Source organism: Amblyomma maculatum, chromosome 6 (assembly GCF_055883805.1).
Source record: "Amblyomma maculatum isolate TAMU_Amacu chromosome 6, ASM5588380v1, whole genome shotgun sequence".
NCBI lineage: Eukaryota > Metazoa > Arthropoda > Arachnida > Ixodida > Ixodidae > Amblyomma > Amblyomma maculatum.
Genome location: NC_139349.1, coordinates 58,436,095 through 58,683,839, shown reverse-complemented (window position 1 = coordinate 58,683,839; position 247,745 = coordinate 58,436,095). Strand labels below are relative to the sequence as shown.

The following is a 247,745-nucleotide window of genomic DNA, read 5'->3' as shown; positions in this document are numbered from 1 at the left end:
AACCTAAAATCGATAACTACGCCTTTATTTGAATTTGAGCCTAATAAAGCACGGAACCCCTCCCGAAATTTATCAGCGCAATGTGCATTGATTATCAGATCTTGTCAACGCTGTCAATGTTTTTACCAATTGGCTGTGGTAAGAACTCGTAGTCAGATTCAGGTTCGCGAGGGACCGCCTTCGCTGTGTCACTCCACTAGTTTCTCTCTCTCTCTCTCTCTCAAGTATTACACCAAGTAAGACTCGCAAGTAGGCATTTATGTTGTTGGTGGTGGTATTTGCCTGCGAACATGTTTTATCCCCTCCGCCCACCTTTTTTTTTTTTTTTCTTTTGCTATTTCTCTGATAAAGCCGTGCGAAGTGTTGCGGCAGACAACGCGGCTCACTGGTACCGGCAGCAGCTAGCATGTGAGCATTATGTATATGCAAGCACTGATAAGGCTATGATATCGCAAGCATCCGGCCTCGTGACGTTTCACCTAGCTGCTCATACTGACCGAAGCAGGAATCTTTTGGTCTTTCTTGACTTCGGCAAGACATTCTAGTGGAAATTAAAAAGAAGAAATGGACATGGGCAGGACATGTAGTGCGAAGAGAGGATAACCGATGGTCGCTGAGGGTAACAAACTGGATTCCAAGGGAAGGAAAGCGTAGCAGGGGGAGGCAGAAAGTTAGGTGGGCGGATGAGGTTAAGAAGTTCGCAGGGATCAAGTGGATGCAGCTAGCACAGAACCGGGTTAAGTGGAGAAATATGGGAGAGGCCTTCGCCCTGCAGTGGGTATAATCAGGTTGATGATGTTGATGATGATGATGATGATGATGATGATGATGATGCCTTCGGCAATCTTAAACGCGCTGAGTTCCCCAAACTACCGCCTTATTACGCTCTTTCTTCAGGATTGTGTAATCACTTGATCTTCATGATGAAAGTTAAATTCACTGGGCTAAGCACTTTGCAGTTCTAGTAATAATTTTTCACCCTCTTTATGTGTGTCTCACAGCTTGATTAATATTTCGTTCTTCTGCTTCAGAGAACGATACCAAATTGATTCGTTATTACAATCCTTCCCCCCCCCCCCCCCCCCCCCCCACCCCCTCCTTTTTCCCCCCTCTATTAGCTCGGCAACGAGGCTCTCGAAGGCGACTGTCGTGCCGAGCCCGATAAACAAGACAGCGGCGGGCACCGCTGATACCTATCCGGTGATGAAACGAGAAATCTTTTTTCGCTGCGGACGGCACGAGCTTATCTCGGCGTCTGCTCCACGGGTCCTACTAATATTACCCAGATAGCGTGCTCGGAGCCTACATAACTTATAAGATAGGCAAAATCGCTCCACAACTCCCTACAGATGCATGTGTCCGCTTGGTGCTTCATTCTGCGTCGGTCGACTGAGCTTCTACATTCGGCAGTGCTGTAGATTGCCACCGTCCCGTTTCTAGCATTTCGAACTACCGAATCGAGTCTCATATACACAAATCTTCTCTCGGTAATGACTAATTATTCTGAAAAGACAGTTTGGGCACTGCATTCTATGTTTTGTTTCTAGAAGTGCTTGTGTTTTCGGATAATACCCACACTCAGATTGAAGAGCGAAATGCAGCTGTACAAGCGTAAGCTATAGTTCAGTAATAACCTCTTTGTGGTGGTCGGTGTTGTGCAGCCTACTGACACAAAAAAGGGTGGAGGGCAAGAAAGTCATTTGCCTCTAAAAAGGATATAACTGAGCGCCATTCAGTACTCGAGGCCTTTCATAACGAACTTTGAAAAGGCTTCTTTCATTACCTGGTCTCAAAGGCAGCCCTTGAAAAGAAAGGATATATATGCTTATAGAAATTCTAAACTGATTTTTTTTTTTCTGTTCCTCGCGGCAACGAGATAAGGAGCATTCATGTACTACGTGCCCATGCATGCATACGAAACAGGAGTCAACTGATTTTATTCTGTTCCATAAATAAACCAATTTTATGGAGCAAAAGGTCGAAGGCCATTCTCTGTGGAGTGTCGATATATGGTGTCTTATTTTTCTTAGTTCACATGTGGGCTTCTCTGTTATTCTCGGCTGTCGAGCGAATCCCGCACGGGATACCGCAGCGCACTACGACGCTATTTTTCTGGCGACGCAGAGATTGTAAATGTCTAGTGTTGCGCAGTCGCATTTCAATATGGATGACATGCGAAGCGTCAGTTTTGCTGAAATGCTGAGGTTGACTCCTACATTAAAGGGAACGCGCTGTATTCATCCAGTTCTTCTCTCTAAGTATCACTGAAAAGTGCACTCATTTATTTGTTCTAGGTATTTTTTTGCCTGAAGACGGGAGATTTGTTTACTACGCTCTAGAAGTAAAACATAATCTGTTGTTTTAAGTGCACTGGGGTGTGCTGTAGTGCATGGTCGTACGATCTCCAGACAGCATGAATTTACACGAAGACCTTCAACATGCCCTCCCATACTACGTGTTGCTCTTGATACCCTACGCAGTGTGCGCGTGAATGTTCTTGTTTTGATTTAACGATTTTCGCTCAATGAATGGCTGTTTGCTTTGTTCCAGTCGCCTAATTGTGAACGGGTTGCCACAAAGTGACCAAGAGGGGTGAAGAAAATAACTTTGCTGGATATTCAACGTCCCTATGAAGGGCGTTAATCCTCCCAAGCGTCCACGCAAGGCAGTAGGTTCAACTATATTTACGTCGGAATCATAGGCGGTCTCACCAGGACTGAGCCCACTGTTTGCTTTTGAATCCTGGTTACCCTAACTTTAATTCATTAATGACACTCTTGCTCGCATAATTAGCGCAGCTTTTGAAAAAGTTATGTAATGTTTTGAGGCTGCGATCATTATGCGAGTAAAAATATTCAGAAACATTTTAATCGTGAAAGAGACAAAACAATCGGCTGATGGAATAAACGCTTCTTCTAGTATGACTCACCTTCAAAACATCAAAAAATACTATCAAGAAATGTTTCCGTGTCAGAGAGCGCAGTCAGCAACTCCTATACTAAAATCGCGTAGCGGTATACAGTACATGATACAGGCCGATGAGAACGCAACTGTGTTCGTATTTCGGTTTTGCATCGTTTACAGAATAGAGGTGTCGTCTCCTCCCTGAAGTCACCTGATTGGTGGACACCGGGACCGGATGTCAGTTCTACTTCCGGCTCAGGCGTTTCCACCAATCGGATCATTTAAAATCGGGAAGAAAACCACATTTCTGAAAAGACGCAAACCCGAAATACGGACTTTGGAGTTCACTCTGTAGTGCGATTCAGCATTCAGTGCAAAGCCCACCCAGCATTGTACAGGAAAGTTCCATGTGCTGGTGGGTTTTTATTTTATGTTGGATTCCTCGCCGTACCTTCGTTTTGGCTGTTCGTTCCGTAGGTTATATAGTACGCACATTTGAACGATAACGCTTTATGATGTCCCATAGTTGTTTCTGCGTTCAAAAAAGTCTCGCTATACTAGCGCTCACTATCATCATCAGTGGATTTCGTGCCCACAAAGCAAAAATGTAAAGCTAGAGGAAAATGCTTTACTTCCTGAGTGCCAAAGAACTAGCTGCGTTCATCACGCCAGCATGTACATTACGCGAATTAATAGAGTATATACTTTCTAGGTGGAGTTATCAAAATATCAACGCAGCACAACACAGCACAAAATGTGGCTCACACTCAGACACGCAATTCAACAACGTCGATCGCCTCCTCTTTTGCTGCTATAGCCCGGCTTGCCACGCTTATAATAATGCCGCGCTGAAAAAGAGTACGAAGCTAGGCAATGAAAACTGGTTGCCTTTGCACCGTCACTGGAGTCGAACAAAAACATAGAAACAGTTGTACTGCACGCCACGTTAGAGCTCCCATCAAGCGACAACTGTAGGCGAAATCTCGAGAGTACACCCCTCCGTGACTCAAGCTAGACAGCGTTTTGCAGTGTCCTGTATGTGGACGAGATATTTTATGTTACAACGTAGGGAGCCGGTACTATTTACTCCCGGGCACCGAATGCGAGTAGCCTTTCTTTCAAAGCTTGTGCGGCGGTGCCGAGCCGCGACAGGGGGCAAAGGCCGGGGTCTCCACTCCGCTCTACAGCCGCGTGCTTTGCAGCGTCAAGCACGCGAACACCTGTTCGCCGCCAGCAGCCTCTCTCTCTCTCTGGGCGGAGAGTTTCGGGAATCGTGTAAACACGTGCACACCGCTATTCTCTTTGCGCGAGCTTTTCCTGGAAATGAAACGGCTGCCGCCACTGCTGAGCAGTGCACGCGTAAGAACCCACTGGAGAGTGTCGTTGGAAATGGAGATGCTTTGCGGGCATTCGGGTCAGACACGCGCTCAGCGCAACAAGCCTTCTTGAACGGCAAAAAACTTGAACTCACTCCCGTTTTCTCTCTCTCTCTCTCATCTAGCTTTACGTGTGACAGCGGCGCGTTGATCGACTATTGCTTTTAATTTCAGTTTTGCGTTCGAACGAAATACGAACAGTGCATCAAACATGCAATGAAACTCAATCTGCAACGCGCAGCGATGTGGCAAAGGATCTTTCTAATCTTCGGTCGCCAGATACGAGAGCGGTAAGTAGCCACTGTGTTCTCAACTACTACAGATGCTGTAGTGTAGGTTCGAAGCCTGCCTGTGTCGATAGAAGCAAGAGAACGAGTACGGAGATCATTCGTGAGAACAGCTTATAACCCAAGTCTGCAGTAACCGCCACGCACAAATCATCCGTGACAGATGGTAGGCCGCCGTGGAAGCTTTCCTGCTTGTCGAAGTAAAAAAGCTAACCATCAGCTTAAGTTATAAGCGCGAGAACTTCGATACTTCTGGCGTTTTGGTGCGGTCAAATATCAAAACCTGATTTCGTTAAAAAGAAAAAAAAAACTGCTGTTTTTTATTTATTTATTTATTTATTTATTTATTTATTTATTTATTTATTTATTTATTTTAGTTTGTTGTGCTATGCGGCCGCGGTAATTTGAGCTCTACACACTTCGAACGAAGACGACTGTAAGATGGTGTAGCACCTATTTGTCAGCAATATATATGCAGCTGCATATGTACCGACATCAGAGCCGGCAGTCGCGCGAACTCTAGAGCTTCGTTTTTGTTTTGTTGTTGCTATTGTTTTTCGTCTGCAGCAAAAAAGCTCAGCTACTCGCGTCGAACTTTAATCAGAAAGGAGAAATCGCCGGTACGTGCAATAGGGCATAATTTGTACTATTACGAAGTTAAACATTCGGATGCTGAGTCCTTCCCGCGGTGTTTTATCACGTCCCTCAGTCGTTCCTGTTCTATTTGCGTATTGCATTTTCGGAACTTTGTTTCGTGGAAAGAAGAGGGGAAGACCAATTTCCTTGCGGAAAATTTTCCACCTACAGGCAGGCCAACTCCACCTCAGTGCGCTTGAAGGAGCTCAGGTAGTGAAAATTAATTGACAGCCGGATATAGTGGCGAGGAGTTAATTAATCTTACATATGTTGTGCGTATACCAGATTTTATGCAATCTGAAGTCGTGTGAAAGATATAACGTCAAAGCGACGAGTGCGCGCTCATTACAGTAACAGAGAAGGTCTATTTCCATTGCCTACTCATACCGCGTATGACCATCATTGCAATCAGCGCTCAAAAACAATGGTGATCTCTTTCCTTTCCAAGTGAGTAATTTAAATCTGGGCAAAAAAAAAAAAAATAGTAAAGCGAGGGTGCCTACCTTTCGAGCATACGTTAGTATTGTTTTCTCGTGCTCTGCGTGCTTACACATAAAGAAATGAGAAACATCTCTTATTTAATTAACAAAATGATAAATGGCATTCGTTTTTACTTCATCTGAGCGATGTGTGTACCGCATTAAACTAGAATAATAGGACACTTTATTCTCTCCAGGTGCGCCTAGTCAGCCGGGGACGCCCAAAAATTGTCTTCGTGAAAAGTGTTTGTGGTTGCATGAGCCAGAACTATCCTTTGTTTCCCCGGCAGCTGAAGTTATTATTTTTGTCCCCATGTCTACGGCACCTTCACCTACTCGTCCGCGCCACTTTATGGACTCGCAACCGTGTGAAACTCTTGGCTTTCCAGACACGTCGTATACAAATTCTGCGTATACGGCGCGTCGCCGATATGTTTGGCGCCGAACGCGCAATTGTTTGTGTTTTTCCCCAAGGTCATTGAATACCACGCAAAGGAACAAACGCCCGCTGTCTTGGCGCGCGACTCGCTTGTTCCGAGCGCTTGTCAGATGCATTAAAACGTTTCTCATTTGTAGTTTTCTGTTTCTTTTTTCTTTCTTTCACTCCAGTGATTTCCATCGCTCTTGTTCCTGCTTCTTATTTCTTTTACTCCAGTCCTTTCCATAGCTCGTTGTCTTAGAGCCTGCGGTAAGACTAAATTTGCCTGCGAGTAAGATCTTGAGAAGATTACTCAAGAGGTTGGATCGTCGTGCTAATGTTTAATCGCCAATCACACCGCGCCAGGAGAGGCACGCGCCATCCGCACGGATGTTAGGAGACCGTCGGGACAGAGTGCGGATGTCGTGGTCGAGTGCTCCTTCGTTAATTGCGATTTCTAAAAATAGAGGAAACCTGAGTAGCGTCGCACTAAGTGTCGTAATCGACGAAACCGCTTAGCTGGCAAGCTTTATGACGACTAACTGCAGCTCGAGTTCCTGGTAGAGATGCCGTTTTTTATTGCTACACTACAGCGCTGCTTGTTGGGGAGCGAGACTCAACGCACTCATTGCTGCTAACGTCCACGTAAGCTCAGCCATGAGGAAATTTTGTTGTTGCAAATGCAAGAAGTGCTCATAGAGTTATATCTCTAGATGAATGTTAAGTTACGTTCTTGGTGGAGCAGCATCTTGGACCTGTCGCTGACTGTTCTGAAGTGTGTACGTGCGTGAATGCAGCCCTTCCCCCGTTTTCTTTTCTTTTTTCTTTTTACATGTTGAGGAAGAAGGAGGAGCATGGGGAAGAATGCGTTTTGCTGATGCAGCTATTTGAAAGATAGTGGCGAGTTCGCGCAGACCACAAGTGAGATTGTTTCAAGGTTTGGTTTGGTTTGTGGGGTTTAACGTCCCAAAGCGACTCAGGCTGTGAGCGACGCCGTAGTGGAGGGCTCCGGAAATTTCGACCACCTGGGGTTTTTTAACGTGCACTGACATCACACAGCACATGGGCACCTTGCTTTTCGCCTCCACCGAAAAGCGGCCGCCGCGACCGGGATTCGATCCCATTTACTTGAGCACTGCAGTCGAGCCAGCATGGTGGGGTATTGCTTCAAGCAGAAATGTCATGCGGATGGTTTACAAGTGAGACTTCTAGGGATAACTAAGTTCCAGATAAGTTCCATGTTCGCCTCACGAGCGACGTTATGTTGGGGTAGGTTCAGTATGGACGTACTACAGGTGGTATTCTTCTATAAGTGAGTTCCACGTGTACGCCACATACACATTCACGTACAACGCATCACGAGTGAGGTTGATACGGAAACTATATAGTTTCGTGTGCTCACATCACCAGTAACGTGTCATAGCGTGCAATAATCCCTAGGAACCAGTAACGTATGACTACAAACAATAATAGGATGCGTTGTTGTGAGTATGCATGCTGACATTGAACAACGATCGGTAGACTTAGCTATGAGCTTAAAATTGGTTTCAAAAGTTCACAAGCTACATCGCAGGGTCAGAACACTTATCTAACAGGTGCCTTAATTTATACAGTAAGTGTAACTGCGATTTTCACCGCCTAAAACGTTGAAGTCATTCACAAGGAACTACTCCTAGGCTTCGGAAATGGACACTGCATGGAATGCAGTACAGACAAGCTTTATCGCATTAACTTCTATTCCCGTGTTTCTCATTGTCGCACCCTTGTTTCGGTTTGAAAATACGCTGAGACTTTGCGGGAGCTCGCTAGCTGCATGCGACAAAAACTGTGCCCGTTGTGACACAACGATCTGAAGAGGGTAAAAAAAAAAAAAAAAGAAAAAAGGAGTGAAGCGACTTCCCGGTGGATAGATGTCGTGACGTCGTATTTAATAAGCCTGCTGAGTCACCTCTCCGCAGATAAAAATGTAAAGTGCGACCGGGATTTTACTGTAACTCTGGCACCCTGCCATACATCGGGATGCGCGTCTTGCAGTCCGACGGGCGAGCCAATACAGTGCAACACGTATTACGTGTCAAGATGCGTAGGAAACAATCCCAGCCTTAGAAGTGGTGTTGCTTTTGTGCCACACATTGAGATACGCGGAAGCGTCGAGTGAAATAGAGAGAGCGTTGATGAAAAAAAGCTGTGGTGACCGTAGCAAGCACACGGTCGTTGCAAATGCGGACAGCTATGAGGTGTTGCTCACGGGTGCCTTTAGGGCCTTCGGTAAAGTCTGGACAGCGAATAGTTCGAGCAGCAATTGCTCAGAGCTTACAATGGATCCAAGCTCATGGATAGGACGGTAGTACGTTTGGTAGAAAGTTAGCGCTTGAGCGAATTCGACCAAAGCATTGGGATGACAAACTATCCAGTGGTGTGGAGAATTATATACTTCGTCTCACACGATGTTTGCGGCACTGCGAAAGGCAGAGGCACCCCGGTCCGATCAGGATCACCCTCACTGCAATATGCAATTGTGCTCCTACGCCCCCCCCCCCCCCCCCCCCCCCCTTCCCTCCCCAGGGGATGGTTACAAAATAGATATATCCCAGCGAGCCAGGGTTACCAGATGGGTTCGACAACTCACAAGATTCAAAAAGTAGAAAAAAAATGTTAAAAAATAAGCACGAAAAAAATAAATACGAACAAGAGCTCTCTTTTCGCTGTATTTTCAGCAGTGCGAAAAAATTTTCGGAAAAATTGTTGATGCGCTTTCATGCTGCACTTCCTGTAAAGTGGGACGAGATAATGAAAATAAATGAAATATGCTTCTGGACTAGAAGGAAATAACCATTGTAAGAATACAGGTGTGGTGGTGGTAGTGGTTTATTAAAAAAATAATAAAGAAGGAAGGAAAAGATGTTGCCGACCGCGGCAACTGCTATCTAGAATATGAAGCACCCCAGCTGGATTAAACGGGTTGCCGAAACCTAAAAAAAAAAAAAAAAAAAAAGAAAGAAAGAAAGAAAGTCAGCTATATAAAAAAAGAAAGTCAGCTTCTCTGCAGAGAAAAAACCCCTTCACCATGGCGGCCAAACCTATTTTGGGCAGAAGTTGGGTGCAGCGCAGAATACGTCTATGTCCAGCCTGACTGATGTCGTGCACAAACCTGGCTAGCAGAATTCCTTCACTGTTGAAATCTTGGAGGAGGTAGCGGCGGGGGAAGCGCTATGAATGGCACTAAGGAGGCACTCGCTTCGCGGAGGGGTTCTTAATCCCATTATTTCGGCACCAAGCAGAGGGGTGCAAGCAATGGACGCGGTCATTATTGTCACAGTAAACGGCTCCTACACTGCACCCAATTTCTGCCCCCAAAACAGGTTTGGCCACTATGGCGAAGGAGATTTTCTCCGCAGAGAAGCTGACTTCTAGGTTTCTGCTCGTCTATGCAGTTAATTACATGTGTGAAGAGGCCATGAGGCTATCTATTCATTATGTGTTTGTATGTATTATGAAGAAAACTGCGGTGCAAGCAGTGACTCTTCTGCGGGCTTGGAAGAGTAGCGTGCCCAGTGGGAAAGGGTCGGAAGAGCACGAAGGGAGGAGGAGAGTGCACTGCACACACGGACTCGCTGAGGTTCAAAAGAAAACATTTGACACAGGTATTTCTGGTGGTAAAAGGAACTTAGGTTGTAAAAATAACACAAACCAAATAAAAATTACGCGACAATTGACATTCTCCCTGTCTGCCAAATGTGTTAACCTGCGTGGGAGCTGGTACAATGCTTTCCTCGAAGTCAGTTGGTGGTCACTTGTTTCGCGCCGTTTTCGGTCGCTAGGCTTGGATCGCTGTTAATTTGTTTGACGTCCCATTTGTACTTCTTAATCATTTCCGGGAAGCTCTTGGTTTGTCTAGTGCACGAAGCCGAGCACTACGAGCATCGGGGAAGGCGTCCGATGGTTGAAATCGTTTTGTGGGTCATTTGTACACCTTCCTTTCCGGGAATGCGGGCCAATTTTACTGATGCCTGGCTGCAGAATTCTGAGTGCAGGTCGCGTTGAAGAGCGAATTCTGAAAAGGAAGCGTTTGGCCGGCACCCTGACTCTTTCCCTCTACGTTTTAGACAATTTCCCTCTATAAAGGAACCAAACTGGGCTTCTATCGAAATTATGTAAATGTAGCTACATACGGAGTGCCAAACGCGTTTTTGAGGATGACATGCGTTTGGGCCAGAGGTAAAATGACTGAGTCTTCTGCTTTTGTATGATTCAGAGAATGATAAGGAATCCCGACGTCAGAGACAAAATTTAGTTATTTTGGCTTCTGCCTTCTTCTCTTCAAGAAAGTTCTCAGGACAGATGCATTGTCACGAGTGCGGTGGATTGATGAACTGGAAGCACCTTCCTGTGTAGGTTGGCGTTCTGAGAACCATAAAACATTTTTCGTGCCTCGTGACAAGCCAGGCCGTCAAATAAAAGGAAAACTACCACATTGTTCGCACTCAGTAAACTAGCTTTATGGCTGTTTCTGTGAAATTTAAGTGGGATTGGAGGTTTTCAATTTGAAAACATTTCACTTCACAGAAGCAATCGTCTGTGCAATGAACAACTTTTGGTGGAGACTGTCCTTTTGTATGCAGGAAATGGTTGCGGGGAGTGAGAAGGTCTTAGCAGTACTTGGAGGATTTTCTACCAACCCTTTCTTAACGATGACAAAGAAGCTAACAAACCCCCTGGAAACTGTGAGCCAAATATAGCCTCAGAATAGCAACATAGCAAAAAAAAAAAAAAAAAAATCTCGGTAAAGACGGTGACTTCAGCCAAAGTCTAGGTGGCTTTGCTTCAGCCCTCATAAAATTTCGGGGGGTGTTTTAACAGCGAACCATCCTCCGGTCCTGCTTGAAATTAATATCGAGCGACTTGTTCGAGCTGTGTCGGAAAGTCGGCGGCGTGATGTGTCCAGCTGCCATACTGCAGTCTCATCTCAACGGGCACAGGTGTACAGTTCTGTGGGGGTCACATTAAGAACCGAGGCACACATTCAGATGCACATGCACACGAACAATATGCTGAAGGCAACTCCCTGATCTCATTTATCTTACCTCGCTTTTCTCTGCCCCTCGTGGAAGTCCAGTTTTCTGAAAATTATGCTCTTGTTTGATGCTGGTGGCGTTCGGCGTGGTTATGCACCGATGTTAAGATGGGAAATACAAGGCTGCATTCTTGAAGAAGCTACGGGCCACATGTACCCGCCGACGATCTGAACCATGCCACGCCGCGAGTATGTTACCCCACTTCCTCTCGACGCTTTCTTTATGATTCTCACGCTGGTATTCACAGTACCACATAAGTTACACTGGGCATCGTATCTTGCGTGCAGAAGGGATATACAAACGAATACAAAGTAATGCAAGTGCTGCATTAGCGCCATGTGTACAGAGTCGGTGGTCAAAATATCCCAAGCCACAGGGTCTGCTTTCCAAATGTATAAGCGGGCGCTTAAGGCACATTAAACCAACATATATAGCCTTTATGCGCGAGTGAGAACGGGCCTTAATTATTACTCTTCGAAAATTTTAAGCTCATATATTGGTGTCTTGAGTTTCGCAGCCCCTTGTTGAAAATCATTAGAGTCGGGATTACCTTCCTGGAACGAAAATTGGCTGCTTTGCTTAGTTTCTTTTTTTTTTTTTTTAAGCTTTAATATACACATTTATTCCAAGAAAAAAAGCTTTATAGATTCTTCATGAGACCAATTTCTTTTCTCTTGTTTTTCTGTGTCCTGCCTCTGCAGCCTTTTAGTGTTTGAATAATGTTGCACTTGGACATCAGTATTTTTTTTTCTTTTTTTCGAACATGGGGATATACGCTGCTAACTACTTAGCGAGGCGAACCTTCCTGAATCTGGCCAACGGATTTCTGGTGATTGAAGGACGTTTTGTAAACGCGGGTAACAAAATATTCTACTATGCTGCAACCGAAATCTCAAACAAGGCTGTTCCGTGGATATTGTCTGTAATTGCTTCGTCTTAATCACGGTGTGGTCAATCTATTTATTGCTGCAGAACTGATTGCTGCGCGCAGTTTGCAGCCTATGCTAATTTGAAACATTGTATAAGCAAGAATTACAAAAAAGGTCATATTTAGTCCCTTCGTAGATTTTTTTTTTTCTTCCTTCTTGTGTGCCCTTAAAAGCTGCACAGGCTACTGAGGCAACTTACAACAGAATACCACAGGTGATCGAATCGAGTTCGTTCTTCAATGCCTCGCAGCGATGGCTCAGTGGTTAGTGCGCTCGAATACTAGACGGCTTTTCGATTGAGGCGAAAAGCAAGATACCCGCAGAATACTATCAGATATGTTAGTGCAAGTTAAGAGACGCCGGGGGGTCGAAATCCGTGGAGCCCTCAACAGCAGCGTCACTCATAGCCCGAGTCGCTTTGGGACGTTAAAGCTTATTAAATCAAACGAAATCTTCGTTTTTACTGTATACACGTGCGATATTGCATCAGTAGCGACGCGATTACATTTTGGAGTAAATATGCTCATGTAGTCCTCGTCTCTGCAAGTGTGAGTCAAAGCTTGATAACATTTCCACCGGGCGCATCTGCGCGGCATGCTGACATTTCCAGAGACGCGGTCACGGCGCATCACCTTGTGTTTACGTTGTGTTGTCGAGTGTGCGCACACCTGCAACGCAGAACGCGCGCGCGACACGAATTTGAATCCCGCCTCCCGTTCCGAGCACGGCGCGTGCTGTGCGCGCGCGGCTGTCAGCATAGGCAAGCCGAGAGAAAAGAAACACGTATAAAAAACGAGTGCGGCCGTCCGACAAGCGGCAATCGTCGCGACGTTCTCGGAAAAGCCGCGCCCCAGCGTCTCGCTAGCGGCGCCTCTCCCTTTTCCGCCGTGCCGCCGACGAGCTGCCGCGCGCGCAGTTTCTTGATCTCAACGCTTGCGGCGGCCGCCGTACCGCGGCGCTGCGTGTTTTACCACCGTTTTCTTATTTGCTTACCTTTTTTTTTCTTCTTTCCATCGTCGCATCTGACGTCAGTAAGGGAAATGGCGATCGTTATTGTGTAGAAAAAATGCCGTGGCTCTGGGGCTAGCAGCGTCGCATTTAGCGCTCGGTCATCTCTATCGCTTCGTGGATTCGTCGCGTGTCCACCGCGGGACACCTGAACGCATTTCGCCGAGCCGCTTTCTTCGTCGGAAACAGGTAAGCGATACGAAGTGCTCCGACGCAGTTGTCCTTCAACCCTTTCGCGAGGGAGGTAATGGCTGAACGCCTAGCACATGTCGTGGTTGATGATTGGAGCCGGGTACCGTACCACCGCGTCGTGTCTCGCCCTTTGGCGACATTTGCAGGCGAGGACGCAGCGAGTAAACGCTAATCGTCGAGATGCGTTTTGGCGCGTTGTCACCAGCGCTAGCTCCTGGCTTAGCAGTGCGCGACTTCAAGCGAGTGTCCGATATGCTGCATGAGTCGCCGAATTTACTTCGTCCCCTGTCCGTCGCGCGCGTGGCACTAGACCCGCGAAACGCAGCGCATTGACTGTTGTTTTTTAATGGACAGTGCAGACTTCCCTTGCATCGTCGCTGCACAGCCGCCGCGCTCGTGATCTTTCCGGTGGTGCAGGCATGCTTTTTTTTCTCTTGCCCATTGCTCTTATCGTTGTGTGTGCTATAGTGCGTGCCAAGTGACTTGCAGACCACAGTTCTTGTGCGACACACATATCCGTCTGGTACACGAATTGCATGTGCTCGTTGTTCATTAAATCGCGGCCCCAAACGCGCGTGCGGTAGTGTAATTTCCCAAATTTGACGCCGGTTCGGCCGAAAATGTGCAATCGCGCCTCCTCCCTTTCCTGCCGCCTCCTCTCTTTCACGCTCGGCGCGCGCGCATGGTGCGCGAGTTGGTCGACTCTGCACAACAGATGGGCGGCTGTTCATTAGTAATAACAATCAGGTGACAAGGGCAGAATGCGTCTTTCAGTGGATACGACCTCGGGAGAGTAATGTGACTAACGTTGTGTGCCGTGGCAGGTGCCGTACACCTTCTAGAACGCCGCTGTACGGCGGCTGCGCGGTGGACGTAGGTACCACGTGCGGATAACGACACGAGCCCGTTTGCGTCATTGTTTCTTGGCGAATGCGATTTCAGGGGATCAGAAGCAAAACAAATAAATGTAAAAAAAAATGACACTTGCATTGAAGCGATGTTGGATGTCTATTTAGAATCACGTCAGCATATTTTTATTTGAGTAAATATCGCAGTGCCTACTCCTCATGCGTGGTTTCCGCTTTGTTGATGCTGCTGCTGCACATGGTAACAGAAAAGGTCGTGATATAGGTTGATTTTTTTTTTCTTTGTCACTGCCAGAATATTGTTCTTGTGGGAGTGTTGTAGCCTCGACATGAACATATCATTTATTGCATGATAGTAATTGTCGGAGTATGGCAAACTTCGAACGGGCATTATTTATTTACAAAGTGCATGTTGATCACTACGGAAGCTCTTTGTATTTTTGAACAGCTCTTACAAATACTTACCCCATTTCTGCACTGAGCTCATGCCTATGTGCACGCTTTTGCTATTAGGGGAGTGGCAGCAAGCCAGTCTGTGCGCAACACGGATGTATTTCATTCTGGCAGCCAGGGTTTATAACTATCCAGTGAAAATTGACTTTCAAAGGCATTTATTCCTCTCTGTGGGCACTGACATTTTCCTGCACAAAAACTAACTCTCTGGTTCTCTGCATGTTATAGTTTATCTGGAAGGGAAATAAGCATTTGTGGCTGAGCGAACTTAAAAAAAAAAAAAAAATCGCACCACTCTAAACTGTATTCTTGATGTCCATGCTCAGAATTGGTCACTGTTTTGAAATGAGTGGCAGTTGTAGCATGCCTATTATCCTGGCAAAAAAAAGTTACTGTTGGCATAATTGTAGCATAGCTTACTTCCAAAATATGCCAGTGATGGCTGCATTCAACTCAATTTCTTTGTGTTTTTCTAGGTTATAATATCTCCATTTTTGGATAGAGTGGTGGTCTCACTGCCCTGCCTTAGTCTGCCAATGCAGACCAAATTAAATTTGTGTGCAGTGCTCTGAAACCTTGCATATACTTAGTCTTCCTTGTTATCCTTCCTTGGTTTCCTTGTTATCTGTGTTATCAGTATCATTCAATAGTTGAAATATCATATACGGCCTGTGGGCCGTGATATGCCATATTGAGCATTATCTAATCCAAAGTATTTCAGTTGGTGCATGCTGCAGTTAGTGCAGTAATTGATGCATGGATGAGCCATTTTATAAACAGGACCCGTTTCAGTGAAACGCTTTACTGCATCAGGCTGTTGTGAGCATGTTAGAAATCTGGCATGCTAACAGAATTTTGAGAATTAGCAGAGTTGATGGCACTTTTATCTTGGTTGTAGAGGCAAATCCAATTGGCATATGGCATGCTATCTGGGCATAGTTGTCCCTGCAGGTAGATTATGCACCATGCAGTGTTCAGGAGAATGCACAACATTGTTTTAATGCAAAAGCATTTCTTGTCTCCTGAGTGGTGTGCACATAAGTTGTCACCACAGTATGTCCTCACGATGAAGCAAGTGAGACAAGCACTCAACCTCCATAAAAGTGGGGAAGGGTAAGCGAGGGAAATCGTTTTAGGGAGCAGTCATGTTCCCTGTGTAAGCTGTATGTCAGCCTCATGGGCACAGCTTCTTGTCCTGTAAAATGGTTCTGTCCAAGTCAGTCTTCTGGTCTTGTATTCTACCCTGCTTGGGATGTTTGACATCCACTTCCTGCCTATTCAGGGGAGCCTATTCTTTTAGGTGGGGGAGCAGGCATGGGTCCTTTGTACGCCTTCCTTTTCCAAGGATACCCCCAAGGTTCCACTGACACATCTCTCTATCCTCCAGAATTCTAGCCCAGCTCCACTTTTGCAAGTGCCTGCAGAATGCAAATTCCTTTTTTTCCAATGACATGTGCTAGGACCAGAGGTATAATTTTTGTTGGGCCTCCTGCTTTTGGATGATACCCAGATGGAAGGAGGTAGGGAATCTTTTTTATTGTGGAGGTCCCAGACAGCTCTTTTCTTTTCCCTTCTTTTTTCTTCTGGACAGCAAGATATTGTGTACCCTCTTGCAAGGAAGTTCTTAGGACAGATGCCTGGTGAGGAGTGGGGTGGTTACTTCTGAATTGAAGACTGAAAAATCTTCTGTCTTCACTTTCATTATAGTGCTTGTCAAATTCACGGAACAGCACAAATAGAGCAGACCAAGAGTGAGCAATGCCAGCATTGGCGTGGACTTTTTGCAGGACACCATAAGTCAGCTTTGCTGCACAGCAAAAATGCCTGGGCAGCCCATTGTTAGCACAGAAGTTGGGTGCAGCACCGAATATTTCTATGTCAAGCCTGATGTCATACACAGATTTGGCCTGCAGCTTTCCTTCCCTATTGGAAACCCATAGGAAGGGGCGGCAGGTGAAGTAGAGGTGTTCATGAGCTTGAATTTTGAGCCCGGGCCCGACGCTACAGACCCAAGTCCGGCTCGACTCTGAAAGGGTCTGAGCCCAGCCAGGCGCTCAGATTTAAAGTCTGTCCCGGCCCGTCATGCTATAATTGCAGTTGAAGCTATGAAAAAGAAAAAAATTTGGTTGTGGTTTAACTCTAGTTAACCCTAGTTGAATTGCTATAGCAATGGCGGAAGCTTCTTTTGCCTGCTACGCTATCCCCCTCTCATGCCCTATCAGGTTAAGGTTCTACATTATCTTGGACACTCAAGCTCATCCTTTAAGAGTATGACACGAGAGCGTAAGCTACCAGCCCACATTTAAATGAGAAGGGTTCAGTGCTTCTGAATCGAATGTGGAGCGAAAGCATTAGCTGCTGGTGACCGAGCATTCTTTTTCTCCTCCTTCTTCTTCCTCTTCTTTTTCTTTTTCTTCCTCCTCCTCTTCTACTTCTTCGCGGCTGTTAAAGGTCAACCGTGGCGACCGGCCGTGAGCTACGCGACGACTCGAAACCTGGCGCAGTATTGCTATCGCAATAAAAAAATATTCAGGATGATAAGTTTTATCCAAGATCTTGGAAGGTTGAGTTCTCACGTTTGAAAAGGCAAATTTTCTGACTATGTAGAGGCACAGCGTGTAGGTAGGATTAACTTATTGTGCAAAAGCAATAAGTTATGCATTAAATCGAGGCATTTGCGGCGCTCTTGAGTAATGAACCCGATGGTAGCGCTGCAGTTTCTTTCGGTGCTAGAACTTGTGGCTGGAATCAGTAACACATTCTTTGATAGGAAAGCAAGTTTTCGGTAAGCAGCTTGTTTGCTTCCCCAAAAGTGCGCTAGTTCTGAACTTGCAAAGGGCTGATTTTGTGGTCAATTACACGGTAAGCTTGCCTGGCTCACCGCGAGCCTTTCACATGAACTTTTCACAACGAGAAACAAGAGGAAACTCTTGCACCGCAGATGCTTTTAGCTGTGTCCCGCTTTAAACGAGGTCATGTTGAGGTAGAAGTGAGCCATAGCAGAGACGTTTGATAGGTGACAGCATGGCACAAATCTTGCAACGTATACCTAAACGTCAGCGCCCATGTTATCAAAGCAGAGATGCGAAACTAAAAACTAAGCAGCCCACAAGCAGCCGCTCTGCTCGGTCTGTGATGGCTACCAAATATCCGTTTGCGGCGAAGAGGTGGGGAGGAAAGGCGGGTCGACGCCAGGAAAGAACTCTGAAGCTCTCGCGTAGCGAACACGTGAGAAAATGTGATGCATTCTAGACGCATATCGCACTATGCCTGTATTCGCACCTTCACAAAACTTTCATGCATTCTGATTGTCGTGTCTGGCCCGGCCCGCCCGAGACAAATATACCTTGGCCCGGGCCCGAGGAAGAGGACTTTCAAGTGGCCCAGCCCGCAGGCCGGGCTTGGTATGGGCTTTTGGGTCGGCCCGAGCCCATGCACAGCTCTAATATGAATGGCACCTGCCATGCATTGGCTTCACAGAGGGACTCTTAAGCATAATTGAAACTGCAACACAAGGCAGAGACATGCAGGAAATGGACTGTCACAATTACCCAATTTTTGCCCGCAAAACAGGTTTGGCCACCATGGTGACGGGGTTTTCACTGTGCGGAGAAGCTGACTTCTAGAGTTTTGCAAAGGGTCAATCGCCTCCTTCTTGAGGTCTTTCAGTACAAGGATTTTTGGTTTGGGTTTTTTCTGTTCTTTGCTGTTTTTATTATGTTCCTTTGACATGCTTGTCACTTTGTGTATGCTTCATGGGTGGAAGTGCTGCCCCATTCTGCTCCATCCTGCCCCAAAATGCAATATTGCTCCAAACTGGCTGCCTGTAAAGATATAACGCATCTTGCACTGGGCTTAATACAAATGAAATTTTTGTGAAGGAAGGAAGCATGTAGCATATATTTGTTCGCAAGTAAATTTAGTATGAGCCACCGGTGATTGGAGATAATTGCAAAAGAAAAAAAAAATGCTCTGTGCATGTGATGTAGCACCTTCCGGCCTTTTGAATCCCGTATGGAGAGAGAAGCAAGAGCAGCAAGCGAAGCAGGTAGTGCAAACTACTCTGAGCCGTTAAGAAACTTGTCCAACTATAGTAACTGCATCAGTTGTTCTGATTCTGGTGTGAAAACAAGACTTACCATCGAGCCTCTTTGTCAATGACAAGCTTGTCAGGCTTATGGCAGACAAAATCATACTTGTATCTTTATGGGTTGGTATGTCAAGATGTCTGTCACTAGGAAGCTTCTCAAGAGTGTTGGAAAGGCATGTTGCCAGTGTTGCCAAAATGTTAAAAATGAGCCCCAGCATTGCTCAAGACATGAATGATGAACTATTGGCAGGAGACAGTGAAGTGAAAAAAGCTGAAGGATTAAAAGGCCACCCTTCAGTGCTATCTATCTTTCATTTTAAACCAGCCAAAAGACGAGACAGCTCCATCTGTGTCAAGTTTCTCTCATCTATGTCAGCAGGAGCTGTCGGCAGAGGGTGTCACGCTTTCAAGAGCGAGAGTAAAAAATAAATAAGCCTTGTATCCACCGGGAATTGAACCTCCATCTCTTGGATCCCCAGCCGAGCGTTTTACCAACTGCGCCTTGCCCTGGATCGTGAAACACTTCATAATTCCCCTTGTCTACTGATAATTCCCCTTGTCTACCGTGAGGATGATAGCAAGATTCTGCGATTGACAGATACTGCGCCTTTCCTTTCCTGTAAACAAAACACTGGTGAACGTTGATGCCTTCAGTGAAATGCTTGTTGCGTTCGACAAGGAGCGCGCGATGTACTGTCACGACAAGCCATGACGTCACCAGGCGATTCATGCATATGAAGCTGACCCCGCCGGGTGTCCGATCCAGGCGTCCCTGCGGCGCCTTTCATTTGCCATTTGCCGCTTCCTCGAACGCCGCACCACACAGTAAACAGAAGCAGACCCAGATGTCTAGGAGGCATTAGTACAGCAGGCATCAGCGGCATTTGAAATTGATTTACAGAATAGAAAAGGCACAGTATCTGTCACAATTCTCCATAAACACATGTACATGTAGTACACATGGAAGGGAGGAAGGTGGTAGTGAAAGAAAAGGAGATAGAGGTGCTGTAGTGGAGGGCTATGATCCACCACGCTGTAATGGCTTTCGTCTCATCACACTTTAGTGGTCCAAAGTGCCCTGTATAATTTTTTTTCTTTCTATTTAGCACTTTGGCACAATGGCAGGAACTTGATTGCTGCAAAAGGAAGAACATTTGTTTCTGACAGTGCAGTTGCATGATTGCTGTATTTTGCAGGGACAGCTTATTTATTTTTCAGTATGGTTAAGTTGTCATGCAGAAATCCTACTAATTTCACAAGTGGCATGTTAGGGGACCTTTAAACTTTTAACAGTACCTTTAAGTTGGCGCACTTCCTTTTCGAGCATAATTCCCGAAGGCTTCGTGAGAAAAACAAAAGAAAACTTGAGGTCTTTATGTGAAAGCCTGCTTTTAGTAATGCTGAGAAGTCAATGTGATGCATCACGGAGGATGCGAAAACCATAAGAAGACAACACAGGATTCTTTGGACTCCAGGCGACCTGCGGGACATTTGCGAAAGAACAAGACTCACAGAAGCGGAGATTAGGAATCGGAGCTGGGAATGCAGGGGGTTTTTATTTTTTGGTCCTGTGTTGGGCGTTACTCAGCACGTCACTACTGTGCAAGAAAAAGAATATGCAAAACTTGAAACATTTCTCTTTTCTGTGGTAGCCAATGTCAGCGGGATAAGGAAACTGTGCTGGCCGGGCTCCTTGCATTTATAGTTACCTTCTTTGTGTAAATACAGCCACTTATAAAGGGCGAGGATATTCCCTAAGTTTTGCTGGAAAGTTTTGCTGGAAGCTTTGCATGCATTTTGATGAATTTATCATTGAAACCTGCAAAATGCATGTGTCAATTTCTCGGGGCGGCTTTTGCCCCACAGTGGCCTTTTTGCGTGGTCTTTGTTCACCATTGGGGCATGCTTTGTCTTCGAGAATTTTGCTGACTGCATCTGGCATTCTGCCTGCTCGGCTTATGGCTGACAGCATTCTTCACTGCCAACATAAAAAGGCGTGTGCCCATCGTTGCAGTCGGCTGTCTCTTTGTTGATCTCTAACTTCTGCATGTGCTTATACCCATTATCACCTCTGCCATGGTATTTGGGTACTTTTCATTTGTGTATTGGCCTTTTCTTCTAATAATTTTCTGTCTTCTATCTTTTGCTTTTGAAAGTTCAGCCGAAGATACACACGAATAAGGTAGCTTTGTGTTGCGCACACAAAGCCAGATTTATTTTACTGCAGCTATTTAAATGTAGCATTTTTTGATCGATAGTGGAATTTATTGTGTGAAGAAGGGCAGAGAGGTCAGTCAGGAAGTTGGACATCTGGACTGCTGCTTTGCACTAGGGAAGGGAAAAAGAAGGGTTGTGATGGGTGGTGATGATGCGAGAAGAGGCACAATTTTCATCTGATACCGGTCAATATCTATTACATAGAACTCGAGAAAAATTGGTCTGCAAATAGTCTGGGAAAAGGGGCCCATCACCGAAATATAGTGCTCGAAAAATATTCTCTTAAATATAGTGCTCGAAAAATATTCTCTTATTGCAGCCGTTTGTATCTGTCCGGCTTTATTGTTGACCTCTAAGTGTGCATTGCGGCACATTCAATCTAATCACGCATTTTGGTGACCATATGTGCTTTTGAGGCACATCAGGTGGCGTCAGCTGGCACAGAACTTAATTGAAGGGATAGGAGAGAGGCCTTAAACCTGCAGTGGGCATAGTCAGGCTGATGGTGATGACACACTTATGTCCTTGACAAATCACCTTAATTTGATGCTTTGTAAAGATGGGATGTGTTATGTATTGAAGTTTCATAATGCGTAGCATTGTCCAGAAGCTTTTCTTTTATTCTTTTTCCTTTTTCTCGCTGGCTGTAAGTACCCCTTTTCTCACAAGGAAGAGCACATATTCAAGGCTGCCAAGCGCGTTTTCTCTCTGACATCGAGCCAGAGCATTCTTTTTATCGCAAATAATCTCGCACCACTGTAGGTGCAGAGGTTGTGACAGAGTTTAGCTATTGTGTTTTGCGTTGAGCCAATTTCTTGCATCTGCTCTGCGCCAAATAACAATGTTCAAATAATGGCCAGTATTTTAATATGTAGCATTATTCACATGAGGTGGTATGCAGACAACTCATGTTTTTCCTCTACTCTTGTGGCATGAGGATCACCATCTAGATTAAAGCGGTGCTCATCGCTCGTAAGCACTGCCTTACCTTAGTAGCGCTGTTTCTAAATGGGCAACAGATTTTTTTGTGTGTGCTTTTTCTTGTATAGCATTGCTGAGTTGGATGTTCTGGTGCTCTTGGTGCCGACGATTTTAGATGAAAACATTTCAAAAGCTAGAGGAGAGAGCTATCTTCTGCAAAGCATTCCCTGCTTGCAGAGAAGGAATAAAGTGAGTTGATTTGCAAGAGGAGCGAATGATACCCGTCTACATGCCAGTCTGTGAATCGCTGAGGCGGTATACTTGTTTGCATTTATTTATCTCATGATAATGCAATCTGGGGCCTTGGGGAGCAGACGTAGATCCAGAGTCAGCTTTGAGCAACGCTTATCAGGTTGTGACATTGGTTGGTGCGAGGCATAGGGCAAGGTATGAGCACGAGGTGCAACGAGGGGACTGCCAGGTAATAGGGAAATGAGTGAAAAAACGCTGCCTACTTTTGTTGCCAAGCGGAAATGCCAACATAACATGCTTTTACTGATTATTAGCCTGGCGTGTCCTTACGCTACCTAGGTCATACCATTGCTGTACTTTTGTAGGAACATGTGTGTCCCTTCAGTTTAAATGCGAAAAGAAAATGATGGGTTGCTCCTACAATTGCAGCTCGTAAGTGATGTCGGTAGGTAGGAGGGACTCTGCGTAGGCATCTCTTTTGAGCTATGCTTTTTATAACTATTGTCACAAGTTTGCGACTTTTTGTCATAAGCTGCCTTGGCGATGAAATATATTTGCATGGAAGGCACATTTCTTGAAATTTAATGGCGCATTTTTCTGACTTGCACTCTATTAATTCAGCTGCACGTTGGCATTGAAAGCTGTGTGGAAAGGCTATAATGAGATTGGGAATCTTGTTGTGCTAATGTTATATCCGGTAAACTTTCAACTTGTTCCGTCGAGCATGTGTAAACGCATTTTGTTCGTCCTTTCACCACCTGCAGAGTAACATTGATGTTGGTGTGCATAGTTTTCGTGGCAGGATTACAAATAGTGCACCCGTCGTCGCAACGAAGTGGTTTGATGTATTGTACGGTGGTGCTCTCTCTTCCAGGGTGGTGGTCTATTGACCCACCAGGAGGCGGCGCGTGTGACTGGTGGCGACCACAGCAGCAGCAGGGATGGCACTGTGGGGCCGGCTGCAGGAGCTTCCTGGAGAGCTCCTGCGTCAATGCCAGCTGGCCTACGGGGAGCACTTCCCCATGGAAGTCCGCTGTGCCCTGGCTGCCTGGATTGAGGACAAACCCTGGCAGGAGATGGACCCCGAGAGCCCTGCCTTCGAGCTGTACGCGCCGGGGCTGGTCGCTTCACTGCTCGAAGAGCTGCAGCGGAAGGCCTCTGCAGAGGAGAACTTTGTCATGCGCCTTAAGCTTCTTGAGGCTGTCACTTCTTTTAAGGTAATGTCTTTCTTTTTTTTTTTTCAATTTCAGGGAACCCCCAACAGCTTTCAAAGAGCCCCATGTGTCATAGCTTCTTTTCCTTGCGGCACGCATGCTGGAAAGAAAGCATTCACAGTTGAACCTTGCTACAACGAAACAGATGGGGTGCGTAAAAAACAGATTCATGGGGTTGGAAATTGGCCAAAAAACACCTATGAGATGGACTACACAGTTGAAAATCATTTATTTACAAAGGTATTGGTCAGCTGCTTCAGCTTCTCTGCCATGATCGCCGTGGTATAATTTTCATACTCTCCGAGCAGTTACATCGCAGCATGGCAATTGTGGGCACCAATAAAATTGCAGATCGTGCCAAATATGTCCTGCCAAGATGGTGGGACTGTGATACAGATTAAGGGCGGCCCTGGCCCAGTCGTCACCTCCAAGCAATGATGGTTATCACGTGTCTGTGAATGGGGGGGTCACTAGGGACAATGCGCCGCAAAAAATGGTTCATTGTGGTGAGAAGTTTGTTCCATTTGTTTCAGCAGCGAGCTGACATGGGACAGGAAATATTTCGATGAAGCGAAAATTTCGTCCAAGCAGCGTTTGTTGTAGCGTGGCTCCACCATAGATGCTTGGACCCCAGAAAAGATTCAGTATATAATGATGGGGCTTTATGGTAAGGCAGCATGGCTATGGGCTACTAGTCCTAGTTGTTCCCAATTATTGTGGGCCAAAAAACGCTGAGGGTTGGGGCACATGCTGGTTTGTACGTTTGGGGTTCTGGTTGCGTTTTTTTCTGGAAAACCTCTGGTTGCAAAAGTACAGACAGCTGGTGATAATAAACTAGTACTGTAAGAGGACCTGCAAAATGGTAATCGCCACATCAGTTGTCATTTGCTTAGGGCAAAAATTTTAAACAGTACTGATCTGGCTTATGACATGTCTGGTCTGCGTAGAGATGTCGTGAGCAGCCATTATTTAATTTTTCTTTTTTTAATTAACTTATTTTGAGTTCCTTCTTTATTCTTTCTTTGGGCAGCAAAACTATGGGCACAACCCGGGTGCCCTGATCAGGGTGATCAAGAATTGCCTGGCCACCGAGACGCGCATCATCCAGCAGGCCGAGAACTGCCACCGGCTGGCTGCTCACATGCCGGGCCCCCACGACCCACACACGGAGATCGCCCAACAGCTGGACAAGCTGCGTAGGCGCACCCAGGTGAGCTCCCCGGAAGCTGAGAGTGGCCTGTTTTGTCTCTCCTGGACACGCTGTTGTGCAGGTCAGCTTGCCGCAATACATGTGTCGAGCTGGCAGATGAGGAAGCACATGTTGGTTCAAAGATGTACTTTGTGTGCGAGAAATTTTCCTAGACCTTTCCTGGGACATCTTGTGGCACTTGTTGTCCACAGATCATTCCGAAAGCTCTTTGTACAGTGTCAACAACACTTAGAGGGAACACGACTGTGCGTGGCCACGCACCTGCAGAGCGCGATTATATCCAACCCGGACATGAATCGATGCACAGTGATGCATGAGAAGATGCATCTTGATGTGTTGCTTCGTGTCGTCTGCCACTTTGAGTTAGTTTGCTGCCAGTCTGGGCGCAATTGTGCTCCGCCAGGCAGAGTCATGTTCCCTCTAGGTGTAGTTGACACTGTACTTCAAATTCCTAGCTCGCACTGGATGGTCACTTTGCAGTATGCTAGTGTGGGGCATCTTTAGGCGCATACTTTGCTGACTAGCTGCGTTGCTTTGTCTGATGCTGGCCGCGCGCGCAGGAGACGGAGGAGGAGTTGCGTCGCATGATCCAGAGTCAGGAGTCGTTTGTGATCCAGTACCAGGAGTGCCAGAAACTGCAGGCCCACTATCAGCAGCTGTCGACGCAGTCTGGCGGCCAGGCCAATGTTGAGCTGCTCAACAAGATGCATAATGAGACCAAGGCCATGGAGCAGGCCATCCGGCAACGGGTCAACGAGCTACGTGAAATGCGCAGCGTGAGTGTAGAATGTTGATGAATGTTGAACGCTGTTTTGAACATCATGAACATTTTCAAGGATTGCTGTAGCTAACTTTGCGAACTACCGGTTAACGAATATTCATCAGGAGAATAAACATTTCATAATTCCTCAGTTTCCTGCTCTTGCCATGTAAAATTGTTGCACTGTAACATCCTTCATGGTAGACAATATTTTTGTTGAACGGACATTTGTGTTAGAACCAAAGTATATCCACGTTATTGGTCTGATCAAGGCCTGTAGGATACATCCTTTAGTTGCATTACACTGCCTGCATGTTTGTCTGAATTTGGGTAAACTGCCAACAGTAATTTAGATTTTCGTATCAGCTTCTGTTCAGCCATTTGTACGGTTTGCGAGTTAGGCCTGCAGATAATCGGGCCTTTTTGTTTTCATAGAAATTACTTCATTGGAAATTTTTCATTCTGCACATGTTTTATACCTGCGAAAATTTACGACGTGCGTGTATACAGGAAGGCAGTCCAGCCGTGCCCAGGCTGATTTTAAGTGGGGATGTGGGGCTCAAATCACATCTTTCACCAAAAGATACATTTTTAAATGTTTGCTGTTTTAGATTGTGCATGCATTAAAGAAACACCTCATCAAGTGTGGCTGTAATTTGCCTAGCTGAAAAATTAAAACTGATTTTTTTGCGAGACGGGGTGCACTCTCCATCGAAAGCGCCTATGAAAGCCAATTTCAAGAAGCAGCCCTGTGGCGAGTAAAAAACTGAATGCGGATTGTATGACCAAGTGCTTGTTTTTCGCACTCTCTAGCCAAAAAGAACCTGCTGTCAAGAGAACAGCAGACAGCTAAAAAGAGAAACTGAAAAAGAAGGTAAATTATGGGCAAGGGCAATGGCCTATTGACTGGTAAACCGAAATAGAAGCTTGGGTTGACTAAAACGCAGCACGCAACCTTTGAATGCTGTTTTTGTACCTCCGGGAGCCTGGCTAACCAAAGTTCTCGACATGCTAGAGATAGAATATGGAGCCTAGACAAAGAGGCACGCCCAGCAAGCAACCAAGGAAAGCATTTCAGGAGCGGAGACAAGGGTGCTGGACAGCTGTCAGTTGTATGAATGTGCCATCACACATGCAAAGTTGTCTGTAATCTACCCAGAACTTGTGAAATTGGTGCAAGAGTTCAAAAGTTGACTGCATAAATAAGGTGAGCCAAAATTGTGATGGCATGAGTCTTGTAGTGCATTCAAATTTTCAGCCTTGGATAGACACCGAATTTTCCATGCGCAAATTTGGGCTGCTGAGGTCAGTAAAAGAATAGAATTCGAAATTTCAGTAATTTCATGTTTACGGCAGTAGCATATGAGGAGTGTTATGGTATGGTCTGGTGACTCGGATGCATAGAGCAGTTTGCGTTTCTCATGATTGAACGCTGCGAAATACAAATTTAGAAGCATTTTATTTTCAGCTTGCTCCCTTTTTCTTTTTTTTCCGGGTGACTTGGTGAATTCTGCAGACCATGTGTTGTGTTTGCTATGGAGCTCAAACAAACTCAGTCTTTAGCAACTCTAGTCGCAGTTGCAAACTATTTGTCCCATTTTGCGATTACTTGAACAAACAAATACCTCTGCTTCCCATTTGCTTAAAACTCGTGATTCTCTCTTCGCATATGTTTAATAAAATGCGCTATTTAGCCGTATTTTTGCAATAATTTTTGGCATTGAAGACTCATTCAGGCGCTCCTCTTGTTGGCGAAATTGTGGGGTACTGCATGTAAAGAAAAACCTACCATTCTGCTCTTGTGTTTACAGCATTTTGCCGACAAGCAGCACGACACGGCGATGCAGCTGAGCTCGCTGCAGACTCAGGTGCTGGACGACGAACTCATCAAGTGGAAGCGTGCCCAGCAGCTCGGTGGCAATGGCACTCCCTTCGAAAACAACCTTGACCAGATCCAAGAGTGGTGAGTGTCGTTGGCATTTTTTTTTCTTTGCTATTAATTTGCTTGGCGATATTTGTTGCCTTGCCTCGTCTCCTTACTAGGTAGCGAAACACGGAAAGCGAGCAGTTAAAGAACCGTGCTTTCTTGTGAGTGCGTTGTGGTTGTGATTTGGGTGGTGCCACTCAAGCCTCTGTTCTCCAATGCAGGTGCGAAGCGCTGGCAGAGCTGATCTGGCAAAACCGACAGCAAATCAAGCGGGTTGAGCACCTGGCGGTGCAGGTACCTATAGGCACTGCCAGTGCTATCGGAGACCGCTTTACTGCCCTCAATGCCCAGGTCACCAACCTGCTTTCCTCCCTCGTCACCAGGTGAGCAACGGAGAGGCATCCTGTAAAAAGCACCATATGCTTAGCCCTTCTGAGTTCGCCCTAAGGCACATTGAGTCTACTACTCCCTTAATGGGGCATTTCAGAGTAGCTGCTACTGTTACACCACCTTTTCTCGTATAAAAACCCTCACTGAGAGTTTAAAAAAGATTGCGCTTAAGGGGGGACGCGGGTCTTAAACTGGTAAAAAATGGGCGAAAAATTGATTTTGAGAAAAATGCATTTTCGGAATGTCTGTACCTTTGAGCACTAGCCTTCAAAATATCAACACTGAATTCAATCGGGAAATACGGTAAAATCGACTTTTAAAACTCCACGGGAGCCTCGAAATGGCCAAAAAAGGGGTGAAAATTGTTCGAACTTCCCGCGCGCGCCGCGGGTGAAGCAGCCGGCTGGCCGCTGCCATCTTGGACTTGTTTTGAAGCTTGTTTTTTTGTGCGCATTTTGCGGCATCTCCAAATGACGTCGCTCAAACAGAACGACCACCGTCGCGGGTTTTCCGAAAGCCGTTTCCGGTCTGAGCGCGCGCTCGCAAAGCGAGCCCCTCGTCTCGCGCTTCCCATTGGCCAGCGCGACTGACTTGCCATTTTTTTTTTTGTTTTTAACGTTCTTCGTCACGGCTGCTGCTTCGCTCGTTTATGATGCGCTTTCGCGGTTATCAGTCGTTCCTGCAGCCGGTGCTGGTCTTTAGACGTAGCTCGGTAGACGTAGCCATATCAGGAGTGCATTGAAAACAGAAGCGCCTAGCGAGTGCGCGTCGAAGAACGAGTGCGGCGGCGCGCTGCCAGGGTCGCGCGGCATGTTCTCGACCTAGCTGCAGCACGTCCGGCAGCATATAATCATTTGCGAGCGGTTCAGAGGCATCAAAGATAGCATCAAAGATAGCATCAAAGATAGCATCAAAGATAGCATCAAAGATAGCATCAAAGATAGCATCAAAGATAGCATCAAAGATAGCATCAAAGATAGCATCAAAGATAGCATCAAAGATAGCATCAAAGATAGCATCAAAGATAGCATCAATAGATTTAATCGTTGCTTTTTTATCGCGTCGCTTCAGACGACAGGCGAGCCTGACATCGCGCCGTTGCCCGCGTTCATTTTCCGCGGACGGTTTCGTTTTTTTTTTTTTTTTTTTTTTTTTTTGATTGATTGTCTAAGTAATCGCGTCGCTGCGCTCAAGGGGTGTGAAAGTTCGACCTTTAGCTCCAGCAAGGGACTCCGCGTGCGGCTCTGCATGCGCTGTACAGCAAAGTAGCAAAGTTTCATTCTGCAACATTAGCCAATTTATTAGGTCATTCCAGTATGCCGCTGTGCTTTAGCCTTAAACTTTGTGCAGGTTTATTAATATTGCAAGGCCGTTTTATCGTAATTTTGAGTATCTGTTTGCCTTGAAGGGCACTGCCAAAGGCATATGAAGTTGTAAATAAAGCTTCTCCCGCTGGTTCTAGTGGCAGTATATTTAGACTTTGTGGCAAGCTTTTACCAGTATTTGGGGAGGGTACTGTTATATGTTTAGTATATAGCCTTCCTCATAAAGAACAAAGCCTCACAATGATTCCATTTATGTTACCATAGCTGCAGTGTAGCAAAAGTTAAAGGTTGTCTCAAAATGCAAGTACGTTTTTCTCAGTGCTGTTTCTGGACACTGCACTCAGCCTTACTGTGCTTTTTCTCTACATTGTCGCCGAGTGACAATGACAAATTTAGCATCACTGCAGTCATATTGAAAAGATCAGAGGGTGATCCAACACTTGCATCACTCTATCGAGATTTTTTTCAAATTGCCATTGAAATAATATTGCATGTCAAAAAATTTTGCTGATTTCCTAATGGCATACACTACCTTGGCCATGGGTAATGGTGATAGTTTCAGTTTTAGTTGACATATTCAAAATCCAAAGACAGTTTTGGAAATGGGAAGAGCATGACATTTTTGGTGAGAAATATCACAGTGAGGCTACGGATTGTTCAAGTTATAATATGTGGTCAAACTTCAAATGCCGTTTTCTCAGTTTCATATTTTTGGTCGATCTCTACAGTCTTACGCAGGGTTTTGATAACTTCTTTTTAGTTCACACAAATAACTTTAGTACCATTTTATTCAGAGAGAAATGAAGTACCCGATGACATTTTTAGTTTTTTAGTTTAGGCAATGGATAAATGTCAATTTGAGATTAGCTTAATGAGTTCGTTTCAAATAATGCAGCCTTTTACTCTCGCCATAATATGTGAGAATGACATGCCTTTTTGAGGAAAACGAAGGATGTCATCGGGTATGGGAAGACTTTGTCTATCAATCTATGTAATTAAAAGCAACGAAATGCAATGAGAAAGTTCATTAAAGCTGCTTAAGAAATTCACTAATTATGCTCTGGAATTTGTTAGATAACTTTTGATCTAGTATCACCAGCTCAATTATAATTACATTTTTGAAATCAGGAGAGAAAACCACACCTGCGTGCAAAGTTTCATGAGATTCTAGCCATAACTAAAAAAGTTAGTTTTAAGACCCTCGTCCCCCCTTAAAAAGGTTCGAGCGAAAATACCCTCATCAATAGGCCATTATTTGAGCTGAAGCGGAAGCGTTCGTTCTACAGCTTGGCATTTAAGGCTTCTCATGCTGTTTGTGGGAAGGTATTGACGCTTGGTCTTCTGCGTGTATGCGTGTGCAGCACTTTCATCATCGAAAAGCAACCACCCCAGGTGATGAAGACCAACACGAGGTTTACGGCCACCGTGCGCCTCCTGGTAGGAGGCAAGTTGAATGTGCACATGACGCCACCTCAAGTCAAGGTGTCCATCATCAGGTGTGTGCTGAATTCCTTGCAGGCTGGTTTTTGTTCAGTTGCACTCGCGCATTTTGGGCTTTGCCATTCTTTTTTTTTTATTTTGTTGGGAGTGAGCATTAGGTAAATGCTGTGGCTTCAACTTAGAGCGGAAATTCATGGCCGGTCTGGTTGCTTCATGTACCTCGTACCACTGCAGAAACCAAGAAAATCAAGTGGAAATTGCGACAAGGCGCACAAACGATGCAGGTGCTTTTGTTGTTTCTGTGCCCTACTTCCGTCTGTCTAGTTTGGGTTGTAGCATTATATGTACCCTTCTTTTTTTTTGCCATTTCAGGTTCATTTTACTATTGCGCTTTGTAACACTGTCTAGTTCCTAATCGTTCTCGCCTTGTGTTTGCAGTGAAGGTCAGGCCAACTCCCTGCTGAAGAGTGACAAAGTAGGCGTTGGGTAAATTTTCTTTTTTTCTTTTAATCTTGGTAGTTAACTTGTCAGGTTGACTTGTGTTGTCATTGCAATCAGTGAAAATATGTCTTCTGTTTGCATGCAGTGTTGTTTAACTGTGATATTTTAAGTGCTCTCATTTGGTATATATTTTTCACCGGCAGAGAGGCTAGTGGCGACATCCTGAACAACACTGGAACAATGGAGTACCATCAGGCCACCAGGCAGCTGAGTGTCAGCTTTAGGAACATGGTGCGTGCCTTTGCTGCCTTCCTCCTTGTGTTCTCTCATTTGAAAGATAAGATGAAGAGATTTAAAAATTTTATCTGTTTCATTCAAATAATGACATGTCACTCAATATGTACAAAACAGGTTTCTTGGCAGTAACAGTGACATCACTCGTTGTCCTTATTGTGGTGAAAACCCAGGTTTGGTTTCCTATATTTTTTATTTTTGTAATTGTTTTGCTTATCCCTCCTTAACTGTAGGAGGGAGGTATTGGAAATATGGGACTATCACCATTTTACTTTGAGAGTAAACATGCTGGGGTGGTCATTCATTGCAGGATGTTTTGCTCTACAATCATTATTGGTGGAATGCAGGTACTTGTTGATGATCCACATGTCTCTTTGTATCTTTTTGCATGCGTATTAGGCAGGAACAGACGGAAGCCAAAAAGACTTGAGGTTCCGCAGTGCCTTTTGAAACCTATTGGAGCTTCTTTTTGGCTCAGAACGGTTGAGAACTGTGGTGTATGATATTGTATCCACTCTTCTATTGAAGGAATTTAGAAACTTGTTTTAATTGTTGTTCTGTTATTAAGTTCGTTTGTTAGGTCTTACAGTTACAAAGTGGTTTGTTTGCTTCACATGGCGACTAAAAATTCCAGCGGTGCTAAGGGTTTGCCAAATTTTGTCACTGTTTACTTGTAAATTAGCTTCTTCATTGATGTTGAAGCTTTGCACATCTGCTTGGTTTGTGAAAATACACCTCAGTTGCATAATTTCCTTCTTCTTTTGTAGCAATTGCGGAAGATCAAGCGAGCGGAAAAAAAAGGAACTGAGGTAAGCAATTCCTGCCATTTATTCCCTTTATGTTTGTTTGTGAGGTGCCGTTGAGACATTGGGGACAGCTCCACTCCGAACTGCATCCAACTTAAAGAGGGAGACTGTTCTTGGGGAAAACTTTTTTGTTCCAGTACCAATCCTTGACTGGTTTTTCGTGCTTATTCCTAAAATATATTTGCCTTTAAATAGTTACTTTGCAGGTACCTTATAATTTCCAGGAACCAGTAAAAGGAATAAAATAAAGGCACACCATAAAGGGCCAGAAATGGTGCACAGTCAAGATTCTGTAGAAGGAAAAGTTAATACAATGTTCAGAACTATTTTGTAGTTTTTTCATGATTAGGAGTGATTCTGAATGAGATTGACACTCAAGATATAAATACAGTCGCCAGTCGTTTTTTTGGACTTGGTGGGACACGGGAAATGGTCCGAACAATCGAACAGTCCGAATAATCCGTGAGCATGGAAAAAAAATAATCCGTGAGCTTTTCTGTGAAAAATTGGCTTTACAAATTACGAGCTTTGCCGCTCACCATATTTCGTCTCTATGTCGATAAAAGGGAGCAGATCGCATCGTGTGATCTGCTACTGTGGTCAGTCAACATGCCGCCCATATGGGCCACCAATGCGGGCGCGCTGACTGGGGCCGACGCGGTAGGCATGCGCACCGCCGGGAAGCATGCAGCTTGTTTAAGGCTGTCACCGCATGTGCAGTGGTGTGCCACTGAAGTGGATCATGCTAAGCTTTAACCACTATAGCCCTCGTGATAGAATATCTCGCCAGTCATGCTTTCGTCATGTCCATGCCACTTCACAATGCACTGGTGACACGCAGGCCATACTTACTCATACCCACTCGTATACTCATGCCGCAAACAAATGCACGTGCCGCATGAAGCAATAGCATTCAATTTCCAGTTTGTTAACGACGGTAGCAAAGACCACGAAATGGAACTCATGGGAAAAAGAGCAGAACGAGAGCCTACATGAATGCGCTGCCCCCCCCCCCCCCCCCCTCTTTTTCCGACAAGGCTGAGCATTCTCTTATTGCCATTGCCTCCAACGCGAACGATGCACAGAGAGCCTATTAAGCTAGTCCGCCCTTAGTTGCTCTTGCATCATAAGACCTCATATAACTAACTAACCAACTAATTAACTAGCCTAAGCTTTCATGGCCACAAAGAACTGGGTTGTTTGTGACAACGATGTTTGCCTGCGTCCATTTTCAGTTGAGTGTACTGCGCGCACACAACAAGCAGGTTGACAGTGAGCAGGCTCATTGCCCGTTTGCTGATCGACATGCAGCAGAGATATGTCGCTACTGAGGTCATACTCACTACTGCATTAATCAGTGTTCATATCATTGCCATGCTCTTGGCTAGCAGTGCATTCACCACTGCAAAGAGTGAGGGCCATGCCCATCGCGTCGCTGAGTGGTTCGGCCGTAGCACCTTCGGTTCAGCCAGAAATGCTCTTGTTCTTTTCAGTGCATGCATCTTGGGGTTTGTGAAGAGTGCGACCGTTGTCCAAAGTTTTCACGGACGATGCCACTTTTAGGCCTAGCCCGAGTCAGAAACTTCCTAGCCCTGTCAAGAAATGAAAAGCTGCCTTTTTGAATGAGACCAAGATGATAGCGATTAATGCCGGAAAATGAAAGCTGCTTGTCGCTGAAATAGTAGCACAGCTTTGCTTCAAAATTGGTGTGGAGCCAATATGGTTCTGTGCTTTCTGCTTTTCTTACAGTTGAAATATTGTCTCTGTAGGTTAAAAAAATCACAGATAGTAAAAGACAGCTCTAGTTTTCGATAATCCTATTTCTAGAATGACTTTTTTTTTTTTTTTTTCCAATTTTCTTGCCCTAAAGAGCCGTCGATCCCCTTAACTGGCTGGAGAGGCTGAATTTTCAGCTGATGCAATGCCTCAAAGCTGTGATGTATGCGACTTTGTATGTGACTCTTTCGCAATATGAAAAGTTTTGAATTTACTGAAAATTTAGAACGAATAAGCGGACTTAATAAAATGCATTGAAAATATAGCCAGCCAAATTTTGAAATTTGTTTGAATTAACTGGAAGTTGGAATTATCGTGAGTCTTCTATATATGGAAGTTTGTTGCATCGAGGTTCAACAGTATATTGATATTGCAGAGGACAAGGACTGAGAAGACAGAAAAATTGTGTTGGCTGCATTTATGGCTGCTACTGTATTTGTATTTGGTGTTTTTCTGTGTACACAAGCTTTGGTTAAAGCAAGGGTAATGCAACGAGTTTTTGTCTTCCCTCTTTCTGTGCAGTCTGTTATGGACGAGAAGTTCTCACTGCTGTTCCAGTCTCAGTTCAAGGTTGGCGGAGGAGAACTTGTCTTTCAGGTTTGGGTGAGTGGCTGTTGTAGCCTTGCTATTGTATTAAGCCTCGTTTATTGTGGCTTCTCTCTGCTGCCTGAAATTTAGAGGTACAACTATAGGCACGTATTGAAAGCTGTTGGTATTCCTTGAGGCGAGAAATTTGAGGACATCTGCACGAGGGAAAGCACTTCCCCCTTAGGATCGACATCTTGCCATATATTATCGACCTTCTTTGGACGTGTAACTTGAGTCGTGTCTCTTGACTGCTGTTCTGCCGGTGCCTGTCATATTTGCAGACGTTATCACTGCCCGTAGTGGTGATTGTTCACGGCAACCAAGAGCCTCACGCGTGGGCCACGGTCACTTGGGACAATGCTTTCGCCGAGCCGGTGAGTTTTGCGCAGTAATCATTTGTATGCATGCATTGGAGCGCAAGAAAGTCCGACTCATCTTCATAAGACCTTCGACCTCCGCTTTCTTCTTTTGATGCGGCTTAGCATTGTGAGCAGAGTGTTTTAATGTAAACGTGCTTTTCATGTTCACTGTTGTTTCACCTTGTGTTACAGCTGGGGGGTGACTCAGAGCGTGTAGTGCTCGTTACTGTGACAAATGTCGCTTCCCACCGTTTCAGCATGTGGGCGGTACTATTTTTTCTTCACACTTTCGTGTACACAGTGCAGTTCACTTATAACAATACCAGATATATTACAGTTGAACCTGGATATAACGAAATTGAAAAAGCCCGTGAAATATTCGTTATAGGGAGGTTTTCGTTATATGCAGTTTCCGCGAGAAAGCTCGAAAAATAAATACAGGAACGAAACTAAGCTGAAAATCAAGGCTAGTGAACTCGCCCAGAACGCTTTTATTGCACTGAGAAGTAACGAGTGATTTTGCTTTGCTGTTTGTTGACGAGGGTCGGCACCACTGATCGCTCGTAGGTCATTAAAGCACTTAAAGCTGAACCACCATCGTCCAGCGAGCGAACGTCGATGGCGTCCAACACTTCATTCGTTGAAGGCATAGCACAAGGTGGCTCGACCTCTGGGAATCCATCACCGTCGGTCTGACATCGGATACTTTCCACCAGCGCCTCATCCAACATCTCTTCAGAAGTCACGGCACAGTCATCCGCATGCAAAAAGTCTCAGAGCTGCACGTCATCCGGGGCTGCTCCATTCACGTGCAATAAACCCCAAGCTTCGGCGAGATCGGGGGGCGATGAAAGCTCAAAGCGCTCCTCTTCATCGTCAGCTTGCGCAGTCTGACCTTCTTTTGTAATGCGGGCTTTTCTGAAGCAGTTAGCGATAATGTCCGCACCCGTTTCTCGCCACGATGCTTCAAGCATCTCAACTGCTTGAAAAAATGTCCACTTTCATTTCCCGCTGAAGACGAATGTTCAGAAGCAGCCTTTGAATCAGTCTACGCCGGTAGCTGTACTTCACGCTATTAATAATTCCTTTGTCGAGGGGCTGAATGAGTGAAATGCAGTTAGCGGGCAAATACTGCAGTTCAATATTTGAAAGGTCGAGGCCTTCAACATAGTGCGCAGCACAGTTATCTAGGAATAAGCAAATGGTGCGGTTCTGCTTCTTGACATCTTCATTAAATGCCTTCAACCAGTCACCAAATATAGCCCGCGTCATCCACGCTTTCGTATTGGCTACATATTTCACGGGCATCCTGTGCGTTCCTTTGAAGCACCTGGGGTGGGCACTCTTGCCAATAATCAGTGGGACGCGCTTGTCAGTCCCGTCCGAGTTTACACACAGCAAAACAGTTATGCGAAGTTTGCTTTGCTTGCCGCCGTGGCAGACGTCACCTTTTAGGCTGAGGGTGCGGTTTGGAAGCAACTGGTAAAAAAGAGCAGTCTCGTCACAGTTGTAGATTTCGGACGCGCCGTAGCGCTCCAAAATTGCTGGAAGTTTCTCTTCAACCCAAGAATTGGCAGCATCACTGTCCGCAGACGAGGACTCGCCGCTTATCATCTTTCCAGCGATGCCATGCCTCTTTTTGAAGCCTTGCAGCCATCTGTTGCTCGCTTTTAGGTCATCAAAGCCCAAGATGCAAGCATAATCACGTGCCTTTTGTTGCAAGAGAGCGCCGCTGATCGGAAGATTTCTAGCCCTCGTGTCCATGAACCATGCGAACACCGCTTTGTCCACGTCGGCATATGTTGATGGCTTCAGCTTCTTTTTTTTTTGCCGTCAGCACCAGACTCCATTGCACCACGAATCGCATCTTTCGCGTTGAGTATGGTAGAGAGCTGGCTGGGATTTCAAACCTGGCAGCTATATCATTCTTTTTTCCGCCTCCAGTAACGGCGTCCAGAATAGCAGTTTTGTCCTCAAGAGACAATATTTTCCGTTTTTTCGTGGACGCATTCATTCTCGATGTCTGAAAGCACCAACACGACCCGGCGCACAGATACACGAAGACAAAAACGAAATGCACACGCTGGAAGCAAGCTTGCCAGAACAACGTAGGGCAACAGAGATGGACCCGAAAAGCACCGAATGAAAACAAACAACAAAGTTCGAGAAACACCTGTCGCGCCACCTAGTGTCACGCATACGAAGTAGTGATTTCTGCATCAGTCAAAGAGTGGCGCTGCTAGCGGGGCGCCTGTGCATTATCATCACCACCGCGTGGGCGAGTAATATGCTCGCTCGCCGCGGCTGCGAATGTTTTTTTTAGGCAGTCATCATTCTTGATCATTAACTAACGAAAAAATCTGGCACAACTTCGCTCTATGTTCTTAAAATATGTGGCAAAAAGACTAGGCGGTTGAAGGCCCGAATTCGTTGTTTCAAGGTTCTCCCCCCAGCCACTTTGTTACATTGAGGTCAAAAATACATGGGCTTCTATGGGACTGGCGACGGGGAATAGAAAAACTTCGTAAAATCGAGGAATTCGTTGTATGGAGGTTCGTTATAAGCAGGTTCTATAACGATTGGATTTTTTGTTTTTCTCAATATCATTCTAAGTGGACTGCACTGTAGTTCAGAAAAGATGTCTCTGCATATGTACCATCGCACCTAAAGGTTCAGGGTCGAACAAGAGAAAGAAGATGGCTACACAGTATGAAAGAGCACTGAACAAGGGTTGAGGGGATGCCATAGTTCACAAGCTGACTCGGCTCTTGTTCAGTGCATTGGGAAAAAACGGCGCACACTGAACCACAGGCAGAGAACAAAAGGATACACCACTGGTTTTGACTCTGTCTGTGTCTCAGTGAGCATTGTTTTTTCACTATGAACGTTCAACTAGCCCAAACATCATCAGCCTTGTTCAATGCTCTTTCATATCACACTTAAAAGGCATTTGGCTTGGTTGTTAGGTGTTGCGAGTGAGGGTGAAACACTTGGGACAACATTTGAAGGCATTCTTAGGCTCACTTAGTGGAATTTTTGGCAAGATTAATAATTGAATAGCAAATTTTAAAAGAAGATGCATTGCCCACTGCGAATGCTTGTTACGGACACCTGTAGAGCTAGAACGTTAATTGGCCTGTAGAGCTGTTCATTGGTGCTAAACAGAATACAGACGATGGAAGAAATCACCGACAGTAAACTTTGCCAACTCGAAGCCGTTGGGATAGAGAAACATATTTGAATTAAACAGACGGTTTGAATGATCGAAAAGCAGCAAAAAGGATCGTGCCCATGCAAAAAAGGAATTGAAATTGCGAAGCGTGCTGCGCATACCTCCCACTTAGTCCTGCCACTGTACTTTGTTTCGTAGTTGCCCGCAAAATGGCATTGCGGTACACGCATAACTTGAAGCAATAAGTTATCAACATTTTACGATGCCGGCAGAGATAAAAAAGCCCCACTCTGCCTCGACTGAATAGCTTGTACCAAATCTGCACGCCGTTTTTTTTTTTTTTTTTTTTTTTTCTTCTAATTTGGGATGCTCCTGGGTCCACAAGTGAATGTGGCTGGCATAGAGCCTTTGCCTCCCTGTTTGCTTTGCGTTTGTGCTGTTGTGGACTGCAGTATGTGTCTCATTCCTTGTGAGACTCTAGGGGGGCAAGGGCAGCAAATTCGGAAGGTTTCCTGTCATGTGCGCTCCATCGCTTGCCCCTCGCTGTTTTCTTTGTGCATGCGAGTTACTGCCGTGATCTTTTTGCTAGTGGTTCGGTCCGTTGTGTGGATCCCACCTAAGCAGACTGAAGGAAAAGCACTTCTTGCCTCCCACTCTCCTTGCTTTGGAATAGGATCTTTGTCACGCTCTGCTGCTGTGCTCCCTATTTCTACCCTTTGTCTCCATCGTTCTTTGTCAGTTCGGATACTAACGTCTCCCTTCCCCCCTCTCCCTTCCTCACCTGTTCTTACCGCTCCTTCTGGCTGCTGATTGATCCCACTCGGCTCACTCTCCCGCCTGCTTTGCTCTCCCGCCGCCCACCATTGCCGCCGCTGCTGCTGCTGTGGCTGGGCTGCGGTTGCTGCCACCGCCACGGCCGTTGCCACAACACATACCTACTTGTCTGGCTGCTGCTTCCCCTCCGCCATGGCGTCGCGCATTCCTTGGTGATGCATGCGCTTGCGCGGTTGTGCGACATTTGTGGGGATTTGGCACCGCTGATAGAAGCGGCGTCCTCCCCCCTCGTCTCCCCAACACCACCAGGGCCGCGTTCCCTTTGCGGTGCCCGACAAGGTCCCCTGGCCACAGCTGGGGGAAGTGCTGAGCATGAAGTTTCGCTCTGCCACGGGGAGGGGCCTCTCCGACGACAACCTGCGGTACCTGGCCGGAAAGGTCTTCCGCAGTGAGTGGAACCTCCTTACTCTTTTTCTTTCCCTTTCATTTTAAGGTGCAAAGATGTATGCTGCGGTGACATCCTGTGGCGTTTGTTAGCGATTTAGCAGGAAAAGAAACGCCTTCAGTTTACATTTATTAGGTCCGACCTGCAAGGTTTTTCGCTCGGTGCCAAGTCCGCAGCACATCTGTGACCTTGCCTTGCCGTCACTTGGCCCCCTCTCCCTCTGCTGCCGATAATGACCAGAAGGGTGAATGCCGCCCAAAGAGCTACACTCATGCCTTGCCACCCACCCTCTCCACAGTCGCTCTGAGGGAGGGAAGCCAGGAGGGGAAGGGTAATAGGTGGCCATGACAAAATGTGGGAATGTGTTCTTAGTGTTGAGCAGGCGAAAGAAATGACAAATCACCACTAGCTGTCCAGAAAAACACACTGAGGCTGGCAGTGAATCCTTTCGTTCCTTATTTAGATGAACCTTAAAAAAAAAATTGCTTTTTACTGCTAATATAAGAAGAGTCCTACCTCATGTTATAATTGGATTTTATACAGAGGTAGCTGTGAAGATGGTATACCATATTTACTGTCATATTGGCCCCTACATACTCTATAGGTCAATACTCCAAGAAAAAAAAATATTCAGTCATTGTGGCTGAGTCTTTGACTGCTGATCCTGAGCACACTGGTTTAATCCTGCCTGTAGCAGTCAAGTTTCGATGGAGGCAAGACGTAGGCGCCTGTGTACTCCTTGATGTTGATGCATTTTAAGGAGATGCACTGGTTGAAAGCTGAAAGTTGTGTGTGGGGTGTTTGTTGTGACCCTGCAGACGCACAGATCCAGGACTACACCAACATGCCTGTGAGCTGGTCTCAGTTCTGCAAGGAGCCCTTACCCGAACGCAACTTCACTTTCTGGGAATGGTTCTACGCCATCATGAAGGTCACCCGGGAACACCTGCGGGCACTCTGGAATGACAGGTGTGTTATCCATTATGGCACCTTACTGCTGTTCAGGGTACATGCACGTCCTAGGCAACGTTGTGAAAAGCATTGAAAGTTTGGAAGCAACTGTTGTCTATTGAACACTTCAGTAGACACACTGAGAAAGCAAAAGAAAGAAAAAGAAGAAAAAGCAAAGGCCATTTGCAGCATCAGTGCTAAGCCGGGATGGAAAAGGGGGGGGGGGGGGGGGGGGTCGGAAACTGGGCTTTTGTGAAAATGAGACTAGTTTTTATTAGCTTTTGTCTTTTCATTAAACACTTTTTTTGTGTGCAATAAAAGCTACACATGTAAATGCGTTGCTTCTGGGTCCCTGGAATGGAAACTGACATGAACCCTGGTTGCTAGTTGTCTTAAATCGCCTTTGGCAACTTGCTATGCCGTAATGTTGTATCCTGACGTAATCTGTGCATCGTGCATTAAGCAGCATCCCGATGTTTGAGGGTTTGGTGTTTCTCAGTTTGCCATTTCCAAGCACAGACTCCAACCACAGTGACAGAGTGCAGGTTTGTTATTGTGCTGCCTGATACGTAATGCTATGGCTAATGCCACATAATGATATATATTGCTAACTTTGTTGGCAGCCATGGGTTTCTGCCCATTCCATGCCCCATCCACTGTAGGCAGTAACATGCAGTGCTCTGTTGGATGAAATCATTCATAAGCGTGTGTGATACTAGAAAGCGAGGGAGATGCTAGCTTCTGTTTCAGCTGTTGCCCTCTTTTTCCATGCCCTTTGCCGAGCAGTGTGGTGTGGGGCTTTGTTGGCCGACGTCAGGCTGAGGACATGCTTCGGCAAGGCTGCAATGGGACGTTCCTGCTGCGGTTCAGTGACTCTGAGCTCGGCGGTGTCACCATCGCCTGGCTGCATGAGGACCCCCAGCAAGGTACGGTACGCGGTGGGAGCGTGAAGTTGTACTAAGTCTGCATGGCTGTTCTTTTATTTTGTTTTGCTTACTTGCGCGATGCTGACACTCTCATCCCTTCAGCATGCAGCTTTAATGGCTCTGGAAATGGGTTGATTTCGAATTTCTCCTTGAAGCTTGCTCCTTCTTAAGGGGAGATGCGGGTCGAAAAATGCGGGTTTTTTCGAAAATGACTGATTTTTTTGTTTTTACTTGTTTTGTCAAGTTTAGTATCTCTACTTTCATGAAAATAAAAATCAAAGCTGAGTTTAAACAGGAAATGGGCTGAAATTACGTTTAAAGAGCGCACGGTGGCAGTTAAATGACTGAAAGTATGCTATCTTCGAGCATCCCGCGGTCGGCATAGCGCAGTTGATCGCCGTTGCGGATCACGTGAGGAGATCAGCCAAGCCGCATTCTCCCAATCACCACAGTTGCCCAGCGTCTAAAACGCAAGCAATAATAATAAAAAGCATGCCTACGTCGCCTTTTTCAAGCGCTGCGACTGGTTTTTAAATCGCGTGGTACGAATCGAGCCTCGCCATTGGCCGCCGCGCGCGAGCATGTGGCGAAGCCCACTTGCTGGCTCCATGCTACGTTGAGGTGCGTTTCCGAGTGACGATCGTTCGGCAACTTTATCTTCGTCATGGATGAAGCACAATTGAACCAGCGCAGTCACCGAGGAGTGAAATACTGTTCTGTTCACAAATATAGAGGACGTTGGCGAAAATCGAAAGAGAAGGCTCGTCCAGTGACAACTCGACCTGTGGTAGTTAGGCCTAGTGGAACCGACGCCGATCCCTCCAGCGTTTCAGATGCCTCCGAGGAATTTGAAGCGGCGTTAGATTGTGTGAGTGCCTCGGAAAAAAAGATTGGGCATTTCTAAGGTGAGGAAATAGCCTGCGATGAGGCGTCATCTGTAGTTACTGACTTGGCAGCGGTGAACGTTCTTGTGGGTGGCGCGATTTGCCCAAGCCAGCGTTCAGGACTTCCATTATTCGGGAACCGGCCGCAAAGCGCAGACTCGCTTCGTTTCTTGAACTACTCTGTGAGAACTCTGCCTGCCCACAATGTGTGCTTTCCACAACATACTGATTGCGGCGAGTTATGGCGTGCAGGGATGCGAGCAGAGATTGACAGCGGGAGCTCGGATGAAAGCTTCGCCGCCAACGTCAAAGCTGCTGTGGCGGCCTTTTTTATAGGAATTGGATATGAGCAGCTAGTGCGATTTTCCTCAATTATTGGACTCCACAAGCCAATGCATCATAGCTTGGCACATCCAGAGAAATAACAATGCAGAAACAAATGTCCTTGAAGCTGACTGCGGAAGCGAACGCAAATCACCGCACACTGAAGAAAAAAAGCGCATGTCGGAGTCCACTCGCAAGGGTCACGAGGGAGCGACATATGCTGCAGGAAGTTTCTAGTGCCAGTGGCTGCTTTATGGACAATTTTCTTCTTTTGTTCCAAAGTTTGATCGGAATTGAAGCTCTCTTTTTTAAATAAACATGCAATTTTAACTTCAAATGCATTTTTCTCAAAATGCAATTTTGGGCAATTTTCAGTATTTGCCCTTCATGTTTTTGGTACTTCTGATGCTCATATCTGAATGAAATTTTGCACACATTTTCTCTTAGGCATGAGCAGTGCCATTATCTCTTTCAATAATAAATACTGATCAAATATTTACAAAAAATAATTACCACATGGTGGTGTCTTGACAATGTAGACTTGCCAGGTTCAAATTTTTCATGTCATTAGCATACTTAATATGTACTTTATTATTAGTTTTTGGCACTCTACAGTTTATATAGATCAAAATGAGCCATCAACGATGTGTGTTTATGGAAGTTTAGTATGACAAAGAAGGGGGGCAAAAGAGTGTATATTTTACACACTGTCACTTAACAGAGCAAAAATTATGCAACTTACAATAAACCTAATTGCAGATTTGAAATCAGCATAAAAAACTCAATTATTAACCAGAGTTTCATAGCTCTAAGTCAAATATTAAAGAAAAAGTGTCTTCGAGTAGCATCTCCCCTTAAGCCTATATCATGTGCTGTGAAACAGGGGTTCTCAATTTCTTCAGTCTCAGAGTTAAATGACCCTATCATGGGTGTTGCGTTTCGTCGTGTGTGTAATAGTGGGTTGTTGATTCTGGCTCCCCGTCGTGCTGTTGCAGACACGAAAGAGGTGATAATGATCCAGCCTTTCACGAGTCGAGACTTCACGATTCGTAGCCTGGCAGACAGGGTGAGCGACCTGCAGCAGCTCACCTACATGTACCCCGACATACCCAAGGATCAGGCTTTTGGGAAGTACTACACTCCAGTCACAGGTAGGTCTGCAGATGTGGATGACATCTCGGTTGCTCGCTTTGGTGATGCCTGCATGCCAGCGTCAACCGGATTTGTTATTGGCTTATTGTTTATAGGGACCATTGTTGTCCTTGCACCTGGTGTCAGGGCTTTGAAGGCGTTCTTTCCGAAGGAGTTCCTTCCAAACTAGACTAACTTCAGTTTTCAAACTTTCCGTCCATGTTCTTGCTGCTGGTGTCAAAGTTCCTTTGCACTCCGCCAGATGGCGGTGTCGCTACATCTTGCTCCATAGCAAACACACCGCTGCAGCTAAGAGCTCTCATGAAGGCCTAGGTAGCTTGCGTGCGTCTCATGCTGGCCCCTGTTTTTCTTTGTGAAATTTGCAATACCGGGCTAAAGCAGTGTTCACGTACAGCGTCATGACACGTCTCCCCGCTGCCTCTACTCAAAGGCAGCATCCCCGCCGTGGTTTCGGAAACCTAGTGTAAAAATGCACATGTGTCGCCAAGTAAAATTTAATGGTGCGTGCGCCGAGCACCTGGCTCAAAGGCAGACACACTCACAAATACACTGTTATCTACATAGTAATGTAATATTTTGACTTCTACAAAAAAAAGACTGCCTGATTAATTGTTCCTTTGGGAAGGTCCTGCCCCTACTCCACCTTTTTTGAAAGGGAAGGCGAGTTCATTACGCTAGAAAATACAGCATCCTAAAACATCATTTGTCTACATTTTTTTATTCTCACTTTTCTCAGTTCCTCCTTTAGCGGGATTTTTTAGTGTAAATGTTACTCGTTTTTGCATAGGCTGCAGTGTACTGTCCTTCCTTTATGCATAAGTACAGCAGTGCACGGAAAAGAGTTTATGAATGGTTGCCTTTGGTGATGGTGAGTCACCTTCAATGCAGTGTTGCCGGCAGTGGTTGACTCGTGCAGTGTGGACATGTTATATCACCTGGTGTCAGTGTGCGTAGACCCGATCATTGTGTCGGGTTGCATCAATGGCAACTTTTCCAGTTGTATTGGCAAAATAAAGTGACAGTCTTATTAAGCTGAAAAGCATAAACAGGTATGAGGTTCTTTCTTACTGCCTCTTTTTAGAGGAATGTACTGGTTCTTTCAGTCAGTAACGACAGTGAATGCTAGCGGGCATTGTTTTTGAATGATTGAAATAATTATCCATGGCAGCCCACGGTATGAGCCATCAATAAGAATGTTTGTGAGGTATTCGAGAACCAGTAAGGATATCTCTGTTCAGTCCGCCGTACTAAGGATTGTACCGACTTGCTGCAGTTGGTTATCGTGCTAAATGCTGAGAGTTGTGCCAGAATGAACTCGACTCGTGCTCACTTCAGACAGGATTAGGGCCTCATAGGCAATGTGGGGTTAAGCCGGGGTTTGCAGATAAAGTTTGACCATACCAGTTATTTTATTTCACCATTCTGCTTTTGTTCCATTTTTGCCATTTAAATTTTTATGGATATTTAACCTCCTCATATAATGAAAGCTCCTCCCAAATTTTCAGACTTTCTAGCAGAAAAGCATGTTCATAATGTGTGCAAGTTCTGTAATCTTCCCGGCATTTTTTAGCTTTTTTTTTTTTTTAGTTATTGTATTGCACTTTGCCTGTGGTGAGGTTGAGGGATATGTTTTTGTTCAACTTCTGTTGTTGTTGTTGTTCCAGACTCTCAGCCTGCCATTAGCAATGGCTACGTCAAGCCAGTGCTCGTCACTCAGATTCCAGGGTAAGTTCAGAAATGCATTTCTCTAATGGCTGTGGTCTTTATTATTATTATTATTATTATTATTATTATTATTATTATTATTATTATTATTATTATTATTATTATTATTATTACAGTCGAACCCGGTTATATCGAACTCGCGGAATATCCCCTTGAAAATCCCATGTAAAAGTATAGGAAAGCCGCGTCATATATCGAACTCAATTTCACCGGTCGTATATCGAACTCCGCACCATGCATTGGAAAGTGTGCCTTCCCCAAAAACGATCGCCTCACCCTTGGCCGTTTGCCGCGTGACATTTTCAAGCCACGCGCGGAAGGAATGAGGGGACAGTTTGGCGACGGCTGGTCTGGGCAGCGCCGCGCCCATTCCCCAAAGGCGCGCGCGCATCTGCAGTTATCCTTTCCTGCGCGCCAGTACACAACGTTTGCACGACATGTGCGTGGGTGTGCCCGTTCTTTTGCTATCTCTTTCCTTCAGCACGAGCTTACGCATGCGTCAAGCCAGCTCAGCCTGTTTTCAGACAGACATCAGACGCTTTCTCCTGCGTGTGTTGCGAACACTCTGCGCACGGTGGCTGACATGGCTATGGCGCCTGCGAACGTTAAGAAGCGGCAGATCTCTCTCTCTCACTTTTTTTTTTTGCGAGAGTCATTTATTTTTATCGCTGTGCTGTACGCAGGGCGTAGCGTAAGATATGGCCGGCTGCGGACGTTAAAGAGGAGCAGGTCTTTTATCCTTGCACGTGTGAATCAACGAAAGCACTTGGTCAGCTGCGATCATGACGCCCGCCCCAAGCACGGTGTGATAAATGGAACCAGGCTTATGCAATCAAGCCATCACGGGCACTATGCCGAGTTCGCTCCCCGCCACCGCGGGAGCTATCAAAAGATAAACGCGCCGCCCCGCCCCGCGACGTTATCGCTGCGCAGCATCTGGGCACGCTGCCAAGAAATCAGCTGTGGGTGAGACGACCGAAACGGACTGACGCGCGCCATCAACATGCAAGCGAAAGTGCTCGCGATTTCTGCCGCCGCGGCGACACAGAAATCTTGTTCCGAGCCTGGCTCGAGCGGCGAGAGGGACGCAGTTCCAACAAGTTGGAAATTTTTCGCTCTGTTGCTGCCACTTCTGGCTGAGATTGCTCAATCGCTTGCATGTGAGAGAGCTGGCCTTAACGCTTTCTTTTTTTCCTTTTTCCAAATTCTCGGTTGCAAGAGTGAAGGGTGGGTTCTTTATGCGAGTGAGTTGATTACGCGACAAATGCGGTATTGTTTTTTCGCATCGTAAGTGCCTGCCGTCACAAGCAGATTTCTGTATATCGAATTGTCGATACAGTTGAATCCCGCTATAACGAAATTCACGGTGCACGAAAAAAAATTCGTTCTCGCGGAACTTCGTTATCGCAAAAATTTGACGTGAAACGCAGAAAGAATTGCCCAAGCAGCAGCAAAGGCGTTTAATGCCAAAAATCTGTAAGCTTGGTTTGCTTACGCTTCACGGCGAGCAACGCCGTCACGCGATTTTCGCACTCGGTCAGCAAACCCATTGCAACATCGTCGTCTCGGACAGCAACGAAATTCCTGATGACATCAAAAGCGTCCATCACCTGTACGGCGGTTGCCGCAGCCGGCGCTTCCTGTACGTCGTCGTCTTCTTCATCGGAAGAGTCCTTATCATTCCGGGCAGCTTTTATGATCTGCTCATCACTCACATCTTCGTGAACAACAACACAAGCGTCAGCGCCGATGTATTCGTCGAGCTCGAGATTAGGCGGCACGGTTCCTATTTCTCCCAGCGTTTTCCAGGCGGCCGCGATCCCCGGAGCCGGTGACGCCTCTTCGTCGTCGTCTGTAACGCCTGGTGTTAGGCCACCAGAGTGTACGGGTCGACCTTCGGCAAATCCGGCGTGCCTGAAACAGTTCACAATTACTGAGCGCCCCAGTGTGCTCCAGGCAGCAGACATAATCTGCAGTGCCACGTACAAGTCCACCTTCGTGTCTCGGCCGGTTTCAGTGTTAAAAAGCAGCCGCTGAATTAACCTCCCGCGGTAAGCGCGCTTCAGGCTAAGAATCACGCCCTGATCGAGAGGCTGTAAGACAGACGTGCAATTGGGAGGGAAAAACCTCAGCTCCGTGTTAGTGAGCTTGACTTCGTCAGAGTGATGCGCTGAACAATTGTCCAAAAGCAAACAAACTTTACGGCCCTGCCGCTTCATGTCGCGGTCGAATGCCATCATCCACTCGGTGAAAATAGCGCGGGTCATCCATGACTTGTTGTTCGCCTTGTACTGCACAGGTAGGCTACGAGTTCCCTTAAAACAGCGCGGCTTGGCACTTTTGCCTATGACTAACGGCGGACGCTTGTCCGAGCCATCCATGTTTGTGCAAAGCAGCACTGTGATGCGTTTTTTGCTGTGTTTGCCGCCGTGACAGCGCTGCCCCTTGAAGTCGAGCGTCCTAGCCGGCAACATCTCGTAGAATAGCCCGGTCTCGTCGGCGTTGTAAATGTCTGCAGGCGCGAAGTTGCTTAAAATTCCGGCCATGTTACTCGCCTTCCAAGCAGCTGCTCCGTCCACGTCTGCTGACATTGACTCGCCGCACAACACTTTTCCAACGATGTTATGGCGGGCCTTGAAACGGTTTAGCCAGCCAATGCTGGCTTTAAAATCATCAATGCCAAGTAGGCATGCATAGTTCAAGGCTTTCTGCTGGACGATGCTTCCGGACAGGGGGACGTTGCTGGCTCGTGCTTCCACAAACCACGCATGCACTGCTTTGTCCAACTCTTCATGGAGGGGCCGCGTCACCTTTTTGTGCTTCAAGGATGTGCCTGAAGCAAGTGCCATTCTCACGCTGTCCTTATTGCCTAGAATCGTTGACAGCGAACTTGCAGGAATTCCGAAGTCTTCAGCAATTGCCGCTTTCTTCCTTCCGCTTTCTGCTTGGGCGATTATTTGAGCTTTTTGCTCAAGGGAAAGAGTTTTGCGTTCTTTCACTTGCGTTGCCATCGTGTCCTGCGGATGAAAACTCGTCGTTGTCGAAGAGAAAGGCAGCGAGTGAATAACGCGACCACGACACAAAGCCAAAATGGCGGAACTGCAATCGCGTGATTTCATGCTTAATGTGGCTTTGGATTTGACTTGGACTTCTCGCCAATAAAACTAGTTTCGGTTTCGATTTTGAACGCGAAAATTTCGTTGAAGCGGAAACGCTCTGCAAAAATGGATCGTTGTGCAGAGAAATTTAGGCCATTAATTCTTATAGGATACTCGCGGGGAATAAAAAATTATTCGTTGTCGCGGAAATTTCGTTGTGGCGGTATTCGTTGTGGCGGGATTCAACTGTATATCGGAACTATTTCGCGATCCCCTTCGAGTTCAATATAGTATCCGGGTACTACTATATTATCATTAATGCTTTAGGGCACGTGTTCGGGAAATGTGCATGGGTATTATAGGCACACATTTTGTGTCAAGCGCCCTTGCAGTAGGAGACAGTGCTGTGTTGATCCTGTAGGCACCACCTGAGGGCGAGATGACTTGAATCTTTTGTTCAAAAATGTCTTGGCACTTACGGTTTCAGCATGCCTGATCTTAATAGCTTAATCGGCTGCCGCTTTAAGGTTTGACCTGTCGGGAGCCAACTTTGGTTTTTCTCAAGTGCAAGAGCAGCAGGTATTCTGTTCATTGATCGACAGCCTAACTAAGTCCACATCAGGATAAAGCCCTGTTCCATATCTTTCCCTTCGATTGAGCCTGCCTTGTGGCAGCTGCACAGAGCCACCACATTCCCACCGACTTCCTAATCTCGTCCACCCATGTCCCCCCTGACTCTCCCAGCTATGCTTGCTGTTTCTGCGAATGGGTTTGAAGATTGCTGGTAAACCTGTTCAGTGTGTAGAACGAATGCTTTCGAGCTTTCACCCTGTGTATGACTCCTCAGAACGGAGCCAACGAGCTAGTATTGCTGCAGTGCGTGAGCACTTCCAGCACGATATGGATTTTACCGTTTTCGGGATTCTGTCCAGGCTGATATCCTCATGGTTGCTATGGTTATACGTGGCCAGTGTGACCAAAATCGGTGTCGAAGCTAATCACGCCTAATTAACGTTATTTGCATGAAGCACAAGGTAGAAAATGAAGTCTGAACATTCTGAACACACATTGGCATAGTTACTTTCGTAAGCTTAACCGGATGTGCCAGGCTTCGTTAAGCTGGATGAACTTAGTTAAGCCTTAAAGATCTGTAAGTTCACATTACAGCGCTAATTTGGTGTCTGAATACATTGGCGGTAACAATTTCCTATGCCTAATGCAGCATGACTGGGCATAGCTAAACACGAGAGTCCTAACTAAGCCTAACTTCTGCAAAAACACTTATAGTTACTGCGTTTTAAAACTTAGCTATGGCTAAACCGCTGTACGTTTTCTCTTCGTCTCTTGACGGTATCTTGCTACCTCTGAAAATTCCTAACTGAAAGTTAGAGAGATGTTTTTTCATTTGCTGAACAGAACTCGCTTCAGTCTAAAACAAAGCGTTGACGCTGTCCACATGTCATCCCTTCGGTGCAGGCTGTCCGGCCAGTATTTGCATTGCATTCGCTGTTTTTCTACGAAATGAGCACAATTTCTGCAGCTTCTGCAAGGATTCTCTACTCGGCATCTGTGAACTGCAGGAACAAGACTTCCACTGCACATATTTTAGGGCTTAGTTAAAACACTGCAGACTTCTCACACAGGAAGAAATTTCAATGGTAGGTTGCTTGATTGCGCCACTCATCGCAAAGCATTTTAGTGTTTATAGTCTTTTAAAAGCCGTGCTTCCTGACATTTGCGGGCTTTGTGGCCAGCGCATAGTGTTTGTTTTTGGAACAGTTCTCCGACTAGGTTCTCCGACTAGGTTCTCCGACCTGGGGCTCTGAACGTGCACTCGCATCGCACAGTGTATGGGCACCTTGCATTTTTTACTCCAAACAAAAGCAGCCGCCGTGGCAGGGACCAAATTTACGTCCTCCAGCGCCCTAAATACTGAGCGCCGCGACAGGGTAAGATGGGCGGGCCTGAGTTACCTTAAGCACACAAGTATGAGCATCACGATTATACAAGAAAGGGAACAAAATGACTGTCTCAACCAGTAGATCTTTGTGTGCCTGCAAATTAAACGGATGCTTTAGACATTGTTGCTGTGGAGGTCGGAACGTTAGCCTGGATGTTGAAACATCATGTGCACTATTTTAGCGTCGTTATGCCCCGGGCTTCACTGGGAGGAAATTTTTCGTATTTTTAATTTACGTCATCCATGTTTTGGCAAACAGTAGGGAAAAAAAAAATTATTGTTTCTTGGTGGTAGGATTTGCTGAAATATGATCTCAATACTTGCAGAAACGTTGTATTGAAATGTCAGGTCGAGAAGAAAAAATGCATGCATTTCAATAGAAGCTGGAAAACAACTCTCTCATGGTCTGAATCTTTGATGGCTACCTTACCCTAACTAGTTGTACAGTAGAAGCTTGTTGATTTGACACCCGTTTACTTGGAAATACTATAGGCAATTTTGAACCGTTGGCTCGTTTTTATTGCAGAGCTAAAATAATTGCTTTCCTTTTTTCGGCCAGGGAGTCGGGAATACTTTGTTGCGGTGGAAATCTTGTTATACTGATGTTCGTTGTTGCAGGTTTCGACTGTGACTACTTGAACAACTTATTTCACCTACTGAGGGGTTACATTATAGCAGGCTCTCTGCGGAATAAACTTATAAGAAACTTTAAAAAATTTGTGTCATAACAAAAGTGCCTTTGAAAAAGATTTGCGTGCATTTGCATGCGTAAGAAACTCGCTTGTGTAATAAACCTTCCCCTCACTCTTGCTGCCGAGCGTCAGCTTCAATTTTAAACTTTTGTAAAAACCACGTGCCGGCCATTGGGGCTGCCCTCTCTCAGAGGCTCGTGCATAGTTCTCCATTCGTTCCTAGTTATCGCTGTTTTCGCATTTCCCGCGATGGCAACTGGGCACTTGCGCTCTACATGCACTCAACGATCTCTCCTACCGCATGCATGTTGGCCTTCGGTTTGAAAGTTCTCGCGGTGCTCCTGAAGTGAGCATGTGTGGAAGCGACGATGTCGTTGTCGATGAAATGCTCCTTCAACATCGACTGGACAAACCCGGATGTCTTTGCACATGCAAATTCTGCGACAAATACCGGCTCTCCTTTCGCTGTGCCAATGGATGCTTCGTTCGCAGGTGGCATGCTAGGGCTTGTAGCATTCCAGAGATGCGTCCTATCACCACTATAGAAGCGCTTAGCCCCTGTGTGGAGACATCAGTGGGCAGTTTTGTATTGAATAACAAAGTTACAAAGGCAGAGATCATGTGGTGTTTGAGCACTGTAATGACCCATGGATCTTTTGGATCAGCGGCAGCCTGTGCCTCGCTGTTTCTATTGATGTTCCCTATGTGTGAGGTCGCCACCAACGTGCAGCTTGGAAAAGACAGTTGGATGCACTATTTGTCATGGCATTGGTCCATACTTTCAAGGGACGTTCATGGAATGTTAAAAAGAAGCGAGGAAGACGCCAACATGTGCTGTCTACTGCATTGTTGTAAAGGCAGTAAGGGTCAAGATGCTGCCTGGAAATGGTATTGGCTGTTTATTAGTGTATTGGCTTTTTATGCTCTCAATTGCTGCGGAGCTCGAACCATTTCTGGCAGAATTTCGGGCAGACAAGCCTGTGGTGCTCTTTCATTCCCCTGCACTGGATCGCATGTTAGTCATTGCTCGCGCGAATCGTCCGGGAGGAGGTTTGCGAGCTTACCAACGTGTCCACCAAGCTACTTAGGATCGACTTGAAGCCTGGTGGTTGCTGCTGCCGCATTCGGCATTGGGTTTGCTTGGGAAAATGACCTTCGCAAGATCCCCAAACTGTCCCAACTGACTATGCCCAGCTCCACAAAAGACTTGCTTTCGTGAAAAGAAGTGTTCACAAAACGTGATTGAAAGGTCAAGAGTGATGTAAATGGTCTGCAATGCCAACGCCCGACTGCAAGAGGTCATAGACGATGTACAGTTGCAGGCTTCTCACCTTGAAGAAGTTAATTCTCTAAAGCAGCTGGCCAATGTTTTTTCTCTTTAATAGCGGATTAGTTGTTTTGCGTTACATAAATAAAATATTTTGCATCGTGCATAATGTCTGTCTATGCAGTATATTGCTGTTCGATGACTGTAGTCGAAATTATTGTTCAGAACATTGGTCAGGGAAATATTCAGCAAAAACCTGAAAAAGCCAGGGAAATTTAAAAGTGCATTTTGATAGACATCATAAAACTGTAGGAAACACTTGCACTTCTCGCTTTTTCTTGAACCATGGGGCCAGTGAGCTGCGGTTTCGTGGTAGCGTGTTACTTCAAACCGCTGGTGCTTGAAAAGCTGGTGGGGGGTCTGTGAACTAGCGCAACTTCATGAACTTGTGTGGTTTCGCCACAACCGTGGTCTTCTTTAGTGTCTTCAGTGAATCCGACAAGGATGATGGATGTGGTGAATATAGCAGATGCAGTGCACAATGGCGGGAAATTTGTGATTGGCATTTGGTTTTATTTGTACAACACTTTTGGTATTCAGAACACCCGTACAGTAACTTGCGGCATTGTTTTTTGCACAGTGCCCGGTCAAAGCTAGGAGAATGTGCGTTTTGCTGTGTAATGGTCTGCACAGTTCTAGCTCGCATAGCTTTGCAGTGCAATAGGCGTGAAAAATTTTTGCATATTGCCACTCTGGAGCTGACTGGGCTCTGAATATAGTGTATTGACTAGATTTTCCTTTTTTTTTTATTTTTATTTTTTTATAGTGTTCACTGACTGGCATAACGGTGTGCATGCGTCAACTTTCCCCACTTTGTTCGTGGCTGCATGCATCCGACATGCCTGCTGTTGCCATTGTGCTGGAGCTATTATACTGGCCTCTAGTGCCGTTTGTCTTTTAAATGTTGCAGAGTGGTCACTGCATGCCAGCATCAAATGTTTTTCCGCTTTGCTTCAGGGCTGAGGTCGGAGAGCATGATCTCCATTTTTACTGTTGCTGTAAAAGGAACTTTTGCAGAGTAATCTGAAAGCATTCGAGGAATATAATAGTTCGGGTCAATAATTCTGAATATGCGCTGCTATTTTATCTAGCAGTTCACCGAATTGTGCAGGACGATATTCAATTTCTTATTTGAAAATTTTGGATATTCGTGCGGCTGTCATAACACCATGTGCCAATATCAAAGAGGGCTGTATTTCTGGTGTAATGCTGCTTTCCACAAGGAATGCACTGTCGTTCTGTACCCTTGCCACAGCAGTTGTCGCATTGATTGCCTTTTGAAAATTGAGATACAAAAAACACCTGTTTGCTGTGCTATATCAGTATATGTCTATACAGAGAACTACAGGTGGTGTTTCTTGCACTTTTTGTTGTAACATGATAGTTGTCTTACCAACCTATTTTCATGAGAGAAAAAAAAATGAAACCTGGTCAGCGGCTAGCTAGGCACGCTGTGGGTTGTTGCAGACAAATTTGGCCGAAATTTTTTTTTTTTCTGCTGACTGATTTGTGGTGACCTCTTTCAATCACTCGTTGGTTACTGGAGCAGTTTTGTTGAGCTTGTTTTAATTTAGCCATTTAATACTTAAACGTGGGCCATTCAGTATGTGTGATAACTAGTAGCCACTTCTGCACGAAGGCCATTTGGCCTGACCTGTTCTTCTCCTGCGCGGGTTGTATTTGGAAGGCGTGCATCTTTGTGCACATGTGTGGTGGTCGTTTCCGTGGTGTTCTCAGTGTGAGCTGTTTATTTGTATCTTTTTTCCACCTGGTGATTCGTATGGTGCCTCTTGTCCTACAAGACCTCCTTCTCCCTTTCTTTTTTTTCTTTTTTATAGATTTTGTATATTTCTTGTCTGAAGCCGTGCATGTAAGTTGTCCTTCCAAAGGTATTCCTCGACTGCACCGAGCAGATGCTTTGCATAACAGCACACGCAGCATGCGCGCACCGCATTCAGCTGTTTCCCTTGTTCTGAAATATACTGACCTGAGATTAGTGATATCCCAGTATAATGTTGCTCAACAACCGATTTGAAGATTAGTGATATACCAGTATAACGTTTGCTCGAACTCTGGGTTGTGACAGTGCCCAAGAATTACTGCCTCATAGTGGGGCTCAGGGACTTGTTGACACCATTTCTGTAGGACACGTAAATCTTTCTCGTATCTTTACCGCGTCTGGCCTATGTGGGCTAGCCATAGGCCAGGAACTTGTTGCGGCAAGCATTTCGATGACAGTTGATGCAGCTTGTCTGTGGTGCGCAATTTCTACAATTTTACTGCAGTATAACTCACCCTGTTTGAAGGTCAACGCACTAGTTGCTGCTTTACTTTAGCGCTGCTTGCATGCCTAGGTTGCTGCACCCACTGACACATTGAGCACCGAGGTTGCACTCTTTAACCAGCTACACGACATACCCAAGTTTTGCTGCATGCCTCTACGGTGACATTTTCGTGTCATCCCTTCGTCCTGCGTCTTCTCTGCCTGTTAGCTTGCATCTACTTTCTCATTATGTGTAAACGCGTGCATGCGTGTGTGCTCCAAGTTTTGTGAGATTCCTTAAATATGTCTTAAGAGTGTTGTGCGTTAGCTCTGTTGTCACGTGGGAAAAGGCTACATGAGACCTTTTTGTTTCAACTTAAGGACGATGGTTGTCCTCGATTGAGTGCGTTTCTCGCGGACCAATTTCTGTTGGGGGCAGAAATTGTGCACACAAGCAAGTGCGTGCTTTGTGGTTTAAAAGAGGTGCTTGGACGACTTTCATTCAGTAATTTTTTCGCAGAAGAAATTTATCCTGTGCTCTCCCCGGTTATGCTAACATCAGTCCCACTGCAAAAGATAAGATAAAAATAATAATGGAAATAAAATTTTTAGGGCAAGGAAACCGAATTGGCTTTTTCTCGCCATGAACTCAAACTCGCGATGCTCACACTGAGGCCTGGTTGGCCACTGATCTGGGGAGCACAAAGTTTGTTATTGCAAGTGGTCACTTGCAGTTTACCTGTATTTCGTGACTTGGTCCTTTCTAGCCTACGGAAGCTCCATTTTCTGCGCAACTGTTCTCTCTGTTGTTGGAATGTCACTCTGTTGATACAGGCCAACTTCGTATCGTCCTCAGTGTCTTCAGCAGAAAGTACTTTTCTGAGCTGATTTTTAAATTGGTAGGACAGTATGTGCACTCAGGCTGGCTCATTGTATAATTTCTTAAAGTTTCAATTGATATTGCCCTGAGCCCGCAGGAGCTCACTCGAAAAAAAAATGGTGTGCATGCACCCACAGTTTGCAAGGTAGTTGCATACCCTGCCAACCCCTCCAATTTGCATGAAAGACTTCCGAATTTTTTACCTGAACTTTCCGATTACACGATCATTGTCTTAAATCTTCCGATAATTGATTTCGGCCTGCTAAAGAAGGTCATGTCGATTTGGGCTCGTGGCGACGTCGTGGTCGATCATTCCTTATAGGCAGCAAATTCATCGACAGCTGGGAGCGGTGCGCAGCCGCCGTAGATGTAGAAGCTCACTGGCCTTGCCTTCGATGTTGACTAAATGCCGACCGCTTAGTGCACTTGGCGATGAAGAGTTATTTCTGCAGTTTTGTAGTGCACTTGGCGAGGAAGAGTTATTTCTGCAGTTTTGGCCAAACATCACGCCATCTGATCCATTTGTATTGCGCTCAGTTGCATGTCTTATGTTAAGGAGCTGCGCTGTGCCCATTCATGGTGTGATAGCTTATCTTTCAGAACCATCACAACCAACAACGGTTGCAGACAATTATATGCAGAGGGGCTGATGATGGTTTCACATTAAGCTAAAACGGTGCACCGATGACGCAGAGAGAAAACGGCAGCGGCGCCGCGCTAATCAGTTTGCATCGACTGGCTGCGGAGGTGTAGTGAGATCACGCGGCTGCGGTGTGCAGACATCTGTAGGACTCTCCTTTCATGCAGGCTGTTGCTGCTTGTTTTGCTTAGCACTCATTGGGCACTGTGTCCTGAACGTGCCCCCCCCCCCCCCCCCCTCCCCACTGTTCTTCCACTAATTTCTTCTCTTGGCGCACTGTCAGGAACGTCCCTCTTCACAAAACGGCCCCGTTACATTTTGAGGATGCCGATGTACGATGAAAGCCGATGAACACAGGAAAACGGAACATGACCGATGGCAACGAGAGATGCATTCTCATCAAAGTTCATGTACATTTTCCTTAATGTAGTAATACCCCTATTCTAAACATTTGAGGTGTGTAAATAAATAAAATTAAAACTTGTTTTGAGGTTGACGTACGGCCCCTTTTGCCACTGAGCGGCAAAAGCTCCTTTGGAATGCATGTGACAGCAGCCTGAAACTCACCTCTGCTTGTACTTTTCAACATTCTTCTCTTTTTTTTTAAATATTTACTCCATACATGTTATTGGTCATTTGCTGTCTTCTGGGTTGCCTTTTGAGACACATTTAAGCAATCATTGCTCATTAATCCACCAAAGAAATATTTTAATCTTTTTTTCTAAACTTGTCTACCACAATTTCCCACGTGGTGTCTATTACCTTTCTAGGTTGCATTTTGAGGTGCTTAAACCCAGAGGCACTACTATTTATAAAATGCTTTCAGGTTAACCATGATGCTGGTGTGTTATTCTGTTTGCAGTTTAACATGCCCCAAAATAGAGTTATTAGGCTCATCCAACATACATTTTGCCACAGCCTTTTAAAAGGGGGGGGTTGTGACATTTGTGCCTTTGTTTACATGGACACTGGATGTTGAGATTTGTTCACTATTGCTTCAGCCTACCTTAAAGCAGCCCTGTCCTAAGGACACCAGCATTCATGTGCCTTTGGATTTACAATGGATTTGAATTTGGATTTACAGTGGATTTACAAAAGCACAGAAGAGGATGCAAGAGAAGTCTGTGCACAGCAGTGTTGCTACTCACTGGTTACTTCCTTATATTAAAATTGTACTGCCTTACTTTAAGGTACAGTAGAACCTCGCTATAGTAAACTCTGATATAGTAAAAACTTGGATATAGTAATATGAACTGAATTCCCAGTTCATCTTCCATAGACGACTGATATAGGCGTCGCCGCTGCCAGACGCTCTTTACTATAACCAATTTTTATCAAAGATGTCTTTACTATAAAGACATCTTTGATAAAAATTGGTTATAGTAAAGAGCGTCTGGCAGCGGCGACGCCTTCCCACGAATGACACCGCCGCACGCGCGCTACCTAAAATCGCGAAGCAATTTTTTTTAGAAAGAAAAGTAAAAAACCCAGTTTTTTTAATGGCTTTACCACTAGGCTTAGTAGCACTCAGGAAAAGCCAACTTCACAAAGCTGCGAGGGAAAGCATGCAGGGCAGAGGGAAAAAAAAGTAAAGCTGTCTACAAGCATGGAAAGAAGGCGGGGCGATTCGTTCAGAAAGTAAAGAAGAGTAAAAGTGCAGCGAGAAATAGGGAAGGGGAGAAGCAACCGAACATTCACAGCACTGGGCAGCACAAGGCAGCAGTGGCAAGAACTGAAGGCGCGGTATGTGAGGTCTTGCAGCACTCGACTGCTGCACGCATTTCTAATCTATTGCCTTCTTACCTACAGAAACAGCAGAAGATGACGCCGTGTTCATGCAATGCTTTGGTTTTCACACGAAATCAAACTCAGTTGTATTCATAGCCACGTTGCCCTGATGCTTAAGAAATACTTCCATAAGATGCAAACAAAAAAATCTTACAACTGAAAAAATGGGACGAAAGACTATAAGAGAGAGATGGAAGATATTTGAGTGTTTTTTTCATTGAGCAACAAGACGTGTTCAGTAAGTAGCTATTCAGTTACCAAACCTTCAGGACCATGTTATCACCAACCCCTGATATAGTAAAGACCCTGGTATAGTAAAGATTTTTATTGGTCCCAGTGACTTTTGCTATAAATGGGTTCTACTATAGTAATATATTTATTTATACTCTAAGCCTTTCTCAGGCTGCAGTGCACAGCTGTTGAGTGTAGTAGTACGGTGGCTAGAAGGGGGCAGTATGACGGACGGGAGCCGGTGAGGCACACAGGGGAGCAATGAAACCTATAGATGGCGCTACTTGCAACTGGTGTGCAGCCATCACAGCTGTTTAAATGGGCGGCACAGGGCACCAGGCGCGCACGTCGTGTGAATTTTGCGTTGCGTTTGACTTTTTATTCTGATGCGCGATGCAAACATAACTAAATGTCTGCAGATCGGCGATGAAAAGATGCTTTGTTTTCTCCATCAGTGCGCGCAAGAGGAGCTTAGCGACGCAATTTAAGAAAAGCAGGCTTTAATAGAATGCATATCAGAAAATTAACTCTGTATGCGCTTGGTTCTCGCTAAAGGCTTAATATAAGCGCAAGTGAGCATGGACAACGAGCACGGGCAATTCGGAACTCTGACTCCGAGCTTTGGAGTTCGGCTGCAGCAGCCGCAAATATAATGAGTGGCCACAGAAAAAAAAAAGTACTAGCAAATTAGTAATACAACAGTAATCGAGATGCAGACGTCAGAGCGAGCAAACAATGAATTAATGGCTCTGCTCTGAATTCACTCTGTTTAAATTTAAATGTTTCTAGCGCTCCTTTGAAGAAGAGCCTTGCCCTTATTCAAAGGGTAAAAAAAAAAAAAAAAAATTAACCCTAAGTTAGCACCACAAGCTGGAAACATTTTACAGTAACCTCTTTACGATGTGATCACGCATCCCATGAGAAACTGCACAAAATCATGCACACTGAAAGCATAAAACGTTTTCTTTTTTAACAAAAAATGTGAATGCTGCCTTAGTGCCTGCTGCCTGCTGCCTTAATAACGGCTGTCGGCACAGTTCTATGGCACAGCCAGGAACAAAAGTTTGCGGGACGAGGATTTGTGGGAAAACATTTATTACTTTGTTGCCTCGCTAGTTTGTCTTCTGATATTTTTTTTCCTGTGAATGGGGCGTGCATGTCCCCTCGTGATTCCACACATTTCATTCTCCATAATTGCCCTTCCACACACACACACAAAAAAATTTTTCCACAAGCCAGCATATCCCTCAAACTTTTGTCCCTGGCTGTAAAATAAGCCTCCTCTGTCAAATTGTTGCGTGCACAGGGATCTTAATTGCATTCAGCTGCTGCTCGGGTGACTTCGAAGCCAGAATTACGATTCTGGCTAAAAATTGTGCTGCTAAACTTCTGTGTCACACATCCTGCCACGTAAAAGATAAGCCGGCTATCACTTGTTTCACCCACATTATTGTGGCCTGAACAGCTGAATAAGAGTCCCAACATCTCCTCAAATATAAACATGTCCAGCATATTAAAATATTATTTTCAGCTGTTGATCAGCAAAGGCATAGCATAATAAATAAGTTGAGCTGGACTATTTTTCTGTTTCTGTGGACGGGCAAGATTATAGAAAGTAGGGGAGTTGACACTTACGGGGAAACCGCGCAGGTCTTGGGTGAAGATTTTCCCCGAGTATCCTCTACCGAACAAGTTCTCCTGACTTAGCATGCATTTGCAAATGAGACACAATTGGTCGTCAGCTCTTTGTCAGCATGTTTGATATTTCGGTACACCAGTTCGCGTTAAGATGCATCTTTAGGTGGTCTGAAAAGAGTGTTTCGGCTTTGCACGCTCTGCACTCGCTACTGCGTTCAGGTACAAAACATGTTCGCGCTTTTGCGCCATGAGTGCGCACAGCATTATCTACTCGCAGGATCAGCACAAAATCGCCCACTTTGCACCTCAAGAGGATCACTGGGGTGCATGTGACTCCCAGCTTTGAATCGTTCGCAGTCCACGTGCAAACAAGAACAATCCATGCATCCCCTGCAGACCTTGGCCACACCCGCGCTGCTGCGCTTGATCGCGTGGCAGCGGCTGGTTCTCCTTGCACACCAGAGCGCTGCAGCGCCCCTTGCGGCGCCGGGAAATTTCATCGCGGATTGCACCTCCTTCTCGCAAGGCGCGAATATGTCGCCCGTCACACTGCCCCCTTCTAGCCATCATAGCAGTAGTCTGGCTTAGTGCTTCATCAAGCCGATGGGCAGAACGTACCTTTCAGTTTTGTTGATATTGGTGTGACATGAAATTCTTTAAACTTGCGAACATTGTACGTTTGAAAATGTTTTGGTTGCACCGGTGGACGATTAAAAAATAAAAAGGCAGCAACAGACTTCATTTTGTGCAAGATTTCATTGCAACTGCAACAGCGATTTTACGCTGCACGCCCAGACTGCTACGGTATTGATTTTATGCTGTCTTTTTTTTCCTGCCGCCACAGGTTGACATCGAGTGGGTGTAACCTGATGGACAGCAACCCTTCGACGCCCCAGTCGTTTTTCCACCCGCACTCGCCGGATGCGGGAGCGAGCATCTACCACGATGGTTCCTCTCTCGACCAGGCCATGCAGTAAGTGCCCTTACTGCCTGCCTGCCCTTCACATGTCCCTTCCCTCCCCTCCCTTTTGCCTTATCTTTCCCTCCCTTATATCATCTCTTGCAATGCCTGAAATTCCCATCCTATAGCCCTGTGTCCTGTATCCTATCCTATAGCCGGCCAACAACTTTTCCCATCCCTCCTCCTCCCTCAAAAGCACGGCACCAATTCCACCAAGCATGTGGACCCGAAAGGAGGAACCATTCAGCGATGGCATCCTTTCTCCCTAATGGTGCTCTGTTTGGCCGCTGGTGATGAAGAGAGACTGCTGGGAATGTCCGGTGGCGACCCCGAAGATCCCCAGAAACTCCTCCTGGCTTGTTCCGAACGTTTTTAGCTTGCTGGAGGAGTGCGGTTCTTTGTGAGCAAAAGAAACAAATGGTCAGAACTGTCACCAAGCACTTGCATTCCTGTGTGGCCGCCCCACCGCCCATTTCTTTTTTCCCGACCACTCCAGCTGGGATGTGCGGCTGCATAAAAAAAAGTTTCCAGGAGGCGCGTGCTCTGAGGAAGCCATTTCTTTTGCCTTCCTGGCCTGTGTAGACTGCGAGGAAATTTTGTTTTTCCGCAGTAGTTACTGCATCTCCTGTGTGCTGCGTATTTTTATTGTTGCATTGCAAAGCACTGTATTGCGAGTGCTGTCGTAGTGGCATTAGTTGCTCTTTTTTTATCTCCCATCTTTATTTGTTCTTCATCCCTTCATTTGTATCGGTCATTCCTTGACTTCATTTTGAAGCAGCTTTTTTTTTACGTCCCCCCCCCCCCCTTTCTTTTAAGCTTTGCTAATATTTTTGGAAACATTTCTCACGTGGTTTGTCAATGCCTCTGGTTTTGCTTTTTAGACTGACGAAGTTATTTTCTGTAGCATGAGTAGGACTCTCTGTTTTAGCCACAGCATATCTCTACATTGTTCCAGCTGTTACCTCATCTTGCTCCCTCCCCTCTCTCGTTATCATTGCATTATGTTTGTATGCGGTCATTTCTTGTTGGTGGGTACCTCTAGTTGACGTAGTTGCAGTCTAGTGTCTGTGTTCTCCTTACTCCTTTGAGCGGTGGAAAGGAAATCCTTTGGTGTCTTCCCAGATGTGTTTATTGTAAGTGGACATAATGTACTTCCTTGAACACGCAGTTATTTTTCCCTACACAGTAGCAAGTTTGGTCTAGTTGTCTTCAGAGTTTTGCACGTTCAGTGCCAGCAGAAGCTTTGTGTACTCATGTAATCGTTATAAGTTGCATTGTATGTTTTATGTTGCATTCTTAGTAGAAAGGCATGCTAACAGTGGATGATCGAGTGTCATTGATCACAGTGAATGGCGCACTTTCTGCCTTTGGTTTTTGTTAAAACCAACAGTAAACAAATTTATGCAAGCATGTTGTTAACGGCTTGATATACCTCTATTGTATGTGCTGAATAGTTTTTTTTTTTTTTTTTTTTTTCTGGTGCACGCTGTGTGTAAGAAGGTGTATATTTAACCCCTCTTTCAATCTAGAATGCCTGCAGAAGATTATTCACACCTTATTAACAATCTGTAGTGAAAATCGGTCATTTTTTATCTTTGACCCCTGGTAGCATTATCTGGGGGGAACACCTCTGTTTTCTATTGTTTTGGGAGGAATAACTGGGCATTACTCGCGCAACTAATGCAGTTCATACATTGGTGGGATTTTCTTTTACTTGAAGATGTAAAGAGTGTGAAGCCGTTTTCAGATGTATTGTTGCTGTATGTCAGCTACTGTATTTCTCAAAATGTACAGGAAAGGAAGTTTTCTTCATAATATTGTCCATGAGTTGTTTCTTCTACAAAATTTGAGAAATATTTAATGTTTTTCAAACGTGGGCGGAGAGCATTTTTTTTAAAACTTATTCGAATATGAGTAGTAAAAGAAACTAAATCAAATATTAATTGAATTGTGATAAATATAAATGTAATGTGACCCAGAATAATTTTAGTAATATTCGCTACTTGTGTGGATATTTGTGTTCAGCAGTTGCATGAGATCCAGAGCATGCAACAGTAGTTATGACTAGGGGGTAAGAAACACTAAATATGCTAGTGTAATGATTGTCTCATTATATGTTGAATAATTATCTTTCAGTGCTGATAACGAAGGCAAATAAACAGATTCTGCGTCCCGCTATATGAGAGGTCCAAATGTGGTGTACGAGCCACATTTGAAACTTTCAATTATTATTTACTATTCGAGAATTTGAGATCACGTTCTTTTTCTAATAATGTTAAGCATATGCTGTTCTCAACAAATGAAATGGATGTATATTGCTTAGCTATTTGAAAATTTAAAGGGTTAGTAATATTTTCAAGTATTCTCAAAGCTTAGCGATAGCGCGTCACTTGCCACAGAGACCAATAAAAGACTGCTGGAAGATTAGCATTGTGAAAAGGATTGAGACAGACGAAGGAATTTGTTTCGCACGGCAGAACACAAGCTTTCAATCGGATTTCGTAAAGAAAGCCGGGTTACCAGAGTCGACGCCGCAACACAGTAAAACCTTTCTTTTTGATGTATTCTTGGCTCGTGTGACTTCTTGGTTTATGCCTGGAAAGCAGGGGCAATTGTACAATTTTTTTTTCCTCATTTACCGATCTTTGTTTACTGATTTCTAAGTGGACAAGTGCAAGAGGATGCATATCTGTAAACAGCGCAGAGATTTCAGCCATATTTGCCTCTTGCTTCTGCACTGGGGAGCCTTATTTGCAAGAAGGGCCAGTTAGTATATCAAGAAAGTAGAATTGTCAATAAATACAGTTTTGCTAAAGTCAACATTTACATCTTATATTGGGGCGTTCAGATCATATTTGAGTGGTGAATTTTTCTGCATTTTTAAAAAATATATGTATCAACAAGGCCTTTTACTGTATTTGGATTGAAATGAAGTATACATGTGCTAGTGTGTCAGAATTTCGGCATTCGTTGAGGAACCTCACTGAATTAAAATTAGTAGCGATAGTTCACAGCATTGTGCTAATGCATAAAGAAAGGGTAACTTATGCCTGTGAATGTAACTAGTTTTACTTGCCTACAATTGAGACCTAAAAACAGATGCTGCGAGCTCAGAGCTTTCATTAAAAAAAAAATCTGTGGTCACGGAAATAAACTGTTTGCCAATAAGAAAGTTGATAGTTGATAGCGCAGCAAACAGAGTGCCTTTCTTTCTACAGGGTACTCCCAAACAAAATGCTAGTGCCAACTCTCCATCCATTATGCGAAGTTGTTTAATGCTACTCTGAGATCTCTCTTGAACAAGGCCAGTATATTCGTGGCAGCATTTTTCGGCCATTCAATTCAGTTCGATCCAGTAATTGTTTGGGCACTAGCATCTCTCCAGGGTTATAAAAAAGACACATCATGATGCCAGCAGCGAATATTTTCTAACAACTTTACATATACTCGCGTGTTTACGAGATGACCATATTTTTATACGTATTGTACTTGAGCACGGTGCTTTCTGCTGTCCACATCATTATCAAGAAAGAAGGCTTGCTTCTTTTCTGCCACCATCTGACTGTTACTGGAGATTGACATTGCAGACGAGCAGATGTTTAATTTCTCTATGAAGAGGCATTTAAACTATTAATGTTAAGCTTCTGCTAGTATATCTCTTGTTCATGAGCCTTATTTGAGAGCATAGATGTGGCGATTTTTATGGACTTGTCTCCTCTCCAAGCATGCATGTGCTGTCCCTGATCTATCCATAGCATCTAGATTCATTGTCAGTTGAGCATATTTTTCTGTTTCTGCTTAAACATTCCAAAAAAAGGTATTTGTTTACAGTCAGTGAAGAAAAGAAGTTTGGAGGTGGTTTGTTTTCACCCAGCTCTGTATAAGGTTCTATTTGTTGCAGTAATTGGGTTCCTTCAAATTTAGGCAAAGAAAGCTTTCTTTTTTTTTTTTCGCTTGATTCTGTTTGTTGGTTCATATTTTTTGTTTCAAAAGAGCTTGCTGAAATTTTTTTCATTAAAATTTATTATTTTTGTTTCATGCGTTTAAGAATTTGTCTCGTTTTAGTTCGAAGGTTTGCTTTCGAAGTTTGTGTTCTAGTTCTCGCATTGCAATTAACCGTTAAGAATCTGCATGTTCATTTCTAATCAGTGCTGCATTGTTTACATAGGAGAATTTAAAGCTGTGCGAGAATCACCTCTTTTATTTGCCACTGCAGTAATTCTTGTCAACATGACTTTCGGGGGACCAAGAAAAATGTTCCAATTACCCGAATGTTCTAATTATCTATTGTCACTGAACAGCTACCGAAAAATGTTTTGCATCACAGTAGTGTTAACATTAGTACTCTTATTTAGGGAATGGTTCACCTCAGTGCTTGACACTCTTCCGTTGTTTACTTTGTAGCTTTTCATTTAATAATAAAATGCATTGGTCCTGGTTTTGTTGCCACACTGTCTAATATGCCATGATATAGTGTACTATACATAGAATTGGAGGTATGTTTCAGTTATCTAATGTGACACTGCATATTTAGTCATTGCCTTGTGAAGATTTTGCACAAAAGTCATAAGTGCTTTCTTTACTGGTATATGTTGTAGTGTAGACCTTTTTAAGGCTGTACTGTTAATGCTGTAACAAAAAAAAAAAAAACCAAAAAACTAATTGAGCACTCTGTGGTTGGCTTTTGGATGGTGCTGTTTGAAAAAAAAAATTGCACAAAGATGTTACTGTTGTTTCCTTGTGACCGAGTTATTGTGGGGCTGTGATGAGACGCGCAGAGGGGAAGATCAAGTTTTTCAAAGCAGGTTGCATCTTTTTATTCTGCTGCTTATTGAAAAAAGAAAGCTTATCATTGAATGTGATTAAGGGACGTTTTTTTTTTACTAACGTCCAGGATTGTTCCACAAGCTTTTTTTTATTGTTCTTTGTTACGTTCATCGTCACTGGCACTAAGGGCATACATTTCAGTACATTTGGTTTGTTAACAGTAAAGTTGTCTTCCTTATAAACATTTTTTCGCACACTTGATTTCTGTTTTTTCCGCACAAGTTTTTAAAGTATTCAAGTTGAAAGACTTGGTGATCTTTGGCTAACTGTAGTGCTGTTGTGAGAGCGGTTTGCTCAAGCAGTAGGACTAAAGAAAAAGCAAAAAAAAAAAAAAAAAAAACTCCTTTGTGGCATCTACATCTCAGTGGATCCTAGAATTTGCAGCTTGCTTTGAGCAATTTGACCTCATATTTTTCTCTATGTATCAAAATGTATGAGTGACCTTTGGTACTTGGTCATCCTTAAGTTAAGGGCCTTTCATTAACTTTCTTTATACAGTTCTACGTTTGCCAAATTGTCCGGAATGCCTTTTCATTCTTGGTAGCCGCGGCCAGCCAGGCTATCTTTGTTTTAAGTGTGATAACTGTTTTCTTCAATTCAAATTAGCATTGACAAACGTAAAATTATGCATACTTTTCAAGTCGTTAGTAAGGATTTAATTACGATTACTGTGTTTCTGCTGCTCTTGCATTCCAAAGGCAAGAGAGAAAATGCATTATTAGTTGAATAACCATCAACTGCAGTACGAGGGCTCTGTTTAATAGCATTGGTTTGGTTCTTATCAAGCTTGCATTATCATGCAGCTTGCCTAATAGCATCTTCTATAGCTCCCGAATGATTTGGCTGGTGGAGATGTGTATGAAGAAAGCGAATGTCAAGTGAAAGACGAGTCACTCGCCGTTATTATACAATGGCCATTCCGCAAGTATGGTAAAAACGCAAGAGATAATGAAACAGTTCAGTTTTCTCCTAAGTGGAAATGTACGGAAATGTTAGCGTGTTGTTGTACCCACTTTCCACCGGCACCGACAGTCGATAGGCTCTCGGCAACCACTTGTAATCACTGTATGGTGATTGTTGTTGAAGGTAATTTAGTACTGAGTCAGTGAATTTAAATTTGGTTGAACTTCAACTCGAGACAAGCAGTGTCCCGGACATCCAACGGAGGTCACCATTCAAGAAAGGGCATTATCATGGCAGACTGCCGAATGAAATCGTGTAAGATAACCGAGATTTGTTTTTTTTTTTTCCATACTTGTCGAATGAGCCTAATAGTTCTCCAGTATATATTTCTGTGTGCTTTGCCCTAATGTGGCCATTGCCGTAACGACCGAGAGTGATGTCTCTGTGACCACAGTTGTTTGTACCTATCCCGCTGCTCATTGTTTCCTTTTTCCTTGGCAGCCTTCGAAATGCTGTGTGTGTATGTGTAACGCTAGTTGTCAGTCGAGCACAGTGCATATTATATATATATATATACATGAATTTGCCAAAGCAAGGAGGAGTCACCGTATGCTGTTTCTGCTTCTGTTTCCCATGTGAATTGCCGGGGACTGTCTTCCCTCCCATTGTACATTTGCTTCTTTTTGTTGCGTTTTTTTGAAGAGTTTGTTGCAGAGTTGTTTATTTGTGCAGTGCATTCTTTCTCTTTTCCTTGGTTTTCCACCCGCACTGTAATTCACGTGCCATCATTTGTGTGCTTTGCTTTTTGGCAAGCCTCCCATGCGTTGACAATAAACAGTTATGTTGGCTCTTTTCTTTGCAAATAGCTCTCAATGATGAACTCTACTTGGGCATTCGTCTGGGTCTTGTGGCATACCTCGACGCCTTCGTTGCGAGGACTCCACTGCTGTTGCTTTTGCTGCACTAGTGAACCTTGCCATTTAGGACAATTATGTGCAGAGTATGCAGCTTTATGGTCATATTCGGCAAGTTCTCTTGCCCTAAGGTTTGCAAGAGACTTAAGGTTTGGCCCTAGCTCAGTGTTTCATTTTTTTTTTTTTACATACATTTGTACATCTGTGCAAGCTGGAACCTGACTCAGCACCTGTCACAGTAGAAAAATATATTCAGGTACGTCGCCACCCTCAAGAGGTCGTCAAGGCAAAGTGCTAGCACTTGCTTCCTCTTGTGGAAGATAGTTCCTCAAGGCTAGCATGCTATGCCTCTTGGAAAAACGTTGACTGTCACAGACTGGATGAACTTCGTGTCAACCCAACGTCCGCACTCTGGATGCATGCACACTCTTCTAGAGTCTGAAGGGATCAGCTCACCAGTGCAAGACTTTTTATTTTTTTTACTTTGTGTGGTGTAGTTGCTTCTTTTGACAAGGAAGTCGACCACGGAATTTTTTTTCCCCCCGTTTCCAAGCACTCTGCTAGCCTTCACTGGTCTTGACAAGAAGCAGGCCAGAGTAAAAATGTGCGAGCTTTGTGCTTTCTCGCTCTCTTCTATCCTTTTAAATTTCTCTCCGTTTCCCTTTCCTACCCCGAATTCTTTACATGTGCATTGCAGAGCAAGCAAGTGTTAGTTGCCTTGACCCCCAACTTGTTGGCCGTGCTGTTCTGCCACACACTTATTGTTGTGAACATTTCTTAAGGTAACATAAGGGGGGTTGTTTATTTGCTAGGAAGGGGGGTGAACAGGAAGAGGTCAGGTGCTGTCGAAGGTGCAGCGGCAGTCGGAGCCCCTACCCCGCCTAATGCCTGTTCTTCTTGGTTCTTTCCGCTAGGGCGGGGCTGTCGGCAGCGCCTGACCTCGACTACAACCTGTCTGACATGGACCTTGCAGATTTGGATGTGCCTGTTGATTTTTCAAGCATCAACGTTAACGAGCTCGTGACCTACTCTACCAAAGCTAACTGAGCTCCCCCCTCCTTCTCCTACAGGTGAGCTCAGGAATATGCCACTCGCTCTCATCTTTTTTTTTCTCTTCTCTCTTGCACAAGTATCGCCAGAACAACCTCCTCCCCCCCCACTATCGCATAGATATTCCCACCCCGTTTACTGCCCCTGCAGTGCTACTCATGTTGGCTTCACAGCAGATCATTTTAGCACGCCTTAGCATTAGTATGGTAGCAACTTTCTATCTTTTGTTTAGTTTAGCCCTGTCTTGTAACGGCTGTCGCACCACTTGCTTGCTGCTGCTGCACACATGTTCCACCCACTCTTCTGCTTTCCCTCACCTCTCCGGCCTTTTTTTTCCTTCTTACGTGGCCTTTCTTCAAGCTCTGCATCCTCTTGGCAACTTGAGCTGCACTCGGAAGCGTCGAATTAAGTTAGTGTGTCATCATGAGGCGGTTAGCAATAGAGCTTGAATATGCGGCCCTCTTTCAAATGTGACAGTTTGGTCAAGCAACGAAACGTGACCTGGGCAGAAATTTCTCGCGTCGCCAGGAATTTTCAATGTCTTATTCACAGGGTGTTTTACATCAGTAAACATCGTTTTTGAAGAAAGCATTTTCAAGTACGTTGCACAGCAACATTGTATTAGTGCAGAAATGATACACTTGTAGACCTATGACTGTGGTCAACCACGAGTGAAATTGATTGAAGCAAGTTTGTAAGCTGTGTCAAGGTAGAGAAGCTTCCTTACATGGCACCAGCGGCCCCAGTGACAGTGTGGACGCTGTGCAGAAGGAAGTGACGTGTCGGCCGCATGAGTGTGAAACTACTTGTAGGATAGACACAGTTACAGATGCTTCACCCCTGTAACTAAGCTGTCACCGGCGTGGTTTAGCTATCATAGTTATATTCCTATAGGACTTCAGCCTGGCTTAGAGTGCACAAAAGCGATCCTTGCACAGTCTCGATATATGTTCGTATTCCTGGAATCTGCGTGACGCTTCTTTAACTGTGCATCCTTGTAGGCAAACGCTAAGGTTTGTGACTTTCATAGCGAGTGTAGAGGCGTATTTACTTCAGTTTCAGTCGTGTAAATGCAGTGTTTATAGAGTTGTATGATAATTAATATGAAATAGTAAGGCTTACGATCATTGGGAAGAGCGGGTTACACACGCTACTAGGTCTTTACATTGCCCCACTGAAGAAAACTGCTGCTTGGGGCCATCATCATTGTTCTTTTAATGTCCGTCTACTAGCTCAGGCATATGTTGTTTGAATCGTAAATATTGGCCATGATCAGGTGTGGTCATCCCTATGAGTGTTGAGAAAGTCCACACTGCACAAAAAAAAAAAAAAAGGCTATAATTTGTGTGTGTCCGACACAGCCCCTCGATTTCTACTGTTTTGCTATTGTAATAATCTTTTCTGTTGCCTTGCCCACTGCACGTTTTCTTCACAACTTGCACGTAGAATAATCAACTTATTATCAAGTTTTTTGCAGCTACTTAATCAACTGCCTTAATGAGTCGTGGTGTTATGTGCAGCATGCCGAAGGTCATGCTTGTTTGGAAGCGTTCATGCATTCAGACCAGTACTGGGTGGTGTATGCAGCTTTTAGCTGCGTGGTTCCTAAGTTTTGAAGCGAAAGCTTCACTATTCTAGGTAGAGCCGGTCTTCACGTGGCCAGAGTCCTTCAATACTCCTAATGGTCATGAAACTCCCGTCAAAGTTTGGTTTGCTGACAAAGGAGGCTGCGAGGAGTGCCACCGTTGACACAGGAGGGGGGGGTTGCTACGAGCGGTGCTAATCCAATTCAGAACAGTGCATTCTCGCTCACGATACTTCCAGAGCAGGGAACATCTTCATTTATTTGCCTTTTGAGTTTATCATTGTACATTTCGGCGCACATAAGTTTACCATTTTGACGCCATGTTTCCACGATCTGTAAGTTGAAAATGCTACGACACATTGTCGGTACATTCTCCGACCCGGATCGAATAACATCGTTTTAAATTTGGACACATTTAGGTACACATTACAGCATGTACCGAGGTGTTTACTGTCATCAGCGGTCGTGCGCAAAATAAAAAAGTGGACACCTTATACAGAACAGTGTATTCACAACTCTCATATAGTGGTTACGGCAGTTCGGAAGTGAGGAAAGCAGCGGATGGTTTTCCAAATAAACACATCATTGGGTTGACAAGCGTCGGCAAAGAAGCACACACTCAGCGGTGCTGATAGCAAGAAAGAGTGCTTGGTGCTCAAAAAGCGCAGGTAATATGCTTCTCTCGTGGTATTTAAACGCCCCTTGGTCAAATTAGCGATGTGCATGGGGCTTGACGTCCCAAAGCGACTCGGTCTATGAAAGACGCCCTTCTGGAAGGCTCCGGAAATTTCGACCACCTGTGATTCTTTAATGTACACTGACATCGCACGCCACCCGGCCGCCTTGATTCTTCACTTCCACTGAAAAGCGATCGCCACGACCAGTATTCGATCCCGTGTTCTTAGGCACAACAGTTGAGCGTTCTAGCCACTGCACCACCGCAGCGAGGCAGAAATTTTAGAAAGAAAAACTGATAAGAAGCAAAGCTACTAAAATAAGCAAGAAAGTAAAGTAAAAGTAAATTTGCGGATGTCAGAAGAGCAATTAGTGAAACGCAGAATGAATTCATAATGGAACTAGGCACTGAACTCTCAATGCTATCGCATTTTTGCACGTAAGCACTCACCCCTGTAAATTTTTTTACCAACTAGTCGACATTACAATGGCTGCTGTATGTAATTTCTCTTGTCAATTTTATTTGCACTCTATTGCACCGTTCCTATTTTTCGCAACAAAGCGTTTCTTATATGACATTTCAAGCGTAATTGTTTCCTTCTGGGCTGTGTTATGCAGTGTATAATTTCCTCCCGCTCCCTTCTACAATGCCTTTGGGCTTTGAGAATATTTAAATAAATGCCGGCTGTTAGATGTTTTACCTCCGCTGCACTGTCGCTTTCAAGGCGTTTATTTTTAGCCAAGTAAAAAAAATGTACATTTTGTTGACATTTTTTGACATTTTTTTTACTTAGCTAAAAATGAACGCATCATTTCAGAAATAATGAAATATGACGCCACTAGGAGATTGACAAGGACGTGGTTCTGTCATCGCGTGGAAGCCCTTCAAACACTTTTGGAACTGAAACAGGCATCAGTCTGTTTAGGGAGTTCTTCATAGACAAGACCCAAATTTATCGTACCGCATGATCCATGGTGCCTAAATATTTATCAGAAAAACACATTTGAGGAGTCAAATCGGAGGTCACAGACCTCTTTTTGGCAGGTGGCGCGTATCCATGTCTGTTGTAGTTCGACACTATGAATGAAACAAGGAAGTGAAGCCAACACCGCCGTGTGGCTGCTTTGGGCAGCGTACCAAGTTCTCCCATCAACTGATGGAGAAGTTTCATGACCGTAAAGCGGTATTGAAGGACTATGGCATGGCACTAAATTTGACTTTCAAGTGACCTTTACAGATAATGTGCCTTTCCTTTCTCATAAACCAATGTACAATACACAAGAAAAAAAGACACGACCCTGACCTGGTTTGTTTTAGGCGTCCACCATTCCCTGGTGTCTGCCCAAAAGTACAAGGTGCCGTAGATTGAAAAGGCGGTATTACAGAGGCTATCGCTGCAACACACAGCAACCCCCACTTTTTTTTTTTTTGCAACATTGGACTAGCGCATTTGAAGAAAGCTTGTGAAGGTTGCGAAGGCAGGTTGACCTTGGACTGATGTGTCATGATGGCCTTGTGGGGCCACAACAATTTTAGAGGTTTCAGCTAGGTCTTTTGGACAATTTTTTTATTTTTGAAAATTCCGGCTGCAACTCGCTGCAAAGAAGGGCAGCAAAAATGGACAAAAGGTGAGCATAACGAGGCAATAAGCTCTGAGGTTCACATGTCCAGACTTTCCATGTTTTAGGGTTGCAAGGCTCTTGCTCGAGAACAAAGTTTCTAAAGAAAAAACGAGAGTTCTGCAATGACGTACGTACGCCATTGAAGGTCTGTGAAAATTTCACGCATCGTATGAATAAATAGCTGAGCAGTGTTTAATAATTAAAACCCTGTGCAGAAACAAAATATTTGCAGAAGGTGACATCTAACAACTGAATTTGTTTCATTTTGTTTTGTGGATTATGCATCTTTTAGTTTGCCAAGTTTAGTTTTACTTTCAGCTGCAGAGATGGGATGTGGGCTCAGTTTTGAGCTGACGCTCTCAGTTTAAACGAGTCCTTTCTGGGAACCAATCACATTTTCATATAGCGAATTTCTCACTTAGCGTGTACTGCTGTGAAGCCATGTAAGTAGGGCACCGCAAGAGAATAGTGTCACTGTACCTCGTACCACTCCTACTTATTGGTAAGGGTTTTGACGAATGAATGGAGCAGCATAAAGCAACTTGCTTAGCATTGAAAATCATGGACAAGGCAACAAGGCATTGTGGCTATGAAAGTTTCTAACAAACCTTCAAATACACTGCCTCGCCGTGGTGGTGCAGTGGTAAGACGTCAGACTACTGTGCCGGAGTACCCGGATTTGATTCCGAATGCCGGCAGCTGCGTTTCTATGGAGGCGAAATGAAGAGGCGTCCGTGTGCTGTGCGATGTCGGGGCACGTTAAAGATCTCCAGGTGGTCGAAATTACTCCGTAGCCCTCCGCTACGACTCCTCTTTCTCTCCACCTTCACTCCCACCTTCCTGCTTTCCCTTATGGTGCAGTTCAGGTGTCTGCAGAAAAAAGTGACAGATACTGTGCCTTTCCCTTTCTGTGAACCAATTATTGATTTTATAACCTTTAAATACATGCAGCTTGTGTTAGAGCTCAAACCTAGATTTAGATTTTACTATTGGTGATAGTCCTCATACTTTTATTTTTTTCGTGCTCGTGCATTTTTTTTTTTTTTTGCCTAAAATTTACTAGGCGCAAGATCCTACAGTTTTGTATGAGAATAAAAACGGCTATATTAAACAACCACTATTAGACTCGTGCACTTTGAGCAAAAAAAAAAAGTTTTCTTCCCTCGTTCTACTTGTAATAAAATTGCCACCCATGAATGTTCTTTGTTTTAGTCGTAAAAATAAAAACTAACTTAGGCTGTTTATTGCAGTCACTCTGTGGAAAATTTTGTTCGCTTGCACTTCATAGTTTCAAAGAAAAAAAAAGGTTCAAACCTTCAGGAGTGCTGGTCTGCAATAAATGTAAATAAAGCCTCTGAAAACTTCGTCTCCACTCTCTACTCTGTTAACGGATGTTAATGAATTTTTGAGGTTTTCAGTACCTAAGCATAATATATTTTCTTGTTGCTATGTGGTGCCCTATAAGAAGATCACGAAGTATGCAACTTTTTTTAACAAATTGCAAATAAAGATTTAAAAAAACTGCCTGTTCCACTTGATGTCACCGTGAACAATGATCAATAAAGGAGGTTTGAAATTGCAAATCTTCCAAGTCGAATATATATTCTGAAGGTTAAAGAGATGCTCTCTCAGAAAAGTTTCAAAATGTAGCAGTCATTACTTTCTTTTCAATTGTACAAAACAAGAAAAGCCCACCCCAAGTAAAGGTAAATGGTGAGTGAAGCATTCACAAACTGACTGAAGATGGTTTGCAGCGTATAAAAGCGGATGACTGTGTGCTGTAAGCCCTGGTGAAGAAATCGCAGTTTTGTTACAAATTTGAATTTCAGGTAAGTTATTTATTAAATACAGGGACTGAATATAGTGAATGCAGTCTTGATAAACACACCCACACGTCGAACCAAACACGCCTGCCCTAAAAACAGTAACGGCATAAATTGCCATTAAAATTTCTGCAGGTAAATGTTTAAGTTTGCTATCATAAAAACAAGTAAAAATTTTTTTTAATCATTCTATTCCACATCTGCGTTTCCCAATATTTACCACTGGATGAAGTGCACATAGCTCTCACTGGCTTCGAGCCAGCAAGTCCACACCTAGAGTGTGGCATTAATTTATCCAGTGACAAGAAGTGGGAAATATAAAAGGATAGAATTGGTTTAATTGGCACCTTGCTAAACACAACTCTAAGTAAATTGGAATAATTGAAATTAAATAAATGAACTGAATTTAGCAAGACAATTTTGGGCAAAAAGTGAATCTGAATATTGAAAACCGAGTGTAAATTGAAAAGAATATTATTCAGATACTGCAAAGTTGTTATAGATGAAGGGATGAGTCGTCGCTGTAGAAGGCCCAGTTGAAAATAAGATTTTTTTTCTTCAAAATTATTAAGAGGCAGTACTGCTGTGAAAAGAAACATATTGCAGATAAAAAAATTAATTTTCACCCATTATCATCATAATCTGTTATAGCTGTGGGGTCTACAAAGCATTAAATAAAGCTGGAGTAATGCAGTAAATGCTTGTTTACAGTTGCTTGCTAATGGTTACTGTTAGTGGGAAAAAAAAATACTATTGCCGCAACCAATCGCCCGCATATTTAACTACCACTCTCGCGCTGTGCATTGAATGCCATTGTCGTTATCAACATCGTCTGTGCGCAATTGGATATAAACGCACTACTGTTGTATTTATATAGTTATGGTGCCATCGTAAATTTATGGTGCTCTGCCACTCAGGTCTCCAGTCACCAATTTCACTAATTCTTGCCTGTGTTTTGCTACCTGTTTAGATCAAATTGAAATTCATAATTTCATAGTGTTAGGATGTTCACAGACTGCACACTCACTATTCGAACTTTTCGGGAATAATTCTAAAGTGTGGTATGCATTGAATCGAATAGCAAATACCGTTTGAAGACTATTCAGAAATTTAGAATATCTACAAACCTCTACTCATGAGGCATCCTGCATTTTCCAAAGCACTTCCTTTGGACGACATACCTAACTTCTCAGCCTAAAAAAAAAAAAAAATAATCGTCCATTGCTGGCTTTCAATCGATGCTTTGTTTTTGCCAACCAGAACCAAAAAGAACCGTCACTGACCAATCACTTTTTTTTTTCTTAATTTGTTGCACATTTTAAAATCGCGGCAATCAGGTACGCAGATTCACCGCTGTACAGCGATCCATTTTTCTCGCGCATGCAGAACCACCCGTACCTATGTGACATGATCCAGCCAGCGCTTTGACGACCTGATTTATGTAAATGACTGATTGTTGCTGTAACAATAATGTGCATTTATGTTTACATGACAGGGCAGAACTAAGTTGAAAGCAGTTACCTTATTTTAGAAGCCTTCTTGCTTCCTCAGGATGCCGTTCAAATGTGTCAATAAGAAGTTAGTCGAAATTCAGCGCTGCTAGTGTTTACTTGAGTTGCTTAATTCCTCATGTATATTCGCATGTAATGACAAACCAATCTGATGGGGGGAGGAATGACTGCATTCGAAGAACAGTGTTTAGGAATACAGCACTTAAAGCATATGCCTTTTAATTATACAGTTCTAGCAGTAATTTGTCGAACTCTAACCACTGCACTGCAAGTAATGTTGGACTTCCTGTGGACATTGTCGGGCTTGAATGAAAAAAAACAAACAAGTAAACTGCATCAGGTGGTTAGTTTTTGCCTGACGCTAGGATTTGGAACGTCAAGGTAGTTGTCTATGTGGTGGGAAATTTTCTTTCAACAGTTTCTTAGCACTGTTCGCTTTTTTTGTTTTATACACTTAAGGACCACCAGCATTTCTGAAATGCAAACACTACCTACCATGACGGCTTGGAATCTTTAGCATTGCTTGGCATCTTTGATGTTCTGCTATAGAGCCCAAGATAGTGAGGTTAAACCCTGACCAGGGTAACCTCAGTTCGATGGAGAGCAGACACAAAATAATTCCTGCCCCGTTCATGTCTGTGCTTGTTAACGAGTCTAATGGTTGATCCTAATTTCAGCATCCTTCCTAGCTTGTGTGCGATTGCAAGGCATAAAAACCTCTTATACCACTCCTCTTAAACTATTAAACAAGAACAAAAAGTTAGCACCAGGTAAATTAAACGAACAGAACTAGACTACTATCTTCTGGGAATATTATTAGGCCGTACTGGGGAATACTGCACTACTTGATAGACAGAGACAAGTGAAAGACGACACACGAATGAGGCGCACGATTTGCACTTCATTCGTGTGTCGTCTTTCACTTGTCTCTGTCTATCAAGTAGCACAGTATTCCCCAGTATGATCAACCAACTGGCTGGCCCCCGTGTTTGCATTATTAGGCCCTTGCAATGTATGAATTTTACATATTGCAGCATATTACATGCAGAGGTAACACAGGCAGGGTAGAGCGCATTATTTAGAGTGTTCTGCAACTTTATCGGAGCCATTTCAAAAAACTTTCCCATCTCAACTGGATGCTCATTTCCGCTGAAACCATGCACAAAGCTTGCGCGTTGTTGACCCTTCTGTTACATATTAAGTTTCATCGTGGTTGCTGGTTTGGCTGGTTATGCTCAGCCTGGTTTGGCTGAGCATAATGAAAAACCAGAACCGCCTGTGATGAGATTTAGGAGCGATAGACACCAGCACCGAGCTTCCGGGAAAAGACAGTTGTGGCACCATCTGGTGTCACTGAAGGAATTCGCCGTTGTCCTCAGGTGGTCAGGCAAGCACGCCACATTTTCATAATGATGCTAGATGGCGCCACCGCTGCCTTTCACCGGAAAATTGGCGGTTGCATCTTTCGCTCCTTCAGTCTTGTTACAGACGGTTCTCGTTTCTCATCATTCGGGGCCAGAGAAAGTAAACACTACTGTAAGACTTGCTACACAACATAAGGTCAACAATATGCAAGCTTTCTGTACAGCTGCAAATGTGGTGGGGGGGGGGGGGGGGGATTTTTCAAAACGGTTCCGATAAAGTTGCAGAACACTTTGTGTGTGTGTGTGTGTGTGTGTGTGTGTGTGTGTGTGTGTGTGTGTGTGTGTGTGTGTGTGTGTGTGTGTGTGTGTGTGTGTGTGTGTGTGTGTGTGTGTGTGTGTGAGAGAGAGAGAGACGAACAAAAAGCCAGCAGCAAGCTGTGGGAACTAACCTGGTGCTGTATGGCAAAAACAGCGATAGGCAGCGTAGCCCAGCCCTGAGCTCGTGGCATGTAACTGTCACTAAAGTTCTCACCAAACATCGCAATTAATGTTTTGCAATGGAAAATATAGATGTTTTTTACAGTTAAACCTACTATACAGGGCCCTTCAAGGCAGATATTAATGGCTTGCACAACTTGGACCATGAACACCCAAGCATATGCCATTACTAGGCATGTGACTGGCAAGGTCTTGGGCATTATCAAAAGACACCCAACAGCACTGTGACAGTTTTTGCTGAGTTAACGGTCTTTGCATCGACTGACAACTCTACGTAGCTGATGGTCTGCTTGACTGCGAAGATATTGACTGTCCATATCCTCTGAGTTGGGCTCCCTGTAATAGCTCTCGCTGTAATACTATGTGTACTTTCCATTTATTTTCGCAGTTGCCACATATATTACACGAGGGCTACAGATTTTGGCAAGTACAGGAGTTTATGGTCAGAGTTATTCAGAGTTATTAGTGGGATTTGTGTCTGCTGCCGCTCTTTTCCTTGCTTGGTGCGTTGGGTGAGCGGCCATCCAGAGCCTTGCGAGATGGCATGCACACTTTAACTTGCAAAACAGTATTGTAAATCTGAGGTTCTTGGCTGCATAAAAAGCAGTAACTGCATGCTAAATGTGTTCCGATGTTTTCTTTCTCTTGCAGGGGACGTCAGTACGTACTAACACAGCGCTGACTCGAGACAACAGGTCAAGGCAGGGAATCATGGGCGAAGTGTCTAAGACTGTTCTTTTTTTGTGTGTATGTGTGTTTTTGAGTGTGGATATCCACACTTGTCGCCTATCGTGAGGGAAACTTCTACTGAGGCTGTATTTTCTCTGATCTTTTTGGCCATGCAGTCCCGTACATCTCTGCAGTCTGTGCTACACAGAAGCCGCAGCGATTTCGTGATTCTGCTGGCACACCTGTGGGGTAGCCCTTCATTGTTGCTCTTAACAGCGGCGCACTTTCTAACGACCATGTTGAGTGTTCAACTTCTGTGTCTGCATTGTTTATGCCGTTCAGAGATAACTGCCTGTGGTGCATTTTAACATTTCAGTTGTTTTGAAGGATAACTGTAGACTAGCTTGGTACGCACCTTTGCTTGTGCCAGGACTTTTCCCTAGAAACCTCTTTGTAAAAGGTAACATTGCAATCGAGTGAAACCATCGCACTTCCTGGGGGCTCGCTGCAGGCTACCATAGCCGATTGTCAAGTCTTGTGCTGAACATTGGTGGACATTATAGCTTCCTGTGCAGAAATTTAGCATGGAGACGGCATTCCACAGTTACAAAGTCATTGGCGTACTGCGTATCGGTAATTTCTTGCAGCACTACCAAAGCTGCAATGAGTGCAAATGTGACGTTTTGACATTGCAAAATGCAGTGCTAGTATAAAGTGACCACATGGGCATATGGGGTAACGTGTTAAAGTGAGCATTTGCCAAACGCTGTTTGAAATCGAGCTTTAACGTGCACTCTCATTAAGCGCACTATTTTTAAAGTTTATAGTGCTTGACCCTTGCGTACACTAAAGTAGCATTGCCAACATGACAGCATACTTTCAAGCAAAACTTTTCACTTCAGTGTGAACTTGTTACTGGGTTTTTCAGCAGTTCATTTGTCATAAACAGCACATTGTGTTTTTCATTTGGGCTCATTTCACCTACAGCAGCATCAATGAGCGATAAATTTCTTTATTTCTAATACTGAGTGATGATTCTGCTGATCCTAGGCCTAAAGTAGAATGTCAGTTTGTTGACTAAAATGGTTTCAATTCTAAAAACCAGATGGCACCATTGGGCTGAAGTTTTTGCCGTTACTCATTCGCATACACTGAACTACATGAATATGACAAACAGTGTAACATGGTGCAAAATGCTGCTTTAAAACTTGTTTATGTTCATTCATTGTTTGGTACATAAAAGACATCTATTTAATTATACACCATGAGCAGACTGCTTGCAGAAAACAAGGCGTGAAGGAACACGCTTAATGCACTGTCATGATTGGATGAGGAAATCTCTAGCTTGCATAGTGCTGCATGGAACTGAGGAGGAAAAGTATACGAGTGGGTGTATTTTAGTATGGCTGAAAGTAGTGGAAAACTGGCAGACAGTAAACGGCAGACGGTAAACTGGCGTAGTTTCACAGATGACTTTGAGCGGCTTGGAGCTTTTCGCATGCTACTGGCCAGTGATCCTCTCACTCATTGCATCTTTCTTGACTTTCAAGTTTCCTGCAAGACATTTTGTGGTCATTTTCACCCGTTCGAGCGTACATGCCCACTCTGGAATGCGGTTGGTGGTATATGTTTGTGTTTTTTTCATCGCTCATGCTAGGGAACAGTGCGTAAAGCTTGTTTCCCGGCTGCATGGTGTTGCCAGTGCAGTCACTGTTAGTCTGTTTTTGTGCAATGCTGTCTGCCTACGTTCGTGCTACTGCAGAATTCCTGTCCTGTATATTCCTTGAACTGTGCGATGCCACGTAGCAGACGGCACACACATACACGTGTGTGCCGCAGATGTTCATGTAACATGAGCATATGTCCACATAATGTAAACATATGACTTGGCCGTGCACTGTTTCATAACAGTTGTGGTGTTGAATTTTAAGAGTTTTGTGCACCAGCTTGAAGCTGGACATGAGCTTCTACTGTAGCTGGCACTACAAAGCTTGGATTTATCATAATAACTTGATATCCATAACGCCTGCTTAAAAGGCTTTAAAATCGTTTTGCTTGCACCTTTGCGAGAGAAGCACGCACTCACACATTTTAAGAGTCTTGATTTTTCTTCTGCAGACAGGCTGTAATTCCATGCACTTTGAAGCTCTCCGCGAAAATAATGGAGTGATAAATGCTAGCTACTTTGGTAACTTGCCGCCGCTTTTTACTGATATTCAGTTTTATTTCCTTTTTGCTTATGCAGGCTAGCTTTGCTGCACTCTTTTTGACCTTGTTTCCAAATCAATGTTTTCACACTTCTGCTGACTGATTCATTTTGTGCAGGCAGAAATCTTTCATTATGTTTGATTCTCACCGAGCTACTCTGTACTCGTTTCATTTTTGTCCCTTATGTGTTCTTAATCATCCTTTATTCTGTTTTGCTCCTCTACTTCGTTAGGACATACCCTTTGTGTTTATTTGTAGATAAGAGTGTTGTGTTTATGTGGCTTAATTGCGTGGATATACACCAAGATTTTGTGTACTGCTGTGAGCGTGTGACCTTTTGTCACTGATCTCGAGTTCCTTTTTTTCTTCGTTTGATTTGCGTGTCTGTATCGTAATTGAGTGATTGGGAATTGTTCTGTTTTATTTGAAGTGAAGGAAAAATTCACCCTTTACATAGCATGGCTTCTTCTTAACTCCTTAGCACGTCATTCTTATGTGTATCACATGCTTCCTTCCATGCATTTTATGTGCACTAAGTACAATATTGGCGCCACTTCCGTTATTAGTCTCTTGCATGAAGAGACAAGTGTGTAGTGTTTTATTAATGTTTTATTTTAGCTTTGTGAGCAATCTCTGATCCAGCCTTGCTAGTTTAATGTTTGCAGACCTCATTTTAATTAAAGGAAAAACCAATGTTTGTCAAAGTTTACTTGGTTCTTCCTTTCTCTTTTTTTTTTTTACTGAGCCCTCTTGCTGCATGGTAGATGTGCTATACATAAAGAGCATGTGATGTCTATGAGGCTGATTAATTTAGCTTTATTAGGGTGTAGTCAAAAATAAACCTTGCTTGTGCACATTTTTTAGCTTTTCTTAGGATGCCTAAGGATGGTTTTAATGGGTTGCACAAAAGTGGTAGTTGTGTATAAAGTATGCATACTGATGCTTTGGGAGCTTTCGCACCTATCCTTCACAAGGAAAGGGTTTGTTAGAGGGCTAACTATGAATGTGGGCGATATTTTTAACTTAGATCTCGTTGGCCACTTTTCTGGAGACTACTCTCGTAATTGGCAGTCATGCTGCAGTGCGTTGTAGAAAATATATGCACCATTTTTGTAGGTAGCTGCACAGTGTGGTGTGACAAGTGAAAGTGTACACACGAGGATGCTTGGAGGTTACCTTGTTGTACATTTAGCAAAACATGTATGAACTGGACAGTGAGGTTTTTTTCACTTGAAGATTATGCCGGATAAAGCTGTGCTGTGGGCAGTAATCGTGTTTGTTGGCTTTCACACCTTCAAGTTGGACCATTCTGAACAAGAAGGTGTACAAGTCATGCACAATGTATTTTCTTGTAATGGCTCACCTTAACATTTCTGATACCCTCCTTTGAGACTGTGGAAAAAGGAAGAGTTGCTATAAGAGTCTGTTTCCCCATTCCCCCCTCCTTCCACTTATGTGATGCTTCTTACATTTTGGAACTGGATATTTTAGAAAAGGTATTAGGTTATGCTTGTGTGGATACGCAGGCTGCTTTTTTGTTTCTGACGCACCTACCGAAATGGTGTAAAGTTGTAAAGCACAGATATGTAGAAACAGTGACAATGGCTTCCTTGTTTGTCCCTGTGCAATTTTAAACGCGTTGTTTAATTGCAAGCACATTGTGTATACTGCTTTGCCTTGACGAGGCCCCTTTTCACATTTTTCACCATTCCAGATGGTGCTTTCCTTTTGCGGTACCGCACTAGATTAGGTGTGTGCATTAAAGCGTGTTCCTTTCTTTTTTTTTCTGTGGCGCCACTATTTATTTCATAGGAAACTGCTGGCTACAAGTAATCCCAAGTTTCCTTGTTCCCAGTTGTGCATGAATCATTGTACATAGGGCAGTGCTAGTTTTGTGACATGCTCTTGTTCATAGGTAGTGCTCATTCCTTTCACTGTAAGCAAAATATTATAGTCAGGTACATCTCAACACCTAAGCGACATACTCCTCGAAGCCAAGGATGCCGGATCAAATCCCGGCCGTAGCAGCCGGTTTTCGATGAAAAGCAAGGTGCCCGTCTGTGTATTGTGCAGTGTTTGTGCACGTTGAAGAACCTCAGGTAGTCGGTATTTCCGGAGCCCTCCACTATGGCATCGTCCCTTATAGCCCGAGTCATTTTGGGACATTAAACACTTTAACCCAGTCCAAACCAACTCTCATAACATCATGGTTAATCTCCTGTACATGCTAGTATGATTTTTTGGGGCTGGTAGTTTCAAGGCGATTAACTGTGGCTTGACACGATTGACGCCATGATTATCGGTTAATGTCATGACTGGAGGGCTTTCTCTGAAGGACATATACCACCTCATTCTTGAGTTGTATCTGACTATATCTGTGTGAGTGCTTGGACTTAGCATAGCCACATCGTGCGAGATTGCGTTCCATAAATATTAATTACCCAGATGGTACCCTTTACTGTGCATTTCTCTTTTTTTTTTCTTTTTTGTAGATGCAGCACCAGGCTTGCATGTTTAAATTGTGCATTTTGTTCCAAAGCTGACGGATAGGTCTTTTTCTTGCTTGAAGTCGACTTGCCCTGGCATACACACATGCATGTCATGTATGCATCAGCCGCATTAAGAAGGAATTGGCAAGTGATCCGGTGTCTCAAACATATGCAAAATAAAATACAATTTTTTAACACCAAGTGGCGCTATTATGTGGGGATTATGTGCAATATATCTGCATTTTTACACACTCGTAAAAACAGGCAACCAAGAAATTCTTGTTTTGTGCTGGATTTCACTTTTTTCCTACTCGGAAGTAGCTTGTTATCACTGTTTTGAAAACGTAAAGTGGAATAAACACCTCAAACCAGGAGAAAGTGTTTTTCTCTCAGTTTAACAGCTTGGAAAAGCAGCTCGACATTTCGGTATACCTTACAGCAGGTTAGCTATAAAGAGGTATCCTGAATTGGGCAACCAGAGATTTACTAATGTTATTTCTAAATGAATGCACTGTATTCACATCTGTTTCTGTCCAGATGTGCTGGTACCACTTCTTTTTTTTTTATTGTATAGTTGCTGTTGGTGGTGTTAAATGCAATTTGCCGTCATAGTGGTCTAGGTAACATTAGTGCACACAATCCTTATTGCAATTTGCAATTCAATTAAATACCAATTAGCATTACTTATATTAGCTTTGCATTAAAGAATATGTGGTAATTATGCACATAGGGAATTCGTGCTCGATCCTACAAAGCATCGTTTGCACTGTATATTTTAACTTTGACACATAGTAAATGTCTCGCTTGATTGAGTTTCTTTTCGGTAAAAAGATTTCAAACATAAAAAGTTTGCACTCAACATATGCTTGTGATAAGCTTTACGAATAAAAATAGAAGCAGTAGCACAGTATTTTGCTTATCTTGTATGGGCATTTTTACGTAATGACACAGGACAGAATGCACGTTTCGCACTATAAGTTACTGTCTTGAACATTCATACCATACAGCCAGAAGGTCTTTTGTTGATCAGGATCTTGGACTATTTTGATCTGTTCACTAATGACAATGTAAATGAAGGTTAATTTAACACTTTGCATATGGGCAGAGCTCTAAAATTCAGCTACTACTGTAAAAACCAAACTATTGTTTTTCGAACATATCCTACACTGGCATTATTTTTCTCATGCTTTTTAAAAACCTGGCATCGATGCCTCAGGTTGCGAAGCCTCTCTGGGAATCACGAGTATGGTGTTCAGCACGTGATGTTGTGATGATTTTGTAATCTCCGATGTGTTTGGTGCTGCCATCAGAGAGCGACAGGTACCGAAAATAGTGGCAGATGTTGGGAGACATCACTTGAATATCGTGAACTGTGATGTGTACCGTAATTGGAAAAGCCAGTTTGTACAGGTTCAATTTTTCGACTCGGCCTGTGAAACAAGCTTGAATTAGTAATGATGACAGAGTGTGCTCAAGCATGGAGGTGGAAGCGTGTGACCCATGAGCATTGTTGTGTCCAGTGACATCATTGTATGTTTTGTGCTGTGGTGTTTGTGTTCAAAGTATGTCTCATCATCGTCCACTGTCTGACCTACATCGCAGGTGTTTTTGCGCAAACGTGTGATAGGAAAGGGGTTGCGATATGAAAGCTTCTGCACAAATGTCGATGCCAGTCAAACACTTGTTTTGTTACCTCCATAAAATGGTTCTATTTGATTCAAGTACAAAGCAGAGCTGACACTTGTTTTGCCTCTTCTTTTTACATGACAGTCTCATTTTTGTTGTCTGCGTTTTACTTCACTGTGCATCGTCTTCCCTTGTAGATTAAAAAACGCTTGTTGATTGAAGCATTGTCTCTTGTTTGTATGCTGCCAGTAGCAGGACAGTTTAATGTTCCTGCTTCTTCCATTCTTTGATGCAGTTTCAATGGCACATTTGCCAGCTCCAGTATTAAGTAAACATTTTTCTTAAGGTGGCAGAGAAAGTCTGTCTCCTTTTAGACATAGAAAGACTGAGTGAAACTCAATACCTTATGTATCCAAGTGTAGCTGAAAACATTGGTCTACTGATAGAAGGCTGGTAAAAATGTAAAATAAAGGATGGGAGGTTCTTGTTGACTATGTGGCATGACACGCATAAGGTAAAGTAGATAAGCAAAATAATGGACGGGGGTCTTGTTCTTTTTACTAAAAATGTCTTATTTCAAGCAACTTGTAAATGCGTTGCTTGCGCTGTAGAGGTAGGCTGCTCAAGTCATATCTATTCTATGCTGGTAGTAAATTGGTATTAATGTACATTGCATTCCGTCAACATGTATTACAGCAAAAAGCCGTAAACGGCCTCACTTTTTATACGAACAATTTGGTTTTACACGGGCAGTTAGAGGTAACGCTATAGGCACGGCTGTGGATGCACCAGTGAAGTGCAGCTTAGTCACTTATGCGACATGATGTCACCTAACTAATCCCAACTGGATTTGTAGCCGGTGCGATTACAATTGTTTACCGTGTTGCTGCAGACGATTTGCCATGAATTCTGTACAAGATAGTGAAAGCCATGTGCTGTAGAAATGATGGTAATGTTTCAGCATCAAAGACCACAAAAGAAGCCCTTAACATGCACGTGAGCACAGAAAACAGGCTTTTTTTTAAATATATTTCAGGTGGAAACACTAACTGGCATAACTGATTTAAGGAACAATTCCAAATTCCCGTTAGTTCTCATTTAACTGCAACTGGAAATCCAACTGGCATCAACTGGGAATAACTTTCTAAAATAGTTGAGTAGTTGGGATTTCCACTTTTTCCGAGATGCCCAACCAAGCAAGGCTAGGTGTCGGATGCTTGCTACTAATTCGGACATGAGCAGTCACTGCTTTTAGTTTTATTCTGCGATAATGTGACAGTGTCAGATGCCTACGCATGGTTCCCCTGCTTGCATCTGTAGGCAATATTGCTGTAGCTGAAGATTTGACTGATCAAACTTGCAAGCGTTCGAGATGGTGTGCTTGCACTCCTTGCGCCTCTTCGTCAATTGCACCACTGCTGGTAGTAGCACTGCTGGATATCCACGTGCTTTTTGCAGTACGCTGAAACTGTTACTCTAGTATATAGTAGCAACAGTCTTCACATTTACAGTCTATGTGGTGAAGCATACTCAAAACACAACGGGGCCATTTGCGAAGATCCACCACAACTACTGCGTCGGACTGCAAAATGGGTAGCGGAGACTTTTACAATTTTTAGTGCAATTCTTCGACATTCCTCATAATATGCACTAAGTAAAGCACTTAATGAAGCTTCAAAAAAAAAAAATGTTCACAATTGGGTTTTGCCTCAAAACCGTTCAAGTGTTCAATAAACTTCTACTACTTTCACATGCGAGTGCACAGAAACATTTACATAACCTTTATTCAATAACATGCTTCCACTAACATAACAAACCATATTAATCGAGAGATGTTGAAGCAACTATACAGAATGTGGCCGAACAGCACTGATCACGCTGTTGCGAATGTCTCCCCAGGAAGAGGTGGTGGTGGCGGCGGCTGTCTCTCCGTACTGGTGCTCATTTCAGTGGCGGCTCCAGCCGTAGCCTGCTCTGGCTCTGGCTTTGGCTCTGACTTTGGCTCTGGCTTTCGCTTGATGAATGTCTTCGCCATGGGCTCCTTTAGTGGCTGCCACTCTGGGATGATCTTTGAGTGTATACGCCACGTGCCGTAGAGATCAGAAATGTGCTTCTCAAAAACTACGTACTCCAGAACGTCCTTAATCACTGCTTCACTGCCGTGCATCAGCCGACCGAAGCGATCATAAACTGCCAACGTCTGCAAGAGAAAAAGTTTTTCACGGTGACCTTTTCAACTGTTATGTGCATTACATATAGTACATAGCTTTTTAGTGGCTGAGAGGCTTGTCCGTGAATTTTCGCTTTCAACTCCGTATTTTTTTGTGGAACGGGGCCGTCAACTCTGTCCCTTTAAAAGGACAGTTTATCATGCCTTCTTACGCAACAAGGCTTGAAGTTTTGGCGAAAATTATGCCTTTTCTACACTTAATTTCAGTTCCAAAAAGTCTAGCAGGATGCTACTTCTAGATTTCTCGCTCAATGTGAGGATGAAACTGAGGTAGCCGTTGACGATGGCCATGTCTGTTACACTGACTGAACGTTTTTAGGACCCCTCGCTTCCTGTGATTCGGCAAAAGAAATTGCAGATTTGATAACTTTTTGTAGAATAATGTGATAGAAGCCACATTCTATTTTTCTAATGTTCCGCAGCAGATATTAGCCGAAACAACAGAACAATAGAAATTCAATTACATTAATCTGAGTTCTACTGAAATCTGGAACCAGGAGATTAACAAGGTTCAGCTCACGCTTTGAGATGCTAGCTGCCATATCTGCTAAGTGAGCTTGCGTGAAGTGCAGCAGGATTCAAGACCTATGGTTCAAGTCATAATACCTGTGCCTTTTAAAAGCAATATCAACAGTATAGTAGTAGCAAAAGGTGTTTTTAGACTTGAGTAACATCTGTACTCAGGATGCTTTCTTGTGTACAGTATTAGACATGCCTAGAATGAAAAGGGCTGCCCATGTTGGTGGGCACACTCGCTACATGAGGTGCAGAAATGAGAACCATGGCATCTTTGCTTAACTGCTATGAAGTCAGTCTGTTAGTGCCATTGTTCAAAAAAAGGTACATCAAGCTCTATCTGATGCCAAATAAGAACAACCTTCTTCAATTTTAATGAACATACATTTGGAGGCTAATTTTATGCACTATTTTATGCATTCTTTATCTGGTGCTATATAAGAACAGCGATCTTCAATTTTAATGAACACACATGTAGAGTGTACCTTTGGAAGCAAATTTCAAGCACTATTTTATGAAATACTGTGGCTCTCAACTTGCGGAATTGGACATTTTTCGCTGCAGAAGACTGAAAGCTCTGAACGCGCATGAATCCCCCACCTGCTGATTGTGGAAGCGCATGGTGATCTGGCCAAACTGGTTCTCCTTGCTGAGCATGTTGACACACCGCACGTGCACGGCCCTTGGAGGTTCCAGGCTACGCACAAACTGCCACCGCAGCGTTTTGCGCTCAATGTTCTCCATCATGATCTGCACGAGAGCGATGAGGGCGGCATAAGAGCGAGCGGCCGTGCTATACGCACCACTCACCCACTGTCGAAGTGAGCCACCACAGATGACGACACACTTTGGTTCGAGTCGCGAACAGAAATGGGAAAGCGTATGTAGAGCGATGCCTCATTACGGCGAGCACATAAAAATCGCAATGTTGTCTGATGTACAGCCAATATTGGTAACATAACATTTCATTAAAAATGCCCTGCCACGGTGGCGTAGAGGTTAGGGTGCTCAACTTCTGTGCCTAAAGATGTGGAATCGAATCCGTACAGGGATGCATTTCGATGTTGGCGAAAAGCAAATGTGTGCTGTGAGATGTCAGTGCATGTTAAAGAACCTCAGGTGGTCAAGATTTCCAGAGCACTCCACTAGGGTGTCTCACAGACTGAGTCGCTTTGGGACATTTAACCCCGAAAACCAAACCAAACTTCATTAAAAATGTGCGCAAGAGTATTTCAGCTTAGTCAGTGGAGGGACGGAAACTTGGGCAATGTTTACTCGAGGAATGGGGAGACCTGCCGTTTCAGATGTTTCGAAGGCGCTCGCAGCGATTCTGAAGGCCACAAAGAAGCTGAGCGCCAGTTGTGTTGGCTTCCCCACTCTCTATTGCCAGCATGCAACGATTGCAAGTCAAGCGCCAGCTAGGGCGGCTTCCCCACATGACGAATGTGTAGCGTGGACAATGGTAGGGACTTCGATAGTATATTCATTTTAGTGCGAAGCACGTTCATTGTATGAAGTTAACGTTACATGTTTTTGTCAAATTTAAGGAAAAGTTAAATACAGAAAATAATGTGTAATATCCATATTCATTAAGTCAAGGTTTGACTGCACTGACTGTCAAGCTGAACCAGAATTTTTAAAAAAGTCTTTCTAAAATAAGGCTTTCTAAAGCATAAATACAGCATCAGTGGCACTATAACAGCAGTGCTAGCAGACATCAAAGAAAAAGTGAATCCTGCTAAAGAACAAATAAATTTCAAATACAACCAATACCAATGCATTAAACCCAAATACTATATATAGAAATGTTTACACCACTGCTATAGCCACAACTTTCCTTGAAAATACCATGCAAAAATAAAGGACCAATAGTCCACTTTATCAAACGTGCATCTAGTGGAATATTTGATACATCGCGCGACACGCTACTGCCTTGCACGTGGAACTCCTGTGATCACTTTTCACACATGGCCATAGACACCTGCTGCTGGCACTAATACAGCTAACCTGCTTAACAATGCAAACATGGGCATCACTTTCATGCGGAAGAAGCGCCATACAACCCGCTTGTCGTGCACTGAAGCCAGCATATCTGATTGAAGCTTAACAGCTTGGGTACCAAAGGTGTTGCCCAAATGATCTGTACCTTAATTTTATTAGAGCTATTTACGATAAGCAGTAGCTAGTTCCAGGGCCCTCCTTGCTGTGGCTTCGATGTGAAGCTAAGGGTTAGCCTTAGTAATGTCTAATGAGATGCACTGCCAGTATCTCGGTCACCACCACAAGCGTCATGTCGTTTTGCTTCCAGGCTACAGACAGACAGATTCATTCATTGCGATCTTATGTGTGTCTGAATAGTTTGCAATATCTGTCAAGGTTTATAAGTGTGGCACTTTAACTATCACAATTAAGCTCCTGGTCGCCTCCAGTAACAGTCACATCACTCTTTGAGTTTAAAAAATGGGACTACCTTTGACTCTAGTGAACCAAACTGAGGTACTCCTAGTATCGGTATCAAACATCGAATGTGCTTTGCTTATGAGCTGCAACGCCCACCAGCTGACATTCATTCCGGCCGCCCGCATCTTCATACCACTATTCATGCTAGAGCAGCGAGCATTGGTGAGGGAAAGAGTTGCGCGACGCATGCTCCACCAAGTGACGCCAAGTGATGGGCATAGCAGCAGCACGTGCTTAGAAAAAGTTTTTTGAACCATCATCCCATTTTTAAAAAACTAAAAAGTGATATATCAGCTTTTACTGAAGCAAGCTGCACACCTCTAATTATAACTATGCACATGTCATGGTTATAACAGAAAATACTAGGTACATCATCTTAGAAGTTAACAAGTTTGGCTGTTTCCTGTTGTCTGCAACTGATGGTATTACACTGCTGAAGATGCCATCTCTATACTTCAGAAAGCCTCCTTTAATTCTGGACCACTTTCGCTGAAACAGATTGCATAGCGAAATACTGTCTAACTCTAGCCCCGTTATAATGAAGTTGGCAGGAATCTGAAATCGCTTTATGCTGTCCACAATTTTGTTATATGAGGACTTTAAAGAAACAGGCATAAATATGGGCTAATAGATTTATCGCCACTGGAAGAAGTGTTCCAGTGTTCCCTGAACACGTCTCGCGAGTGCGGACTTCAGGATCACGGCCTCCACATCACCCAAGTGCGAACTGAAGTTCTGCTCTGAACTCTAGAAAAACACCTGTAGAGCATCAAACCCTGCAGCGGTCACCAGCTTAGGAGCACAACCAGCATCTTCCCAAAGGCACTGTCCACAGTGATCCCTTCCACAACGGTTCGAACAATTTCATCAGTCATGAAATCCCCCATGGCAACAAGGTCGGCGGCGACGAAAACGACGTCTGTTGCCCAGACCTCCAGAGCGGCTCCAAATGGGCTGTCATGGTGGCACCATCAATGGCTGCAGCGATGGTAACTGTGGCAACTTTGTCCTCGGCAGCATGCGTCTCGCCTGCATTGCTACTCCAGAAGAAGCCGACTTTCTTGATGCAGTGGTGATGGTCAGGCACCTCACGTCCCTCCATGCGCCATTCATGAAGAAAAATAAAAAGCTGCCTTTATTAAAGGGCTTTTCACATTATCCTTGTTGTCAGCAGTGCAATTATGGGCCACTCAATCAGTAGGCACCAATAGTGGACCTTACCAAAAGTGGACCTGGGAGCTGGCAATAACCCCTGGTCCGTAGGCTTCAGCGGTAGCTGAATCGCTTTACCCGCTGGAAGCCTTCATGAGTGAGAGCGAAGTCCATGTCCTTTGCCTCTTCCAGCACAATGGATCCACTGAGCAGGATGTTTTTCTGACCATGCATCGATGAGCCACTAGTAAAGTGCTGCTTGTATGTCACCATATGTGCCGCACCAAAAACTCTTGCGGTCCTCGCAGCCAACGTCGTCGTCCTCAAGAATGGCTTTACAGTGCTTGATTATTGCGGAAAAAGTGGACTATGCAATTTTATACTTCCATGTGATATCAAACTTCTTCACATTTCGGTGCACTCCGGCTGGAAAGGCGCGCTCTGCCGTCGCATACCTTTCTCTTGCCTGCCAAGTTGATGGGGCTCGCGAGACACGACACAGCCAAAAAAAATCAAGGGTCAACAAAGGCTGTCAGAGTCAGTTCCGAGAAAGGAGATAACTCAGGTAGATCCTTGCCTAAAAGTTGTCCAGGTAAGTCAGGGTCCACGAGGTATCAAAGCTAAAAAGCGGAACAAGGCAGGAAGGCGTGACGGCATCATTGCGGGCATGCAAGAAAGCACACACAAAACACGTACAAAGCGGAAGAAACGGGCGACAATTCCAAGACCTACAATGCTCCTGCGATTCCTCCTCATTCCGAGAACCAAAAGGGGAACAATTTCAAGAGCTACGATTGGCCAAGCAGACCGCTCTCCGTGGTGCCACTAAAAAAATCCCCACTTGTTTGTCTTTTTTATTCTCCTGCACGGTCAGCATTATGCAGTACTACAAGGATGATGCAACACAAGGGCAGCAAGGCAAGCTAAACAGGGCAAACTTTAGCTTCGCGAAAATGCAGATGGTGCCCTGCATGCGGCCATCAGCTGCAGTTTGCTCTTATTTTCTCATAACAATTTGCCTGAAAGGCGTAAAAGTGTTCTAAATCGGTTGACTATTTTTCATTGCCTACAAAATCCCTCTGTCATATCTGCTGGGGCATTTTTATTTACTTCATTTTAACCGGACTGAAATAGGTAGTGAAGAATGCAAAAATGGGAGTGGTAAACTGAAGCCCCTTCGTTATAACCACTATTTTGCTATAAGTGATATCACTATAACCGGGCTAGACTGCAGTGCAAAATGCGTTTTGATCACTCATGTCACGCACAGAACAGCTAAGGGAAAGCCTGTTTGCAGTAGACACAAATTAATTTCCCGAAGTGATCTGCAAGCTGATTCGGGAACATGAATGACCGTAAAATTAACATGCAAGACCTGCGACAAATGTGTACTATAGTTTTGCAATAATCTTCAGTCATGTCAAAAACATTACTGATACAGAAGACATTGTGCCTTCTCAGAATAAAAGAATACAAAGGGAACAATAAGCAAAGAAAAGGAAGCAAATATAAATACAAGGTAAGAGTTACTCACGGGGTAGCAATGCTCAGTCACAAGGTCGTGGAGCCTGTCCTCATCCCGACTGAAAAAAATAACATCACACGGAACTGAGCATGGCCCAGTTTTGCAAGCGCTCGCAAAGTGGAAACTGGTATCCACTGCAGCACATGAGCAGCAATATAATGCCGCGACATACAGTTTCCTTTCAGCAAAGTCACACGCTGTAGTCAAGAATTCCCTCCCTTAGATCCAAAGAAATGTTAATGCAGGGTTTTTCAACCTAGAGCAGCCTAAAACTCCGGAAACTTGAAGAAAGTGAGGATTTTGGTTCTTAGTATTCATTAACTCTGTATTCGGACTATACGATTTTGATGGTCATCAAGGCTGGAGATGTCCTGCACTTCGTCCGTTCACTGATCAGTTTTATCCATGCTAAGAGAGAACTGCCGCTAATGTATGTGCAGCTAAAAGCGATGCTCGCAACAATTGTCCAAGCTTCAGCTGCCACTCAAGGGAGCGCAGATTTCCAACTATTTTAAGATTTAAGTTTTAAGCATGCTGAACTTATTTTATCGCTATTCATGTATCCTGTAATAAAGTGTTCAGTGCTCTTTACAATGATTCGCTCATTGCTGGTAAGTAGGCAAGCTTACATGCAAGGAAAAATATGTGAGTGTTCCTTTTTTTTTTTTTTCGCCGGTCCAGATACAACGATAATCGGTTATCATGATAAGATTTTCCGGTTTTCTCAATATCACTATAAGTGGACTGCACTGCATAAATCATAAAACAAATGGCTTTTAAAATTATCGAATATACCGAAATAAAAGTCATATAATATAACACCTTTGTTATTCCTAAGTCATACATTTGTAAAACCACTCTCCTGAAATTTCCCACTGGCTCTTTTTCCATGACGTTTAGCAAGGTGTGCAGTGCACAAGGCAAGGTGTGAACTCTGGGAAAGCGAACGATGCACACATAAGTTGTCATTTCCAAACGAAGCATCACTGATTGTATCACTTGACGCCCGTGATGAATGGGTTGCCAAGCTTACATAGTCATAGTAGCGGTACCTGGCACTGCTTTCTTGATTCAGCAAACGCAATGACGTCATTATGAAAAAGGTCAATTTCCGTTTTTTTCTGCCCTTGTTCTGCTGAGCTTTGCAGAATCTGCCATGCGATGCGCTGCTTATTACTTCCTTCTTTCCTTCTTTTCAAGCGTTTACTTCTTTCAAGCGTTTATCTGCGTTAGAAGTGTACCGTGCTAACAGATGACATCATCATGTCTCCCCCACGGCACTGCATTGTGGGGAGAAGCCAGAATGATAATGCATATATGTACACACATGAAAAAAAAGGAAAAACAGGACATGTTTTGCCAGCATGCTCCCAATTGTAACTATTGCCGCAATGTTATCGTACTGGCGCTGCCATGCGAGCTCAAAAGACTGGCACGCGCTCGTCTTCTTCGCTCTCGGTGCTCGCCCGCCAGTCGGTTCCGTGCCTGATCTTGCCGGTGCTTTTACTTAGTCCTAGTAAACCTGCTGAACCAGTTTCACTGGCTTCTGTGACATTTTTGGTGGAGCTTCTGGGTAGATCCCATGTACGAAGAGCCTCTGGCTGCCCCCTACGCCCATCTACACACCGTGGACACGACACCTGTGCACAAGGCGAGCCGTCGCTTGAGAGGCTTATCACCCGAGTGTGGTCCTCTTGTTTCCCCACCGCGAACCACGATGACTACAGCGGCAATTCAGACCACCACTCAGCTTCCCGTGAGTGCCCAGCAGCTGATCTGCCATACTCCACGTATGCCCACACCGTTCCATGGCGACAAGTTCGAAGACGTTGAGGACTGGCTGACCAGCTACGACCGGGTCGCTGTGTTTAATGCGTGGGACGAGGAGCGAAAATTCCAGAATGTTTATTTCGCACTAGAAGACGCCGCCAAAATGTGGTTCGAAAACCATGAGGCTACCATTTCCACCTGGCAGGATTTCCGGCGGCAGCTGCTCACAACATTCGGCAACGATACAAGAAAAGAGATGGCCGAACTCGCTCTACAGTCCCGAGCACAGCGGCTTAATGAAAGCGTCGCCGTGTTTGTGGAAGAAATGACTCGCCTTTTCAACCGGGCGGATCCGTCCATGTCGGAGGTAAAGTAGGTGCGCTACCTTATGCAAGGCGTCAAGGAGCAGCTGTTCGTTGGCCTTGTATGTGACCCTCCACGTACTGTTGCTGATTTTACGAAAGAAGCAACAAGCATCGAGCGTGCCTTGAATCAGCGATTTGTACATTGTGATCACTCTGCGAACATCGCTGCCGTAGACTTCCGCTTGCCAATGGTCGGAGACGACAGGGAAGCCCTTCGCGAACTTATCCGAAGCATCGTGCGCGAAGAGCTGCAAAAGCTGCCCTCTCTCGAACAACATCCACGTGTTGGGGGCATCTCGGATATTGTGCGCGAAGAGCTCCGCCAAGCAGTACCATCAGTACCGTCGCCCCAGCCACCTGCGCCACAGATCATGACGTACAGCGACGTGTTGTGTACCCCTGCGCCTGAACCATTGGCACCCTGCAACCCTGCTCCTCCCGCTCGTCCTCCACCCCAATATCCAGTTTCGACTGGTGTGCCTGAAGCTCGACCACCCGTTCGCAAAGCACACGCATGGCGCACGCCGAACAATCTGCCTTTGTGCTTTCACTGCGGCGAAGCCGGTCACGTTCTGCGCCACTGCCCGTACCGTCGGATGGGCTTGCGCGGATTTTCCCCGGATGCCCCTCGGCCGCGCTATGGCGAACGACCTCGGGACATCGACCAATACCTCAGCGACCACGTCCCACCTGCGTCCCTCCAGCGACGCCAGTCCAGGTCACCACCGCCGCGACAGTTTTCCACCAGCCGCCGTTCTTTTCTCAGGCAGTCCCCAAGTCCGAACCGGGAAAACTGAAGACGGCGACCCTCGGGGGTAGGGCCGCCGTCGATGGACACTACGACCAACATCCTCCGCTCACCGATTCGATCACATAGACCGACCTCCGACCCTTCGCTCCGACGAACAATCGGACCACTTTTCGACGATCGCCGAAGCTTTCCTCCGACGCCCCCAATCGACGCACCGCATCACCAACGAGTCCAACGACCTCCCGACGATCACAGAAGCTTACCTTCGATGCCGTAATTCGACGCAACGAACGACCCGTCAGCCCGACGATCCCTGACACGCCGCACTTTGTCAACGGTGAGCTGCATTCCGCCGAGATACCGATCGTCGTTGATAACCACAACACGACTGCCCTTGTAGATACCGGCGCTGATTTTTGCATTATGAGTCATGGCCTTGCTACCATTTTGCGAAAAGTCCTGACTCCTTGGCACGGAGCCCCGATAAGGACAGCCGGAGGGCATGTGGTAACGCCGCTCGGAGTGTGCACCGCTCGCGTCGAGATTCACCACGTAACTTTCTCGTGTTGCCTTGTTGTGCTAGCAGAGTGCTCCAAGAACCTGATTCTCGGCCTTGATTTTCTTAGAGAAAACGACGCAGTCATCGACCTCCGTGACTTCATGGTGACTTTCTCCACTCACCGCGCAATTTCCGACGAGTACAGACAGCACAGCGACGACTACACAGACAGGCCAATTTTCCGAGTGTGCGACGACCATGTCACTCTACCTCCACGCACCAGCTTGTTTGTTACAGTGCAGTGCGACAACCCCCCGTCTTGCAAGGCCTCGCGGAAACGAACGTGAATTTATTGTTGAGCCTACAAGTCTGCGTCGCTCGGGGGATCTTTGCCTTGAGAAATAAACGAACTGAACTACTTTTAACGAACTTTAGTACCGAATACCGCCATTTACCACAAGGTACAGCTATCGCTTATTTTGACGAAGTCAGTGCGCCATCCGCCCATTGCGCCATTTCGCTGGCCAACGAGAACCCTCCCGAGAGCACTGGATATACTGTTCAAACTGACGCGAACCCAGCTTTGTCTCTTACCCAGAAACGCCGCCTTCAAGCAATTCTGGACACTTACCGTGACTGCTTTGCTGTCACTTCCAAAGTGAGACAGACGTCAGTAACCAAACATCGAATTATAGTTGATCCCACCGAGCGCCCTATCCGCCAACACCCCTACCGAGTATCGCCGAAAGAACGAGAGGCTATTCGGGCGCAAGTTCATGAAATGCTCCGCGATGATGTGATCCAGCCGTCCACAAGTCCATGGGCCTCACCAGTTGTGCTGGTCGCTAAAAAGGACGGAGCACTCAGATTCTGCGTCGACTATAGGAGGCTTAACAAAATTATGAAAAAGGACGTCCATCCATTGCCTCGAATCGCTGACTCGTTCGACCGACTTCGCCACGCCCGATACTTTTCATCGCTCGATCTACGCAGTGGGTACTGGCAGATCGAAGTCGATGAACGTGATCGAGAGAAAACCGCATTCATTACTCCTGACGGACTGTACGAATTTAAGGTGCTTCCCTTCGGTTTGTGTTCCGCTCCCGAAACCTTTCAAAGAATGATGGACACTGTCCTAGCCAGCCTGAAATGGCAGACGTGCCTCGTCTACCTTGACGACGTCATTTTCTCTGCGACCTACGAAGAGCACCTCAAACGATTGACGGCCGTGCTAAATGCCATCCGCGGGGCCGGACTCTCACTAAAACCAGAAAAATGCCACTTTGCATTCCAACAGCTCAAGTTCCTGGGTCACGTCGTGAGTGCTGAGGGAATTAGCCCTGATCCAGAGAAGACGGCTGCCGTAGCTGCTTTCCCGACCCCCACTGATAAAAGTTCCGTGCGTCGGTTTTTGGGCCTCTGTGCATATTACAGGAGATTTGTGCATGACTTCTCCCAAATAGCGGAACCATTGACTCGTCTAACAAAGGATGACCAGCCTTTCATCTGGGCCGACGACCAGCAAAGGGCCTTCGAGGAGCTTCGCAAGCGCCTTCAAACAACGCCCGTACTTGGCCACTTCGACGAGGAGGCCGACACAGAATTGCATACCGACGCCAGTAACGTTGGCCTCGGTGCAGTTCTCGTTCAGTGGCAAGAAGGCATTGAGCGGGTGATTGCTTACGCCAGCCGCACCCTGTCTCGTTCCGAAGCGAATTATTCTACGACCGAAAAGGAGTGCCTTGCAGTTGTGTGGGCGGTAACAAAATTTCGGCCGTATTTGTATGGTCGGCCGTTTAGAGTGGTCAGCGACCACCACTCACTCTGTTGGTTAGCGAACCTTAAAGATCCTTCAGGCAGGTTAGCCCGCTGGAGTCTCCGCTTACAGGAGTTCGACGTCACTATTGTGTACAAGTCCGGCAAGAAACACAGTGACGCTGACTGCCTATCCCGAGACCCTATCCCGTGTTCTTCAAGTGAAACAGATGATTCCGTCTTTCTCGGCGCTCTCTCGACGCCAGATCTCGCTCAACAGCAGCGAGACGACACCGACGACACATGCGGCCCCTCATCGATTACCTCGAAGGAACCGCCTCATCGCCGCCTCGCCTTTTCACGTGTGGCCTGTCGTCGTTCTGCTTGCATGATGGCGTCCTCTACAAGAAAAACTACGCTTCTACAGACATTCAGTATCTGCTGGTTGTCCCAACGCCGCTCCGTACCAACGTTTTGCAGGCATGCCACGACGAGCTTTCTGCCGGACATCTCGGTTTTTCGCGCACCTTGTCACGAGTACGACAAAAGTACTACTGGCCCAAGCTTGCCGCTATGGTTCAGCGCTATGTTAGGACGTGCCGCGATTGCCAACGTCGGAAGATACCACCTGTCAAGCCGGCCGGCCTGCTGCAACCTATTGCTCCTCCGCGAGTACCTTTTCACCAAGTCGGTATGGACTTGCTCGGGCCATTTCCTACGTCATCATTGGGCAACAGGTACATTATAGTTGCCACAGATTATCTGACCCGCTATTGTGAGACGAAAGCTCTTCTCAGCGGCACGTCTACTGATATTGCGAACTTTTTCATCTTTAATCTGGTCCTTCGTCACGGTGCCCCTGCGATCGTTTTAACTGACAGAGGCACGGCATTTACTTCAGCTCTAACCCAGGAAGTGATGCGGCTCAGTGGCACTTGTCATCGCAGGAACAACAGCTTACCACCCTCAGACGAATGGCCTTACTGAGCAACTCAATAAGACAATCGCCGATATGCTTTCTATGTACGTCGACGAAGATCATAAGAACTGGGACCAGATACTACCGTATGCAACATTTGCGTATAACACCGCAGTCCAGGAAACGACCCGCTTTACACCGTTTCGTTTGGTGTACGGTCGCGAAGCTGTCACCATGCTGGATGCAATGCTACTGCCAGATGTTGCCCACCCATCGATTGCCGGTGCCGACCAATTCGTCCAGCATGCCGAGGCCGCTCGCCAGCTGGCTAGACTGAGAGTCCGGACACAGCAAGTTAAAGATGCTCTATGGTATAACCTTCGTCACAGGGAGGTAATTTACAACCCTGGCGATCAGGTTTGGGTGTGGACACCTGTTCGCCAGCGGGGTCGCTCCGAGAAGCTTCTGCGCCGCTACTTCGGCCCGTACGAAGTACAACGCAAACTCAGCGACGTCACCTACGGAGTGACCCCGCAAGGAACTGTTCACTCATCCCGACGGCAAGCACAATCGGAAGTCGTACATGTCGCCAGGATGAAGCCCTTCTACTCCCGCTAGGTCAAGCTACATGTGTTTTTTTTTCTTTGCTTCCTTTAACTACTTGATGTGAACGCGCATCCTCGCCGACTACGGTTATCCTCGACCTCGCCACTCGGCATCGGGACGATGCCTTTTCCACCGGGAGGGGCAATGCCGCAATGTTATCGTACTGGCGCCGCCATGCGAGCTCGAAAGACTGGCACGCGCTCGTCTTCTTCGCTCTCGGTGCTCGCCCGCCAGTCGGTTCCGTGCCTGATCTTGCCGGTGCTTTTACTTAGTCCTAGTAAACCTGCTGAACCAGTTTCACTGGCTTCTGTGACAATATTGAAACATTTTCAGTTTCCCTTCAATGAGTTAGCTGCCTGTGCTCCACACCAGTGGCAGAACTCACTTCACGGTCTAGCCAGTGTTTCTAAAATGGGGAAGTAATTTTCGGGGCCCACGAATCCCACACTCACAAAAAGAAAGGTCATGCGACAGCTCTGGCCTAGCTCAACACAGTTTTGCAGGGTTAAATGCACGGAACCTCAATACCGACTCTAGCTTATCAAAGCGAGACAAACATGACAGGAGTTTGGAAATGGTGTAAGAAAGATCCCCCCAAAAATATCCCCCCCCCCCCTTTGCCTCTGCCACCACAACTTCTACTGCTTCACAAGAGGTCCTCAACAAAACAAATATACGGCTGAGAATCTCTGGTCTAGCTGATTCTCCTGTAAAAGAGTGGAAAACAAACAAACAAAAAATAATGAACTAAACATATGCCCCAGAACATACTCGGCAAGTGCCTTGTGAGCTTCAACATAGATCTCCTGGGCAGTGTCTGCAAACTCGACGAGGTCAAATTCGTCCTCGAAGGCGCGGATCTTGCGCAGGTTCATGTAGGACTTGCCGCGCATCTCAAGGCGCCGCATGCGCTGAATGGCTCCCGCCTTGGTCAAGAGGCTCACTTTTCCATCACCTTCAGGTGGCAAGTACGGTTCGAAGACTCCTCCTGCATTGATAAAAACAAGTGTAAATCAGCTACTACCAATGAGCGCCTATCGTAGGACTGACGATTCACTTACAGCACTCATGTCCCATAAAAGATACATACAGACACAATTTATCCCAAGTCACATGGTGAGCTCACAAGGCTACCTTTGTTGATTTGGCACAGATAATCTGGCTGACAGTCATATGTAATCTCCTAAGCTCTCAGCATCTACTCATACCAGTTTATGGACTTCTCATAGGCTCAATATTTAAATAAAAATTTGTCACATTTATGCACATGAAATTCAGAATGCTCCAGAAAGTTGCATAACTCATCATCATCATCAGCCAGACGATACCTACTGCAGGGCGAAGGCCTTTCCCATATTCCTCCAGTTAACCTGGTCCCGTGCTAGCTGTACCCACCTGACCCCCATGAACTTCTTAATCTCATTCGCCTGCCTGATTTTCTGCCACTCCCTGCAACACTTTCCTTCCTTTGGTATTCAATTTGTTACCCTTTTCAACAGTTATCCTTACTTTGCACGATATGGCATGTAGTGCGAAGAGAGGATAACCAATAGATCACACTATATAATCGGTGTGCCAGAAAAAAAAAAAAAAAGGCTAGTGGCTTGCTAGCAATGCCTGATGGCTCTGTGCTCGTACAGTGGTTCTCACTCGAGGACACATGCAGTCGTGCACTAAAAATGCTGACTGAAAAGTAAGAGTTTCCAAACTGACACTTTGAAATCCCAGCCCACTCAAGCTCCTGTCACATATGCTTGGCAAGCCTACTACAACATGCTGTTCGTTTCTTGGATCAGAGTATAAAAAAAAAAAAAGCAAAAATGCACCATGCTACCAGTTTACATTGCTAGCCTTGAGACACCACCTGTGCCCACACCAATCATGCTGCCTTATCCTGAAACCCAAATGATGAGCTACTGTCAGTTGGTGTTACGCCAGTTGCAGATGTAAAAATTTCTGAATGTTTCAGTGATTATACGACATGGATAATGATGGAAAGGTGGGAAGGCCTTGATCAAAGTCGATCGGTTGTCAGAGCCCAGAGCTAAGTCAGCAAGGCTATTTTAAATGGGAATGCTGAAACAAAAAGGAAGGTGTAATATTACCACAGAAAAGCTGGCTCTTTTTAATGCTTAGTGTCAAGGGTGTTGATATTTATTGTGTTCTTACGCCGGGGTGGTGCAATGGTAAGACGCCCGACTACTGTGCCGGAGTTCACGGGATCGAATCTCGATCAGGTCGGCTGCGTTTCGATGGAGGCGAAACGAAGTGGCGTCCGTGTGCTGTGCAATGTCAGCGCACGTTAAGGAACCCCAGGTGGTCAAAATTTCCGGAGTCCTCCACTACGGCGTCTCTCATAGCCTGAGTTGCTTTGGGAGGTTAAACCCCACAAACCAAACCAACCAAACCTTTGTCTTATCACCGTTGCTGCACTGAAGCACCTTTTACATGATAGCAAGTACAGCTCTTTCGTAAACCAGAATTAGAAAAAAAAGAAAGAAGGGTGTTGGAAAAATAATGTGCATGATTTTGTATCAGAACTGTGAAGCAGACATTCTTTGCGAGTGTTCAGGGTGGTGTCATACCATTTCACTTTCCCTTTAGAATCCACCTGCAAGTCAAGTTGGAGGCCTATTCGCGATAGGGATTCGAACTAACAACACAAGTTCCTTCGACTGTACGCACTTCACTCTAAACATAGGTGTACACCGAGAAATGAGACGGATACTACACTTTCCTTTCCTCCAAAACCGAATCAACCAAAGACGTTCACTCTGCCAAGCCTTGCGCCAGTCTCGTAATGCCGAAAATTCACAGAATAAAAGGCGGTGTTCAAAGCACTGTCACATCTATATATAAAGCAAAGCTTAAGTGTCCTTACATTTCCAGGCACATTATCGAGTGTAAGCTGCCAAGAAAAACACTAAAGATAGCTTCAGGAAGTTGAAATAGAAAAGGATAATGCATTCCTGTTCCTCTTGCTAATTGTATTTCAAATTTCAAACTTAGAAACTTCACTCAGTGTTTTTGTTTTTATTCAATTGTATGATCTTGAATCATACATTTTTTTCCCCTTCCTTTGTCAATTGTTGATTTATTAAGAGCACTGATTAGCTTTCATTCAGTTTATTCAGTACTTTTGGCTCTCTTTTCGAACCCCGACCAATCCCCTTTCCGGTTCTGTAGTGGCAACATCATCCAGTTCAGGCGTCTCCGCCAATCAAGTGACTCGAGGTCAGGGAGATAGTGACACTTTCGATAACAACACAATCTTGGAGTACGGGACCAGCTGCAACCCTACTGGCTTCCATTCCAGTCCTGTGGCTAACGGCGTTCCCTCGTCTACACAATGAGGACCCCACGTCATCAAATCTGGGAGATATAGCCACCTCCCAGCAATCTTCATCTCTGCAGAAGGACCTCGTAATCGGTTTAAGGTTACCTTCTTGAGCTAACCTAATGAATCTCTGTCGAAGTTTTGAATATGTGTGTCGCCTGATCAACAGAGTTTTTAACTGTCCCTTTCTTTCTGATCAACAGTGTTTTTAACTTTGTCTCTCTCTATCTGTTTCCCTCTTTTTCTCTTAAACGTGTGTGTTTGCATGCCTGTGTGTGTGTCAGGACTACTTGTCATTGTTTGCATCAGGACTTCGTTTCTCTGTTTTGATTGGTTTGTGTATGCGGTTTGCATCATTTTCTGTTTGGCTGGTATATATACGCGGTTCGCATTATATATAGAATGTCTCATTTCATGTGCGACCACCAGGTCGATCCTTTAGCATTTCAGGCAACCACATGCAGAATGTCCAGCAACTACATGACAGGCACCGCACTTGGACTCAGTAGTAGAGCTGTTTACAAGCAGTCTTGGGAAAGGAAAAATACTTAAACAAGAAATGAGACACGCCAAGTACACTTGGAAGAAATGCAACGAACGTGCATTCTGCTGCACAAATATTGTTGATGAAGAGGAACGATGACAAAGCTTTTTAAGCCCTAGCAGCTTCAGCTTTGAAAATATGCAACTGGAATAATACTGAGAGCATTCGTACGCACCACTGGTAAGTATGTACTAATTATTAAACTGGCCCATTCTCCCACTTCACTTATGTGCCCTGCCTGACGAGTACTGTTTGAGATCTTGCATTTCAGAGCTTAATAGGCATGTCTTGGACACTGCATTCAACTCAATGCAGATCGATGTTGTCGCATGGCAACTTTCAAGTGCAACTAAACCAAGCACACTTGGCTCGAAGCCACTCTTTCAAACACTCTCGAGTTTTCAAGCACATTTGAGAGCAGGTGTCACTACACTCGGCGTCACCTACCACACACGAAGGAAACTTCTCAATAGTCATTTAAAACAGACACGCAGCACCGGATGATTAAATTCTTCTCGAAAACCTTAATGCAGATCGAATTCAATGAGGATCGAAAGTGTTTGTGTGACAGAGGTATAAGATAAAACAATGTGGTTTATTTCGTAAACACAGTGACAAGTGTGTCATTACGCTCTTCACCTTCTTGGTGACACTATGTGATACAATGATGCCATCAGCCTGATTGATGCACATCACAACTAGCCATTGCCAATGAAACCGTGCTGCTTCTGGAAGCGTACCCATGTCTGAAACTGTTCATTTTCATGTTCTTGTTTTTTTTTTTTTTTTGTTATTGTTTTTTTCAAGAAGGTATGTTCGGTTGAGCAGTTAGGAATGCTCACCTGAGCAGGCGATGACCATGGGTCGCTCGTTCCAGGGCCGGTCAGGAGCTACACCTCGTTCTTTCATCTTTGAGCGCATTTCTTCAGGTGTCAGCTGGTCCTTTCGGCGCATTTCCTCGAAATCCGGAAGCGGAATCTTGATCACCTTACGTCGCCGCTCTGCCTTAAATTTCGGATTCCAGTGTTTGTTGCTTTTCGCCCAGCGTACTTGCTGCACTGCCGGTGTCGGCCGGCACAAGCCCTGAACCATCTGATGTCACGTACGGAAGGGAAGTGGGTTACAAGCACTGCGATCATGTCTCACAAAAAGCGAACTCAAATGAGAAACTGACCGCCATAAGTGTGCGGCAGCTTACGCCTCAACCTCTTTCATGCGCCAACTTAAGGGTAAAATTGCAGTGCTACCGTAGCGAAAGAAGGCAGCTATATTAGCGCCGTGAAGCTACCACGACAAGGAAGCAGAATTGATGCGTACGGAACATCGAGACAAAAAAACTGTGTTAAGAGGAGCAATGAGCCTTAAAAGGAGTAATGAGCCTGCTACGACAAATAAATACATACATAGTACATAAATCATTATTGAGAAGTTTCAACTCGCGCAGACCTTTCCGACACCCAGAACTTTTGAATAGCCATATGTTGAAAAATGGCACGTAATGAGAAGCTTAAACGAATTATGATCGAACAATAAGCCCGCTTGTAGAAATCATGCAAGAAAAGAGTATTTGAATGCTCACCGAACTCCCAACATTACTAATTGAGAAGCGCAACATGAGGCTACTAATGCGCGCAGCCATTTTTAAAATCTGGGATAAAAAAAAGAGATTCGTGCGAACCGTGAGGTCGCTAATCAAGTTAATGTATTTATTCATTATTACTGCACGGCGTTTTTTGTGACTTATAATTAAAATATTTAAAAATACAGCTTTTTCACGGCAATTATTTTTTCCCGGTTTTGGTTTTACCCTCAGGTGTGCAGCAGCGCTCGTCCACACGTCGTATTGGGTTAGGGCTGCTGAACTTGAGAAACATCTAGTAAGTATTTTCTACCTTACATATCAAATAACTGTGGTTAGTGTGGTCGATGAAAGTCGAGGAATATTAATCACATTTCATTTTAGCGGCAGCGTTGCCCGTGAACAAAGTTTGAGAGCCAGTTCCACGGTGTGCTTCGGAAACGTGATTAAGCCTCGTCACTGCGCCGTTGTCAGCCAATTTTCTTGGGGTTACCGCCGTTCGAAACGTGCGGCTAGCTTGCCGGTGTCCGTGTCGCATTCGCGCACATCCTGCTTGGCGTAAGAAAAACCGGACGTATCGGACTTCCTTCGTTTCATTCGGATTTAACGTTGCTGACTTATTGCGCAGTGTGGTAGGCCTCGTTGGAAACGTCGCTACTTGATTCAACAGTGAGCGAGTCCCCGTTCTCAACGTGCGTGCGCGCGTGAAGGGCGAACATCGTAGAATTTCACGTGAAATCATCGATGCTTTTTTGTTTCTTGCTTCTTTCTACTGCCATTTGGTGTATGAATTTAGTGGGTGCGCGTGGATTGTCTGTTCAAGGTAACTTTCTAGTCGCTGCGCGAGCGTTCGGTAACCGCCTGCCGGCAGGCATACCGGCTGTCTTCGCGGTTCTCGCGGGTTGGCTGTTTTGTGTCGGTTCATGTTTTCAGAGCATGGCTCGTAATGCAGTTTGTGCGGGACGTTTCTTTTCAAGATTCATGTGTGGGAATAGCGGTTCAAAATTATTCGGGACAGCGCTGTCATGTATCAGTCTCCACTTTCTTACCCTCCCACCTTTTCCCTTGTGTGGACATCAGCCTGCAGATAAGTCCAGCTCACAGAGACGAGAATGTTGGTTTAGTTCAAAAGCTCCTCTTTTTTTTTTTTTTTTTCCTTATTCCATCATGCATTCCGTGCGCTACGAACGTCGAGCATGTATTACTGTTCTGCAGTATTCTTGCAGAAGCGATTCGTTTGTACGGCGGCGGCCCCCTAATAACCAGTCTCAGTGGTCGTCGTCTAGATTTTTTTTTTTCTTATTTAAGCCTGTTCGTGCGCTCCTCGTTCTTAAAGCCTTCGTTCTTTTCTTTTTTTTTTTTTTATTGCTTCGGCGCGTGTCGCCGGACGACCTTGGCCTACGTGGTGATTCACGACTGAGACTTTTTTTTTTTTTAATTCAGTTGTGCAGTGCCCGTTCCAGGGAGTCTGTTGCAGCAAGGGTTAGTGCCATGTGCTCACCAACATCGCAATGCGTTCTTTTCGCTGCTTCCGTTCGGGATAATTGCGGCCACCCGGCGGTAGCGGCACCGGTCACCTCGTGTTCGAACTTGTTTTACGAGGAAGTGCTGCTTGCGCAGGGTCGCGAGCCATGCTTTTGGTAATGCTTGCTGGAGCAGCCTGCAGTGAACTTCATTCAGCATGTCTGATCTCTCGATGCTTTCATGATTAATTTGCACGTTTTCTTTGTGGCATATTTTTTCAAAAGGTTCAAGGTACCTTTATGTAAAGGCTTTGAAGTGAACTGGTCAGCTTCTTGCAGTTCAAAATAGGAATTCTTGCAAGTTTCCTTACATATGACAGTGTATGTGTGTGCTCTTGGCTGCAGTTTGGAGGATAACTGACAAAATTTTCCTGGCTCTCACTTCTAATTGGCTGCTGGAAACAACATAGGGCTTTGCCTTGAACAGCAATATTTGGTATTTCAAGAAAAGTGTTCAACTCTCATCCCACATTTGATGTCTGAACTTTGACAGATATAGGTTTGGATATAGCATATTGGAATGCTTGAGCAAGTCCTGTGGCTTTCTGCAATGACTCTACCGAACATTACGCCGTAACTCTTAACTATTACGGCTTTTTTAATATTTTGTGTTCACAATTTCATCACTATCCCTATAGCCCCCCCCCCCCCCCCCACCACCAAACCTCTCAAGTAGAAAAAAAAATTCAAAATAAGTAAAAGTATATTTAAATCTAGTAACCTGGAAGCCAAAATCAAAAATTATATTTTGCTAATACAATTTTTGAGAAATGTCACTTCAGTGATATGAAAATCTTGTATGGCAAGGTGGGTTAATTTTTTGTTTTTCAAAAGCACAAGGTTTTATTTCCTAAAGCTAGTAATCTGTATGAATATGGTAGTCCTTGAAACTGCATTTCTATATGGAATTGCTGTCAGGCTCTGTTAGACTATTTTTGTAACGAGTTGTTATATCGTAGTGCTGAACCTTCTGGTGCTGTTTTTATCTGGCGGTGTATAATTTTGTCTTTGGTTCTGCAGCTGCTTTTGTATGAGTCAGAAACCCGAAAAGCCGACACTATCAGGTCAGCGTATCAAGACCAGGAAAAGAGGTTGGTGTCAAAGTGTCTGTACACATTTGATGCACCACTTGGGCGCACTTCTCTCGTAGTGTGTGCTGCCTAACATCTCGCTTGTGTACATCCAGTTGGGACTGCTGTATATAGTCTTCTAGATGAATGTTTACTCCAAAAGCATGTTTGGGGCATAATAGCCATTTAGGCACCATAAAAGCCAACACAGAAGTATAGAAAAAGTGCACATTTTGAGCCATTGTAGTTAAAAATGATGCATAGCAAGGAGTGCTTTGTCCAGTAAACTGTTAACTAGAACTGTAGTGTGCTTGGCAGGAGAGATCGGGAGACAATGTACGCGAGGACAGAAATTATTGCATGTCCCCCTTTTCTCTTGTCTTCCTTTGTTCCCTGTCTGTGCCCTTCACCAACTGGCTTGAAACTATATTTGCTGGACGCAATGTGTTCCAGGTCTAGTCTTATTTGCTGCTTTCAGTATGACAAACTTGAGAATAGTTCTTAACGTTTTGACCTTATAATCAAATCACATTCATTAAGGTTTCCAATTGCTGCAGCAAAAAACTTGAATATACTGTAAGGCAAAAAACTTAACACTCAAATCTGTTTCAGCTAAGCAAAACAGTGCGGGAAATTTAAGATCAAAGTTGTAGTGAAATTTGAGGAGGTAGAAAAAAAATGCTGTGGTTGTTCGAAAGCATGTGAAAACTTGAACTTGATGTACGGCTTGCTGAGCAATACTGTGAACTTTATTTGATCTCCTTGTGGTTGTTGAGGCTTGCACAAGGCTCGGTGCCATTTCAGATTAAAGCAGCTCTGTGCGTCTTGAGCACACGTCATGCTTTTAAACTGCCATCCGCAATGGATGACTGCAAAATCGCAATTTTGTTAGAGGGGGTATAACTTTCAGAACGTATATTGATGTTTCATATTTTTTGCATGTTCATGGTTAGCATGCACGTTTGTGATTTACTCCGGGTTCTGTGCCACAATGGGAAATGAGCACAGATAGTATGAGTTGCACCTGAACAGTCTCAACCACTTCTGTTTTTTTTTTTTAAATTGTGCACTTTGGCGATCGGGTCTTGAGTGGAATGCGGCCCAAGCTTAGGGCTCCTTTAGAGCGCTGACTTTTGTAATGATTGAAAATGAAACTGCTGATGCATGCTTTGGTGCTTGGAGACAATTTTTCAGATAACTGTCAGAATTGTTCCGTCACCTTTTGGTCTAAAATTAGTTCGCAGTGACGTTTGAGAGAATTGTTAGAAGTGTGCTTTGTGTATGGCTGTGAGAACTGTGCATTCCTTTGCATGGCAGAAAGTGGCTGGGACTTCGTACGCTGTGTATGTATCCCTTAATCCGGTCAGCTACACACTGTGGTCCACCACAGAGGTTAATGTTTTTATGAATACAGTACTCTCTTTGTATGTTGCATCTTCCCTCTGTCAGTGCTGAGCTTTTGCAGTGCTAGGATTCTCCTCCAGTGGCTTGCACTCACATAGGCAGCATTTCTTGCCCTTGCAGATGAAAAGGAGAAGTACGACCCATCAGGATTTCGCGATGCCATCCTACAGGGTTTTATTGAGGCTGGATCTGACCTAGATGCCGTGCACAAGTATTTGGATGCAGCCGGCTCCAAGTTGGACTACCGCCGCTATGGGGAGGTCATATTCGACATCCTCCTGGCTGGTGGCATCTTGGGTGAGCGAGCCTTAATATCAGGGCAGAAGAAAATTGGGAGCACTTGGGTATCAATTTATGCAGTGACAGTTATTCAGTGAACCTGCCTCATTACCTTGGGGACCTTGGTGTGCTGCTACAGTGCCTAAAGTATACTTTGCAGTGTGTCGACCACTGGCAATGGCTGCCAACAGTCCCTGATAGAGGCTCTGTTCATAAGATATGTGCCACAATGCAAACTTCATACTAGACCAATACATATTGTTCGGTATAAAAATTTCTCTACATCTTTATTCTTTTTTTTTTTTTTAACCTGATCCTGAACTTCGTGATGTCCCTTGTGTCTTATGTTTTATGCGTATGCATTGTGACTTCGATTCCTCATCTTAACGCCCCTTAGCGAGAATGGGCAAGGCAAGGTGGCCTCGTAAAGAAAATGTGATTTGTTTATCCAGTTTTGTGGGGTGGGTATCACTCCAGCACCAAAAACTCGCCATTGTTCTTTGCATTGCTAAACCCTGCACAACATGCAGAGTGGGAAGAGACCTTGAACGGGCAAACAGATGGATGTCATTGAAGGTGTTGGTCCATGAAAAGTTTCGAGAGTAGCTGCGGTGAATGCTCATTCATAATAACCCTAAATTTTCTGGGGGGTTAGGGTAGTGTACTTAGGTGAAAGTAGACTTGCCGTATTTACAGGTAAATAACACCACCATGAGTGTAACCTGAGGGCAAGTTTGAAATATTGAAAAAAAAAAATGTAACAATTAATCATGATTGCAGGTTCAAGGCAACTACTGCTGAAGGCGTAGGAAAAAATGATGACAGCATGCGAAAATACCGAAGCGAAGGTTACGTTCCTATCATTTGAAAGACAGTGCATCAGAAATAGGTGCAACATTGATCGTAATCAGTGTGATGTCGGTGCATGTGAAAGATCCCCAGGTGGTCGAAATTACTCAGTAGCCCTCCACTACAGCTTTTCTCTCTTACCACTTTCTCTCCCACCTTCTTCTATGGCATGGTTCAGATGTCCGTAGAATCAAGTGTAACAGATACTGCGCCTTTCCCTTCCTGTGAACCATTTATATTGACCGCAGCAAAGCCAGCGATGCGACAATGCAGTGCAGTCTCCCATGCAGCAGTAGTTGTCATTGTTGCCGTGCCATGGCCAATACGAGTTATGTGCCCATTAGCTACTCTACTCGACTTATTCATTGCCTGACCATAAGGGTGCACACCTGCTTGCATTACCTCTGTGTACACCATGTTGCTCTAAAGTTGTCCAAAAGTTGCTTTTTCCTAACAGCTTGCAGGCCTAGTAGGGAAGGCCACTGTAGGTATCTTCAGGAACAGTGAAAAAAAGAGCCTTGTATTTGCATATCATGCGAGTTTAGCTTTGCCTTTGTGATCACCTAAACAAAAATTTCTTTGATAAAGAAATTTCTAAAAACTATTTTTATACTATATTTTCAGAATCTACAGCTAATGCTCCTTTAGCTTGCAAGGTTTCCAACTTGCGAATCAGTATTTTGGCCGCGGGATGCATATTTTTCCACAAGGCACATGTTCGGCAGAAAGGAGCGATCAGTTTATAACTTCCAAAAGCGTTCCATCGAGAATAGTCGGCTGCGATCAGGTAGTGAAAGCGAAGCCACAGATCATCATGCCACAGTGGGTGCCCAAATAGGCCAAGTGGGTCACTGACAAAAAATTGAAGCAAGTGCCCAGTCTGCGTATCCGTTCGACATGACACTGCAATGTTATGGCACGCTGGTTTTGGGCTGAGGGGGATGGTAATTCAAGCAAAATAAGATCTTGCTTGAACGCTGGCAATAGCATGAAAGCGGGATTTCCTTTATTGCGTTGGCGACATTGCGGCCACTCCAGTCGAAATCAAGACATTTTGCTGATGGGCTCCGTGAATTTGCTGAAGTGTGTAGAGTGTGGGGTGGTACTGCCACCATAGGCAAAAGAGAACATGAATATGGGCTTGCCATAAGCATCGTTATGTTCACATGCTGTAGCGACTGCGTGTGCGTTGCGTGCTCGATGTAAACCACTGGGAATCTGCTCCCAAAGCATCGCTGGGTGGTGCTGCAGCTCCTGATGGGCAGCGCCATCTATGGCAGAAAAGCACAAACTTGGACGTTGCTGGCTCCACGCGCTCTCTTGCACGTGTACGTGCTCGCGCAGGCGTGTCGCGACGTACCGCCTGTATTTCGCCTTGAAAATTGGGCAGACTGCTGCGGACTCCATGAAGCAGACTTAGTTGGAGGAAAGAAACTTCCACGTGTGCACTGTAGAGCAGATGGCAATGAGTCATTGTTAACCATAAAATGCGTTTCCCACGTGAGCAAAAAAAATATAGCAGTGGTTTAGCTCTGCTATGCCTGGATATACATAGCGCAATGTTAGTTATGCTTGGTGCTGAGTTTGCACTTTCACGGAGTTTTATCCTGTGTTGAGTGCACCGACGAGTCTTGAAATCACTTTCTTCGTCCTCCTCCTCACTTTCCTCCTGCTGCTGTTGCTGTTGTTTAACGGCAGCCATACCACGTTGTTGAGCTTTCTGGCAACGTCTTTTCGCTAGGCGTTCTTCTCGTTCTGGGAAGATTCAGTCTTCCGGGCCTCTCTCGCGGCCGCTCTGGGGAAGAGTCTTGTCGTGATGGTACAGTGAATTCTCGTTACTACGAACACCACATTAGCAAATTTTTCAAATTAACAAATTTTTTAATAATCCCCAGCAGATTTGCTATGTTTTCAGTGTAAAAATATTTCATAATTACGACTTTCAAAATAGCATATATTTCAGAATAACAAACATATTTTATTTCTTCTATAATTTTGGAACATCAGTATCACGAATTCAGCTAAAATTAACAGCACCGCAGCTTGCAACTCTCGCCTGAAACAGAAACTGCCGTTTCTGTGTGTATGGTCCGTGGGCTGTAGCTATCATCATCAGCACATCTAATACCAGCTCCTAGCGCCATCACGAAGCTATGGTTTATTATGCAGTAGCCAGCAGGCCTAGCCGCCTGCATTTTTTTCTTTTGTGTCGTACGCGGGTCAGTAGCCTGTGCATTCGAGCGTGCTGGAAGATTTTTTTTTTTTTTTTTTTTTTATGCCGCGGATTAACTTATTGCGAAGTTTGTGCGAGAGCGATGATATTAGCCAGCGTAGTGCCAAGAAGTTATGAACGCAGCCGCGTAATTTCATGGGCGTTCCTATTAATAGGCAAGAGAATTAAGCTGTCACCAATTATAAATGATGCGTACACTTGCATAGCTACCCTCGCTCTCAGTGCTTGCGCTAAGGCGAAGGCTTTCGTCTGCTGCTGCACTTTGATGGTATGTGGTATCTCAAGCTGCACCAACGAAGTTGGAGCTATTTGTAACCCAGTCTCTAGAAAGTCGCCACTTGACACGGCAGCATTTCACTCAAGAACCAGCTGGAGACAGCACCGCTTTTCCTCCTGCAGCCGCCAGCTTGCAATCAAATTGAGTCTTAAGGTATTTGCGTGAAAACTAATTAATTTCCACATAGGGCTGCAGCATCCGCATCAGCACTGCCGTGATATAAAAATGACACTTGATTTTGCCGTGTGACCGAGCACCGAAAGTGTCATTCTTCCTATGTAAGTGCACTTTCTGAAAGTGTCACTAAACTTGCCCATGTGACTGGGGTATATTTCGTCTACAGGAAGGGAAAGGCGCAGTATCTGGCACTTGCGGAATCCCGCTATCATTCTCACTGTAGACAAGGGAAATTACGAAGAGCGTTTTACCATCGGGAGCGTGGCGCAGTGGTAAAGTGCTGGGCTGGGGATCCAAGGGATGGAGGTTCGATTCCCCAGTGGAAGACAAGGTTTATTTTATTTTTAAGTATAGATTCAATGGTAATTGGGCATGAGACTTCTGGTTGGCTGCTTCAAATTTGGCGGCTCTCGCGCATGCGCATAACGGCCGGCCCAGACTCTCGTGAAACTCTGCTCTGACCTGCGTAGTGTAGCTTTACACTACATCATTATGTAGGAAGGGCTTCTCCTGTAATTATTTTGCCGTATATAATGTTTCAGTCCGATCCATGAGAATTGCGAAAACATTGCCATGTCATACGGCGGTTTTGCACCTGGTAGAACTTGGACTTCAAAATATTGTTATATTCTCTCTATATTTCTGGTTAAAATTAGTTTTTTTTTTTTTTCCTCAAAATGTTTTTTTCTCATTTCTGCTAATGTGAAACAGCAATACTCTGCCTCGAAGGCAGGTTCAAGTAATTTTTGCTATAGTACAAAGTTATCAGCATAAAGCACACAATGTTAAGTGCAGATTTTTTAAACTTCAGAAGTTTTCAACTTTGCTCTAAATCAGATAGTAGGGACAATAGGATTTGAAACAGGGTATTTTGAATTGCTCTAGCATTGCTAACAATTGTTAGATTGAAAAAGTACTCCATACATTGTTCCTAATGCTTTTTAATACCTAGCCATTTGTCTGTGTGTTCATTTGTTCTGAGCTACAGATAGTGAAGTGCTCCCATCTGTGGGTTAAGTGGTAAGGAGCAGATGTTGCACGCGGGTCTCAACATTTCTGAATTACGCGTCAGAGTCCTAGTTACCACACCCTGATCGGCCGCATTCTAGCGGAGGAAAAAAAGCTAGAACACCTGTGCACTAAAATGTCGATTTTTCGTTATGCCATGAAGGAACTGGCCAGACTGCAGTAATGAGCGTACGAAGCCTCCTTTGTGTTGCATTCTTGGCCGAAGTAGTTGCCAGCAACAAAGCTAAGGTGGTGTGTGTGTCACTCCTGCAGCACCTGGGGGAACCCTGATAGTGGATGTGGACTCGGCCAAGCCATCGCAGACCGACACATGCGTCTTCGCTGCACCGAACAACATGGAGGTCCTGCGCAGCTACGCGCAGCTGATCACCAAGCTGATTCGGCGCTACAAGTACCTGGAGAAGACGCTGGAGGAGGAGTTCAAGAAGGTGCTGATGTTTCTCAAGGGCTTTAGCGCCGAGAACCGCCAGAAGCTGGCTCGGGTGCTGGCGGTGCTCATCGCGGGCGGCCAGGTGCCGGCATCGGTGCTGCAGAGTGCCCTGCAGGACCACCTGGTCAAGGACGGGCTGGCCCTGCAGTGCCTGCTGGACGTGCTGCAGACCTGGCTGGACGAGCGGGACCCGTCCACCCTGTGGGCCGTGCTGCGCAAGGCGGGCCTCGACTCGCGCCTCATGGTCAGTTTTGTACCACTCACACCGCATGCCTTTTGTCTTCCAGCTCTGCTTGGGTATTGATAAACTGATAGACATAGACTTGCTGTGAGACGTTCGTGAAACATGACTTTGGCAGCAGAATGAACTTGTTTTGAAGGTTATCTGCGACGAAAATTTACTTTGTCTAGAAATGCCTCCTAAAGGGACAGCCGAAGACACCTCTATCATAATTTTGGTGAGGAAAACCAGATTATATGCATGATCAGCGGACGATATGACACGTGGGCTCGAGGTTGTAGAAAAGCAAAATGGCACCAGCGTTGTTAGCGTTTTCGGTAGTTCTTGAGTCGCGAATCAAAAGAAAAAGTCCGGAAAATCGAACGAGAAGGATTTCAAACATCCAAAATTTTGGTCTGTGTTGTACATTGACTCTATGGAGTGCGTGGCGGGGCCATGGCAAGGTCCGGATTTTCAGGCAGGTCCGGAAAATGGGCATCCGAAATATCGGTTGGCGACTGTATACTGTTCTATAGCGTGTACATGATGGGTGCTCGCGGAACCCACTGTGAGAACCCATGCCTCACTTTTTGGCAGGGATAACTCGTTACAGGTATGGGTGGTCCCAATCTGACATGTGGTTGCTCTTTGCAGGAGTTCTTTCCCGTGAGTAAGAGGAGTCCAGAGAACTTCACGGCCACATTTAAAGCACACGATATCTCACAGCTGCTGGACTACCAGGTACGACTTTTATTGTTACTATAGTACATTAAAGGCACATTATTTCCGCTGTCAAGGACCAGGAAAATTGTTGAAATTATCACATGTTGGTTAGAAACCACTGGAGACAGTTTGCATTAAGTATATTGATAGAACGAATTCTTTGTACATCTGAGATAATTGTGCACCAGAGACAATATTTTGCAACATCTTTTAGATTTTATAATTCTCTCGTCATTGGAGAGGTGTTGACGCGGCTGAAAAAACTTTGGTGATATGTTAATGTGTAGAATCAGAGAAGATACTTGGTGAAGCTTGCGGTAGTTGCTTCTCTGGATCTTTCGCGCTCATAGAGGCAAGCAGTGCCTTGAATCGCTTTCTCGGAATCGCTCTCTCACGGGGACAAGCCCTGTTAGCAACCTCCCCATATTCCAGTATGAGTGCAAGCGCAGGACTTTGACGAGGACCATATATATTAGTTCTGATGAACTTCTACATTTCTTCCGAAGTCTTCTCTTTTGTGAGCCATCTCTCTCTCCGTACGTTGGTCTTTCAAAAATATGCACCCATGCATACCCATGCATGGTGTTGTCACATATGTTCATGACTATTTCAATGGTGAAAAAAAAAAAAGTCAACAGCTTTGGCGAACCGCACTCGGAAGCGGGATGCCGAGGTCGACGTCTGGTTGTCTTATAGATGAAAATATGTTTCGTGCTGACGCCAGCCGGAAGATGTTTCTGCCTGAAAGGCATTCCAGGAGATCAGAATTTGTTACCTTCAGAACATGGACAATATGTACATGTCACCATGCAAGCGAAGCGAAACGATTCAGAGAAAGTGAAACCTACTGGCGGATGCCCATTGCTGTTCCGGTAGTTCCGGGCTGGATTGACGCACTTCGCGTTCGGTGCTGAAATCTGACGAGTTGAAGTTGTCATCAGTACTGCTGCTGTCTTAGCATGGTGTTTTTGTAGAACAGCGATGGCCGATGTCAACGCCACTGCACACACAATGAACGCCGATATCCAAAACTTGAGGGGTTCTCCTTAGAGCCGCTTCGTGGCAAAAGCTCAAAACAATAAATATTTCATGTATTACTCACTGGCTGGTGGTAGGTGTCTTATGAACTAGTTTTTAGCCGCTCGGAAAGCAGTAAACATGCGCTTGCAGCTATCGATAGCGGGTTATCGATGGGAATAAGCGTGGGCAGGAAAGAGTTGCCGGGAGATGTGACGGAAAACCAAGAATGTCATGAGCTGAACTTTTTTTTATCAGTGAATGCATTGAAAAATTTGTGTCAAAATAGACCCAGCGGTTACGAAGAAATCCGAACAATCTCTGCAGGTGGCCGGAAAAGCAGTCTTGAGAAAATGGTGTCCGAAATCGCACTTTTGTTTATCAAAAGGTACCAGGGTAGCAGTTGTCCTGTCGTTATCAACATGGGGGTTCTTGAAGGCCTTGTCTCGGGACTGAGTGACTACTTTTCTCTAATCTTTTAGTAAGACGTCCTTTTCTGCTGCTCTATGCAGAGCATGTTCCCTAATTTGCAGGCAAAATGCTGCATAGTATCCTGCATTGTACTTGCTTACTGTCTCGACAGCCGCATCTTTTGCAATCAGCAATGCCTTTTCACCTTTTGCCAACAAAGACCAAATGGCTGAATGCAGGCTTTCAGCAGTGTTTTATTTTCTCACCTCCAAGACATTGGCTGAGAAGCTGGACATCAGAAAGCCTGGGCATGAACAAACAGAGAAAGTAGGATGCATTAGCGTGCTGACCCACGGCTCCCCTTAATCAGTTACTCCACCCATGTCCGAATTAAGGGTGGAGGCTGTTCTGAAAACTGTATTCACAGGGGATTCCGGCGTGGATGGATGTGGAAAGGTCAACAGCCGTTTCTTACCTACTAGCGTTTCTTTGAAGATCAGTGAAGTAAAGCTCACAAAAATTTGTCCGAAAGGGAAGAGACCTGCAGAGCGAGAATACAAAAGACCGGGCTAGATGTTATGTGTTTGGACCTTGCCATGCATTTTTCCTTTCCCCTCTGGGGGAGGGTAGGCCAGCTGGCTGAGATGTCCCCCCGTCCGGAGATTAGAGAGGAATTCCGGTGCCCGTGTGAATACCGCTTAATTGGGCTACTGTCCAGGGTATGTCATTTTAACTCTTTCCCTACCGTGGGCAAAATGGCCTTTTTATGTAGGTTTCAGTAGATTTCTTTTTCTGTAAAAACTGTCTAAAATTTTATGCAACACACGAAAAGAAAGCTAAATAGATTCACTTTTTAGGCATACAACTTTGAATATTACCGTATTTACTCGCATAATGATCGCACTTTTTTTTTTAAATACTGACGCAAATTTCGGGGTGCGATCATTACGCGGGGTAAATTTTCTACAAAAAAATTTTTGAGCACTGAAAACGCAAACAAGTTGCAGATCAGACGTTTTAGAACATATATCTCGATTACAACCAAAAATAAAAGCTGAATAAGGCTTACCTTCGCAATAAACACGCACATTAAGCATCACATGGAGTGCACAACGCCCATTTATTTTTTTTTCGTCAGTACTCTAATCAAAGTCTGAATCCTCGCCATCCTCGCTTTCACTGCTGCACGACTCATCGGAAACGGCAGTGTCGTCGCTGGGAGCATCTTCACAATCCCACAGGAAGTAATCTTCCGTTCCATCCAAAGCGTTAGATATGCCTGTCTTCTTAAAACTCTTAGCCACTACCTCGTCGGGGGCTGGGAGCCGCTGGCACGACGACGTCCGCTGCCTCAGGGAAAGTCCGTTCCGTCGCATAAAGCGAGTCGTCCAACCGGAGCTAGCACGGAAATTCTTTGCGGCAATTCCCAGCTTCCTGGCAGTTGTGCGCGCCTGCGTCTGTATCATTTCTAATGACACTGCACAACCATCCTTGCGCAGGTCCCTCATGTATTCTAGGACCGCCTCCTCAACACGAGGGAACTTGCCCGTTTTGGGTCCACGGAAAGCTCGCCGTGTCTTGTTCATAGCCATCAGCTTCTCGCGCTGCTTCTTCCAATAGCGTATCCTCATTTCGTCCACGTCGAAATGCCTACCAGCAACGCGGTTGCCATGCTCCAGTGCATAGTCGACAGCCTTGAGCTTGAACGCGGCGGTGTAACTGGCATACCGCCCCATGGTGAAATGGCGTAAACTCGCACAAAAACACAAAGCACGCTGTCATACCGCCCCATGGTGAAATGGCGTAAACTCGCACAAAAACACAAAGCACGCTACGACGCTGCCGAATTGCAAAATGGCGAACGCCGCAAAACGTGGAATCATGGGAACTCCAACGTTACTAGACTAGGTTGGGAACTCGTCGGAATGCATTCGCTGCGGGATGACTGCAGATCAACCACCAGGCGGCTCCATGTTTGGGGTGCGATCATTACGCGGGGAATTTAAAAAATGGAATTTTGACCCCAAATTTCGGGGTGCGATCATTGCGCGAGTGCGATCATTATGCGAGTAAATACGGTAAGTTGAGTTGTTACACACAATTTAAAAAAAAAACTGATTTTAGAAAAAAAAAAGTTGATGAAATGCTCTTGTAAATAAAATTACAAAAATTTAAAAACTTTTTCGAGATATACAAAATGCAGAGCATTATATTGGCCACTCCCGTAGTGAAAAAATAAATGTTCAGTATTGAGTAGTTTTCTTGATGCATCGATGTGAATGCCACCATTCTCGTATGAGGCTCTGGTGCTGCCGCATGCTCGAAGTGTGTTCAAAAATAGCTGCCTCGTCGAGAAAAAATAAAAACTAACAAATTCGAAGGTTCACTTACCGGACTATACGCTAGATGGCGTAGCGTATTCGTCAGCGACTCTGAAAGGTACAAAATCTGCATGTGAAGTCATTGTTAGCAGGCCGGAGTGCAGCTGGTTTCCCTCATCGGGATCGGAACTGAAATATGACGATAATTGGCAGCATCTTCAGAGTCTGTTCTGCTTGGGTCATCAATAAAAACGATCGTAGATAGTGCGAAATTGTCAGATTTGCGCCTTTCGAAGCGCGCGTCGTCTACGCGTATGCTGCCATTCCCGCATGCGACTGTGATGCTACCGCATGTTTGGAGCGTGCTCATAAATAGCCGCCACACGGGAAGAATGTGAACAGCATCAAAATCAAAACTTCAGTTATCCGGCTACACACTAGATAGTACAGTCGAACATCGTTATAACAAAGTAGCATCGAAACCGTAAATTAGTTCGTTATATCCGATATTCGTTGTAACAGTAGACATGATTATCGGCTGACAAATCCACAATTTGGCTGCCGCGAATATTCAAGATATACTAAAATGCATTATTTTTGGCTTTGAACCCACTATACTTACCTGTCTCCTTGTGGCATTTCAAACAAAATAGACCAGAATATGGATTTGGCAAAACGAATCTGCGTTCATTTATTTAAAGAGTGATGTTACCTTCGTCTGGTGGCTTTTCACAGCATTCCGCAGAATGAAGTTTTCCACAATGTCCACGCACGTGAGGGCCTTTTCTATTTCAGCAGTTTCGGCCGTAGGGAGCCTTTCCAAATAGCCTCTCAGCCTCCTGGCCACGTCCGCGGTGTCCGCACTGTTTATCGGTGGTTCATCCCGTTCGTCTTCGTCACTTCCGCTATCGCTGCTGCTGTCATCCTCAGGCAACAAGACGCGATCCACAATTTTCTGATCCGTCAGCTCCGGCGCCACAGCCAAGTTCTCATCGGCCTAAACGAAATCTTCAAAATGCGATGCCTGGGAGCACAAGTCAATCCCAAGTTCTGTCCAGCTCTACCAGGTTTTCTGGCTGAACTTTGTCTTCAACTGTAGGCAAAACAAAACCGGCATATGCAAAACAGTTCCTTATTGTAGATTGAGTCACCTCATTCCATGATCCATACAACATTTCGAGCGTCGTCTTGATGTTTATGGTTGTTGACTTGCGTCGATCAATATCGAAAGCCAGCCGCATCACCAAACGCTTCCGGTAATTGCACTTGAGCGAACGGATAATGCCCTTGTCCAACGGCTGCAAAGCTGAAGTTGCGTTTGGTGGCAGAAACACCAAACGAACTGCCTTCAGCACGATAGAGAGACTTTGTGTGCAGAGCAGTTGTCCAAGAGCAAAAGGACCTTCCTCTGCTGCCTCTCCATGTCCTAGTCGAAAGCTCTGAGCCAGTCTTCGTAAAGTTTGGATGTCATCCAGGCATTTTTGTTGGAAACATACTCAACTTGCAAATTCCGGACGCCTTTCAGGCACCTCGGATGTGCAGACTTGCCGATGACAGTGAGCAGTTTTTTGTGTGAGCCGTCCATGTTCACGGCAACGACAACCGTCACCCGGTTTTTGCTCTTTTTGCCTCCATGGCAGGTTTCGTTCTTGACTGCCAGCGACCGCTCTGGCAACAACTTGAAGAACATGCCGGTTTCGTCCACGTTGTATAATTGTGCTCGTCGTATTGCTGGAGCAGAGGTTGAAAGTTCTCCAGCCACTTATCACACAACTCCGCGTCAACAGCATAACCTTCGCCAGACAAAGTGTGGCATGCAATCTCGTGCCTATCTTTCAAACGTTGTAGTGAACCGCTGCTTGCACGGAAATCATGTCCCAGTGCGCAGGCCATCAAACTGCGAAAATTTATTAACAAGTCAAATTTTAGGAGAAATCAGATTCGGAGTCTACATTGCCTTTTCAATCACTTTGCAAAAAGATTCTGCCGAAAACAACCTCAAAATGAGCCAAAAATTTATTTTCCTGAATGCTGGTGGCAAAAAACAGGCAAAATTTCTTTGTTTTTTGCAATGGTGTAGGTCATTTTTTGCTCACGAAGGCGCCGTAAAATTCTCACGACTGTCCTATTGTTTGCAGAAAGCACAGGAAGCGTCGAGCGTCAAGAAGGACCTTCAGCAGCAGGTGAGCAACCAGCTGAAGAATGAAGTGCCCGTCAAGGAGATCATCCAGAGTGTCAAGGAATACATGACCAAGTACTTACTGCCGGAGCACGATGTAGCTGTGCTGGTACGTGAAACCTCCTTCCGCTTGTCAAAATCTTTTTATTTACTACCCTGCAGCGATGGTGTGGTGGTTAGGGCATTCGTCTGCTGTGCCCACAGATGCAGAATCAAACCCTTGGTGGCCGCTTTTTGATGGAGGTGAAAGAATAGCAAGGCACCCATAGGCTGTGTGAGGTGGTCAAAATTGCCGGAGCCCTCCACTATGGAGCCTCTCATAGCCTGAATTACTTTGGGTCTTTCAACCTCAAACTAAACCAAACCAGACCTTTTCATTTACTGCTTAGAAAGGGCTTATGCACTAAATTGTGGCCTGTTGGGTTGAATTTACGGCCACTGATAAGCCTAACCGTTAGGTTACTCGATTACTGTGCCCAAAGATGCGAGATTGAATCCCGGCTGCAGCAGCTGCTTTTCGATGTGGACGATAAGCTAGGCGCCGTGCTGCCCAATGTCAGTGCATGTTCCAGGTGGTTGAAGTTTCCTGAGCCCTCCACTGTGGAGTCTTGCTAATCAAACCAATTGATGAGCCTGCTGCAGTTTGTAAATAGAATAAGCATAGCTGCAAAGGTTGTTTTGCATTACTGCTGTTAATCGCTTGAGTGAAAGTAGCAGGCTGAAACATTATTTGCACTCCTCGTGCTGGGGTACCTCAGCTGCAGCGTAGTCACATTATTCATACAAAGATTTTTTTTTTGCGATACTTTGGGATGTACGAGCTGCAAAATGCTAGGGGCCCCAATTCTACACTATTGGGGAACTTTTAACATGGTGTGAAAAGTGTCAGCTGCATAGCCTTGGGCATCTGCTGACAGTGCAAGAAATAGGACTAATTGCCCTTTTTGTAATTATCAATATCGAACTCATTATAGAAATACTGGAAATTAATTACATAACAACCAGTAGCGACCTCAGAGCTGCGAGCAAGTGCCGAGAAAGCCCAGACTTGGGGCTCCTGCCATTCCTCCCCCGCTGAGCCGAACGCAGTCATCTTGGTATTGTTTTTGTAAATTCTTTCGCTTTCCTTTGCCACCCTCAGCAGCAGATTTTAAGTTTCTTACACTTGGGAATTTGAGGCTGCAATGGGATAACACGGGGGATCGGGCAACTGCTGTTGGTTGCTGCATGCACTGACGTGATGGTCTCCGCCAGCTTCCCCTGCCCGTCATCTGCTTCGGCTTTCTGCTCTCGTTGTTGGCTGTCTTTGCTTGTTCTTCGTGTATTCTCTTCGCCTTTTGCCATTTTTGCAATTACTGTTTTTACAATCTCGCCATGCCCTCCTGCTTCGTGCAACATGTCAATCATTGCGTGGTCGCTCACGATGTCTCGAGATGCGACACGCGTTTGGTGCATGCAAGCAAAGGCTGTCCACATGGTGAAGCACGAAGCCTATGACTGCATCAATGCCTGCTGCGTCCTAGCATCTGCTACAATGTAACTTAAGGGGAGATGCTACTCGAAGACACTTTTTCTTTAATATTTGACTTAGAGCTATGAAACTCTGGTTAATAATTCAGTTTTTTATGCTGATTTCAAATCTGCAATTAGTTTTATTGTAAGTTGCATAGTTTTTGTTCTGTTCAGTGACAGTGTGTAAAATATACACTCTTTTGCCCCCCTTCTTCGTCATACTAAACTTCCATAAACACACATCGTTGATGGCTCATTTTGATCCATATAAACTGTAGAGTGCCAAAAACTAATAATAAAGTACATATAAAGTATGCTAATGACGTGAAAAATTTGAACCTGGCAAGTCTACATTGTCAAGACACCACCATGTGGTAATTTTTTTTTTTTTTTTGTAAATATTTGATCAGCATTTATTCTTGAAAGAGATAACGGCACTCCTCACACCTCAGAGAAAATGTGTGCAAAATTTCATTCAGATATGAGCATCAGAAGTACCAAAACCATGAAGGGCAAATGCTAAAAATTGCCCAAAATTGCATTTTGAGAAAAATGCATTTGAAGTTAAAATTGCATGTTTATTTAAAAAAGAGGGCTTCAATTCCTATCAAACTTTGGAACACAAGAGGAAAATTGTCCATAAAGCAGCCACTGGCACTAGAAACTTCCTGCAGCATATGTCGCTCTCTCATGACCTTTGCGAGTGGACTTCGACATGTGCTTTTTTTCTTCAGTGTGCGGCGATTTGCGTTCGCTTCCGCAGTCAGCTTCAAGGACATTTGTTTCTGCATTGTTATTTCTCTGGGTGTGCCAAGCTATGATGCATTGGCTTCTGGAGTCCAATAATTGAGGAAAGTCGCATTAGCTGCTCATATCCAGTTCCTATAAAACAGGCCGCCACAGCAGCTTTGACGTTGACGGCGAAGCTTTCATCCGAGCTCCCACTGTCAATCTCTGCTCGCATCCTTGCTCGCATCCTTGCTCGCATCCCTGCACGCCATAACTCGCCGCAATCAGTATGTTGGGGAAAGCACACATTGCGGGCAGGCGGAGTTCTCACAGAGTAGTTCAAGAAACGAAGCGAGTCTGCGCTTTGCGGCCGATTCCCGAATACTGGAAGTCCTGAACGCTGGCTTGGGCAAATCGCGCCGCCCACAAGAACGTTCACCGCTGCCAAGTCAGTAACTACAGATGACGCCTTATCGCAGGCTATTTCCTCACCTTAGAAATGCCCAATCTTTTTTTCCGAGGCACTCACACAATCTAACGCCGCTTCAAATTCCTCGGAGGCATCTGAAACGCTGGAGGGATCGGCGTCGGTTCCACTAGGCCTAACTGCCACAGGTCGAGTTGTCACTGGACGAGCCTTCTCTTTCGATTTTCGCCGACGTCCTCTATATTTGTGAACAGAACGGTATTTCACTCCTCGGCGACTGCACTGGTTCAATTGTGCTTCATCCATGACGAAGATAGTTGCCGAACGATCGTCACTCGGAAACGCACCTCGACGTAGCATGGAGCCAGCAAGTGGGCTTCGCCACATGCGCGCACGCGGCGGCCAATGGCGAGGCTTGATTCGTACCACGTGATTTAAAAACCAGTCGCAGTGCTCGAAAAACGCGACGTAGGCATGCTTTTTTTTATTATTGCTTGCGTTTTAGACGCCGGGCAACTGTGGTGATTGGGAGAATGCGGCTTGGCTGATCTCCTCACGTGATCCGAAACGGCGATCAACTGCGCTATGCCGACCGCGGGACGCTCGAAGATAGCATACTTTCGGTCATTTAACTGCCACCGTGTGCTCTTTAAACGTAATTTCAGCCCATTTCCTGTTTAAACTCAGCTTTGATTTTTATTTTCATGAAAGTAGAGATACTAAACTTGACAAAACAAGTAAAAACAAAAAATCAGTCATTTTCGAAAAAACCCGCGTTTTTCGACCCGCATCTCCCCTTAAAAAGCAAATTTAGAAAAAGGGCCTTGTGTTCTTGCCCTGTGACACCTATCTGGAAATTACCATGATGAATTTCACAATGCCAACGCATTGGGCAAATTCTCCGTGCCTGAGCCCATGTGACCCGTATGATATACTCCTGTAACTTCAGAAGCAGCCTGTACTGCTCTATAAAACTTAGTAGTTGTTCAAATGTTCATGCCGTGAGCCTACACTAAAAATTTCATTAAGATATCTCGACAAGAAAAATAAAGTTGACATTCTTTTAACCTTCTAGGGCCGTTTTCCTAGTTTTTTTTTCCTATTTCTGTAAGGAAGTGCTGCGTAACGCGAGCCTCTGTATACAATTGGGCGAGGTAAACCGCGCGGAAGAAGTCGCCACAGGCCACCAGCTAACGGCCACTTGGCTCTTCCACTAAGACCCAGTAATACTACTCCCGACAATAAAGTTTTTTCTCTCTCTTTCCTATTGTGGCTCCTTAGGACAACAATATCGCGGGAACCACTTATCAGATAATACAGTTGAACCCGGTTATATCGAACCAGGATATATCGAATTTTGGTTATATCGACTGTAGTCAAACGCTGAGCTAGTTGGTCACACCTCTCTTGGAAGAAGGCAGCAGAGCAGGTAACAACACAAAGCGTAAGAGGCACACAGACGCACACGCAGCATTGTCCTTGTGTGCGTGTGTGTGCCTCTTACGCTTTGTGTTGTTGTTACCTGCTCTGCTGCCTTCTTCCAAGAGACATCAGATTTTCTTGAGGTTTCTTCAGTCTCCATAGGTCAATTTCTGAGAGCGGAACATTATCTTTTTTCAATATACTGTGTCCGAATTTATTGTTAATTTGGTTATTACAGGTCTAATAATAACACAAATTATGGTGCTGAGCTGAAATGTTTCAGCAAAGAAATTTAGAAAAAGGGCTTCGTTTTTCCCTGGGGTAAACCATCCAAAAATGACCATGAAAGAAATTCTAAGTGCCAGCACACTTTGCAAGTTCTCCAGGCCTGCCCTAAGGGACTTATGTAAACCATTTCGATATACTCTTCCAACCTAACTTGAAAACAAGTGATCCGGTTCTCTTGAGCCGGTCCGGTTTCGTCTCTTATGTAGAGTTTTGACAATATTATCATTTTAGTTTATTTTTTATGAAACATTCTGGCAAATTTCCATAAACATGCACCAATCGGTAATAAAGGTATAGTTTTGTTTTATATACTGCCAACTTTCAATTGTTATACAGTCGAACCCGGATATATCTGATTGGAAGGGGATTGCGAAATAGTATGGTGTATCAATAATTCGGCATACAGAAATAGACTTGAGACGCCACTTGAGATCGTGAAAAATGATACTGTATCTGTCACGTAATCAACCCACTCTCATAATGAACCCAGCGTCTACTTTTGCCCCAAGAATTTGAAGAAACAACAAACGTTTGGTGCCGCATTCCTTCGTTTTGGCCGTCTCGTCCACGGCTCATATATTGACAGCGCACCTAGATGCTAAGCAGCTATAACATCGCGGCATGTTTATTTTTTTTACTAATACCTTTGATAGATCCTGCGGTGGCAGGGAGCAGACTTGACAGAGTACCCATGATGGCTTGATTGCACAAGCCTGGTTTGATTTATCACGCCGCGCTGGAGGCAGGCGTAGTCCACTGTCACAAAATCATTGGAAGGCGTGATAGCTGCAAATGTCGTTTGAAGCAAACAAGGCTGAAAACAGGTATCATCGCAGCTGACCGCGTGCTTTTGTTGATTCATAGATGCAAGAATGGACGATTCTCGCAAAAAAAAAAAATGCAAACCTGCCAAAAAGCAAATTTGCCGTTTACGCTGCGCTGCACATTCAGCACTAAGGATGACTCTTGCAAAAGAAAAGAATGCTGCTTCTTAACGTCAGCAACCGCCTAGCATACTACGCTGCATGTTACGCACGACGAGGATGGTCGGCGTGCTCAGGGAAAACAAAAAAAAAATTGCTGCTTAACGTCCGCAGCCGTCATAGCATAGGCTACGCCGCACGTTCAGCACAATGGTAATGATGAACGTTCAACTCGCACAAAAAAAAAGTCAGCTGCCGCGCGCAGAGCGTTCACAACACACATTAAAGAACGCTTCTGCCACGGGCTGAGTGGGTTTGTCCGTGCATGCGTAGTGCGTGCTGCTGCGAATGAAGACCGTGAAAGAGAGAGGAAGTGGAGATAAAGCTCGGCACACCTTTGCGCTTGCTCTATCGCGTTTTTTCTTTCTCCTGAACACCACGGCTGCATTAGTTCCCTCTCATTCCTTCATACACATGGATTGCAAACGTCACATGCTGGCGCGCTCAGCAGACGATCACTGCAGATGCGCGCGCCTTCGGAGAAAGGGCGCGGCGCTGCCCTAGACCAGCCGTCGCCGAACTTTGCCCTCTCATTCCCTCCGCGCGTGGTTTGGAAACTTAACGCTGCGGCATATGGCTGAATGTGATGCGATCGTTTTTGGGAAAGGCACACCGTCCAATGCGTGGTGCGGTGTTCTATATATCGAACGACCGGTGAAATTGAGTTCGATATGCGACGCAGCTTTCCTATACTTTTATATGGGATTTTCAAGGGGATATTTCGTGAGTTTGATATAATCAAAATTCGCATTATCCGGGTTCGATATATCCGGTTTCGACTGTATATGGTTTATTTCTACATAAGGGCAATGGGAAAGCTGATAAATCCAAAGAATTTGATTGTTATAAGCGATATATCGTTGCGTCTGGTATCATTATAAGTGGACTGCACTGTATACGTATCATGATAGGCATAGTTGTCAGTTAATTGCAAAGCAGTGTAAGCTGTGGTTTGGACGCGAATCTGGTTAGACACGTTGAGCAGTACGCTTTTCCAGTGCGCCAACATGGTGCTTCCGCAAGAAACTCATTGTAAGGTTTGATGCAATTTATCCATGCTTGGGGTGACCTATAGATGAGCTATTGCCATTTCTGATGCATCGAATTCTTTTGCGGTCCTCCTAGAGTTCCAAGCATCTATAGCTCTCTAGTCTCTGCGCTCTGTTTGAGGGTAGTTTGTGCACATTAATGGTGGTTATTTGCTGCAGGTTGCACAGCATGTGTTGATTGGATGTTGACATACTTGCAGCTGTGGACGACCCAAATGTCAGGGATGGACTGGAACAAAAAGGAAGAGCTGGTGGCGGACCAAGCCCTGAAGCACCTGAAGCAGTACACGCCCCTGCTGGAGGCATTCACCACCACCCCACGTGCTGAGGTGGCCCTGCTGGTCAAGGTGCAGGAGTTCTGCTACGACAACATGAACTTCATGAAGGTGTTCCAGAAGATTGTCATCCTCTTCTACAAGACGGACGTACTCAGCGAGGACTCTATCCTCAAGTGGTACAAGGGGGCCCACTCGCCCAAAGGCAAGAGCGTCTTCCTGGAGCAGATGAAGCGGTTCGTCGAATGGCTCCAGAACGCTGAGGAAGGTGAGGGTCACCCTGTGTAGCTGTATTCATAGGTATGTGGAAATCACAGTTCCAGCACACGATCGAAAAATGTTTTTCTACATTTCAAGCGGAATGTCTAAGGAGAATTGCAATATTTGCAGGGCGCAGGAAAATTTGCAAACCTCATGAAAAAGTTCTGAATATGTCTTGCTCGAAACATGCAGGTGTATCGTACCATAAAAACCTGAAAACGCTGCCTCTGCTCGCGCAAGAATGCTTTTTACAAAACCGGCACAGCATGATCTGCAGCTGCATCGTACCATAAAAACACTCGTGTAGTATGAGGTTTATGTCCCGATTTTATCATGTCAGATTTTCACCTGATATTATGCTGATTCGAACAAATTTCAGCTTTAATTTGCAGTTTTGGCCTCTATGAACCAGTGCTATCGGCATCGGGCTTCCAGCGAGAGTAGCGGTGGCGTCGGCCGACTGTATCTATTACTTCGGTTACGCCATGCTGACCCCACAATCCTCGCGACCACCGTGTTTACGACACGCACGCGGCTGGGAGGGGGTCGATCGCACCTCGCTCGATGTAGGGATGGTGACAGGTCCATTTGGCATGTTGCATGGTTCTCTCACTGGCTGTCTTTGCCGTCAGCAAAGCAGCGGATCATTGCCAAGTCAAATTGTAACTTATCAACGTGCAACATCTACTAGTGGTGAAGAGCCATTAGTCGAGACCTTACTTTGACCAAAACTACTCTGGCAGAGTTTTGAAGCTAGCACAAACCGCCGATTCAGGTTCAGCATAGCAATGTGCCCTAGTTTTCCGTTAATCATAAACTGTATCTCCCTTCTCTGCTGGGCATGATGCCATCTTGCGAATGGCGAAATGAAAAAGATAACATCGAAATCATCGTTCTGTGTTCCATTTTACGGTGCCATCTTGGTAGAAAAGTGTATTTTGTGGTTTTTTTTTTTCAGGTAAGCAGACGACTCATCCCAAGTATATTAAGTATATGAAAAACACTCTAAATAAGTAACCGTTGACCACGGTTGTTCGCTGGATTCATCTCACTTGGGACATTTTGTCACTTTCCAGCAGTCAATATACCATGTCATCGCTAATTTAAGATCGCATAGTTTGCGTTGCGATTATGGGGGTTCTGTTTTGTAGACATGCTGCTACAACTGAATTCGTCCTAGCACTTACAGTAGTATATCTAGCTTCTTTTATGCCGTCGCAATTCGTGGTTGTCCTTTACTAAGCCTAGCATTTTGGTGCTCCTGAATAGCTGACTCTCTCATTCAGCATAGCTGAACTTGAAAGCTATGGTGAGCGCATCACTGGATCATCATAATTGAAAAAAAAGTAAATGATAAGAAAGTTAGAGGCGAAGGCATAGATAGTGAATTGTATCATCATTTTTCCGGGTTTACCTTTGCCTTGTTTTCCCAACTCCCCCCCCTCCGCGCCGCTTACCTTTAAATCTATGCTTATTTGGAACCTGCAGAAGGAAGTTGTGTAATTCCCTTGATGTTCCTGTACGGTCTGCAAATTGCAATTGCAGATTAGTCCGTGTCAGCACCATGAAACCTTTTTGCTGCATGGAGTGCCACGTGGGGCAATGTAGACGTGGCTTAATCCCCACAAGACATCAGAATGTATGTTCTAGGCATCTGAGCGTGCTTACGGAAATCCAGGTTTGCGTCAAGCGCAACAGTCATTTCTCATACCATTGCTAGCTGTAAAAAAACTGAGCATTTCACCGCTCGCACGGTTGACAAAAAAAGTGGTTCTCGGGTGCACATCAGGGAAGTGTTCTCGGGTTCGGGGCTTCAGCGATCATTGCATAACTATGTATCATCTGCCGAGAGTCCTCTGCTATCTTTTTGTAGAAACTCTTCCTCCATACCTCTAAATGCTTCCAATATCCTGCACTTGTTGAAAGTGTGGCCAACGAGCTGTCTGGGAGTGCCGCTAAGGAGTGAGAGGTCTGGGCAAAATGCCAAGTGCTGTTTTCGTAGTCCCGACATTATGAAAGGTGCACTCAGTCTGCTTCCAGTTTTGTGCGTGCCACCAGCACCGGGGTCGTAAGGGCAGCCTAGTGGTATGGTTTTGAAAAAAAGCATTAGAACAGTCTAGGGACGCCACTGCTAGATAGTATTTTCTCCCTGGAAGTACTGCTAGATAGTATTTTCTCCCTGGAAGTCCGATACCGATAGCAATGAAAATAATGTGACCAGAACTGAATTTAGGCTGAAATCGTTCTATCCTCATATAATACTTGGTAAAAATTTACATTCTAAAATAAGGGAGAGAAAAACCAAGAAATATATACAGGTTTTTTATTGTGGCAATTTTGCAAACTGAACAAAGTTATTCACAGTGTCAGTCTGGTTTCTTGTATCCAACTTTTCAAATGAATCAAAAGTGTCATCCTCTGGAAGTCCTGTCCTTGGCATTGATGGCACATACTTTTTGTTTGGCTAGACAAAGCTGCCAAAAGCCTAATGAGAAGTACCCTTTAATTTAAGTAGAGAACAAACCTTAACATTTCTTTAGCCAGTGCTACCATCAGAAAACTAGCTGCAGATTTGGCAGACGGAGCAAGTCTGGTTTCAGATTTGCTCAGTGTACCCCTTAGATAAGCTTTGCCACATGTTGAAAGTGACATGAGTTTGCTTGCTTCTTTTAAGGGGAGACACTGCTCTTTAAACTAATTTTGTTAGTTTTTGTTGCACATAGATGAAAAATTTATGCCTGATGTATTTTTGTATGCTGAACACAAATATGCAATCTGTTTTTATCTATCTTGTGTCAATTTTGAAATATTTGTTAATGACTAATCATTGTGCCCAAGATTTTAATTAGTTCCTGATCAAAAAATGATTCAAATTTGATATCTGTGTGTTCTGCAAGAGCCAGAGTGTGCAACCATACCATTCTTATAATTTTGGCCTCCCTGGCATAGAAGTTATAGACTTGCCAAATACATCCATCAAAAATTGGGAAAATTTCAACAAATAACTTACTAATTTAATTAAATTTCAAAGAGGAATTGTTATGCTTTTTAGATCTTATTGCAGAGAACAATTCATAAGCTTCAAAATACAACAAGAATTGTTCCAATCTGACCACCACATCTGGAGATATCTTGGGCAACAGTATGTGGAGTGGTTAAAAAATCCATTTTGAGAAAACAAGAAAAGAAGTTTGAAAACAAGGCCGGAGTTTATTTGCTGCAAATCAAGGCTTGTACTTCATTGCAAACTGTGTCAGAAGCCTCCAGGAACATAATCACTATCAACAGTTTTCCCTTGCTTCCTTTTCATGGCACTCCGGAAGTTTTCAGCACCTGCATGCTTCCTGTCCGATGCAGCCAGCCGGCGCTGGTCCTTCTCGGCACATCTTTGTACCAATATGCTGCTTCGTTCAAGTGCAATTCTTTAAGGATAGCCTCAGTGGCATGCTCTTTCCCAGCATTGAATCTGGCGACAGCTTCCCCTACTGCACTCTCAACAGTGTAGAGAGAGGCATGCTTGGTTTTGGGTACGAGTGACCATATCACAGAGTGTAGGCACTCATTTGCATTTTGCGTTTTGCCTCTCTGGCAACGCTCAAGTAGTTTCTTGTCGGAGAGGCGTGTGTATATGGGTAGCAATGCCTCAGCGACATAGTCTGGGAGGTTGTATCGATGCTTTGGTGCTGGCTCCTCCTTCGCCACAGCCTTGTTGTGGTTTTGGACAGAGCGAATGATTCGACCTTGCATCTGTCGAGGTCACATGATGATATGTTGCAAGAACAGCATTCTTCATGTCATCAATGTTGCCCTGGTTCGCCTTCAGAGCCCGCCCATAGTAGGTGGATAATTTTGCAATAAGATCCCCTGTGAGCTTGCCCTTTCCACCGAGACTTTTCTGGCTATCTCCCTTATGCTTTTGCAGGAGATTTCTCAGAGCAGCGCCCATGCGTTTGTGAATATGGTTAATGCAGTCTTCTTTTTCGATTTCCACAAAACCATATACCTTTTCTTCGTGCAGGCTGTTAAAAGCTCGGCTATCGCCGTCGCACAACATCGTTGTATAGCGCAGGCCATGCTTTTGCAGTGATCGCCCAAACAGTATTCGTGCAGCCTCCACTTCCATTTGCCCAGGCTTGCTCAAACTATTTTTTTGGCACTGGTGGTCAGCTCGCCACTGCTCATAGTGAGGGTCATCTTCTTTCGGGCCCAGCTGGCATCCCAAACAAAAGTTTGAAAGCACCACAAAATCGAGCACATACCCGGTAAACAGCTCAATTACTGTGCCTACGCAGATGTGAGAGGAGTGGCCCCTTGTCAGCCACGTTCCATCATATGAAACCGCAATATTGCCGGGGTTTCCGAAGTTTAACTCGCTGTACACCGATTTCACGGCATCGGCGCACTCGCTCATCACATGCGCGGCAGCGTTCAGCGCAGCAGGGTTAAGTTTTTTCTTCACGTACTTCTGGAAGGTTTTCGGGTGCAAACCACGTCGTGAGACGTTCAGTGAAGAAAAAATGTCATTTAAAACTGTCTGCCCGTTCCCTGTGCTCATCACTGCACGAGTAGCGAGCACATTCACTTCGAAAGGGTTGCAGGTCTCATTCCCACCTGCTCTCGGCGAGCTCCATTGCGCATCAAGTTCACCGCAATAATCGCAGGTTAAAACAAGCTTGACAGCTATTCCGTACTCCCGGCCCGTCTTCGAAAGCGTCACAGGGCTACCGCACTGCTTACACTGCGCATGCTGGAGGAGTTCGTTCACGGCTGCGAGGCTTAGAACGGTGAACGGCGTCCCGACTCCCGGCGTCTCGTCTCCCGGCCTTTCGTTGAAGTCCCCCACAAGGCGCTTGCGGCGGGTCGCAGACATGGATGAAAGCCTTCGCTGTTCTTCTTGTGCGTGGAGATCGATTGCCGCTTTTTGTGCATCGGAAAGAAGTGGCGTATCGACGCGCACTGTTTTCGGCACCGCGACGGGCGTCGCCGCCGCGCATGCCAACGACCCTTCTGACGCACTGCACTGCCTCGTCGAGGTGGTCGTTGCTGCTGCTGCTGGCGGTTCCGATGGCTCCTCACACGTCCGAGGCCGCCGTCTTCGTTTTTTGCCGAAAGCGTGCGCCGTTCGAAATTTCCGTTTTCCACCAGCCATCGCGACGGAGAAATGCGGTCGAAATGCGGCGAAATGCAAGATGGCGAACGATCGGAGCAGCAGCGTCTTTGTGTAGCAGACGATTCTGCCGGCGTCCAATCGGAAAGCAGGATTTGTCCCACGTGATGCAAGAACACCAATAGCGTGCGAGATTTTAGTTTTTTCTTGCGGCGGTCTAGCTCCACTGTTGCCAGACGGAGAACTGTTTCCCGCTAGGAATGGAAAATAGAAGAGAACGATACCAAGATGGCCGCGCTGCGCTGCGCCGTTGCCGCGGGGCGCGAGGTTGAATTCAACTAATCTTGAGGTCTTTTTATGAGCGAAAATTGTCGTGTTACTGACTTTAAAATCTAATAACGCAATAAATACTAGTCAGAGGACTATAATATTTCAGGAATGGGTTCTTCAGAACCTCCAGATTCCAGAAAAAAATAGTTCAGAAAACCGAATTTTGGGCGATTTTTCGGCCTCAAAGAGCCGTGTCTCCCCTTAACTAGTATGGTTAAACACTGTCTTTAAGAGCACTTGAAAGGAGAAATGAACCTTTGTGCCTTTCTGATGATGACACGCATTTTAAAAGTAGCTCTGAAGAACAAACACGTCTAAAAAATTTGGAAGTTGAAAAGGCAGGAAGAAAGTATTTGCAGGAGCACACTCAACTGTGTTAGACAGTTTATTGCAACGCTCATTTTTTACCCAGGTAATTAACTAAAACTAACCGATGAGTCCGAAGCTGTGGACAAGACTAAATTATAATGGGTTTTGAGTTTCCTAAAGCCCTTCAAAGAGAGGAATTCTGGCACTTTTTCTGCGCGGAAGTGAAACTGGGCACATCAGACGTGCAGGAGGCTTGGTGCAGATGTACAGACGTGACATCCGGTGATGACATGATGTACTACAACAATGAACTGCAAACAGATTTCGCATAGTACAGTTACCGTGATGCACCACTGTACGTTCCACTGCGCATGCCTTTTTAGAGTGGTGGAGAGAAATGAAGTGGATGGCATGCCGCAGCAAAGTGGTGTTAAAATTTGGCACCATAATTATTGCAACAACTATACTCCGTTTCATACATGAAGTGCAACACTGCCAAAGCTACAGCTCTTGTTTGCGCTCTTCGCATCCGCGATGAAAAATAGTGCCTGCTCTTGACGAGAGCAAATAATAGTTATTTTGTCTGAAAGTTTATGCATCTTACATTTGCCATCAACTTCATATAGAGCAGATTCGGTGAATTGGTATGTTTTTATGTCTATTTCGTTCGTGTCTCGTTTTCGCTGCCCGCAACCTTGCTAGCTGTGCCACTAGATGGCGCTGGCTGTGCCCTCTGCGCTGCGCATCTCTTTTTGAGAAAATAGTTCGTCGGTGCGCCGCATTTTTTCTATAAGATCCGCACTGCGAAGATGTCTAGGCACGCGAAGCAAGTTATTGCAAACATGTATGCTTGGAATAGAGCCCGTTTCCGCAGGAACCATTCGGCCACCAAACAGCGCGTAGTGATACGCCTTTTTTTTTTTCTTGCGGACTGCTTGCGTAGCTTTCACTGCGTTGCACCTGATGTATGAAACGGAGTATAGTCCGTGGTGTCGCCTCTGTACCGAACTTGCTGTGAATGTTGTGCTCAGTTTTGATTTTGTGCTGAAAAGGCGGTCAGATGTTTTTCTTACTTTCAAAAACTATTGTAGCATTGTCTTGTTCACGGCTTCAAACTCTTCGTTGGCACTAACCATCCTGACTGTGGTAATTTAAATGTTAGTGGGTTTTGCTTAGTTTGAAAAATCTGCCGGGCTTAAAAAATGTTTGTGCCGCTGCGCATTTTGTCTTTTTCAGAGTCTGAAGGGGAGGACTGAAAGGTTGCCTGTGCGAGCAGTGCATGCCCAGTCAGTTTCCACGCCCACCCTGCTGTCCTGCCCACCGGGGCAACAAGAAATCAAGCACAGTGGACTGTGGGGAGAGGGGCAAGTCTGGGCCACTGCCATAAGAGACGCACCTTTCTCTTCTTCACCACCTCCACCAACAACTAGACTGTGACGACGATCACCACCAAACCACTACTATGCTGCCGGCGCTGCTGCCACCTCATTTGAAGAGAAATGTTGTTGCAAGAAGACTCGAGGGCAAGGGAAAGGGAAAAGGAACGAAAAAAAAAAAGATGCCACTGAAAGGAGCAGTTTGCCTGTCTTTCTTTGGCCAGCATGTAATTGGAACTGAGCAGGTTCGCACACAACTCAGATTATTTTTATAACGAGGCTGTTTCTCTTCTTCGTCACTGACTCCTGTGGTTCAGTCTCGCTCATTCTTAACTGCTTTCTTTGTCCTTTTTGTTTGTCCCCAAACGCAAAAAAATTTACCCTTCCCCTTGGTCCTCTTCGATTCTTTCTTGGTGGTGCTCAAAATTGTTTTTAGTTTGATGGTCTGTGGATTGGTTGGGAACGGCGTAAAGACTTTACCTCATCATCTTGTCCAGTGTCTTCTTTTCCTTTCTCTACTCCTACATCTTTTATAAATAATTTCCTCTCTTTCTCACTCATGTGACCTTTCATTTCTAACAAGTGTTCTGAGAAATAAATCTTGTTAACTTTTGACCTTGCTCTGGCTCTGGTCAGTGGCGCGTGTAGCCAGGTTTCATCCGTCTTGGGACAGGACAGTCGTAACATTGTTGGGGCATGTCATACTGGCACCTTGATGGTTGGTACTGCTGCAGGCATTTTTTTTCGCTTGTGCAACTGGCCTGTGGATCTTGGCTAGCAGTGACAAAGAACACTATGTTAGTCACGAGCATGCACAAAACACAAAGTTGAGCATTGTGCGAAATTCATTATTGCTTTACGATAACTTTCTGAAAGCATCACGACTGAAGTTGCTGCCAGTCTGGATATGAAGGGTGATACAAATTTCCAGTGTGCATATTATGGTTTCTGGCCCAAGCTCAGATTAATATTCTATGATGGTACTGTGCCTGGGTGGCATGTTGCCAAAGGTGTTGCATTAATCTTTCAAGTTGCATGAACTTGCCAGAGCTACCACTCATCTACGTAAAGTATACCTGCAAAGAACTCGCATCAAAAGCCACATTCAATTGTGGCATGGCTTTACTTTACTTTGAGAGGAGTTGTGTACATTGTACAGAGGGTCAAATCCTATGCATTAATTATTCAGTGTGAATTTGGCAGGTTGAGCAATAGTTAATGCTGGCTTTTGAATAACAGTGCTCCTGGCGATCGACCGCTTGCAACCCATTTGGGATACTCCGTGCAGGCTACATTCCCAGATGTTATCTGGGATTGTTGGATGCTTCCAAACAATGCCTCCTCTACAATGGAATAATTGCTGGATGTCCACCCAAGCGCAGCCATACGGCTACAAAGGGGTCCGGTGATCAAACTGGACCACCGCCTTTGCAGGGCAGCCGCTCTACATTTCGAACCAGAACGGTCAGCAGATGAGATGGTAGGGTGAGAGCAAATTCAATAATTCGAAGTGAGAATGGTATTGGTAGAATATTTAGGGGAATCCCCGAAAGCAGAGTGGATTTATAATAAGGGATTAACGCCTCTACTGTTCCAAATGACGCGAGCAGAATGGAGCGCCACCGCGGCTTTTTTTTTTGCACGCAAAGTTGGGGGGGCATCATCGCCGAAATAGTCTCTTGCTAATTCAGCTGGCTTAATTTTGATGTGTGTAGAGAACTGACGGGATACCTGTCGCTCGTGTGCTTGTTCTAGTGTCTGTAAATAGCTTTTCATGGACTCAAATTAACGGGGTGCATGTACCCAGGTCTTATGTGCAAAGACAACTGGATCGTTACGCGTTTGCGCGAAGTCTAGTTGCCATTGTCACTTCTCATCTGACGACGCCGTCGTTACTGTTAGGGGTGACAAATTCCCATTGAGGCGCCTTTTCTATCATGGCTAGCAATCTACACAACGTTGCTATTATCCCATTATCAGTTAATAGCCTGGTTATCGTTATCGTCGTTACCTCACGCATCCAGTCCACGGCTCCCATGAGCCAAGAAATACTGTGGCATTAAAGCGTAGCTAATTTGCTATGTTAATGCGGAGTCCCGGCGAAGAATTCTACAGTCGCGATTCTGATATAGATTTGGCCGAAATTCTGAAGTAGTAGCCTGCATTAAGTCGGGGAAGTGATGGACCCGCAGAACGATGGCGGTGTTCGTTAGGCAAAGCGCCCCTTCCCTAGTTCTCCCCGCACGGAAACGGACCCCCAAAAGCGTGCGCCTGCAGAGACTTGCTTCATTAGAACGCATATGTGGATACCGGTGCGAGTGACGCAATCCAAACACTTTCGGGTGGGTAGCCTGAAGCCATGAGGATTGGAAGTAGGGAACTAGGGGGATATTAGGTTGCCTCTATGTAGCGCGCCGCCGTCGGCGCTGGTATTGAGGCACCCTAGGGAATATATACCCTAGGGTGGTCGCAGCCGCCGTGGTCGAACCCGACCACGGCGGCTGCGTTTCGATGGAGGCGAAATGAAGTGGCGTCCGTGTGCTGTGCGATGTCAGCGCAGGTTAAAGATCCCCACGTGGTCGAAATTACTCCGTAGCCCTCCACTACGGCTCCCATTTCTCTCCACTTTCACTCCCACCCTCGTCCCTTTCCTTACGGCGCGGTTCAGGTAAGTGCCCTGATTGATTGCCCCGCCGGGGTGGTGCAGTGGTAAGACGCCCGACTACTGTGCCGGAGTTCCCGGGATCGAATCCCGGCCTCGGCGGCTGCGTTTCGATGGAGGCGAAACGAAGAGGCGTCCGTGTGCTGTGCGATGTCAGCGCACGTTAAAGATCCCCAGGTGGTCGAAATTACTCCGTAGCCCTCCACAACGGCTCCTCTCTTTCCACTTTCGCTCCCATCTTCCTCCCCTTACGGCGCGGTTGCGGTGTCCACAGAAAACAAGTGAGACAGTTACCGCGCCTTTCCCTTCCTATAAATAAATCAGTTTTAAATCAATCAAGTGCCCTGATTGGGCTGGTGCAGGTGGGTCACCGCTGCTTGCGGCGGGGGCTGGCCTGGCACCAAATTTTTATCTGTTGTAGGCCATCATTGCACACACCAGGACGACGGCTGTTGTTGCGGCGCGCGTCTTTCCCTCTTGCTTTTCTTTCTTTTCTATATTCTCTGCTATCTGCACGAGGCAGCGGAGGTGGCTCAGCTACAGAGCCAGTAGCAGGCCCGTGCATTTTCTTTTCCTTCTTCCTACAGCCACAAGACGCCCGACTACTGTGCCGGAGTACCCGGGTTTGAACCCGACCTCGGCGGCTGCGTTTCGATGGAGGCGAAACAAAGAGGCGTCCGTGTGCTGTGCGATGTCAGCGCACGTTAAAGATCCGCAGGTGGTCGAAATTACTTCGAAGCCCGCCACTACGGCTCCTCTTTCCACTTTCACTCCCATCTTCCTTCCCTTACGGCGCGGTTGAGGTGTCCACAGGAAACAAGTGTGACAGTTACCGCGCCTTTCCCTTCCTGTAAATCAAGCAGGTGTCCACAGAGCAAGTGTGACAGATATTGCGCCTTTCCCTTCCTGTGAACCAATTATCCTTTGGTTGATTGAATTCTAAGGTTGCCGTGATTCTATTAGCGACTGCCTTAGATCAAACATGAATTTCGGAAAAGATACTCTACTATCGTTCATATCCATACTGCCACGTGTTCAAACGTCCATCCAGTCTTCCGCATGTTCAATGGGCTAGTCCTTGGAAGATAGGTTCCGGGCCTGCACGGAGACCAGAGGCGGTTACTGTATTGCATCTTCGGGGGTAGTCAACATTGGCAAAATTCAACCCTTCCACCAAATGTCAACGTGGGCTACCTCCGAAGATGCCTGATAAACCAGATTGGAGACAAATGGTCGGATAGCCAGCCCTTATGCATAGTATTCATTGATTACGAACTTGCCTTTGACTTAGTCGAAATATCGGCAGTCATGCGTACATCGCGAAATCAGGGTATGTAGATCAGCCGTGTGTGAAAGTACTGGAAGATATGTGTAGTGGTCGCACAACAGCAATAGTTCTGCATAAAGTAATAATATTCTCATAAAGAAGGGTGTTAGGCAAGGAGACACGACCGCCCTGTAATATTCACAGCTTGCTTATAGACCTTTTTAGTTTCGATATAGTTTCGATGCCTGAACGCAGCCATCTTAGTTTGATGGTGGCGCCCCATATGAGCCAAACTGGGAAAGTCCGCTGCGGCTCTTCTTGAAGCCATCTTGGGCTGCGCTGTGCGTGTTGATGCTGCGATGCGGCAGTGTAAAAGTGCTGTTTCGCGGGGCTCCTGGAAGCTATCCGACACCTTGGTGCTATTTGTGCTTTGTTTGAGCGCGCCAGCAAACTGTATACATTCCGTTTGGCATGGCGGCAGCTGTTGGAAACAGCACTAGCGGCCAGGGTGACTGCGAAGGACTGCGTTCCACTTCCGCAGTGAGGATATATCTATTGGATCTTTCACTATACATGTATTTTCAATTATATTTTATAATCCCAATGGTAACTGTACACATAAACACACAGCGAATGAACCGTACCGGCAGCTACCGAACGTGGAATGCAGAAACTACGAAAGATGCTCTCCAGTTATCGCCGCATTTATTTAAAGTGAAGTACGACCCATTTCAATATACAGTCAAAACTCGATTTAACGAAACCCGATTTAACGAAAATCTCGATTTAACGAAGGTATCCTAATTCCCCCTCAGACGCCCATAGGGTTCAATGCTTTGACTAACCCGAAATAACGAAACCGATTCCGTGATCTGTCCCGATTTAACGAACCTTTTTTCGAGAAATAAAGGTGAAAAAGTGTTAATTTTTGGTCTATTTTGTAGACAGCACCCCAAAATTTATTGATTGCGAGTCAGCGGTAACAGCGCGGAGCATCTTCATCCCGTCGCCTTTCTTGTCGAGTGAGAATTTTTGTTGTTTCTTTTCATACGCGCTAGCTGCGCCGGTCGTGGTGTTGGCGCTACCCACTCGAAAGTAGCGCGGGGGGTCATGACGATGACCATACGGACCCCCAAAGATTGCGCTAGTTGTATGATTACCAACTTTGGCGCCAATTTGTCATTAGCTGTGTGGCTTGCCGTCCCGTCGGCGGTATTTAGGGAAGATTGTTGCGCCGCTAGCCGAATCGTCCTTTGGGTCGGTGCTACCGGCGTGAATTCGTCACGCGCGAGTGCGACGAAAAGTGAAAATGGTACGTGCTAACCGATACGACCGCGATAAGCTGGTACGGTTTATGCAGATGCAAAATGCATTATGTTCAATGGGTGTTCGGTCGGGGACTTGACTTTACTACTTTTAAAACAAAAGTACTGTTTAAGCGGGTACGTTTTAACGAGGTTTTACTGTAATCGAATGTACTGAATTATGTGCCCAAGAAATGCCTTATTCAATTTAACGAAGTTCTCGATTTAACGAAATAATTCACGGCTCCCCTCAACTTTGTTAAATCGAGTTTTAACTGTATGATCAAGTTGTCCTGTTTCAACAATGTATACTTTTAAGTTAAGCCATGGTTCAAGACTGGCACATTAAAGAAGTGTCTAAAGTACCATCCGTCGACGTTTTTATGCAACCTTGGTGTTCGTCCCGTGGCACAACATCGTATACCCCCATCCCGTACGTCGTAGCAGCATTGTTTGCACGACGTATTGTTGAGCAAAACGTCGAAAAACGTGCGCCCTCAGCTGCAGCATGAACGAAGACGACAAATTCGCAGCACATACAGCAGCATTTATGAAAGCGGCGCCGCCCGCTGGCGCGGCGGATTGCGGCACTCTTGTCAAGCGCTACTCCGTAGTCGTCGCTAGGCCTAAACTGTTTCGCATCGAAGGTACATCCGACGGCGCAATTAAATGGTCTCTCATGGAACTACCTTACTGCCGACCCATTGTATCAGTAAAAGAAAGATGTAAATTTCGGTGACGCATTAGCAGCGGAGCCAGCGTGCAGACGATGAGCCGCGCGCCGCACCAGCGGCAACGTGTTGTGTAACTTATTTGTATAGCAATTATCAATTATCTGGTATGGCTCAGATATCCGCAAGAAAGCCTTTTTTTTTTTTTTTTTTTTTTTTTGCTGTCACTTATTGTCTAAGTGAAGAACAGATTTTAGCACGCTGTTCTTGCACAGGCGGAAATGATCCACCGTATATCGTTGGCGCGGAGGGCTTGCGGGAGGCACGGCTCGCCCGGTGCGCGTGGTTACTACGGCGGAGGAAGTGAAATCGGCATCATATTCGTGAGTCCGTCATTAGTACTAAGTCTATCTGGCTTACATAAAACGTTCATAGGCGAATTAAATCAGGATAGACTGGAAAGCGGTGAAGCAGAAACATATCACAGCCGAACTCGTACTGTCGATGCATGCTTCCCGCATACGCTCTCGGCAATCATCTTGCGATTTCTTTGATTGTTTGTGCAGTCCACGACCACGTATTGCCGTACCTATGGCTTTACCACTAAAAGGGGCGCTAATAAAGGTATATAAGTCTCTTAAACGACAATATGCTGAGGTGCAAGGCCGCTCTGCTGTGCATGAAGCGTGCGAATGCACAGCCCACTCGGTACTGGCAACAATGGGCCGGCACAAGAGATCCGGTTAGAGAGTATTTTTCTCCTCTCCTGCTTGCTCTCGGTTTTACCGAGAGCGCTTCTACAACAGAACTTCAAAGGCGCCGAGTTTTACCGCTAAAATAGTTCGTTTCATATATAGTAAAAAAAAAAAAAAATGTTTGGCTGGCGACTTCAACTCCGCCACAGTCTACAACAACAAAACGACCGAGAGAGAGAGAAAGAGAGAGAGTAGAACTTTTTTTTTTTTTTTTTTGAATCTGCAGATGCAGGTTCGGCCCTGCGTTGCTTGACGAATGGCAGGGAGCCTCGCCTCATACGAAGGCCGGCGGCGTCCCAGCTAGGCCATTTGGACGACGGAAGTCCGAGCAGCGCAGCACAGTCCCTAGTGAGTAATTACTCCCTTGTTACAATTATACTCCACTTTGCGGGATCCCCTAAATTCGGCCAACGCAGTCTACTGGTTTTTTCAATTTTTTTTTCTTGCTTCATTAGAAAGCTCGTTAATTCCGGGGGGGGGGGGGGGGGGGGGGCTCCGGGGGCTTCCGGAATTAACGAATACACGGCTGTGGAGCTGAGAAACACCACAGAGCCATTTAAGCTTCTTTTCATTCGGTAGTCTCGTTTTCTCAGTTGTAGGCCGCGTCTGCATACATTTATGCGGTGAACACGGCATGCAGTTATTAACTCCACTCATCTCTATGAACACACCGGCTGCCGAGCCGACTAAGTCATGTGCAGAAAGTTTCATGAACTAAAATGCACAGACTATGTTAAACATATGATTTAGAGTACTAAAATATCTTGAAACTGAATTAAATGAATAAATAAACTAAATAAATGCGGTGATATCTACCGCATATAAGCCGTTTATAGCTGTAGCAGCGCTGCTGATGGCAGCGTCGCGACAAGTGGCATCTTTAGTTATTGCTTGTGGATTTTCTGTTTAGAACGTATTGTAAAGGTTAAAGAAGATCAAAGAATAAAAATTTAGACAGTAAGATTAAAAGAGTAAGATTAAATAATAAAAGCAGCAGTAACTTATTAAAAGAGCAAATGGCAGGCTGCCTTACGTTGATATGAATACAAATACCTGTTTGTGTGAGGCTATGACATAGTCATAGAACGTAGAAACAAATGTCATGTTAGTGGCAACGAAAGGACACAGTATGGCTCCACCATGCATCTGCTAAAACCTGAATTTCTTGATCAATTTAAGATACAAATTTATGTTCACGCACATGCGCTTTGCTACTATAATAATCACTTAATGTTGACTCTAATATTTTACTCTGTTCAGCATACAGTTTTACATAAAAAGCCGTCACAAGACAAAATTGGCTCAAAACAAAACAAAAAAGAAATGGCGAGACTATGAAGTCCACTGAAGTAAAAGTTGGAGAGTTAGCGCCTGAGACCGAAAGCACCGCACCCATTTCGGTGCTATTGAAGCAATTGCCCTGTAGTAACTAGAGCGCAGGCATGCAAGGATAAAACGCTGAAAAATCTTAAAGTCCTGCAAGGCCTCCCCAATCTATGCCGCGAAAAGGGGTATGACGCGACCATACGCTCGTGCTTCGATCGCGTGGGCGCGCCGCAAGCGAACAAGGGAAAGGGTAGTCACCAGTTTTTCACTGCTAACGGCGTCCTTCAGAGGAAATACGTCGCCGAGTGCGGCGGAGAGTACACTCAAGTTATTGTGCCCCAAACGCACAGATCAGCTATTCTCAAGCTGACACATGATGGTTTGATGGGAGGCCACAAGGCGCGAAGAAAACTCTCCTGAAGCTGTAGACAGATTTCCTCTCGCCCGCAATACAGGCTGACGCTAAGCGATTCGTTGCCTCTTGCGATTTATGCCAACGCACACCACATGAGTGCCTTTGGTACGAGTTCCCGTCACTGAGACCCCGCCTCAGAGGGGGGCGATCAACATTGTTGGCCCACTCAACCCGAAGTCCGCTCAATGCAATCGGTACATCCTGGCCATGGCGGACTATGCCATTCGGTACCCTGATGCAGTTGCACTTCCTAGCATCGAGACCGAAAGGGCAGCCGAAGCTCTTGTCAAAATGTTTTCCCATGTAGGAGTACCTCGAGAGGTCCTCAGTGACGGGGGCACTAACTTTACGCCGAAGTAACGAAAGAGGTTAGCCGTTTGTTGTCAGTAAAACAGCTGCATACCTCTCCTTACCACCCGATAGCGAACGGCATAGTCGAACGGTAACGGCACGCTTAAACAAATGCTTAAGCGCATGTGCCAGGAGATGCAGACCTATTGGGTTCCCTACCTGGCTCCACTCCTGTTCGCATACAGGGAAGTACCCCAAGAAACCCTCGGCTTTTCCCCATTCTATAACTCTTATATGGGCGAAATGTGCGTAGACCTCTGGCTGTACTTAGAAAACTTTGGACTAATGCAACCATCCCTGACGAGTTGCGAACTACGTACGAGTATGTCCTTGCTCTACGGGACAGACTGGAGACTACCTGTAAACTTACCCACGAAGAGCTGGAGCACGCAGGAGAGCGTTGCAGCGGCTACTATGACATCAATAGCCACAAACATTCACTCAAACCGGGAGAGCAGGTTCTTATTCTTCCGCCCACATAGCAAGCTGCTAATGCAATGGAGGCAGCCTTTTTCGCTCATCAGCCGCAGGGGCGATGGCGACTAGGAAGTGGATTTGGGCAATACAACAAACATGTTCTATATCAACATGCTAAAAAATTACCAGCAAAGGAAAGACGACACCATCATGGGAGCCGTCGGTGCAGTAATTTCGGCAGAAGAAGGCACAGACGCTGGAGAAATAGAGCTGCCTAAGCCCTCCCAGACACAGTCTATTGAGGATGTACACATTTTCGAGACACTGACCAGCGTAGAGCAGAACTAAGACAAGAAACTTCAGCAACAGTGCGAAGGTATATTTTCGGACCTTCCGAGAAAGACCATGCTCATCGAGTGCCAACTGAAGTTACAAAGCGACAGGCCGATAAATGTAAAGCAATATCCGCTACCGTACGCTTTGAGGCAGGCAATTGCGTCATAAGTGTACGACTTGCTCCGAATAGATATCATTGAGCCATCGGAGTCGCCCTACAACTCCCCTGTGATCGCCGTATACGCAAGCCTGACGGGACACGCATCGGCTATGCATTGTTTTACGGGAACTAAACGAAGTCTTCGCAGACGACGCAGAGCCCTTAAGCTGTGCGGACGACCTTATCGCCTCGGTAGGCCGCAAGAAATGTTTTTTTCCAAGCCGGACTTATCTAAGGGATATGGCAGATACCGTTGTCACCCGATTCAAAGGCGATGACTGCTTTCACGGTTGATACGGGGCGCTTTCAATTCCGATATGTACCCTTCGATCGGTATTAAGACGGCGCCAGCCATTTTTACGAAGTTGATGCGGAGCTTCTTGGTAGATATTCCCGACGTGGCGCACTACTTCGACGATGTACTCATTGCAAGTGCGACATGGAAACAGCATCGCCAAACATTGTACGAGGTCTTTGCCTGAGTTGAGGCGGCTGGTCTCACCATCAAACCACTCAAATGCGAGATTGGAATGAAAACCGCCGCGTTCTTGGGCCACCAAATTGCGCCCTGAGAGTGGTCGCCCATCAACAAGACCATACAGAAGATACAAGAAGCTTCACGTCCGACAACAAAAAAGCAGGTCCGATCCTTCATGGGACTCGCGGGTTACTACCGAGATTTCATTCCGAACTATGCTGACCTGGCCTGCCCTCTGTCAGATCTTCAGGGAAGGGTCAACCTTCAGTCTTGAGTTGGGGCCCCGAGCAAGAGCGGGCTTTCAGGAACTTGCGGGAAAAACTGGCTGAGGCACCGGCTCTGAAACTTCCCGATTTTGAGACGGAATTCGTCCTGCGAGCGGATGCTTCTGATAGAGATGTTGGGGCCGTTCTGCCTCAGTCGCATGACGAAATCCTGCACCCAGTTGCTTTGCAAGCCGCAAGTTGCTCCCTCGAGAGGTAGCCTTATCAACAGTTGAGCTCGTTTGGGGGAATCGAGAAATTTGAAGTCTTCTTTTACGGGAGAAGGTTTCTCGTTCAAACAGACCACCAGCCATTGAAGTTTATAAAAGGAACAAAATCTGCGAACAGCCGCGTTCTTCGCTGGAGTATTAAGCTTCAGGAATACAACTTCCGTGTCAAGTATATTAAACGCAGCGAGAACGCGGGAGCAGATTACATGAGCCGGCCAGAAAATTGTTCAGCTTGCACCACTGCCTAGTTGTATTGTGTTTTGATTGGTGCAATGAAATCATTCATGATACCTGTATATTTGTTCTTGCTTGATTATCATCGATGATCAGTGACTTGTTACATATGCTCAGGACATGACTGCCGAACTAGAGTGTTGTGATGCTGTACGGGTTCTGATCAGTGCGTATATGGAGAGCGTCATGAACCGTAGTGAGTGTCGAACGATCTTCAGTGCACCCCTCTGCGGGGCTTGCGGATGTCTAGAATATTCCGAGAATATTCCTCAGTGGGGGGCAGTGTCACAAGCTGCCTCACATATAGAGCGGAAGTTACGGGGTCTCCCCGCTCCTCTGAGCATGCTTCGACATGATTCTCCGGGCCAGCGACCGGCTAGCGCGCGTCCTCGACGATGGGCTGCTGCGCAACCAGCCGAGAGTATAAAAAGGCAGACCACGCCCGCGGCAGTGCGCTCTGGGGAGATGTATCTCGATCAACACTCGCGGCTGCTCGCTCTGGGAAAGTGTTTTGCTTTTCACCGAGCCCGCGATCAACTCATCGTTTCTCCTCATCTTGTACGACCGCCGCTACCGATCAACTGTGCGACTGCGACGCCTCTTCGAACAAGAAAGTTGGTTGGTTGGTTGGTTCATAGGAAAGGAAAGGCGCAGTATCTGTCACATTTGCTCTGTGGACACCTGAACCGCGCCGTAAGGGAAGGGATGAGGGTGGGAGTGAAGGTGGATAGAGAGAAAGGGGGGGGGCGTAGTGGAGGGCAACGGAGTAATTTCGACCACCTGGGGATCTTTAACGTGCGCTGACATCGCACAGCACACGGACGCCACTTCGTTTCGCCTCCATCGAAACGCAGCCGCCGAGGCCGGGATTCGATCCCGGGAACTCCGGCACAGTGGTCGGGCGTCTTACCACTGCACCACCCCGGCGGGGCAACAAGAAAGTCGTAAGAATTCCTTTTTGCATACACTTTCGGTTAATTGAATATTGTTTTCGCCTTTGTTTAAAAATTGATCTGGCTTAGTATTTTACGCTGTGTTTTATGTGTAACTCTTGCCCTTACTTACTATATCTGGAATACTTGATTTGTTATCTTTATAGTCTTTTATCGCAGTGTTTGTTCATTATCGGTTTTCCTTGTCAGTGACCGAGTCATCTTTTATCACTACCGTGTCGTGGCGTTTCTTTTTTTTTTATTCTATTATATTATGCAGTGTAATTTGGACTACTAGCTATAAATATTCCATTGTTTGTAAAAAAAAAAATGACTGAACTTATTCTTCAATCACACACCGACACACGTACTTTACGGGTTGACCGGCCTGACCTTTAACTGTGTTCTCAAACCTCATAGAGGGACGATGGTTAATCGTAAAGGGAATCTCGCGCCTCAGTTGACCGTAAAGGAGGTGGTTTGTGACAGGGCTGCATGTAGCTGCTCCTCCGTGCCGGCGAAATCGTGTAGGGCTCTTCAGCTTGTAGTGCTACTTTTGCGATCTGGATTTTGATTTTTCGGTTATGTTTCTGCCTTTTCCACCACCGTGTGAGACGTCTTTTTCGTTGCCTCGAAAAGTGGAAGACTACTCTAGACGCGCCTATTTAAAAGTACGGCAAGTGGGTTGAGTCGCTTCTGGGTGTCAAGGATCGCTTCACACGTACGCTTCAAACCTCTGAAGTTCCGGCTATTGACAACCACCTACTGCATCTTTGGGAGGCCAGAAGAAATGTTGCCCATAATTTTTTTCCTCTTCTCTGATGGCGCCCTCTAGACACTCCTGCTCTGTTTGCACACGCCTCGCTAGGGTACGTGGTGTGTTGCTTACAGTTGGAGGTACATATTTCCTCGGTTCGATTATCTAAAGCAAGCTAAACGTCCAATTGGTCTACGGGGTGCATGCTAAATGCGAAGTGAAATGGTATGACACCAGCAGGAACGCTGCATAAAGAAACTGCAATTATTAATCATCACTTCTTTTGAGGGCGCTGCTCACGGGCGCTGGTTATTAGCAGCTCAAACCAGGGGAATGCTTGAGTGTGACATGTCTTACAGTTGTGTCACGTCGTATTACGCTTCTTCGATCCTGCAGCATTCTTTACGCAGAGTTAACTGAAACTGCTAGTGCGTATGCGCCCATTGTCGCAACTGCTGGGTCTGGTCCTTGACTTTTTTTTACATTATTTAATTTTGTGTATGTAAAGGCTTAACAGTCTTAGAACAACTTTATAGTAACCTTTTTCGTGTAACGCTTCAGCAACGTTAGAAAAAAAAAATGATATTTAATAAATTTTAATCTGGTGAATTAGCCCTCAGACAGCGTGTACCCACGCAGCTATCTTCCATACTGTTAGTCTCGCATATACTTGGCCTCCAGAGCACGGTCGTCTTGTTCACATTAGCCTCGTCCGTTATACGATCCCTGCTCCAGGCCTTGTCGGATATCGCCCAGGGCGTTAACTGCGCACACGATGTCGTCGGCGCGAGAGCCGCACCCGCGCGGCCACTCTCTCGTTTCCGTTGGCGCTCGTGCCTCAAGTTCGCGGTTTCTGGAAAGCGTCGCGCTTCACGACGCCTCGGCGACCGCTCCGCGAGTTGAGCGCAGCGAAGCGGCATGCAGGCGCAGGCCACGATTGGTGCGGTCGAAGTTCAATGCTGCGATATGGCAGCTCATTTTGGAATGGGTCACAAACTATTCTGCACCGTTGAACCAACGCGTAGCATAGGAAGTCGCCAGTGTAATCCACAACCAACAGAAACGCAGCAGCGTCGGTAAAGCTTGCGAGCAAGGGCCTAGCATTTCTCGGGCACCTCGCGAAAAGACATATGCGCATTTTTTTGGCAAACAGTATACACGGAATCTGCCCTTGATTAGCGTATGACTTGCCTTGTGCGCCCGGTCGCGGCGAGGTTACTAATAACGCCTCATCCTTATCCGCAGTCTGCAGCAAATTTCGATCGTCTACTTGCTTTACTCCAAAAACTAATTATTTCTCCTGCATACGACAGGGTTAGTCTAGCTTCAATTAGAAACATCGTCTATACCGTTGATCTTGAAATGAAAACGGGGATAACACCCACATGAACAACACTCGCCTCGAGATCGAGTTATATACGCATGGGTAGAAACGACGTTCGTTTTGAATATGAGTATGCCTCAGCCGTAAATGCTCCGCGGAATGTTCTTTTATCGGTCCACTTTCTATAATCACGTGTTCAGAAAGAAGTCGATGGGCCGTTAGTGAACAAAAAAAAATAATAATAAAAGATAAAGAAAGGATAAGATGTTCTTTTATCGGTCCACGTCCTATAATCACCTGTTCAGAAAGGAATCTACGTGCCGTTAGTAAACAAAAAATAAATAAAGAGAGGATAGGTTGCTCATTTTGTTCTCTTTTATTTAAGCGCAAATATCAAAGATTGATGCTGTATCGCTACAGCTGGAATTTTTAAAACTGCTCCATAGCTTTTGAGATTCCCTGCAAAGCGCTGTCGCAGTTTTTTTTTTTTTTTTTGAGCAACAAAGAAGAATACGAATCAGGAAACCGAATTTCTCCGCAACCTGCGGCTTTTGGGAACGTCTTTCGGAGCGTCATTTGACTGTCGCCTGCTCGGCCCGCCTTCTTCTAGTACGCGCGCGCTCCATTACACGCTAGCGCTGCACGGAACTCTACCCGCTACGAAGTGTTACAGGCTTACAGCTGGGCGCGAGCGCTAAAATTACCCAGCCACATCACTCGGGCGCGGCACTTGTGTTGGCCGTGCTGCTTCGGATCGACGCCGTCGCCTATCTTAACAGAACTACGGCACGGCGCGACCTCTCCCCCTTCCCCCATCCTCGGCCCCCAATCTCTTCGCTTTTGGCCTTCCGGCTCACTACAAGGCACTGAGATAAGGGTTGAGCAGAAACGTATCGCTCGAGTTTCGTATGCACGCAGCGGCTATGTGCAAGTACGAGGCGCGCGAGCTGTCGCCCTGCCGGCACGAGGCACGCTGGGGTTGCAGATCTTCCTAATGAGGTGAGCCAATGCTGGCTTCTTTCTCACTTGGTGGTAACAGCTTCGGGTTTGGAAAGGAAGGTGGTGTATGTGGGGCCCGCTGTAGTGTTTAATAAGCGCGGTGAGTGACCCGCATTTCCTGCCTGAGCTCGGTGACGCGCACTTGGGTTCAAGCGCCCTCTTCCCGCCCTACAGCAGCACCGCTTGTTAAGGGAACTAACTTTTGATGCAGAAATGTTGCACTCACTGAGTGAAATGCTTGTGGCGAAGTCTCCGTTGTTTTGATGGTAGTCCTTCCTGGCTTATATGGGCCGCACCACTGCTCCCCTCTGAAATTTTAAATGCGTATACATTTTGGTATACAATATTCAGTAAATTACCCTCTGACTGACTTGTATCGTACCCAGTTACAAAAAAAAAAAAAAAAAAAGAAGAACCTTCGGAAAACCGATCAATTTAGAATTTAAAGGAGAGGAAGAAAAAAAAAATGAAACTGCAATTCTGCTTTTGCCCTCCTCCGCTTCCAGCATACAAAGCTTAATTTGAAGATGTGAGCTTTTCCAATGCATCAAGAAAAGTTCGCCATCAAGCATGCGACAAGGCACTTTGAATCGCCTTGGAAGGAGCAGTTGTACAGGACTGTGAATGAAATAGCGACGGCAGAGTTCCTTAAAATCAGGGATTGCCTCAAATATAACCAGGAAAAAAAGAAAACAAATGAGAATCGCGTACGAGTCTACAGCTTAAGGTGACTCAACATGCAGTGTCAGGAGAGAAGCAATTCCTTTCGGAAGATTTTTTTTTCTTTGTCCCCAAAATCAACAGTCAACCTCCTCAACATTGCCTACCGGGAGCAATAGAGAACCGGACATAATTCACTGCGGTAACAGTAACTGTTCTGTCATAGCACGTTCTGCATAAAGTGTAACAAATCACAACGCTCCGCAAATCTCGTATTGATTATCGAACAAGAGCAGTTCTTGTTGTTAGACACAAGAAAAAAAAAGAAAGAAAGAAAGAAGCGGAGAGAGAGATAGAGAGAGAGAGAGATAAAACATTAATGAACTTTAATGAAAGAGGGAGAGAAAACATTTATTGAAATGATTCAAGAAGACATGACAAAATAAATATATGGGTTATCTAGCATGGTTAGGAGCAATGAGAGTGGCGCTAGCTCTTCGGTTTTCACTCCGGTTTCCGGTCGATAATGAGAGTGGCGCTCGCACTTCGGTTTTCACCCCGGTTTCCGGTCGCATATACTCATTAGTATACTGTCGCAATCTATCACACTGTGTGAATGGCACGTGTATAAAGCCCCGCATTAACCGTGCCGTACAAACGTGCGTGCATGACCTTAGAGTAGCGTGCCCTACTCATCGTCCAAGGGTGGCTTCGGTTCCCATCTCAAAGTAGCGAACAGAGGTGGTAGCTCCTGCCAACTCGCCCATGTCACGTGTTATTGTGACGTCACACAATTTAGTGCGCAAGCAGAAGGGCTCACGATTTTTTGAAATGGCAATGATGGCTTTTTCCACCTGTAGTTATATACAATGTTGTTCGAGAAAACTAGAGTACCTTGTAAAAACAAGGTTTATTTTCGAAATGACGAAAATAGGGTCTGTTCGGTTATTCATAGTGGTTCACCGTACTTACACCTAAAACGACAAGAAACAGAACAATACAGATCACATAGCAGAGTTGTAAGTTCGCGTTCTGTGTTGTTGTATTTCTTGTTGTCGAACAAGTGCCCGGCTGAGACGTGCTTTTTTTAATGGCGCAGTGCACTGAGCCAAAAGAGTCGACTATTTCTACCCGGCGCGGCCGTCTCTGGTGCTGGCTAAATTTTGTTACCATATAACTAAATGAGCCACTCACTATATTAATCATTACTCTCTTACTGCTCAGTAGCGCGGTCATACTCTGTTCATAGCTTGATATAATTTCAGTAGCCCGCGTAAAGTCACCACTTTTACAGAGCCATGATGCTCTGGTGGTAAGCCGCGCAAGGAACCTTTGAGCACTGCTTGACGAATGGTAGCTCCGCAGAAATTCTTTGTATCGTGGGAACTGGAATGGTTGCGAGAGCTTGTTGTTGCACGTTTGGAAATTACAGTGTAGAATGCATTCGTTCCTTCGTATTCGAGCTAGCTTGCTGGAAACGCTGAGCGCGCTCCGACAATATATAATATGGCACGGTCTGTTACATGTTCCTTAGATGGAGCTTCCGTGCACTGCCACGTCTTTGATGGCAAGCGAAACCAAATGCAGAAGCAAAGATAGAAATACGACACCAATAGAACCCTATCCCGAGAAATAAGGGCTAAAATCACCTTGAATAACCGTAGTCTCCGCTCATCGGACCGGAACTCTCGGGACTGCGTTTTCATCTCGCTTGTTCTATAGCTACGCACAGTACAGCGGGATACAGAGGGCGCGCAAAAAGAACAGCTCTTTGTGGCAGGTAAAATGACGCCGCCGACGTGCCAATTGCACGCCCACGTCAGTCTTTGCATATGGCGCGCTTTCGTGCAGAGGTTTGCAATGTGTTCAATATGCGACGAAACGGCCAAGGGCAATCGCGATTGAATTGTCATTTAAACGATAGAAATTTGAGAAAAATAAAAGATAATATTGACCAGTGCGACGGCGAAATTCGAAGCCCGAATAGAATTCTGGTATAACGTGATCGAGGTCACACGTCCGGATTTGAGTCACGTGGACAACCGATGCATGATTCCCGGAAATCGTCATGTCATTGTGGTCAGTTCACAGTTGCGACGGCAAGCAATACGTTTCTGTCGGTGCATTAAACAATAATGGACCAAGCTCTTTCATCCGAAAGAGAAAGCACGCACACGCGCTCGCGCGTGTGCGTGCTCTTTCTTTCGGGTGGAAGAGGGAGTGCGCGCAAACACACACACACACACACACACACACACACACACACACACACACACACACACACACACACACACACACACACACACACACACACACACACACACACACACACACACACACACACACACACACACACACACACACACACACACACACACACACACGCACGCACGCACGCACGCACGCACGCACGCACGCACGCACGCACGCACGCACGCACGCACGCACGCACGCACGCACGCACGCACGCACGCACGCACGCACGCACGCACGCACGCACGCACGCACGCACGCACGCACGCACACACACACACACACACACACACACACACACACACACACACACACACACACACACACACACACACACACACACACACACACACACACACACACACACACACACACACACACACACACACACACACACACACACACACACACACACACACACACACACACACACACACACACACACACACACACACACACACACACACACACACACACACACACACACACACACACACACACACACACACACACACACACACACACACACACACCTGCATTTCGACGGATGGGTCGCGCTCACAACGACCTACAGATACGATGATGCGCGTTAGATACAGAAGAAAGGAACAAAATGGAGGGACGGGGCGCACTTAAGCTCCACTTCTTACTGGCTCCCGTGTCCCATGCAACACTCCGCATGGATACCCCTTCGCAGTCATTCACTTGGCTACTTGCTTAATCAGTGGTCTTTTATTTGTACCTCTTTTATCTCACAGATATTGATTAGCACACAGTCGTGAGCTGCCACATTAGACGACCCGACAGAGATATAAATCCTAGCTTTCACCAAGCCATAACAGCCTGCCTGCGTGGCCTAGTCTAGGGCCTAACTCGGAATGCAAGATTCGGGGAATGCCGGATTGCCATCTCACCCTTCCCTCTCAAAGACGAAGTCCGTCACTCAACTCGACGACCAGTTAGCGCACGGGCAAGTCACCTGCCACCTGCCGAAGCCATGCCCGCCATTTTGCGCTCACAACTCCAGCGCTGACAACACCGACGCCTGATTTTATGGAAAGCGATCGCGTTAATTTGCCACGTCGAGATAGGAATAAAGGTAGTGAAAAATAAGTTGGAAAGAAGGTATTACTTAACCCGTCGTGTCCATGGTACATAACATTAATCCGCTGTTACCAATAAAATCAAAACAACAAATAAATAAATAAACGCCCACAGCGACAGTCTACTCTGTCGTCCAAGTACGTGCAATTCAAATATCGACCTAAGGCACTGCTTTCCTTCAGAGCCAACGAGAGTCGAGACCGTGGTCCCAGAATCTAATAAGGACGGGACCGAGTCCTGCTAACACAAAGCAAGGACATGCTCGTTGAATGTCAAAGCGAGTGCTGTGGCTATAGGCATCAGAGATGTTCAATTGTTTCTTGTCATCTGCAGTTCTCCGTCACAGGTGGTCCATTCATCCAAATTAGAAAACAATGACCATTCGCGAATGGTCGGTGCTTACTGCGGGCAACAATAGAGTGCTGCTTCGCAGAGGACCGGCCAGACGGTAACGACAGTCGTAGTGGAGGGTGAGGATTGTTCTCACGGCGGCTCGAATTATTAAGAGCGTCCCTTTATGTCAGTATCACGACGCGGACAAGAACACGGAGCTCTCTTCCAGCTTCAGCTCTTCGCTGTGGGATGCTGACATGTCGCGCTCTCCCATGGGCCGACCGAGTGGCTGGGTCAGCGAGGCAATTACAGACACTGCCATTTTGACCTGATTGCCGCTGGAAGATGATCCCGTGACCTTTTTGAATCGGTAGTGATTAATTACTTGGAACTTTGAGACCACCTGCTCGCGCCCTCTTGACCGAGTCCTGAGAGTGACGGCTGCAATTTGATGAAGGCGATATGTAAAATACGTTCGAATGCTGTAAGATCCCAGCGCACATTAAATAGTCCCGTATTTACGAAATTGAACGGGCGCCCTCAACTACAACACCTCCTTCGTTTTGTTCCACTCCCTCCATTGTTTTCTTTTTTTCTTTTTTGTTTCACGGTGAGGTTCAAGTGTCTATCGAGGATGAGAAAGTTGTTGCGCCCTCCCATTTCTTGTATCTTTTTCGTTTTCTTCTTAATAATAATTATTTGTTCACAGGAAGGGAAAGACGTAGTATCTGTCCCACTTCTTTCTGTGAACATCTGAACCGCGCCGTAAGCAAAGCGAGGAAGGGGGAGTGAAAGTGGAGATGAAGTGGAGCCGTAGTGAAAAGCTACGAAGCAATTTCGACCACCTCATGATCTTTAACGTGCGCTGATATCGCACAACACACGGACGTCTCTTCGTTTATCGAATCCGGCTACTCCGGCACAGTAGTCGGACGGTTTAACCACTGCACCACCACGGCGGGGCTTCTTACTCCGAGCGTTCTGCTATAGCGTATTGATTTTACTTATCTTTTATTTATTCTTAGATGCCGCTTGCCCGCAAAGTGCCCCGCATGAAATCCAGATGGCATTGACAGTTTGTCTTGGAGATTCATGACGCAAAAGAATACTTGAATCATCTGATGAGCAGCTGTTGCTCTAGAAACAACCACGCGGCCTACCGCCAGTCTGCTTCTGTCAGCGATATTTGAAGTGGGCGCTAAAGTGCTTGCAGTGCACCCGAGATACCACCGGAAGCTATCTTGGCCTCAGGTAATCTTTATCATTTGAATAGAACTGATGGATCAGCTCTGATAGTGTATGGACAAAATCACGTGTTTACATGTGCTCGTCACTCGACAGTCGCGGTACAAAGAAGTGATTGCTTTAATCAGACTTGAGGTTGTATAGTACCATCGACTCCTAAGCTATTCGAAACCAGTCTAGGAGATGTTGATAGTTCACGGCTTGCTGCATCCGATCTCGAGAGGGATTTTCCTAAATGTATTTCAGGAAAGTGCTTGTTTGTCTACCTTCATTGCCGTTTATTGTTGTTGTTGTTCTCCTCATTGCGGTTTACCTTTCGAAAGGAAATGGATGCTGAGGAAGAAGAAAACGGTTCCTATATCCGTCGCTTGAGGCTTCCAGTTCGATGTTCCTTTTTCAGCCTGGGGCATTTTGCAATAGGTTTGGGAAGTCCTTACGGGGCTCGCGAACTCTGCATATGTTCATATTGTCATTAGTAGTGTCTTTCTAAATAATTCAAAATATTCCGCATGCACTATACTTTAGCACAAGATTGTCTGACGTAATTTCGGCCTTGCGTTGTCATGTTTTTTCATTGTGTCTCGATTGCTTGTCACAAATTCGCCTTCTCAACTAAGCTACATCGTTAGCTTTATTTGCGTAAATTACACAACTCTTTTTTCTTCTGTCCTAATTCTGACCTTATTCTTCATATTTGTGTTCTTCTCTAACCGCACTTATATAATCGGGGCCACTGTACGTGATGAAGTGTTTGGTAACCCAACACGTGCGTTCAGTACGGCTATAGTTTAGGTACTTGACACTAAGGATTCCTTTCAAATGAGGAATTAGATGAAGGCATCTCTTTATGTCTCAGTCGTCACTCTCCTGCCAACCGAAGCACAAATTGTGGCGGCTGCTCCGCAGCTATGTGCCGATACAAGAATTTGCTGCATCAGCGCCTTGTATCGACTACAACCGTCTTGGCTCCACTAAAGCAGTAAAGTACGGCGATCCTGAAATCATGAGGTTTCTTTCACGCGAGATGGTCACACAACTCAATTAAACTTATATTTCCATAGTTCGCGGTGTGGAGTTCTGCCTTTGTTCCCGTTTAGTACTGAAGCCGAAACGACAGATAGAGAGCAAGAAGGGACATACAGAAACACCTTCTGTGTGTCCCTTATTGTTATCGTTTTCGTCTTGTAGCGCTGTTACATAACAAGGATGTTAAGTACGCGCGTACATGACGTGACGTGAAAGCGCTTAGTAAAAAAAAAAATAAAGAACTAGAAACAGTTTGCTGCAATGTTCGCGCCGCCTCGTCTCACAATTCGCGACCGGTCGAGAACTTAAGAACCCAAAAATCGCTATACAGTAACTAGTCTTAAGTTCTTGTATCCTCTGTGTGCAAATGCAGCCTTGACAATGAGGCCTTAAAGATTCGTTACCGTACGCCTGTATTTGAGAAGGACTTTATGGCCGGACTCAAGAGACGGCGGCGCGGCTCGGATCCGGCCGCGATCAGTTTTAGATAGGGGGGCTTCAAAATTTAACATTGGCCAGATTTTGCGTCAGAAGTTTATAGTTGACCGCAGATTGCTGCTAGAATAAGTTACACAAGTGCTTTTGCCTAGCTGGATGTACCAAGCACACGTGACCGCTCTATGCACAGAGTAGCAAAAAGAAAAAAAGAGACGAGCCTGCCAGGATTCGAACCTGGAATCTTCTGATCCGTAGTCAGACTCGTTATCCGTTGCGCCACAGGCCTTTTTTTTTTTTTCTTTATTGCCTGTTTTGAGTTCACATCAATTCAAAAAAGATCCACGATAATGGTAAAACGCGCAACAACCAGACTTCGGCTGTCACGAAAGGTTTAAAATTTTTTGAGGACAGCCAGTTCATCAAGCACACTGATCCAGTCAGGTGGATCAGAAAGCACCCGATACGTTTCTCTAAGGAGCAGCACACTCTCGATAAAGTTCTCGCGTACAGAACGCGTGTTGACATCTGCATGTTGCACCTGCATCCTTGTTTTCCACAGGCTGTGGAGGCTCAGGACCATGACTAAATCCAAAGGAATACCCTCACTCTCGACTGGAAGGAACCGTATGCCATACGGATCTAACGGAAGGTCTTTCTTTAGTGTTCTCTGGAGAACATCCCAGTGAAAGACTGGGTCCCAGCAATCCAGAAAGACGTGCTCGATTGTCTCTGGTTTTTTGCAAAGGAGACAGTCTGTTGTCCAGGGAACGAATAAGCCTCTTTCATGTAACCAGGTTTTAACAGGTAATGTGTTGGAATGTAGCTTAAAGAAGAACGTTTTAACTGAAGGCCTAACTGGCATCTTTTTCACACGCTTTAAGACATCCTGTCCGGGGCCTCCACGGTGTGGTGCACGGTAAATCGGCAACGGTATCATCACATCCAGAAGATCTTTGTACAGCTTCTTCTTACACACTTTGCTCAAGTATTCCATTGAAAAACGCGCATGCAACATTCTGAAAGACAAGACAACTTCGCGCATGTACCCTTTTAAAGCGCCACTCATATTCTCACCAGAACAGACAACGTATTCTGGAAGCATTTTACACAGTCGTACTTGCATGACCGTCCTCAAGAATTTGTCGTTTTGATCACGAAGGAAAAAAAAACGCGAGACAACCTGTCGCAAAAAGAGATGCACAAGGCCCAAGCCCCCCGCCTTAACAGGCAGAAAGAGGTTGGTTCTGCTGCACTTTTCCCATGTTGATGACCGTTGCGCCACAGGCCCGCTTTAGAGACGCACTTCTTCACCATAATACAAGGCTATACCTACAGCGGAAAGCGAGATAAGCTAAATTATTAAGGCGAAAGCCTGAATGGGCTATAGTGTGTCCGCAAGAATTTAGGCCAAAATGTGTTGGTGGTAGCGGTTGTGATAACATTATTAAAAATGGAAACAAAAATAGTGATAAAATGATGAGTGATAATTAATTAGTGATAATGAACTTATTGATAATAAAATAAGTGATAAGGAATTTAGCGAAAGTGGAATCAGTGATAAATAAATGAGGGATAAAGAAGTCAGTAATCAAACAATTAGTGATAAGGAAATTAGTAATAAGGAAAATAATGATAAGAAAATTATTGATGAGGAAAATAATAATAAGAAAACTTGTGACAACGAAATCGGCAATAAGTAAACTAATTATTAGAAAATTATTTTGTAAGCAAATTAGTGATAAGGAAACTGATAAGGAAAGAATCATAGCGCGGCCAAGTGTTTTCCCATAGAAAAAGATACTGCCTCTGTAATGATGAGATGTAAGCATGAAATGGTTGTGGGCATAGAACATTGCATGTAATGTCAAAATCTTGAAATGAGTCTAGAGCACGACACACCCACACCATATAGCTGTCTTTTCTTCTAACAGAGCAGCGCGGTCACTGTCTCTCACAAGATTCTTGTCGCGTTTAAGTGATCGTCACCTGCAATTGCGCGACCTTAGGTAGGAGCTTCGTGAACGGCCGCATAATCGTGGCACTGTCGGGAGGGGCGAGCAGTACATCTTCGGCTGTGGCGTGTAAGTCGCAAAGCGATCGCTTTCTGCTAGACGCTTTCCATCAAGCTGTATGGCTTGGCTTAACTAGCTCAGACTGTTGCGGCATCGGAACGCTGTGCCGAGTGCGCCAGTAAGATGATTTACGGGCGGGCCTCAAACATCCTACTGCTCCCCTGTAACATAATCATCATCATCATCATCATCATCATCATCATCAGCCTGACTATACCCACTGCAGGGCGAAGGCCTTCCCATATTTCTCCACTTAACCCGGTCTGTAACATAGTACAATGCCCTTTCTTTAACCTACCCATGTTCTTTCTTCCTGTTGCTCACCTCATTGATTTCCTCTCTTTCTTCCTTACTATTCCATTACCTCCGGCGCTCCAGTTCAGGTACTTCGGATGATTAGATAACAGATACCGGGGCTGGCAAACATGGTTTTCTTCAATTTTTGTTTATTTGAATAAAACCACTTACATACATTAAGATTAAAGGCGCAAGTGGCCGACCTTGGGCGTTGCACTGCGAAGAGCGTAGAGCTAACGATCTAAAACTTGCTCAGGAAACGCTAAATAAGTGGTAGAATTATAGCGCTCACACTGAAGGACCTTCGTCGGCGAACAGTGCTTTCACCATTGTGGGGCTTACTTTGTAATTCCTTCTAGTATAACTTCAGGACAAACACCTAAATTATAAATAGCAAACTGTTCTCTTAGGAAAAGAAAGGCGCAATATCTGCCACATTTCTCAGTGGACACCTAACAGCACCGTAAAGGAAGGAAGTTTAGAGTAAAAGGAGCCGTAGCACTCCATTATGGCGTCTCTTTCTCCTTTCACTCCCAGCTTTTGGGGCGGCTCGGATGTCCCCCGAGGACCTTAATATGTAATGCAGATTACATTTTAAAGTTTAGCACGCGACTGGTATTTAGGAAAGCTTTTGCTTCGCGTGCCCACAATGCCTCGCCCGACATTCCATAGAGAACGGTGCAAGTTTTTGTGTGTGTGCGTGTGTGTGTGCGTGTGTGTGTGCGTGTGCGCGTGTGTGGGTTAGCTTTTCGATGGAGGCGAAAAGCAAACACCCGTGTGCTGTGCGATGTCAGTGCACGTTAAAGAACCCCCGATGGTCGAAATTTCTGGAGTCCTCCGCATGGCGTCTCTCATAGCCTGAGTCGCTTTGGGACGTTAAGCCCTACAAACCAAACCATATGTAATTTTGGAATCTCTTTCGGTTTCCTTTCATGGTTCAGCTGCTTCAGCATACCTTCATTAGGGCACAGTATGGTGCTCCATTATGTTTTTATTCGAACTGGATAGAGACAGAGAGAGAGAGAGAGTGAGTGAGTGAGAAAATGGGGGAGCATTAATATGAGTGCAGTGCCCGTATTCCATACACAGCCTCAAACAATGAAGGGGAATCCCATGTGGGAAGGATGATTCTCAGACACGTAAAGAAAAAGAAAGTAAATCTGGTTTGGTTTGTGGGGTTTAACGACCCAAGGCGACTCTGGTAATGAGAGACGCCGTAGTGGAGGACTCCGGAAATTTCGACCACCTGTGGTTCTTTAACGTGCACTCACATCGCACAGCCCACGGGCGCCTTTCTTTCGCCTCCATCGAAAAGCGGCCGCCGAGGCCGGGATTCGATCCCGCCTCCTTGGGCACAGTAGTCGAGCGGCGCCATAACCACTGCACCACCCCGGCGGGGCAGAGAAAGTAAATTTCGATGCGTCGTTGCGAGTACTTGAGTGAAAGAGTAGATGCCTAAATGTGGCACGCGGAAGAGACGCAACAGAGACAACAGCAACAACAGCAACAAAAGTAATCAGGTAAGTGAAAGGAGAAGAAAATATTCCGGAAAGAGAGAAATTCCTCCAGTTTCCGAAATAGGAAACGCGGCTGGAGCGAGGTAGGCCCGCGCTGTCGGGTTTCGCTCTCCTGGCGCGAAGAGAGGCGGGCCCCCCCAGACACCCACCGGCACCACCTCGGCGAAGACAAACTATGCATGCAAGAACAAAAGAAAATAAAATGTAGAGAGAAACACGACCACCCAGACAAAGCAAACAGCAGCAGCTGAAACGCATCCCGGCTGCGGCGGCAACGGCTGCACCAAAACTGGTCTGCGCTGCTTCTGTGGCCGATGTCAATAAATAATAAAAAAAAAAGTTAGTTGGGGGTTCGTGGTATGCTGTGTGTTTAAAGTGGCTGGACATTAAGAGCGAGAGAAAGAAAGGGAGACTGCGTGAGAGAAGGGTGTTGGATGGATGGACGAGGCTGCAGATGGAAGAAACAGCAGCAGCTTCAGCAGGGCAGGAGTTCTTGCCTTTGGCCTCTGCCGCCTCCGTCTCTTTGCCGACGGCGTCGCATATATATCTCACTTCCCCTCACTATCCCTTCTCGTCGGGCGTCTACTACGGCAGTCGTCCTTTTCGTCCGACCCGCCGTCTCCTCTACTCCACGAGCCCCTCTTTCTCTCTCACTTTTGTTCCGAGACAAGACGGAGAGAGTGAGAAAGGGAGGTTGGCCAGCACGCACGGTGAGCGCGCGCGCCCTCGCCGAGAATGAGCCGTCACCGTTGAAGTCGCCGCAGCCGTCGTTCCTGAGGGCCTGCGGGCTGCGAAGAGCCCCAACCGCGGTCGGCGGCTCCTCTTAAAATCCCCACCCCTTTTGAGGCGCGCGGTCTCTATCGGCGTCGTCACGTTCTCGGGATTCTCCCAGACACGGTGGAAGAAAGAGCTCCCAGATGTCGGCCGTGTCGAGTTCGGAAAACTCGGTTACCTGTTGCCGTAGTCGTCGTTGCTCGTGCTGTTCTTCCTCTGAGGCTGAACTCGCGTCCGTCATCGACAGTGGCAACCACGGTGAAGGAGGAGAAGGAAAAATTTGCGTCGTGCTTCCGATGCGACTCACGTCACTTCCGCCGAACGGGAACTCATCATTCGTTCCTGTCAGCTGATGCGCCAGGACAGATGCGGTGACGAACGGCTAGGTAAGCGTGTCGGGAGGCCACGTGTTATGTTTTTTTTTCTTCCCTGCTCTTCATTCTCCTACTAGTTATTGCTTGGACAACCTTTTTTTTACTGTTTATTACCATGCCACTGTGTTCTGTCTTGTTGTCGCGCTGTTTGTTTTGCATAAATTGTGGATTATCACCAACTAGTTCTTTTCGTACGGTATAGGGTGATGGAAACTCTATGCTCAACGCTTGTATGGGTTTCATAGTAGGTGGCTTAGTATCGATTTGTCCAATCTTTCCTGACTATTAACTAGAAGATAAAAGGTTCTTCACCACCAGGAGCTGTTTCGAAAAAAGCACCGTTTCCTTTGAATGAAAGAAAAATTAAATGCGCACAATGCGTTTGAGATTAAAAGCAGTCTGGTGACAACAGACTATTTCTTCATCCGCCTTGCTTTCTGCTTTTACGTCACTGCCTAGCAAAGTGTTTGTCCATGGCATCTATTTTTGTGCTCTGATCAGTCAGTCAGGTTGAAGGTGTCGAGTTGTCACCTCCTTCCTTTCTCTCCCTCTGTCTGCATGCCCCCTTCCCTCAACCATTTTCCTCTTACTCTTTACTTAAGTGCTCTCTCTGCAGTCAAAACGTAACATCGAAAGAAAGTGATCAATCAACTCGGCACTTCGTGATGCGGTGTAGTCAGCGAAGCTGCGTAAACCTCCTCGAGCGTTCATTGCAAACTGCCGGCAGACGTGTCGTGCTCCTTTCCCTGGGGTCCGCGACAGTGCGCTGATCGCCATTTCGCAGACACATCTCAAGTGACCGGGCACGATCGCGCGAGTCTGCTGCGCGGGGCATCGCGTTGCCCGATGCGGGCCAACGACCGGGAGGCTGACATCATCGATGTGCGTGGGACGAGTGGAGTGCCTCCGCCGGGCCCCCAGCTACGCAGCTGCCGGTTTTGTTCCCACGGCTCCTGTGCAGCACACACACGTAGAACGGCTTATGCTTGCTGTGCTGGTTTGCGTCAATTTGCCATGTCTGTGATCCTACAGGGAAGCAGTGTGACGCTGAAGAATGCAAAATGCTTTACGAGAGAAGGAGGGCGCAGCAACTATCATCAACGGCCGGGCTTTCGATGGACACCTGAACCCAGTCTCGAGGACAGGGATGAAGGAGGGAATGGAAGAACAGAAAAGCAGAAACACTAATGGAAGGCTACGGATCTAATTTTGACCTCCTGGGATTTGTTAACGGGCACTGAAGTGACACGGCCCATGGCAGTCTTATGCATTTCTCTTTCAGCCAGATGCGGCCGCCGTAGCAGGGTTTTGATATCGCAGGCGCATTCGAAATGCCCGAATCGCAGCTGATGTGATAAGCTCCTAAGCCCCCCCCCCCCCCCCCCCCCCCCCCCCTTCTACGCGGAGTACTTGGGCGGGCGGCTGCTTTGCCGCAAAGGCTTCTTTGAGTCCCCTACCTTGTCCCTCCATTTGCCTGTATAATCGGAGTGTCGGATAGATAATGCTGTACTATCAAGAGCACCGTGGCCGGAAGCTACAGCCGCGATACATGCACTTTGTCCATAACCCACCTTACCACAAAACCATACCACGAACTCACACTCGAATGTATGTTTTGCGAAGGCATCCTGGCCGGCTACCACATGGTTGCAACTTTTTAAAGCCCTATACATATATCCTCAAAAAAGGAACACGAGAAGAGCTCCGGATAAGGGAACAAATCGTCCATTTCGATTTCATTCTTAGCCGCCCCACCTGCGACAGGTTAAGCCGGCGACCGGTCAGTAGTAAGAGGCCCCATTAATATGCTTGTATGACTTAAATCTCTAGTCTAAAATTCTATTCTAATCACACATGGTGCCCACGCAATAAAAAGAAACTATCGTCTTTCCACTCTTCATTGTAATTGAGGTTTTTATTGATGAGTGCCATGCATACGTCAACAAAAGGCAGCCCTTCAATCCTTGCGTATCGAAGGCAGAAAAAAAAACAAAAAACAGTGAAGCAGAAATTATCCATTGTCTTTGGAGCTTAGGAAGAAAAGTGAGAAAGTTCCTGCCAGGGACTCCAATCAGTCAAACCTCAATTTCCCCGTCAGCTAACCGTCTTGAGGAGTGTTTATACCACGCATCATTTATTCGTTCCTTTCGCTTTTTTGTTGCATTTAACCTAGCATTTATCTGTAGAAATAGGGCGTGCCATCTCTCAGGTGGCGGTTTTTGTCGTTCCGTAACTGCGGCGTACCTTCTTGCATCATTGTAGCTCGTGTAATGATTTATAGACTCGCCGAAGTCAAAGTTTGGGAATGGATTTCAGCGAGAGCAATACATTTTGTATTTCGGAAGAAAATTATTGAACACGAGCGGTTGCTTCCAAAGGGAATGCAAACCTCCTCCATAGGGGTGGAGGGGGGGGGGGGGGCATTCACTGATACGACTGTCTCCAAATTATGTCACTGTTCTGGCTGAAAACAAATCAGCTGTCTGCATTTTAATCAATTATGGGGCGGACTCCTACAGCTTGATAGTTGTCGTCAGCCACAAGTGACTTTCAGGAAACCTGTTCGCTGACACTGGTGAATATGTCGTTATGAAATAAGCTAATCGCAAAATAAGGAACGTTTAGTTTCTTTTGGTGGTCGTTTAGTAATATGCCACAAACTACTGCTAAATGTGTCTAAATAGGCGCTCTGGGTAATGCTGAACTGAATACCCGAACGAAGGAAGAAACTAATTAAAGGACACTCCAGTACGACGCCTATAGCTCAGCTGATAGGGCGCTGTGATACAGTATTTCGTCTTCCTTCAACTGTAATAGGCGTCGTCAAGCAATTCCAATATGTGAATAGTGTTCCGTCTACTGCAATTCGCGTCAGACATACTGAAGCATCTGCGCATCATAAGCAAAAATATGAGACATTTCTTTGCGAGAGTGTTTTTTATTTCTTCCGGGGGTTCATAAAGATCGTTGGAGATCGTGTTTGCGAGAATATTCAGCCATTAATAAGGGATATTACCCCAACGTGCACAAATTTACGACCACTGTTGCTTAGACAATGCAGCGCCATTGTGCAAAGCACCTTTGTCGACTGAGTTTATTATCGCTGATTCAAGTGAGGTGGCATGCGATATCGTGATGAGCTGGCACTAGCGTCGCGGTAGTGTCAGCATCTTGACCTAACGAGGGTGTTTCGATATCAAATCTCTTTCGCGAGAAGGATAAAATGTAGGTAGGCTTTATCTGTCCACTCTCGAGATAGCGTCCCAGCAGCCTTTCCATTGAGTTCGCTGACTGGTTATTCACATTAGGCAAGTGAGTGCTTGCTTTCGATATATCTCTATGACATGAGACATATAAGACGCACTCTAACTAAGCAATTTTATGGATACAATGGCGACGCAATGACAGATTCTGCCATGGGGAGCAGTCACCCACTCTTTCACGACGGATAAAAAACTTGGCATTTTATGATGGATTTTTCTGAGCGAGAGGCTTTCCTGCTTGTTGCATAGGTTTCGTTGACCTTTGAACCTTACCGTATCAATCATCGTCGATATCCAGAGTTCATTTGGTTGTTGAATGACAGCATACTAGAGTTTACACCAGAGAGTATATAGAATTGCTTGCATATCAATGTAGCTTCCCTTTCAGGCACTTATTTCGTCCATTGTACTCTTAGAACAGGTCGCCCGTGTGTCTGTGCAAATAACCGCTTCTCTACTGTTGGCCCTTCATCACTGGGAAAATTTAATTAGCGTTTCTTGGTGGTGCCGTGCATAAAAGCGTTCGGTGATGAAAATGAATTGCGGAAAGTGCCTCGTCGCGGGTGGAAGCCCGATCGAAACAATAGGATGCTGGATATCGCCGACAATCTTTCTCCGGTGAAACAGCGCCCAAGCTACCAATAAGAGCGGGCGGCCCACTCCACTTCCCAAATCGCGAGTCGAATCGGAGTTGTTGTATTCAGAAAGAAAGTGTTGCTTGGCTCCGGGAGATTGATGTTCGTGCGCTGGGAATAGGGGCTCAACTCTGAACTGGAGAGCCGTATATCTGTTGGACGCACAAAACAATAAGGAAACAAGGAATGGATCGGGCTGCTGGCGATGCGACGAACGAACGCTTCGGCCCGGTCGCTTTCTCCCAGTTCCCGTAGCAATGTGCTTTATTTGTTCACGTTACGTCGATTCTCCTACTCCGCTCTCTGCAAGACGCCACGAAGCAATTACTCCGGAATGCGGGTCCGCAAACCCTCCCCCACTTTCCGTCTACTTTGTTCTTCAGTCCGTTTTCTTTTCCTGCAGCAAAACTCAGGCCGAAAACGATTAGGCCTGAGTTCTTTCGCCTCTTCGGCGTTCTACGTGACGACTCGCGAACCGTTTTCTCTTGGAATGTGGCTTTTGTACGCAGCAGTCACTTACAGATGGCGCCACGCGTGTAAGAAACAATATACACATGCATACACCTCAAATGGGTCATTTCGAGAAAAAGAAAATTGCGGTGAGGATATCGGGATGGTGTTGGCGCGATGATGTTTTCGCAAGGCTTGAAGGTTGTAACGTTGTGCACTTTCGACGCCATGAAAGGAGGTTAGCGCGGTAAACGCGAAAAGTAATTATAGGGACATATTTCTCCCATGACGCTGCTCCTAAGCGATGGTTGACAGCAGCTTGCACAAAGATCAAATGAGGATTATATATGAAGTTGTGAGGAATTCGCAGAGATAAATTCTACTGAAAGAACCATGCCGTGTGAGGAGTCATGACACACCACGGCGGAAACAAAGAAGAAAATGGCGGAGCGCGCCAGAACACAAACACACAAAAAAGTATTTACCGTCGTGCATTCTAGACCAGTGATCTCTGCAGCGATGAGTACGATGTCTATGTTTCGTTTGCATATCAGCGCCATTCGTTGTATAACAGCGAGACTTTTACGAGTCCTTCACGCATGATCACCGCAACCTTCGGCGTCTATATTCGCATGCCAACTTTTCTCGGAAGCAGCGAACCGGGGCCGAATTTCTCGGAATTAACGGGAGTTTCACGGTACTGTCTGAATTAGCCAGTTTTCTTAATCAATGGGGGTCGAATTAACACAAACCGCGCACTTTCGCCTTCATAATGCCATCCCTATCCGCGCGCAGAAAATTCACCCGTTTATCGTATTTTCATACACCTTACATAGTAGCACTCCGTTCACCCGATCGCATATTTTCCACCCCCTCATAAGTCATATCACGTTGACCATGCCCGTAAAGTTAACCCCGTTTTTGCCCGGACGAAAACGTACTGACATTCACCATTAATCTTATCAATAAAAGAATGAAATGGGCTACCACCCGGAATTGCCACGATAACAGATTCATCTTTACTTCAGTCAGCATTACAAACTTACCTTGAATCATCACACTTTCGGTAAATATATTGGATAAATCTGCCGACTCATTTCCTACCGCTGTATTCTTTCTTTTGCATGAATTTAACCGCGATCGGATTGTACTCAATTTCAAGGATATAGTGCTATGGTATCACTGGGTGTGTTGTTAATGAGTTGCTACTTCACCATCCGCATTGCTTTGTTTGTTTGTTTGATTGGCTGTTTGTTGAACAAATATTTGTATACTGGCTTTTGTCCCCCACTATGTAATGCCCCAGCGGTCCTTTGGGGTATCTAAATAAATAAATAAATAAATAAATAAATAAATAAATAAATAAATAAATAAATAAATAAATAAATAAATAAATAAATAAATAAATAAATAAATAAATAAATAAATAAATAAATAAATAAATAAATAAATAAATAAATAAATAAATAAATAAATAAATAAATAAATAAATAAATAAATAAATAAATAAATAAATAAATAAATAAATCTGCGGAATAACAGATCAAGACAGCTAGGTTAAGAATCTTTGCCGCCGGGCACGTCGCCGTGAAACTGAACGTGGCATCGTTTGACAATAGAACGCTATAGATTGAGACTAGTTTAGCAGTGTTCTTCGAGGAACTATCGGACATGAAATCGGATTCCATAGTCTTTGTGAGGTTAGGAGGGCAGGTGCAGTATGTACAGTGCAAATGAGTGAACTCGCACTACACTACACTGCAGCAGGTTTGCGAAAAATATTGAATCATCTTGGGATATTTCTGGTCAATAAAGATGCACCATGATAACATGAATCAATTAAATAGCCCTAAGGGGAGGGTTACTTGGGATAACGCAGTATATATACCGTATTTATCGGCCACTTCAACGCCACGGAAGCCAAGGAGCATGCTGTAGTCCAGGCAGTGGGTGATTATGGAATATGTTCTGTGATTAGCAGGACAGAGTAAAGTTGGCAGAAAGAAGTCATATACGAATCTTGAATGCCTTCCTCCGCAACTGAGTGGAATCGACTTCATATTGTGCGCTTATCGCTCAGGGATCTTGTAAAGTGTGGAGGTTCTCAGATAGGTGCTTCGTAGGAAATGGCAAAGTCTCGAATGAGAACATACTCCGTTTCACACGATGATTGCATTACTATACGAAAGGTGTAGCGTGGTTTGGGCTGATGAGGGTGGCCTGGGCAACGTATTGGGCTTTTACCACATTCTTACACGGCGGTCTTCAGGAGCTCAGGAGCAGTCATGCAGTGAGGCCATCCTGGCTGGCCCAGATCGTCCTTACTTGTCGTTGTGCTGCGAACAGCTTTTAAAATGGAGTATGGACATCAGGGGGGAACGGAAGAAACTATAGTAATTAAGGCGTTGATCAGTGAGCTATTGATACGAGGAAAATTGGGATTTAAGACTCCGCTGCAGTACAGATATCAGGCATTAATCTAGGGCCACTACCATAATTATCAAGCAATGGATGATAATCCCAGACGCACCACCACGGAGAGTGCAATGGAAGTATGCGTAAGATAAATAGGCAGCTGTAAATCTCTCCCGAAAGACGAAATGCTTGTTTAAGTTACGCCGAAGCATGAAAACTATACCCGCAAGACAGAACAGAAGTGGTAGAACTAAGTAAACTTAATCAAGAAGCGTAACGTTACCAACATAACTACGTTGTGAAGAGGACTGAAGAGCAGAGAAACACCCTGAAAACTGTAAAGTAAAAAAAAAAAAAAAAAAAAAAAAAGATCCGTGTGCCTGTATCAGCCTTGAAAAACTACCTTTTCTATAATTTTCCTATTTGTTTTCACTGAACGAATGCACTTAATTCAAACAGAAAAAAAGGTGCTTTAATACGTAGATTTTCTTGCAAGGTTATAATTATAGTTCCACTCGTGTAACACATACATATGTACCTTCCCGCAATACTAATTTTAGCGCTGTATTCTAGGCCATTTCCTACGAAAATGTATACTAGTCTAAAATGAGCCGTGAGACAATAAATGAATTCCAAAAACTTTTTCAGTAATTTGTTACACTTTCTTTTTCGAATTACAGATTTTGTGTAGTTTCTGCCACATTTCACTAAGGGCCAGAGCTTTGATTATGCCATTACTAGGTATTAATTTACGACGACTTGGGTCGGAGGTTTAACGTCTAAAACGTCTCATATCTGGAGGAATGCTTAGTAGAGGGCTCCAGATAATTTAATCCACGCAGATACAGCTCGTATATATCTACCTTACCTCAAATTCGGAATTTTTTCTTGTACGTTACGCGCAAATTACACCCAGCAGAGAGAGTGGCTCATTTAGAAACGGGAAACTTCGGAAATGAACACTAGAAAGAATGAAAAAAGTTATAGCAGGTTGTTATTGGTACTATACAGCTATGCAAAATTAACTTCTTCGCAATTTCTGGAAACAAAATCGCCTGGAAATGGTGCGACCGCCACCAAATCGTTTATAAACGGACGAAGTTCTAGCCAAAATTTACGTATTTACAACGTACAAACGTACACATTTACAACGTATACCGTGTATTACGAGAATCTACACGAGTGTATATTCAAATCCTTTGCCGTGATACCAAAGGAGACCTTACAGTTATTAGCTGCTTACCGTTGTTAGTGTCAGGTTAAGTCTTGTTAAGCCTGAAGCATCAGATGGCCACAATTGCTCAAAGCTATCGGTGGAGGGCATTACACCCTGACAGGTCACCGCTCAGCAGCGAGCTTTCGCTCGCTAAAACATCGCACCAACAACCGAGACCATTAAGCCGGGCAGACAGACTGACAGTGAGTTCCACACAGTTGCAACCCACGGAAGGTCGACGCGCCTGCATGCGTGCAGCGAGTGCCACGTTAAATTGATAACCACGCGACTCCAAAGCGCGGGGCACTGACTGTTCTTGTTAACGGCGGATCTTGTGCGCCGAGATCCTTCCGCCCCGCTGTGCGCGTTTTATTTATTTATTTTTGCCCGTCGTCCGCGTTGGTTAAACTCAATCAAACGAGCAGCAGAGGCGACTGCGTCGCGGCTGAGTATATAGGTCCTCCTCAGTGGGATGTCGTAACGCCGTGTCCGCAGTGGCGTCCAGTCACCCTCCGGGAGCGCTTGTCGTCGCTCACATTGGGCGACCGACTTGATTCGCTTACGGCAGGGAGCCGGCGCGGCTGCGATGCCTGCCATGGACCGTGGTGGAGAAGCAGACGGTCAGGAATCACTTAGAGATGCTCCTCCAGACTCACTGGAAAAGAAAATAACCCGCGCGGATAGCGTGCCGCTAGGCCTGCTACATCTAGAGAGAGGGCCTTGCGATCATCTCATTCCCTTCATTTTTCTTCCTTACAGCCCGCACTTGCGTGCAGCGGGTGGTCTAGCGTAGCCCTAGACAAAAGAGTGAAGTTAGCATAATCGCGTCCTCTATCCTGTGACGGCGAAGTATATCACACCGTTGGATCTTCGGCGGCGCCTTCCTCGTATCAAAAAGTGCTTCGCCTTTAAATGCGCATTCAGGCAGCGTTACTCACAAGCGATATCGATCATCTTTTCCGGATATCTGCTTTGGCAAGTCGAGGGAAAAGCCTTGCTTTTTCCGCGGTCTTCCCAATGTAGTACAAGTTTCTTACTCGTTGGACGCCTTCTTTACTTTCTCCTGCGGCGCTGCACGGATTTAAAGACGTATCCGCGCTGCCCGTGCTGCCACAACGTAGAGGACGGCGAGAGTGCCCGGTACATTGCTGCCGCCCCTTTCTTCCTCCTCCCTTATTTTATGACCGGACATCACTCGTCGGCTTTGCCAGCTCCCACACAACCCACATGCATAGGAAGGCCACGCAACGCGAGGCGCAGAATATACAAGTGCCCTCCTTTCAGTCACGTGACGGTCGGCGAGTGATGCGCCTCCACCGCCCGGATACTCCGTTCTCCATTTTCTTTTCTCACGGAAGGAGAAAGGGCCCGGGCACGTACCACAGCGCGTGGCAGTGGGGAGCTGCTGGTCGGTTGCGTTCGCCGGGCATAATCTGCCTGCCAGCCTGCGGAGCGTGAAAGTGCCCCTTCATGCGTCTAAGTGGCGAACGTTTTTAGGCGAGAATAAGCGAGAAGACAAAAGAAACCCGCATGCGCATGTGTCAGGAGGGAGTGTTCTACGCCGCTTTGTTATCGTTAATGTATGGAGGAGCTGGTGTTGCGTTATTTTTCTTTTTTTTTTTTGTGTTAGTATGTTAGTTTGGTTTCGTACTACTTCCGGATTATGTGTACGGCGGCGAGCGAGACGCTCATGGAGGGCTGCTGGCCGTCTAGCCTCCTGGCACGCCATGTATCGTTTACTTGTTCTTCACGGAGCGTAAGTGAATGTGGAATGAAGTATTAAAAAAGTGAAGGTTATGTTTGGCTTAGGCCAACTGGTAAAGATCACCGCGATTGTAGTGGTTCCTTAATAACACTAAGAGCGGCTTGAAACCACGTAGGCTCTGTAAATAAAGCTTATCGTTCTACCATGCGCGAAGTTGAATAAACCAAATGTAAAGAAAGAAAAGAGAATCTGTTTTTAAGCGGCCTGCAAGCACGAACATGGAACATAACTAGTGTGTGCAACTGCGTTGAATTGTTTTCACAAAGCTACAAGCCATGATCAGTTCACCTTGGTAATGATAGTCACATGAACGAACGCCCTGCTGGTTTCTCAGAGGCCGGTTATTTAGTATTCGTTACGCTTAACAAATCTTATCGGCTGGTTGCTAGTGCGAGGTAAACATACTTGTTACCTAACCTAACGTTTACAACTTCTCTCAGTGAATTTCTCCCCTCGCCTTGTCCATTTCGTTTCGGCGCTGTGGGCCTTGAACAGGAGGCGGAAATCGAGAGAAGCGAGTCTTGCCAAAGTGCACAGTTGTTAACCTGACGAGGAAAACGTGAAAATCGAAGGTAATTGCCCACTCTTCTGAGGCTGCAGTGGCGTGTGGCTAAATTTGTTTCAGCGTGATTATACGTTCGACTTGTAGCTGCCGTCGTATTGCAGCGTCGGCGGTGGAAGTCTCTTGAAGAGCGCAATGTAAGCAACGTATTCCATCACGATAGCCGGAGATCTGCGCAGTCTATGCTTGGTGCAAGAAAGGGAAGAGAGGAAAAGAGAGAGCGAATGTCGCGACAGGAGAGAAAGAGCAAAAGAGAAAGGATCACGCGATTCAGCTCGCCGCCTGTACGTAGTAGGAAGTTCATGCGCGCCGCTCAAATCTGCCTTGGATGCAGTCGGCGGCGAGTGGCGCTCGTCCCTTTCCCAACAGCGTGAGTTCTTTTGACGGCGTTTCGTCGACGGCGTATTCTCGCATCTTCGTTGCCAGCACAGGCTAGGAGACGTGCTTCGTGGATGCGATGCGGAAGACAGACGTCCGGAGGATACCGGAAGCAGTGCACACTGTGACTCGCGAACAGACCTGCACGTGCTTTTCTCGGACGCTCCTTGACTTGCGTCACTCGTCATCTCCGACGTCACCATGGCAGGTGCGCGCCGGCGCCGCAAAGCCTCCAGTTTGGAAGCTGAGGACAGCCCCTTGAAGACTGAGTAAGACGGTTGGCACTCGCATTTGTCTTCTCGCCCACCGGCATGCCGGTATTTTTATTTTCTACCCTCTTCAGTGACGATCTTAGTCCAAGACACTGGGAGGCGAGCCAGGACATCTTGCAACACTGAGATTCATGTATATAGCATTTCGGGTTTTGTTTCCGGGTTGCCTCTGCCAGGCATCGGACGAATTCAGGCCCTGCCAATGCTCTTTAGTGAGTCATGCTGCCGAGAGCGCTATTTTTCTTTGAGTCCTTATTTTCAACGTCGATTCCCTGTTTTAACGAAAGTGGCACTTTTTATTGGGATAGGAACCAGGCGTTGTACCATGTCCACTTAGCCGAATGTCAGCGTTTTCACCTGATATATGTTTTGTTAAAACCTTCTCCATGCTCAGTTTCCCGACTTTTTTTTATTCCACTGGAGTACTTCCGGGGCAATAATCGTGCAATGCACTCGACCGGCGCAGAAGGGTTTGAAATTCAGTGTACAGCTTCTTTCTTCAATTGCTCGCTATACCGGACAGGACTTGGAACATGAAAGAACGAACGAACGAGAAAGAAAAGTATATAATGGGACGCATTTTTTTTTTTTTTTTTGCAGTTTAAAGGTTATTCATGAAAATACCAGGCTATAAAATGGGGCAGCGTATGTTTCGACTAAAAACGAACAGTAAATGGAAAGTCATTTTTCTTGCAAACATAAGCAGATTTCTTGAATAGCTTTATGTGTACTAAAACTTGAACTAAAATTATTGCTCTGGTTTCGTACTTCCGAACTGAAAAAAAAAAAAAAACACAAAAAAAAAACCAAAGGGCTTTAGTTTTAGACTCTGCAGGAGGGTAAAGGAAAATCTAGTTATAAAGCGCTGTGACAAGAAAAAGCTACGGATGCATGCCTGGCATAAAGGTAGCTATTTATACACCAGAGGAAGATTTTAAAATGAAAGCGCAAGTATACAACTTTCGCGACAAGTTTCTGCTGGGATGAAAGCCGTTGGATAAGGGGGGTTACTGGTCTGATTTGTAGCATCGAGATTTCACCGCGTTAGCATGTTCGTATCTCGCCCACGTCAAAACCCAATCCACTGCGTCCCATTACACGCGACGCAGAAAGTTTCACAGTCTACGCTTGCCCAAGAGTTCCCGACCATCTAACGCGCAGTCTGCAACCAACTTCAACTAAGAAGCCGCTTTCCGTACACCTTGCCTAAGCACATAAATTCTTAATATTACGGTTCCATATTTAGTTTCAAGTCATGCAGGCGTTATCGTTTGGTGAGCGTGAAACACTGTCGTGTGAAAGTCATAAACGCGTATTTCGCGACGTTAGCGTGACAACACGTGTCAGTACTCAGTAGAGAGTTTCAAGCAGAAATGCTCCGAGGAAAACGGGGCGGTTGCCGGGAGATTTTACTGCCTGTGGCGTTCGTGCAGTGCGAGACACGAGCGAGCAATCATTTTTGAGGTGAATGCGCTGCTTTACGGAACGAGGAAAGAGTTTTGCAATGCGGAGGAAAGGAGACGAAAATGGACGAGCACGTCATTCACGAGGAAAATGCGCGGCCACATAAAACGGAGACCGCCGCGAAGCTCGTTCCGAAAGAAGCGCCGTGTTTGTGTGAGGCTGGCGATTGTGTTTGTCACGCTTTATTTTGTCTTTTTTTTTTCTCTCGAGGCACAGTTCATCGGGTTGAAGCCAGAGGGATGCCTCCGTGCAGGGTGGAAAGACTCCGAGTGTGCGAGAAATAAACGGCGGCAGAGAACGGCCGCTGCAATTGAGAGAAGTGCCTCGTTTTAGGAGTGCGCCCTTGCAGTGGCGTTTCCTGAGTGTGTCTGTGCGCGTTGCGTGAGGTGCGGAGTTAAAATGAATCAGAAAAGGAATTCGTTTTATTTTTTTTTTCTAACGACAATTGAGGATGCGTTCTGCTGGGTCGGAAACTTTTTGTCACAATGCGGCCACGGTGGGCCGGCAGGCCAGAGCGAACATGTCATTTTATGTTGCGGCTATGGAGGCGACGTTAAGCGGCTGATGGTGTTAGCTTTACGTCAAATACTTCGGCAACTAGTCCACTAGTTTTGCATAGTATAAGAAACTTGCGAATTTTGTTATTGCCCCAGTAGCACTCCTGTTGGTTTGTGGACCTCCAGGGACACCTACATTATGGGCGCCACATTCCATCTCCCCAGGCTGCGCAAAGAACGCTTCGCATTTATTACAAAAATAAAATTACAGCCTCACCCGTAACGAAGAGTAGATGTAAGCAAGGAATAGTAGCGGGCTTATCACATTGGCTGATAATGGCACTAGCCACAACCTTGAAATGGGTCTAGTGCATAGCACAGCACACCACACTACACCATTCTGTGCTTTGATCCATATGGAGACAAACGTGTATACATCCGCCGACCGAAGGGGAAAACGCTATGAGCTGATATTGTAGCGCTGTGACAGTCCTGATTAATTCCTTATGCGAATCCTGTAATTATGCGTTTAAATCTGTTGCCACCTTGACCGCTGGCGTGGGGCGGTCTTCTACGTGCTTGAGAGTGTAGGAGTCGGACCGTGGCACCATCCTTGGGGACGGTGCGGAAGCTGTTGTTCCGCGCAGCACGATCTTATTCTGCTCTAAAGCGGCCTTTTCTCAAAGGTTTCTGACAGCCAATAGATAGCAATGAGGTGTATTGTGTCATGTGTCTGCCCTTTGCTCAGCGTTGTTAGAAATGCCAAGTTAAAATTTAGCGCATATTAAATGCACACATTGAGTGATATATCCAAACGAAGGCTGAGAAGAAATTGGAAACAATGATTTTTGTGGCTCGTTCGGGCTACAAAAATCAGCGTTTATATTCTTGTCCTGTAGGGCTTAGAGAGCGGAGAACTCTTCTCCTTAGATCTCAATCGATGCCCTGATGTTACCATTTCGGATTCCGGATGACGGGAAATCGGTGGCCGTATCTTGGCTCTCGGTTTTGGTTCGACGTCGCCTCCAGGTTGCTGACAATGGGAGCCAAAAACATTTCACGTTTAACATGGGCACCCTTGGAGAGTATTAGTATGTTCAGGGCTGATGAATGTCTAGAGCTGAATTTGGGTCAGTTAGAATTGCGACATTTTGAGATTCTAATGAATTTCTAAGCAAACATTTCATCGGACAGCAACGATGGCCTAGTGGTTTGAGCATCAAGATACTATGGTGAGGAAAAGTAAGAGCCCCTGCTAACATGTTCCAGGATCACTTCGAACCACCTGATGAGGCACTCCTAGCGTCGAAGCCGGCGCATTGCACCGAAATGCTTGATCAGGTGCCGGATTGCGTCGGCCTCGACACCGTGAACTGAGTGAGTGAAAAAAAAAGACACTTATTTTCTGATATGGAGATTACATGTTGTTTGACTGCGAGTTGGACCCTCAGTCCAGGTCCCCTATAGCCCTTGCTGTGTCTTCAGCCCGGCGAACGAGCAGACGCTGGTCCTCGAGGTCGCAGGGAGTGCTTCGTCGGATGGCGTCCGCATGTAGTTCGGCATGATCCCGGCACGCGTTTTCAAGAGTATTTTGCTCAATTATCTTTTCCTAACAGTTAAAAGACTTCTCGAACCTGACAGGATGCCTAGCTTCTCGGTGATGTTATTTTCGCAAAGTAGATCATTGTCGCTACCTCACGCAACCCAAGCACGTTAGCTGCGGTGCTGTTTGAATAATTCCACCTTTGCGACATAAAAATATCGTAGTGGTCGTCATATTATCTTACCTTTTATTAGATGAACTTGAAATGCGATCGCTACATTCGCTCTCAGTCTTAGAAATTGGTCACTCTCAACTTAAACATGATGTGGGAAACGGGCTTGTATCAAAGTGCATGAGTGCAGATAGCGTGCTTGTGTCGTGGCGAAAGTATCTTGAACATCTCAGATTTGGGTCGCACTTGACAGCCATTCATGAAGAACTTATAGTCGCATACAACGAGCCAGGCGACCAGGGTGAAGGGAAAATGGCAAGGTAATCGATTTGAGGCAATAGTCAAATAACATTTATTGTAAGGATGGTGAAGAAAGCAAAAATAAAATGAAAAGTGGCGGTTGCTGAACTTCGGCCATTATTGTTTCATCCAAGATCCTGCAATCTCGTGTTTTGCCAGAAAAGGGATTTTGAAATGATGCTCATCTGTTCCTTGTGAATGACAGATGCATTAACGAATGGGATATTGTTAACGAATAGTGTTTCAGGCATGCGTCAGATAACGCCAATTTAAGGTACCAAAAGCCAAGCATGCCTGGTACGTATCTCTCGTTTCTAGAGCGGCCTGTCGAGGAGTCAGTAACAAAAGGCATGTAAAATGCTTCAAAATACGCGCGGAAATGGCGAAAACGGTTGCAGAAGATCCTGTATAAAAGCCAAGAGCATTTTGTACCCCCTTGGAGTTAGGCAGATCCATTGTAGGGCTTCCCAGGGAGTGTGTTTCAGGGACGAACTGTGTAGCTAACGTTTTGAATATGACATCCCTTCATTCGACTGTGCTTCTTTGCGTATCCTTACGTTACAATCTTTTTTTGGCTGTCATCCAGAAGAGGTTCTGCTGATGGTTTTTCAGCTTCTGGTACACATCAATGCAGGAAGCGGAGAAAGTTACTAGAAATGCGAACTTTTCGTTTTCCGAGCCAAACTTTGCACGGAGCTAGGAGAAAAACTCTTCCGAGTTTCGCTAGTACTCAGTACAGCGGAGCTACAACATGTTTTAGACGTCGCAGCTTTTTTTGCTCAATTAAATTCTCTACTCTGCATGCGTTCTGTTATGGTCTACGGAGTCGAGGCTTGTTTCTAGTTCCGGAACATTTTTTTTTTCTCCCCCAGGGCGGTGTTAATCTTTATAACAAGCAAGTGTGCACGTCGCGGTTTATGTTTATTTTGAAAAGGCAAGAACAGAGCGTAAGGATACAGCGAGGGTTTGGGTTAGCGTTCGTAGCACTCGGGCGCTCTCCAGGGTGCCGGCGCTGGCCTAGCTTGCGTACGTACATCTGGGTTTTTCGCCTTTCTCGCTGACGGTGCGCAAGCTCGCTTGGTGCGGCGTAGACGGCGTCTGGCGTTGATAGGGGCTCCGCGGGCGTATACCGCGTCCAGTGTTGCGCGCTCTTCCAAGACGAAATCCAGTTCCCCGATAAGAGAGAGAGGCTTCGTGTGGGAAGCGAACCGTTTCGATGTGCTCTTCTTGTATCCCACTTTCTCGCCGTAAATTTTGCAAACCGTGTTACAGCACTGCGCGATTTGGAGCGAAGAGAACGAAGTGCGAAAGAGGAGGGGACGTTAATGTTGTTTCCACGGGGTCCGTCCGGAGAGATAAGAAAGTCAGAGGGTCGGTTTTCCGCGCTCCTCAATCTCTTCTTCTGCACACGTTTTTTGCTTATAAGAAATAACTTCTTTTGTTAACTGTACTAGAGCGAAGCATTGAACTTCAGAGGGTCGGTTTTCCGCGCTCCTCAATCTCTTCTTCTGCACACGTTTTTTGCTTATAAGAAATAACTTCTTTTGTTAACTGTACTAGAGCGAAGCATTGAACTTCGCCGGCAGCGAGGGAAAAAGATCGCCTCAGTGCTGAAAGTAAAGCATGTAGAACAAAACGTTAGCCAGGCGCTTTTAGAATGAAAAAAGACCAAGGGTCCTGGACTTGGCGATCACTTTACAGGCTGCCTCAGTGCATGCTGTAATGTGAGAGATTAGGTGAAGCTTCGTACAATTGTTGATTACTCGCAGTTCAGACCGATTAATCGCCTCTGACCTTTTCCGGGCGAGATTTTATTACCTGACATGTTATCTTACTATCGATGATCCTGGGGAGGGGGATATTTTCGACACTAAACTAATCTTTGTTCCCAGTTAGCGGACTCAAGCAATTTGCTTTGGCATACATCTGGTCAGAATGCCAGAACTAGAACTATGTTCACGTATGCACTGTCGGTTCTGTGTCACCAGACTCACCAGAAACATCGATCGAGCCGTGGGGATACCCCCTCAGCAGGCGACTCTCGAGTTCGTTTTAAGGCATAATTCTACACCAACCGCTGCTTTGCTTGGGCCCCTTCGAGAAGCAATTTGCCGTACCTGTGGGGAACCATCTAAAAAATGGTGCTTATCCACATATTCAAAACCTACTTTATAAATCTTGGGAAGTTTTCTTCGTCGCGCCGCTTACGAATCTTTGATATTAAACGGCAGTGAGCGCTTAAGACCTGCTCGCGCCGAAGGCCACAAGATTGGATTGCAATGAATCCGTGCATTTATTGCCTCACGTTTATTGCCTCATCAGAGACGTGTACGCGTGTTCTCATGATAAAGAAAATAAAAAAAGGGAATCGTGTCCATTCCAGGACTTGGCCTACTATCCTTTCTTTCCTTAGGCGAGTGTGCAAACCACTACACATTCGGCGTCCTTACGCTAGAAAAAAACGAAAATAAAAGAAAGAAGTAAAATAATGAAATTAGAAAAAAAAAACAGAAATAATGACGAAAAGATTAAAACGAGTAAAATTTCACATATCGGTAAAGTAACGAAATACAGAAAATACAGAACGAGCTCATAACGAAACTATAGCAGAGAACTCGCATTTCCGCACCCAAGAAAGTGAATCCTGTAAATGTTCAATGCTAGATGCAGCTTGTGTTATTACTAACTGTATGAAGAGTGCGACGGTGTCTTACTAGGCCTAGCGAGATGCCCGAAACATGCGTATAAAAAACCTAGCCCCAAAACTGTCCTTTTATGTTCCGCGTGGAGTTCCACGTCATCATGCCTGCTTGCTACATAGACTTACGTTGCTTTCATGCCCAAGTGCATGCCCAAGGACAGGCGAGCTCCGTAGAATGTTCCATTTGATGTATTATGCGGACTTTTGAGCCTATTTTATTGGTGTGCTCTGTATATGTGCGCGAAAGCATAACTATTGCCTCTTCCTGGAAGCGTTTAGACAGCAGGCCTCTCTTTGAGGATTCACTACTGCAGGTGCTTTGCCGAAGAAATGAAAAACTGTGCGGGAAGTGCAGGCTCTTTGCTGCTTCTTGAGTGAAACGGGACTCGAAATGCGACTGTGGTCCATGCTTTTGTACCCTTATATATTTTCTTACCTCTTCTCACCGCATCGCCACTCGTCACGTCCCTTTTTCTTTTCCTCTTCTTCACCAGTGCAGAGCAGAAGGCCAGATGTTCAACTTTCCGTCCGACCTTTCTGCCTTTACATGAACTAATCTATCTTCGACATCTTCAGTTCGATGGTACTGGGACATTTTTTAATTAGGAGGCAAACGTAGGATATATTTTAAGGTATTGTTGTGCACATGTTGGCGTGAATGGCCTAAGATTTCAATGCGTGATAAAATTTCGTCTATAAGATCTTTCCTGCTCTCGCAGGAAGTAGTTCAAACATCCATGGAAAGCCAACGGGCCGCGTTCTGGGAAATAATTCAATTTCGGAGCCAGTGTGGAATAATACGATACGTTTTGTGAATACATTGATAAAAATGGCCCAAGCTTCCAAAGCGTGCCGAAATCGTGCTTTTGAAATTTGTCCTACAGTTACAAAGAGTGCCATTGAAAAAACAGCGGGGTGCGTTTTTAAACAGTTGTGGGCCAACTGTGTAAAATGGTAGAATATATTTGTCAACATATTAATAGAAGTGGTCAAGTTTCTAAGTTCGTACCAAAAGTTTGCTCCTGATGTTTGTCCTGCGCTCACAAGTAATAAGACAGATTGCATTAGAAAGTCAATGGGGCGCGTGTTTGAAAATCAATAGCATTAAGCTAGAAGCCTGCCGAGGACAGATATGCGATTGTATTGATAATTATTGCGATTTTAAACAAAACGTGTAAAAATTACATTCCCGCGAAACCTCCGCAGGTTCCCTAAACACACGCGTTATGAGAATACGCGAGCATCCTCCAACCAACCATATGCAACTTATCAAGGGCCTCGTGGCAACACTGACTGTCCCTCCCCTTGGCCTCTGCTATCATTTTTTTTTGCTGGTCCACCGCGCGCGAGAAGTCGCAGCCGAAGCTAACCTTTTAAACTAAGGTGCCCATCGACTGCATGATTAAAAAAATCGTTTTGTATTAATAAAGTTTATCTTTCATGCGGTCTGCACATTAGCATTCGCCTATACATGTTAATCGTCAAGATAATCGACCCGTTAATATTAGACTTGAGTGCTACAACCTGTTAAATTTTTCAAACAAAATTTTATTCCGTGAAAACAAGCATATTCTTGGCATTGCAGCTTCAGGTTAAGGCTAAAACGTTCGAGACGCTAAGAAAAGTACATGGATGTAGTCAGAAAGCATTTTTGATAACTATAGAGCTCTTAAAGAAAGCCTTTACGGAGATTTAATATTGAATTTTGATAAGTTTTTGTCTGTGCGCACATCGCTCGGAGTAATGCCTGTGGCTTCATTCTGTCTTGTAATACTCATGTATTTTTACCACATTCGTCGGTAGGTTGTTTAGCGGGCGAATTAATATAAAGAAAGGTCAACATAACGACATTGCTAAGTTGTTGTTTATCACGGTGCTGCCAAAGATAGGAAACGCTGGGCATGAAAAGAAAACGACGAATACTCAAAAAGTCGCTTTCACGACAATTGTTGCAGCACTAAAGATTCAATTGTGAAAGTTTTAGATAGCATACTGTGCTAACATCTTGACTTTTATGGCTGAGGTAGGCAGTTGTCGCACGTTTATAAGCCGGGGTATTAAAATTATTATTTTCATTCGACTCCGTTCTTTTTATATCATCCCCCTTTCCCATAGCAGGGCAGAAGTCAGTGATAACGTAGCAGAGACTTTGTATAAGCCAGTGATGAAGGGCGACAGGACCAGATTTCGAATGTGAAAGATGCTTTCTAGTTCGAAACGTGGTTACAATATCCAGGCTTTATTTTTTGGGGACATTGAGGGCTAAAATGCTAGTCCACGATGGAACGGTTATTTCTTGCGAAGCGAGGTGACTAATATTTGCTTTTTTGTCTCTTTGGTTTCTCCTTTTCAGGACTATGAGTTCGTTACGGTTTCCGCGATGGCTCAGCAAGGTGCAAACGTATGTCATCCTCGCCGGCTGTCTGGCGCTTTTCATTCTCATCCGGTCGTTCAGCACCGAATCTCAGGACGGTGACGTAGAGAGTAACGACGGGGACATGTTCATCGCACCTCAGCAGTTCAGCGAGCACGAGCAAAACGATGTTGTCCACGAGGAGGTCGACGAGCTCCCCGAAGCGAGTACCAGCAGCAACAACCCGTACATTCATCCGTACGTCATCGATACTTCGCACATATGTCGAGGCTTCGAAGCTGTACCGAGGCTTATGATATTCGTGACAAGCGCCCCGAACCACCGGGAAGCCAGGGACGCCATACGCGATACGTGGGGGCTTCACTCGTACCAGGCTCATCGAAACAGTAAAGTGCTCTTCCTTCTAGGCCGTTCGCCGTACGACCTGGAGGTAAAGGCCGAGTCACAAGTTCACGGAGACATCGTGCAAGGGGACTTTGTAGATAGCTACGACAACCTGACGCTCAAGAGCGTCATGATGCTGCACTGGACACGGTCCTTCTGCCCAGATATCGAGCAGGTCATGAAGACGGACGATGACGTTTACGTGAACCTCGATAACCTTGTGCACCATTTGGAGCACGAGATGGCCGACCAGAGGCGGTGGATTCAGGGCTGCATTAAGAGACACGCCGCCATACCGCTGCGTCAGGGAAGCGCCGGTCAGCCTCCAAGTCCGGTGGACTTACGGACATTGCCCAGAGCGCATCCGGACTTTGTGGCAGGCGCGGGTTACGTGATATCGGGGGACCTGGTGGAAGACCTGCTGCTGGCTTCAGCGCGCGTCAAGTGGGTGCCCGTGGAGGACGTGTTCGTGACGGGACGGTGTGCAGCTCTAGTCGGTGTCAAGCCTGAGACAGACGACAGGTTTAGCTGCGGACGACCAGTGAAAGAACCATGCGAAATGGCTCACGCGTTCACTGGACATGGAATGACTCCAGAGCTGATGAGGAGGACGTGGGACGCAATGCTGACTGGTTGTTCGTGATGTTTCGTGCTGCACTAAACAGTGGAAATGATAGGATCATGACCCCCCGGGGCCTGTCAGTGCGGAATGTGCAACAGACTAGGTGTCACAAACCCTATGCCCGACTGCTCAAGTGTACTCTACTGTGAAATATGTCTAATGGCGTTCATTGAGGCCGCTGGACGCTGTGTTCCCGGTGCTGCGAGAAAAGCAGGATACACGTTAGAGCGCTGGGACAAGAACTGACTGTGCATGCCACGAAGATTCATTACAGTGTTGGACATTATCGGACTTTCGGAAATGTGTACGTGTATTAGAAGGCGTGGACAATGCAAGGAACCATTTGTGCATGTCTGCTTCTCTAACGTTGACTCTCTCATGACGTACTCAAAATCATGTTTCCGTGTGCGCATGAAATATTTACTGTGATGCCAGCGACGTTTCTGTAAATACCAAAGAAGTTCCACAGTAATGCGCGGTTTTTTTGCTTTTGTTTCGATGAAAAAAAAAAAAAAAACAGCATTATAATTTGACAATAGTCAACAGATGGTATGAACACTTTGTGCTGATACCAAAGCCTTCATTTTACCATCGATAAATGAAAGACATCTACTTTTTAAAAACAGGAGGTTTTTGTTATTTTACGTATTATCTGGTCTCTAGTCTTGCGAGAGCCCTCCTGTGCATGCACACCCAGCGCAAACATTGCGTGGCACGCGGATATGCTCATAACAAAGGTGCATGCTGCCAAAAAATGCCAGTTTTCTCTAGCGGTAAAGAAAATGTATTTAGGCGAGATGTAGTGCATCTGAAAAACTCAGCAGCTTCGCTCGCCGCTTGCTCAACTTTCTAGGAGAATTGCGCTTTGCTCCAGATAAAATTTAAACGAAATCGGGGCCAGAGGAAGCCGTAATAGCCTAAATCATCCGCGCGCGTTCAATGCCAATGCGAAGAGAAGCATTAACAAATATGCGCGACTTATGCAGTGGAAAATCCGGCATTCATTGTCGGGTATACCCAGGCATCACATAAGCCACAAGTGATTTGATGTCAACCGAATGTATTGCTGTTGTCTTGGTCACACTGACTTTTTGTTTGCATGAATTGTGCGTGTAATAACCTTGAGCGTATTTATTTACCAACGGGTCGCTTTCTAGAATGCTTTTAGCTATGACAGATTTTTTTCTGTACAGTCATATAAAAACACGGGAGTTAAAAGCTAAGAGCAGTATTGATAAATAAATAGGAGAAAGTTTTATGAAGGCTTTAACGGATCGTGACTGTACTCGGCCTTTGAACAATTATTTGAGAGATTGGATAATAATCTGTTATCGAGAGGCGTCATTCCCTACTAAAAAAAGAAAAAGAAAGGAAACACTCGAGGGTGAAGTAAGCCAGAAATGGGATCACGACAGTCCTCTTGCCGGCCTTCCTTCGGATCTGGTTTCGCAGATTTTAAGAAGCCAAAACAACATTGTTGGCTGAATTCCCGCAGTTGAAATGCTGTTTATAAACGGAGTTTCTCAAGACCCCATTTCTTGTTTGATTTAATACAATGGCATCTAAGATAAGGCTATTGAGTTGAAAGTCCTTTATTAAATAGGAAGGCTCATGGCCATGGATGGGGTAACGGGGGCGTAAGCAGAATCTTCATTGTTTGCACAGGTCGTCATTCAAATGATAATGCTCTGACCAGGCCACTAAGGGAGCTATACTTGGCAAATATCTTTTGTGTGTTAGCGTCAGTTCCTAGAAAGGAACGGCAATTCAGGTGGTAGGGCTCCATCTCGGAGTGTCCAGTAGAAAAAGCAGGGTAATCCCAGAGTAGATGGGATATGCCGCCGCGCGTTAGAGTCGTGCAGTGGGGGCACGTAATCATTTTCTCTGTGTACTGACGCCAGTGGGTCATACATAATACGTGGCGTTATAAGCCGCATGGGCGATGAGCTTATTCAAGAAGACTTCTTGACATCGGGTGAGATGGGTCTTAAACTACATGGCAAAGCTCCGGGATGGGTGCCCAAAACCTATTACTTGGATAGGACTGTACCCCAGGGCTCCATCCTCGGACCCATATTGTTCAACTTGGCCAGCACACGCGTCGCCGAGATTCTGGAACTCGGCAAAAGCGCAAGATTCGCTATATATGCCGGTGATATTACTGTCTGGACTGAGGCAGCGGATTGCGTTGACAAATATATGCAGACTTAACTTCAGGCGGCCGTTCTTTGTCTTGATGATACTCTAACCAAAATTGGCCTCGAACTTGCTTCGCATAAAACGGAACTGATTAGTATCGATGGAAAGCACAAAACCAACCCCAGTATGCAGATCCATCTTCACGTCAGGGGAAACACCATCACCTCTTCAAATAAAGCTATTGAATTTTTTTTTTTTTTACGTATTGAGTTTAACGTCAAAAATCGATGCATGAGCTTTGGAGGACTCCGTAATCATAGGGCTCCTGATAAATTTCAATCACCGGTCGTTCTTTAACGTGCACAGACTTCGCCTTGCTTTTCGCCTCCATCGAAAAGCGGCCACCGCGATCGAGATTGAACTCCGAGGCTCGGCAGCCAACCTATTATTAGCTTTTGGTTCACCGCGGCTGACTAGAGAAAAAAAAAAAGTTTCTTTAACTCTTTAGTTACACTGTTTAGTTTCAGTAGCCTATAATAATACAGTTCGTCATGACTGATGTGTCTGCGATCCCTCCGAAGACGCATTACAGAAGATGCAACGTGTCCTGGTCTTCAAGCGGCATCATTTCCACTTTTGGGGTGCTTCTTCTCAGACGGGTCTGGTGCTAAGACGCACTTTCAGGATCCCGTAATTTCCTGCCCGGACCATCGGCCTTTTGAGCCTACATGTACAGGTATACAGTATGGTCCACTGTTAAACGGAACATGAGACCGCGTGGCCGCCAGCCTTTACAAAGCACTCCCAAGAGAGAGGGCGACAAACGGTCGAACAAGGTGCATGCATAGTAAGCAGAGCTGGCTGCTCTTCCCGAGCATGCATATGGTGCCACCTATTCTCGCTAGCTGTCGGCGGCAGCGCTTTGCAAAGTGTTTAGTCCACCCGCTCCCACGTTCCCTTTAATAATGAATCGTATTGTACATGAAGGCTATAGCTTTTTGCGTATTTCACTGCCATCTATCTGTACTAATTGAAACTTTATCAACCGTTACCTATCGACTAAATCTAATGTCTACCAGGCTGCTCTAGGAAGCTTGCGTTCTCTCCGCTGCGAGAAAGGTGTATTTTTTCGGTCTTGCTTTTCATTGCTTTTCGTTTCTTGGGTTGTACTTACCATCAGGCGCAGTCAAGCGCCTTTATGCATGCAGTGGTCGAACCATGTAGGTTTCAGGGTTTTATAAGAATAAGAAAAAAAAAAGAATAACCTCTGTCACTCTTTCCTTTAACCTGGTGTACGCTGGTAAACAACCAGTCGGCATAAATCCTTCACTTTGGTGTTTGTAGTGTACATCAATTTACCAAGAATGAATAAATGAATCCCCTGTCAGCGTTAAGTGAGATGATCCCTGAAAAGACACCTGGCGCAATGAAGGTGCTTGCGCTTATCTTGCGCTTGAGTCTGTAACGAGCATCATTAGCGTCGATATCTTTAATCTAAAACGACATGATTAGAGCCGGCACCACCGAGGGAAATACAAGGAGATAAGAGCTGCATAGTACACAGGCTCGATATTGAAGAGCTGCGCAATAATGTGCAGAGTTCCGTGCAGGACCTGTCAGCTGGGATGAACAGCGAGATTAATGGGTAATATAGATGAGCATGATGAATTTGGGTGGCGGAGTCATTGTGGTGTATGCTTGAGGTAAGAGTACATTGCGTTTTAGGAAGCATGGTTATAGGTGCTTCACACAGCTCTCAATTGGTATTCAGGGTCGGTGGAGAGGAATTGAGCAAAAGGGAGGGGGGGGGGGGGGCAGCTGAATGGGATGGATAATAATTATTCGTTAGTCAACCTAACATAAAGGGAAATAGAAAACGTGCTTTATATATTTCCTTACTGTGGACAGCGCATTAAGGTGCAGGTCTGACCCAATCGCGAAAGTCAGTCCTAACTCTGGTAAGGGCTGCAATTTCTCGGAGATATTTCCGTGTCACCGGCTGGACAGGACTACAATGTAGCAAATGATATGTCGTGGGATAATTGCTCAATGGCCCTGTTTTAATTTTCTGACCGCTCTGCCTTGCAAAAACAGGTGCTTCTTTGTGTAGCCTGAAGTTACTTTAGGGTAGTCTAGAGTTACTATATAGGCTTTGCCAGAGTTCCGCGTTTCTCGTTCCTTTTCTTCGCCTCCAAGCAACCGTGTAACACCGTGAAGCCGACCCAACAGGCACTTTAGCTACATTGCGTCATCCGTCGCGGGGACGACGTGCCGCGCTCTGTGCGAGCTGCAGGGACGGTGGCTTATTTCGATTAGGACAGGCAAAGTAATCTCTTCTCGACTGCTTTTCAGTCTGACTGCTCGACTTCTGCAAAGACGACGTATGGCTTCACCGCATAACTTGATGCTTATGCGATACCTTCGCGCAACTTTGGCAAAGCCTATATAGTAGCCATACTAATCGCGCATCTGACGGTCAGCAAGCGCAAAATATGACGCTAGAAAACACGAGTACTAAGACAAATGAAGTTCTATCGCGTGTATTGTTTTCTTCATTCTTGGCTTTTGTTAATATAGTGCTTTTAGGTGAACAAAGACCAAGCAGAGGGATATGTTCCAATGCCTCGTCTTCAAATCCGCGATGAAAGTTCTGTGTTACTTCCTTGATGTTACATTCTTCGTTACATGGCACATCAGACCGATTGCAGCTTCGGTAAAATTTTAGTTTATACAACTGTCATGCATGCACATGAATGCATGCTATTAAAAATAACTGATGATTTTAATTCCAGGAATTTACATCTCTTGAACTGAGTCACAGTATAGACCAATGCCGTGATTGGCCGATTCTAATGCCACAATTATCGAAGGGAAATTTATATGCGAGTCATTGTGCTTTACGGTTTGTACGCAGAATATCTGTTTTTGCAAATACTTGTCTCGTTGTTTTGCAAAAACCAAAGCACGCAAATGCAGTTTCGAACTTCTCCGAAAAAAATCTAAAAATAATATGTCCGAATGAAGTCGTCTTCTTGTCTTCTTCCCGACCATTTTCGACTAAAATGCGGTTTCCGAGTCTGCTTTCCGTTCACATAACTTTGGAAAACTTCTGAATTAGATATACCTGAATCTTTTGCACTCGCTATAATATTGTGTTTTTGTACGTTTGAGTTATGCAAGAGCTTTTGCTTTCTTTGCGTGCCATGTGTATTTATAATTATTACGCGTTATGTTTTGCGTTTCATGCCCCTACTGACTGGGCCAGCCTTGCGTGCAGCATTGAAAAATAAAGAAATAAATCGCGGCTCGCTGCGTGGTTATGCAACAAATATTGCCGCGAATGAGTGATCCAATATCGTGCGCACTTTCGCGCTGAACAAGGAAACATGATATAGCGCCGCGCGTCTGCTATGGCAGCAAAAGGAAAGCAAACGTGAAGTATGCTGTAGCACAGACCGGCACGTGGCAATATATCGCGTATGTAAAGGGTGTATGAGCGTGTGTCGAGTAACCGTTACGGGACGCGATTAGCAAGAAGCTGCAGCAACAGCAGCGGCAGCAAGCGATACTAGCACGAAACGCACGCGAACGTTCGGCTTAGCGAAGCACTGTTGCACGTAGCAGACCTGCACACGCACGCATTTTACATTCCGGTGTCAGTTTTAGTAAATTAGTTCCTGAAATAAATTACTTCTGCACCACTAGATTACGTAAATCTTGCAATACGATTTCTGGCCCGTACTCACGATAACATAGCGTAAACATGTCGGCACAGAAAGGTGTGAATTACTTGAAGCTTTAACGTGCATGGGAAATGCTTGTTTCAGCAATGCGTCCAGCACAGGCCAGTTTGCACACCAGGTTTCTCCAGCGCCGCACGTTCACTACAACAGCTGAGCTGGCTTCTTCGGTGAAAGTGCGCCGACTCCGCGGAAAGACGCGCCGTCTCGCTTGGCGAGAGCGGTGTTTATTCTATTCGCGTAGGAGGCGGTGATGAGCTCGGCTTCCCCAAATAGACTCTACGGGACCCTTCACTTCGCCGCCGCGTCTAGGTCTAGAATGGGAGAGAGCGGAAGTGAGCACTGACTGTACAAACCTGGCGGCAAAGAGCAGAGTAAGCGAATGAGGCAGATGAGCCATGTGCAGTGGAGATGAACAGGATTTCAAAGAACCAGTTCCTGTATTTTGATTAAGAACGTTATGTACAGCTCCTCGAAACTTTTACCGCTGAGAGCCGTCCCATAGCACAAATATTGTACCTAAAGTTTGACTTCTCTTAGTGAAGTGCTTTATGGTTGAATCGCTATCGTAGCATGTGGTGGCCTGAAAAGGTAAATACGCACGTTTTCAAGGAACGTGGAGCAATATTTTTATAGTTTTACATAGTAAATTGAATGCCCTTTGCTCACACACCTGTCCTGTTTTACCGTCCGTTAGTCTTTTTCCCAATAGCTAGAAACAGCGTGCCCTTTGCATTTCTTTCTTCATAGACCGCAGAAGAGCAATTTTTTATGCACTCAAGGGTTATAACTCCCGAAAACAAAGTGTGATGTAAATATGTAACCGATTTTGAAGATCTTATTCGTGCAACCTTGCATTGCTAGTTGTACAATTTCTGGAACTAAGTGGCGGCGACAGATGTTGAATGTACCGCTTTCACCTTTTTAGAACGCGGTTTAGGTCACAAAGTGCTTATCGTCCCTTTTCGAAATGTTGCGTATCGCCTCTTTTATTGTTGCTTTCTTGTTCTTTAGGCTTCCTCAGATGTTGTCGCGCCCTCTCGTGTGCTTTTTACTGCGTTGTCCGACATTTTCGGCTCTTGCTGTGGTAAGGCTTGCCCCTTAGGGATTGTAGCTTTCCCATTTGATACCAGTGGTTGCAGTTGCACTAGAAATGGCTAAAGGTATTAAAGGCGTGGATTAATTGCTAAGGTCATAAAACGTGCAATGTCAGCATTGACACACACGCAGGCAGTCACCTCACATATGAATAACGTGTATAAAAAGGAAAGCGCGAAACGAATAATCGCATTGCCCTCCATAGACGTGCGCTTTCGGGGTCTCTGGCGACATCCTTGGCAATGAAGAGAATCAGGGGCGGCTCGAGCAGCGTGTTTTCCTTTTTCACTTCTGGTTGCGCAAATTACACTTGCGAGAATTTCCTGGAAATATTCCCGAAAGGCTTTCGATGCAAGGATGTGTGTGTGTGTGTGTGTGTGTGTGTGTGTGTGTGTGTGTGTGTGTGTGTGTGTGTGTGTGTGTGTGTGTGTGTGTGTGTGTGTGTGTGTGTGTGTGTGTGTGTGTGTGTGTGTGTGTGTGTGTGTGTGTGTGTGTGTGTGCGCGCGCGCGCGCGCGCGTGTGTATGTGAAATAGAAAGATAGAGAGGCAATCGTCAAGCAGTTGGGTTGCCTACCTATAGGTACTTGAAGGCTGTCAACTTTAAACCGGAAACTGGTGGGTTTGAGCGGTCTCAATTTGAAATTCAGTCTGGTTGTTCTCTTACATGCTGACATGTATTCTCCAAACCTCTGCATATTTGCGAAATTAACTTCCAAGTTTGCTACCCCTCCTAAGGCTGCCCTTTGTTGCCTGCCTACCTCATCGCACTGCGGTGAAGTTCTCGGCCCATTCCCTGAACATTTCAGGCAAAACATGTGATGCCTAAAGTTTTGCATACATTGATTTGATTATTAATACTCTTTATCCTTTGTCTTGCAAGAAAAATGAAAGACCAGAGTATAAAAACGGGCTATGATTTACGGTACCGCACTTACAGGTACCAGTAGGACAACATTTTAGCTTCTCAGTGTCTGTATTTAACAGCCTTCTTTGGGTTTTTCGGATTTTAAAATGGTTTTACTTCAGAGAGAATCTGGGTAAACCAACTAGAAGCGTTAGTTACACATCAGGTGAGCTTTCATTCTGCAGAGTCTAATGGCAACCAATCAAATTTTTGAGCTGTTTGAACTTGCAGTGTATTTGCGATATTGAGCGAATCATCTGATGAGTATTGCGAGAGTATCAGGTGCAGCATTAGTTTAGCAAAGCACACTTGCTAACTATTCCTTGCTTACTTCTTGTTTAGGGATAAAACTAACCTGCAGCATAGCGTGCACAGCGCCACCTGTATGCCTAGCCACCTGTGTACATCCCAAATAACAACGCATAACCGCACTATGCGGTACGTTCATGGCACTGTAGAGGAGTATGAATGGAAATATGAAATATTTGATATAGTTAATTTAACCATTAAAATATTAGCGCTATAAAAACTGATAAATAAATGTTAAAACCGAGTATAAATGTATACAGATGAGTTTACAAAACTCTGGAATAAAATACAAAAATAAATATAATAATGAAAATTCTGAAAAATGTGACCGCCTCCCCTAAATAAGAAAAGTTCAGAGTTCTTGTTAATGGTTCAAGAACGTTTTCTGGTAATCGAGCCTTAGCGGAACTTCAGCTCCGCCTTTTTGGCTACGACGCGGCGGCGCGAATTACTCCAGTCTGCCGCTTCCCCAGCTGGTTCTCGTTTACATATGCATTCATTTCTCGGACAGCACTAACCATGGGTCCAATATTGGTATTTTGTTGGCGAAGGTCAGCCCCACATATGAGCAGTGCATTGCTGACATAACGACGTTCTGGGACCATGGTTTGTGCTGATTGCGTTTGGCACTCGGTAAATCCCTAACTCCTTAACTTGTGCCTCTTGTCTCTCTCGCACATGGAGCTGTCCGAGTTGGCAAATCTGCTATATCTTGCGGTATTTCGACGCCACTCAACTGCCCGGCCATGCTTTCTGCCGACTACCTGTGCCAAAGTCATGCTCGTTTTTCCCCGCTCACTATGCCGACGCTGGACTTTGGAGAAAAGGGCCTTTAGCAGTGTGGCGGGGAAAATACAAGGGCGTAGTTTTTTTTTTTTTTTCCTTTATTCCAGCTTACCTGACTTCACGTCGTTTCGTTTCTGCCTGCACACCACCTTGGATGCGAGCTTTCCCCCTCCTCCTTATTTTTGAGCTGTCATTCAGCGTTTTAAGTAAGGGGCTTCATTTCCCCACATAAGCAGTTGGTGAGTTTTTTTTTTCTTTTTTTTTTTTATGCGCTTACCCGATGGTTGTAACGCAACAACGTTAAGACCCCCTTTCTTGTCGGCGTAGGTGTTGTGCGCCAGAAAGATGAGCATGCCTCTCACAAGACATATTCGAATTGGCAGAAGATGGGAATTGAACCCAGGACCAGTGGATCACGACTCAGACACGCTAACCCTAGGCCACGCCGACACGACCGTATGGCTTGGCTAATTAAGTGGGGCTAATGAGCATGTTAATTGCTATGTGTGACACAACAGCGGCACAGATTGAGGAATTACTGAGTAAACGATAACAAGGGTTTGTACGCGCTCGAGTATCTGCATGGGAGCCGCAATCGACAAGAGAAAGAGAGACACAGAGGGAGTAAGTAATTTAATAGAAGGAAAGGTGGAGAGGTCGGCTGGCGGTAAGGTGACCCTGGCGTGTTATTCCACACTAAGGAAGGGTGAAAGGCGAGCCAAAAGGCGAGTTAAGGTGCGAATAGACGCGGATGATGTCATAGTACAACAATTTGCCTGGAGTGGTCCAGGTTGTAGAGGAGGCCACGTTTGTACGCGCTGGGTGACACTGGTTTCGTGTATGGAGTCGACATGTAGCCCAAGCTGCACAAGACGACGGCAAGCTTATAGGAGCAGGATACTATTATTATTGCGCCTCTCTTAAGCGTGCTGCGAAACGCGGAGGATGTGTGCATTAATATATGCATTTTAAGCTGACGTTGAAAATTGGGAGAAAAGTCATCCCGATAATTTTTGTTTTTCTAAGGTTTCCCTTCCTCTGCAGCATCCTTGAGCCTTCCGTTCGTTCTTCCATTCTCTCGTAGGGTGCTAGCCGATGTTAAGGGCGATCACCTTCGTTTTCCTGGTGCGGGGCTTAAGCTTCCGAAGTACTGTCCTGCAAAGAAAATAAAAAGGCGATTGGGTTTCACCGCGAATATACATCTGAGCCATTCTTTAGGTTTTTATCTTAATTGTGGTCACATTTTTTAAATGCTAGCCAGAGAAACACCAATACAAAGATTCCACGACTATACTTTAAAGTATAAGAATTTGTTTTCTCGTTCTATTGTAATCTTGCTATTGCTCAGTCCTGCCTTTGGTCTCAAACAGGTGAACGATATTGTTTGGATAAAATTACCCGTTGTATCACGGCCATCAGGAAGACTGCAGTTCTATAACTTTAGTGTAACCTTCTGCGCCAATTTTTACGCCACCGGTGACAAGTTAAGTTCATGAACGAAGAAGCCTGCATGCCCAGTTAAGTCTCATTGATGTCGGCCACAGTAAATATTTACATCTATCTTAATGCACATAAGGCAAGTGTTCATAATGCGTCACAGACTGAGGCTGTGGCAAGTTACCACATTATGGAAGACAGAAAAAACAAGATGAGACAAGCGAACAAGACTGTGTGCTTCTTTCAAGAGTTTCATCCTTTTCGCGTGCTGCCATGCCGTTGCTGCAGACCAACAGTACTGAATACGACTTTGCAAAAGTGATATTGATGTAAGATTCCTATTCAACCTGCCATAAGAGTAAAAATATGAGAATTAACTTAATAAGCCAGTATTGCGCGCATGATGCATACTGGTTAGTTGTCCTCAGGATTCTAGGATAGGGAGGCTGGGGTTTATTTAACACGTTTCATGAGGTGTCATGGTTTTGAGTGAAAATAGCTACTCTCTGCTTCGACACATGAGCACCGACATCATTTCCTCCTCGATTTCATTAGATCGGGAAACCTCTTTTTATTCATTTAACACTTATGTTTCTTCAGAACATGCAATAGCCAACGCTAATAGAAAATATCAAAAGGCAGGTTAGCGGCAGAGACGAGGAGAGCGATAAAGGTAGCAAATGAGGGCAGTGAAGCCTGCTCGGAAGCTTACGATTAAAATCAAAGCCTTGCCGTTCTACAGAGCATGCTTTTAAAAAGCTCAACATAAAACCGCCGGTTTTTGCTTTTCATTTTCGTACAATCCAAGAGACTGACCGAGCAAATGGCGTCATCGAAAGTGTTTCTCATTCGTTACCTGGACGCTTCGCCGGGGCCACCGACCACGTTTCTGCAGGTCTTAGCGATGTAAAAAACGATGGATACCATGGAGACGCCCAGCCAGATTTCTTGGTAGCTTCCAACATAGCCAAATACCTCTTCAGCCTGCTTGAATCAATTTCTACTATAATACACTTGAATCAAGACAATGAAGGTAACACCGCCGCGGTTAATGCAAAAGACGGCACGAACATTTGTTTTTTATACTTTTACTTATTGCATTAGCCTTATTATAAGATAACAGCTATGCATTTCAAGATGCGAAAAGTGTGTGATTGGCTGGGAATTGGCAGCAGTCAAATGCGCTGTATCAGTGCCAGCCACTAGAGTTTGTTAAATACAAACGAACACCTAGCTTGCTGTATAAGCGTTTTAGCACCTCGTCTCCGCCGGAATGCGGCCACGTTTTGCTAAGACCACCCTTATGCTCGGGAGCCACCGTTATTGAGCCACTATCTGGGCGCGCATTTTCTAAGGCTGTCTATATATATAAGGGCTTCTAACGCATAGTGAGAAGAGTATATATATATATATATATATATATATATATATATATATATATATATATATATATATATATATATATATATATATAGTGCATCCCGTGATAAAATCAGATAAAATCAGATTTATTTAAGTACTTGTTTTCGTCGTTCCGTCATGCCCTCTAAAGATCCGGGATTCGGGTGATTTTAATTAAGGCATATGAGCCTTTAAAAAAAAGTTAGAAATGACTTTTAATGTATGCATATTTTTTGCTACGCAACAAGAAAAAAATTAAATGTAACGTTAAGAGAAAGCAAGCTTGTCGAATCGGGTTAATGAAATGCTATTTAAAATCAACGATGAAATGGGCATGTCATGTAAAGCGAAGACAAGATAACTGATCGTGTTTAAGGGTGACAGACTGGATTCCAAGGGAACGCAAGCGTAGGAGGCAATGACAGAAAGTTAATGGTGGATGGATGATATTAGGAAGATTTTGAGGATCAAATGGATGAAGCAGGCACAGGATGGGGTTATTTGGAGGCGTAAGCGAGACGTCTTTGTCCTGCAGTGGGTGTAATCAGGCTGGTAATGATGATGATGAATGATGATGTCTTTTTACTATGACTGCAGAGCTAGTTTTTTTTTTTATGTTACTCGACAATGAGACTTAGACAAAATCACGCAGGAAATTAGTGGTTGTATAATCTCACCTTCATTGCTGGTTCGTAGAGGAATACCTCAACGGCCGACGTTGCGAAACTGAGATGCAGTCCGATTTTTCCACTGAAAAGGAAATTAAGCTTTCCCCCATTCAGTTGCTCTAGAGCATGCGTAGTATATAGGACACACTTTCTATATGCTAATGGGAAAGTTGCCTCATTTGGTAGAAAAACAAAACACATGAAAAGGCACTTCTCTTTACAGGAAATATGAATCACTTGCATTGTGATAACCTTTCCAAATTGAGAAGCCTGTAGATTAAATAAACAGTGGGTGTATAAGTGGACAGATCATTTTCACCACTATCGATTCGGGCTTTCCTTAAAAATAAAAAAAATAAAAATAAAAATGACATGTAGGTTTCAAGGCCGACTGCAAACATGGGGCGAATGAAGTTATTTGAGCAGAGTATGTAAAGTCTTGAGATTTCTCAGATTTTTGTTTTTCATTTCTGAACATCGTTTTTTTTTTTAAACAACAACCAAAATATCCGCGCTTTCCGAAATAGCCCGATGCCCCTACTATAAACTTTCTGCGTCGCTGTCACGAGAATTTCGAACTCGGAGGTGTATTCAGTTGCTAATACCTCCTAGTATATTCCTGGAAGCAATTCCTGAAATTTTCTTTTTTTGCCATAGAAGTTTTGACTCAGCTGTGTTTTACCGCTTTGAACAAGAGTCAGAGTCAAGAAAGAGAAATCAGTTAAATAATCCAACTTGGCAAAAATGTTATCTTTCTTTGTTTATGTTTCTGGTGTGATCCTTGTTTTGTGAATACCGGAGTCACTGCCCTTAACGAGTGGCGATTTATACTGGAAGCCTTGCAGACAAAAAAAAAAAAGAAAAAAGAAAGAAAGTTGACTTTACCTTAATACCTGCGTTTGCAGTAACGCCTGTGAGGACATTTGCAGTAACAACAAAAAAATAAAAACGAGGGAAAGTCTGTTATAGTTATTCTTTGCTCTTATGTGCGCAGCGCGGCACACGGCAGGATCGGGAACGAAAATGACCCTGCGTGGACGTCTGTTTTCGGCATGGCGGAAAATGAGTGGAATGGGCAGCAGTCTCGGACAAGCTAATTAGTTTTTCTTCTTGTGTATTCATGTTTCTATTCCTCTTTAGCCTTTAACTTTTACCGCGCTGAGAATGCGTAAAAAAAGATCCGTAATGAAAAGTCTCGCAAAACTAGCCCTGCGGCAGACATATGCTGAATTCATCGCAGAATACACATAAGAGTGAGGCTGGCTAACTCAGGTTGAGGTTCTACGAATCGCGGGGCCTAGCTAGCTCCTACACGTCCAGTCCGAAAGCTTATGGAACGGCAAACTAATTCGTTTCTACCAAAGAAATTATTTTGTGCGAAAAACTTACGTTGTTTCATTCAGGTCCTACAGGGAAGAGACAAAAACAAAGTTGAAGTACGTACAGTGCAGACACTGGCGGCACGTAGCAGACAACAAACAACGTCGTTAAGAACAAGGCGAGTGAACACTCTCTGCCTGAATAGTTCGAGAGATAATGGATCTTTGTAATTTGATCTCTTCAAGCAAAAGCCTGTGATGTTGAAGTTATTAAAAGAAAAGAAGAAATCAGATTGCGCACGTCTTAATGTAGTACAAGTGCTATAAATAGGCAGTCAAGTAAGTTTTGTTACATGCGTTATACTGAAACGGAAATCGGCTTGTTTTTTTTCCAAAGCCGTAATTATTTTTCGAAAGCGTAAGCCGCCATATTGCTTTAGAATTAATGTAGAGTGATGCACTAACTTCAGAACGAAGAACAGGAAAATAATGAAAGCCACGAAACAACGGGGTTGTGCTCTATCTTCTCATGCTATCAAGTTAGAAGCAGTCATTAACCCAACCTGCTTCCATCCTAAAGGGTTCCTGTTGGGTGTAGGCTGCCCAGACTGAGTAGCAGAACACAGTGTTCCTCGCGAAGCGAGGCCTGTTGATCTTGGTTTACTTCATGCAAATTCTTCTTTTCTTAACGAATATAATCTCGCGACCCCAATATTTGTAGCTATGGTGTGACCTCCTTCGCAGCAAGGTAGGTGAAATAGCCATATGGTCAACCTGTAGTGAACGCGATGGTTAGATGGCATCCTCGAGGCACTGCAGATGAAGTTATGTGATGTTAGGAAGATAGTGAGAGACCGGAAAGCGTGGCGTGACATGGCCCATAGGGTCACGAAGAGTCGGACACGACTGAACGACTGAACTGAACAACCTGTAGTGAAAGCTTGAAACTGCAAAGTCACAAGCTTTCTTTCGGAATTTGAGGCAAAAATATCAGGCAATGGATTCGAGGAACTTTTGTTACGAATATAACAGGCTGGGGCCATCGGCACCGTGCAGATGGTCATCACCTACACTTGCCTGAGAGGGCTGGCAAAACACTACTAATGAAATGCATTGGGGTAAAGTTTTTCTCTTCTTTTTTACGCCTTCATACCGATGGCATGCTCTGACAAAAAATAGTCAGAATCACAACGCCTTTTATATTCTTCACACTATGCATTCCATGTCATCAAGGCTATGACAAATACTTCAGCGAATCTATCGATCGATAGATTCGGATAAAACCCACATATAGTGTATTTCGTCATACACAGAGGAAACTTCTCGAAGTTGTTAGGACAATATGCAAACGTAGTGAAAGAACTACTTGGAAAGAAAAGTATCGTAACTTCGCTACGGGATAGGCTTTGGGCTTAAGCAGTATAATGAAAACCGTACAACCGCCGCTGGCAAAAGCGAGTTTGACACTTTGGCAAATCGTAATGTAAATACGATAACAGCGTCAAGGACTTAGACCACGCATGGAAACCATGTCAATACCGTTCAAGCAGCAATCACACAATATAGTTTCCTGTACTTCTGTGACCTATTTGCGATATCGATCGTTGCCAGTGACACTGCTCAAACATACTGAAATCATTATGCATATCACTAATGACAAGTAAGCCGCTATGCGAAATGCGTGAGACATCTCAAGGTCCAAAAGCATCATTAATCTCACAAAGTATTTCATGAACGTATATATAAATTTGTAATAATCTGTTAAGTGGGCAGCTTGGCTTTGGCAAGCGCAGTCTTCATTTTACTACCCATCGATCAGACGAAATTCGGAGGCATCTGAAACTATTGATTCTTTATACACCCCCTGCACAGTACTACAGCTGCTGTGTGAAAGCGCTTGATGAACTGCTGCCTATTTTGCTAATCGCAAAAACTGTTTAGTCTGGCGAACTTCTTCAATTCGAACGAAAACTGAAAGTTGAAGCCGCCTGTTTCGCGTACCAGAAGCGGCTGCTGATTCGCCACGGATTAAGAGAAACAGCGACATCCAGTCGTTTGCCAGTGGTTGCTGGCAGCAGCAGCTGCGCTAATGTGACGAACAGCATAAAACTCGCGTTTTCTTTTGAATGTAACCGATATCAATGTCGACATTGCTTACCTGGTATTTCGAAATACCCGCCAGTCTGGCGTCGTATTCAGTCTCCCTATGAACGAAATGAGTAATCGTGCTCTCAAAGGCCGCTTCGAAAACTATGCAAACTCTGTAATGCTATTGCTTTTCAGCTCCCAAAAACAGCATAACATATCGGCTCTTCGAAATGGGAAAATGCAATCACCACTGACTCATTAACAAGGGTTCGGTAGCGGCTCTGGAAGCTCAGTGTTATCGAATGTGATGCTAGTTTTGCTCTGGGGTTGGCATTCAAGCAGTTTAATTTTGCAAGACTGCAGTAACTTGCACGGTGACAGACGAGAACGGTCTTTCTTTCTGTTATCAGCTTCATTTGTGGGAGCTAATTGGTTTTTGTAATGTAGTATGGCGCCATACTTGCAAGCGAGGTCACAGGCTGTATCGCAGTGATCGTAGACGCCGCTATCCTTGATTTTGGCAATGCAGTCATCTATGAAGAAAGAAAAAAAGGGAGGTAGTGAAGAGGCATATGCAAGTAAAAACGACGAGAGTTTCATCGTCAACTGCACGATTATTATTTATCTCGCTAGGAAATGAATTTTGTTTTCTATTAAGGGTATTTTCTTTTTTTTTTCTTGCGCGCGAAGTTTCACACGTGTTGAAAATAGCTTTTCGTTTGTTTTTGTTTTTGTTCTTCTGTTTGGAACGAAATCGGTTCTGTTGTGCAGTTATAACTTTTCACTGCTCATACTCTGCCTTCGCTTTTTCTTTAGATTATCTACTTGCTAGTCTCGTGCATACGTTGCAGTTTCTTGTCGATTCTTTACCACATATCTAAGAGCGTGATGTGTCGTTGAATGTACAGTCGCAGTCATAAATACGCGGCCCACGGATTCGGCCACTGGAACGGCTGTGGCGCCGCACCGTGGCGCTCGCGTGAGCAGTGCGAGGATAAGCACTGTGACGACTGGTTTCCCTCTCGCCCTCGTGCGTGTACGCCACGCGCTTGATAAATTTAAAGCGCGACGTGCAGCTGCTCCGCAGCCGATGGTCAGGCAGAAAGGAGGAGGGCGCCTCCATTTCGCCTTGCGTTAATCGCTCTGTAGGATTGAAATGAACCGCTGTCGCATCGGTATTCGTACTGGGTTGCCCTTACGCGCACCTGGCTGCAATGTTTCTGGCTCGCCCGTGTGTGGCAGCGTCAGAGCACGATGGAGGGAGGGGGGGGGGGAATTTATGGTGTTCAGAAATAAGCAGAATAAGTCACTGCTACGCCCAGAAGCTGGTATATGAACTTAAGTTCTGTCGTGTTTCTGACCATGTACTGTTAGTTGTGGCGGAGTTGACCCCCCCCCCCCCCCTCCCCCACAAAGTCATTTTGAATTACGTGTTACTACTTTGTAACCTCACTCTGGTTTGACTTCATTACTCTCTTCAAGTCATTCTGCATCACGTTTTGTTTCATTGTCACGTGACTGTGGTATCGCTTTGAAAGCCGTCCTGAACTAAGTGGCACTTCTTATTAATTCGTCGTAACGTCACACAATTAGTGTGAAGTTCCATGTAGCTCACATGACGCTACTTAAGCTATTTTCTACCTTTATTTCTGTTCCTCATGACATACGACTTCACAAGATTAGTCCAGATTACACGACTTGGTATAACGTGAAATGACTTACTATTACGCCTATCACTCAGTAATTGCACTTCTAACGACAGGATATGGCCGATGAGATGATATACACCTTCGTACGACGTCACGTGACCTTATTGGGCGACGACGTCCTTCGACGCTTTATGTGGGCACTTACAGCGGCAGCTTTTCGACCTCGTGAGACATATAAGAATTTTTACATTAAAATTATCTGTGCTTTCCGTAAATTGTAGGGACTTTTGCCTACGAGATAGATGCAGAGCAGCGTACAAGGACGCAATGCGTCAGTAAACATAAAGAGGGGACTCCACACGATCGGACAAATTTCATTTCACGCTTAACAGGGGCAGCGCTATTGACGTATAGACGCCGCGCTTAGCCGAAAGGACGAAAGTGTGCACACCGGAGCACGCGCAGCTACGTGCAGCACGAGATGCATTTGGTGCGCATGCACAGCATTCGCGCAATGGGGAGCCTTCTTTCATATTGAGTTGTGAATCAGCTTTACGCCGCACTTGAGTTTCGTCAAGGGCAGGGAACACACGCTCGAGAGCGAGGGAGAAACCTGTCGTCATGATGATGATAAATCAGCATTTATTAGGCCCGAAATAAATCGGTGGTGCATGCAGGCACCAGACGGGGTGGTTCCCTAGCTGCGGGACCCATATGCTCCCAGCAGCTCCTGGCCCCTGTCCGTCAGTGCGAGCTGAATCGATAGGGCGGGCTGGATAGCAAGGTCTCCCATCGCTCAAGGGGTTGGGGATTGGGGATATTGACGGGAAGGGGAGAAGGAGGGGCCTTGAGTTTTGTGCATTCTGCCAAAACGTGCGGCCGGGTGCCCTATTCTTTTTTGAAATAAGGACAGAGCATATTGGGTTCTGCACGGTACTTGCGGTTCATCTGTACGGGATGCGCAAGCGATCCAGCCTGCGCTCGACACAGGATCGTCTGTTGTTGCCTAGTGAGTTTGGGGTGCAGTTCTGGCCTTTACCTTTTCTCTCTGTACATCTGGGTAATCTCCCGAAAGCTGGTAACCGGATGCGGTAGCTCTTCCGGCTCGGTGCATACCATGATGCATACCCTCGAAGCGTCGGCGCGAGCGCCGCGTTGCGGCCTCGTAGCCGCTCCGGCGACCGCAGCCGTGGGCCGCGTATTTTTGACCGCGACTGTACCTTTATTTTTCTTTTTTCGTAGCGGTCGCTGTACTATTCTCCTTCTGTTTTTTCACTTAGCATTTTCTTTGGGGGTTCGGGTGTTTGTGTGGGGAGGGGGGGGGGGGGGGGGGTTTGGAGCTCGTCAAGCCGATTGCTTGGCTTTTTTCTCCCTGTCTCCCCTATCCCCACGATGGAAGATACAGACATTGTTATTATTATTATTACTATTATTATTATTATTATTATTATTATTATTATTATTATTATTATTATTATTATTATTATTATTATTATTATTATTATTATTATTATTATTATTATTATTATTATGTTACGACAGTGCAAATTCATGGGGCACGGACGTCTGTGAGAGGCGTAATGAGCCATAAGAGCGTTGTAATAAGGAGGGCAATTTAAACTGGTCCGATATAGTTTATGTGACAGCGTCATTTCGTGCGCACGACGACACATGGCATCTCGCAGAGGGAGTGGTTCTGCCTAAATGAATTGCATTTTCTTACAACCTTGCAGCCCAACTGAAGGTGATTTATAATTTGACATCTTTAGCAGGATATAATGCATGAATCTTGCGAGCAAAGCACGCAAATATATTTTTAAGCGAGCTTTTAAAATTAAGATGGAGTTGTCAAATAAAGACGTGACGGAGTTTAGGCTTCTCCGGCAGAGCACAGTGCCAGGTAAGAAGTTGTCCGGTGACGTCGTCTACGAGGGTGGTGCCTGTTCAGCATTATGTAAGGCGAAGTGAGTGGAGATTTGTTTTGCGGCATCCGACTGTCCCACGGCAGGGTGTGGGCGAAGGAATCAGCAATCTCAAGTTTTACCATCAATGATGGCATCAACGAGTTTCGCCGCCTTGCTTTTGACGCGATGAGAACATTGGGCATCATCGCGTCTTCAAACGACGCTTATCTCAGCATTTTAAATGCTAGCGCAAAAACCTTAGCGTGTTTTACCTCGAAGCTTCATGCACTTGAATCCTTGAATTTCGTACAATGCAAGGCAGAAAATGTCGTGGGCATGAGTAAAACCTCGCCTAAATTCTTCTAAAATTTTCCCAAGCTTAATTTGACGCTCACGCTTAGACGTATAAACGCTGAATGCCGTTCTCGGCAAATATATTTCGTTCCAAAACCGTCACGCTGATCTCATTGAGCGCTCAGGTACTCGGCACGCTCGGCAAATAGAGAAAGCTTGCTGCACTAGACAGTTGATAGCACCGCTGGAAGATTGGAGGATACTAGCACCAGTAAAGTACCAGCGCTATTCTCCCGTGCATCGCATTGAGTTTGTAGTTTCCACTTTTTTTTTTCACCTTCAACTAGACCTATGTCATCTCTGTGCGCACCCCAGGTAACGCCCAAGACCACGATTTGGCTTAACTTCGGGCTCCTCAACCCTATTACAGCCTTTGTCAATACTGCTCATTTTTATTGTACTGACATTTGGGTGAAAATGTGCCGTAGATATTACTACGCATAAAACGTCGGCACTAGTTTTAGGCTTCGTTCTCCTTCTAATGCATGTGCTACTGCCTCCTCTGAGAATTTATAGTCATTAGGAAGACGTACAGATCCAGGTGCTATCAGCATGTAGAACAAAGATATGGCTTTAACACCACTGAGCTTCCAAGGTTAGAGAAAAGTTATAAAATATTGACGAAATCCTCATGTCCTGTTTTAATGCATGTTTAAACATCTGACCTGTCTAATTTCTAGAAAAAGAACATTAGATGTTCACTTTATTGATTGAATTGGTCAAAATTTTGTTTTCGCAGTAAGGTTGGATTACTGTATTTCGCGGTAGCTAAGGGTCCCGTGTCACAGAAAAGCCAGTTCCGTCACCGGTGTCGACGTCATTGAACGGGACGAACAAGTCCGATTGGTAGACTGAGTAGACCGATGTATTTCTGGAAATATTTTCTTAACATTGATTTTTGAGGCAATCTACATTGTAGTATACTAAGCAGATGTGCTATATTTTACACGCAGTAAAGCCCAGGAGACATTTGGCATCCACTTTAAGATGGCGCTCACCATCACGCAGAGTGACTTCCTTACTGCGATGTGTAAAAGCTTCTTTTTTATTTCTTGAAGAATTACACTGCAGTCGAAGGGGTTGAATTCGAAAGTCGTGTCCAAGGAAGAGGGGCAAATCTTTTTGAACTCAAGCAGCGCCCGAAACTGAACGCCAACAATTCAAATCTTGCACAGTAAAAGTTTAGAACTTCTTGAGGCCTCGCTACTGGATGCGAAACGTTAAACAGAATTACTAACAAAAACGTCGTGTCCTGTATGCAGCACGCTATGAAATAAACGTGACATAATGAGTGGATTAAAAGATCACATGTGGAATAAAGGTAAAAAGAAAGAAACGAAGCAGACAGGTAGGCGTTCCTCTATTTGTTCCTATCTGTTAGCGCTGTGGATCTACAACTAAGATTGGTATCATTAGACATTCACTTTAGAAAAAAAAAAATAGTGCATGAATAAAAAAACACACACACACAGGAAAGCAGTGTGTACTTACTCATCTGCACCAGCGAGCATATCTTTTCGGAGAAAGATGGAGAGAACTCTCGTGTGTAGAAGGCGCAACCACATTCCTCCACCTCCACTTCAATGAGGCATTTCTGAAAACACACCTGCACGAAACCAGTGCGGAAATCAGAACATTTATTTATTTATTTTTAGGTGTCCAGTAGCAGTCAGCGGTGCCCTCAGAGGAGTAGCAGAAAAAAAAAAGTACAGTAAAAGTAAAAATAGCAAGGACAGCAATGAAGGCGATGACAATGAATGATAGGAATAGTTAACAGTTAAAATGGAGTCCCAGTGAGCTGAGCAGGTTTCACCTGAAATCTCGTCGAAATAGGATGCCAGGACCACAAGACGCCATTGCATAATATATAAACGCATAGCTTTTTTAAGAGTGGATACCACGTCTCCTTACGAACTGTATGAAGAATGATACGGTAGCTTACTGGACCCAGCCAGACGCTCGATACATCCGTCTAAGACGACTCGATCGACGACACTGACATTTTATGCTCTGCGTGAAATTCCGCGCTATCAAGCGTGCTTGCAAAATAAACTTTGTTTAAACGTGTCTTTCACGCGCAGGTACTTTCATATACTTGGACAGGCGGACTCCTCAGAATGTTCATCTTGTGGCCTCATAGAGACTGTGCACCATGTATTATTGGTGTGCCTATATATACAGTGTATGCGCGTGAACTAAAAGTGCTAACCGCTTCCTTGAAACATTTGGACAAGAGGCCTCTGTCGGTGGAGTTGCTGCTCGACGCTTTGCAGGACAAGGGAGAGGGTGTCCAGGCAGTGCGGGCTCTTTGCCGTTTTTTGTGCGCCACACCTGACTCGACTCCCGCTTGTAAAGCAAGTTGCCGTGCTTGTATATATTTTCATATGCCTTCTTCCACATCGTCACCCATCATGATCCTATTTCTTTTTCCTTTCCCCTTACCTAGTGCAGAGTAGCAGGCCAAATTTTAATCATTCTGGCCAACCTCTCTGCCTTATCTTTAAATAAACCCATCTATCTATCTTGCTAAGTGGTAATTAGATGAAGAGTTGACACGTCAAACACAGCTTTGTCGCGCAGACAGTTAGCACCCGAAGTTTCATCACTGATGTTATGTGAATGCAGTCAAAACCAGTCTTATCTGCGGTGAAGTTAAACTTGTTTGACAAACACCACCTGTACACACAGTTATCATTCTCTTGAATTAAGCTGCAGTCAACAAATGAGCGGATTATGCCGAATACCTTTATAAAACGAGCATATTGGACCATCTGATAGTGAGCAAAAGCCTCATGAAGGTCACTGATGAAGAGATTTGACAGCACAATTCCAAATGTTGATCCCCGACCACCTCCGATGTTAATAGAAAAGTGTTTTGTCCACTGTAGCTCACGCAGCTTTGTCGACCTGACAGGTAGCTCGCAAACCAGCTGCAACACGACTTGCAAAGGCCGCTGTTCGAAAGCTTTTTCGATAAAGAATATATTGGTCTATTACATTAAAGGCCTTGTCGCAATCAAACCAAACAGGGTCAACTGCTCTTGACAGGAGACTGCAGGAGCACAACTATTTAAAAAAGCCGAAAAGTTTAGTTTAATTGCTACAACTTATTCTAGAATCATGCTCGCAGACCCGTAAGTAGTTTTTGGAAATAGGAAAAGAAAAACAGTTGCGAGTGGATGGCTATTTTTAACACTTTGGCAAATGAATATAGGAAAATGATGAGCCTGTAGCCGGCGGGAGCACTACCGCTCCGGCATTAAAAATTGTGACTGCGAGCGGTTTTACCTAGAGACGGGGAAAGCTGACATGTTAAAAGAAGACTTGAAGATTCTAAGCAAAAGTGGTACCAGGGCGTCGCAGTAACCCTTAGCCGAGATCGACGCAATACCACAGTTTGTAGTTGCTGATAATCGATGTTTACTGAAAATAACGACAGTAAAACATTAAAGGGCCGCATTAAATTGAAGCACTGCCGTGGAACACTACCCAGAACAGCACATAAAAACAAAGGAACGAGAATAAAGGCAGTCGAGGAAAAGGATTGAGGCTTCGATAAAAAAAATCTTGGCGTTTATAAATGAATAAATAAATTGGCTGACTGTCTGATTGTCAAAGCTGCTTCGTTAGGTCACAACCAAGTGGCCTTGCGCACCTAATTCACACTAAGCCGGTACTGTGCCTCTTACACCCAAATCTCTGTGACGGGTCTTCCAAGTCAACCAGCCAACAGCGAGAGTGAAGGTGCCCATGTCTAACCAATGACTCTTGTATTACTTTCGCCCTAAAACAAAGAAAAACAGCGAAGTTGAGTCGAACAGTTCGGGTTCAAACTCGGGTTCAACAGCCGAGCGTTTGAACCATTGAACCACCGCGGCGGGTACTATCGCTCATTATAATTATGTTTAATTAACGTAAAAATCCGCCATTTGACGCGGCGGGTGCCACCTCCGCGATCAAGAGCACTGTTGCACCCGAGCTGATTGCGGAGACCGCGGTTAAACATCTGACATTTGACGCGACGATTTCCAGATGGCGCCACATGTACAGGCAGCGCACCAGGTGAATCGTTACAGTTACTTTGCGCAACCCAACTTTCGCACGATTCTATTGAAAACCCTATTTTTTCCGACTCGAACACCAACGACAAAGAAACTTGTCATGGTCCGCGTTTTCTGGTATGTAATCTGGCATTGAAACTTCTGTCCGGCAAACTGCGAGGTAGCCAGTGTCTCGGACCAGGACGCAGGTGGTCGTCGCAGCAGCACTCTGACAAATCGACTGCTCCGATAACCCCGAAAAAAGCTTTGCCGCTGCAACCGCAGTTATTTGCCTATTCCAATAAACCTAAGCAAGTATCGGTGTCAAATTGCTTCTTAAAATGCATGGACTATCATAACCTACTTTGTCGTCCTTGTCTGAGCCTGTAGAAGCTGGTAGCTTGCGCAGGAATTTTTGTTAAAACCCGGATGACTGAATATGCGGCACGCATTGCACAGATATCTGTTAAGCCTATTTGTCATTCTAGCACGGCATGATACCAATGTGCTACTGGAGAATATACGCTTAGCGAGTTGCTTGAAATACAGCTTTAAAGTGCCTGCACGTTCTTAACTATTTTAGTTGCCCATCAGAGAATGCTATATGAATGACGAGCGGCCTCATTTCATCACAACCTCAGTGCATTACGCTGGTCAAGCTATGTTTGGATGTGCGAATAGGCTTTCTGGCTGAAACGTGGGAGAGTGTGCATTGGAGCGATACGGCTAACTATCCGCTAAACAATGGTACGGATGAACCAAGAAACCCCCTAAAAACACATTTTAATAAAGAGATTCGTAGGAGTATAGAGAAGGCCGCGTCTGCGCTGCTCTTCCATTCACTCATGCAGTCCCAGCAAGTAATAACTTAAATAACGGCATACAGGGAGCACGCAATTGCGTCACAGTGGCGGCCATTTTGTGGTGCGTGAAACACGGCGAAAGGGTGCAAGCATATCTAATCGGCTTATCACTATCTGGTTTGGCTTGCCCTGCTGAAGTTGTGCTCTGTACCTCGAAATGGCGCCCGTGACATTACTTGATTACCTCCTAAAGAGCCGCAATTAAACAAGCACACGCACACGTTGCAGGAGTGAACCATCTCGCAACGCCTGCAGTATGGCCGAAACAGCCCCGTGGCTTGACGGGCCTATTTATAGAGCCATTTGTGCGTGTTCGAAAAGAGGCGTGATGACAAGACCTACTCACACTGTCGGGGTGTGTGTCAAAACCTAAATAGCTGTTACATCATGGCTAAGCCCTAAAATTAAGCATCATGTTAGAGCGCAACGGTGATCGAAGTGCAACGTTAAAGCACCGCAGTGAAGTATAAGAGGCCTGCCGTCAAATGAAGCATACCTGTGAGGTTCTGGAACACCACCGTTGGACGCAGAGAGTCGCAATTCATAGGAAGTAATTTGAATCGCACTCATTTCTCCGTCTTTCAATAAACATCCAAGAAATGAAAGTGTAACGCAGTACTGCCATGATGATGTGGAATAGCGCTTGCCTTACATCACGCGAGCTGTCTGCCAAGTGTTTCGAAATTTCTCTGCTCGCTTAATGACACCATTGGTAAAGACTGCGCAGAAACGCGTACATGTCAAATTAAACGAATAGCGGTGTTTCTAGGCTCAAGTGCACCTCGAGCGGCGCCAGTTACGTTTTTCAGTGATCATGCATCAGCTCTAGGCAAACAAAGCATCTTGTCGAAGACAAATGCTTGGAACAAAAAAATATTAGGTGAGTAACGCAACATCCTACGTGATATTTAGGAAGAAAAAAATCAACAACAGAACATGGAGCAAGACGAATAATACGACAACACAAAGCGCGTTGTGCTGTCGGGTTCTTTGTCGTCCCGTGTGCTCTGTCTCCTACACACGTGCCAACTTGCCCAAGACCCTATCTTAAACCGAGGCGAATTTCGAGTTCCCTTCGTTTTCGCTGGCCTCGCTTTCCGGAACACTTCGTTTTCATAAATTACCTATGCAAAATTGGCAGAATGATTGTGCGTCATAACGGTCTTCTGTGAGATATTTAGCCGGTTCAACTCGCGATCCACTTCGTTAAGTCTTGGAGAAGCAAAAGTTGTCTGCGAAATTTCTTAGTCAAACGCCATGGAAAAAAACGTTGTTTTGCACAGGTAAGTTTGCTCAAAGCCATTTGTACATTTGAGTGAGTCAAACAGAATGCTGATTTACTCTTTGTGCCTTTAGTCAGCACAGTGTATTTAGGGAATTAGATTGTTTGGTGAACGCCGATGGTGCCTATAAACTCGGAACCCTTTTATTAGAAGAGCGGTCTTCTTAAAGTAGGTGACTAGACCAGTCATGTCAGCCTCCTCCTGTGAATCTTTCTAAGGACATTTAAACTTAGAGCACTTAGATGAATGCTTAATAAAGAATACTCGACAAACGCAGACTGCATATTTATCAATTAGAGTTTTCCCCATGTTCTCATACCTTCAATACTCAGAGGGGCCCCCTCCTCAGGAGGAGACTGCTGTGTGAGCGAGCTGTATTTTATTCTACATGTGCCTTCAGTCTTATTTTGCGATAGATGTACCTAAAATATTATATAAAAAAAGACAGGGATTAAAGTGGAAAATATTCTTTTTGTTGCAAATACTTGAACTGGAAGCAACGCAAGCGCTTCAAATAGACAGCATGGGCCATCTTAGTGACGTTTACCCTAGCCTTATATTTATCTGCAGGCGCAGTCTCCTCTCAGCGGGTTGTCGCGGCGCGATCGCACATGTTACGTAAGAATGTGTGCTTCTAAACTCAATTCGTCGTCATGACTAGTGGTGCTCCCTATTCAGCTTACCATACAAATACAAAACAATAAATTTATTACCTAGTCTCAATTTCATCACATGGAGCGAATGCTCTGCACGTAATGAAAGATAAAAATGGAGGCTGTAATTGTCTTTTTATCCTGACGGCAGGATTTATCTAAGATATGGATGAATGAATCGCACTTCAGAGATAAAAGTAAACTTGGAAGCCTATATTCCAGTTGGTCAAACCAAAATAAACGTTTCTAACAGTTGCCTCGACGACGGCAAACGGTAGGTAAACGATAAATATTTGTTTTTGTTTTTACCTCGATATGAGAAAGCCTTTTTTTTTTATAGAATGCAATATGTAGGATATATAGACCGGTTTATATCATAATTTGCTTTATATTTGGCTTTTGCATTCGACTTTTACTTTCGTTCTGCGGTATCTTTTGTTCCGTGCAACTACCGTACGTCTTGGTGACTGTTCCCTGACGACGAGAAAATGCATTCTTGTGCGTCGAAATATTCGATGTGCGCCACCATTTTATAATCATCGTGAATCACTCTACTCAGATGTGCAATCTTAACACTGACGATTACCTGCCCAGGCAGTGATCGTACCTTATGATGCTTGTTTGAGTCCAAGCTAGCAGTGACCAATTCAGCACGCGTCTTGTGGTATCGGATAAGTTGTACGTCATTCCAAATTACAACCTGATGTAGCAATCATTTGACTGAGCATATACATTCGTTGAAGAAGATGTAAACCGACTGCTGAGCGTATTTACCGATGCATGCATTTTCGTACACGTTTAAAATGAATATTTGCTGATGAGAGAGATGAGGCAAGTGCGAATTATACATGCCGGGGAAAGCTGCTCTGGAGGTTGGACACTAGCTGAAGACACTTGTGACGGTGTTCACAAACTGTTCACAAATTGTACACAAAGTTTTCGTCTTGCAAATTCGCTGACTAAGTTGAAAAAATTAAATCAGTTCTTCACACTTACCGACTGCGTTTCGTAGCCAAAGTATTTCTCCAGCCTACCCCTGGCGTCATAATCCACGCAATGCGTTGTATAAGGCTTTGGCAGGCGCAGAGTTACGCTCTGCAAATATTGTTCGGAGTGGAATTAGTTCACAAAATGCGGAAGGTTTTACGCCATTTTCTCAGCTCATTTACCGAGGTTTCGTTTTTATTATCAATTTCGTTTTCCTGTTGCGTTCGTATGAAGTTGATCCGAACAGTTTTTTACACAAGGGAAATCCGCATATGTCAAGCCGGCAGCTATGCACGAAATTCTAATCTTCTCTATGTGACTCCAAGATGAAAACATGGCATTTGTTCTTGACTGCTACCATGCAGGATGTATGCAAAATGTTGTTGCGACATCAAAAAACATGAAGAGCAACATGCACGTATGTATCTTATCAGGCTGGGGAAAAAATGTTCCTAATTGGAGTGGCTTTAAGTTCCTAAACAGTGTTTTGTGGGCAACACTTCCGAAATTATTATTTTTTAAAATAAATTATTATATATCATGCATATACCAAGAATATAGGATAAAAATCACGAACAGTTAGAAATATGTCGTCACATGAGCAGTACTGCGAAGAAAGAAAAAAAATAGACAATGCGGCCTACGTCTCTTTTTTTGCTGCCAAGCCTGCGTCCAAGCCATGGGGCCGCATCTTTATGCCAGAAAATTTTAAAATCGTCAGCGCATGGAGAGTCCAAGAAATAATTCCGTTGTTCCTGGTGCTCTCCATTGTGACGCTCTCTTTGCGTAAACAAAAGCTACTGGCACCCGAGTAACCGCACGTGCAAAAGCCAGGGTATTTTGGCTTTTGTACTTGGTTGAATACACACCATTCAAGACAATGTAACGCCAGTTTGCGACAGGCATTGGCATACGTGGCAGTGTGGTCAGCCCGCGACGCTATCCATCAGACTTCAGGGGGTTTACGATGTGGATCTGTAGTATTGCCTTAAGGAATCACTGCGGATATAGTTGTGTTTGTTCCCTATTCCTTTGCTTGTGCGCCCAAGTTTTATCACGAATTATGGTAACCTTTCTGACGAACTTTTTGAATTGGCGGAATGCGCACGTTGTCACTGACATGCACATTATCTGGATTCCAGGAAGAGACGAAGAGTCAGATAAGTTGGCTACACACTATTAATGGCACACGTGCTTCATCGACAGAGTGTGTTTCACTGCATTGCCCATATTCGTCAGCTTGTTAACTTGGCTCGCACTGGCAGTGGCCCGGAATAATATTATGAAAAAAAAAAAAGAAGGAAGGAGTACATTTACTTCCCCAGCTAGCGCGAACAGCAGTTGTTATTTATTCCTGAGCAGGTGTTTTACTCGCTCTAAAAAGGAAAAAAAAGAAAGAAAACTGGTCATAATGCTAAGCCTCTTCGGAGCACATTTTCTCCAGAAGCATCGTAGTAGCTTCTTTCCAAGAAAAGAGAAATTATGAAATAAAGTTGCGATTTTGAAGGCAGCGCACACGATTTAATAGAAGCGCCTTGAGCAGAGCCACGCGCGATAAAGTGAGATCTTCAACGGTACACGAAATATGCTTGCCTGGAGCTGAGCTGCACTTGGCACATGCGCATACCTGCTGTATGGAGACCTCGTAGAGGAGTCCGTCAAGGAGCACCACGCTTTCCAATTTCCCGGGCACGTGACGCTGCGACGTGTGCAAGATCATCGGATGCGTCGTCCAGTGGTACGTGTTCAGGAACTCGTTCTTGTTCCACGTGGCCTCCAGGCTTAGCTCTGGGGACAGCATCGCGCACAAAGCGGACGCCTGTCATTGAAGCTTCAAACTCACCAAGACAGACTTTGTTCAGCGAGAATGAGATACGGAGACGCTAAGTCGCCATTGTGTCCGAAATTTATTTGCGTTTAGAGCTCAATAGAAAAAAAAAAATGTCGCGTCCGGAAAGAAAATTCCTCTGCAATGTACCAGTGTATGAATCTCCTAGCTCATACCGTACATCCAAGGCGTCTTGCACTTGAAGAACACGTGATCTTCCGGTAGAAGTTCCACATCGAGCGTGAAGCACATCTTACCGGGTGTCCGGAGAAACTGGATTCTGATTCTGTAAACGAAAAGAACAATACAGCGTCACTACCAGCGATAACTTTAGAGAAGACTGATTAAGTACGTGGGTATGATCACGGCCGCGGCGGCCGCTTTTCGATGGAAGCAAAAAGCAAGGCACCTGCGTACGGCCTGATGTCAGTGCACGTTGTAAAACCCCAGGAGGTCGAAATATTTACAGCCTTTCAGTTTGTTGTCCCTCAGCCTGAGTCGGTTGTGATGTTAAACTCTACTGATTAAACCAGACAAGGTGTGGAGGTTCATCAGAAAGAGAAACAGTAAGTATGCGCTCTTTAATAGTATGTTTTCGACAATACTTTATATTGTGCACACAGCTCCAGTGGTACATATAGGATTTGCTTCATATTTCTTTAATGTCCCACTCGAGGTGCAGCTACTAAACTCATTTTTGACTTAGAGATTTTTTTTTATACGGGTTCAAACCAAATGCAGCTATTTTTGAAAGCTTTTCGCTACAACGGAACTTCGAGTAAACGTGCAATGTGACTCACAAGCTCCGGCAGTCGAACGGTTCGCAGTCCTCCACGGCGGAACTCATGCGACAAGTGAAGAGCTTTTCGATGTCCGGGAATCCGTAGCGGCGCATGTCGACTGAGTCAAGGAACTTCGGTTGTTGGTAAAAGAACAACTGGAATCATGTGGAAAAGTCGGATATAAGGTAAGGTTACGATTCTTTGATAGTACTTTTGTGTTACGTTTATTCTTGAAAATCTGCTAATGTCATGTCCAGTGACATTCGTTTTCAATCTGTCTTGAGCTTGGACTGTTCACTATCGATATACTGCCTTAATTGCAAGCTGCACTTGTAACTTTTGTAGTGATCATTAAGAAAACCCTAATTTCTGGCCTTGGAGGAGAGTGCTTTATAATCTGTAGAATGCGCGAAAAACCTTACGTGCAAATTAGCTGTCTTGTATTCTTCATCATTGTGCAAGCATCTGACACAGAAGAGAGAGGTAGCACCTATATACCTACAAATACTTGCGACAACGAGCGTAACTTGAGATGCGTGCTATGATAGAAACGCGCGTCTGATGTTAAAGCAAATTTGTCTGCTGTGTACGAAGTCGCAGTCATCAAGAAAGGAATATAATATACTTACAGAGGTGGCCAGACTGCTGCTCCTCGCGAGACCACGTGCGGCTCGCGAATTTCTGGCTGGCGTGCCACCTCAGCACCCCCCCCCCCCCCCCACACACACACACACACGCACACACACACTTAACCCTCATATTTTTCTCCTCTAAAAACAACTTCCTAGGTGTTCTTACCACCTGCTTTACGTTTGGATCCACCTACTGGTCTGAGGCACTTTTTTCGGGAAAAAAACTCTGAAAGCACTGCGGAATCTGCAGTGTGGAAATGCGAAAGCCTGAGCATTGCTGTTGCACACAATACATCGCGCGCCACTTGTCGAACACAATCAGTGTTTCGTTGAACGCATCAAAGTTCCGGCGTTCTATAATTCGTTTACAGGAAATGAAAGGCGCAGTGTATACCTTTCACTCGCGGAATCCCGCTACTATCATCGTCACGGTAGACAAGGAGAATCATGATACGCGCTTCACGATGGATGGAGACCGAAGGATGGAGGTTCGATTCCCAGTGGAGACAGGATTTTTATTTTTTTTGATGACGTCATCAGGATAATTGAGAAGTGGAATTCCGCGGTATCTCGTAAATCTGTATGCTGTGTGGTGCGGCGTTCGAGGAAGCGCCAAATGGAAGTGGCCGCACGGACACTTGGCTCGGACGCCCGGCGGGGTCAGCTTCGGGGTGAGCTGTGTTTTGTGATGTGACGTCATGATGGCCACACAACCGGTCATGACGTCACCAGATAATAACGTCGCAGTCTCGCGGTGAAGTGTGACCCTTACGGATGAATCGACTGTCTCCGGACTGCAACCACGTCATTCGAGCCATGCTTCAAGATCCTTCCTTCACGAATAGAGCGGTGTAGTGTAGAGGACCGTGAGCAATCGACTGAATTAATGTCGTTTACTGTTGACAGCAGCTTTGCTGAACGGAATAAAATAAATTTGTCGTGTTCCTCTTTTTACTCGGCTCTTATTTATTCTTTATTCAAAGATTACCCCGCTTAATCCAAGGGCGCTACAGCAGGGGGGTTACAGATTGAAAAAACAAAACAAAACAAAACACATCTTCATTTATGGAGCACACTTGATGACCTGAAAGCCGATTTCATTCACTGATGGATCGAACAAAAAAAGAACCGGCATACATGATAGTTCTGGCATGGTATTCCAAAATTTTAAATCAATGATCTGTGCGAGCAGAGGCATAATGTGGCCTATGTAAGTATATTTCATTTCGAATGCCTGTTTTGTTGCGGTATATTTGCAATAAGAGTTTAAGTCGAAATTTCTTTCTCAGTGATGAGAGGGTTTCCCATCCTAATGCATTTTTCATGACGGTGCAGCTATCAGTTCTCGAGTAACGACACAGGACAAACCTTGCTGCTCTAGTTTGGATTTTTTAAATTCTATTGCTCAGTGTTGTTTGCCCAGGGTCCCATACGGCACAAGCGTATTCGAGCAGTGATCGAACGTACGTTAAGTAGGCTATCGATTTCAAACAAGGCGGCACGTGTTTCAGATTTCGCTGCATAGAGTTTAAGGTCCTGGCGGTCTTTGCAACTACGGTATCCACATGTGTATTCCATGAACAGTCGGCTGTGTCACACCTAAGCATTTATGCGCCACTTTCTGTGTCGCTATAATACCTTTGATGGTACACTCTGAGGCTAACTTATTTGTAACATTTGTAACGTAACATGGACACATGTTTTAGTGTTTAAATTCATTTTCCATTTTGAACACCATTCAGGAGCACATGATAAGTCACTTTATAACTGGGCAACGTCGTCTTGATTTCTAATTTGTCTATACAAAACACAGTCATCGGCAAACAACTGTATGCTAGAATTGATTCCGGAACAAATACATTTATATATATTAAGAACAAGAGTGGTCCTAAAACTAAGCCCTGTGGGACACCTGATGTTATATCTACAAAACTATATTTTGTTTCATTTAATACCACGCACTGTCGGTGGGGAGACAGATAGCTTTCGGTCCAGGCAAGTATCGTAGGAATAATATTGCTACGAAGATGACGAAGCGGGCAGTGGCGCGGGGCGGAGTACTCGCGTTAGGCCCTCTGGCCATTAAAGCATATTTCATCGTCATGCCATCACGTCGTTCTGTTTCTGTTGTGTCGCCGTGTTCCATCGCTTGTCATGCCACCACGTAACATTTGGCTGGAGGTGTGGTTCATCCCCATCCTCGCCTTGCACCGTCGAAGCCAACCGTACGCCGGGTCCACCTGTCGAAAGCCCGTGGAGATCGCCGCCCAGCTCTGCCCCAGCCCTTTTTGCTCAGACCCGACCAGCCGCTGTCCCCAGCCTCGTTCCCAGACCTGACCACAACACACGACGATCAGGAAGAGCCCAAAGCCGACCCTACCGACCCTACCAACCCCACGACGAAGCGACCTCACGACCACTCGAGCGAAGACAGCACCCCCGCCCAAGCCGTTCGGCGTGTCCATGAGCCTTGGCCTTCGGCAAACGGTGAAGATTGGACCTGATGCTCCGGGGCAAGAATTCATCCCATCTTCGCATTCATTGTGGTGTCCAGCGTTTCATGTCCTAATCCTGTGTCTGTGTTCATCGTCACTTCATGCATTGGATTTCTAGCAATCAATCGGGACGATCGCTCGGTGGCCCCGGGTAGTGCTACGAAGATGACGAAGCGGGCAGTGGCGCGGGGCGGAGTGCTCGCGCTAGGTCCGCTGGCCAATAAAGCATATTTCATCGTAATGTCATCACGTCGTTCTGTTTCTGTTGTGTTGCCGTGTTCCATCGCTTGTCATTCCACCACGTAATAATATTTAGTGCAGCAAGTTTTCTTAAAAGCAAAGGGTACAGACAGTATCAAAGGCCTTATGAAAATCCAGGAAAATGCAATCGATTTGTCCGCCGTTGTAGAGATTAAATACAAGGTCATGATAAAATTCAGTAAGTTGTGTCGTGCAAGATAAGCCCTTACGGAACCCATGTTGTACTGAAGCTAACAAGTTTTTTGCTGATTAGTGTGCCATTATCTCTTATCTAAAATGCTCTATTACTTTGCACGGTATGGATGTAAGCGAAATAGGCCTATAGTTAGCGACTTCTTTCTTTGACCCCCCTTCCCCCCCCCTTTCTTATGAATGGGAACAATGTGCGCAATCAGTCGTCTGGAAGGGGACCGCAAGATAGCGACTTGTTGTAGTTATACAGAGATAAAGAGAAATAGATTGCGCACAATGTTTTAGAATTCCAGGAGAAATGCCATCTCGTCCACTTGTCATATTATCGTCAATTTTATTTATTAGCGCTCTGATTCCATTCACAGATAGCTTTACCGGTTTCATAGCTCGAACAGCACTTATTTGATGTAAGGGACTGCAGTCCTTACAAGGGTTACATTTTATGGCTTTTAGCAATATGCCTGTCTGGCGACGCCTTTATTGTGGTATACTGTGGTCAAAAGTAGAACGTAGTATTGATGGCAACTGAAGAACAAATTAAAATGCGAAACATTTTGACATATTTAGGAACAGTATAGAGGCCTGACTTTCCTAGGCTGCATGCGACGAAACGATAGGGAGTCTATTTCGGTCATGTTCCAGCAACATCGCTGAAGGACAAATATTAGAGCAAGAAGGGACACACGACAGCGCTGATCCCTTCTTCTCTGGTATTTGTCCATTAGCGCTGTTGCTTGAATATGATTGATCACCAACTAGCCCAAACGTCCGTTCCTCTTCAGTAGATTTAGGGTACAATTCAAGTAGCAATCATTATGACAGGTTTGCCTTTTTCGCGGTCATGGTGATAATGTCGATTTCATGTTGTGCCTTTGAGCCCGCTCGGCAATGGAGTTCGCCAATAGTTAGTCCCCGCCACGTCATATCTGTGTCCTTAATCACGTCTGAAAAACTCACCCGTCTAACCAAAGTAAATACCGGGGCAGCCGGCACAAGGTATTTCATGCGGGATGTCTGAGCTCATTCAATACATATTTTCTTGAAAAGCCGCGAAGAATGATTCCCTGTGCTCTATGCCGGTAAACTGTGCACAAAGCTGGCATTGTTTCTGTAGTTAATTGCAATGAAATGATAATAACTAAATCTGCCAAATAATACCTTGACGGTTTCAGGGCTCAGAAGTATATTGAAAAACTGAAAAACGTTGATAGAGTTCAGTTTTTGAGACACCAGCATCGGCACTGCAGTTCAATGTGCTGAACGCAAAAACACTATCGGGAACTGGTTCTCTTGGATTTTCCACCTTGACTTTATTCGAATGTATAATGCAGGAACTTCTGATGCGGTACATATGCTCTGTCACGTAGAAGACACTGACTTTGTTATCCGGACGGGCAGCAATGACATTTGACGAAGTTCCAAGAAAGACAACTTTGTGACAAAAAATATCTTTCTAAATAACGCTGTCAAATCGAAAATTCGGAAAGTGGGCTTTATTTCGATGTTAGGATTATTTTTGCATTGCGACCCTGCTTACGCTGTAAAACAAGAGCTATAAAGTTGATTTGATAACTATGGTTAATCATCTTTTATTCACGCTCCAGCTATCAAGTATATACCGGCCGCTTTGCCGTGTGATCAAAATGTCGAGTGCGTACCACAGAATTGTTTACGGCTTTTAAATGAAGTTTTTTTTTCCCAACAAGTTTCAAGCGGCCAGTGCATTAGCCTTACATACAGGTTTTTTGAAAAATGGCTTTTCCTATTTTCTAGTGTGCTTTGAAGATCTCTGAACGCGGTGTGAGCAATATGAATGCCATATTTTTAAAGTGCTCGTGTTAGTGATTCGCTGAATACCGGGATGCATTACAGTATCGCTACTGCTAATTTGAACGCCACCTTATCGAAAAAGCTTGTGGTATTGTGTTAAAAGCTAGTAAGGTAACCGTTGCCGAATTATTTTAGGCGTAATAAAAAGATAATTGTGGATATCTTGTGATCAAGGATGAGATAACCACGTGCACAACGCTGCTATATAAACACGTTCATAAAACAATTAAAAAAAAATCTCAGTGGAATGGCGCTTCCGTCACGGCGAGAGAAGAAAAAGGAATCGGTAATGTTACTAGACTCATTGACAATTAAAACGGAATGATAACACGATCGACAAATGAAAATACGTCATCAATCTCCTAATCATCATTGCGTCTTATGCTGTATACGCGTACAGTGAAAGATCCTTGGTCTCTTTAGTAAAATAGGAACCCGTCTGAATATCTGCAACGCGTCGAAATTTGTCGACTTTGACACGATCTGAGTATTCACTGATTTGCTAAATGTCAAAATGCAGATTTGTTAAATGTAAAAATGATTTCGACAGAAAGTGTTTCTTTGCTTGCTGTCAGCGTCCAATATGGTTGATACGCCTTCTGCAATTATAAAAGAACTTGTAAAAGCTACGACTGACTTGTACAAAGTTTGACACTAACGAAAGTAGTAAATTTGAATTTTAAGAATGTGGTTGACTTTGAAATGGAATCTTTCAAAACTTCTATGATTTTTATCAATGAAAAGTTCGAAGAATTTAAAACTGACATTGATGAGCTCAAAAAGACCCTTTCTGACGTCAAAAACGTGAACCAGGAGATCAAAAAGGAAAACAATCGACTGTCAAATGAAGTGAAAACTCTCGGGTATGAATTGACGGAACTGCAGCTGAAATATGAAGTGAGAACTCTCGGGTACAAATTAACGAAACTGAAGCAATACAGTAGAAGAAATAACCTCGAAATCAAAGACATCCCTCCAGCACCTAGTGAAAATATGATTTGAATGATAACATAAATCTGTCATGACTTGAGCAGCGAGTTTGATGAGTAAGATTTTGAAGCTATCCATCATGCACCCTCAAAAGACAAAGAAAAACTCAACGTCATTGTCAAGTTTCCTTCCAGAAAAGTCAGAGACAGCATTTTGAAAACCGCGAAAATGCTACGGCTGAACAGTAAACTTTCGAACTTGGACGGCGACGAAAATCCCGTTTTTATCAATGAACACTTGTGCCTATCAAATAAAAGTCTGCTGGGTAAAGCGCGGAAAGCCAAAGAAAAAACAGCGGAAGAACACATGGGTATCAGATGGCAAAATCTTGATGCTCAAGATATACCTCGTATGTTCTGCATGTAACCTGTGATGGTGATCTTGCTCAGGTAGTCTAGTAGCATGACCTTTTTCGTTGAAGAAATTAGTGCTAAGTGGCACGAGAACGAGAACCATTCTATTTTCCACTGCAATGCCCGTAGCATAAACAAAAACCTAGACCAACTTACTGTACATTTATTTCAACATTCTTTTCAATACGATCTTATCGCTCTGACTGAAACTTGGCTTAAGAAAGGAGAGATACCCTACATCCCTGGTTACAAAACACTATCTTTATCAAGAGAGAGCACCGCATGAGGTGGTGGCGTCGCTTTTTTTTTTTTAGGAATGACATCGATTATCAACACCTCGCTGATTCCTCACAAAGTTCTAGAACTCCGAAAGCACTTCATTCATCTTAAGACTGACGTCATAGTAGGCGCAGTATATCACCCGCCAAAATCGTGCACAAGTCAATTCTTATCTAATATGGAATCCATTTTGTTCTCCCTGATGCCTTTTAATAATCCATTAGTAATAGTTGATGATTTCACTATTGACCTATCAAAGGATGACTGTCCAGATTATATATATTTTTTGGAATCATTGAATCTCAATAACGCTATCAGTGTGTCCACTAGAATCAGTCATCAGTCTGCAAGAATTATATATCAAAGTTTATATGACCGTGATATAAATGTCTGTGCTGGTGGTTGTGACCTAAACATTACGGATCATTGGTCAATGTTTTTGTATCTGCCACGTTCGAGTTTCAATTGTAATTGTCCTAACCGTACCGATATATTCTGGTTTGGTTTGTGAAGTTTAACGTCCCAAAGCGACTCAGGCTATAAGAGACGTCGTAGTGGAGGACTCCGGAAATTTAGACCACCTGGGATTCTTTAACGTGCCCTGACATCGTAAAGTACACGGGTGCCTTGCTTTTCGCCTCCATCGAAAAGCGGCCGCCGAGGCCGGGATTCGATTCCGCGTCCTTGGGAACATAGTCCTTGAGAACCACTGCGCCACCCCGGCGGGGCACCAACATATTTTCAAGAGTGGATTACGCCCACGCCAGACGTCTATTAGAATCTATTCATTTCGAAAATTTGTGTCACACTGACGTTCATACAGAACTCGCTAACTTGGTATCTGCTATTTCCGATGCAAAGTCAACACAGGAGGTTTCGCGGCGCAATTACAAGCATGACATATGTCCTTGGTTTACTGAGGAAATATTCCCAGTGTTAAAAAAAAAGTATTCGTACTACAATAAGCTCAAAAATAACAGAACAAAAGCCTAGTACTTGAGACAGTTTAAGTACTACATAAATAAATTCGTGGCATTGATGAAAAAAACCAAAGAAATTGTATTATACTAACTTGGTTAATCGTCAAGCAAATGATACTAAGCAGATATGGAAGATTGTAGGAGAAGTTACTGGAACAGTTCAAAGAAAACAGACCGTTCCTGATAATTTGTCAGTAGAGACTGAAAGCCAGTTTAATCAATTCTTCACAACCTGCGGCCAATATAGAGCGCAGCCTACTTCCTTAGCGCCAGTGACATCAGCCATTCCTCGAGGTGTTAATGCTGAATTCAATATCTCGAACATTACCAGCGAGGAAGTTAAATGTATTGTTGCAAACATGACCACGAATAAATCGGCCGGACCAAATGGCATACAGGCCGAGATAATCAAGGACAACATTGATTTGATTTGTGTACCATTATGCAGAATAATCAATCATGCGATAGATTCTAGCTTATACTCCGATACTTTAAAAGCTGCAAACGTTGTTCTGATATATAAATCTGGGGACCCTAACAACCCGTGTAGCTACAGGTAAATATCTGTACTGAGTATCATCAGTACAATTTTTGAAAAATTAATTGCCTCGCAACTGAATTTTTTTTATAATAATCATATTATTTGTCCTCAGCCGCATGAATTTGTCTCTAGAAGGTCTACGTCCACGGCTGTATTTACTCTACCACAACTTCTTTTATCTGCTTTTCATAACCATAACGTTGCTCTAAGCATATTTATTGACATACAGGAAGATTTCAACACTGTTTCGCAATCCGTTCTTTTAATGAAACTGGAAACACATGGAGTACATAGCAGGACACTTGAATTCTTTAAAAGCTACCTGTACTCACTATAGCAGCAAGTCGTCTTCAAGCATCTCAAGTCTGCATGCCAAAACATAACATGTGGTGTACCCCAAGGCTCAGTTATGAGACCACTTTTGTTTTTTCCCTTTATTATTGACCTCCCGATTGTAATATGGTGCTCTCAAATTTTGATGTATGCGGATGATATTGCACTTGTCTTTACTGGAAACTCGCTTCAGTCAATGCAAAATGCTGTAAAGAAATGAACTCCTACGTATCTCCACTCGGTTTCATAATAATCATCTAGCTTTAAACACTGAAAAATTCAAATATGTTAATTTTTTTTGTTAGAAACAAAAGTGTATTGATTCCGTGAAACATAGCACAAATAAAGACAAAGACGACGCATATGTAGACAAGATAAGCGCTAGACTTTCTGTGTCGTCTTGGTCTTTATTTGTGCTCTTTTCAAGAAATTGCTGCCAACTAGCTCAAACCAAACATCTTGTGTGTTGATTGAAGTGCTTTTTCTACATGTGTTGAAAAAGATATTTTTGAAAGTGCGTCTTCCTTCAAATATTTAGGGGTTATGTTTGGTTGGCAATTGTTTTGGAAGGAACAGGTGAGCAGTGTGTGTAAAAAGGTTGCGTACAATTGTTTTACTTTGGAAAAAGCAAGGCGGCACTTTTCACACGCTATTAATAGATCACTGTACTTTTCACTGTGGGTCATGGGGAACTACATACAAAACGTATTTATCACCATTGTTGAGACTACAAAAAAGTTCCTTGAGAACCATGGGATTACCTACTTCGGATAGTTCTAACAATAACATCTTTGACACACTACAAATCATGCAGCTCAAAACCTTATGCGACTACAAAATATCTGTTATTGTTAAGGATATTATAAATACCAACAACCCCTTACCTCTTAGTACAATATTCCCGTCCGCAGCAGTAGATAAGCCAGCAATGGCAATTTTATCTTCCCATTTGTCAAAATGTGTATAGAGAAAGGTGAATAGAATTTTCAGGACCGAAAATTTGAAACTCTTTGCCAATTGAAATAAAACAAGCTAGGAATTTGAAATTGACATGCAAGAGACATTTACTCGGAATTGAAGCAAGGCTACAAATTTAGTTTTTCTTCAATGTGTTCGTAATGGTTGACTTACATTTTATTTTGTATCGGACCTCTGACTAGCCTCTTTGGCTATCGGTCCAAATATCTGTGTACAAATTTCCTTTGTGCCACTGAATAAAAACGTCTTGATTGTTGATCCTTGAACGCAGTTTTCTCAATTATTTTATACGCGTACTTTGTATTCACGTACGATTTCTTACCATGTCATTCTTGGTGCAGTTCTTCGGAAAGTAATCGCAAACTTTTGTCGTGTTGTACCTGCGAAGGAAACACGCCAAAAACCAACAAGTCGATTCGATAAAATATGAAAGCGATCTGATTAACAATGTGTCCCCTTAATATAGTTTACCGAAAACAAAGAAACAAATATTTAATACCATCCCATTTCTGTGTTACACAATAACATTAAAGGAATGTTCGAAGTAATTTGAGAAAAGTTTCGGCCTGCAAATGCCCTCTGAAAATTATTTTCACAATAGGTGATTCCTGAAATCACTGTCAAGACGTACGTAAATGCCCGAGTTTTTAAGCTCGAAATATAAACCGAAACAAGTTTTCCTCGGCTTCTCAATCTAACCAGTCTCGTAACGACATTAATAACTCGTGATCCTTGGACATAATAATGGTGGAGGAATTCGAGACAAAAGTTTACCTTTCGGACGCAAGAGAGTATCCAGAAACACGTAGGAGTTACCAACGAAAGCGGACCGTGTTGTATCAGAGGACAGGAAGGACTACGTGAATTCAGTCGTGCTTTGAAACCAACGTTACGCGCGGCACGTTATTACGAAAGTCACTTCACATGCTAGATTTAAAGAATATTCTACAACGTGTGATGAAATACAGGTGCCTACAGAGTAATTTAATTTGCAAAATAAGTGAAAATCGAAAAGTGATTCACGTAGTGCAGGTTCTTGCGCTGTCCACAGCACTCATAACCGTTCTTAGCATTTTACAATCCTGTTTTCATCAGGAAACGGTAACGCTCGGCTTCTCTTTACACGAGGTCATAAAATTATTTTCTGTAGCACATCGTTACCATAGGATGCCGTGCGCCGTTTTGTGTAGCAAGCGAGAGCGGGTAATTGGAGCACAACCCGAGTCGTCGTGTAACTGAAGCCCGTTGCGATTGTAGCAGTTATATTTTTTTCTTGCTTTGGTTTGTCTGGCTATGGCTCCAAGCCAAGGTAAAAGCTAGCCAATTCAATAATCCTAAAATACAGAAATAAAGTAGGAGAGATAGAGCGGGAAAGAGAGACGGCTAAGAATTAGAAAAAGGAAAAAAAAAGAGGAGAGAAAGTAGACATTTGCTTAAGAGGAGCTGAGGCTAAATGCTCAGCCTGACAAAGCTTCACACCCTGCTGCATGATCATCACGCATGAATGAAATTGAAGTAAGCAAAATAAATGAAATAACGTAACTAATCAAGCAATTAATGATAATGTAAAATTATTATTTAGCTTTCCTAAATAACGAAATGTTTTTCGCCACCCTGAAAGGTTAACAAACAAAAAGGAAACAAAAAGCACCATTTAAATTTATCGCGTATTTATATCAAAGGTATGCTTGAGTGGGCGGCATGTTGCCGGCAGAATTAACGTCTCTAATTCCACCTGCGCTTAGTAACGACATCAGAGCCCTACATCAAACTGAAAAAAAAAATAATATTATACCTTTTGGATATCCTGAGATAGCTAAAAACTAAAATTAAAAACAAGACTTTTCGGATCTTTTCCTTCGCTTCTCTAAATACTGCCCATGAAGCCGAAATGAAGGTGACTGTGAAAGTTTATTTATCGTCATATTCTAACGAAAGAGTTCTTTAGAGGTGGTCTTTGGAAGTACTCGAATAAAATTTAAATACTCTGCATTGACCTATAATTTACTAATGATTTTAAAAATATTGATCCTTACAACCGATTAAGGCGGCACTTCACCGCGCGTTCTAAGCAACCCTTGTTCCTTTGACGCAAAGCGGACAATTCGTGTGCGACTAAGTGGTGTGGGGAGACGGTGCACTGTGGGGTGCAGCGGCGCCTCGTTCCCTGAATTTTTCTTGCGCGCCCGCGTGCGTTGAGTCGCTAGAGATGATAAATATTAATTCATGCGAATTTTCTAGCTTCAATAAATATATTTTCATGCTGCGTTTAAGTGATCGAATTAAGACTTTCGAAGGAGTCGTGTACAAGCTCAAATATGCAAATAGATCTACGCAGGCTGGTTCAGACCACATGAAACAAGACACCCTGCATAAGTTATTGAGGCTTTTTTATTTCGAAAAGTATAGTCTAAGGCAAATCGCTTTCATAGGTTTTGCTTGAGCCACAACTTAAGAGAGGGTGCTGGCTGCATTGATAAGTACCTGTGTGTAGCTGAGGAGAGGCTTACCAGGAGGAGAGGCAAAGGGTGACAGCCGGGAACTCTGCCGTGTCGTGAGCGAATATCGTGGACACCAGAGCCGGGTAGCCACGAAAGTAGAGCACCAGCCCCACAGCTTGGTACAAGAAGCCGCAGGCGCAAGCCACTCCAACGACGACTTTGAAAAGGCGCACCCAATGCTTGCGTCTGTTAGACACTGCTTCCTCCTTGGGAGCTTTGGCCTGGGATGCCTTAACAATATTTATGGGATCAAGCACGGATAAGCAAGAAGTTCTACTTGTCAGATATGCTCAATATGCCTACGGGTAAGGTATACGGTCTTGATATTTATTGCATTTATTGGCAGGTTCTAGATGTCGTGAGTAAATAACTAAAGTAATTAAATTTTTCTTTCTTCGAAAACTCCTCGCTGCAGTTGTGTTATTAAAGCATGTAATCTTCGAAATATACACAACCCATGGTTTTTATCATAGTTGGTATGTTTTTGTTTAATAATTGACCGAATGCTTATGGCCGAAATAAAGTTTCTCAATTGTCTGCCGATCCTCTCGTCCTTCAAAATTAGTGCTAGATTTTTGTGCTCATTAAAAGCCCTCAAGTGCGGTATTCGAATTGCGAACCCTGTTTTACAACTCCGAATAACTTCTGTTACCATGCGAGCACCAAACACTTACCTGAACATTTTCAGTAAGAAAACGACCTTGAGTCAAGGGACCCTGTCGTGGTCGAACTTGCATCTTTTTAGCCTGCCGTCGATTACAAGCGCAACCTTCCCGTGGGCACTGGGGCCTTGATATGAAGGGTTCCTGCTTCTCTACCGATCTCGAGATTCGTTAGAAACAAATAAAATGAAAACAAAACAAAATAAAACACGGTACCTGAGTTACCCTTGTCCATTAAGCAGCTTCCGTCTTGCACTCCTGCAAGGTATGATTGCAGCTGAAGATTCACATTGCTTCTGTGTACGTCCACAGCGGGTCGTGTGCGCAATTCCATTCCCTGATAAGGTTTGCAGAAAGTTGGTATGACCATAATGATGACTGGCATGTAGCCCGAAATATTGCTCTCTCGACATGCGCGAGACCATTATCTTCCGAAATTTTGGTGGCGCCGCAATCATGTTGCAGACACGGCGTTCTAGAAACGTTAGCGATCAATGGATCGACATCGCCGGAAAGAGTTTTCGTTAATGCTTACCGACTTTGCGGAGCATGCGGCATCTCGCAGCGCATGTATAAGGCAACTTTATTGGCTCTTGCAGTCCGAGCGCTACAGACACATTTCGAAAGCAAATTCTAACATTTATTTTCAAGGAACCATAAGGAAGTACTCCAGCTTGCTGCAATACGTTGCCTGAAAAGTCATGTCATGTATATCGCTAATAGCCGCTCTTGTGTACGAATGTCGCTTAATCAATTAGGTTAGGTATGGCTGTACTAGCGCCGAATGGTTACTTTTTTTTTATCCCAAACATTTGATGCACCGCACGTGTATAGGGCTAAATATATACTAGAATATGTTCGTGCAGGCTGATGTCATGCAGAAACTGGAGCTGAGCATTAGAGATTCTAATATGAGCAGTATTAGGATTCTGGGACAGTTCTCAGCAGTCGGCGGTAAGCCTTGCTGTCTGTGTCTAATAGGAAAAAGCCATTTCTCTAGATAAGTAATCTGGACAAGTAAGCACGTGGGCTGCGCGTTTTACCGCAGGATTTACGCTTCGGTGACCTCCCGCATACGTGAGTGCAGCGGTATACCGACTAACGATTGTTCTGAAATCATGTAGGTTTTTAAACATTTAGCACCACGAAAACGACTAAAAGTTTGAGCCTGTTACTGGTTCACAAAAAAAGTCTGAAAAATTTGTACCTCCATTCACTTTTTTTTCTAGTGGTATAAAATAGAATAGGGACTGAATTTTGCATTGTTCATTGCCGGAAAACATCAAATTCAACATTTGCACAATATGCTTATGCTACATCTCACGCTCTAGGCTCAATAAATCCACATGCACGCAAACTCATCGCCGTGATGAACGGCGTAACGCTTTGCCGAGAGAAAAAAAAGAGGTCACCGAGATTAAAATTTTGCTAACAAGTGGTTAGTTGTTCTTAGAAAGAAACGCAGCCTTTAGTTTCTTGTCTCGTTCGATTTGGTGGCAAGAAAAATGAACTAGGCCACTGTTCCCAATTCATGGTAACGCTTAGGATAATAGGTTAGTATTTGGCCATGAATACCATGTTTCTATCGGTTACATTTAAGTTCTACCTCAATATAGTTCCGCAGACATCCCAGCTGATTTACTGTCCTAGCGAAATTCTTTACCGCTCTCTGCGCTGTTCGACTCCTTAGTATCAGCTGTAACTGAAGCGCGGATTTTACTCCTGCCGCCAAGCAGCCTTAGATCATACTGGTGTCTTCTGTAGGCATTTTTTAATAATCAAAAGCCGGGCGCTAGATAAGTGTCGTTTTCTATGGCCATCAATTAAAGAAGGCGGAAAAATATCCCAGGTCTTCACTATCTCTCAAATCGGACACGCGACTGCCGTAACTTATGAAGCAACGGTCGGCCACTGCCAAATAACTTAACGAGTATAATTTCTCGAGCAATGGGACGTCACTCCTAAGAGCCCAAGAAGAAACTGTTTACGAAAACAAGAAAACAAGCGCGGGAAATAGGTATCTCATCAATCGTCACCGCAACGCAAAAAAAATTTTAGGCTACCATTCTTATGACATTGAACGTTTGTAATCTCCCTACTATAATGTCCCACGGGCGATGTATGTATGTAAATAAATAAATAAATAAATAAATAAATAAATAAATAAATAAATAAATAAATAAATAAATAAATAAATAAATAAATAAATAAATAAATAAATAAATAAATAAATAAATAAATAAATAAATAAATAAATAAATATCTTTATTAGATCTGAAGGTACGGTCGATCAAAAATGAGGCTTCTCCTCCCTTCTCAACTCAGCACATACCGGTGTGAAAGAAAAAAAAAAAGAAACAAACAAGTCGCGACGGCACCCTGTCACGCCTGTCTCTCCCTCCTAAACTGGGAGCGGCCAATGAGCGGCCTGGCCAAGGAAGCTCATGCGATGCCACATGCGAAGTCTACGCGCGGAGCGCGCAGGGATGTGTCGCCCCAATCGGTCGCAAGAAGCACTTTTTGAAAATTATTTGTAGATTATATGGTATACAAAAAGCTTCCAGATTTTACTCGAATACTCAGAAAGACCATTTCCAATTAGAATATTACTGCAAGTAGCATTTCAGGGGCCCTTTAGGATAAACTGAAATGGGCATTCTTTTCATTTAATCTGGGCTGAGATTCCTCTGGAGATTCCGCAAGCATTATGCATCCCATTCGTACCTTTTTCTGGCTCATACAGCAATCGAAGTCGATGGGCAAGGACACTTTAATGAAAAATATAAGTAAGATAGAGGTAACTAACAAGATATGGTCAACGTTTTGGAAGCTGACATACTTCGCATTCGCCGCACAGGAATGTTGTGCAACGTGATTAGAACTGCGAGACGAAGAAAACAGTTCAAAACTCTGTGCTGCTGACGCTTATATATACATGCATTACAAGAACTGATGACAGGAACTTTGTTTCCTGGCTCTCATTTCTGTTTGCGGTCCGAGTAGTGTACTGAACAGCGAACAGCTGTTTCACAATTTCAGACAAAGTTTGTGTGCAGCAGTTCCTATCTGCACTGAAAGCCGTAATGAATCACAACCAGATAAGGTCGGAACTACAAAAGTAATCACAACTGCTGTCACCTTTCACCTGTCACCACACATAAAGAGAGAGAAAAAAGAAACAGCGTCGTAGATCTTTACCCCTAAACACTGCATTCCATTAAGTAAAAGCGATAGGCCACACTTCAAGTATTCGAAACAAAAATAGGGTGGACGTGATAACGACCGAACACAAATATAGGTGCTCTTGCAGCAAGAATAAGCCGCCGAATCAGTGTGGACGTGAAGGTTTCGCAAATACTTTGCGCTTCAAGACCTCGATTCTCTCAAGGCATTAGTTGCGAAAGTACCGCCGTTGAAGCAAGTGAAATAAGGCCTTCAGATTATTCAGCGCATTCTACTTTTTTAAAACAAGAAACAAAACACGGAGACACAAATAAAACTCACGTGCACGAAAATCTCGAATGACCGCGACGCTAGCGACAGGTGAAACAATAATCATTCGAACTTCATTCACTGAGCTTTACAATGTGTACGTGCGCAGCTGGCGACAAGAAAACGCATACACTCGAATATACGAGATAGATTAAACGAATGTATGCGGTTGAGGCATACCAAAGATTGTCGGACTTTTGCAATAATTAATCACACACGTGCATATACGGCGTACTCAGCATACGTTGTTTTCTAATGTGCCGAGGCAGGTGAGTTGAAGTCAATTGTTTCATAACAAGGGAAATGACTTAAACATGCACCAGAGATAATTAATGACTGCTGCTACAGAGGGGCTCTCTAAAGAAACAGCGCAACTTCAAAGGGATCAAACATTATGACACTGTTTCAAGGAAAAATATTCACCAAAGCGAGGACCAAGTGCACAAAGGACAATGCAGGAGTATAAAAGACGTCTCGGGCCAAATCTTCAGCGGGATTATTTGGGAGAAATAACATGTAGCACAGCTATTAAAATGAAACATGATCGAGGCCAAATAAACCGGTAACGAAAAGTCGTTATATTTAATAAAAAAGAACATTCGACAGCCGATAAGTTCACTACAGAACACAAAACACATATATGCATGCGTAGGTTTGACTGGCAACAAAAATTAAATAGTTATTCCTTAAAAAAGGTACGGAATATGTAGGAAACTTTACAAAAATTAGGCTGTAGAAGAAAAAAAAAATGAGTCAAGTAGTTGTATTCAGAATTCAGCGTCAAACACTCAGAGGTTCTGCCTAGAAACCGGCACTGCGCACTCCTTGAGGTGGAGGTAGTCCTAGCACCAGGTGTTGTACGCGAGCATGACCATGAGGCCGCAGCCGACCTTCATGGCTATGCCGGGCAGGGTGAACTCGTCCTTCTGCAAGTCTCCGTGATCGGTCACGTACTCGCTAACGGGCGTCGCCATGGTGATCATGAAGCAGAGGTACCAGTAGATGGCAAAGGGCGTGAAGTACACGGAGTGCAAGCGGACGGCGTCGGACATGTGTCCCAGCAGAGGCGTGAATATGATGACGTTGTTCAGAGAGTTGTTGATCTCTGCCATGACCAGAGTCGCGAAGCCGACGAGCAGCTGAGGCGTCACAGTCGAAGAGGCCACTTGGTGCGACAACATCCATTCGAAGCAACTGTTGTGACCCGTAGCTCATGATGAGTTTCGCCACGCGCACGCCACCATCCATGTTGATGCCGAAGGACTAGGAGACGCCACGCACCGCTTGCTGGAAGCTGCGCACGCGCGCCCGCTTGGCGCCGGACTTGCTTCTTCGTCGCTTGCGATTTCTCCTCTGCGGCAGCGTATATAGCACCACTGCGGCAAGACAGACCAGACGTTCTCGTTGAAGATCGAGTTCTCAGGCTAGGCCTCATGGCCTCGGCGTAGTGGTGCGAGACGAAGATGGCGATTCCCATAGAGAACAAGGTAATCAGCGTGGCAATCTCGGTATAGGTGATCGTGCTGAGTTCAGCGAACCGGCGGCAGGTGACGTCCTTGAAAACCCGTTTAGAGATGTGGTCACCGGATGCCACCTCTCGCTGGCACAGCACATGGATAGCACGAGACACAGCAAAAATCAGCAGAGCACCGTGAGAGGCAGGTGGCACTGCACCCACCGGTAGATCGTCATCTCGTGGTAATCGTACACTTGCCCCATGAAGGCTCAGACGAACAGTCGCCGCCGCTGCCAACCACGGAGCTCATATAGTAAGTGATGCCGATCAGCAGACCGGTCTTGACTGTGAAAAACTCGCTCAGAATGCGGATCATATCCGGTATGATGATGCCGCCCTCGATGGGGTAGTGGACCTCCATGATAGGCGTGCCGATGTCTTTGCTCCGTTGCCGGTACCTGGTGCGTAGCGCCATAACGTGGAAGAGCCGGCTGTCCTGGATAGCCTCCATGGCGATGGGCAGCACGATGGCTGCTGTGCGCACAGCGTTGGTCCACATGGACACGAGGATGGTGGTGATCGCGAAGGCGCCGATGATAAAGTCAGACTTGTCGCCGAAAACCAACATCAAGGTCAGGATGAACCGCTTGTACAGGTTGGTCGTCTCGACGCCATGAACTACGAGCGCGCACCTGTAAAAGATGTGGTGACGCGGTTTTCTCGAATATGTGCGTGTGCTGCATCGATATAGGAGTTAGGAAGCACCGGAGACGGATGATAGCGAAAATTGAGGGAACGTTAGCATAAAAAAATGATTGCATTGGTCATTATGAGTTGTGGAAGAGGTTTCTTACACCTTTTTGATGTCAGTAGTTTAAGGCAGAAAAGCCTACTCTTATTTCAAAATTACAAGGGGTATGGCAAGTAGTTCGATTTTTTTAAAGAAAAGACGCACATCAAAGTAAAATATAAGTTCACCTGGTATTCAGCATTGGGATTTAACTTAAAATTGCTCGCCTGGTGTGAATGTGGGAGGGGTAAATTAGCCTCCAAGCAGTCACAGCCGCATTATTCTCACAGACTACTTTTTATTGACATAATACTAAGCCCAGTGATTGAAAACTTGTAAGGCTGCAGTTCTTACTAAGTAAAGAAAGACAGATGACAAAACCCCGCAATTAAAGCTTTGAAAACAAAATTTGGTTCTTACTAATATTTATCTTACGTACTGTGCACATGTTCTTCCAGAGGACCGTTTGATTTCCCTGAATGGAAGCTGTTATGGTTAAGAGATCATGAACTCTGTAGAATAATGGTATTAGTTTACTTCAGTGGAATATAATAGGACTTGCTCAGCTTCAGAGGTCATTGCATACGATCGGCACAACGGACCCACATCTGCAACCGCGCCGTACGTCAAGGCTTGTTGCAGCCACGGCCGGTCTCGAAAGAGAGCGCGCTGTGCTCCAGCAGAGCTTAATACAATTTTCACCCGCCAGGTGGCTTTAGTGGTTCGCCTTCAGCGAAAGCTCACCATCCGTTGTTGCAAATGGTCGGTTCTATTTTTGCCAGTCCGATGAAATGCATGATAGCAGAATGAAGAAATAGAACTGCCATGCCGAGTATCTTACACTACGTGCCTTATTAAAGATTAACTAACCAGCTCAGGGAGACCGCGTAGGCTGAGAGCTTGCTTGTATACGCCCTCATTAAAACACCGCCTTGCGCAAATACACGTAGGAAGGCTGGGCGACTTCGTTTAGAGGCATCTTCATTTTGTTCTTACGAAAGCGATTCTGCCCGCGCATATCACACAAGGATTCTGCAGGAAAGGGTGACGGAACCTGACAAACCGTAAATTAGTCCACGGCAAGTTCTCGTCACGAGGCTTTTGTTTGTGTGTGTGCGCAAATTCGCGTACGGTTTCAACACGAGCGACATACGCGCGTGTAGAAAAAAAGCCCACGCAAACATGCTTATAAATGCCCAGGCGTGTTAAGAAGTTATATAAATGGGTGTTGAGAAATATTTCCTTCAGTCGTATTAGAAGGAGAAAACACAAATTTAGGTTTCCATTTTTCTTTTTTCGGCGCAATTGAAAGCGTCCTCCCTAAAGCGGTCCATGTTATAGCGTTTTGTCAGAAACGCTGTAAAAAAATTTTATTGAGAAGTTTTTGATCACTCACTTTTATGGACGGCGATGCTGTAGACCATGAGGAGTGACCTCGATGATGATTGGTTGCCGACAGAAGTAATGTACCGAAAAGTGATATCTCGCACGCCAGACAGTCATGAGGTATTTTTAGTTAAGAAAGGAGCCCATTTCAGTTTCCGCACAAAAGGCTATGGCAGGGGAACTTACGCCTTGCCGACGAAAGTTTTAGCTTGCCGCAGTAAAAGTTTCAATAAAAAATTAAAAGCACTGATGTGCTATCTAGTGGAAAAGCTAAAAGCACATCGCAGGTAATGCGATACAAGGGGCGACATTTATTAGACAGCCCCAATTCCACGTCAAGCTCGTAGAAAACAGGTCATAATTCTTCTTGTGCAGCCTAAGAATGATAGCGATGAAAGTTAGTGATAATGATAATGGAGAGTAGCGATTACAATGACTGTGCATTTAGTTGATAACAAAAAGTTCTTAGTGTTTAAGCATGGCTTGGACCTAGTGATAGAACGAAAGCTGTGAGTGCTGCAGCGATAGCCCTGTAACACCGCCTTTTCAAACCGCGGGGTTTTAATAATCTTTCTTCAAGTTAGATTTTGGGGAAGGAAGGCGCCTTATACTTTTGAATGGATGGCACAGAATGGTGAACACCTAACCTAATCATGTCAAGGTTACGTTTTCATATTTTTTCTTGTAAATAGACGATGGATGAATGGATAGAATATAGGAGCGTCCCCTTTGAAACGGGGTGGTAGCAGTAGCTATCATGCTCATTTTTCTCCCTATATCTTAATTATTGTTTTAGATTGGTTAACTATACCATCATTCTATTTCTTGAATTTTTGTTTTTGCATTACTAATATTATGTCACTTTTCTGCTTTTAAGCCACCAGTATTCCAGCCGTTTTTTGCTAGCTTCCACCGCCGGTTTATTCACCCGACCACTGGCATCTCTAAACCCCAGAGCTTCCGGAAGAGTGACTGCGCCTGCATCGACTTCCGGATGGATACCATTACATTCGAGTATAATATGGTCAATTGTTTCACTGCAGCTACCACATACAGCACATGCGTAATCTTCATTGTTAAATTTCTTTTTGTAGCTGCGTGTTCTAAGGCAAACTGGTTTAGCTTAAAAAAGTAGGGCACTGCCTCTTGAGTTATCAAAGAAAGCTTCCTTCCTGATCTGCCTTTTCCACTTTCGGTATAATTCCACGCTCTGTTTTTAACACAGAACAGTTTTTAATTCTAGAACATCACGCTCGCTTAGAATGTAGTCCTCCGCTGTCTGCGCTATTTGTGCATAAAAGTACATTTGCAGGCACAAGATGATAAGGAGGCGAAAATCAAGGTGCCAGTACGCTGTGCGATGTCAGTGCACGTTAGAGAACCCCAGGTGGTCGAAACTTCCGGTGCCCTCCACTACGGCATCTTTCATAGCCAAGCCGCTTTGGGACGTTAAACTACTCAAATCAAACCAAACAAGATGATAAGGGGACATCATCAACAATGGCTGCTTTGCATTGGAAGCAGTGAAGACAAGATCTGTAGTGTCAGAGAACACCGAGTGATTGAAAATGTCTCTGAGCTGTCCCTACGGTGAAAATCTGGACCCATTGCAGCATCAGAACTTGAGACACTATCCATCAGCTTACGTTCTACAAGCATGCGTCCAAAGTAAAAACGATATGAAAAACAGGAAATAAACGACAAGATTACAAGATGGGGCTCGCGAGGAGGAGCTGAAGATAAGATTTTTTTCTCTTTGCTTATCGGTTACCAGTTGCATAAAAAAAAAAAATATTCATTCTAGACCTCGTGAGATTGATGCCAGCCACACATGTAAAGGAACTGCGGTTAACAGTCGGACAAGTCTCCATGTGTCCATTTTAAAGAGCACGGTGCACCGAACAACAAGCCAAAACACGAAATACGTCCTCTGGAGCCTTTTCCTATTGGTTACGTAGAAGCAGGAAAGAACGCAGATGTTCCGCATCATCATTTTGACGATTGTACGCTGGCATGCGGCGATAAAATCACGCGAAACACACTAATGGGTGACATCGGATGGGCAGATGGGCCAAAGTGCGGTAGTATCAGCGTTTATTGGTTACGGAATACCTTCCGCTCACCTAACTACCGAGTGGAACCGAAGTATACGTTCGGTCGCGTCTAGCCGTCGCGGCCAGTTTTTCTTTCTTTTTATTTACAGCACTTTCAGGCCGTAAAAATGGCCTGAAATAACTAGTCTTGCAAAAGAACAAATACAGCAAAAAAAGAAAAGTACAGCGTTTCCGGAAAACGTTAAAGGGGTGCCTGCGCCACAGAGTCGTTGGCGGGAGCCGAGTTTGGGTTGAGCAGGCTTTGGCTGTAGCAATGCCAACAGAATGCTCGGACCGAGCGGGCGTTTTGAGCGCAGACGCCAGCCCCGCAAGCCGCCCCCGATCTAGATATGGGATAATTGGGGCAATTACGCGACGTTGCCCAGCTGCAGGTGAGCGCGTGGTTGGCTTCAAACCGCAGGCTGGGAGAGAGTGGTTTTCGCGGCCCGAACCGTAGCCCCGAGTATCATGCCGTATTAAGCATCGATTTATAACGAATCTTTTTTGTATAGACACTGAACAGGTTGTACCATCGGTTTAGTGTTACGTGAAAAACACGCGCGTTAGGCGAGGGTGAATGTCAAGCGATGCTGCTTAAATGCGTCTTGTGATAGTTAAAGTACCGATACTGATAGTTAAAATAGTTTTTAAATATTATAGACAACAAGTAAATTCATTGTAGTGGCTGCGTGGAAAAGCTGACAAAATGACGCTATTGAGCAAATACGATAATGTATATTTCACATTTTGAATCTATATTTTATTTTAAAAAAAAGTTTTGGCAGCATTATGGTTTAGTTTAGGGGTTTAACGTCCCAGAGCGAATCAGGACTCTGAGAGACGCCGTAGTGGGTTGCTCTGGACATTTCGACCACCTGGGGTTCTTTAAGGTGCACTGACATCGCGCAGCACATGGGCACCTTGCTTTTCGCCTGAGTCTAAAAGCGGCCATTGTGGCCAGCATTCGATTCCGCATCCTTGTGTACAGCAGTCGAGCACCCTAACCACTACACCACCACCGCGGTCTGGTCAATGATGGTGACATCATTAGAAAGGGGGCCGAGTCCTGAGTGGCCAATTTTTACTAGAATTATTCGTGGCTTTATCGCGTCCGTGACGTAAGTGTGTTCGTTTGACCGGCTTATGATAGCTCTGACGAAGGGAAATCTTACTTCAAAATTTTCCAACCCCGAAGTCACGTCGTCCATTTTGATATTCCACTACGCCTTCACATTTTAATTAGGAACGCCATGAATTCAACACTATAGCCAAACGGACGAGTTGGTGGAACATATTGCCTGGGAAACAGCGCAGGAGACAAACACCAAAGCAAAGCGCTCGTCCTGTGGTTCTCTGCTTTGGTGTTTGTCCCTTGAGCTGTTTTCCAGTTAAAATGAATTCAACATTTGAATCAGCTTCCCTATATTTCCAGCCTTTCACTGAGTCTGCTGAATGAAAGCTGTGATAGTCGCTGGAGACTACGCGGGATAACTCTGCAGACATAGTTTCGTAATCGTGCCATCGGTACTTACAAATTGCTGTATCTCGTTAAACAAGTGCTGTGTTTGATTGGCGAAATTTTTTTCTGTTCTAGCATAACTTATAAAGAAAGAAGGACTGGCTTGTCAAATTAGGTACTTAAATAGGCCGTGTTTACAAACGGTACTCGTTTTGAGCGCCGTTTTATAAATGCGGTATTTCTCAAGCACTTAGGGTTTAAGCACGGTGTTTTTGTGAGAACTATTTATTATCAGGCAATACTTAGTACAAGCCAGAACCAAACTGAAGGCGAATGCAATGCCAGTTAAAAATATTTTTTTTTTTTGTCTTTGAAGACGATGCAGTGTTGCGCGAGAGAACAGAACCATTTCGATTGTTAGGAACTTATTACAGTGTACCAAAGCAATCTTCGCGAAGCCTTTTTCAGCATGAATTAGTTTTATTTAAAACCTTTAAATAATGTCAACTGCCATCTTCTCGCAGGCGTAGACGTAAAAATTGCCACATTCAATATTCCGTAAACCCAGATACCTGCTTCTAATCACACTGAAAAATGAAAGAAGTTTAATTGAGAGAACAGCAAAAGGAACAGCTAGGCAAGGACTGAGAGGAAAAATAAAATAAAAAAGATTATACTGAGAAGTCACTAGAGGGGAAGGAAAGCGGATATAAGAAGCCAGGGGACAATTATATCCACGCGCAAGGCGTCCTCACATGGAGTGCTTGGTCTAAAGTAATCCAATTCTTTTTCTCCTGGAAGCGAACGGGAGACGATTGGATTATACGAAGCGGTGAACGGTGCCTGTGAAGACGCAGTAATCCTCCGGATTTGGACCTGCCTTAGTTCCTTCTAGGGACTGAGTTTGTAGTTCATTCACATTCAACGTGTAAGCTTGTAACATTTCCTTCAGCCAAATGTATTCCCCTTACTGTTACCTCTCACGTCTAATTCAATTTCAAGCATTTATTAGTCATGGACGACCATTGGAGTATGAGGACAGCTTCGCCTTGGTTCCTGGAGAAGCACTACACGGAATGGTGGGACACTGCTGTTATTGGGCGTATCACGTATTCGAGACTTCGCGGCTTCAGTTTCATTATAGAGCTGTTTTTTCGCCGTAACATGAAGTTGGCACTGCCTGAAATAATGAATTTACTGTGCGAATTAATTTCTGGGCGCAAGTTATACACAAGGTGGTTGACAATATTTAATAGATGCTGATATATAAAAATTATAACTACACGGCCAAGCTTTTGATGTTGAGTTGGTTGGCAACGCTGACATTTTGTCCAACCAAACTCGCAAACTTTTATTGAGACCTCTTATTGAAAAATTTTACGCAGCTACGTCGCGTTTGAATATCTGAGAATTAAATTCAAAATTCATTATGGGCTGTTATTTGCTGTGGTAAGCTTGAAGCATTTCGTCCCATTCTTATGAGTGGCCGCAAACGCTCTTCTACTTGGTACAGTGCAATATAAAAGTTCATTTAAGGGTAAACCAGCACTACGACGTCCCATCCTTTCCAGCTAAAAAAATGTGCTGTTTCTTTCATTTCGTTTCGTACCTAGAAGCTCCCCTGTGGTGGCATAAAGGGTAGGGTAATATGATGGGAAAAGCAAAGCCCAAGAGTAGCAGCAACACTTTCGCAGAGTGTACAGGGTGATCCACTCTTAGTATGAACATGCAAATATCCTACCGCACTCTTTATAGTGTTAGTGCATCTGTCCTGGCTGCGCATAAAAGTTAATTGGCAGATGGCGCGAAGCAGATGGCGCCACTTTGCCTCGATGTGCGGCGATGTCAAAAGCTAGAGAGTAAAGAGCGTGGCTGCACATTCGCATGTTGACCCTAAGAGTGGATCACTCTGCATATACAGTGAAAGGTTACAGCTGTGATCTAGTGGAGAGTTTTGATTCAGTTAAGTGGCATCCAACGAAAAAAAGTAGCATAAAAATATAGTGATGCGACCACGGTGTCGTGATATTTGGAGTGTGTGTCACATGAAGGAAGATTGTGCCATTGAAATTCACGCTGTGTTGTGATCCCTGCATTTTATAGATTGTCTTCTGCTTGCTAAATCTTACATTCCTTTTGACAAGTGTGTAAAACCTAGGATGAGATGCCATGTAAATTCTGTGCAAGCCCATCTGATCCCCTGTGCTTTGTTTTCGAAGTGATGTGCTTTCGACCTCTCATATGTCTGATGTTAGCAATGAAGTACTTGAATATTTAAGAGATACGTTTTCCATTCGACTCGGGCCGGAAACGGCAAGAAATTATTCGGGTGCGCCTTCTCTCATTTATCTACGTGCAACGAATCGGCACGCGGCGACATACTGCAAATGCCTGTTTCATCTGTAAAAAAACCCGAAACAATAGAAAACGCGTTTTTGGGTTGTTTGGGGGCGATGTTTTTCTGGGATATACTTCAAAGAACATCAAAGAAAGAGTTTCCGTTACATCCCTTTGGCATTAGGTTCTTACCTGTGCAAACAGATGACATTCATTTTGATGCTATTATGCTCCTGGGCCTCCATGGTTAGTGTAAAACGAGGATGCAGTAAAACGTAAAACAACGCAGATATCGAAGTGTGATATGTATGTGAGTACTTCGTTGAAACCATCACACGGTTCAGAGGAACGCATCGAGTACTTTCCTGACCAGCCAACATGGATTAGAGTGCTTGAAGAGCTGGTGCTGTTTAAAAAAGTTTTAAACCTGTCGCGTCAATAAATGTGTTGCTGACATGTTTTGCCATTACGCTTTGTGCCTGTCCCAGGCCAAAGTCGGTAATAAAGAGAAAAAAAAAATTCTGCGGCAGAGTGGTCGCGTGCTCGCCTCGCACTGCGAAGGAACCGTGTTCGACTCTGCGGTTTTCCTCAAAACTACTCTTTCTCCACTTTCCTCTGATTTTAGCATCACAACCACAACGGCGACACCGGCTTTTCTGGAACGCAGGGCCCTTATACATACCGCATTAAAAAACGATCAACAAAACCTGAACCTTAACCGAAACTTACTAACTCAGAATTCTCCTGTTAAACACCCTCCCTATGTTCCCTCATTGTGATACCGCACCATCAGTTAATGCATTATTATTGTCTCAGTTTCGTGCTATTACTTTATCCCTCAAATCGTATGAACCATCTATCCCAAATGATCGTTCGTTTAGAGCATTTTAAAGCCCACTAGACTAGTTTAATGTTTTTAGCATGCAAAACTTCTGAGCGCCTACGAGTACCCGGAAGTCCGAAAGCGGGTTTAGAAAATGTGTAAAAAAAAGAACCCGTTAGTGAGCTAAGTAAAGTTAAATTGGTTCACAGGAAGGGAAAGGCGCAGTAACTGTCACACTTGCTCTGTGGACACCCGAACCGCGCCGTAAGGGAAGGAAGGAAGGTGGGAATGAAAGTGGAAAGAGAGAAAGAGGAGCCGTAGTGGAGGGCTACGGAGTAATTTCGACCACCTGGGGATCTTTAACGTGCGCTGACATCGCACAGCACACGACGCCTCTTCGTTTCGCCTCCATCGAAACGCAGCCGCCGCGGTCGGGTTCGAACCCGGGAACTCCGGCACAGTGGTCGGGCGTCTTACCACTGCACCACCCCGGCGGGGCTTAGTGAGCTCGTCAATGTTGCAAAAGGGGAGGGAATGACGTCGGAGTCGGTACTAAGTATAAAGCACGACAGGGTTTCACAACGACCTCAAACGACAAATGACAAATACCACAAAAAAAAAAAAAGGGAGGGGGGTATACTACGCAAAAACAATCGTACCTGTACGCGAAAGAAGCTATGCGAATACTATTCCCGTAGTCGCAACGCCAGATGAAGCGATGTAGTTAGGTATTAGCTTAGAGCTGCGCCAAATACAGCGAACAGTGCTCAGAATTGCCAGCCATATAGTTTACGCGCGATCACTCGGGCCGACTGTACAGCTAGCATCCGAGCTGCAGATTTCATTTCCGAGCTTAAGCTCGGGCAGTTTTCACAACAGAAAATGAAAACTTGCTACCGTAGAGCGAATAGAACTCGTAATCAGTCTAGGTTTTCCGTGCGGCCATCGCCGGAAAGTAGCGGACAAATGGCGCGTGGGGAAACGAGAGCGCAGCGTGACGAGAACGAAATAGGCGCAGGCACGACTCTCGCGCAGCGCAATGGCTCTTCGGTCGTTTGCGTTCGCCGCTGCCTTTTGAAACTCCAGTTGTTCTAACCCATTCTCCGAACGTACTGTATACGCGGGCACCTCTATGCGCATTTTCGCGAGAGAGAAAGGATCAAGCGCACCTTGAAACAAATGGCCTGAAAACAAATTTCTGCAGACACTACATGCTTCAAGTCATCCTCCAGTATAGCGTACCCTGTTAGCCTCCGAGACGCGCGTAGTGTTTGCATAAGCACTCTAAAACTTGCAATCCCCCTCCCCTGGACAAAATGGGCCGAACAATGACTTCGCTGCATGATCCGTTGGGTGCGTGTTTTGCGCTTTGCTACGAAGAATACGGAGTAGGAAATATGCAGATCTCTCAGTAACCCGCCTTCTCCTGAAGGCCGGAACCATGAAATACTGGTCGCTGTGTAATTCCTTCTTTTGTTAGATAAGAATGAAAAAAAAAAAAGAAAGAACTGCGAGAAGGAGAAGCACTTCATTTTGCTCCAAACTAGGTGCTCACAATGTCGTCTCCTTTAACCCACGGCCTAGTTGGTTACCCAGTAGTGCAGGCCTGAGTTAGGCACGCCAGATGGAGGGTGAATAGTAAGAAAAATAGCTGAACTGAGCAGCGATGGTGGATGAACATTGCTCTATGTTGGCCTAAGGACGATACAGTCCAAGGGGGGGTCAGAGCGCACCCGTTAGAAGAATAATCGGATGAGAGAAGTGTATTGAGTGGATTTTTCAGGGGATGTGAGCGTAAGTAATGGAGAGGGATCGGGCAGATGGAACGAACTGTTCGCAAAAAAATTCGAACAATTGAGACGACGAAATATGAAAAAAAAAAAAAAAATCGCAGGCGATGTTATGATTCGCTCGATGAGTTATGCGTTAGCGATATAGTTACGCCATTCGTACAAAGTGCGATGGCTGAGACAATTATATTTGTGATTATGGATTGTCTTACGGTTAGCCATGCACTCTAATCTTCTTGATTTTAGGCAATTGAATGGACTGATGCGAGTTTTTAGTTTTATGATAATGCGAGAAATGTCAGAATAAAATTTCTTGTTTGAATAGTTGCTTTATGCGCAGAATTTTTGCATCAAGCATGTAATCACAATTTTACCATAGCTGTCATTTTTCAAATTTTTTTACGACTGGTAAACATGGTATATTATTGTTTCAGACAGAGCCACTCAGCATGTACCTGTGGCCTAATTGGTTCGCAACGAATACATCAATCTATATAGTTTTCGTTCATAGCAATACTAACTACTAGTAAACAGGACAAAAAATATTGCACAAGTGTGGTGTAGCGTGTTTGACATTATTTATTGTGACCCTTTGTGCGCAGGAAACGCAAGATTGAAAATACCACCCATTAATTACCAGCTTAACATTCGACAGTAATTTTCAGGCAACTTCAGGGAAATAATACTGCACGCCTGGTACCTGTATGGCAATATTTATTGAACTATAAGGCTGCAATAGGAAAAAAGAAAGCCACAGAGGTGCAGAGTCTAACGGAAAGCTAATTGCACTAAGAACATCATTAAAGGCATTTTACGCTGCGCTGTGATAACTGCTCTGTTCGCTGAGTGTTAGTAGGGAGGTAAATAAAGCCAATCATCATCTTACGTTTGCGTGACATCAGTCATCGTAGGTGCGTCGCTGTAGAGTGGTTGTGTGAATGAATTTACGTGGGGATTTAAAATGTTTGTAAGTACTGGTGGCGAACTCTTCACGGCATTGATTTGTGACATCGTAGGTATAACAACGCCAGTCTAAATGATACTACCATCTCTGTTAGTGCTAAGTGTGAGCTGTAAAACTACCTGCTCTAAGCTATCCGCCTATCACAAATTCTTCCACGTCTACACCTGTGAACAGTAAATTTCGACACTATAGACTAACCACATAGCAGTAGTGATGCCTTGGTTGACACCACTCCTAAGCCCGTATTCCGAGTTTGCGTCGTTATCGAAAGTGTCGTTATATCCCCAACCTCGAGTCATCTGATTGGTGGGAACGCCGGAACATGTTGTTGCCGCCTTTTCTGGTTCCGGCGTTTCGACCAATCAGATGACTCGAGGTCACGTGAGATAGCGACATTTCGATAACGACGCAAACTCGGAATACGGGCCCTGGTCTATGCTTCTCACAGTCTACGGTGTCCAGGTGCGCTGCGGCTGAGTGAACACGTGCCAGCGACTGCGCAGGAATGCTCCTAGAGACGTCTCCAGCCCGACGTAGACGGAGTAGAGGGACACGCCCAGCCACATGCCGATGTAGCCGCCTACGTAGGCAAGGGCCTCCTGTCCCTGCGAAGAGAAGGAGACAGTAAGTTGGACACCTGGAAGATTATGTAAAGGGGTGCTGTTTCCCACATGTAGGTTGATCTGACGAAAAAGAATTGCTGCGCTACATTTCTCTGTGATTACGCTCGGCTGTTTGTTCCTACATTTCTCCATTTTCTTGATATCTGACACGTTCACACTTCAGGCCTAGTTGTTTTGTATTTCTGTATTACATACTGGCTAGTTTAACACCAAGTAGGAATAATTCAACAAAGTAAACAAAAAAATACTTGTATAAGTCGTGAAAGCTATTTCTGTAGAAAGCGGGATGAACAATTTCTTCAAGGTAGAATATGTTTTGTCTTAGCACTCTTCACCCGCGTTTTGCACACCACAGGTAGCCGTAAAAGTGATATATCTAGCGCAGGAAAGTGATCATGAAATACATAGCACTAAAGGTCTATGACAGAAGAGTAACGTGCTTGCTTGCTTAAAAAAATAAAGAGCGTCATTAGATCCTTGATCGGATTTTTATACTGGAGTTTTTCAAAGCTACAGTTCTTTTACCGGAGACGAAAAGGGGTTAGCCACAATCTCTCAACTGCAAAATACGTACTACCGTAATGATACCATCTGTTTATTATGCCTATCCAAGAAACTGACTTACTGCCTTGGTGACGCGTCATATTAACTGCGTGTACTGCCGAGAACGATGATGACAAAGCTGGTATAAGAATTCGCTCTTGTCTTTAATAAATCACTGTTCGAAGTTCGTCCTCCGCCCGTGCGCGTTCTTCTCCTCTCCACGCCCTGTTGTGCTACGTATTTCATATTTCCGAATGCGCCACCGTGCCTGAGTATTTATACTGAACACTAAAATTACCAAGGAAAAATGTATTCAAGAAACCAGGTTTTCGCGTCGCGCAGAACAAACAATGGATACGAAGAAAGGAACGGTGTTTTGCGAAGCAGCCAGAGTTGCTGTGAATACGAATGAAGCTTACCGAAAGCCTTCTGTGGTAGTCGTAAACAGTCTGTGAGCTGGCGGCAAAGCGAACAATGGCCGTGAACGAAGACCTGCAATTGCACGCTCGTGCTATAACCTGCGAAACGTACTTTTCAGATAGCCCTCTTTAGGAGTGCAAATGGATCTGCAGGTCCATATTCAGGCGATGTAAGATACACCGGCTTGGTGGGGTACTAGGTGAAAACCGATGAAATGTCTTACCCAAAATACTTTTTCAAAATTAAGCAGACAGCAAATGAAAATTGACCTGGGTCGATGAGCTTCTGCAGCCTAATCACAAAGAAACTGCTGTCATCGAAAACGGAGTTTTTCTAAGAAAACAGGCAAATAAATAAATAAATACAATGAAAAAAAAAAACACGATATCGATGTTGCCCTTACTTGTGGATTTCGCAGGTAAATCAAACACGTGAACTCCGATTTTTGATCACGAATCTCTGAGGCTATGGTACACAGTCATTAACTTCGAAATGGTGGCAACCTCGGCGTAAACGTGAAACGTTTAAATCGAAATCGGGGAAATATTCAGACTACCTTTTCTTAGCAATAAACAGGTCTTTTGCTGCGAAAAAAATCACAACGTAACCAAAAATGAGCAGGAAATTAGGTTTTGCTAAAACAATTGCATGGAGTTGCGGTCACTGTTGCTTCATCATAATTCTTCCTAGACTGCTCTCCTTCAAAAGAGTTCATTTTCTTTGTTTATGTTAGAGACCTAGGTATGCTGAAGAATTCTGAGCCTTCTTGTCTTGCAGAGAACAATGCTTTCTATCTCGCTTTGTCCCATAGTGGGATAGAGGCTGTTTCCTCACTGAAACATAGTACCACTCCTTAATCAGCTCTTAAACGAGCCGAAGGAGGGCGTGGTAAAATATATTTTATTTTTGTGCAGCCTTAATATAAAAATGAAGCTTCGAAATCGCAGTAACAGCAGAAAGTCGGAGATATATTTGGATTTATAGTGGGAACAGTGAAAACAAAAAAAATATCCTTCAGGCGCATTTACCCGGTCCTTTAAATAAAACTATTTTTTTTTTGTTAGAAGTTGTGTGTTTTCTTTAAACCGTACTATTTTTAAACGCTTACAGATCTTAAGTTTACAAACAAGAGGATTGTTGATCTGGTGGTATATGCAGTTGGATCAAATATATGTCGGATATAATGTACGTGACACAGCTCAGCTGAAACACAGTTAGGTAACTGAGGTTATTTCATAAACTCATGTAGTTACCTCTTTTTCGGTCTCAGAACCTAAGGTTATTTGCAAAATTTAAGGCTATTGACATCGAAAGCGGGTCCAGTTTTAAAACGTTTATGACTCCTTAGTGTGGTTTAAAAAAAAAAAAAGGGCTTATTTACCTAGCGGGGTATTTCGTCTTTGACATTTTGAACCTCATTGCCAATTAAAATAAATTTAGAACTTGGTTTGAATTTAATGTGAAATCTGTAATCTCACTTTGTTGGCCATCCGTTTAGCAAATAACCTTGCACAGTAAAATATAAATAAGAGTAGGGGAGTCAGTTTCACTTAAATAACGTTTTCAATTGAGATCAGGTGCATAACTTCTGCGTTTCTTTACAATCCATATGCACAAAGCGCGCCAATAGATTTCTCAATTGTTCTAAAATAGCGAAAAAGTGATATAAATATTACCTATAACACTCGATTTTAGTGCTTAGAAATTTCATTGCGCTTCTGCTATTTTGAGAGTCGTTTAACTTATTTATAAACATATTACGTTCAAGCCTGTAGCAAACGTTCAAGCACAGAATTCTTCCTTTTAAAAAGCTCCCGCAGTTTAAAGTCCTGAGCTAAAGTTGTGCGCGATAAAAACAAAACATTACCTTTCAGCATCAAGTGTTGGACAGACTATTGATTAATGAGAATTTTGTTACAGGCTTTATGGCTTAGTGGGCGAACCGCGCCAGTTTTCTGGGTCTGTACGAAGTGTCATATGATCCTCATGCTGTCAAGCAAATTTTACCTGTAGCGCAGGCTACACTGAAAACTGACTTATGGGAGACTATGGGAAGAATTGCTTCATAAAACCTGGCCTTACGTAGCATCAGCGCACTGAAAAATATATTTGTCAATCATGGGAAAACTAGAGAGAAAATGGCATTTTGCGCTCGGCTGCGGGGTGCTTAGACAGGCTAGTGTTCACATTAAGACGAGAAAGCCGAGTACGCATCGTTAGCTACATAAGCCAGCAATGGGAAGCGGCGACATCCAGAAAAAATAGTCCCGGAAAATTGGCATGACCTCACCAGGAGTCACACGGTCGTAGTGCTCCTGTATATAGTAAATGCAATATATACCAGCGCTTACCACTCATACACATTAGTAATCCTGTTAAACCACAATGATCTAGCTCTCAATTACCTGACTTCACTTCTTAATTCACCTTAAGCCACTTTTTAGTTCAACTCACGCTTTCGCATTTGTAGGACCTGAGTTGAGCCCTCCGCAACTTTTTCCTGGGAACAATGTTGCTTGAACTTTGTTTAAGGAACGCTTGTTCAGCTAAGAAAAGAATCGGCCTTAGATTTATACTGTTGGAAATGCATTAACGTGTGCATACCAAAATTATACTTACTTGTTTTCCCCAGGCTTGCGCGTGTAAGAAAGAGGGGAAAAAAAAAACGCACTAAGAAGGGGGTGAGTGCGAAATATGCGTAGTCAGAAATGTGTGCGTTGCTCAACCTTACTGAAAACCAAAGTTGCTAACTTATTACAATACCCATAAATCTGCTCAAGAAATGATGTAAACCAATACGCTTTTGCATGAATTACAGTTCAAAAGTGAATAATTTTTTCTCTTCGTAGTCGTGGTTTCACTGTCGAATATAGAACGGCTATGTACAATTCACTGCAGTTTATATTAGCGTTGAACTATTGAGCGTAAACTGAATCATAAATGTTGAACTTCAAATGTTAAGAAACGTTAAAATGCCTTTGTGCTGCGAATAAATCGATGAAACCTATTGTCAGTCATTCAAGCTGGAAAAGAGCAATTAAATCGTAGTGTTCATTAAAATAAAACAGAAAAACTTATAGGAGTTATACAAGTTCAACTTAGTATTTGTTGGCGTGGAATGGAAAAAAACCGAGGTTCTTTGGCTGGGCCGTCATTCCAGCCCAATAGATTTTGCCGCCGATCTTGCACGGTTCGTCAGCCTAAGCTGGTCTTCCTGGTATGAGCAGGATAGCGGCGCATTCCAGTCCTCAGCCATTGAATTACTGTTGCTCGTAGTACATACATTTTTCTTACATAAACATTCCATGTGGCATAAGCTGGCCACTCCATTGAAGAATACACAATGCCGATCGTACGAATCTAGGAACATATAGTGGAATTTCACAGGGTTGATATAAGTTGGTTTCAATTTCCTTAAGATGGCAACTTGCTCCCTGCTTTATTTTTTCTCGTTCGGTCTACGTTTCCTTTCTAATCCGGAACGTTGGAGTGATTCTGTACAGTTCAATCCCGGCTTTAAATAATTATCTTTCTTCGAGGGTGGCCAGACCTCTAGTAATAGGGCGCTGCGTTGTGCCGTGTATGTAGTCGCATAGCGCCCGTCAAACGGTATGTGATCGAGTGCTGCCAGATCTCTCGGCGGTAGCGGTGACTCCGAGTGAGGCGTCGGTGAGATCAATAAAAGGCGTTTTCATGCACTATTTACAGGGTATTGTACAGAACAAGACCGGCATAGGGCCGGAAGCTACTGCACTCGACGGACGGCGGTAGCGGTCTCTTCCTCCAAGCCCGGGTTGGGAAGCCGTTGCTGCTCAAGCTACCCAAATCGGAAGGCAGCACTTGTCAGTGGACCGAGAGTTCCAATCAGCGAGCGCG

General features: G+C 44.9%; 5 protein-coding genes and 2 pseudogenes across 16 annotated transcripts; 3 read left to right on the top strand and 4 right to left on the bottom strand.

Moving 5' to 3' along the window:
• The first annotated feature begins 4,249 nt into the window (after positions 1–4,249).
• On the top strand, positions 4,250–84,450 carry Stat92E (Signal transducer and transcription activator Stat92E). Of its 6 annotated transcripts, XM_084606757.1 has the most exons (20): positions 12,994–13,301; positions 22,978–23,320; positions 24,348–24,527; positions 25,088–25,303; positions 27,099–27,250; positions 27,436–27,597; positions 30,291–30,425; positions 30,808–30,855; positions 31,014–31,101; positions 31,872–31,913; positions 34,209–34,289; positions 34,556–34,648; positions 38,850–39,027; positions 39,843–39,993; positions 40,762–40,901; positions 43,105–43,260; positions 44,926–44,986; positions 60,348–60,476; positions 68,023–68,178; positions 77,889–84,450. In XM_084606757.1, the coding sequence occupies exons 2-19, from the start codon at positions 23,045–23,047 to the stop codon at positions 68,153–68,155; spliced, it is 2,421 nt and encodes an 806-aa protein (XP_084462883.1). In that variant the 5' UTR covers positions 12,994–13,301; positions 22,978–23,044; the 3' UTR covers positions 68,156–68,178; positions 77,889–84,450. The 6 variants fall into 6 exon arrangements, with proteins under 6 accessions (XP_084462882.1, XP_084462880.1, XP_084462885.1 ...); XM_084606756.1 differs by lacking the exons at positions 12,994–13,301; positions 68,023–68,178; positions 77,889–84,450 and adding exons at positions 4,250–4,570; positions 60,620–65,347; XM_084606754.1 differs by lacking the exons at positions 68,023–68,178; positions 77,889–84,450 and adding an exon at positions 60,620–65,347 and having other exon boundaries at positions 12,991–13,301.
• A 1,537-nt stretch (positions 84,451–85,987) lies between these two features.
• mRpL45 (mitochondrial ribosomal protein L45) lies at positions 85,988–104,394 on the bottom strand. The gene is made up of 6 exons (XM_084606767.1): positions 104,238–104,394; positions 103,501–103,750; positions 99,549–99,765; positions 92,122–92,170; positions 87,576–87,725; positions 85,988–86,429 (listed from the first exon to the last, which is right to left on the bottom strand). Exons 1-6 carry the CDS (start codon positions 104,370–104,372, stop codon positions 86,103–86,105), a joined length of 1,128 nt encoding a protein of 375 aa, XP_084462893.1. The 5' UTR covers positions 104,373–104,394; the 3' UTR covers positions 85,988–86,102.
• A 30-nt stretch (positions 104,395–104,424) lies between these two features.
• On the top strand, positions 104,425–135,062 carry kra (basic leucine zipper and W2 domain-containing protein kra). 5 transcript variants are annotated; one of them, XM_084606762.1, is made up of 8 exons: positions 104,425–104,535; positions 106,781–106,851; positions 108,355–108,531; positions 113,331–113,752; positions 114,383–114,469; positions 120,339–120,488; positions 126,990–127,332; positions 134,308–135,062. In XM_084606762.1, exons 2-8 carry the CDS (start codon positions 106,791–106,793, stop codon positions 134,325–134,327), a joined length of 1,260 nt encoding a protein of 419 aa, XP_084462888.1. In that variant the 5' UTR covers positions 104,425–104,535; positions 106,781–106,790; the 3' UTR covers positions 134,328–135,062. The 5 variants fall into 5 exon arrangements, with proteins under 5 accessions (XP_084462888.1, XP_084462891.1, XP_084462889.1 ...); XM_084606765.1 differs by lacking the exon at positions 104,425–104,535 and adding an exon at positions 104,595–104,795; XM_084606763.1 differs by lacking the exon at positions 104,425–104,535 and adding an exon at positions 104,842–104,906.
• LOC146185835 (uncharacterized) lies at positions 129,925–131,967 on the bottom strand (annotated as a pseudogene).
• Positions 135,063–149,114: 14,052 nt separating the features above from the next.
• LOC146185833 (beta-1,3-galactosyltransferase 1-like) lies at positions 149,115–186,267 on the top strand. Of its 3 annotated transcripts, XM_084606753.1 has the most exons (3): positions 172,039–172,374; positions 175,608–175,715; positions 181,408–186,267. In XM_084606753.1, exon 3 carries the CDS (start codon positions 181,412–181,414, stop codon positions 182,453–182,455), a length of 1,044 nt encoding a protein of 347 aa, XP_084462879.1. In that variant the 5' UTR covers positions 172,039–172,374; positions 175,608–175,715; positions 181,408–181,411; the 3' UTR covers positions 182,456–186,267. The 3 variants fall into 3 exon arrangements, with proteins under 3 accessions (XP_084462878.1, XP_084462879.1, XP_084462877.1); XM_084606752.1 differs by lacking the exons at positions 172,039–172,374; positions 175,608–175,715 and adding an exon at positions 149,115–149,328; XM_084606751.1 differs by lacking the exon at positions 175,608–175,715.
• A 6,231-nt stretch (positions 186,268–192,498) lies between these two features.
• LOC146185832 (uncharacterized) lies at positions 192,499–211,857 on the bottom strand. The gene is made up of 9 exons (XM_084607928.1): positions 211,684–211,857; positions 210,066–210,164; positions 203,722–203,836; positions 198,784–198,856; positions 198,394–198,439; positions 196,306–196,322; positions 194,926–194,998; positions 193,704–193,831; positions 192,499–192,565 (listed from the first exon to the last, which is right to left on the bottom strand). Exons 1-9 carry the CDS (start codon positions 211,855–211,857, stop codon positions 192,499–192,501), a joined length of 792 nt encoding a protein of 263 aa, XP_084464054.1.
• Positions 211,858–229,922: 18,065 nt separating this feature from the next.
• Positions 229,923–232,228, bottom strand: LOC146185831 (Na(+)/citrate cotransporter-like; annotated as a pseudogene).
• Between the last annotated feature and the right edge of the window lie 15,517 nt (positions 232,229–247,745).

Coding starts and splice junctions, on each gene's coding strand:
- Stat92E (XM_084606756.1), top strand. CDS start 23,045: ATGGCACTGTGGGGCCGGCTGCAGGAGCTTCCTGGAGAGCTCCTGCGT. Junction 31,102..31,871: donor GTGTCAGCTTTAGGAACATG/GTGCGTGCCTTT, acceptor CTTCTTTTGTAG/CAATTGCGGAAGATCAAGCG. Junction 34,649..38,849: donor ACAATGCTTTCGCCGAGCCG/GTGAGTTTTGCG, acceptor CACCGCTGATAG/AAGCGGCGTCCTCCCCCCTC.
- mRpL45 (XM_084606767.1), bottom strand. CDS start 104,372: ATGAATAAATACATTAACTTGATTAGCGACCTCACGGTTCGCACGAAT. Junction 103,751..104,237: donor TTAGTAATGTTGGGAGTTCG/GTGAGCATTCAA, acceptor ACGTGACATCAG/ATGGTTCAGGGCTTGTGCCG. Junction 99,766..103,500: donor CATGGTCATCGCCTGCTCAG/GTGAGCATTCCT, acceptor TTATCAATGCAG/GAGGAGTCTTCGAACCGTAC.
- kra (XM_084606762.1), top strand. CDS start 106,791: ATGAGTCAGAAACCCGAAAAGCCGACACTATCAGGTCAGCGTATCAAG. Junction 108,532..113,330: donor CCTGGCTGGTGGCATCTTGG/GTGAGCGAGCCT, acceptor TCACTCCTGCAG/CACCTGGGGGAACCCTGATA. Junction 127,333..134,307: donor GCTCCAGAACGCTGAGGAAG/GTGAGGGTCACC, acceptor TGTCTTTTTCAG/AGTCTGAAGGGGAGGACTGA.
- LOC146185833 (XM_084606751.1), top strand. CDS start 172,307: ATGGCAGGTGCGCGCCGGCGCCGCAAAGCCTCCAGTTTGGAAGCTGAG. Junction 172,375..181,407: donor GACAGCCCCTTGAAGACTGA/GTAAGACGGTTG, acceptor TCTCCTTTTCAG/GACTATGAGTTCGTTACGGT.
- LOC146185832 (XM_084607928.1), bottom strand. CDS start 211,857: ATGCTGTCCCCAGAGCTAAGCCTGGAGGCCACGTGGAACAAGAACGAG. Junction 203,837..210,065: donor TTGGCTACGAAACGCAGTCG/GTAAGTGTGAAG, acceptor GGTTTCGTGCAG/GTGTGTTTTCAGAAATGCCT. Junction 198,857..203,721: donor ATGCTCGCTGGTGCAGATGA/GTAAGTACACAC, acceptor CTTTCTTCATAG/ATGACTGCATTGCCAAAATC.